Source organism: Suncus etruscus, chromosome 10 (genome assembly GCF_024139225.1).
Source record: "Suncus etruscus isolate mSunEtr1 chromosome 10, mSunEtr1.pri.cur, whole genome shotgun sequence".
Lineage (NCBI taxonomy): Eukaryota > Metazoa > Chordata > Mammalia > Eulipotyphla > Soricidae > Suncus > Suncus etruscus.
In genome coordinates this window covers 50,909,684-51,198,041 of record NC_064857.1, presented here as the reverse complement: position 1 = coordinate 51,198,041, position 288,358 = coordinate 50,909,684, and the positions used below count along the sequence as shown (strand labels likewise).

The 288,358-nt window shown below is 39.0% G+C and overlaps 6 protein-coding genes and 1 non-coding gene across 7 annotated transcripts in view; 3 read left to right on the top strand and 4 right to left on the bottom strand.

The window, feature by feature from the left end:
- Positions 1–5,294: 5,294 nt before the first annotated feature.
- Positions 5,295–6,250, top strand: LOC126020972 (ubiquitin-conjugating enzyme E2 W-like). Its single transcript, XM_049782599.1, has one exon. The coding sequence runs from the start codon at positions 5,316–5,318 to the stop codon at positions 5,769–5,771; it is 456 nt and encodes a 151-aa protein (XP_049638556.1). The 5' UTR covers positions 5,295–5,315; the 3' UTR covers positions 5,772–6,250.
- Positions 6,251–37,918: 31,668 nt separating this feature from the next.
- On the top strand, positions 37,919–66,447 carry ATP12A (ATPase H+/K+ transporting non-gastric alpha2 subunit). The gene is made up of 23 exons (XM_049781641.1): positions 37,919–38,010; positions 38,225–38,465; positions 41,994–42,053; positions 45,174–45,377; positions 46,314–46,427; positions 47,503–47,637; positions 47,765–47,882; positions 48,132–48,400; positions 50,025–50,223; positions 50,346–50,455; positions 52,241–52,375; positions 56,040–56,232; positions 58,334–58,509; positions 59,195–59,331; positions 61,182–61,332; positions 62,150–62,318; positions 62,405–62,559; positions 64,001–64,124; positions 64,617–64,762; positions 65,189–65,322; positions 65,472–65,573; positions 65,943–66,034; positions 66,419–66,447. The coding sequence occupies exons 1-23, from the start codon at positions 37,919–37,921 to the stop codon at positions 66,445–66,447; spliced, it is 3,285 nt and encodes a 1,094-aa protein (XP_049637598.1).
- Positions 66,448–89,721: 23,274 nt separating this feature from the next.
- RNF17 (ring finger protein 17) lies at positions 89,722–270,434 on the top strand. The gene is made up of 35 exons (XM_049781640.1): positions 89,722–89,854; positions 92,844–92,938; positions 97,482–97,573; positions 113,318–113,429; positions 114,511–114,591; positions 116,878–116,978; positions 138,617–138,788; positions 140,287–140,363; positions 140,771–140,845; positions 149,155–149,462; positions 151,920–152,078; positions 153,391–153,580; positions 156,262–156,430; positions 166,792–166,982; positions 170,213–170,354; positions 185,207–185,360; positions 186,759–186,874; positions 190,533–190,653; positions 192,937–193,057; positions 196,968–197,195; positions 197,758–197,908; positions 198,040–198,158; positions 205,516–205,606; positions 206,573–206,688; positions 208,474–208,784; positions 211,004–211,167; positions 241,213–241,332; positions 247,901–247,981; positions 250,476–250,601; positions 252,228–252,284; positions 254,653–254,769; positions 256,849–257,029; positions 265,007–265,142; positions 269,134–269,323; positions 270,336–270,434. Exons 1-35 carry the CDS (start codon positions 89,722–89,724, stop codon positions 270,432–270,434), a joined length of 4,896 nt encoding a protein of 1,631 aa, XP_049637597.1.
- Positions 118,431–122,757, bottom strand: LOC126020933 (structural maintenance of chromosomes protein 3-like). Its single transcript, XM_049782538.1, has 2 exons — positions 122,699–122,757; positions 118,431–122,100 (listed from the first exon to the last, which is right to left on the bottom strand). The coding sequence occupies exons 1-2, from the start codon at positions 122,711–122,713 to the stop codon at positions 118,501–118,503; spliced, it is 3,615 nt and encodes a 1,204-aa protein (XP_049638495.1). The 5' UTR covers positions 122,714–122,757; the 3' UTR covers positions 118,431–118,500.
- LOC126021439 (U6 spliceosomal RNA) lies at positions 191,146–191,252 on the bottom strand. Its single transcript, XR_007499955.1, has one exon. It is a non-coding gene; the product is annotated as a U6 spliceosomal RNA (small nuclear RNA).
- On the bottom strand, positions 238,566–239,195 carry LOC126020974 (mitochondrial import inner membrane translocase subunit TIM16-like). The gene is made up of 2 exons (XM_049782601.1): positions 239,079–239,195; positions 238,566–238,869 (listed from the first exon to the last, which is right to left on the bottom strand). The coding sequence occupies exons 1-2, from the start codon at positions 239,185–239,187 to the stop codon at positions 238,601–238,603; spliced, it is 378 nt and encodes a 125-aa protein (XP_049638558.1). The 5' UTR covers positions 239,188–239,195; the 3' UTR covers positions 238,566–238,600.
- A 5,770-nt stretch (positions 270,435–276,204) lies between the features above and the next one.
- Positions 276,205–288,358, bottom strand: part of CENPJ (centromere protein J) — a 44,576-nt gene continuing 32,422 nt past the window's right edge. The window contains exon 16 of the mRNA XM_049782606.1: positions 276,205–276,409. Coding sequence (XP_049638563.1) covers positions 276,217–276,409 — 193 coding nt within the window. The 3' untranslated portion in view covers positions 276,205–276,216. The remainder of the gene's footprint in view (positions 276,410–288,358) is intronic.

Here is a 288,358-nt window from a genome sequence, read left to right as displayed (position 1 = left end):
CTCGTTGGGGTAGGAGGTCAGTCTTGATGCCTAATGGATTAAGAACTGAGGGTGGAGAGTTACGATGTGGTGGGGATATTGGGTGTGGGATTGAGGGATGAAGGGATAGCCAGATTTCTGGGGGAGGGAGAAGGGATAGTATATGGGAGGGGTTATATAGGTTTTAGGTATGGGTTGTTTGTGGTTTAGGTTTGTTCCTTAAGGAGGATTCCTATCTCTGTGTGCTCCTGCCCCCATATAAACATATAGAAGTTAGCTTAGGTGTATATTAATGTAGGAAGGTCAGGAGGGCAAGAGGTGGGGGGAGTACAAAAAATAGATAAGTATAGTACTTGTAAGGAAAGGAAACTAATAGTTCAACTTTTGGATATGTATAGGTTTTGTGCCTCGAGTACTGACCATTGTGTTAGTGAGGTCTATTTATATAGGTGTTTACCCTTTGCAGTATTGTCCACAGCACCCTATATGTCAGCTTTCCTTTCCTATAGAGGGGGTAACCTTGTGATTTTTATTTGACATAGATTGAATTGATGATAGTGAGGAGGAGAAGGTGGAGGAAAAGGGAGACAAGAAGAGAGAGTATGAAAAAAACAAAACAAAGCAAACCAACAGTCAAACAACAACAACAACAAAATATAAAGTAGCCGGAGAGATAGCATGGAGTAAGGCGTTTGCCTTTCATGCAGAAGGTCGGAGGTTCAAATCCCGGCATCCCATATGGTCCCCTGAGCCTGCCAGGAGTGATTTCTGAGCATAGAGCCAGGAGTAACCCCTGAGCACTGCCAGGTGTGACCCAAAAACAAAACAAAACAAAACAAAAAATACGAAGTAATGAGAAGGGAATGTATAAGAGCAAGTGCATGTTAGTTTGGCTGAATGTGTTCGATGCTTAGGCCCTGTGGTATAACTCTGTAGGTCATGGTTGTTGCTTTGGTGATCTGGCTGGTTACGTGCTTCAGGTCCTAAAAGAAGGCATAATCTAGGGATAAAGGGTCTGTTAAAGAGTTTTATCCGGCCATTTTCATGGTTCAAGCAGAGTATGGTGCCTCCTGTGACTGAGCACCGAGGTACCACCATAGGATGTTCACCCTTTGTATCCAGAAACCCCTATGGACAGAAAAACTGAGAGGTTATTTTAAATGTTAAGGCATTCAAACATAATGTTTTGAGATATTTCCATTGGACTTAGTAATTTTCCGTCTTAATCTTTACCTATAATCCTATATAAGAGCGGGTGCATTTTTTTAATAAAATATTTAACATGCTGTTCAGTAGTTCTAAAACTGAATGTTGTGGGTTTTTTTTTTCTAAATTCTGAATCTGAAAGGACAGTTATCAGTAAAGAAGGCAACTTTAATGCTATTAAGCTGTATGAAGAAGTCATTAAAATGAGATAACACTGGAACAAGGTGGTAAATATTTATTCTTAATATTTTGCCAGACCCAAATAGAACTTCAGAAGGAACCGGTTCTGACACTCTAGTTGCTGAAACAAATAATAGAAGAAGTGTCCAAGAATTTAAAATATGAAAAGTCTGATCATCTCCAAAAGAAAGGGAAGAGTTTTCAACAGCACCCCCAGAGAATCAAAACAAGCAATATAAACATCCTAGTATCAAATTCTAAATTGCCTATACCTGGAATAAATGGAATACCAGAAGTAAAATTTATCATGCCTGTATAGTATCAAACAACAATATAGTCAGGATCCTGTTAGCTGGAAAAGCTGCTGGAAGGCACTTTTTTTTAGTGTGGTTTCTCTAACCAAATTATTTAAAATAGAATAAACAACATACTTTATATTCAATTTTAAAGTAAGACTCTGCCTATTATATTTGAGTTTCAAACACTTGAATCACAATTTTATGTTTTCTTTTTTCTTTTTTTACTTTTGTTTTTTGGGCCATACCCGTGATGCTCAGGTTTATGGGGGACAATATGGGTTTAAATCGGGGTTGGAGCCATGCAAGGCAAACACCCTATCAGCTGTATTATCACTCTAGCTCCTATTTTCTATATGTCACAGGACCCCCAGAAGACAAGAAGGGAAACCTGGAAGAGATGGAGTAACAGACATTGTAGAAATAGATCATTGGCTCACTGGATTTAGAAATAAACATACCATTGGGGCCGAAGAGATAGCATGGAGGTTAGGAGTTTGCCTTGCATGTGGAAGGTCGGTGGTTCGAATCCCGTCATCCCATATGGTCCCCCGAGAACAAGAAAGAAAGAAAGAAAGAAAGAAAGAAAGAAAGAAAGAAAGAAAGAAAGAAAGGAAGGAAGGAAGGAAGGAAGGAAGGAAGGAAGGAAGGAAGGAAGGAAGGAAGGAAGGAAGGAAGGAAGGAAGGAAGGAAGGAAGGAAGGAAGGAAGGAAGGAAGGAAGGAAGGAAGGAAGGAAGGAAGGAAGGAAGGAAGGAAGGAAGGAAGGAAGGAAGGAAGGAAGGAAGGAAGGAAGGAAGGAAGGAAGGAAGGAAGGAAGGAAGGAAGGAAAGGAAAGGAAGGAAGGAAGGAAGAAGAAAGGAAGGAAGGAAGGAAGAAAAAGAAAAGGAAGAAAAAGAAAAGAAAAAAGAAATAAACATACCACATTACTCTGAATTTTTATATTTCAACCAAAAAGTCAAATGGTTTATTGAAGGCTGTATTTTTTTTAATGGTTTTTTGGGTCACACCCAGCAATGCTCATGGGTTACTCCTGGCTCTGAGCTCAGAAATCGCTCCTGGCAGGCTGGGGACACCATATGAGATGCCGCTATTTGAACCACCATCCATCCTGGACCTCCTGCTTGCAAGGCAAATGCCCTACCTCTGTGCTATCTCCCGGCCCCTGAAGACTGTATTTTTGCCACAGTTTTACAACATACATAAATTTCAAATTGTTGAATGCTAGTTTACAACACAAGTATTCCCCCCCCCCGAAATGTGTACTTTATTGATCTACTTTAATCAATAGCATGGAGCACAAAATACAGAAAAGGCTTAAAGTACATCTCTTGTTTATAGCTAACCTGCTTGATCCCTGGTATTGAAGAGCTCCCTAAGCATCATAGGTACCACCCTAGAAGCTTCCAAGCACCACTGGGGTAGTTCAGAAAATCTCTGACACTGCAGGGCCCAAGTAATATCACATTATAGAGTTTTCACATTGAACCACAGGCCCAAATGGTCAAGATTTGGTATGGGCCAAAGAGCCTCCTGCACATCATTTGGGAGGTCCAATATTGTAAAACATAAAATAACAATAGGGGTCCAGGAGATGACTCAGAGGACTGGAGTACCTATGGACTTTCTATACCCAGCTCTCCATGTTCCCCAAAGTACCACCAGGTATGACCCCAGACCATATATTCCGTATAAATTCAATGCAAATTATAATCCACACTTTTGTTGTCTTACTTTTATTTTTTAAACTTTATTTATTTATTTATTGGGTTTGGGGCCACACCCAGAGGTGCTCATGGGGTAGTCCTAGGTCTGCACTCAGAAATCACCCCCAGCAGACTGGGGGACCATATGGGATGCTGGGAATCGAACCGGGTCCCTTCTGGGTTGACCACATGTAAGGCAGATGCCCTACCGCTGTGCTATCTCTCCTACCTGTTGTCTTGAAGGGCTGGTACAACAAGATAATGGGCTTTCTTTCTTGTATCCTCCTTCAAAGAGATGACAGTTCTTGCCAGAATTACACACAGGAGCTCAGAAACTAGCTTTTCTGCCTAAAAGAACTTGAAAAACCCTGTGACCAAATACCCTAGCCTTACATATGAAGCTATACTAACTATGCCTTTGCCACAAAGTTGCAAATAATCTTTATATATATTATCTATGATTTACATAATACTTTGATAAATAAAAATAATTCATCTACTTTATTCAATAAAACAAATTATAAAGTCCGATGACTTGTTATTTTATATCTAAAATATTTTATATTTAAATCTTATTCTAAATTTATAAAGTCTTCAAATAAAAAATGAATAAAGAGGGTGTGACAGAGTACCCTTCTTCACTTCTTTTCTGTACTACTGGACAACTGGTCAGAGAATGTCCTTGAGTCCAACACTCTTATACTGGTTGCCTTTCCTCCTATTCTTTAAGATATAAGTAAAGCTTACCACAAAAAAGTGGTGAGTGAAGTTAGAGAAATAACTACATTAATAACTATTATGACAATAGTAGAGAGTGAGAGAAATAGAATGCCTGTCTCAAAGACAGGCAGGGGTAGGGAGGGGAAATGTAGGGGCATTGGTGGTGGGAAGGTTGCACTGGTGAAGGGGGTGAACATTTTATGACTGAAATTCAATTACAAACATGTTTATAATCATGGTGCTTAAATAAAGATATCATTAAAAATACAAGTAAAGTCAGAACATTATGTAAATGTATTATATAGAACAACTCACCTGTATTTTTGAGAGCTCTCTTACTAAAGTATTAACTAAAACAAAGATGAGTGATAATTCCTATTAATTTCAAAATTATTTAATCTTACTGTTTTATCCTTTATTGTATCTAGCATCAATACTGATAATCCCCTTTTATTTTTTATTAAATGACCAATTTAGCTAGATTTTTCCATTTTGTTTAGTTTTTAAAATAGCCTTCTCTTTTTACTATGTTTCTGTTTTATATTTCACTGGTTTCATTCATCTTGACTTATCCTAGTCTACTTTAAGTTTTTTCTTCTAGTTTCTTAATTTGGAAATTTAGTTAATTTAAACCTGTGTGTTTTTCTACTTCAAACATATAAAAGATAAACCTACAAATTTTATTTGTTTCAAAAATTCCATTTATTCCTACAAATTCCATTTATTGTAAAGATGTCTTTTATTTTTCTTAAAACCCATAGATGAGTGAGACTATTCTGTGTCTCTCTCCCTCTAACTTATTTCACTCAGCATAATAGATTCATATTCATCCATGTATAGAAAAATTTCATGACTTCATCTCTCCTGATGGCTGCATAATATTCCATTGTGTGTATGAACCACAGTTTCTTCATCTGTTGAAGGGCATCTTTGTTGTTTCCAGTGTCTGGCTATTGTAAATAGTGCTGCAATAAATATAGGTGTGAGGAAGGGATTTTTGAATTATATTTTTGTGTTTCTATGGTGTATCCCTAGGAGTGGTATAGCTGGATCATATTGGAGCTCAATTTCCAATTTTTTGAGGAATCTGCATATTGTTTTCCATAAAGGTTGGACAAGATGGCATTCCCACCAGCAGTGAATAAGAGTTCCTTTCTCTCCACATTGCCTCCAGCACTACTTGTTCTCATTCTTTGTTCTTTCGCCGGCCTGAGGGGGGATGCTTCCATCATGGCGTCAATGCAGAAACGACTGCAAAAAGAACTGTTGGCTTTGCAAAATGACCCACCTCCTGGGATGACTTTAAATGAAAAGAGTGTTCAAAATTCAATCACACAGTGGATTGTAGACATGGAAGGTGCACCAGGTACCTTATATGAAGGGGAAAAATTTCAACTTCTGTTTAAGTTTAGTAGTAGATATCCTTTTGACTCTCCTCAGGTCATGTTTACTGGTGAAAATATTCCCGTTCATCCTCATGTTTATAGCAATGGTCATATCTGTTTATCCATTCTAACAGAAGATTGGTCCCCAGCGCTCTCAGTTCAATCAGTTGGTCTTAGCATTATTAGCATGCTTTCCAGCTGCAAAGAAAAGAGACGACCACCAGATAATTCTTTTTATGTTCGAACATGTAACAAAAATCCAAAGAAAACAAAATGGTGGTATCATGATGATACTTGTTGATGCCACTGTTAACATCCTCCTAGCCGAAGATAGTCCTACTGAGAAAATGAGCACTTTGATCATTCAGTCTTTGAACTTTAACCTTTGACTGGAAGTGACCTATAGGCAATGAAGACTACTTCCTTTTACTGCATTTTTACTCGTGTGCATTCTGGGCGCATGTTGATCGCTTGTTCAGTCCAGGCAACTGACATGCTTTATTAGTCATACAGTATTAATGCAGGTGTCAGGAAATGTCAAATATAATTCCATTTTTAATTTTTATTTTTGTAAGCTTTTGGAAAAGTTCCAGGTCCTCATGTATTGTGCAATAATAACAATGACTTCCTTGGTGGTTTTGGGATGTTCATTGCCGGCAATGGACGTTATAACAGGAAAAATTTTCATTAACTCCTGCCACCCAATGATGAGTGCATAATAGGGCCTATGAAACGAACTTATCGGTTATAATGGGATTATAAATAAAGTGTGGGATCCAACAAAAAAAAAATAAAAAAAAATTAAAAAAAAAAGATAATTTTTGTTTTTTTTTATTTGTTCGGTTCTTCTTTTTCCCTTTCTTCTTTATATATATATATATATATATATATATATATATATATATATATATATATATATATATAGATGGACTCCTACCACTTTCTTTTCTTTTTCAAACAAAACCACATAACTTGAATCATCTTGTCCTGCCTCATAAATTGGGGGGGGGGGAGAGAAACGGATGGTACCAGGACCAAACAGTCGCATGAACATTGAGTAGAAATAAAAAGTGATCAGACTTAAACACCAAACTCAAAGTCAATGACAACAGAAACGATATCCAATCTACAACAACTATACACAGAGGGGACCAGTTATGTTAGCAGTCGGGGGGGGGGGGCAAAGCAGGGAGATATAGGATGTATGCTGGAAACAGGGGTGGAGGGAGGACAACACTGGTGGTAGGAATGGCCCTGATTCATTGTCACTATGTACCTTAAATATTACTGTGAAAAATTCATAATCTACTTTGTTCACAATAGAAATTTAAAAAATCTCCTCTGGAAAAATAAAATTTGGGGGAATGTGTGGCATAGTCTACCTAGGGTGGCTGGAAGATCCTTCCCCTTGTCCTGGTGCTTCTCTTTGCCCCAGGGTGCACTGACCTGGGCTAAAATGGCTTTTCTGATCACAAAGAGCACCCTGTCTGCCTCAGTTTCTTGTGACTGTATGGCTTGGGCAGAGCCCAGTTGGAGTGGCTGTAAAACCCCTCCCCTTGTCCTAGTGCTTTTCTTTCTCTTATGACACACTGGCCTGGAATGAAAATGGCTCTTCTGAATCACAGAGGACCCTGCTGCCAATCTGTCTGTCTGCCTCAGTTTCTTGAGTTATTGCTTATTTTTAAAAGTATAAGTATTCAATATTACTTGCTTTATTGTATTTTGATACAATACTTTATTGTACAATAAATACAATTGATACAATACTTTATTGATATAATATTTTAGTATATCTAGAACAGGTAAAATTATTGTGAGCACCAAAATGCAGTATATCCCATGACTAAATTTTCCTATGTCATTTAATAGTCTCTGTGTATCATGTTGGGATATAATTTAAACAATATTAATTTATTAAAATTAATATTTATATTTTAAAAACATAACTTATTTTGTTTTACTATTATCTTTTACTCTTATATACTACTTAATATTTAAATAAGCAATACACAAACGTTTGGTTGATTTTTAATCCAATTATAACATACAAAAAACTTTATAATATCACACTCAAGTATCACTTCTATAATTTCAATAAAAGTGAATTCTTATCTTTTTAAGGGTATTGACTACAATTATATTTAAATCACAAATGCTTTTTAAATGATGGGAAAGAAAGTGAATCTGATCTGGCTCCTCTAGGTGATAAGCAAGGTTGGAATCCAGCTTGGGCTAGACCTGAAGAAAGAAGCAGGCTCCTTTTCTGTCTTACATGTTATGTTCTAGTTCTATGCCATCCCCAAACAGTACACTCCAGTCACACTAGTCCAGTGCTTCTCAATTATTTTCTGTCACGCCCCCCTAGGAAGAAGAAAACATTTTTCGTGCCCCCCCCCATGCTCAACTGTAAATAGTATCTTTATTAAAAAAAACTTTAACTTGCAAAACAAAAATAAAATAATTTGGCCTGATTTTTTAATCAGAGGTGATGTCTGGATTAATGGCTACAATGAGCACGTTTTCCAATGCATAGCATTTCGAAGGGGGGTTTGAAGCAGGACACAGCAACTCTCAGCTCCAGAGACGTACAGAGACATAAATACGGGACTTAGCTTATGACAGTGTTTGCCGAGGTCAAACGTGCCCCCCTTTATGGGTCGCTCCCCACTATTTGAGAAGCACTGCACTAGTCTAACACAGTTTTCCAAGCTTAAAATTCTGTGCACACAACTCCTCCCATAGAAGTTCCACTGGCTTTCTTTCTCTTTTTTTAAGTTATCATGATTTATAAGACTATTCTTAGTTGGCTTTCAGGCATACAGTGTTCCACTGCCTATTCCACCAGCAGTGCTAACTTCCCTACACCAGTGTCCACAGGCTCTCTCACACCAGTCACACTGCCTCCTTGACAGGAACATTTTTAAGCTTGCTTGTGCATTTTGGATCTTATACTGATATTATTGATTCTGTGGCTTCAATATTTGGCTATACCACTCCTCTACGCTACCAATGTGCATATTTCCCCTGTTACTTCTCATCTGCCTCTTCTTACAGACCCCATTGATTTATTTTCTTCCCTGTCCTCCTTTTTGTACTCTGGGGCCAAAGGTGAACTAGGTATCCTCTCCTTTAGTACCTTGAAATTCCTCATCTAGTTATTCAATAAAACACAGACTCTTAAGAGAGATCATCCTGTCTTTGTTCTTCTAATTTACTTCACTTAATAGGATATCCTCAAGTTTTATCCAAATTGGAGAAAATTACCTGATTTCATGATATCTTGCAGCTGCATAGTATGTAGCTATGCCATACTATCACAATTTACTCATCTATTGTTTGTTTCCTAGATTTGATAGCCTAGCTTTTGTACTAAGTACTGCCATGAATAGTAGAGTGCATGTGTCTATTTGATTTAATATGTTGTGTGTGTGTGTGTGTGTGTGTGTGTGTGTGTGTGTGTGTGTATGGGTGAGAGAGAGAGACAGAGACAGAGAGAGACAGAGATTGGGGTAGCTACCCAGAAGTGGGATTTTTGGATTTTATGCAACTCAGTTCTTAATTTTCTGAGAAACTTCCATACTGTTTTCCATAGAGATTGAACTAGAAAATGTTCTCACCAGTAGTGGATGAGTTCTTTTTTCACTATATCTCCACTACTGGTATGAGATGATACCTCAGTGTTGCCTTCCTTTCTCTTATAAATCCACTTCTCTTCTTTATCCCCATCTTTCTAAACCTGCCTAAAAGCTATCTTTTGTATCCACTCTTCTATTTGAGGAAGGCCATCCTCTTCAACCTAGTGCACATGGAGCTGTGAGGGAGGAAGGGGACACCCACCGAGGCAGCCAGATCAGCCTAATCAACCCTGGTGATCAATGGAGTGACATATGTCACAGCCAGATTGCCCCCACATCCCCATAATCACTCTTCTGTAAAGTCTTTCCTCTTCCCCATCCTTCACACAACTTTTCTAAATAGTTATTGTATTCTCACATTTAATATTTGGTACTAGCTTGTATTGATTTATCTAATCCTGTTGGCTCAAACTAAACATTAAAGCCAAAGAAATTCTCTTGCTTTTTCAATTCTTTGCCAGATCTATTTTCATTCTTCTTAGACATGATGACTCCAAATCTAAATAAAAATGTAGTTATTATTTTGATCTCAAACTTATGATAAGGATGGTGATTTTTATTCTCACCAATCCCCTTATGGTGATATCAGCTGTTTTTCTCAACATGGAATCACAAGGATGTTTTATCAGAGATTCATAAGTCAAGCCTGCAAAACCGTTTACTTTTCTTCCATGTTCAACCCCTCCCCCCATTTCCGTAAGCCTGTAATAGTGGAAAAAACTAGCCATGTGATAACAAGTGTGAATTCCAAAGGGCTTTAGTAGTGCAACACAGCCAAAGAATTTCTCACACATGAAGAACTTGTTACAGTAGAGAATTTATACTTGAAGTGAGAGTAGGGAGAGAGAGAGAGAAGGGGGGGAGAAAGAGAGAGAAGAAAAATGTCTGCCAACAGGCAGGCAGGGCAGAGGGCAGAAGGAAGGGTGGGAGGGAAAAATTGGGGACTTTGATAGTGAGAAGTGTACTGGTGAAGTGTGTATGACTGAAACCCAATCATGAACAACTTTGCAACTCTGTATCTCACAGTGATTCAATTAAAGAATTTATTTATAATTATTTTTAAAATAAAGTGGATAAAAATAACCAACACAATTTCAAATTGAGTCGAATATGAACAAACAGGATATCTTGTATGGAGAATATCTCAAAATTAATTATTGAGTAAATATATAGGATTTTTATCATTTTAACATGTTTAATGCTAGAACAATAACAATGAACTGTGGAGTTATAACATTTCTGAAATAAAAGGTCTGACAATGGGTTGGAGGGTGTGGATGGAGTATTCTAGTAAAGCGTTGGAACATTGTATGGCCCCAAACTTACCATTAACAATATCCTAAATCACACTAACTAAAATTAAAAATAGATTTTAAAATAAAGATCTGCTAACAGGAGAACAAAATGCCAAGAGGGAAAAATGACATTATAGTATTTTAAGATTAATATATGTGATATAAATTGTTTTTAAAGTATTTTATTTGGATTTAAAATAGTTGTATCATCTAGAAGTGTGACCAGGCTTTATGTTTCATTTTTTTCTTTCTTTTTTTTTTTATTGGTGGAGGAGACACATCTGGCTCTGGGTTCAGGAAACCCTTGTTGCTTAGGGGACCATATATGGTGCTGGGAATTTGAACCACAGTGGTCATGACCACTGCAGCTGCAAGCAAGGGAAGTGCTTTTTTCCCTGTACTTTCACGCAAATCCCAGTTTATTGATTTCTTATACTATCATTTGACCTGAAAATAAAAATAATTTAGGTAATTTGTCTTAATTATATGTTATAAAACATTACAATTTAATCATATAAAATTTACTATTACTAATTTTAATATTTAAGCCATACATTTTATTTACACATGTGTACATATACATGTATATACATATATATATACAAATACATATACATATACACACACTTGTGAAAGTATTGGTCGGGAAATTTGGGAGCCAGTAATTAAAAGTTTTAAAATTTGTTAAAAATAATATTTTTGAGGCCGGAGCAATAGCACAGCGGTAAGGTGTTTTGCCTTGCAGGCAGCCAATACAGGACAAACCCCGGCATCCCATATGGTCTCCCGAGCCTGTCAGGAGTGACTTCTGAGTGCCTGAGCGATGCCAGGTGTGACTTCCCCCCTCAAAAAAAATTCTCCTTAGCAGCTCAGCCTCTTCTAGCACCTCTGGCCTCCAAGTGTCTGTACATGCAGCCCCAGAAGAAAGAAAACATTCATGTGACGAGGACACACCTGCATTTAATGAACTCTGAGGAGAAGTTACCCACTTTCCCACTCATTGTCCTATGGCTATTCTATTATCCCAACATAACTGGAATGAAACAGAGGAGTCCAAGGAATGCTAGGTATTGTATTTCTTCCAGAAAGATCTATGGTGATGTGGTGAGCTTAAAGACTTGAAGAAATGGAGGGAGGAAGGTGCTTTCCCCCTCCTTTTATTTGTACACCATCCTTCACCAGTGAGTGCACATTTTCTGCCACTAATGTCACCAGTTTTCCTCCCATCCTCTCCCCTGCCTGCTTCTGACATGGGCATTTTGCTCCTCTCTCTCTCTCTTTCTCTCTCCCCACCTACTTTTACCTTTTAGACATTGTGATTTGCACTATTGTTAATGAAGTGATACCATGCCTATCACTTTCTCTCTGTTTAGCACCCAGTCCTTATCCTGCATGATCTGTTCCCTCCCCTAACTGCACTGCTCCTCTACTTGTGGACAGCTTCCTATAATGAACTGGTCTTCTTGACCCCCATCTCTATTGTTTCTGGATATTATTACTATACTATCTCTTTTTCTTATATCTCACAGATGAGTGGGATTATTCTATGTCTATCACTCTCCCTCTGACTCATTTCACTTACCATAATACTCTCCAAGTCCACCCATGTATCAAAGAGTTACTTTTTTTATTTGGTTTTTGGGCCACACCCAGTGATGGTCAGGGGTTACTCCTGGCTATGGGCTCAGAAATCGCACCTGGCTTTGAGGACCATATGGGATGCTGGGGATCGAACAGTAATCCGTCCTAGGTCAGCGCTGCAAGGCAAAGGCCCTACACTTGCACCACCTCTTCAGCCCCCCAAAGAGTTGCTTATAAAGGCAAATAAACGTTTTTTATATACACCTAGAATGGGGCCTCTGACAAAATTATCTATTAAATATATCAGAGAATCTCTACTAAATAACTCTGTCAATAAGCCTACCAAGGTATAAGCATTTGGTTTTTATTCTTAAAAAGTGCAGTTTCACTTTTCAAATTCAAAAAATCAAAGTTATAACATCCCCTCTCTCTTATTTCAAATAAGACTTTCCTCAGATACCCTAAATAAGGGCACTGAGAGAGAAGAGGCATCCGTGGGGGGAAAACAGTAGTACTCTCCCTAGAGAAAACTGGTCTTCCCTCTGTGTGTGTCACTTACTGTCTCCTCTCTAACCTGACCCACATGCCCCTCAAGCACAGCTCTCACACTGGCTTTATGATCAGATATAACTAACTGCCTCTGAGAAACTCAGCACAGTTAATAATTAATTTTCAACAACTCTGTGGTTTATGAAGGATTTTATAATTGCCCTAGGGGTCTGATTGAGAAAAAAGCAGTTTAAATGGGAAAAAATTATTTTAAGTTTATAATACCTAGATTACCATTTTTAAATGAGGCCCAGTGGGTTTTTTCTGATTATAAAAGTAGTATTTAAATGATAAGCTTTCAAGAAAGAATAAAGGAAATATAAAGTTATAAAACTCATCAACACAACCCATCTTTTCACTGGCACAGTACAAATTACCAATCACTATTTATGTTTCTTCCAATGCAGACAGCTAGACTGATTTATTTTCTTTTGCTGACAGATGTGATCATGTGACCAAATTCATAAGCAAATGAAGGTACATACCCCTAGGAAAATCAACCACTTCAGTACTTGCTCTTTTCTACTTGGTAAAATGAGAATGTTCTCTAGGCAACCTTGTACCACATATTCAATAAGAAAGTACACTCAATAGTAAAATACACTCTGCCAATTTAATCTATTCCTTCCTATAGCTAACCTGCCCTACTCATAAGGTAAGGATAACTTAGATTTTAGTAACATAAATTCTGTCTAGTGCATAAACGGTCATCAACAATTATTTCTTGTGTGATTATTTTTATTTACTGATATTCTGCTATTCACAATACTGTTAATGATGGTTTCCTCTTTCACATTATTCTCATGTTTTTTATTGATGAATAAGTTGGTCCACTAATTTAGTGAAATGATGCCCACAGAATCTGATTCTGTCTACAGCTATGGTATTTTTTATAATTTTTATTGAGACCAATGTGAATTACAAGCCTTTCACAATTATATTTAACATACATAGCAACAGTGAAGAGGGAAATTCCCACCACCAGTGTTGACCTCCTTCTGCCACTGTTTCCAGCATGCATCCCATACCTCTACCCGTTGCCCCCTGGACTGCTAGTGTAACAGGTCCCTTTTGTGTATAGCTTGTTGTAATTTGAATCTCTTGATTCTATTATTGTTAACTTTGGGTTGAGTATTTAGGTCTGATCACTTTTATTTCCACTCAATGTTCATGAGACCGCTTTGTCGCTGGTACCATCCACTTTTTTCCTTCAATTTGTAGGAAGACATAGAAAATATGAGGCAGATTCATGTTCTATGGTTCTGTTTAAAAAAATAAAAAGGATAAAATGAAAGTGGGCGGAGACCCTGTATAGAAGCTATAAATATAGATTTAAAAAAAAAGGAAAATAAAATAAAAAGAATAAAAGGGAGGACTGGCGTGGCAAGTTTTTTTTGTTTTTGTTTTTGTTTTTTTTGCATAGGCATAGTAAATATTGGTGAAATTAGAAAGGAAATTCCCTTGGCCTAAGAGATACAGGGTATCTTCACCCTTGCAGCATACTGTCATGAGACCAACTACAGGCTTCGGACATGTTCATTGTCAAACTTTCTTATAGCTATGATTTTATGTACCAGAGATGAAATATTACTCTCCAAGAGGTTCATTGTCAACCTTGCTGAAAAATCTATGATGGAAGTTTTCATTTCCTTATCTCCTTCACTAGGAAACAGAACACAAATCTCCCAAAACACAGAGAAGTATTTCTCTCAAAGAAAGAGTTTAGCATTTACTTTACAATTCCAGAGTGTTCCAGTGAATGTCATTATCTTTATATCTAAATTAAAAGCACTATTTCTGGTAGGGTTTCAGTTACATTAGCATGCACCAGTAGATCCAGCCAGATTAGGTTTTCTGCCTATAGAAAACATAGATGGTTCAAAGACATAAACTGGTAGTTTATGAAGCACACACACAATAAATAATGTATACTGTGATTCAAGAAAAGAAATGAGCACATTAAATAGGATTTAAAATAAAAAGCAACAAAAATATGCTTGAAATTAGAAAATAAAATAAACATGCATTGAAGAATGAGGTCAATGAACTGAGATGTCCTTGGTTCCCCCAGCCTGAGATCAGATGGCTCTGGTTCTGATCAGCTGAGCTGGCCTGTTACCAGTTGTTGAACATAATGAGCATCCCAAAACCTTTCACCTCTTTTCTTCTTTATGCACATACCTCTAAGCATAATTATACTAACTAATTTATATGTACCTCTTCAAACCAGTTCTGCAGCTTTCTTGAGCCAGATAGATGCAGGTTGAGATTAAAAGGACTAGAAATGGTGCTGGATCCTCATCCTGTGTAGCTATATCTCCTTACCACTGAATGAACTCAAAGAGCACCTTTCTAGGTGCTCCTTCACTTAGATGAACCTTCACCCCTCACAGCACAAGTCTGACACTAACAAGAATCATAATGAAATCAGACTATGTCAAGGAAAACTGTGAATACTTGTATCTAGCTGATCTTGGTTCTCAACAAGACATCAAAATTGTCTTTCTGAAATACCTGAAACATACATGTCAGATTTGTTGCCAGTGGAAGTTCCCAAGTGACTTATGGAAAGTAGAAAGGGGAGAGGCAACAACCTTGAAAATGAAGTCTGCCACTTTTTTTAGTCACCCCAAGAAATAGCTGGGGAAATCTAGGACTGAGTCTGAAGTGAGCATCTACTTGGCATTGTCTTCACTTCAGTTTGGTCTCACAAAGTAGTTGTCAAGCTGCACCTAATGTCCACTTGTTCTCCATGGCATAGGAATTAATCCCTACTACTCAATTTCTCTGTAAGCCATTGACTCAGCTAGATAGGGGATTGGCTCAATGCAGAACAGGGACATCAGTCCTAGAGCTTACCCAAAACTTTCAGGTCTGTCACCTTTCGCTTGAAGAAAAGAATTTCAGGAGCTGAACAAGTTTGTTGGAAAATAAATGGAGGTAAGGTAAGATGTATGCTCAAGAGAGAATACATGTTTCTACAAAGTGGAGAAAGCCAGTACACATACCAGCATTAAATTATGAAATCATACATCTTAAGAGGGAGGTACAGGTAGCATGTTCTCAGGCACCATATACACAGCAGCAAAGCAAGTGTGCAAGCAACATTCGCACATGTTTCCTTTGTTCAAGTTGGCTTTATATTCAAAAAGGCCACACCCCAATCTTTTGCTAGAATGGTTGCCAAGAGGGAGTTTAGTGCAGTTGATGGTTTTCTTTTGATAATCTTCATCTGGCCTTTGTGGTAGAGTTGTGGTAGACTCCACCTGTGGAGCCTGGCCACATCTCCTTTAAGGAAGACTCCTGTTCTTGGCCAAAATGTCGTTCCAAGCTCCTGAGATGGGTTCTCTGTGTCAAAAACCTCCATGCCTTCAGGTTGGCTCAGTTTGAGATGCTATTTTCCCCCAAAATATATTTTGTGACTTAGAATCTGTTGCAGGCAGGAAGATAGCTCCACCATATCTTCATTCCAGCAACAAATTCTAAGGTAGCCAATTACTGGGCAAAGCTATAATAGAACACACAGTGTTTGTTTCTTTCTTTGCCATTTATTATGACCCTATAGTAGGTACCAGACTCTATAGGTATCAGTCCAGGAGGAATAAGACAGGTTTCAGAGATACTATCAAAGAGAAGATTCTGTATTCTGATTTAAAATATGGGGCTCTTTATACCATATCGAACTTTCCCTGGGTATGAAGGCTAATGTGACTCCATACAATATATTAAAATTAAGTACAATAAAGATGCTGCCAAGAGCCAGAAAAAAATGGCTTAAGTGGTAGAACATAAACCTGACACTATCACAAGCCCTATATGAATTCCAAAACTGTCAGATGTGGCCCTTGTAGCCCAAGAGCACTGCCAAGTCCAAATTAAATCACCATGGAGTACCTAGTGAAGTAACCCAATTTCCCAAGCACTAATAAGGATAGACCAGTTTCAAAAATTTATTTAAATAACTTTGTGGAGATAGTGATATGCAGGTCTCCAACCTCTTGTGAGAAAAAGACTAGTTTACTCAATAACATATAAATAAAGACAGAGGCAGAGGCATAAATGGAGGTAAGGTCAGCATCCTGCTCCTTTTGACTGTTATTTCTGGTAGAGATAGATCTCTATCACATTTAATGATGCTTAGTTGTTGCAGGATGCAGTGTAACTAAAAAAAGAAAATAGAAAAAAAAACAAAATTACTATAAAGAGACCAATTCATAATGAATAATTTCAAGTAACTATCAGACTTGAGTTGTAAAACAACTATATGGTACTTGTAAGAAACAAAAAGTGCCAGACTAACATAGATTGAAATTTATCTCATTAAGTGAATATTTTTCCTAAATGGAAAATTAATTAAAATTAGAAGTATCCTCCATTTTCGGAACCAGCAAGGTTTTCTACACCAGCATCAGGAATCAAACTTCTACTGGGGAAGACCCTAATATTGGCCTGGAACTGACTTGTTCCAGGGTGAGTTTTATGACATCCTGATGACTTGTAAACAACAACTTGCTCTCAGGTTGGGTTTCCCTGCCTTGTCATCCAATATTGAGATGAAACAAGAAGATGCTCCATGACATCCTTACTTTGATATAAGATCTGTGCAAAAAACCAAGATCTCTAATTACTAAAGCCTGACTGCAGCAACCATGATTGAAGAGAACTTTTCCTGGAACCATGAAAAAAGACTTCAGACAACTTAGTATGCTGCAGTCTGTTGTTAGTCTTATGGCAAGATACTTCATGGGTATGTACACCCTGTTTCTTAGGCCAAAGGTTTTATTTCTTTGTACTTTCCCCAACTTTTGCTGTACCTATGCAAAAACCTGTTACCCCTTATTTATCTTTTAGATAGGGGCTCCTGCCTTTTTCATAGAACCTTGTATACAAATTACATTGTTTAACCTCATATTTTTGCATTTTTTCATAATATTAAGAAGAATGGAAGAAAGGATGTAAAACAGGGGCCAATGGTCTGTGGTGCATTGGTGTGGATAAAGAAGGACAGAACTACATATCCAAGTCAAAGTCAAAAACAAAAGAATCAAAAGATTCAAATTACAATAATCTAAACTTGAAACGGGCCTGTTATATTGGCAGACCATGAGTCAAAGAGTGGTGGTTTAGGATGCACTTTGGGAATATTGGTGGAGGGAGGTTGACAATGGTGATAAGATTAGTCCTGATTCATTTATAACTAAAATCCAACTATGAAAGACTTAGAGCAGAAATTAATGAATTGGACACCCAGAAAACAATCCAAATGATCAATGAAAGCAAGAATTGTTTTTTTGAAAAATAAACAAGATCAATAAGACACAAAGTCTTTTTTAAATTTTTTTCATTTTGAAAGATTCACAAAGAAAGGGATAAGAGGTTATTAAACAGAACCAGAAGTAAAAAGAGATTATAGATACTATAGGTATTCAAAAGTTAGTCAAGATTACTTTGAGAATATTTATGCCAAAAACAATATAAAATGGAAAAATGAATAAATTTGGGACACTATAACCTCCAAAATTTGAACCATATGTGGAATACCTGAACATATCTATCATCATTGAGAAAATTGAAATGGTAGTCAAAAGGTGTCCCCAAAACAAAAGCCCAGGCCCAGATGGTTTCACTAGTGAATTCTTTCAAACCTTTAAAGAGGGCTTACTGTCAGTCATTTTCAGACTCTTCCAGGAAATTAAAGAAACAGAAACACTCCCAACTAGTTTCTATGAAGCTAACATCACCCTGATACCAAAAGCAGACACCACACACACACACACACACACACACACACACACACACACACACACACACACACACGAGAAAATTACAGGCCAATATCCTTGATGAACACAGATGCTAAGATCGTCAACAAAATACTAGCAAAGAGAGAATCCAATAATTTATAACCATGACTAGGTAGAATTTATCCCAGGGATTCAGCAATCATGGTTTAATACACACAAGTCAAATAGTACAATACACTATATCACAAAAGGAAAAAAATCATATAATCTTATGAATAAATGCACAGAAAGCATTTAACTCATTCATGATAAAAGTTCTTAACAGATGGAAATTAAATAATTTTTTCCTTCAATATAGCCAAAGCCATCTACCATAACCTTATAGAAAACATCTGCCTTGCCGGCGCTAGCCTAGGACAGATGGCAGTTCGATTCCCTGGCATCCCATATGGTCCCTCAAGCCAGGAGCGATTTCTTAGCGTATAGTCAGGAGTAACCCCTGAGTGTCACCAGTGTGGGTTCCCCCCCACCCCCAAAAAAAAGGAAAGAAAGAAAATATTATACTTATTGGGAGAAAACAAAAAGCCTTTCCTCTAAGATCTGAAACAAGACAAGGTTCCCTCCTCTATCCATTTCTATCAATATAGTACTGGAAGTGTTGTTATAAAAATTAAGCAAGGATAAGAGATATCCAGGACATCCAGATAGGAAAGGAAAAGTAAAGCTCTCACTGTTTGCAGATGACATGATACTATATTTAGAATATCCTAAAGACTACAAAAAAAAAAGCCTCTAGAAAGAATAAAAGTAAAAGTAAAATGGCAGGCTACAAAATTAATATGCAAAAATTCAAGGCTTGGAACCAGAGCAATAGCACAGTGGGTAGGGTGTTTGCCTTGCAGGGTTAGATCCCTGGCATCCCATATTCCCCAGGAATGCCAGGAGTGATTTCTGAGCTCAAAGGCAGGAGTAACTTCTGAGGACTGCCATGTGTGGCCCCCAAACTAAATAACAACAACAACAACAAACAACAATAACAACAAAAACAATTCAGGGCTTTTCTATATACAAACAATGAAAGAAAAGAAAGAGATAATAAAAATGATCTCATTCACAATTTTGCCTCAGAAAATCAATTACCTTCAAGTCAATTTACCTAAGGAGGAGAAAGACCTATACAAAATAAACTAAAAGCACTGCTTCAAGAAATAAAAGAGGACACGAGGATATGAAAATATACACCCTGCTCATGATTGGGAGGATTAGCATCATTAAAATGAGAATAATTACCAAGGCATTGTACAAATAATGTAATCCCTTTATGAATACCCATGACAGCACAGAAAATATGGTAGATAGACTACAGCAGCAATAGCAGCAGCAGCAGCTTCAGCATTATGGAGACACAAAAGCAGCTTGTTCCAGTGCTACCATGAGTGTGAAATTCCTGAAACCCCTGAGCTCAACAATGGGACACTGGAATCCTGTAGAAGAAGAAAAGGCCAGTCACCAGATTGAGAATTAAGCTCCTAGAGAAATTGCTGGAGAAAACATATGGTGCAGGGCAGTGTTTACTAACAAAGACAGCACTGGAAGCAGCTACAAGTTGGTATTCCCAAAAGACATGCATCTATCAGTGAGTGACTCCCTGACTTGGTTCTTTAGTGTGGTTGAGAATTGTGGAAAGCTACGCCTAGGAATATACCCTAAGACCACGAAAACATAATTTAAAAAATGCCTTCTGCACACCTGTAGTCATTGTAGCACTATTTACAATAGCCAGAATCTGTAAACAACCCAGATGCCCTTTAACAGATAAATGGCTAAAAAAAAAAAAAACACACCTGTGGTACATATACACAATGGAATATTATGCAGCCATTAGGAGAGATTAAGTCGTGAAATTTTTCTGTACATGGATGGACATGGAAACTCTTATGCTGAGTAAATTAAGTCAGAGGGAGAGAGATAGACTCAGAATAGTTTCATTCATTTATGGGATTTAAGAAAAGTAAAATACATTATTGTAATAACACCCAGAGACAATAGAGATGAAGGCTGGAAGGATCAGCCCACGATATTAAAGCTTACCACAAAGAGTGGTGAATTCAGTTAGAGAAATAACTACACTAACAACTATCATATCAATGTTAATGAATGAGAGAAGTAGAATGCCTCTCTCAAATTACAGGCAGGGGAAGAGGGGATGAGGGAAATGGGGGGGTGGTATTGGTGGTGGGAAGGTTGCACTAGTGAACAGAGTGTTCTTTTTTTTTTTTAATAATGGAAACCCAATTACAAATATGTTTGTAATCAGGATGCTTAAAGATTTTTTTAAGATAGAGAATTGTGGAATGCTGGTGGACCCATCTACATGGCCTAGCTCTCAGGATGCAGATATTAGCACCAAGGTAGTGAGCCAGGGAAAGGCCCTGCAAATTTGTCATAAAATCAGCAGTGGCTGTGAGACTGTCAGGAAATGGCTCCCCAATTTGTTCTGTGGCAGGACTCAGAGCTGCAGGAGCAGGTCAGACACATCTGTGCGCCAAGCTTGCAGGACACAGATATTAGTGCCTGAGGAGAAACACCCAGGATTTGGCCATATGGGCAGAGGTGGCTGTGAGACTCCGGAGAAGTGAGGCCAAGAAGCAGGGTTGTCATTGCCAGGAGATTTTCAGGAAATGGGGCCCTTTGGTTAAGGTTCAGATGTGTCTGCACACCTGAGCTCCCTGAAAAAAAAAAAAAAAAAACATTAGCATTGAGGAAAGGAGCAAGGGAAAGAGCTACAGGAGGGCCTCCAATTTGGACATATGGAGAACAGAGTACAACTGGGAGATGGCAGGATAGTAGACTGCCAGCAGTGACAGTGAAGCCAGAAAGCCGGTTTGCTTGAAGGCATCCTTTCACCAGCCTAGGCCACCCCCTCTAGGTAACCCAGGCAGGGCCTTGGGCCTAGCTGAATTTTGAACTCTGGCTCCTGTAACAGAGAAAATCTGGCCTTGAGATAGGGAAGATCAGCAGCTATGGTGACAGCTTTTGAAATCAAAAGGCCATTGTGAACTTAGGCTAGTATATCGAGAGAAAAGTGCAGCCATTTCATTTTACTCTGTGACTGAACATTTCTTCTACTCAAGGAACTCAACCACAACACATAAAAACATCAACACACTGCAAAGGTCAAAATGGAAGACAACGAAGAATCCTAACACACTTAGTGAATGAAGATGGTAGTTCTGAGGACCCAACTAATATCAGCCATCTATATAGTCTCTTTGATAAGGACTTTGGTGAGGAAATGTTGAGGATATTCAAAGAACTCAAAGTTTTTATCATAGACTTCAATTTTCATCTGCTCACAATTCTTGAGTATTTTTTCCATTGTCTAATCATTTGCTTTGAGGTTTTATATTGTTCTGTATCTCATCTTCTAGCTCACTAATTCTGTCCTCATCTTCTGTCAAAGAACTCAAAGAAACTATGGAAAGGACAGCCAATAAGACTCAAGAAGATATGAGAGTAGAAATGAGAAAACTTCAAGCAGAAATAACATAACTGAAAACTGAAAACTTTAATAGGCAAAATGAAAAACTCATCGGAAGGCCTCATCAGTTGAGTAACAACTTCTGAGGACATAATAGTGCATAAGATCAGCTGGATAACACCTCCATACAACAGATATGGAAAGAGCCTTAAAATAAATGAACAGAACATCAAGTACCTAAAAACCACTTAACAAAAAAGGTGAGACCTGCAGCATGAAAATTTTAAAACATTTAATAAAACTCAACCTTATAAAATGTGAAAACATTCCATGTCTGTGTATTGAAAGAATCAATATTGTCAAAATGATCATCCTTCCAAAACTACTTTATAAATTTAATATAATCCCTATTCAAATTCAAACATTCTTCAAGGACTTAGAACAGTTGATTATGGGGCCGGAGAGATAGCATGGAGGTAAGGCATTTACCTTTCATGCAGAAGGTCATCGGTTCGAATCCCGGCGTCCCATATGGTCCCCCGTGCATGCCAGGAGCAATTTCTGAGCACAGAGCCAGGAAAAACCCCTGAGCATTGCCGGGTGTGACCCAAAAACCACAAAAAAAAAAAAAAAGAACAGTTGATTATACAGTTTTTGTGGAATAATGAAAGATCACACATAGTCAAAACTAAGCAGAAAAGTAAGAAGTTAGGAGTTGTCTCATTACCTAACTTGAAGCTACACTATAAAGCCAGTGTGATCTAAACAACATGGTACAGGAATAAAGACAGACACTCTGACCAATGTATGAGAATAGAATATCCAAGGACAACTTCCCAATGTATGTGATCAGCTAATTTTTGTTTGTTTGTTTTGGGCCACACCTGTTTGATGCTCAGGGGTTACTCCTGGCTATGGTCTCAGAAATCACTCCTGGCTTGGGGACCATATGGGACACCAGGGGATTGAACTACAGTCTGTCCTAGACTAGCGCTTGCAAGGCAGATGCCTTACCTCTAGTGCCACAGCTTCAGCCCTATAATCAAATAATTTTTGACAAAGGAGCTGAGAGTATGAAATGGAATAAAAACAGCCTCTTCAACATATGTTGGGACAACTGGATAACCATATGTAAGAAATTAAAACTGGAATCTCACAATTTACATAAAGTGTATCAAAGACTTTAATATTAGACCTGAATACAAAAACTACGGTATATTGAAGAAAATATAGGCAGAACACTTCTAAACTTCAAAGTAGTCCAGCTATATCATACTATTGGCAAAGGCTACAGAATTAAAACTAAACAAATTACACTACGTAAAATTAAAAAGTTTCTGTGTGGAAAAAGAAATATGGGCTAAAACTAAAAAGTAGATGACTGAATTGGAGAAATTATTTGTACCAACATATCAGATAAAAAGCTGATATCCAGGATATATAAAGTACACACAAAGATCAACAAAAATACTTAAAACTCCATCAAAAATGGGGAGAGGAAATTAACAAATACTTCTTGGGCTCACTGATGGCCATCAGGCACAACAAAAATGTTCATCATAAATTTTTATAGGGAAATTCAAATCAAGACAAAAATAAATATCATCTTATATCAGTGGAAATAGCAAATATTAAAAATCACTTGAAACAATATTGATTGACAGGAATGTGGTGAAAAGGAACTCTCATTCTTTGTTAGTCGGAATGCTAACTGACCAACCACCTATGGTAAACATTATAGTGTGTTAAAACTCAGAAAGAGCTGCCATATAACTTAGTAATTCCACTTTTGGGATTTATCCCCAGGACAGTGAAACATTTATTAAAAAGGACATATACACATATTCATTGCAGCACTCAACTACAATAGCTAAGATTTGAATTAGATTTAGCTGTCTAAGGACAGAGAAGTGAAGACAGATAAGATGTGGTATATATATATACACAATGGAATACCACACAGCTGCACAAGATGATAAATGATAAAGTCATGCAATTCATTATAACACAGATGGAACTGGAAAACATCACTTTCAGTGAAGTAAGCCAGAAGAAGTATAAAATAGGATATCACTTATGTTTTATTTTGAATAACTGGATATGGAATGCAATGGTTTAAAGCAGAGGTGCCTATGACCAAAGAGGTAATTCAGAAGGTAGGACACTTGTTTTGCATATAGTAGACCTGAGTTCAAAATTCTGCATCCCATATGGTCCCCTGAGCCCACCTGAAGTGACTCCTGAGTGAAAATCTATGAGTAACTACTGAACATTGTCAGATGTGGCCTAAAAATAATAAACAAATAAATGAGGCATGCCTAGATAAGCAGTGACCCCATAATATAGTAAGGAGAAGAAAAGAGAGTGTAGAGGAGAAAAACAGATGAAAAACAACAGGGGCAGAGGTCAGGGAGATTCACATATGTTGATGGTATGAAGGTTATCCAGTTGTCCCAACAGTATTTCTTGAAGAAGTTGTCTTTATTCCATTTCATACTCCAGGATTTGTTGTCAAAAATTAGCTGATCATTAAGCAATGGTAGAGCTAAACATCCAAACCACAGAGCCAACAACATTGAAATTATATGACCCAAACTTTAATAACTTAAAATGATGCCTATCAAGATGATAGGTATGTGTTTGTGTTTGTGTGTGTGTGTGTGTGTGTGTGTGTGTGTGTGTGTGTGTTAGGTAATAGAACCTGGAAATATTGGTAGAGGGAAGTTGACACTGGTGGTGAGATAGATGCTGGAACACTGTATGTCTAAAATTTAACTAGGAAAAACTTTGTAAACTTGGTACTTAAATCAAATATTTTAAAAGGCCTCTCTCATATGTGGGATGTTAAGAAGCATAGTAAAGGATTAAAAATGACCAAATTTGGGGCCAGAGTGATAGCACAATGGGTAGAGCATTGACCTTGCATGTGGCCAATATAGGTTCAATCCGAGCATTCCATATGTTTTTCAGTACTGCCAGAAATGACCCCTGAGCACAAAGCCAGGAGTAACCCCTGAGCATTGATGGGTGTGGCTCAAGATGAAAAAGACTAAAGTCATCAAAACTGGAAATTTTGTCCATACAATTAAGATTACATGGAAAGGACTCTCAAGACACTAGTGGAGGGAAACAGATACTCTGATGATGGATGTGATGTTAAAATAATATGTATGAAAATATTAACAGCATTCTAAATCCTGGTTTTTTTTTTACTTCAATAAATTTCAAAATTTACTTCAATAATTTTTTGTAATGAAAGCAAATGAAGTCTTCATTCATAGATAATTACTGTATGTACTCGAATATAAGCCGAGTTTTTTCAGGCACAAATTTTGTGCCGAACTCAGCTTATACTCGGGTCTTACCGGTTATTTGATTTGGTGCACAGGCACTGAATCAAATACACGTAGTTTCCAGTCATCTTCTGCTGCCTGCTAGAGGGGACAGTGCTTCAGATGAAGCCAGAAAAACTCGGCTTAGGTGGCTGAACTGAACTGGATGCCACTGAACTATTTAATCCACAATATTCTGCATTTTGTATAAGACCAACAGCAGTAATGATGATACCTGTGAACTCAGTGATGATGACAATGTCTATACTGATATCCTCACACCAGATACAGCTGATGCTCTGTTTGTATGTTTTAAAGTTATTGTTGACAGTTTACAGTTTTCCCTTAGCAACAAATATTGAAAAACATTTAACCTACTGATTTCTCAATTATTTTAATTGTCTTTGGTATTTATTATTATTTTTGAAATTTACCAGTGACTGCTACATTTTCCACCTCGGCTTATACTTGAGTCACTAAGTTTTCCCAGTTTTTAGGATAAAATTAGGGGGGCTCAGCTTATACTCAGGCTGGCTTATACTCGAGTATATATAGTAAACAAAGATCTACATTTGCACAATGGAATACTGTTGGGCCATAAATAAGTTGGGGAAAAACTCAAAGTTTTAGCATCCACAGATATATTGGAGGAGTTCAAGCTCTTTCAGGAAATTGAAGAAACAGAAAATTCCCAAATAGGTTTTTTGAAGCTAACATCACCTTGATAACAAAACCTGACAGAGATGCTGCAAACAAACAAACAAACAAACAAAAAACTGCAGATCATTATCCATGATGAAGACAGATGCAAAGATCCTCAACAAAATCCTGGCAAAAAGAATCCAATAGCTCATCAAGAAGGTCATACACTATGACCAAGTAGATTTCATTCCAAGAATGCAAGGATGCTTTAATATATGTAAATTAATCAACATAAAACACCTTATCAACAAAAGGGAAAATTAAAACCATATAATCATATCAATAGGTGTCAAAAGATCTGAAGAAAGCATTCCAACACCAATACATGAGAAGAACTTAACAAAATGGGAATGGAAGAAACTATTCTCAATATAGTCAAGGCCATCTAGGACAAGCCATTGTCAAATATTATTCTCAATGGAGATAAACTAAAAGCCTTTCCTCTAAAATTTGGTACAAGACAAGTCTGCCCTCTCTTACCACTCCTATTCAACATAGTACTGGAAGTACTTGCCATAGCAATTAGCAAGAAAATGCTATCAAGGTTATCTAGACAGGAAAGGAAGAAATCAAGCTCTCACTGTTTGCAGATGACATGATATGATATTTAGAAAACCATAAAAACTCTACCAAAAAACTTCTAGAAACAATAAATTTATATAGCAAAGTGGCAGGCTACAAAATTAATAAACAAAAACAATGACCATATACTCAAATTATATATAGACTAGACATAAGAATTTCATTCATGGGGCCAGAGTGGTGGCGCAAGCAGTAGGGTGTCTGCCTTGCATGCTCTAACCTAGGATGGACTACAGTTTGATCTCCTGGTGTCCCATACGGTCCCCCAAGCCAGGAGCGATTTCTGAGCGCACAGCCAGGAGTAGCCCCTGAGGATCACCAGGTGTGGCCCAAAAACTAAAACAAACAAACAAACAAAAAAAGAATTACATTAACATTAGTGCATCAAGTACCTTGGAGTCAACTTAATTAAAGTGGCAAAGGACCTATACAAAGAAAACTACAAAACACTGCTTCAAGAAATAAAATAGGGCACAAGGAATTGGAGATACATACACTGTTCATGGATTGGGAGAATTAACATCATTAAAATGGCAATACTTGCCCAAAGCATTGTACAGATTTAATACAATTTCTCTAAGGATACCCATGACATTTTTCAAAGAAGTGGATAAAACACTTCTGAAATTCATTTGGAACAATAAACACCCACGAATAGCTAAAGCAACTTTTAGGAAAAGAACTATGGAAGGCATGACTTTCCTTAGCTTTCAATTGTATTACAAAGCAATAGTCATTAAAACAGCATGGCATTTAAATAAAGACAGACCCTCAGAGCAGTGGAATATACTTGAGTATTCAGAGACTGTTCTCCAGACGTACAATCAATTAATATTTGATAAAGGAGCAAGAATGGTGCAAGAAAAGCCTCTTCAATGAGTGGTGTTGGGACAAATGATCAGCCACATGCAAAAAAACAAACTCAGACCTCCATATAACGACATGCACAAAGTCAAACCCAAATAGATTAAAGACCTTGATATTAGAGCCAGAACCATAAGGCATATAGAAGAACACATAGGTAAAGCACTCCATGATATTGAGACTAAAGGCATCTTCAAGGAGGAAACGGCACTCTCCAAACAAGTGGAAGCAGAGATAAACAAATGGGATTATATTAAACTGAGAAGCTTCTGCACCTCAGAGGTAATAGTGACTAGGATACAAAGGCCGCCTACAGAATGGGAAGAACTATTTACCCAATACCCACCAGACAAGAGACTAATATCTAAGATATACAAGATACTGGAAGATGTAACAACAACAACAAACATCTAACCCCATCAAAAAATGGGAAAAATAAATGAACAGACACTTCTTCAAGGAAGAAATACAAAGATGGCCAAAAGGCACATGAAAAAATGCTGCACATCACTAATCATTAGGGAGATGCAATCAAAACAATAAGGTACCAACTCATGCCACAGAGAATGGCACACATCACAAAGAACATTAACAATCAGTGCTGGTGGGGATGTGGGGAGAAAGGAACTCTCATTCACTGCTAGTGGGAATGCCATAAAGTCAGCCTTTATGGAAAACAGTATAAAAATTCCTAAAAAATCTAAAAATTGAGCTCCCATATGATTCAGCTATACCACTCCTAGCTATATACCTTAAGAACACAATACAAAAATGCCTTCTGTACACCTATATTCAGAATACCCAGAATCTGGAAACAACCCAGATGTCTGACAACAGATGAATGGCTAAAGAAACTGTGGTACATATACACAACGGAATGCTATGCAGCCTTCAGGAAAAGTGAAGTTTTCCTATACATAACAATACATATTTAATATATAAAATATGTGTTTATTATAAAAAGAAATATTCCTATACATGGATGGACATGGAAACTATTACGCTGATTAAAATATGTCAGAGGGAAACAGATAGACACAGAATAGTCTCACTCATCTGTGGCATTTAAGAAAAATAAAAGATAGTATTGTAATAACACCCAGAGACATTAGAGATGAAGGCTAAATGGACTGGCCATGATATGAAGCTTACCACAAAGATTGGTGAGTTCAGTTAAAGAAATAACTACACAGATAACATCCCTGACAATGGTAGTGAGTGAGAGAAATAGAACGCCTCTCTTGAATACAGGCAGAGTGTGGTGGAGGAGGGAGATGCTGGTGGGGCATTGGTGGTGGGAATGTTGGTGAAAGGGGTGTTCATTTTTATTACTGAAACCCAACTACAAACATGTTTATGGTTATGATGCTTAAATAAATATACTAATTTTTTTTTATAAAAACAACCTTACATCTCTGGAATGAATCCTTCTTGGTTATGGTGTATAACTTTCTTGATGAGGATCCTATTTGCTATTATTTTCTTGAGAATCTTGGCATTATGTTTATCAAGAATAACAGCCTGTAACTTTCTTTTTTTCTATGTTTGTTATCAGGGTGGTGTTAGCCTCATAAAAACTATTTGGGAGTGTTTCCATTTCTTTAATTATCTGGAAGAATCTGAAAAGTATTAGTAATAGGTCTACTTTAAAGATTTGAATGAATTCACTCGTGAATCTCTCTGGGCCTGGGCTTTTGCTTTTGGAAAGCCTTTTGATTATCATTTCAATTTCCTTGATAGGGATAAATCTGTTCATATATTTCACATCATATTGGTTCAAACTTGGGAGGTTATAGGAATCCAAGAATTTATCAATTTCTTCCAGATTCTCTTATTTTGTGGCATAAAGATTCTCAGAGTAATGTCTGATTGTCCTTGGAATTTCTTCTTGTGTATGTGTTTATTTTTAAATATCTTTATTATTATCATGATTACAAACATATCTATCCTTTGAATTTTTGACATGTCTTTAGTAACTTTCCATTTTCATTTCTCATTCTATGTATTAAGTTTATCTTTCTTGTGAGTCTTTTTTTTGGGGGGTTGGTCACACCCAGTGGCGCTCAGGGGTTATTCCTGGCTCTACGCTCAGAAATCACTCCTGGCAGGCATGGGGAACCATATGGATGCTGGGGTTCGGACCACTATCTGTCCTGGATTGGCTGTGTGCAAGGCAAACGTCCTACCACTGTGCTATCTCTCTGGCCTTCTTGTAAGTCTTATTTTGTGAGGTTTATTTATCTTATTTTTTCTCAAAGAATTTATTCTTACTTTTGCTGACATTTTGAATTGTTTTGTTTCCAGTTCATTTATTTCTGTTCTAAGTGTTATTATGTCATCCTTCTGACTGCTTATTTTTGCATCATTTTGTTGGTATTTTTTTCCAATAATTTAAGCTTCCTGATTAAATATTGAAAAACTATAATTTTTTTCTCTTAATATCACATTTGCTGAGCACCACAAATTCTGATAATTTGAGTCTTCATTTTTATTTGTTTCCAGGTATCTTTTTATTTCATCTTTGACCCACTGTGTTCAACAGTGAGCTGGTTAATTTCCAGGTGATAAAGTTATTTCTCCGTGTCTGTTTGCAATTCTGTAATTTTTATTTTCAGTGCATTATGATCTGAGAAGATAGTTGATAAAATTTCTATCCTCTTGATTTTATGGAGGTATGTCTTATGGCCCAGCATGTTATCTCTCTAGGAGAATGTTGCATGTGCATTGGAGAAGAATGTGTATCCAATTTTCTGGAGATGAAAGATATATATTCTTTCAAAGCCAGTATATCCTTGGTAAGTTTTAGCCTTATTGATATATCAAGAGGTGACAAAGTGATGTTGAAGACTCCCACTTTTATTTTATTGTTATTGATGTCTTTCTTCAAGTCTATTAGCAGTTGTTTTAAATATTTTGTTGGCCTCTCATTGGGTGCATATGTAGGTTGTGATTTGTTCCTGATTTGTTCCTTGATTATTAGGAAAGACTTCTCTGTCTCTTGTAACCTTTTAAATCCTAAAGTCTATGTCAGGGGTCTCAAACTCGCGGCCTGAGGGTCGTTTGTGGCCCTCTGTACAACATTTTGTGGCCCGACAGTATTCATGATTATTCTCTTACCAAATAATCGCAATAAAAATCGCATTAGTAAGAAAAAAATCGCATTAAACATTCGCATACCCTGAGCAGTTCCGTTCAGGGTATGCAAATGTTTAATGCAATTTTTTGTGATTTTTTTCTTAATAATGCGATTTTTATTGCGAATATTCGGTAAGCGAATAATCACGAATACTTTGTGCCTAGCACAGACGTCATTTCCACTGCTCCTGCCCGCTGTCCCATGCATTATCAGAGGCCAAAGGGAGAGAAGTTTATTACAGAATTAGATTTTGTCATACCTTTGTCATGACTTCATCAAAGCCTGCAGTGAAGAGAAAGATTGATGACGAGCACAGACAATTTCAGGAAAAGTGGGAGACGCAGTATTTCTTTGTTGAGCACAGGGGCATCCCCACATGTCTTATTTGCTCAGAGAAAGTTGCAGTGCACAAGGAATACAACTTACAACGCCATTATTCAACTAAACATGCTGAAGAATGTGCAAAATATCAAGGAAATGAGAGAGCCAAGCATGTCTAATGGGGCAACAAGATTTCTTCAAGAAAGCAACCAAAGAGAATGTTGCATCAGTCAAAGCTAGTTACATGGTTAGTGAGATGATTGTTAAGGCAGGGAAACCATTCACAGAAGGAGAGTTTGTTTAAAAAAAAATGCATGTTACAGGCTACAAGTATTATCTGTTCGGAAAAGAAAGGTCAGTTTAGCAAAATCAGCCTTTCTGCCAACACTGTGGCAGAGCGCATTTCTGACATGTCAATTGACATTTATCCTCAACTGTGTGAGAAAGCCAAATGTTTTGATGCATACTCAGTTGCTCTTGATGAGGGCACAGATATAACAGACACTGCGCAGCTCACAATTTATGTCTGTGGTGTTGATAGCACTTTTGAATTGACAAAGGAGCTGCTCACAATAATTCCAATGCATGGCCAGATCACCGCTAATGAGATATTTCGGCATCTGTGTGATGCCATTGAGAATGCAGGTTTGCCATGAAAGAGGTTTGTTGGAATAATAACTGTTGGAGCGCCATCGATGACAGGGAGGAAAAATGGACTGGTGGCCTTGTTCAAAAAAAACTTGGAGGAGGGCGTAGAGAAGGCCATTGCTCTTCACTGCATTATCCATCAGCAGGCCCTTTACAGTAAATGCCTGCCATGTGACAATGTGATGTCTGTTGTTGTGAAATGCATCAACAAAATCAGATCCAGGGGCTTAGAGCACAGGAGGTTGCGTGCTTTTTTTTTTTTAGAGGAAATGGAGTCAGAATATGGAGATGTGCTCTATTTCACAGAGGGATGTTGGCTCAGCAGGGGAAATGTCCTGAAAAGATTTTTTGAGTTGAGAGAAGAAGTGAAAACTTTCATGGAGAAGGAAGGAAATGCTGTTTCTGAGTTGAGTGATCACAAATGGCTCATGGACTTAGCTTTTCTTGTTGAAATCACACATAAGCTGAATGTACTAAACAAGATGTTACAAGGCCCGGGGCAGCTTATCAGTGCTGCCTATGACAACTTGAGAGCATTCTCCACAAAACTTGTGTTATGGAAATCCCAGCTCTCTCAGACAAACCTTTGCCATTTTCCAGCATGCAAGGAACTTGTGGATGCAGGCATACCATTCAGTGGTGAAAAATATGTTGATGCTATTTTTAAGCTAGAGAAGGAATTTGATCACAGATTTGCAGACTTCAAATAGCACAGAGCCACTTTCCAAATATTTGTGGACCCCTTTTCCTTTGATATGCAAGATGCCCCTCCTGTGCTTCAAATGGAGCTCATTGACCTGCAATGCAACTCTGATCTCAGGGAAATTAGTGGAAAAGCAGACATGCATGGGCAGTTTTTGAGAGAATTGACCCCCAGCTTCCCTGAGCTTTCCCGAATGTTCAAGTGCACCATGTGCCTTTTGGGGAGCACTTATTTGTATGAAAAGTTATTCTCCACATTGAATTTCAATAAGTCAAAGTACAGGTCTAGACTTAATGATGATCATCTTCAAGCCATACTGAGGGTCTCAACTGCTTCCTCTCTAAGGCCAACTGTGGTTCAGATTTGTGAGAAGAAGCGCTGTCAAGTCTCTGGCAGCAAGGAATAGGCAAAAGATGCAATGTTCAGAAGAACTGTTCATGATATTCATTCAGTGTTCTAGTCGTGTTCAGAAGAAATAATTAAAACTGTTAATAATGACGTTTGAGGACTTTTTTTTTTTGTGAAATCCCTTATGCGGCCCTGCCTCACCCCGACTTTGCCTCCTGCGGCCCCCAGGTAAATTGAGTTTGAGACCCCTGGTCTATGTCATCTGATATTAGTATGGCTACCCAAGCCTTTTAAAAGAAGTTGTTTACTTGAATGAGTGTTTTCCAACCTTCAATTTTGAATATGTGTCTACTCTATTTAGATGTATTTCTTGCTGGCATCAAATATTGGACTAAATTTTCTGATTTATTTTGCCACTTGATGTTTCTCAACTGGTGCATTTAGTCATTGACATTGAGAGATCATCTTGGGATTTAGTGTCATCTTTTTGTTAGAGTTTAGTGTGCATTTTTAGTCTGTAGTGTCTTAAAGCAGACCCTTCCATTCTTCTTTTAAAGTTGGTTTCTAGTCCATAAAGTTTTTGAGTTGTTGTTTATCCATGAAGCTGTGTGGCTATCTTCAGACTTGATTGAAATAGTCTGGATGAAGTAGTCTTGGCAAAGTGTTCATTTCATTGAATTTTTTCACTAAATCCCACCACTACCTTCAGGCTTGGAGGGTTTCTTGTGATAAATCTGTTGTAAATCTTAATGATGCTTCTTTTTTTATATATTTACCTTTTTGATTTTGCTACTTTCAATATTGATCTTGCTACTTTCAATATTCTATTTCTACCTGTGGTTTTCATCATTGTGACTAAGATGTGTTTTGGGTTGCTTTTCTTTGGGACTCTTTTTAGCTGGGACTCTTTGGACATCCAGGAAGTGGTCGCATGAACTCTTCAACTCTGGAAACTTCTCGGCAATGATGTTTTTGACTATTGATTATTCATGGGAGTTTTCTTCCTGGGTCTCTGGTACTCCAATTATTCTTATGTTGTTGTTGTTGTTGCTGCTGCTGCTGTTGTTGTTTTTATTACATTTATCCCAGAGCTCTATTATCATCATTTTCTTATTTTGAGTAATTTTTCCATCTTCTATTCATTTATTTTAAGGTTGTTTTTCAACCTCTTCTCTTATATGAAAGGCTTATGATGCTTATCTTCCAGTTCACTGATTATGTTCTCTGAAGATGTTACTCTGCTGGTGAGGCTTTATACTGCGTTTTTAATTTCACCTACAAGTTTTTCAGTAATGTTATTTTTGTTTGATGTTTTCTCATTTCTCCTCTCATATACTCTTGTGTCTTATGGTTCTTATGTGTCTTATGTGTCTTGTGGTTCATTCAGCTCATTCCATGGTTTCTTTGAGATTTTTAAACATCCTCCACATTTACTCTCTAAAGCTCTTATCAAAAATACTATACAGTTGTTGGTACTAGTTGGGTCTTCAGAACTACCCTCTTTGTTCTCTAAGCATGATAGGGTTTTACATTGTTTTCTCATTGTTACTTTTGCAGTGTGTTGATGTTTTTATGTGTTGTGCTAGAACTTATTGACTAGAAGAAGTGTTTGGCCATGGATAGCAGCAAAACAGCTGTGCTCTTTTTTATGGAATGCTAGTCCCACTTCTTCTGAAGGCTCCCAGCTACCCTCATGGCCAGTGCTGGGACATGCTGGCCCTTCCTCTTCCACATCGCAAGCAGGGCTCTTCTCAGCCAAAAAGGTCTTAAATAAACATAGTCCTTACAAAATAGGAGTGAAAGATGTTAATCTTAGAAAAACAAATGAGGAGTAATAATACAGCAGTAGGACATTTGCCTTGCAAGCAGCCAACCCAGGATGTCCTGGGTTCCCATATGGTCCCCTGAGCCAGGAGCGATTTCTGAGCACAGAGCCAGGAGAATAACCCCTGAGTGCCCCCCCCCCCGTTTGACTCAACCCTCCTCCCCAAACCACAAATGAGTCTTAAATTAACAAGCCATCTCTGGGGAGTATATGGAAATCCCCTGATACTTTGTTTATTAAGTAACACAAAAATCCCGTTTTTCTACAAAAACAAACAAAACACAAAAGGGGCTATACTTAATTTAATTCTGTACTATATTCCTCCTCTGCTGGGGACTTTCTTTCATTTTTAATTTCCAAAATTTATTTTTGTTTTTATTTTTTTATTCTGAGTTGGATCTTTTAATCACTCAATGTTTTTATTTTTGAAAATACTGAAGAACCTGGAAACCATGAATGAACACAGACCCCTTCCACTATTGTTCTTGCATCAGTCCTTCATATTGTATAGGTTATTTGTGTATTGTGTTATTTATTACATGTACTATAACTTCCACAACCAGGGTGAAGGTAAAAAAAAATTGGTAAAAATCATAGTAAAAGATATGATGAAACATGCAATCCAATTTTTTCAGTCAGCTACTAAAAGGAAAATTTCTGATAAAGGATCTTCCTATCCCCCAAACTCAGAGAAAATAGATTCTATCGTGACCCAACACTTTGGGAAGTGATGTGTACAGCAGAGAAACTCACCTGGGACCTTCCTAATCCCCGTGAATTCTTCAGAAAACACTACAGCTCATTTACCAGGGATTAAGCTACCCCAGACAGGGTAGCTGTCTACTGTGCCTGTGCATTTCTGAGCAGGTTTCTCTTCTGTTAGACCTAAGTCAGTGCCAGGTTTATTATGAGGGATAAAAATGAGGAAATAGCGTAGAAGTGTGCCTGCTGCTACTGTGCCTGTGCATTTCTGAGCAGGTTTCTCTTCTGTTAGACCTAAGTCAGTGCCAGGTTTATTATGAGGGATAAAAATGAGGAAATAGCGTAGAAGTGTGCCTGCTGCTGTTTTGTTGTTTGATCATTCCTCTTCACTGCCCACTCACTGTCTGCTGGAACACTGGCAGGCCACAGGTGTGGGGACGACCATGTATGTGGGAGAGGAATTTAGGGAGAGGAGGTGAGTGGGCAGTGGAAGCACCGGCTCAGCCGGATGTGTGGCAGGAAGTGAGCCTTCCTCTTCCACCATCACCTGCTCCTCAGTTCACAGACCAGTCCCAGATCCTCATGTTCACCTGAGCCAGATGGCAGACTTGCCTGCACCAGGACTCTGCAACAGGAGAGGAAGGTCTTTTAGGTCTGACTCCTGCTCTTCTCGAGGTCTCTCCTGATTCTCATGGTGAATGCAGAAGAACAGTAAAAACCCACACTAATTCTAAGTAATAAGAGTCATATCCCATTACCCCATCCTTTCCTTGAAGTCCGAAAACACTCAGAATCTTTATCGTTTCATGCCAAAATCTTCTCTTGGCTAATTTGTTAGACAGTCACTATTTGCCTACTTGATTATGACTTCTTTGAAGGCAGAAAAAGGCACAATTCAGTATCATTTCTTCCCACCAGTTCTAAAATTTAGTACAGATCAAATAGTTTAAGTATATTGATGAAAATAGCTATTATTCTATTATAAAGAATCGTTTTATAAATAAAGTAGGCATGTATTGACAGCCAGATATGTATTACTTGTGGGTTTATATGGTTCTATACTACTTCTTTAAAAGAAAGAAAATGCAGCTTAGGTGGAAATGATGAGTTGAACAGGGCTCCCTATTTGTCTTCATGTCCAGTTCCAGAAGATTAGAACTGAGCAGCCAGTCTTTGAACGTTAAAAGCAGAGTGTCTGTTTTCCCAAAGGGAAATAAAGTGATTTCTAAACTGCAAGAACTTGATCTAAGAGACTTTTCCTACACAAACCCAATACACTTGGAATAATATCTTTCTAAGAGGCCAACTATTGGGATCAGCCAAAATCTCCAATAAAGGAGCCATATTGGGAGGCCTTCTCCAGTCCTCTGGTGGACATAATATTTATTGTGATGCCCTCTTGGAAGCAGATGGCTCTGGGAGGCGGTTATCTACTGGGTGATCAAAACTTGTGGACATTTTTATCACCAACAATGTCCAACTGTGAGGCTGATAGGTCCAGGCACTTGGTGCCAAGGAACCTGCTGCTATTCTCTCCAGGGACATGAAAGAAGGCGTGAGTACCAGATTGGAGAACTGGCACAGTGAAGGAAGAGCGCTGGAGTCAGTCAGTGCCACACTGGGAAACGCCCACACCTCACTGGTTGATGCCATGCCTACTAGTATCAGAGGTGTCTTGTGGTCCCCAGCAGACAACATTTGCATGGGCCTGCACACTTGCCACAAATTCCTCCCTCCAGAGGACAAAGACTTGTGACTGACAACTGAAGCTCTCACACAGTTTGGTAGCAACCAACCCTTCTCTCACCCTGGCATCTGCAGGCAAAAACCATCATTGCCTGCAAGGGGTGGGTAAGACTCCGGGCAGGACATAGCCCATGACCACTTCCTTTCCTTTCTCCCCAGGCAAGTCAGAACAGATGGGAATTGGCTTTTGGTCTTGAGGCCAGAGTCTTGCTCTGCTTTTCTGCTCTGTCTCTCCAGAATAGAGAGGGACAGAGTAGCTGACCAGCAGCAGTGTGCCCACACACCCTTCCCTGCTATGCCAGGTCTCCCCAAGACCTGGAACGTCAAATAGCTCTCCCCTTTACGCTTAGCTTCCCATCTGCTGTGTGTCCCTCTGGGAGGAGAAGGATACAGCAGTGCACACATCCGCAGGGGGTTGGCCTACTGCAATGTGTGCCCCGGGGGGGAGGAGGGTGTCGTCTCTGGACCCTGTTCTTGGACCCTGCTTGCTGGGGCGGGCCCTGATTGCTCCACCGGGCTCTGCAAGGACCAGGCCGGGGGTGGGTAGGGAAGGAAGGAGAGTTGCGCTGTGTGTGCCCGGTCCTGGGCTCGGGAGGTTCTTGCGGGCGCACAAGCCAGGCTCCGAAGTGGGGGGCTCCTCCGCTGCGTCCTGCGCCCCAACACTGCGGAGTCTCTAAGCTTCACAGACTGGGCCTTTCCAGGCGCAGCCCGGGCGGCGGCATGGAGGAGGAGGCGGTGAGACTTTCCCAAACTGGGCGCGCCCGCTCAGGACCCGGTTCCTGCAGCCGGTCCAGGTTCCCGGCCTGGCCTGGCCTGGTCCAGCCCCCGGGCCCTCCCGCGCGGCCTCGTGGGCGGAGCGGCCGCATTTAAGGCTCAGCTGGCCGGGCTGAAGGAACAGGATACAAGGCTGCAGGGCACCAGGGGCCTCATCACCTCGCACACACACACACACCTGTGTGCACCCCTGTCCCTCCCTTTCTCTCTCTTGCACACACACACACACACACACACACACACACATACACACACATATATACAGACACACATACACAGGCACATACATATTTGCAGACCCGAGGGCACTCGCACGCACACACACACACACACACACACACACACACACACACACACGAGCCACACACACACATGAGGACGCACACAAGGACTCAGCCATTCTCACACACATAAACTCTCCTGCGACCACTTGTGTCCTCGGAGTCCACTTGCAAACGGCCAGACGGTGCCATCAGTGTCATGGGACGGGTAAGTGAGCCTTCAGCACTCTCTCATCTGGTCCCTGCACCCTGCCTCCCAAGGACTCCAGGAGCCTTTCGGGGGAAATCTGGGTATGGTAGAGGCAGATCCAAGACCACTCCCTGCTTAGAGTGAGGCCCAGGCTATCTGGGAAGAGAGGAGGTCCAGGGTGTTGAGTGCCTGAAACTGGGGTTCTGAATTCTTTGACCCCACAAACCACCCAACAACACACCTGAGCCTTGCTAGGTTCTAGGTACTTGGGAGATCCTGCAGCTCCTTCTTCCGAGTCTTGTCTCCAAACTTAAGACACAACTTTGCACCTCTGAGGGACAGAAGGGGGCTCTGGAAAAGGGGGAGCTCTGAAGAAAGTTTATCTTGGCTTCTCTTCCAGAAAACACCAGAAATTTACTCCGTGGAACTCAATGGTGCTAAAGACATAGAGAAATCAGACAATGAGGGAGGCAAGGAGAGATACAGGGGTTTGAAAAACTGCCTCGAACTCAGGAAGCATCACCAGAAAGAAGAGAACAAGAAAGAGCTTGATCTGGTGAGTGGATTTTTATCCCTAAGCCCAGTGGGACCGGCCAAATGTCACCCTTTGCTGAAAACTTGATCCTATAATCTGTCTCATAAAAAAAAAAAAGTGCCTTTGGGGATTTGAAAATCTCTTTAGATGTGTTTCCTTGCTCAAAATAGGATGGTAGTATTTAAGCCCCCCTTACAACGACTCTTCTGGGGCTAGCCTAGTTCTGGTTGTAGGTGCTTCCTGAGAGAATTCAGGGCCCTTCCTACTTTGAGGGAATCACCAGATATTACAGGTCCCCAACTGTCCTTCCTGGTGCTTCACAGATAGAAGTATGTGGGCTTAAGGGATAGTACAGAGGGTATATGGCGTTTATTTTTACACACAGCCAAACCCAAGCTTGATCCCCAGCACCCCCTATGATCCTCTGAGCCCCACCAAGAGTGACCCCTAAGCCTTGCACCAGGAATGGCCCCAAGACACTGCAATAAAAAACAGAGATAGGAGTAAAATCAAAACCATATCTTTCTCGGTTTCTGGTATCTGTGTCCCATGAAAGTAGAATGTCATGGTGAGAAGTCCTCTTCTCCTCTGCTTAGTTTGTCAGCAGGATGCTTTCCACTTCCTTTCTATAAAATAAGAAAAACGTCATTCGCATCGTTTGCAATAGAGAGTGGGATGACTGGAAGGACTTAGTGAAGTCATTGTGTATGTGCCATATCTTTAGAAAGACTCAGGGCAGCACTAAAGCTGCTATCCGGGCAGGACTGTCTCTGGCTGCAGGTGGTTGTGACCAGAGGAGAGCTTGCATCTGAGTTAAATAGTGCCAGCAGCTCTTGCAGACCATAGAGCTCTATGGTTGTTAGAGTAGACAGCAGAGTTGGGAGTGCAATGAACTATTTCAGAATGTGGCGAACTGACTGGGTGTTCCTGGATTAGCTTTGACTCTGGAAAACCAGCAAGAGCTGTGGGGTTGGAGCTCTTTATTTTGTTCGAGATACTCCTTAAATTTTGAGAGCAAGAGTCTAGTTATTTATCTATTGATATTCAGATAGACACCCAGAAACTGACTGGCCTAAATTCAAGACCAATTTGGCTAAGGTTTAGTTTCCTATTTTGTATTATGGGAATTAATAACAGTTCCAACCTCTTAGAGTTAAGAAGATTATGGAAAACAGAGAAGCACTTAGCACAACTCCTGACAGCATTCATTCTTATCTCCTATATATTGCTAGCCTTTAGGATCAAAGATATATCAATTGTTCCTTACAACTTCTGCGTATAACACAAATATGCCTGTCTGTACTGCAAAAATTCTTTGAGCATTTCATGAAAATGTACAATATAGAAAAGTTATTTTCATAGTATTAGTCAAATTCTTCTGCTTGCCTCCCTGCAAAGTAGAGACCATCTTTTTTTCCCTCTTGCCCCCTATGCATCCTCACATAAGCTCTTGCTCAGTGAATTCATCAGAAAAGGAAGAGGTAGAAAGAATAATTCAATGGTAGAGAACATGCATTGTATGTGCTGGCCCTGGGTTTGACATTGGCACCTCCCGCCCACCTCCCAGCTCTGTTCTCTCCTCAAACCCCAAACACTGCAGCCTGCTCAGAGATTAAGAGGGTTAGAGGGTTAGGAAGACTAGAGTGTTCCACCACTGGCCAACAGGGTGCACCCCACACACTGTCTTGTCTGATACACTTAAACCCTCAAACCAGGATTATGTGAAGAAAAGGGATTTGGCCTGACAGAGCTGGCTGGACCCTTGCAAGCATGGTTCTAATTGTGACTTGTTTCTTCACAAAATTCAGCATGCTGTCAAAAATTGTGTTTTTGTTTTTTGAAGTTCTAGAAATATATTTAATAAAAGGCAAAAAATGTATATTTTGCAGGGGAGTTTTGGGGGTTAGTTTGGTTTAACGGTTTTTGTTCCTTGCACCACACTCACTGGTGCCCAGGGATCACTTCTGATGGTGCTCAGGAGACCATATGAAGTGCCAGGAATCAAACTGGGTCAGCCACATGCCAGTATTTATGCCAGTACTATCGATTCAGCCCTCCAAAATGTATTTAATTGGAAATTAAATTAATTATTAATACATTACAATTAATATTAATCATTAATAATAAATACAGTAACTAATATCTTAATATAGTGTATATATTCAATATACTTAATAAAGTGCATGCTTCTGATTCCAAAAACATGTAATTCCTTGTTTCAAATAGATCTTTTCTGTGGGTTTTCTAGATGGGATAAGGGTTCTTGTCCTTCAGACAACAAAGGGAAAGATGAGGATTTTTCCCTCTTCTCTCCTCAGAAAAACACTTAGCAATATCTGGGATTGTTTTAGGTTATCCCAACCACAGGAAAGGTACTAGTGGTGGAATCTGGTAAAATCCTTTACAACCATAATAAGGATATATTGGCCGCAAATGACAATAAAGCCAATATTGATAAAGTCACTTTTAAATCTAGTGTTCCCATGCTAAACTAATCAGTGTGACCAGGACTGACATACTAACACAATTTATTGGCCAGGTTGTTTGCTTGGAGGGGTGGCCTACTAAGAGGAAGTGGACACTCCCAGTGATTCTCAGTCATCAGGGTTTGGGTTCAATGTGAGCACCTAAAGTCTGGTGCTGTGGAAGGCCTTCAGTGCCAGGTACTTCTCAGACCACTCAGGTGGTAAATTTAAGGGCTCCAGGTGGTTCCAGGATCAAACTTAGGCCAGGCAAATAAAGATAAGGTCAGATACAATCTTTCTATTTGACAGATTTTTTTTTGTTTTGTTTTGTTTGTTTGTTTTTGGGCCACACCTGTTTGATGCTCAGGGGTTACTCCTGGCTATGTGCTCAGAAATCGCCCCTGGCTTGGGGGGACCATATGGGATGCCGGGGATCGAACCGCGGTCCATCCTATGCTAGCTCTTGCAAGGCAGACACCTTACCTCTAGCGCCACCTTCCCGGCCCCAGACAGATTTTTTATTTCTAAGAATCATGCTACCTGAGTCTCAAGTATCTGATAGCAGAAACCTTGGGGCCGGCGAGGTGGCACTAGAGGTAAGGTGTCTGCCTTGCAAGCGCTAGCCAAGGAAGGACTGCGGTTAGATTCCCCCAGCATCCCATATGGTCTCCCCAAGCCCGGGGAAATTTCTGAACTCTTAGCCAGGAGTAACCCCTGAGCATCAAACGGGTGTGGTCCGAAAAACCAAAAAAAAAAAAAAGAAACCTGAATGACAGGTATGCTTGGATATACACATGCTGGAGATTAGATTGAAATAAATACATTATTCTGCTCATTAAAAGAAAAGCAACGAAGTGATAAATGGCAGCTTAAGTCTGAACACTTAGGGAGGGTCAGACATTCGATGGCCTTTGAATCTAAACAAAGTTTGTGCATCAGAGTCCTAAGATTCTTATCTCTAAGACAATCTGACATAAAGAACTACTTCTTTTTCTTTTACATCTCCTGATCCTTCTCCCACAAGAGGATATATTTTAGAATGATCTAATTCACTCTCTTCTCCCTTTTTTTTGCCGGACTTCAGGATGACCACAGACTCAGCAATAAGGAATTGGAAACAAAATACAGTACAAATATTACTACGGTAAGTCCATAGGAAGATAACAGTTGGGAGGAGGATGACTGTGAAGGAGGCGCGGGCTGTGTGTGGAAACATAGATACCGATTAAGGAGTGGATTTCGCAGCTTATTGACAATAACAGCTGACACCATATGGCTTCCAGGCAGAGAAGACTGAGTAGTCTTCTATTATGTCTCTAGTCACCCTTTATCTGAGCCTAAACAGTCCATGATAGTGAATAATTATTTTCTTTTGGTCTTTAAGGCCACACCCAGCAATGCTTCAGGGTTACTTCTGGTGATACTAGCACCCCTGAATGCAAAGCATGCACTCCTGCCCTACCAGCCCTCTCCCTGGCCTCAGACAATGCTTTTCACAGTGAAGACAGAGAAGCTCTGAAGATGAGGGAAGATTTGGAGGTTTCCTCACTTCCATGATTAGAAATTGTTCTTAATACCTAGTCCATGATGTATAATGATCTTGGAAAGAACAGGGAAATCAGGGCACAGAATGAATCAGAACCCTGCATGTCAGGGCCAGAGAGATAGTTCAGGGGCTAAAGCTTTTGTATGGCAGCCAGTTGACATGAGATTGATCTCTAACTCCATATATGATCCTTTGAGCACCGGCAAGAAGTAAGTCCTGAGCCCCACCATGTGTGGTTCAACTATCCCACCTCAAAAATGCTGCTACCTTCTATAAACTCAATCTCAAATTTTAAGAGTTGGTTTCTTGACATCAGGATATCTGTATGTAGTGGACTATCGATGATAGAAACAGAGCAAAGCAGGCATCCTAGATCTTAGGAGTAAAAGCTCAGAGGAGAAATAGACACATAAAAAGTTCCGGAACTATCCCTCTGTGCAAAGAGAAATGCAAACAATGTTCTGAGAGACTATCTGCCTTAAGGAACTGGAGACTCCCTGGATGTGCAGGGTTTGAATTAGGGCATTGAAGGGTGATTCGGATTCATGATGTTTAAGCATTCAGGAGCAAGAGGTTAGGACAGTATGCACTAGGAAGAAAGTAAAGCTATATGACTAGGTCTCTGGAGAAGGGTGAAAGAGAAACAAGTTGGGATCCTTAGATCTAATTTCAAGTATGAGTGTTTATGTGTATATAGACCTTCCTACCAACAAGCAATTTGCAGATACCATCAGAGGATGCAAGAAGTCAATTCATTTTAGCTCAATTCTAGCATATACTCAGAGATGGTTTTAGATTACACATATGTAAAAGGCCAGTCTGTAAAACCACCTTCCATTTCAAGATGTCAGGAGAAGCCATTGGAAATGCATAAGGGATGATATATGTAAGGGTACAAAACTTCTGTACCCTCTTTAGTTATGCCAGACATCCCAAATCTTCACATGTTCACATAAGCTCTCCAAGTCTCTCCTTTTAAATTTCTAGGAAAGTTCTGTTATATTGGCATGGCTGATTAACTTCTAAATAAAAAGACCTTCACTCTAGTCCTTATCTTCTCCCTGGAAATAGAACAAGAATGAAATTATGATCACAAAACTGATTCCCATCATAACATGCCCCCAAAGTTACCTGATTGACAAAATATACCTCTTTCACTTTTAGGGAGACATGAGCCACAAATTATGTATAAAGACCAAATTATATATTTTTGGATACCATAATATTGCAGGAATAAAAGAGGGCAAAGTGTTGGTAATACTGATGATACTGTTGCTTTTCTATCACAAAAATTAAAGATCAATGACTATAATTCTTATGAGGGGTGCAGTTTTTTCAGAAGGAAGCAATTTGATAAGTTTGATCTTCAAAGGCAGTAATTCTAGTAAATGGACATGTCCAGAAAAAAGTTAGCATTTATTAAAGATTGAAACAGGAGAGCAACAGCAATATCGGGAAGTGAGAAGATTAACACAATAGTTAATAGGTCTTTGCCAAGTCATAGTTTGAATAAATTCTATATACTAGGGTATGAGATGAAGACAGGTGATGAATGGGCACAAGAGGATGAGGAAATATATTTTATTTTAAATTATGCTATTTAAATGTCTCTGGAACATATTTGATAAAATTATCAATGGCCTTTGATACCAGGCCCAAACAGTTGTATGATAACTAAGTAGTAAGCTAGACACAAAGGGGACCACTTGTACTGGCAGCCCAGTACAAGTGAGGGTGAGGGATAGGGGATGCAGGATGGGAATGGGGGTGGAGGGAGGACAACTTTGGGGATGGAAATTCCTCTGATTCAATATTAATATCTATCTAAAATATTATTGTGAAATATATGTAAGACACTTTGGTACAATAAAAAATTATCAATGACCTTTGAGAAACATGAATATGGGACTCTGAAAAAGAAATTGCAAGTGGGGATGATTACAAATTCAAATGTTCAACTAATATTTGAGCCTCTTCTATAGAAAAAGCACAGGCCAGTGGATATAGCAAAATGAGTAAGTTTGTGCTCTTGATTTATGTAGAATCAAAATTAGGGAGATAAGCTATGCACACAACTCTCTTTACCTAAGATGGTTTGTGAATGACAGTGTAGAACGCCACGAGAAAGGGTCTTTGTGTTCTTGAGGTGAGCAGGCTTGCTTACCAGGAGACATCAATAAGAAAGTGGTGTAATGTAGTTTGCGGGATTCAGAATTCTGATGAGCACAGACTTAGCACTGACTATGACTATATGTAAAAAAGAAAAAGGATACCAGGCTTAAGGATGAGAAATTAGCCTAGTCTTGAGAAGTTTCAAGACACTATTTTTTGATTAGTAAATGTATTACCATTAAGTTGACTGTTGACTTCTGATTTTGAAAATCTTTATGAGCTAAGTGGCTACTATCTTCTGATCTAACTCTAGGATATGTAAGCAAAGTACAGTTGGGTGTAACTAGAGTTGGCTCTTGGATAAAGCTTACCTCTACCCTTTACAAGAAGGTGACTCAAAATCTATATCTGTCAAAGTAGGGTGATAGTAGTAGTCTGGGATTGTTTTGAAGAATAAATGTGTAAATGTATGGTGAATTCTGTGTACTACTCCCTGACTTCCTTGAGCCTAGATGGTAACTCCTATTTACAGTCTGCTGGAATTGAATATCCATCCTCAGGAAAAGAAAGGTGTGATTCATGTTTGTTTTTGTTCTACTTTTTCAGGGTCTCTCAAGCACCAAAGCTGCTGAGCGCCTGGCTCAGGATGGGCCCAATGCCCTCACCCCTCCCAAGGAGACCCCAGAAATCATCAAGTTCCTGAAGCAAATGGTGGGGGGCTTCTCTATCCTTTTGTGGATAGGAGCTATCCTGTGTTGGATTGCATATGGGATTCAATACGCCAATGATAAGTCTGCATCCCTGGACAATGTAAGGCCCTGAGGTGTCCTTGGTTTTGCTCAATTAAGGATGAGGGTGGGATGGGAAATTTAAAAAATAGCTTAAAAATAAATTAAGAACAGGGAAAGGAAATGTCACAAAGTGAGGTCTTTAATTTTTATAATCTGGGCTAGAATGGAGAGTCTGCTACTAACTGATCACAGCTTGGATTTGAGCAGTTGAGTAGTCTTCTCAGCAGTCAAATAGAAAAGATATTATATTCTCTGATGTCTCAGAGACAAGATAAGCAGAAATTTTAAGAAGAATGAAGAATACTCTTACATTCCTAAATATAAAACATTTTTTGGCTTTCTTTCCCCAAATCAATTCTCTACCTTTAATATGAAGTCTTTTCACATTAATAAATATTAACCAAAATAGCACCAAGTTGGCTGGCATGGATGCTAGAGAAAGAAGGCATATGGAAAGGACTTACAGTGTAGTACTACTGAGTTTCATTTTGTTTTGAGTTTGGCCCACACTCAGTGGTGCTGAACGGGTTACTTTTGGCTCTGCACTCAGGAAATTTTCCTGCTAAGAGAATCATATAGGATGCTGGGGATTAACCCTGGGTCAGCCACATACAAGTCAAGCACCCTACCCAGTGTATTATATCTCCAGCCTAGTGCTCTTGATGTGAAATGAGTAGAATACATAGTGGGGACAGAGGCAGATAAGTGGTCACTGGAGTGGAGGAAAGGCAGTTGTGAGTTCTGATCAACGGGACTAGGAAATGCCCTAAAATTGGATTGTAAGGATTACTGAAAAACCACAAAAATCTGCTTAAAATTACTGAATTCTATATCTTCAAGAATACATTAATTTTTGCTGATCAAGTTCACAAGGACCCAATCTCAACTGTATGGCTTTTCTGTTACTCCAGTCTTAGGATGTGGCTCATTACTAAAATCCATCTCTCCTTTCCAGGTCTACCTGGGCTCAGTTCTGGCATTAGTGGTTCTTCTTACTGGGATATTTGCTTACTATCAAGAGGCAAAAAGCACCAATATCATGGCCAGTTTCAGCAAAATGATTCCACAGGTGAGTGATCACAGACTCCCCTGGTCTCTACCTCACTTCAGGGGGGGATACATCAGACATCCTTGGGCTGGGATTAAGGGCTTGCTCTCCAGAGTGCCTGCTCTTAGCTAGCTGAGAAGTCTGGGTAGGTGTGGGTGAATGGCCTCATCTCTCTAACTTTCCTGCTCATCCTTCTTCTCTAATATTAAGATGATCAGCTTCATAAGATTTTAAAAAAAAGTGCTTAGTGAAAACAAAGTTGTGTTAATTAGAGCTCCTTCTATTACTATTTGTTAGCTTGTGTGGTCCTGTGGTTTTAGAATCGAGGTGGACAAGCTCAGGATTGTTTTGTGTTGAGATGGGGGGTCAATCTATGATCATTTATATGTGACTTTGGGTTGTGGGGAGCTGTGAGGGGAGTTGGGGAATGTAGGCCACCCATGGCTATGTGCTCAGTAAGTACACCTGACAGTACTGAGGAACCCTATGTAGTGCCAGGGGTTGAACATAAAACCAGAGCTTTGCCCTTCTGTATTCTCTCCAGTCCATCTGTGTTATATTTTGCTTCCATGTTTAAGTCACGTGGCTCCCAAATGTTCCCAAAGGAGGACCTTGCTCCCCTCTTCTCACAAGAGCTCACTGGTTTGCTCACTGGTCAGGTTGAAAGAATGCCTCCTTAGATGCTAAGAAGTGAGAAGTGTCCTTCCCAGCTTCCAGAATCTTTTCTTAACCTAAGTGAGATTATCCAGCTCTGGAATCAACCTTCCAGTGGACACCCATCCAGAACCACTGATCCTTAATTGTTCCCTTTTCTACAGACAGGGCTATCATTATGCTCCATCTGTCCATGGAAGCATATTTCTGCTTCTGAGCACATCATATCATGCGCTTGTCCCCATCAAAAACAAAAAGAAAAAGTTTACGTCTCTAAGCTTCAAATAAGAATCTTCCATTGCATTCATTTGCTCCAGACAAATGTGATCTCTGGCAACTTGCAACTGTAATTTGGGCCTTTGGCACCTCATTCCTGTACTGTACTTTGGAATGAGGAGAAGAGCATCCAGACCTGAGGGATCCTCTCATTTTTCTTTTGCAGCAAGCTCTTGTCATTCGAGACTCAGAAAAGAAGACCATCCCAGCAGAGCAGCTGGTGGTGGGAGACATTGTGGAGGTCAAAGGAGGGGACCGTATCCCAGCTGACATCAGACTCCTGTCTGCTCAAGGGTGTAAGGTAAAATAAGGGTCTTCCCCAGAATCTTACTCAGAATCTGTTGTCCTTATCAGGTCTCTCCTAGTCTCAATGTAAGGAGAAAGGAATGCAATCCCCGATCCTGAGCTGCCTTCCCTTTTCCATCTAGGTAGATAACTCATCTCTCACTGGGGAATCTGAGCCCCAGTCCCGCTCCTGTGAGTTCACTCATGACAGCCCCCTGGAATCCAAGAATATTGGCTTCTATTCCACCACCTGTCTGGAAGGTGAGCATGATATAAGCAAGAACCTCATCCATCTCACTTCCCTCCCCTTGGGCACCAAGTTTCTGTCTCTATGTATCCTTTGTCAGATGCTTTCCCCAGAGATACCATGAAATCAAGTTGACTAGAGAACTGCTGTTTTGTCTTTAATTCATGTGTTAAGGTCATTTATCCACTTGAGAGAGTTTTGAAGCAGCTATCTTTTTCCTCCCAATGGAGGTCCCTAAAATAAAATGTCTCTTTCTCCTGTAGGCACTGCAACAGGCATGGTCATCAAAACAGGTGACCGTACCATCATTGGGCAGATTGCCTCCCTTGCTTCAGGAGTGGGAAATGAGAAGACCCCCATTGCCATTGAGATTGAGCACTTTGTTCATATGGTGGCAGGAGTTGCCATCTCCATTGGCTTCCTCTTCTTCATCATCGCAGTATCAATGAAGTATCGGGTTTTGGACTCCATCATCTTTCTCATTGGTATCATTGTGGCCAATGTGCCTGAGGGTCTCCTGGCCACTGTCACTGTGAGTCATGCTGCTAGTCATGCTAATCTCATTAGCACAGACCATCCTTGTCTATTTGATGGGCTCCAAACACATCTCCAACTCATCCATCCTCTTCTCCAAAGCTAAACTCCCTCCTCCTCAGGGACAGACAAAGGACATTACAATAGACCATCTCTCAGACAAAAGTGAATTTCAACATTTGAATGCAAAAGCCGTGAAAATTTTTCATATTCATAAGGTCTATCTGCAAATCACACGTAATGTTGCTCCTTAACAAAGCCAAAGTGATAGTACAGCTGCTAGGGGACTTTTTTTTTGCATGCAGCTGACCCTAATTTAAGCCCAGGCACCTCATATGAACTCCTGCACGCAGAATCAGGAGTAATCCCTGAGCTCAGCTTGGTGCGGCTCCCAAACAAAAAATAAATTAATATAAATTGCAACAATCATCTAAAAATTGGATAGGTAGATTGAGATACTCCCCAAATTTACACATTTCTGCAAAAGAAAAAAATAAAATTTCTTGGCCATTTCTTCCACTCGGGACTTAAGCAATTGTTCACATCATTTGTCCTTTCAGTTCTTCCCACACTTTCTCTCTCTCTCTCTCTCTCTCTCTCTCTCTCTCTCTCTCTCTCTCTCTCTCTCTCTCTCACACACACACACACACACACACACACACACACTCCTCCTCTCTTTGATGCAAAGCAATTCTACTCATTCCTGCTCAATAAACCAAATTTAGCTATACATCTCCTTTTGTAAGGCCCATCTAATTCCCCCTAAAACAAAAGCTATTCTTCCTCCATGCTATAGGACCTATTAAATCAAAGATTGGAAGAAATTATCAGTGTATATACACAAGGGCTACAGTGGCCTCAACACAGACACAGCAAGCCTTTTTTGCCCTGAACAAAAATAAGAGTATTTTTGATACCAGGTCACCTTTGACTCTAGCAGACAGCAATACCAAGAAATTGAAACAAAAAGGAACCACTGGATCTGGGAGTTTTCAAGAGAAAATTTAAAAAAATCCTTAAGGCTAATAGAGACAGCTGAAATGAGTGGAGTAGATAATTGTCATGTAGAAGATCCAGGTTCAGTCCCCAATACCACATGGTCTCTAAGAACTGCCAGGAGTAGCCCTTAAACACTGCTTTAAGAGTAGCCCCTGCATACTAAGGATGTGGCCAAAACACAAAAAAATTAAATGAAAATGTTAATTATAAAGCTCTTAAAATGGAAACATAGACATCTGGATTTCACAGAGCAGCAAGTGAAGCTCTGTGATAAGAAATTGATCAACATTTGAGTGGTACTCCTCACAAACTTGCGCTCCTGAGTCATATGACCCACACTTTTACTGATCTCACAAGCAGACCTGGCTTCACCACTGTAGGACCCTCAGTGCATTTTTTTCGAGGGGGAGAAGGGACAAAAGTCCGTGTTTAATACAGAAGAGCAATATGTGCTTTTGAGTAGCATCCCATCTAACAAGTCAGTTTGACTAACTTGATAAACCTCCATTCTGATCCAAGTTCAATTCTCCTGAAATTTGATGGGTGACTTGAATTCTTTTCATGGTATTGAATCCACGTTCCAGATGATCGTTTATCTCTAAGTTTCTCTCTCTTCTATTCAGGTGACTCTCTCTCTGACAGCCAAACGAATGGCCAAGAAGAATTGTCTTGTGAAGAATCTGGAGGCAGTAGAGACTCTGGGTTCCACCTCTGTCATTTGCTCAGATAAGACCGGTACTCTGACCCAGAACAGGATGACTGTGGCCCATCTTTGGTTTGACCATCAGATATTTGTGGCTGACACCAGTGAAGATCATTCCAGTAAGACAGGAACAGATGGCAAAAGGCAGAAAATGCCAGGGGGCTCTGTCTCAGAGTAGTTGGATGGTTGGTTCTTGGAGAAGGTAGTCCCCACAGCAAACACTGTTTCTCCTGTTTCTCAGATCAAGTTTTTGATCAAAGCTCCAGAACCTGGGCCTCCTTATCAAAGATCATAACATTGTGTAACCGAGCTGAGTTCAAGCCAGGACAAGAAAGTGTCCCCATCATGAAGGTACAGCTCCTGAATTCCAGGCTTTAAGTCCTAGCTACTTTGAAGTCACATTCTCTGTGCTGACTTAGATTTGATTTAATCTCTCCAATAGAGTAGCAACTGTACTGATAAGATCAAGTTTGATTATGAGACCACAAAAAGAGTTTGTTTTTTTTTAATTTATAGCTCAGAGAAATTATAGCACTGTCTAGACATTCTCAGGCTGTGGATTTCCAACTTTCAAAATTCTAACTCATTCCGTAAATGTACTGTGGCTTCAAGTTAGTTTCTAACTTCTTAACATTTGAACATTCTAACATTCAGTAAATGTCAACATATATCAACATAATATAGTTTTTCATAAAAGCCTCTACCTGATGGAAATAGAACTAAAAATTCCTCCTGGAAGCAGCTCTGGACCTGAATATTAAAATATACACAAAGCCAATGTCTCCTGTTCCCTCCTCCATTCCTTTTCCCCTAGTCTCTCTCTTTCTTCCATTCTCTCATTTTTCCTTTCAGAGTTGTGTTTCCCTGGACTTACTTTTTCTTTCTTTCTTTCTTTCTTTCTTTCTTTCTTTCTTTCTTTCTTTCTTTCTTTCTTTCTTTCTTTCTTTCTTTCTTTCTTTCTTTCTTTCTTTCTTTCTTTCTTTCTTTCTTTCTTTCTTTCTTTCTTTCTTTCTTTCTTTCTTTCTTTCTTTCTTTCTTTCTTTCTTTCTTTCCTTCCTTCCTTCCTTCCTTCCTTCCTTCCTTCCTTCCTTCCTTCCTTCCTTCCTTCCTTCCTTCCTTTCTTTCTTTCTTTCTTTCTTTCTTTCTTTCTTTCTTTCTTTCTTTCTTTCTTTCTTTCTTTCTTTCTTTCCTTCTCTTTCTTCCTTATATTTGTTTGATTTTCTTTATTTATCAGACAGCTCATCTGTTTTCTTTTGACCTATCATTTCTCAATCTATCATATTTCTTCTATCCAGTTCTATTTTCACACCTAAATTCCATAGACCATCAACTACCCTTGTATTTTGTATAGTTTGTATAGTTTTGAAAAAAAAAACCCACTTAAATGTTCTGCAAAAAATGTACTGTCACCTATATCTATCTCCAAGATCTCTTCCCACATTTTCTTTTTTTCTAAGATATAGACACTTTACTTCTCCCCAGTCCAAAATGTTTGAAAGTAATATTTAACTTTCTACTTTCCCTATATCTAGTATATCTTTAAGTGACCTTATTCATGTTTCAAAATATCTTTGATTTATATCTTTTATCACCAACACTTTTCACAGAAAGGCCATTCTCTTGTTCTTGTGAATCCAGTTTATTCCTCTCTAATCATTTTAGTATGCTACTAATTTTCCTTAAGTGCTGCAATAAATTACTCTCCTAAAAATAGCCTTTGCTTCTCAGTTTAGGACCTCTTTGTGCCTCATAAAGTCATTTTTCAATCCTCTCCTAATATTCCCTCTGCTCCCAGTGGTTACAGTACAACTCTTCCTCTTCATTTTTCCTTCAATGTGTCTCTGCTGTTCTGTGTATAAGTAATCTATCATCTTTCCAGATCTGTATCATCTGATTTTTCATAAAACTTCAATTTTCTTGAAGTCAGATTATTTTTTAATTTCTTTAAAGTCAATAGGTGGTACGATTCTATTTAACACCTTCACCTTAGTCTCGATTCCCTCATTTACAATAAAATTGGTTTGACTTACCAACTAGAGTTAAGTTTAATCAGGAAACATTGGTTCACTGAAAAACAAAATACTCCTGAAGAATCAGATTGTGAGACACAAATATTTGTTTTTTATCTTGATTCAGAAAACTGTGGTTGGAGATGCCTCTGAAACGGCTCTTTTGAAATTCTCAGAAGTCATTTTGGGTGATGTGATGGAAATAAGAAAAAGAAATAGAAAAGTAGCTGAAATTCCGTTTAACTCAACCAACAAATTTCAGGTGAATTTTTCCTCATAACTGGATCTATTGTCACTAGAATCACATTTCTACCTTCATGTCTCTTGCACAGTGCTTGTCTCAGAGTCACAGGACCTGGATACCTGGTAAATTCAGAACAGGTTTTCTTTGTTGGCTACTTCCTTTACATGAAACTTAATTTTTTTTTCATTTTCCCTGTATAGCAGCGATAGAGCATTTGCCTTGCACGATGCTGACCTAGGATGAACCATGGTTTGATCCCTCAGCATCCCATATGGTCCCCCAAGCCAGGAGCGATTTCTGAGCGCATAGCCAGGAGTAACCCCTGAGCTTCAGCAGGTGTAGCCCGAAAACCAAAACAAAACAAAAAAAACCTTTATTTAAGCACCATGGTTATAATCATGATTGAAGTTGGGTTTCAGTCATAAGAAGAACACCCTGCTTTACCAGTGCAACATTCCCACCACCAATGCCCACCATCCTGCCACCCCACACCTGTATCACAGACAGGCATTCTTTTTCTCTCTTTCACTACCATTGTCATGATAGTTGTTGGTGTAGTTATTTCTCTAACTGCACTCACAAATCTTTGTGGTAAGCTTCATATCATGGGCTGGTCCTTCTAGCCCTCATCTCTACTGTCTCTGTGTATTATTACAATAATTCCTTTGTTTTCCTTAAATCCCATAGATGAGTGAGACTATTATGTATCTATCTCTCTTCCTATAATTTATTTCACTTAGCATAATAGTTTTCATGTACATCCATGTATAGGAAAAATTTTATGATTTCATTTTTCCTGATGGCTGCATAGTATTCCATTGTGTATAAGTATCACAGTTTCTTTAGCCATTCATCTGTTGTCAGGCATCTGGGCTGTTTCCAGTTTCTGGCTATTGTAAATAGACCTGCAATGAACATAGGCATGCAGCGGGCATTTCTGTAGTGTGTTTTTGTGTTCTTAATGTATATCCCTAGGAGTGGTATAGCTGGATCATATGGTAGCTCAATTTCCAGTTTTTTGAGGAATCTCCATATTGTTTTCCAGAAAGGCTGGACTAGACAATATTCACATCAGCAGTGAATGAGAGTTCCTTTCTTTCCAAATCCCTGCCAGCACTAATTGTTCTTGTTCTTTATGATGCATGCCAGTCTCTGTGGCATGACATGGTACCTCATTGTTATTTTGATTTGTATCTCCCTGAAGATTAGTGTTGTGGAGCATTTTTTTTTCATGTGTCTTTTGTTCATCTGTATTTCTTCTTTGAGAAAGTGTCTGTTTATTTCTTCTCCTGATTTTTTTGATGGGGTTAGATTATTTTTTTCTTGTTAAGTTCTATCAGTACCTTATATACCTTAGATATATACCCTTATCTGGTACACCCTTATCTGATGGGTATTGGGTGTATAGTTACCCATTTCATGAGTTTTCTTTGTATCCTAGTCACTGTTTCCTTTGAGGTGCAGAAGTGTCTTAATATAGTCCCATCTGTTTGTCTCTGCTTCCACTTGTTTGGACAGTGATGTTTCCAATCCTTGATGATGCCTTTAGAGTCAATGCCATGGAGTGTTTTGTCTATGTTTTCTTCTATCTACCTTATAGTTTCAGGTCTTATATCAAGGTCTTTAAACCATTTGGATGTGGCCTTTGTGCATGGTGTTAGATAGAGGTCTAAGTTTGCTTTTTTGCATGTGGCTGACCAGTTGTCCCAATATCACTTGAAGAGACTTTCATTGCTTCATTTTGTGTTTCTTACCCCTTTATTAAAGATTAATTGATTGTATGTGGGGTGGGTCATTCTCTGAATACTCAAGTATATTCCACTGATCTGAGGGTCTGTCATTATTCCAATACCATACTGTTTTAATGACTATTCCTTTGTAATACAATGTAAAGGTGGGGAAAGTGATACCTCCCATCTTCTTTTTCCTAAGGGTTACTTTAGCTATTCATGGATATTTATTGTTCCAAATGAATTTCAGGGGTGTCTGATCCACTTCTTTGAAGAATGTCATGGGTATCCATAGAGGGATTGCATTAAATCTGTACAATGCTTTGGGGAGTATCACCATTTTTTTTTTTTTTTGGTTTTTCGGGCCACACCCTTTTGATGCCCAGGGGTTACTCCTGGCTACGCGCTCAGAAATTGCCCCTGGCTTGGGGGGACCATATGGGACGCCGGGGGATCGAACCATGGTCCTTTCTTTGGCTAGCGCTTGCAAGGCAGACACCTTACCTCTAGCGCCACCTCGACGGCCCCGAGTATTGCCATTTTAATTATGTTAATCCTCCAAATCCACGAACAGGGTGTGTGTCTCCTTGTGTCCTCTTTTATTTCTTGAAGGAGTGTTTAGAGTTTTCTTTGTATAGGTCCTTTACCTCTTTAGTTAAGTTGATCCCAAGGTATTTGAGTTTCTGTGACACTATTGTGAATGGGATTTTTTTAAGGTCCATTTCTTCTCTATCATTATTTAGGGGTTTTTGTTTGTTTGTTTGTTTGTTATTTGTATAGGTCCTTAGTTTTCTTTGTACTGGTCCATAGTTTTCTTTGTATAGGTCCTTCATATCTTTAGTTAAGTTGACTCCAAGGTATTTGAGTTTCTATAACATTATTGTGTATGAGATTGTTATTTTTGTTTGTTTTGGTTTTTTTTTGGGGGGGGGGTCTTGGGGGCCACACCCGGCTCGAAGGTTACTCCTGGCTATCTGCTCAGAAATAGCTCCTGACAGGCACGGGGGACCATATGGGACACTGGGATTCGAACCAACCACCTTAGGTCCTGTATTGGCTGCTTGCAAGGCAAACGCCGCTATGCCATCTCTCCGGTCCCAGGATTGTTGTTTTAAGGTTCATTTCTTCTCTATAATTATTTTGAATTTTTGTATAGGTCCTTAATTTTCTTTGTATAGCTCCTTCATCTCTTTAGTTAAGTTGACTTCAAGGTATTTAAGTTTCTGTGGCACTATTGTGAATGGGATGTTTTTAGGTCCATTTTTTCTCTTATGATTATTTGTGTATAAGAAGGTCATTGATTTTTGTATGTTAATTTTGTAGCCTGTCACTTTGCTATATGAATTTATTGTTTCTAGAAGCTTTTTGATAAGTCTTTAGGATTTTCTAATTATAGTGTCATGTCATCTGCCAATGTGCCTGAAACTCTTAAAGAAAAAAGGAAAGTAGGTACTGTAGGGACCACACAAAGACCAGCACATGCCCATTTGTTAATTTTTTAGAAACCAGAGCAGATATGTTAGTTTAAACACATGGGGAAACAAATGCTCTGTGAAGGTGAGGTTGAAGGTGGTGGGAGCAATATTCATCTCTGCTACCTATTGCAACACAGTCCAGGTGGGGAGGTGCCAAACTACTCAACTCCAACCTCTTCCCATTAAGCCAAATGACATATCTTAGTGTGGATTTAAAGCAGGTGCCCCTTCAGGTGAAGGCTGAGTCTCCATTAGGTTTATCATTTGACCACCAAACAAAGATGCTGGAGCAGCTCCTTGGCAACCATAACCCTTTACAGTTCATGGGGAAGTAGAGCAGCAAACAAGTGTTTGGTTTTGGGTCTTGGGGATATTTTCGCATTTCTAGAAAGAGATAGAGAGTTCAGGTCCTTTGTGGAGAAGAGAGCACCTTTACATGACATCAGGCTGTCCTAATATATTTATTCCCTCTTACAGCTCTCTATCCATGAAACAGATGACCCCAATGACCGGCGCTTTCTCCTGGTGATGAAAGGGGCACCTGAGCGGATCTTAGAGAAATGCAGCACCATCATGGTCAATGGCAAGGAGCAGCCTCTGGACCAGAGCACTGCTGAGGCCTTCCACACTGCCTACATGGAATTAGGGGGCATGGGGGAGCGTGTGCTTGGTGAGCAGTCATGCCAGTGCCCTTCCAGTTACCTATCAAGGAGTCTCTATGGTGGCTCAAGGCATAAAGTCATATCAGTGTCTAGTTACAGAGTCACTGTGGCATCTACATGCATAAGAAAAACAGAATATAGCAGCTTGATAAACATACACAGAAGACTTTGAGGACACCAGGAGTTGAGGTCACTTCTAGTGGAAGGAGTTAATGTAAATTGATTTTTAAAGTATTTGAAGTGAGGTGGTCTAAGTCGCAATCCAGGGACCTTCAGAAGTGTGAGTGAATAATGTGTGTCCACATTGTAGATGTGCCCATCTATGTGCAGTAGTGCAGGTGGATGAGGTGATATATGGGAAACACACTTGGAAATACAGAAAGAAGCCAAGACATGGGGCTTATGTGATCTGAAAGTTGGGCATTATTCTGTAGTCTGTGGGATGCCTCTGAAGGCTCTGCAACCAGTGAACAGATCACTTACAGTGTCTCCAGAAGAATAATTCGTTAAGGACCATTATTTACAATGTCGTTACTGGTAGGATTTTATGCATGCAACATTCTAGTATCACACCCTCCACCAGTGTCCACATTTTTTTTTCACCATTGTCCCAACCCCTCTCCATCCATTCTGCCTCTCTCCACCCCACCCCATGGTGAAATCAGTTCTGTAGATCAGTTTCAGGTTCTTTTTCCATTGGTCATTAGTTACTTTCTTACTAAATCTTTTTATATCCTACACATGAGAGAGATTTTTCTATGACTGTCCCTCTCCTTCTAACTAACTTAGCATGATATTCTCCAATTCTGTTTGCAGCAAACATCATCGTTTTGTCTTTTCTTATAGCCTAATAGTCTACTGGTTGTTCTTGTTATCAAAAGTATTATTCTTGGAGAAACTTGAGAGAAGGAGCTTGGGTCTCCCAAGCTGACTCAAGGTGACCCAGGATGACCATGATGATCCATGGTGGTCATCTCAGTGGAAAGAGGGTGGTAATTTTATCCAAACAAAAGGGAATGTGAATAAGAATTATATAGGAGAGACAGTATGGAAGAAAAAAATGGCTGACTTTACAAGTAATTAGGGAAACAAATTAGTTTTTAAAGATGACTGAAGCAAAAAATAGAGAGGTAGTACAATAGGTAGGGCATTTGCCTTACATGCAACCAACCCAGATTCAATTACTAGTATCACCTTAGCACCACTTGATATATCCCACCAAAACAAACAAAAAATGGAGGGGTTAAAATAAAGCTGGCAGCATTAACAGGGATATGAGAGGTGCAAAATAAGTTAGAGATATTCTCACTATGGCAGGAACCTGGTGCTGTCTGAAGTGTAACCCAGAACATGTTCTATTAAGACAATATAGGCTGACAGATCAGTGCCTCTGAACTATAGTTGGCAGGGTTCATTGCACAACTTGTACATTCTTACCAATAAAAATTGAATCCATTTTGGGGCCAAAGTGATGGTGCAAGCGGTAGGGCGTTTGCCTTACATGCCATAATCAAGGATGGACTTCAGTTCGATCCCCCGGCATCCCATATGGTCTCCTAAGCCAGGAGCAATTGTTGAGTGCATAACCAAGAGTAACCCCTAAGTGTCACCGGGTGTGGCCCCAAAACCAAAATAATAATAATAATAATAATTATTTAAAAAATGGAATGTCTTTCTAAAGGAGTTTTAAAGATAGATAAATGAGATAATAATACTTTAAGTATTAAGTTATCAATAAACTATGTGATTTACTTTGTATGCAGTATTGGTTCCCATCTCAATTTTACCACAATTCCCATCACATTTTATCTCTCTATAACTCCACTCTTTTCACTATTAGTAGAGTATCTTCAGAAGTGAATAGTGTTCACTTTTGGTCTCTCCACCACAGAATGTAACAAAAAATCATATTGTTACACAGGAAATCATTTCTGGATGAAATTTAGTCTTTCCTAACAACAACAACATACCTTGTAGAATTGAAGGAATTAAAATGTTCTGGCATACTCTAAAGTACTAGTATAATAGTGAATGACTGTGAAAATATCTCTCCTTAGATGTCTTTTCTTGCCACGGTTCCTTTGACTCAGGAATTCATGTTCATTCCAGGATTTTGTCATCTCTACCTACCACTTGATGAGTTTCCAGAAACCTATTCATTTGATGTAGACACCATGAACTTTCCAACTTCCAACCTGTGTTTTGTGGGACTCTTGTCAATGATTGACCCTCCACGATCCACTGTCCCTGATGCAGTCACCAAGTGCCGAAGTGCAGGGATCAAGGTGAGATTCTTTTCATGACCTCAGAAACCCTCTGCTTATATTATCCTTTCTAATATTTGATTATAAGAGATATATAAATACAACCTTCTTTATACCTCCATGTTTACAACATTAATACTTTAATAACTGTCCTGTGAAAAATAGATGTATTCAGATGACACACAATAGTAATCAGAGTGAGTAAAAAGCTCCTGGTCCAACCCCTATATTATAAGATATAAGGTATAAGATAAAGTATCTTATCCTAGTCTATGTGGCAATGACATATTTTACTCACTTAACCCTGTCTTCTTTATACATTTGTATTCGCTCAATAGAAGTACTAATTATGAATTCCATTACCATATTAGTATCAAGATTATTAAAGTTGCATGAAACTGTCTAAGTAGATATATACTAGCCCTTTCATAGTTATGGTAGCAATAAAATGGAAGGGCTTCTTCTAATGTCAAAAAGGAGAATTTAAGAAGCTGAGGAGCAAGGATAGGTCCAATAGAATAGAAGAGAGAGTGCTTCACAAATTGTTATGCCTTTAATCTAATCATTAATGCCCATGAAGGTAAAATCAGTAATCACTAACTATGTTCTACCAAGTTTTGGTGGAGAAAGCAACACTTAACTGTCTCTACATTGCTTAGCTAAGTTCCTCATTGACCACATTCCTTTCCCATTGTTTGTGATCTAGGTTATTATGGTTACAGGTGATCATCCAATCACAGCCAAAGCCATTGCCAAGAGTGTAGGCATCATTTCAGCCAACAGTGAGACAGTGGAAGACATTGCAAAACGCCTCAACATTGCTGTGGAGCAAGTAAACAAGCGGTAAGCACAGAAATAATGTAATAGAAATTCACTTTCAAAGGCCCTGGTAGATCTGCATCTATATTTTTATATGTATTTTAAAGGCTTGATGACTTTATATTAAAATATCTATGCTATTTGGAGAGTCCTTCTTTTGCCAGACATCTGGCTAACAGTATGGTACTTTTTTCTTTAACTCATATATCATTAATTCACTAAAAAGTATTTTTAATGAGCTGGAGAGAAAGCACAGTAGGAAAAAACTGGAAAGACAGTACGCTTGCCTTGCATGAGGCTGAACTGAGTTCAGTCCCTAGCATCCTATATCCCAAACCCACCAGGAGTGCAGAGCTAGTAGGAACTCCTGAGTACCACTGGCTGTGGCAGAAAACAAAAAATAGAAACCAAAAAACCAAGAGATAAGGCATTTGCCTTATAAGTCATCAACCAGAATTTCATCCCCAGAGTCCTTATAGTTCCCCAAATCTATAAAGGAATATTCCCTGATAACAGATCCAAAAGTAATCTCTGAGCATACTTTGGAGATGTGACATGTCTCTTCAAAAATATAAGTATGTTGAGCACCTACTTAGTTTAACAAATTAATTGTTAAGTGCTAACCATACACTAGGTATTATGATGACCATTGAGCCTAGGAGGAAGGAGGAACTTTCCAGACACTATGCCTGCCATTAGGGGGCTTTTCATCTATTTGAAGGGAAGAGTAAGATTATTGAGCTGCAATAAAGATAATGCGGGGACACATAGGCCCAAAAGTACTGGCCTAGAGAGACAATAACCTGGACTGTTCTTCATTTAAATGAGCCAGAGACTCCAAAGGCTCAATTTGAAAGCACTCCCACTTGTGTGGGGGTAAAAAGGTGACCAATGAGCCTCTTTGAATTTGCCAAATATTTGTGCCTTTTAGAGATCCTCATCTGTCAGATAATAAACTATAACCCAGACACATGTTAAGACAACTAAGTTGTAGACCTAGGATTTGTTGGATAAATATCAATCGCCTAGGGAAAAAAAGGTTTTGAGTTTTCTTGTATTGATTACTTTTTAAAAATAGGATTATATGATTTTATAGGAGTTGCCACACTAAACAGGAGGGGAGGATTATTTCTTGAATCTGTTGTTTATCATCTTTACCAGCTTTAGCTTCATGAACACATAAGTGATATATTCCTTTTCCTCTTATCCTACTTTTCTTTCTTACCAGAACTTTAGAAAGCCTCATAGTTTTTCAAGTGCTATAATGCCAATATTTAGCATAGGAGGAGAAATAGATTGACTCCCCCCAAAAATCTTAAAAAAATGTTAAATTAAGAAAAATCATGCAGAGTTTAGGACTTGGGTATTCAAGCTCAAAGTTGAAGCTTAAATATTCCGTGTTAGCCATGGGAAAGGGAGTGAGAGATGCTGACTTCTGGCAAAGATAAAATGACCTTGAAGGCTTAGGGAAGATGGGGCAAATAAGCAAGGAGTCCAGGAAGAGTCCAAGGAAGAGCAGTGATTGGGCAAAATCAATGCACAGACACACCAGGCCTTGACTTGTGCACTAAGGAAGGGACTCTGAGTCTGCTTTAGTGTAGTGGGTAGTTTTAGCTGGAAAGTTTTAGCAGGAAAAGCACTACAGTTTCTGCACACATGGTCATTTCTAGAATCTTAATGTGAGTCAATGAACAATAGCTTTCCTTGGCTTGTTGTGTTAAAATGTGTCTATAGCGTGCCCAGTATTCTTAAGCCCCATCAGTCAGTTAGGTCTTGGGTGTCAAAGACATAAGATTCCAAGTAAGGTCAATGTTCTTCCTAAAACCTGAGCCCAGACTTAAGACCTCACAGTTCTTTCTCTCTGACCTTTCTAGAGATGCCAAAGCTGCTGTGGTAACTGGAACTGAGTTGAAGGACATGAGCCCAGAGCAACTGGATGAACTCCTAACTAACTACTCAGAGATTGTTTTTGCCAGGACATCCCCCCAGCAGAAGCTGATCATTGTGGAGGGCTGTCAGAGGCAGGTAGGTACACCTGGTTTTCCAGGTCTGCTTTGTCCCATGGAAAATTCGGAGTGAGAAGCGAGTTTTGAGCTAGGCAAGAGGGGAAGTCTCTCAGGAAATTGGCTCTGCTTCCTCAATTTCATCACTTCTTACTTCTGAAGAGTTCACCACTATCCTTGAATCCTTGCTTCCAGGAGGTCTTTATGAAGGAAAGACTTGATGAAACACCAAAGGACTTGTGCTGTCAGAGGGTTGGGGCAGAAAGGTTTTAAGATATAAAGACCAAACGCCCCCCAAAAGTAAAAAACTAACATACAGTGTATCCATACACCAGGGGTCTCAAACTCAACTTACCTGGGGGCCGCAGGAGGCAAAGTCGGGGTGAGGCAGGGCCGCATAAGGGATTTCGCTTACCGAATATTCGCAATAAAAAAATCGCATTAGTAAGAAAAAAAATCACAAAAAATTGCATTAAACATTTGCATACCTCAAACAGAACTGCTCGGGGTATGCGAATGTTTAATGCGATTTTTTTCTTACTAATGCGATTTTTATTGCAATTATTCAGTAAGCAAATAATTGTGAATACTGCGATATTTGAAGGCCGGCTGCAGGCCACAAAATGTTGTACGGAGGGCCGCAAATGGCCCACCTGCCGCGAGTTTGAGACCCCTGCCATACACTCATGAATTTTACTTTGGGTAGGACTGGTATTTCTTTCTCTGGGATTTCTTGTGCTTTCTTCTCTCCAGAACAGACCATGGGTCACATTGTCTCAGAATCTCACTTTGAGATACCTGGGACATGCTCACTTCCTTTTCTCACTGGGTTCCAACAGGATTCGGTTGTTGCAGTGACAGGTGACGGAGTGAATGATTCCCCAGCTCTGAAGAAGGCAGACATAGGAATTGCCATGGGGATAGCAGGTTCAGATGCTGCCAAAAATGCAGCTGACATGGTCTTGCTGGATGACAACTTTGCGTCCATAGTCACAGGGGTGGAAGAAGGTAAGTGAGGGGTTGGATGCTCTCCCGGGGCAGGGGACACCTGGAAACTGAAAGGAAGCCCAATAAGGAATGATCTCTTTGCCTAGGTCGCCTGATCTTTGACAACTTAAAGAAGACTATTGCTTACACACTGACCAAGAATATTGCTGAGCTGTGTCCCTTCCTTATCTACATCACAGCTGGGCTGCCCCTGCCCATTGGCACCATCACCATCCTTTTCATTGATCTAGGCACAGATATTGTAAGTACCACTAAAGGGAGTGAGGTTGATAACTCCTAGACAATGTAAAATCCACTCTAGGGTCAGGATACAGACTCCAACAGAGCTTCCTTTCCCTCTCTCCCCCTCCTGCCTGTGGTTTTTTGGGCCACACCCAGTGATGCTCAGGCATTACTCCTATCTATGTGCTCAGAAATCACTCCTGGCTTGAGGGACCATACGGGACACTGGGGATTGAACAAGGTTTGTCCTGGATTGCCACTTGCAAGGCAAATGCCACCCCCACTGTGCTCTAGCCCACAAAGCTTCTTGAACTTTGATGCTTGATGCTCCTATTTCTCATAGTTGTGAAGGTGATGGTGCCTGGGGATGCATTGTACCATGATGAAATCCTGAAATTCAAACATACAAAGCATGTATTCCATCACTCAAGCCACTCCTATCCTTTTCTTTAGGGAAGATACAGACTCACAAAAATGTCCCCATGTCCCAAGTCAGTCCCTAGCTAGAGGATAAAGCAATGATTCACAGGCTTCTTATCCTCTTCTTCCTCCCTCCTGTGTGAAGTAATAGAAATTGTAATGATAATAATCCTAGCTGAACACAGTGCAGCTTAAACGTTTTATAAAGCCGTGCTTCAACCTGCAATTACATCACCCAAACTCTCATTTTGTCTAGAGTATGTACATTTAAGAAAGCCATATAGAATCAGGGTGTGGCTCAGTGGTAGAGTAGTTGCCTTGTATATGAAGTCCTGGATATGATTCTCAACACAAGAGCGATGGATGGAAGGAAGGAAGGAAGGAAGGAAGGAAGGAAGGAAGGAAGGAAGGAAGGAAGGAAGGAAGGAAGGAAGGAAGGAAGGAAGGAAGGAAGGAAGGAAGGGGAGAATGAAGGAGGGAGAAGAGGAGAAAAGGAAGGAAGGAGAAAAGGAAAGAAGGAAGGAGGAAGGGAAGGAGAAAAGGAAGGAAGGAATGAGAAAGGAGGGAAGGAAATAAGGAAGGAGGGAGTAAGAGAGGGAGGGAGGGTGGAAGTGATGGAGGGAGGGTGGAAGTGAGGGAGGGAGATATGAAGGAAAGAAGGGAGGGAAGGAGGGAGGGTGGAAGTGAGGGAGATATGAAGGAAAGAAGGGAGGGAAGGAGGGAGAGAAGGAAGGAAATGAGGGATGTAGTGAGGAAGGGAAAGAGGGAGGGATGAAGGAAGGGAGAGAGGGAGGGAGAGATAGTGGTGATTGGGGACCATGTGGGCTGCAGCTCTGACTGGGCCTCACAAATGCAATGCATGTGCTCTACCAATAGAACCTGACCAGTTGATTTTTCCTGCCAATGTCTACCACTTAGACAGACCAGTTCCATGTCACCTACCACCACCCAGATCCAACCTCCATGCTAGGCCCCTGCTGTAGCCATGTTGTCAGCAGAGTCTCCTAGGCAAAGTCAGACTTTCCGGTTTTTCCCCTCAGATTCCCTCCATTGCGTTGGCTTACGAGAAAGCAGAAAGTGACATCATGAACAGGAAGCCTCGTCACAAGAAGAGGGACAGACTTGTTAATAAGCCACTTGCCATTTACTCTTACCTACACATAGGTATGTATCTAACATATCCCACAGGACCACACACAGTCACCTCTTGTCATGGTCAGAACAAGGTTTTCTTTTTTTTTGGTGGGGGGGCTGGTCATACCTGACTCTTTGCTCAGAAATTGCTCTTAGCAGGCTCAGGGGACCATATGGAATGCCGCGAATCAAACCTGGATCTGTCCAGGGTTGCCCTTGTGTAAGGCAAACACCCTATGCTGTACTATTGCTCCAGCCCAAAGAACAAGTTTTTTTAATATCTTTATTTAAACACCTTGATTACAAACATGAGTATGGTTAGGTTTCAGTCATGTAAAGAACACCACCCCCCCTTCACCAGTGCAACATTCCCATCACCAATGTCCCAAATCTCCCTCCTCCCTAAACCACCCCCCGCCTGAGAACAAGGTTTTCTAATGTGATAGGGTGGGTGGTGGAAAGTGAGGACAGGCTTTTCTGAAGTTATTATCAACCTGTTCCCTGATCTCTCTGGTTTCTCAGGTCTCATGCAAGCCCTGGGAGCCTTTGTAGTATATTTCACTGTCTACGCACAGGAAGGCTTCTGGCCCAGTTCCCTCCTTCACTTGCGGGTAGAGTGGGAGAAGGACCATGTGAATGATTTGGAAGACAGCTATGGACAAGAATGGGTAAGAGAGGGGTTCTATTCTTGCGCTTAGTATATCCCTCCCATCTCTGTCTTTCTCTGGTGATGCAGAATTTTCCTCCCCCTTGAGGGCTTCAAGAGATGGGAGCTCAGAAGGATTGTCTCTGTGAGCAGGGCTTTGGAGCTCTAGGGAAGTGGGTTAAAATAGTTAGTTTCTTACCAGGATTACACCTCGTGTTATCAAATTAAGAACCTGGGCTCACTGTTCTACACTCTTGGGTCTAACCAGCTAGATTGGCATCTATCCCCAAAAGGGACAGGATGGAGTTTCCTTTTCAAAAGCAAGGAGGTAATCCTCTGGCAATATCAGTGATGTTGAGAAACAAAGTAATTATACACAGAACTGCATGGAAGCTCCTTGAGATCCAGATCTTGGGCCTCACAACTTCTTTTTTCTGCCAATGAACAGACAAGGTACCAAAGGAAATACCTAGAATGGACAGGTTACACTGCTTTCTTTGTTGGCATCATGATTCAGCAAATAGCCGATCTGATCATCAGAAAAACTCGGAGAAATTCCATCTTCCAGCAGGGCCTCTTCAGGTACTGTCACAGCCGACATGTTCATGTTCATGGTTCAACCTGGGCTTGGTGCCCTAATGGGAAGGGCTGCGTGAAGCATTGAATCCACCAGATAGTGGTTCCAGTAGCCTCAGAATTTAGAATCTAGTTCGCTTTTCTCTGTTTTATAGAAATAAAGTCATCTGGGTAGGGATTGCCTCTCAAATCATCATTGCCTTGATCCTATCCTATGGCCTGGGAAGCATCAATGCCCTCAATTTCACCATGCTCAGGTGAGTCCCTCCTCAATGGCAGTTTCCTTATGAGGTAGCACAGCAGAGATAAGCATTAGGATCTTGTGAATCCTTTTACTTAAGTCTTCTAAGAAATAAAACTGAATCTTCTCCCTGTAAGCCAGAGACTTTCCCAGAGAAGGAAACATGATTTTTAGAACTTCACCCTCATTCAAAGGTGACTTCAAAGACAGATGTTGCTTCTAATGGTCACAGTTTAGGTTCTGTAAGAAGCAGACCAGATGTCCATTGTGTGGTCTAATGACTTTTTGTTCTTTAGATGATGCAGGGAAAGATCTGTCTGTTGGTTGGGGGTGGGGCCTTCCCTCTGGCTACACTGGGACTTACCTCCATCTCTTCTCCTTCCAGGCCTCAGTACTGGTTTGTGGCTGTGCCACATGCCACCCTGATTTGGGTGTATGATGAAGTGCGAAAACTTTTCATTAGACTCTACCCAGGAAGTAAGTAGTAATTTGGGTTTTTTTTCCCCATGGGGATGGTGGGGAGGGAGCTACATTGATCAGTACTCAGGTATTACTTCTGAGATCATTCCTAGTAGAACTTGGGAAATATATGGGGTACCTGGGATCAAATCCAGGTTGGGCTGGCCATACAAGACAAGTACCCTACCAACTGTCTTATCTCTCCAGTCCTAAGTAGTAATTTGGTTTTGAGAATCTATCTACTTTAATACTCTCCATTTCTTTTTCAATTAAAAATATTGAATCTCCATGAGATACAAAGTTTAATAGCTGTTGATGATTTAGTTTCAGTCATATAGTGTTCATCCCTTTATCAGTAGACTCTCCATTTCTAATTCACATTTCTAATTCCATTGCTTACAGGCTGGTGGGACAAGAATATGTATTATTAAGATACCCGGCTTTCCAAGTCTTTCAACCACTTGATGGGGTTGATGCTCTTCATCATCTGGCAAGGAGGTGGCCTCTGAAACAAAAACACAATGCTGCATTTGATGTATCTATTTTTTTAATCAAGATACAAACAAAAGAAAGATGTTTTTCATAGATGTTCACAGTTGGTTTGTACTTTAAAGCAAAGATTTGACTGCTTATACTTGATTTTCATGTTTTTTTCATGTTTATGCTTAAAACATATCAGTGTCAAGGTAATTCTGTCAAGGGAAGAATGATCTATTTAGGGCCAGAGCAATATTACAGTGGGTAGAGCATGCCTTGCATGTGACTAACCCCAGTTAATCCCCAACAACCCATATGGTCCCCCGAGCAGTGCCAGGAGAGATGTCTGAGTACAGAGTCAAACTCTTGAGCATCACTGGGTGTGGCACAAAAAACAAACAAGAATCTAATATCCTTATGGGAAAAAAGGAATGATCTGTTTATATGTTAATAAGGCTCCATTGTGTTAAACACACATCTGCTGTATATTCCCTACTCTTGCACTCTACATAGGATCAGACAAATCCCCAATACAAACCTTCTTAGGAGTATAGTGATCTTCCTAAAACTCTAGGAATTCCCAGAAAAGATATCTTCATGCCAGATGTTTTGCAAGAAATGGAAACAATGACAGATTTTTATCACTGCAACATGACAACATAAGTTATATCTTGGAAGCTTCTTAAAAGCCCTTATCATCTGGCTACCTAGCTCTCTCCTCCCTGGGAGTTTTCTGGGCCTCCCTCAGGCCCTCCTACATTGCCTTCCAACCACATTCCCACCCCAGATCCTCAAAACTGAGGTCCATTCTCAACTATGATTGCATAATTAACCCAAGTAGGTTTTTGTTAGAATTTTACCTTGGGAGGAAAGCACTGTGGCTTAAAGCAGGGATATTTCTTTCTTGTAAATAAATTTATGTGCACCATTCAGACTCAGATAACTGAGTTATCTGTTATAACTTAATTGACTGTGTTTCATGCTTAACCTAGGTTTATTCATGTGTGAGACGTATATCCATGTTGATAGCCCCAAAGAGGGCTCATTTTTAAAATAAAAGTAATTTTATAAAATCATATGGAATTCTCATTTACTCAAGGTTTTATAAAATATAATGCATAAAGGGCACATCTAAAAGAGATATGGTTTCATTTTTGTGGAAAGTATAAAAACATGATACTTAACTTTCTGAATGTTACTTTAATAAGAAACCCTGACTCTACCCTGAGTTTCTGCTCCAATCTGGAATCAAGGAGGATGACTTTTAATTCTGTGTTTAACAAGACACCTGTTATGGAAGATGATATTTTAGCATCTGCACACTCAGCACAGATTCATTAACTGAACCCGATATTGACACTGGGTGGAACTTCTCCATTCTGTGGCCTACTCCAGCCCCTCTTCTCCATTCTTCATCAAAACAAGATCTTTCCGTTGCCAGTGACTTTAGATTGGGATCTCTTAAAGAGGAAAACAGATTTAGCACTATATATCCTTTGTTCAAGGGTTACTTTTATTTGTTGCTGTTGTTTACTTTGGTTTTGGACCATACCTGGTGCTCGGGGGTACTCTTGGCTCTGCTCTAAGAAATCACTCTTGGCAGGCTCAGAGGACGATATGGGCTGCCAGGAATCAAACTGGAGTCCATCCTGGGTCAGCTGCATGCAAGGCAAATGCTCTACTACTGTACTATCACCACTAAGAGGTGCTGGACTATCTTTGTGACTTTATATAAATGGACTCTTATATACCATTGCAAGGTGTATATTTAAATTAAACTAAGAAACAAGTTGTTTTCATCAAGGTTGCTAGCCTATATTTTCAGCCACAATTAACATTATATTGCTTCCATACAGTGTCTTCATTATCTGTTAGAAACAACAATGAAATGTTCTCAGCCTCTTCTAAAAATCATTTTTCTCACTCTGAACTGCCAGGCAGTCTTGGTGTGAGATATGACAGTCTTGGGGGTGTGACAATTGGCAAGTTTTGATCCTGCCAGAATCAGCAGAAGATATAAATAGATCCCAAAACTATAAAGTGTTGAATTTGGGGGTGGTTTAAGTTTGAAATGAACTAAATATAAATAGATGCCCCTTTATAGCAGAAATCACCCTGCTCTTACCCAGAACGAAGGCATTCCCCAACTTCTTCTTTCCTTCTCACCTATTCTATTGATGTGTAAATGACCACCTACACTGAAATAGCTTGATATATATATATATATACTCTCTCAAATCTCCCCCTCCTCGTTGGTAAATAAAGAAGTTTCTGTTTGGCTTGGTGTGTGCATGCAGAGTGGGACCACAAAGTGAGAAGCCAATTGACTCCATGATTTTCTCCTGACTGGCTTGGTTTATTAATTCTTCATGGCTACCCTGCTTCAGACCCATTCACCCTGGGTTGAGAATATGGCACAAGGATGATTTCACAACTGGCGCCTGAACAGTGACCGAGAAACAATGGTGAATGACTTGACCCTCTGGTGGATAATCACCATGATGACCCTATCACATTGGAATGAATGTGCTATGCCTTTTACTGAAACATTGGTGTACATGGCCCCTTCTGAACAGCTTCATGTTGCTCTGGCTCATCTACCTGCCTTTCTTGCTCTGACCTGTAGGTGCTGGGCTCCCTAAAGATTCTCACACATGCTCCAAGAGGGGAAGGGTGCCTTCCCAGTAGTGATGTATTCACCACCTTTCTTCTACCTAAGGTGCTTTGTGAGAGGTCCTCAGCCCCCAACTTGCAGCAGCTTATCAAGCTTATGGAGTAGAAGTCAAAAAGAAAGCCCCACTGGAGGGGGACCAACAGCAGAAAGATAAGCGGGTCCCCCACCCAGATTCTGGCCCAGCTACCAAAGGTCTTTTCATTCCAGGCAGTCTCAGCAACCTACCATAGAAGGTGGATATGGAGAAGCCAAGCCAAACCGAAATCTCTATTTACCAAATGGGGGAGCAGGGTTAAGTGAATGACAAAAGTGCTTTATATCAAGCTACTTCCATCTAGGTGAACATTTACATATCAAAGAATAGATGAAAAGAAACTAGAAAGTTGGGGAACACCTTTGTATTGGGTGAAAGCAGGGTGTGATCTAACAATTTAGAATACATTCATATTTGTGAATACTTATTTTTACTAACAAAAAACTATAAAATATTTATAAAGTGTACAAGAGACTATCTTTTTAAATTTTTTAATTGAAAATGTTATATAGGGGCTGGAGAGATAGTATGGAGGTAAGGCATTTGCCTTACATGCAGAAGGACAGTGGTTTGAATCCTGGCATCCCCTATGGTCCCCTGAGCCTGCCAGGAGCAATTTCTGAGCATAGAACCAGGAGTAACCCCTGAGCGCCACCTTATGTGATCCAAAAACCAAAATATAAATAAATAAATAAATAAATAAATAAATAAATAAATAAATAAATAAATAAATAAAAAGAAAATGTTATATAATTATTTTATTTAAGCACTGTGGTTATAAAATTGTTCATGGTTCAGTGTCAATATGTAGAATGTACACCAATCTTCACTAGAGCATATTTCCTGTCACCAATGTTCTCAGTTTCACTTCCACGCACACTCCCAGGCCTGCCTCTGGACAGGTTCTCTCTCTCTTTCTCTCTCCCTCTCTCTTTCTCCCTCTCTATCTCTCTTTCTCTCATCCTTTGGAACACTGTGATTTGCACTATCATTAATGAAGGAGTACCATGTATACCACTTTACCCCCTTTCAAGCACCTAGTTCTTGTTCAGAATGATCAGTTTCAACCATCATTATCACAGTGGGTCATTCACTACCATAATTGCATTCACCACTTTTTGTAATAGCTTCCTACCATGGACTGGTCCTCCTTATCCTCATCTATATTTTATCTGGATATTATCATCATATTATCCTTTATTTTTAATATATATCACAAAATGAATGAGCTTATACTATGTCTATCCTTCTCCTTCTGACTCATTTCACTCAACATAATAGTCTCCATATCTGTCCATGTATAACCAAACTTTATCATTTTATTTTCCTAACAGGTGCATAGTATTCCTTTGTATAGATGTACCACAGTTTCTATAGCTACACATATATCTAGAAAACTTGGGTGATTTCCAGATTCTGAAAATAGCCCTGTGATGAATATAGGAATGAGGAGGGCTTTTCTGTATGGCGTTTTTGAGTTCCTGAGGGTATAGCCCTAGGAGAGGTATTGCTAGATCATATGGAAGCTCAATTTTTTTGAGGACTACCCATACAAGTGACTTTCTTTAAGCAATTCCTATAAATTTAATGGGAATATTAAGTAACTATATATACTTGTAGGATGAATAAGGCAATAAAGCCCCATAGCAGAACCCCCAACCCCAATCACCATCTTCCCAACAGAAAAACAGCCTGGCTCCTCCACCAAGCTCCAAAAGAAATTAATAGCCACTGATACTTCCCAGGTAGCCTGGTCCATGATAATAAGTTTGTGGCATTCTCAGAAAGAAAGGAGCAGGAGCAGATTCCAATGTTGTGTATGAACTGTAGCAGCCCAACACCACACCTTCCACAATCCATTAGAAAAGGCCACTACTATGACTTAACCTTATCAAACTACCAATTCACAAAATTTGTTTCAGATCTATATGTCCTGGGCTGCACAGCCACATTTTATGATAGTGTCAGTCCAGAAATATCACAGAAAATCCGATGATAAAGTTATATAAAAATATACAAAGCTCAGTGAGCCTAAAAAAATAACACAGAGGGCTCTACTAACACCAACCATAGCCCAGTAACTGACTTTAGTAACATCATGGAGAGATATAACAATAATTTCAAACTGATCTTTTTTGTTTTTGTTTTTGAGTTACACCAGCAGCACTCAGGAATTACTCCTGGCTCTGCACTCAGAAATAGCTTCTGGCAAGCACAGGGAACTATATGGAATGCTGGGATTCAAACCAGAGTCCATCCTGGATCAGCTGTGTGTCAGGCAAATGCCCTACTGCTTGACCCTCAAACTGTTCCTTATTGATCTAAGTTTTGATAATTCCATCTAACTTAATTTGTAACAAACAATATGAAGTAGATTTGTACCTGTATGGAGGCAAGCTAATAAAGTGGGTAAGAAATTGAAGATACTGGTGAAGGGAAGGTCATACTGGTAACGGTATTTGTGTTTGAACATTTATTGCCTAAAATGACTGTATAATGAAAAACTTGGTAAATCACAGTAAATTAGGTAAATCCCTAATAAAAATTGGGGAAAATCATATCAGAGAGCTTTTTTGGGGGAATATTAAACCACCTAAAGCATAAATACTTCTCAGGGGGAAAAATATACAAAAATTTAACAAAAGGGGGCCGGGCGGTGGCGCTGGAGGTAAGGTGCCTGCCTTGCCTGCGCTAGCCTAGGACGGACCGCGGTTCGATCCCCCGGCGTCCCATATGGTCCCCCAAGAAGCCAGGAGCAACTTCTGAGCGCATAGCCAGGAGTAACCCCTGAGTGTCACAGGGTGTGGCCCAAAAACCAAAAAAAGAAAAAAAAAAAAAAGAAAGAAACTGGTTAATTTAAAAAAAAAATTTAACAAAAAAGATTTAACAAAAAAATTTAACAAAACATCTAACCCCATCAAAAAAATGGGGAGAAGAGGGCTGGAGCAGTGGCACAGTGATAAGGCATTTGTTTTGCACACGGCTGACCTTGGACGAACTGCAGTTCGATCCCCAGTGTCCCATATGGTTCCCGAGCCAATAGCGATTTACATAATCAGAAGTAACCCCTGAGCATCATCAGGTATGGACCCCCCAAAAATGGGGAAGAAGAAATGAACAGACATTATCTCAAAGAAGAAATACAGATAGTCAAGAGGTTTATGAAAAAAATGCTCCACAACACTAATAATCAAGGAGATGCAAATCAAATCAATATCACAAAGAACAAGAACAACCAGTGCTGGCATGGATGAAGTGAGAAAGAATTCTCACTCACTGCTGGTGAGAATGCCGTCTAGTCCAACCTTTCTGGAAAACAATATGGAGATTTTTCCAAGAAACTGGAAATTGAGCTCCCATATGATCCAGTTATACCACTCCTAGGAATATATGCTAGGAACACAAAAATACAATGCAAAAATGCCCTCTTCACTCCTGTGTTTATTGCTGTGCTATTTACAATAGCCAGAATTTGGAAATAACCTAGGTACCCAAAAACAGATGGATAGCTAAAGAAATAGTGGTACAACTACAGAATGGAATACTATGCAGCTGTTAGGTAAAATGAAGTCATGAAATTTTCCTATATATGGATGGACATGGAAACTATTATGCTGAGTAAAATAAGAGGGAGAGAGATAGACAAAGAATAGTCTCACTCATCTGCATGATGTAACACAATAAAAACAGGATGGTAATAATACCCGGAGATAATAGAGATGAGGGCTATAAGGATCAGCCCCATGATGTGAAGCTTACCACAAAAGAGTGGTGAGGGAGTTAGAGAAATAACTGCACTAATAACTACCATGACAAAGATAGTAAGAGAGAGAAATAGAACACCTGTCCCAAAGATAAGCAAGGGGTGGGTAGGAGGGAAATGGGGAACATTGGTGCGAGATAAAGTTACACTGGTGAAGGGTGGTGTACTTTCAATAACTGAAATCCAACTACAAACATTTTTGTAACCATGTTGCTTAAATAAAGTATTATTTAAAAAATAAGATGGGTTGCAACATTTTCCCTGACATATAAATAGATTTTTGTGATTGTTTCTAGAGATAAATCTACATCTGACTTATTTTCCAACAGTTATTCTACATAAATGATAGTAAAAGTTTTTCTTGACTATCCATAGGACCTAGAATGACCCTTAGTACAAATAGTTCTATGTCTATCAAGTCTCAGAGGGTGATGGGGAAAGAGATAGTGGATAGAGCACTTTGCCTTAACATGACCATGTACCATATCACATTTCCATAGTTGAAATCCAACACCATATGACTCCCTGAATCTGTTAGGAATATTTCCTGAGTAAAGCCAGAAGCAGGACACACACACACACACACACACACACACACACACACACACACACAAATTAGACTCAATGGGGATCAAAACATTATAAATTGATAATAATTTTTCACATTCAAAGACATTTTAACATTTAAACACAAAATAAGATTTTGTATCTTCAATGCTGTGAACCTACTTTAAATGATAAACTGAGAAAAGGCCTATATGAGAATAAGGTTCAGAAAGAACAGCCAGGGTCAGAGAAAACAGAATTTCAGGAAGAGATGGTGACAGACAGTGAGGAGCAGTAGGAACATAAATCATCAGGCAGCTGGGGACATAGACAGAAATCTCATTTTGGGGTTTACAGACTATGTGAAGGAAGCCGTGTTTCATTATAGATACAATGCCAAGTAATTGAAGATTATTCAAAGAGTCAGTACCTTAGTCCAGTTTCCATGTTAGCATTATTGTTGGCTACTTTGTAAAAGGCAGGAAGGTGCAGCACAACCAGATAGATAGAGAAGGAAGAGAACTAAGTTAAGCCCAGCAGTTGGTAACAGATGGGAGACCATCATGTGCTTGACTATGTGTCTGTGTACACACTTCAACTGAATAAACAGAATTCCATGCATAAATTAGGTAAGGAAGGTTATGTACAAATGACACAAGGCTATTACAACAAGACTCCTAAGATAGCCACCAGCTTCCCTAAACAACCATGGGGAATATGAGAAAGAGAAGATCTATTGAAATACCTACTTTCTGTAAGACTTTGAAAATAGAGTGAAAGGTATCTAGCTGAACAATGTCAGAGTGTTTCTGACTCTACATTCAAAGATATCTATATTCATACATTCTGCTGCCAAGTGGTGCAGTTTGATGTCCCTTAAAGGACAATAACGACAGCTAATATTTATTTAATACGTAGGTGCTGGGCTAACTTTTAAAACATTATCTCCTTCATGTTCTCAATAGTGTGAATCTTGGAGAGAGGAAATGAATAGACATGTCTCTGAAGAAAACAGATATAATCATATGAAAAAATGTTCATCATCATTTATTGTCATGGAAATTCAAATCAAAATGACAATAAGGCATTTATACTAGCTAGAATAGCACATAACTAAAATTGGGAACAATTTATTGAAATGTGGTAAAAAAAAATAGAAATGATTATTCACTTTTGATGGGAATGTTGTCTGGTTAAATCCCTGTGCTTATGGAGGTTTGTCAGAAAAGAATAGAGTTACCTTATGATCCAGCAATTCTCCCAGGACAAAAAACATTCACTCATAAGGAAATGTGCACACCATTATTCATTGTAGTGTTTAGCACTATAGCTAAGATATGGAATCAGCCTAAGTGTCCAACAATAGATGAGTGGATAATGAAGTTGTTGTCTATATACAGAATGGAATACTATGCTGCTTCAAAAAAGAATGAAATCATACAATTCACTATAAATTGATGAGTGTTAATTATAAAACTGCAGAATATCATGCTGAGTGAAGTAAGTTAAAGGAAGAACAAAGACAAATATCAAATGAACTCATTTATTTGTGGTATATAGAATAACAAGACAAGGGAACAAAAGGCATCAAAGTGTTCCTGGAAGTTGAACTATAGAACTGAGGACAGGGAAGGAAAGAAACTGAAGGGATAAAAGTACAAAGAAAAGAGCATGGGGCAGGGACTGGGGCCTCTGACACACAGGTGACGAGGAGGTGTTATGTAACTATATATCAGACCCATAGAATCATGGAACCAGAGTGGTGGCACAGTGGTAGGGCATTTGCCTTGCATGCATTTGACCTAGGTCGGACCACAGTTTGATCTCCCAGCATACCACATGGTCCCCAAGCCAGGATTTCTGAGTGCAGAGCCAGGAGTAACCCCTGAGCATCACAGGGTATACCTCCCCAAAGAAAGAGAATCAACAAAACTAAAAGCATGAGGTCCAAACTATAATAACCAAATTTAAAACTGTGCTTGTTGGGACCAGAAAGATAGCATGGAGGTAGGACATCTGCCTTGCATGCAGAAGGATGATGGTTCAAATCCCGACATCCCATATGGGGAGCAATTTCTGAGCGTAGAACCAGGAGTAACCCCTGAGCACTGCTGGGTGTGATTCAAAAACCAAAAACCAAAACCAAAAAAACAAAACTAATAAAAACAATGAAAACTTTGCCTGTCAAGGAGGCATTTTGGGAGGGAAAGTGAGAAAACTTATGAAAGGAAATTTATGCTGGCGATGGGAATGGTATACCCAACCTGAAACTCAACTATGAATAACTTTGTAAAGTATGGTGCCTAAACTTAAAAATTAATTGAAAATAAAATTAAAAAGCAGCTTGAATGAGCACAGGAAATTTAAGGTCGACTGTGCAGCACTGGACACTAGGATACTAGGACACTCCAATTTGAATCCATGTAACTTTCATGGAACTTCCATATAGTGGTGCAGAGAGAGTAAACTTTGAAGGAAAACTCCCTTCACCTACGTGCAGCCTCTAGACCTGCTGCTTTACAGCTCCAAGATACGTAACTTTGAATTGCTTCAAGGCAATTCAAAACAATCTTCCCATATAGAAAAGCAAATTAACCCTATCTCGTTGAGTGCTTCCTTCCCTGGAAAAGTTTTGCTTCCTGTCCACACATTCTGACATTCCTGATTCCAGGGAAGTGTGTGCTGCTTTGAAGCTACTTTGAACCAGTTCAAACCTAGTTCCTCATCTAAATAATGAGCTGCACGCAATCTTTAATACTTATTTTATATCTGTAGAGACATGATTTTACATTTTCTTTTGGAAACTCATCTTTTACAATAAACAGAGATGATGAAATTCTCCTTCCTCTCTTCATTCTTCTAGGTAAGTATATGAATAAAATAATAAAATTAACATGAGACAGATTAACAGGATAAAGGAAATATATTTTATTCTTTACTTTTTTTGGAAACTCCAAAGGTATAGCTCAAAATGTCATCTGGATAAAGAAAGATAAAGATCCTCCTAAGGTGTGCAAAGGGGTGGGGACTGAGCATTCAGGAAAAAGAAGGCAATTCTTAGAAATGCAGAAGAGATATTTTAAAAAGAGATGAGAAGAGATATCTGCATCTAAATAGATGAGGGGATGTCTCTAATAAGGTTTTTTCTTTCTGAAACAGAAGTTCTTCCCATGTCAACTTAGGAAGTAAAGAGTTTATTGAAGGTTTCCATCACCTCAAAATAATCCTTATTCCAATTGACAATGTGAAGTTATGCAAGCCACTAAAATGTCCCAGAGCCCCTATTCTAAGTGGTATCTTCAGATAAAGACAAGGATAGGATGGTGGGATTGGGGAAGTGGATTGGATGGAAAGTTCACAGGAAAGGCACAATTAAAAAAAAAAAGGTTGTAGCTGCCATTCAGATTAAATAATTTCTTCTTTATAGGTAGAAAGATTTACTGGGGCCGGCGAGGTGGCACTGGAGGTAAGGTGTCTGCCTTGCAAGCGCTAGCCAAGAAGGACAGCGGTTCGACACCCCCCCCCCCGTGTCCCATATGGTCCCCCAAAGCCAGGGGTGATTTCTGAGCGCTTAGCGAGGAGTAACCCCTGAGCAACAAACGGTGTGGCCCGAAAAACAAAAAAAAAAAAAAAAAAGAAAGAAAGAAAGAAAGAAAGAAAGAAAGAAAGAAAGAAAGAAAGAAAGAAAGAAAGAAAGAAAGAAAGAAAGAAAGAAAGAAAGAAAGAAAGAAAGAAAGAAAGAAAGAAAGAAAGAAAGAAAGAAAGAAAGAAAGAAAGAGATTTACTTTTTTTTCTAGAAATAAAAGCATTCCTCTTATAAGTGGTTACTGCTTAGTTTTCAGAGCTTCTCTTTTATATTTAAATAAACACTTTTAAAATATGCTACATGCAATCTCTGCCGTTTGGCGAAGAACCCTTTGTTTCCTTGATTCCATTCAAAGGCGCCCAACTTTAACAGTTAAATCTTTTCAACACAGTCAAAGCTAATGACTTTAGTTGCCCTGCTGTGAACTGTGGGCCAATTCTGGCTCTGGTCTAATGCTGGTTTTCACTTTAGCTTCATTAATGCTGTTTTTTCCACTCCAGACCAGAACTCCAGGTTGTTCCTTCCTTCTTTGTCCTCATTCCTATGTCCCAACAGTCCATTCTGATATACTTCTTTTTCTTCTTGGTTCAGAGATTCTAAGATAAAATTTAATGGAAATTTAGGGCAAAAGTTCAATTCTTTTTAATGGGATATAAATTCCCTCTACAGATTCCTTTGTGAAGACAAATTAATATATTATGGAGAATAGCGTTTTGTAAGGCTGAAAGTATTATAATTAATTTGGTCCTCTTTCTGCTTTTTTTAAAATTTTTTCTACTTGCCTTCATTCTTCCAAAAATTTATTGCTTGATAGAAATATAGCAACAAGCAAAATAATGTGAGAAACATACCAGACTCCATACAGAGACAGGACAAGTACAAGGCATCCTTTAAAATCAGGGGTTGGGGTAGGAAGCAAAGAGATGGTACAGTAAGTAAGTTGTCTTGCATACAGTAAACCTGTGTTTGATCCCTGCCATTCCATATGGTCCCCAAAACACCACCATAAGTAATTCCTGAGTGCAGAGCCAGGAGTAATCCTTGATCATTGCTGGGTGTAGGCTACCTCCCCCACCAAAAAAAAAAAAAAAATCAGGGACAGAGAGCAATGGCTGACAGATTTAGTCTTTAGAGTTGGGAACTTAACTTCAGAGACAAAGAAGAGTAGAACAGAGTTGGGTCCAAATGGATGTTGATGAAGCTGCAATAGTTCCTGGAAACTAGATAACACCCCTCAAAGCAGATTTCAAAGAAAAATTCTGGGCAAAGTCACTGTAAATAAGGATCCATGTATAGTTCTGAGACTTCCTGTGATAGTGCAGCACTGGAATTAGAGTGGTATATGTGATAAATAGTATACATGGAGAGGTGTGAAGCTCTGAAAAGTCATAATAATGTACATAATTATTACCTGATAATGTAATCCAAATAATGTGAAAATTTATTAATAGTATAACCAACACTATCAATAAAATTAATAGGTTAAAGACCATAATTGTCACCCACCCCCATCTTCCTGTGTACCTACCTGAGGATTAAGACCTGCCCATTTCAGGGAGGGGTCTTTGGAAGGTAACGAAAGGTTTACTGCAGAAGCAGGAAGAGGATTTGGAGGATAGATTGAGGGAGACTCAGCAAGAGAGAATTGGCAGGATGGAGGGAGAAGGAACATGTTGAATGCAGGGCTGATTATGAATCCAGTATAAAAGGTTATGATAGGAGCCACACCTGTTGGCTAGGGCCCTGAATAAAGCTGATATCTCCTAAAACCTGATTGCTGTGAATGATTTCCTCTCCACTATCCTGAATCTGCAGACCTGCCAGCTGGAGGGGTTTGCAGGCGTGTGGCCCAGTCTGGTGGAGAAAGGCCTCACCGTCCATCCCTCCCATCACCATCCAGCCCCATCCAGGGCTATTATTCAACACATAATAACAAAGAAGATATTTAGATGACATAAACACTTAAAAATATGCTCTACATGACAAAGATAATACAAATTGAAAGATGATACTTATACCTTTCTGAATGGCTAAAATCTGGAACACAAGATACAAGGATACAGAGTAATGGAACTCTAGTTCATAGCTAGTATAAATGCAAAAATGGTATGAACAATCTGGAAGAGAGTTTGTCAGTTTCTCAAAAACTATACTTAAGTCTTACGAGATGGTGCAACATTCATGGGTATTTTGGGGGGAGGGATATTTACCCAAAAGAGTTGAAAACTAGTTTTTACTCAAAACACAGGGATTTATAAAACAACCTAGTTCATAACTGCCAAACATTTAATAACCAAGTTATTCTTCAGAAAGTGTAAACAAACTAATAAACTCAGACAACAGAATATTATTCATCACCAAAAATAAATTTTTAAAATATCAGGAAGACATTTAAATGCATATAAACAAGTGAAAAAAGTCAAGCTGAGAAGGCAACATACATGATTCCAACTATATGATATTCTGGAGAAAACTATGGAGACAATTAAAAGGTTAGTGATTTCCAGGAGGAGGAGGAGGGAACTATGACTAAATGGATCATGGAGGATTTTTAAGAAATGTGAAAAATAATAGTTTGGACGATATTATAAAGATATATAATTTTATGTTTGTCCAGCTCTTAGTAAAACTGGACTTATATTATTATGATGTGTCAATATAGATTCATTGATATAAAACTAAATATATAATAGTACAACAGAATAAATGATGCTGGTGAAGTCGAATCCCAAGTTGTAGAAGTCACTGGTGAAGGTGATTAGTTACACAATAGTATTATTATGGGGTTTGAGGAGATAGTATAGGGACTAAGGTGGCCTAGGTTTGATGGCTGCCACAACCAGGATCATCCTCTAGGTTTCCTTGCAACTCTAGGGTGGCTCTGTGGCTCCTCAGCATCACCAAGCCTGATCAGCACCATATCCTCAGGACCGAACCATTAGTTCAGTTGGCCTAGTATCAGTGAGAATGGCCCTCAGATCTCTGAACGCCATTTAAGCACGCCTTCAAAAATGTACCATTCTGGTCAATGATGCTGATGAGAATTAAATGCATGTGTGAGAGCAGGGGTGTGTGGCAAATCCTTCTGTTTCACTATAAACCTGAAATTATTCTTTTATAAATAAAATACTTTATGTATTACTTAGTTGGTCATAATACATTTGTTCCAAGACCAATCCCATCACCCATGTAAACTTCCCTCACAATTGTCCCTGGATCCCCATCCATTCTCAAGACTATCCCCCTTGTCAGATAAAACATGTTTTATATTACTTGTTTACAGGTAAAATAAAAGTATAGCAATAAAATTGTGAAAATTATGGTACCTCACAATGAAGTCCTTAAGTCATTGTCAGAAGGTTTACTAAGCTATTTGTTGCTAGTTACTTTTCTGTTATTTATTTTGTTTCTGAACATTAGGTGGCTTTGAATCCACATTGATGTATAAATTTATGTGTTCCTACCGGTTGATAGAATTAAAATTTGGGTTTGTGTCATGGCCACATATGCAGTCATGCAATCTAGGAATTCCAAGCTCTGTAGCTGACATTTTGAATTTTGTGGGATGCTGCCAGGGCTCCTGGAATTATGAGAAAGTATGTGTATGGTGTCCACACTCCAAAAAAAGTCCTGGAAATGTCAGTTCAAATATTAGCATACTTGGAGCTTGGATTGGTTTGTCATCTCTGCAAAGATCCATGGTGAAGTAGTGAAGCTAGACAATTGGTGAGGTGGCAGTTTGGATTGTAGGTGCAGCTGGCATGGCTGTGGTAGGGTGGGGATTTGACCTGTCCAATTTCTTCAGCTATTCTAAACCTAAAGCTGTTCTATAAAATAAAACATTTTATTTTCTAGAAGGGAAGTTTGGGTCACATTAAACTGTGTTCAGGGTTATTCCTGGTTCTGTGCTCTCTTCTTATGGATTCCTCCTGGTGGGACTCTAGGGTTCATGAGTGTTACTGAAGATCAAACCTGAGTTGGCCACTTGCAAGGCAAGTGACTTACCTGCTGTATTTTTTCTCTGGTCCTAAAAGTAAAATCTCAATATATACAAGTCAAAGACAAGAAGGACATTGAAGAGAAGAAACAAAGGAGATTACACGGTCCTAAAGCCTCTGCTTTGTTTAGTGCCAAATAATTCTTCCACCCACCCTGCTTCCCTCTCTCCCTTCCTTCCTTCCTTTACACATGGTGGGCTCAGGGAACCATATGGGATGCTGGGGATCAAAGCCAGGTTGGCTGAGTATAAGGCAAATTACCGTATTGTTGCTTTAGCCCTGCCAGACACATATCTAAGCACTTTTATGTATGTTATTTAATCCTTATGAATATATTAGAGAGTAGATAATACTATTGTCAACATTTTATTTATTTTATATTGTTTTATTTTCTTGGTTTTGGGGTCACACCCTGCAGTGCTCAGGGGTTACTCCTGGCTCTATGCTCAGAAATTGCCCCCGGCAGGCTCAGGGGACCATATGGAATGCTGGGATTTGAACCACCATCCTTTTGCATGCAAGGCAAACACCTTACCTCCATGCTATCTCTCTGGCCCCGTCAACATTTTATTTTATAGATGATAAAGACTATACCCATCCTTAGCGTCAAATAGCAGAACCAGGAGTCAAGCCCAACCTGTTTTACTCCAGTGTCTGTACTCTTAGCCACTATGCATCACCTTTTCTCATGCACTAGAAATCCATGAACTCCTGAGAAATTTAAATATCTTTATTTCAGGTGCCAGAGCAATAGTATACAAGTAGGGTATTTGCCTTACACACAGTGAGCCTAGGTTTGATCCCTGGCACCCCTATATACTTTCCTAAGCACACCGGGAGTGATCTCATAGTCAGGAGTAAACCCTGAGTACTGATAGGTCTGGCACAAATAGATACTTTTTTAAAATGTCTAATGATGTTGATTCGTTACATTCTTATGTTATTGTTATTATTATTATTATTGTTATTATTAAGACTATTGTGGATTACAAGTCTTTTACAGTTATATTTCAGGCATTTAGTGACAGTGAATTAGGGCCATTCCCACCACCAGTGCTGACCTTCCACCAGAGTTCCCAGTATGCACCCCACACCTAGCCCCTAGGACTACCAGTATAAAAGGTCCATTTTGTGTTTAGCTTGTTGGGTCTCTTGATTCTGTTGTCGTTGACTTTAGCTTGGGTATTTAGATCTGACCTTTATTTTTCCACTCAATGCTCCTGAGACTGCTTGGCCTCTGGGCCCCATCCAAACTTTTTTCTTTTCTCAATTTTTTTTTTTTTTTTGGTTTTTGGGCCACACACAGCGGTGCTCAGGGGTTACTCCTGGCTGTCTGCTCAGAAATAGCTCCTGGCAGGCACGGGAGACCATATGGGACACCGGGATTCGAACCAACCACCTTTGGTCCTGGATCGGCTGCTTGCAAGGCAAACGCTGCTGTGCTATTGCTCCGGGCCCTCTTTTCTCAATTTTTTGGAAGACATAGAAATATGAGATAGATCAAAATGAGTCAAGTTCTATGGTTCTATGAAAAAGGCAGGAGCCCCTATCTAGAATATAAGTAAAATTAAAAGAAGAAAAGAAAAGAGTGAAGGAGCAGGTGTGTCTTTTTAAGAGATACTATTTTAATAAAGATATTTCTTCGAATAAAGATATTTCTTTTCATTTTAAAAAAGAGCATTCTTCAAAAACATTTCACATAGTGATTTTCTATGTATTAACAAAGAAAATAAGTTCTCAAGAGTAGTTGAGGGGACAGAGAGATAGAACAGCAGACAGAATCCTCACTTTGCAACACCACATATATGGTCCCCAGAACCTCCAAAAGTGATCCTTCAGGAAGAGCTTGAATAAACTACAGGAATAAAGCCTGAACACCAACACCATCAGGTATGAGAAGAAAAAAGAAAGAGAAAGAAGGGAAGGAAAGAAAGAAAGGAAGGAAGGAAGGAAGGAAGGAAGGAAGGAAGGAAGGAAGGAAGGAAGGAAGGAAGGAAGGAAGGAAGGAAGGAAGGAAGGAAGAATATGAATGGTTCTATAACAATTTATAAACTTCCATATTACCAAATTCCATTTTTCAGGAAGGAAGCCAAGGCTCTGAGAAATGAGGCCTGGAATAAAAGCCACTGCAGTAGACTTCTGTATTCTTTTCTTGTTTTGGTGTGTGTGTGTGTGTGTGTGTGTGTGTGTGTGTGTGTATGTGTGTGTGTGTGTGTGTGTGTGTGTGTTTTGGTTTGGGGGCCACACCCGGTGGTGCTCAAGGGTTTTGGGTGTGTGTGTGTGTGTTTTGGTTTGGGGGCCACACCCGGTGGTGCTCAAGGGTTTTGGGGGTGTGTGTGTGTGTTTTGGTTTGGGGGCCACACCCGGTGGTGCTCAAGGGTTACTCCTGGCTCTGCACTCAGAAATTGCTCCTGGCAGGGGCCGGAGAGATAGCACAGCAGTAGGGCTTTTGCCTTGCACGCAGCCAATTTAGGATGAATAGTAGTTTAAATCCTGGCATCCATATGGTCCTCTGTGCCTGCCAGGAAAGATTTCTGAGCTCAGAGCCGGGAGTACCTCTGAGCGATGCCAGGTGTGACCCAAAAACAAAAAGAAAAAAAAATTTGCTCCTGGCAGGCTGGGATGCTGGTCTGTCCTGCTTGCAAGACAAACACCCTACCACTGTGCTATCACTCCAGCCCCAACTTTTGTATTCTTATCATTTTACCTGCTCCTCCAACAAGAGGCAATTCAGATTCAGCTGAAATTTGGAGCCAGAAAATTTAAAGAGGATTCATTTCCAGGTCTCACTCCTACAGAGGAAATGCTGATGGGGCATGGCCATGAACATTTAGGAACAAAAGTCTATGGGAAGGCTACATACTTTCTATCATACTATTTATCTTACATGTGTGCATTCACCTGGCACAGTACCACATTCTTTCCACTTATTAACACCACCAGGAACAGGGAAGGTCAATGTCCCTCAGGTGCAGCAAGAATTCTGTTTACCCAGATCTTTCATATTGGATCCTCACGGTGTGCCTGAAAAATGATCCATTCATTTGATATCAGATAATCAGGGCCAGAATTTAGTTGCTCTTTTTTTCTGGGATGGAGTCCTTTTTACGAGGGTTCTCTGGTGAACTCTTCATTCAAACTCCTTTTTTTGAGAGACTCAGGTGTGAGGTCAGTAAGCTTCTAGCTGTTGCTTTTTTGTCCACTGGACCATTGTGTGTCAAACACTGGGAGGTCCTCTGCCCAGTGAGCCTTGTAAGAAACTCTCTGTGGTAGAGATGAGTAACATATTCATTTTGCAGGTGAGAAAAATAACCTCTCCAGGGTTACATAAGTAACAGGCATCATTGGAAGATAAGTGTGTTTGTATAGTATACCTCTGTACTATACAGCCATTTCCTCCCTCTTCATCTTGGTAAATAACATTTATTATACTCCTCATTAAGGGCCAGAGCACTAGCAAAGGGGTAGACCATTTGCCTTGCACATGGCCAATCCAGCTTCAATCCCTGGTTTATCCCATATAGTCCCCATATACCATCTGAGCCCAGAGCCAGAAGAGACACCAGAGCACTACCAGGTGTGGTCCCAAACAAATAAAAATATTCCTGGTATTTCGCTAAGGAATCACTCCAGAATTTACACTCAGGGATTACTTGGGGGACCAAAGAGTGCTGGGGATCAAACCCTGGTCAACTGCAAGCAAAGCAAATGCCCTACTTGCTGTAGTATCCCACCCTGCTTCATTTGCTTTTAAGAGAAAAGTTGAGGGAATGGAAGTTTAGTGGACCTCCAAAAGCAGAGGGAGGACTTGGATTTCTTTTCTAGGGAGAATAGAACAATAAACACTGCACAGAGAGCATTGCAGCTCATCTGTCATGGCTCTAAAGGGTTCTTATCTTCCTTTAGCACATTACTCCTTCATTTTTTATTTCCCTGTTTTCTGAAACTTCCAGCAGCAGATTCTATCATCAAAATGTAACATATTCCATCTATTAGACACAAGCAGAAGCAAGAATTCTTCTGAGAACTCTTCATAAAATGCTTGTTCTTTTATTATATAGGAGAGGAGATATGGGGAGTTTTCTGAACACAGGTCATGGCATGTCAGTTTCAGTAAGGTAGTTCATATTCCAGGGAAGATCTTGGCTGAGAATATTACAACCACACAATCACAGTTAATAGATATTAAAACTAAATGTGAAGGTATGTTTCTGAAACTGTAGATATGTTTCTATTAAAAGTCAGCCCCCAAAGATTAAGGAAATAACATGGGAATTTGGGTCCATGATCCATTTTACCTCAGATGGTTATCTGAGCACTGTTGGGTGCAGCTGTGTTGGTTCCTTATCACTGCCAGGTAGCCGTGGTATTTTTTGGCCTCCCAGGACCCAGTAGCATTGCAACGTAGGCCTTTGCCTTCAGCAGTATGGCCTCATTGGTCAAGAACTGCGTAAGCCCCTTGAATACTGCTTGGGAGGCATCTCCTCCTCACAAAATGTCAACTCCCAAAGCACTTCCTCATCTGCTTCACCACAGTGTGTCTACAGAGCATGTCCTGGAACTGACTTGCCCTTGGAAAGTTCCTGATCATGGTAACTTGCTTCAGCGCAATCTATCAAAATTCACTGAAAAGGTGGACAATGTTTCTCACTTGGTGGCCTCAGCTTTATGTTTTCCAGACGAATAACATCTGATACTAACAATCGTGAATGTGTATCTAAGAATGACTGGAACTAGGAAAATGTACCTGAGTCACTAAGAGTTCAAAGAAACCTCAACCTTGTCAGGCAATCTCTCACTGTGGAGCTTAAAACTTTAGCGCCAAGACAGAAGTGAAGGGTCATACCTGGGCTCCCCTAATCTTCGAATAAGAATATTTGTGCACCTCATTCTCAAAACCTCTCCAAGCGCACCAATATCTGAAGCCATGAATTCAGCTTAAGGGCTAAACTCAAGCTAGTGGTGCTGAGCTGTACCACCCAGTGCCCATACCCCGTTAATCCAGGAGAGCAAATAATGGAAAATGAACAAGTCCTCCAGTCATATGGAGTCGTGAAGAGAGTGTGAGAAGCATATTGGTGGTGTGTGGGTAAAAGATCTCAGGCTGTGACGATCACAAAGGGACTTGGGAGAGCTCGTCAGAACTATTTCGAATACTCTAGCTCTGCATCCTTTTTTCCGGAGGCAAAGGAGCAGATACTCTTCTGGAAACTACTTCCAAAGAAGGATCCACAAAACACAAGCTGATTGTGAGGGACCTGGCGCCATCTGGTGTACTTTAAAACTATGTCCTAGGTGCTTCATGCTCTCCCTACTGCCACCTCGTGTTCTAACACCATGTGAGCATTTATTGCAAAATTTCAACTGAGCACACTGTTCTGGAGACCAAGAATGTTGTAAAATAAATTACTTGGATAACATCATAATACTTTAGAGAACCTAAAAAAAAAAGAGAAAAAAGATACCCACATGCTTTTGTTTCAATGGGAGACTCAAAATACTTGACCCCCATTTATTTAGAAGTCATAATAAAATGCTATTGTGGATTATCTAGATGCCTCTATGTCTGATATGATGCTACATCATCGGTGTATGTGGAATATGTGGTGTTTGGTGTTTGTGTGTATGTGGAGATATACATATAAGGGGAAAATCAAGATTATTGACCCTATCCTGGACTCTCGTGCTTAACCCTAACCTTAACCCTCTTCTTCCAACTCCCAAAACTAACGATAAAATTGAAATTTAAAATAGAAGGAAAGGGCCAAAGAGCTAGCACAGCGGTAGGGCCTTTGCCTTGCAAGCAGCTGATCAAAGGTGGATGGTGGTTCGAATCCTGGCATCCCATATGATCCCCCATACCTACCAGGAGTGATTTCTGAGCACAGAGCCAGGAGTAACCTCTGAATGCTGCTGGGTGTAACTCCAAAACAAAACAAAAAGAAGAAAAGCTAATAAAAGTTATGGAAATCAATGATTGAAATTAATACAGAACTTTGTGAGAGACTTTTAAAGAAGTACATACAAGTTTTCATGTCCTAATTTTTAAAAGGTATATTAAAATTAAAATAAATTTGAGGTTAGTGGTAGGGTGTTTGCCTTGCATACAGCTGACTCAGGAAGAACCTGGGCTCGATCCCAGTATCCCATACGGTCCCCCAAGCCAGTAGCAATTTCTGGGCCCATAGTTAGGAGTAACCCCTGAGCATCATCACCAAGTGTGCTCCAGAAACCAATAAAAAAATAAAATAAAATAAATTTGGACATACTCAGTTCTGTGGACCAGGTTGGTTGTCTTTGGCTCTTTGGTGCTCACTGTGTATCTCTGAGATAGGTACTTATGAGATAGTATCTATCCCTTTCCTTCAGACTGAATTTACTTAACACGATATCCTCTATTTCCATTCATGTCATGGCAAATTGCATGACTTCGTCCTTTCTTAGAGCTGTATATTCCATGATGTACACGTATCATAAGTTCTTAATCCATTCATCCATTGTTAGGCATTGGAAATATTTTCATATCTTGGTTATTTACCATGTTTTGCAAAGAATATATGTATGTATATATTCTTTTGGTTAATTCTTTTGTGTTTGGAGATTAGATGCCAAAAAGTGATATATCTGACTATGGGGGGTAATTCTAATGCTATTTATTTTTAAATTACTTTACTTAAACACCGGTTATAAGTTTGTTCACAATACAGTTGGTTTTTTTCACAGTAGCTAAGTTTTCATGATAGAGTTTCAGGCATACTATGTACAATACTCATCAAAAGTGCACATTTCCCACCAACAATGTCCCCAGGTTCCCTCCTCCCTTCCTCCCTGCCTGTTTATGGGTGGATATTTTTTCTTCTCTCTTTCCCTCCCTCTCCCTCTCTCGCCCTCTCTTCTTCCCTCCCTCTTTTCCTCTCTCCCTTTCTCTCTCCTCTCTCACACACACACATTTTCTTTTTCCCCCCTTTACTGTCATTTGCAATATTGTTATTGAGTGTTACCAAGCCTATCACTTTAACTCCTTTCAGCTCCCAATTCTTGTCCAGTGTGATCATTTACATCATTGTTATAGTGGTCCCTTCTGTATCCTCTCACTCCCCTACTATTTGTGGAAAGCTGCCTACCATGGACGGTTCCTCCTGGCTTTTGTCTCTATTGTCTTTGAATATATTATTATGAACAACCTTGTAAACATGGTGTTTAAATAAAGTAATTTAAGTAAAAATAAAAGGTGGGAAGTTAATGAGAAAGGTTTGATTGTATGTGAAAAAAGTATACTTGGATATAAACAGATAAATAAAAAAGAGGATAGTTAGCTACCAAGGATTTTCCAAAATAGATAAATTGTTAGACCTATAAAGAAAAACCTCAATAGTTAGGTTTTGAAAAGAATGTTTCTTTTATTTGAGTGTAGAGAAAATGAGGAATATTTGCAATTTTTTTCTTATCAGCTGATGAGACCCCTTACGTAACCCTAACCCAGATGATTCCTCGACAGCACAACTACCATGCTGCCACCCTATTGCTGCATTATTCCCTGTTCACCCAATTTCACTTCAGGCTTCTGCTTCTTAAGACCAGGCCCTTCAATGACGTTAATTAAGCTAGCCTCTTTCAGGTGTGGAGCTTTTACCAGCAGCACCAACGTTTAAAGGTAAAATGCAAATCCCTTAATCCACTGTGTCAAATGGCTCACTTTGAATGAATACCTCTTTTTGTGGTTGTTTTTTTTTTGGGGGGGGGGGGAATGACACCCGGCAGCGCTCAGGGGTTACTCCTAGCTCTTCGTTCAGAAATCGCTCCTGGGAGACCATATGGGATGCCTGGAATCGAACCACTGCCCGTCCTGGCTCTGCCGCATGCAAGGCAAAGGCCATACCGCTGTGCTATCTCTCCGGGCTCATGAATGAATGAATACCTGTTCTGTCCAAATGATCTATGTTAAGACTGGAGATACCAGAGCAACCTTGAAGTATTTCCTTTGTTTGTTTCCCTCTGCTGACTTCAGCTCCCAGGCTTCATTTCAAGTTTTCAAGTCTAGTGGCAAACCTCTTGGCCAAATCTCAGGCCTTCCTTGTGGCGTGAGACGAAATCTCATTGCTGTTTTGCTTGGCCTGTAGGCCAGGACTAGGCAGGACTCGCAATCAATTTGTACGCATGCCCGACCCCGAGAACCCTAGTTTTTCTGCGGCACCGGCAGAGGTGAGAGTGAGCTGTGCGGTCCTGTGGGTAGGGGAGGCGATGGCAGCGAATGCTGCCTCCACCCCCACGTGCCAGCCTGCTGGCTCAGCAACGGTCAGTAACGAGCCCGCCTTGGTTTGAAGTGGCCGCGCTGTCCCCAGCTGGAGGGGGGCAGAGACAGAGACACAGAGAGCTGAGGAGTGAGAGGGAATTTCCCGCCTCGCACACTCTCTAACAACCTGCAGATCCCGAAACTGAAGGGAAGAGCGAGCAAGCGGCTGGAGGGCGGGGCAAAGGGGGCGGGGCTAGCGCTGCTCCCACGCTGATTGGCTCTTCCGAGCCGCTCTTCCTCCTCCCTGCTCCAATCAGCGGCCACTGCCGCAAGGGCTGTCGGGAGGGCACGAGGTTCTCTCGCTCTTCGACTCGGAGGCGGCGGGCAGACGGCCATGGCCGCTCGAAAGTCAGCGGCGTCGCAGTTCGCTCTGGCTTCCTGCCGGCAGATGCGGCGGCAGAGTCGGCCCTGGGGGACGGTTGAGCTTCAGTGCACTCGGTGTGGAAGAAAGTTGGCCGGCGCTTCAGGTAAATAGGCGAGGGGGTCGTCCCGAGGGGCCCTTCGAGGCCCTGAGGTGAGCCGGCCAGGCCTATGGCCCCTTGCCCGCCCGCGCATGCGCGCTGCGTCTACGAGGCCCAGAACATGGACGTCGCCCATCCGTCCCCCATGCAGGCCCGCCTCGGGGCCCCAGAGACTCCCAGTTGAATTGCTTATTTTTTTATTTATTTTATTTTTGGGTCACACCCCGCAGTGCTCAGGGGTTCCTCCTGGCTCTACACTCAGAAATGCCTCCTGCCAAGCTCGGGAGAGCATATGGGATGCCGGGATTCGAACCACCGACCTTCTGCTTCCAGGCAAACGCCCTACCTCCCTCCGTGCTATCTCTCCGGCCCCTTTCCTTTTTTTTTTTTTTTTAATAATATCTTTATTCAAGCACCATGACTACAAATGATTGTAGTTGGGTTTCAGTCATAATCCAGCACTCTCGGTCTCTTTGGGACCTCCTCCCTCGTACCCCATCTTTAGGACCCCTCTGCACCCCCCCCCCATTTAAGCTCTCTCTTTCCTTTATTTATGTATTGATTGATTGGTTTTTGGGTCGTACCCGGCAGCGCTCAGGGATTACTCCTGGCTCTACGCTCAGAAATCGCTCCTGGCAGGCTCGGGGGACCATATGGGATGCCGGGATTCGAAACACCGTTCTTCTGCATGCAAGGCAAATGCTCTACCTAGGGACTTCTGGGCTGCCCCACCAGCCTGGACAGACTCCCAGTGCAAGCAGGTAGAGTCTCGAATGTACGGGCTCCCTCTGCCCCGAAGGCTTCTGGGGCGCCAGTACCAGCTGGGCCCGGTTGATGCCCTGCTCTGTGCCAGATCTTTGCTGCTGCTTTTTTTTTTTTTTTTTTACTTCGTGTAGATGACAGTAAAAGGCTCTGAGGGGCTAGGGAACAGTGCTCCAGGGGGGAAAAAAAAACAAACGCAGTTCACATACACACACACCCTTTTTTTTTTTTTTTTTGCTAGGACACCAGTGCCACCAGCAAAAAAAAACCGCTGTGACACACACACACCGTTTTTTTGTTTTTGTTTTTGTTTTTTTTTTTGCTAGTACAAGGGACACCAGTGCCACCAGCGACTCGCTTCACCAGAGAAAATAGCATCAGTGAGTGTAAGTTGAAATGGCTCCAGAGTGGTTGGATTGCTGAGCTTAACGCCAGGGTACCGATATTTGTGCTTCGACATCTTTTTCTTTTCTTACTCCTATCCCCTTTTTTGTTGGTTGGTTGGTTTGTCTGTTTGGGGGTAATCCCGGCTAACTCCTGGCTCAGGACTAAGGCTGGAATCATTCCTGGCAGGCTCTGTAGCATGCAGAAAGGCAAAAGCCTACTCGCTGCACTATCACTTCTGCCCTCCTGCTTCAATACTTTAAAAGGCGGATGTTATTATTGAATTTTCCTCTGGGTCACCAAGATAAAAATGTGTAGATAAACAGATAAACAGTGAGAGTTGACTCACCAAATGTTTTATGCCAGAGAGCCAATATTCTCTTATTCCACGTTTTGACAGCTTTTGTGCATTAATTTTTTTTAAATGTTAGAAACAAAACGCCTTAATGAGGCCGAAGGAAGAATGCAGTGGGAAGAGTGCTTGCACCTGGGCTCTCCAGGAGTGATGATCCCTGAGCACTATCCAATTTGGCCCCTTCCTAAACAAAAAGATAACTTCCATTGGTTGAATGAAGTGGTATTGCAGAGTCAACATTTACAATGGAGTCTTTTAAAATTACTTGTTTTTCTATATTTCTATAACAATACTAGAAACATTATTGGAAAGATGAAGCCTATGTCTGTAAAATCGTGAAAGTACTTTGTGTGCTGAATGTACCAAACCAACCAAATTATTTTGACTAGTACTTAATCAGAAATTTTATATAATAGTAAAAAAACATTTTATTTCATTGGTAATATTTTTATTGTTTAAAGATAACTTCATAATTCTGCTTACTTTTAAGTAAGTTTCAGGTATTCCAATTAGCTTAAAAACGTTGTAGGGGCCCATGAGATAGTACAACTGATAGGGTGCCTGTAGAAACAATAAGAATACCAAAACCCTGATAATGACTGTTTTTACCATAATTCCTTAGCTCTCAAAATCTCAGATTTTTGAAGTATAAGAATGTATGTATTATGACAAATTTCAAATTTTGTTCAAAACTCAGATCATGCTATTGTTTTTATTATTTTATTATTCTAATATTATTAATTAATATTAATATTAATTATTAATTAATATTAATAAATATTATTTATTATTATTATTTATTATTCTATTATTTTATTAAACACGATACTGTGATTTACATTATTGTTGATAATGATGTTAAAGTTGGTTTCTGTGTACATAATTTCAACTCTATACCCATTGCTATTACGTTTATAATCAAGATGATATTTCTCTACAAATGCTAGGCTTTTGAAAGGCTTTTTATGTTGGTTTTGTGATCATGCAGGTCACAGTAGTGATCTTTTATTTCTGTCCTTATCTATATTATGTAGGTTGTTATCAGAGGTAGTCTTGCCAGTATCTCAATTGCCTTCGATGTGACTTTCACCAAATGGGGAATGAAAACAGAGACAGTATGATCAAGTAGGAACAGAACAACAGAAATCTAGATTATACCATTTAATTAATCAGATAACAAAATGGTTTTCCATGTTTGGCTTTAATATATTATTTCCAGCCTACTTAGTCATGATATTTATAAAAATTATGTGTTACTGAACTGCATATCATAAAATATAGCACAGTTTCAAAGTATTGTCTACATCTTGCTAAATTGCTGTAAGAAATGTTGCATAACTACATAGTTTCTCTGATTTTTATTCACCATCCTGATTTGTATACTTTCTCCTATTTTTGATCCATAATAAAACTTGATATTTTCCAAGTATTAATACTTTACATTTATCATTAACAAACTGGAAAATTTGATTTACCTAATTATTTCTTTAATAGGTAATCACCACAAACTTCAGTGTGGACATATATTTTGTGAAATGTGTTTATTAATAACTGAAGAATGCAGCACAATTATGTGCCCTGAATGTGCGGTAAGTTTTATTATCTTTCATTTGAATGCATTAAAGGCAGAAAGTTCAAGGACTGGAGCACATTCTCTTCATGGCTTGATAGTTGCCCAAGTACCAAGCCACAAGCAACCTAGTCAACACTAGCTGTGGTTCCCCACACACACATACAAATAAAAATTATCTAAATAGAAACTTAAAAAATATACTTTTGCTATTCACTTGATACCAGAACATAACCCTAATGACTAACACTTGAATATGGTTTAATTAACACATATTTCAGCACCAGACTCAAAGAGGTTGACGGCTTAACAACTTTAAGCAAAGATACCTGGCAAAAGATAAAGCTTCCCTTCATCTGTTATTTCTTGATTCAGAGTGCTGAAGAAAAAATACAAGGTCAAAGTAAAGTATTTATCAGTCTTACTATCTGGCTCTTGACATTATGGAAATTTTCCTCATATTTGAAGACTTTAAAATTTTAGTCACCATAAAATTACAAAGTTATTCATGATTAGGTTTTAGGCATAGAACATTTCAACACCAATCTCTTCATGAGTGTTCACTTCCCTTATCAATGCTCCCCTTCCTTATTGCTTCCTATTTAGTCTTCCACAAGAGGCACTTTTTTAATATACAAAATCTTGCACTGTGGTTTACAGTACACTGTTATGGATAGGGTTTCACGCATAACACCTTACCACACTTCAGCACCACCTCCTCCTCCTCCTGTTTTAATGTGTTCCTTCACCACAGATTTACCCACTCCCTGTGATATGTTTTCAAAGTTATCTCTCAGCAGAATTCTTTGTTTCTGTTGTCTTTGGGTATTCATTATTTTACCATTTTTTATATCCCACATATGAGAGATCATTCAATGTTGCTTTCTATTACTTCACTCAGCATGATATTTTCCAGGTCTCTAGTGTAGCAGCAAATTGCATGACTTTATCTTTTTTATGATCAAGAAATTTTTCATGGATATGTACCATATCTTTGTTGTCCAGGCATCTCTTCTTGGACTCTTGGGTTGTTTGTGTTGGCTCTTGTGTATAGAATTACAAAGAACATAGGGATGCAAATGTCCTTTGCCCATTTTAGATTTTTTCCTTGAGGTATATTCCAAGAAGTGGAGTTACTCAGATGAATGGCTAAAGAAACTGTGGTACATATCACAATGGAATGTTATGCAGCCATCAGGAGAGATGAAGTCATGAAATTTTCCTATACATGGATGTACATGGAACCTATTATGCTGAGTAAAATAAGTCAGAGGAAGAGAGATAGACACAGAATAGTTTCACTTGTCTGTGGGTTTTCAGAAAAACAAAAGACATTATTGTAATAATGCCCAGAGACAACGAGATGAGGGCTGGTAGGTCTGGCTCTCAATGTGAAGCTCACCACATAAAGGTGAATTTAGAGAGATGACTACACTCATGACAATGTTAATGAGTGAGAGAAGTAGAATGCCTGTCTCAAATACACGCAGGGGGTGGGGTAAAAGGGAGATGGTGGCATTGATGGTGGGAAGGTTGCGCTGGTGAAGGGGAGTGCTCTTTTTTTTAATAATTTTTATTTTGACCAAAGTGAATTACAAATCTTTCACAGTAATATTTTAGGTACTTAGTGATATTGAGTCAAAGGCATTCCCATCACCAGTGTTGTCTTCCCTCCACCCCTGTTCCCAGCATGCATCTCATATCCCCCTCCTTTGCCAGGTGGGTGCTCTTTTTATGACTGAAACTACAATCATGTATGCAATCATGGTGCTTAAATAAATTTTTAAAAAGTGGAGATACTGGGTCAAATGGAAGTTCAATTCCTAGATTTTTAAGAAATGTTCATATGTTTTTCTAGAGAGGCTGAACCAATTTATATCCTGCCAGCAGTGAATGAATGTCTTTCTCCCTGTATTCATGCCAGCAACAGCTGTTTTGTTTTTTGGGATGTATGCCTGTCTCTGATATGAGATAATCTCATTGCAGTTCTGATTTGCATCTTCTTGATGATTAGTGATGCACAGCTTTTTATGCATGTCTTTTTGGTCATTTGTATTCATCTTTGAGTAAAACTGTTAATCTCTTCTCCCCATTTTTGATTGGGTTAAATGGGGTTTTTTTCCTTGTAAAGTTCTACCATAAATATATAAGTAACTTATATATCCATGATATTAAACCCATATCAGGTGAATAAGTTCTCCTGTTTCATAGGATATCTCTGTATCTTGGTCATTGTATCCTTTACATGAAGAAGCTTCTAATTTAATGTGGTCCCATTTGTTTATCTTTACTTCCACTTGCTTGGCTAGTGGTGTTTCATAATTGAAGATGCCATGATGGAGAGTTCTGCCTATGTTTTCCTCTGTACCTATGGTTTCATGTCTGATAGCAGTTTCTTGAATTTTTTTTGGGAGGGTCACTCCTGGCAGACTCGGAGGACCATATGGGATTCTCACCACTGTCCTTCTGCATGCAAGGCAAACACCTTACCTCCATGCTATCTCTCTGGCCTCCTCTTGAATTTATTTGATTTGACTTTTATGTGATGGTATTATATTATTTTTATGGAGTTTTGTGCCATATTTCTACAATAATATTGCTCTGGGAATTTCTCAGTGATACTGTCTTTTACTGTTGGTTCTTCTTCGGGGTTTTTTTTCCTGGCCCTCTGAGATACCAATGATTCTTACTTTTTTCCTGTTAAATTTATCCCAAAATGTATTGTTGTCTGTTCACTTATTTTGAGGATATTTTCATCTTCTGTTAATTTATTTTAAGATGATTTTCCAATTTCTTCTGCTGAATAGCGGTGTTATGCAGCTGATCTTCCAGATCACTGATTCTGTCATTAGTAGCTGTTATTCTGCTGGTGAGGCTTCCAGTGAGCTTTTTATTTCACCTATCATGTTTTATAGTCCTCATATTTCTGTTTGATGTTTTCTCATATCTGCTCTCATATCCTCTTGAGTCTTAGTGACTGTCCATTCCATTGTTTTTTTTGATTTCTTTGAACAGCCTTAACATTTCCTCTTTAACACCCTGATCAGAGAGGATATATAGGTGGCTGATGTTGGTTGTGTCTTCAGAACTAGCATCTTCAGTTACAAATTGTGGTGAAGTTCTGCGTTGTTTTCCTATTGTGACCTTTGTTGTGCTATTTTTTAATGTTTTGTGGTTGGGCTCCTTAACGAGATGAAATGAAATGTGTGGCCACAGAGTGAAGCAGAGAAACCTCACTCTTGCCTGGACTCTCTCACCTCAGTTCTTTTCAAAATGACACATTTGTAGTCCAAACTCCTCCCCAGCCCATAGCCACTTCTGCTGCTGGTTTTTTTTTTTTTTTTTGGGGGGGGGGCCACACCCGGTGACGCTCAGGGGTTACTCCTGGCTATGCGCTCAGAAGTCGCTCCTGGCTTGGGGGACCATGTGGGACACCGGGGGATCGAACCAAGGTCCGTCCAAGGCTAGCGCAGGCAAGGCAGGCACCTTACCTCTAGCGCCACCGCCCGGCCCCTGCTGGTTTTTTTTTCACTCTAGCAATGCTTTTGCTGGGCTCACTCATTTCAATTCAGGCCACTAACAAAGTGGCCAATTGAAGTAATTTTTAAAGAAGAGATATATATGCATACATACATATACATATATATACATACATGTTTCTTTACAGTACTTCTTGTATAATGTGAGTATAGCATTTCTTCAGGATGATTACTTGAAGTTTTACTGCATTTATTTATTTATTTATTTTTGGTTTTTCGGGCCACACCCATTCGATGCTCAGGGGTTACTCCTGGCTAAGTGCTCAGAAATTGTCCCTGGTTTATGGGGACAATATGGGACGCCGGGGGATCGAATCATGGTCCTTCCTTGGCTAGCACTTGCAAGGCAGACACCTTACCTCTAGCGCCACCTCGCCGGCCCCTTACTGCATTTATTTTTATTTCATTGAAATGTCACTTGTAGTCTGTATTAATTTTCCATATATGTGTGTACATATTACATATACATAGATCTATATTAGAGTTTTTTCTATTCCATCATATCAGCACTCAACTGTTTGATTATAGTAGCTTTGCTATTTCATAAGCTAAATCTCTCTTGATATGTACATTTTCTGTAATTCTCATGCAATATAGTTTCTAAATGAATCTTAGAATTGTATTGTTTTGTCAATGTATTTGAGGATATTGGATCTGTCTCCAAGAATTTTACATAATTTAGTCTTACGATCCTCAGTAATTTTTTTCTTGGAGCTCATAATGTTGTCAAACAAGTTTTAAATATACTGCAGTTTTGAACATTCCTTATCATTGTGAAATTTTATAGTAAATTTTATAAGTATTATTGCCATTTTTATTTACAATTATGATAATATATTCTGCCAAATTACCAATTTATTCAAAAAATTAAGACAGGGAAAACACTTAAAGTACAGGTTTCTCTTTGATTAAAAGAGGATTTAGGGATTCTTAAAGTTACTATCAACTATGAATGGCACAGTTGCTTACATTATAAACAATTTATTGACTGCGGTTTCTTTTCTTGTCTTATTTTCTCCTAAGGTTGCTACAACTATAAATATGAGGCAAAGCTACTACACAGTTGATGGATATAATCAAGAAGATTCTCTTATGGAAAAATCGCAACCTAAGAAGTATGTCTTTTTTTGTTTTCTCCCCTCCCCTAAGAAGTATGTTTAATGTTCACTTAATTTAGTATTTTAGTTTAGTTTAGTTTTAGTTTTTCATCCACACCCGGTGATGCTCAAGGGTTACTCTTGGCTATGGGTTCAGAAATTGCTCCTGGCTTGGGGGATCATATGGGACGCTGGGGGATTGAACTGCAATCCATCCTAGACTAGTGCCTGCAAGGCAGATGCCTTAACACTTGCACCACTGCTCTGGCCCTTATTTTAGTATTTAAAATTAATTATATTTTCCCCAAGGCACAGGCAAATTCATGCTTCCTACTGACCCCTTATAGATCACTCTTCTACAGACACCTCCTAGAAGCTCAAATTTCACATTATTCATGTTCCTGACCTCTAAGTCTGAGGTGCCTAAAGAACCCTTCTCAGTTTGATTCTTTTTTTTTTTCTTTGTTCTCATTTGTTTTTTGTTTTGTTTGGGGTCTGCATTCACAATGCTCGGGGTTACTCTTGGTTCTGCTCTTAGAAATATCTCCTGGGGGGCCGAGTGGTGGCGCTGGAGGTAAGGTGCCTGCCTTGCCTGCGCTAGCCTAGGACGGACCGCAGTTCGATCCCCCGGCGTCCCATATGGTCCCCCAAGAAGCCAGGAGCAACTTCTGAGTGCATAGCCAGGAGTAACCCCTGAGCGTCACAGGGTGTGGCCCAAAAACCAAAATATATATATATATATATATATATATATATATATATATATATATCTCCTGGCAGGCTTGGGTGACCATTTGGAATGCCTGGAATCAAACTCAGGTTGGCAGTATGCAAGGCAAACACCCTACCTGCTGTGCTATTATTCCAGCCCATTTGATTTATGTTCTTTTTTGAGGGGGGCAGAGAATAGCACACAGAACTCAGAAAACTTATTTATTCACTACACCAGAATTTCTGAGCAGGATGCCCCAAGAATAGTTAAGTCAGGGCAACAGGTTAAAATTGTGTAAATCAGAACCATGAAACAAGACTAGAGAACCAAGTGGCAGAATTGGGTATGAGTACTGGGTAAACAAAAAGGAGAAAAATTGAGAAGGTGACCATAGTCAGAAAAAGGTTGAAAACCACTGCACTAAACTACTGACTTTTTTTTTTTTTTTTTTTTGTGGTGGGGGAGCACTTGGGCAACACAGGAGATGCTCAGGGTAATTCCCGGCTCTGCACAGAGGAATTACTCCTGACATAGATCATTGATTTCTACAAGTATATTTAAAAAAAAAGAAGAGGGAGTTGGGAAGGTAATAAAAAAAAAAGGAGTTGGAGAAGTGATTTATAAAAGGAATAGGATACTCGAATTCATGTTTTCTTTCTATAAGGCATTAATAAGTATTTTTTCTTAATAATTTTTATTTTGACCAAAGTGGATTACAAATCATTCAGAGTAATATTTTAGGTACATATTGACATGAATCAGGGAAATTCCCACCACCAGAGTTGTCCTCCCTCCACCCCAATTCCAGCATGCATCCCCTATCCCCCTCCCTTATCCCTTGGGTTGCTAGTGTAAGTGGTCCCCTCCATGACGAGTTTTTGTAGATTGGGCGTCGATTCTGTCATCACTGGCTTAGGGTTTGCGCCTAAGTCCAATCATTTTTACTACCACTTAGTGATTATACACTTAGTGATTATACACTGTTTGGTCTTAGAACCCTCTACTGTTTCCCCCTCAATTTGAGAGGCGGAACAAGATTGTTCGAGTTATGTGGTTCTGTTTGAAGAAGAAAAAAAAGAAAAGAAAAAATAACATAAAATCGGGTAAAAATCAAGCAAAAAAAATAGGCAGAGTCCTTCTAGAGGTTATAAATAATAATTTGAGAGAAGAAAGGGAAAAAAGGGGAGAGAAACACAACTACAATACAAAAGGAATAGTCAAAAAAATTCAAAAAGCTGGGGCCAGAGAAATAGCATGGAGGTAAGGTGTTTGCCTTTCATGCAGAAGGTCATTGGTTCGAATCCCGGCATCCCATATTCCCATATGGTCCCCGAAGCCTGCCAGGAGCAATTTCTGAGCCAGGAGAAACCCCTGAGCGCTGCCGGGTGTGACCCAAAAAACAAAAACAAAAAAAAAATCCAAAAAACACCTCAGCAATAAAGATAACTACCACACAATATCCACGGTCCTGAACTAAAATCAAAACAAAGCATATGCAATAAGTATTATTTTTAATCAGTAATGCATATATGGGAGTGGGGGTGAGGTAGAGAAGGGCTTTCCAAGTGATGTTAATGATTCTTGGAGGCCACATTCAGTGATATTTTACCAAGTCTATAGGGTCAGTACTGGGGCCCAAGCATGTGCTACCATCCAGAACCACCCCAAAAGTGCTGAGACTACAGGGTCATACCCAGTGGTGCTTTGTGTCTGTACCCTGCAATGCTCAGGAGGCTATATGATACCAAGACTCAACCCTTAATAGGGTACACATATAAGGTATGAGCCCTAATTCCTGTAATACCTCTCCAGCAGAAAACGCCATAGAGTTTTTAACATATATTAGACTTAGAGACATAAGTCAGTTTTGTGATTTGTAAGTTTCTTGCAAGTCTATAAGCTCCTTTAAGAACTATTTGACCAAATTTTACTGCTTTATACATCCCTGGTGCTTTACACAGAGAAAATATGTTTGACTTTTTTGGAGGGGTCCCACACCCGGTTACGCTCAGGGTTTACTCCTGGCGATGCGCTCAGAAATTACTCCTGGCTTGGGGGATCATATGGGACACCAGGGGATTGAAGCGTGGTCTGTCCTAGGTCAGACATATGCAATACAGACAGACACCCTACTGCTAGCATCACTGCCCTGGCCCCATATTTAACAGTTTTGATTCCAGGTGTTTAGTTGTCATTATGGCGAGGATGTTCCTGGATCTGTGTCAGGGGTTATTTTGTGGTGCCCAGTGAATCATGTGTGCTGCTGGAGTAGAGTCAGGTCCAGCCACATACAAGATACTTAACTTCTATATTGTCTCTAGCCCTGATAAAATTTTTCCAAAATAATTTATCTGTGTAAATTGAGTTGTTTTAAGGAATCTCCATATTGTTTTCCATAAGGGCAGGAATCGACAGCTTTCCCATCAGCAGTGAATGAGAGTTTCTTTCTCCCTACATCCCCGCTAGCACTGATTATTCTTGTCCTTTGTAATGCATGCCAGTTTCTGTGGCATGAGATGTTACCTTATTATTATTTTGATGTGCATCTCCCTGATAATTAGTAATATGGATGGAGCACTTTTTCATGTGTTTTTTTTTTTTGGCCATTTGTATTTCTTCTTTGAGAAGTTATCTGTTCATTTCTTCTCCCCATTTTTTGATGGGGTTAGATCTTTTTTCCTTGTTAGGATCTGACTTTGTATAGCTTAGATATTAGCCCCTTATCTGATGGACATTGGGTGAATAGTTTCTCCATTCTGTGGATGGCTTTTGTATCCTAGTTACTGTTTTCTTTGAGGTGCAGAAGCTTCTCACTGAATATAGTCCCATCTGTTTTTTTCCACATGTCTGGAGAATGTTTCCTCCTTGAAGATGCCTTTAGTCTCAATGTTATGGAGTGTTTTACCTACGCCTTCTTTTGTATGCCTAATGGTTCTGGGTCTGATATCAGAGTCTAACCCATTTGAATTTTACCTTTGTGCATGGTGTTAGATGGAGGTCTGAGTTCGTTTTTTTGCATGTGGCTGACGAGTTGTCCCAACACCACTTGTTGAAGAGGCTTTCCGTGCTTCGTTTTGTGTTTATTATCCCTTTATCACAGATTGATTGTATGTCTGGGGAACATTCTCTACATACCCAAGTCTATTTCACTGATCTGAGGGTCTCTCTTTATTCCAGTACCATGCTATTTTAATGACTATTGCTTTGTAATATAATTTAAAGTTGGGAAGGTGATGCCTCCCATCTTCTTTTTCCTAAGGGTTGCTTTAGCTATTTGTGGGTGTTTGTTGTTCCAAATGAATTTCAGGAGTGTTTGATCCACTTCTTTGAAGAATGGCATAGGTATCCTTAGAGCAGCGGTCTCAAACTCGAGGCCCGAGGGCTGTTTGCAGCCCTCTGTACAACGTTTTGTGGCCCATGGCCAGCCTTCAAATATTGCAGTATTTGCGATTATTCGAAAAATCGCATTAGTAAGAAAAAAAATTGCATTAAACATTCGCATACCCCAAGCAGTTCTGTTCGGGGTATGCAAATGTTTAATGCGATATTTTGTGATTTTTTTCTTACTAATGCGATTTTTTATTGAGAATATTCGGTAAGCGAAATCACTTATGCGGCCCTGCCTCACCCTGACTTTGCCTCCTGTGGCCCCCAGGTAAATTGAGTTTGAGACCCCTGCCTTAGAGGAATTAGGGAGTACTGACATTTTAATGATGTTAATCCTCCCAATCCATGAACAGGCTATGTATCTCCATTTCCCTGTGTCCTCTTTTATTTCTTGAAGCAGTGTTTTGTAGTTTTCTTTGTATAGGTACTTCATGTCTTTAGTTAAGTTGATCCCAAGGTATGTGAGTTTGTGAGGCAAACATGATAACCACTACACTGCAGGAACTCCTCAAAGTATTTGAGTTTGTGTGGCACTAATGTGATGGGATTTTTTTAAATGTCCATTTCTTTCTATCATTATTTGTTATAAGAAGTTTATTGATTTTTTGTGTTAATTTTGTAGCCTACCACATTACTATATGAATTTATTTTTATAGAAGCTTTTTGGTAGTATCTTTAGGATTTTCTAAATACAGTATCTTGTCATCTGCAAACAATGAAAGTTTGACTTCTTCCTTTCCTATCTGGATGCCTTTGATAGTATTTTCTTGCCTAATTGCTATGGCAAGTACTTCTAGTACTATGTTGAATAGGAGTGGTAAGAGGGGACAGCCTTGTATTGTGCCATATTTTAGAGGAAAGACTTTTAGTTTCTCTCCATTGAAAAAATATTTGCTGTTGGCTTCTGGTAAATGGACTTGACTATATTGAGAAAAGTTCCTTCCATTCCCATCTTGATGAGAGTTTTTATTATGAATGGATGTTGGACTTTATCAAATGCTTTCTCCACATCTGTTGATAATGATCATATGGTTTTTATTCTTTTTTTGATATGGTGCATTATATTGATTGACATATGTTAAACCGTCCTTGCATTCATGGAACAAAACTTACTTGGTCATGGTTTATGATCTTCTTGATGAAGTGTTGGATACTATTTGCTAGGATTTTGTTGAGGATCTTGGCATCTGTGTCCATCAGGTATATTGATCTATAGTTTTCTTTCTTTGCAGCATCTCTGTTAGGTTTTGGTATTAGAGTGATGTTAGCTTCATAAAAACTATTTGGAAGTGTTTCTGTTTTTTCAATTTCCTGAAAGAGCCTGAAAAGGATTGGTAGTAGTTCCTCTAGAATTGTTTGAAAGAATTTATTCGTGAATTCATTTGAGTTGGTGCTTTTGTTTTGGGGATGACTTTTGATTACCATTTTAATTTCCTCAATAGTAATGAATCTGTTTAGATAGGCTAGACTAGATCATCCTGATTCAATCATGGAAGATTCTGAGTTCAATAATTTATTCATTTCTTCCAGGGTCTCTTGTGTCATAGAGTTACTCAAAGTAGTCTCTGATTTTTCTTTGAATCTCTGTAGTAACTGTAGTGATCTCTGCCAGTTCATTTCTAAACCAATTTATTAAGTTTCCCCCATTCTTTGTGATTTTTGCTAGTAGTTTATCAGTCTTGTTTTTTTTTTCAAAGAACCTTTGTCTTTCTTTATGCTTTCTTTGATCTCATTGTTTTTTGTGTTTCTACTTCATTGATTTCTGCACTAAGCTTTGTTATTTCCTTCTGCCTACCTATTTTTGGTTCCTTTGTTGATTCTTTTCTAATTTTATAAGCTGTGTCATTAAATTATTTAAGTAGACTCCTTCTTCCTTCCTGATGTGTGCTTGCAACACTATAAATTTTCCTCTTAGTACCACTTTTGCTGTGTCACACAAATGTTGATCATTTGTGTCTTCATTTGCATTTGTTTCCAGGAATCCTTTTATTATTTTTTTACTCTTTTATTTACTTTTTTCTTTTTTATATAAACATCTTGGTTACAAATATGATTGTGAGTAGGTTTCAGTCCTGTAAAGAACACCCCCTTCACCAGTGCATCATTCCCACCACCAATGTCCCAAGTCTCCCTCCATCTCACCCCACCCCCACCTGTACACTAGATAGGCTTTCCAGTTTCCTCATTCATTCACATGGTTATGGTAGTTCTCAGTGTATTTATTTCTCTAACTGCACTCACCACTCTTTGTTGTGAGTTTCATAAAGTGAGCTGGAAGTTCCAGCCCTCCTCTCTTTGTCTCTGAGGATTGTTGCAAAAATGACTTATTTTTCTTAAAACCCATATATGAGTGAGATCATTCTGCATCTATCTCTCTCCCTCTGACTTATTTCACTCAGCATGATATATTCCATGTACATCATGTATAGGAAAATTTCATGACTTCATCTCTCCTGACGGCTGCATAGTATTCCATTGTGTATATATACCACAGTTTCTTTAGCCATTCATCTGTTGAAGGGCATCTTGGTTGTTTCCAGAGCCTGGCTATTGTGAATAGTGCTGCAATTAATATAGGTGTGAGGAAGGGATTTTTGTATTGTATTCTTGTGTTCCTAGGGTATATCCCTAGGAGTGGTACAGCTGGGTCGAATGGGATCTCAATTTCCAGTTTTTGGAGGAATCTCCATATCACTTTCCATAAAGGTTGGACTAGACGGCATTTCCACCAACAGTGAATAAAAGATCCTTTCTCTCCACATCCCCACCAGCACTGCTTGTTCTCATTCTTTGTGATGTGTGCCAATCTCTGTGGTGTGAGATGGTATCTCATTGTTGTTTTGATTTGCATCTCCCTGATGATTAGTGATAAGGAGCAATTTTTTCATGGCCTTTTGCCCATTTCTATTTCTTTTTTATCAAAGTGTTTGTTCATTTCTTCTCCCCATTTTTGATGGGATTAGATGTTTTTTTCTTGTAAAGTTTTGTCAGTGCCCTGTATATTTTGGATATTAGCCCTTTATCGATGGATATTGGGTGAATAGTTTCTCCCACACGGTGGGTGGCTCTTGTGTCCTGGACACCTATTTCTTTTGAGGTGCAGAAGCTTCTCAGCTTAATGTATTCCCATCTGTTGATCTCTGCTTTCACTTGTTTGGAAAGTGCAGTTTCCTCCTTTAGTCTCAATGTCATGGAGTGTTTTACCTATGTGTTGTCCTATATACTTTATGGTATCAGGTCTGATATCAAGGTCTTTAACCCATTTGGATTTTACCTTCATACATGATGTTAACTGGGGGTCTATGTTCGCTTTTTTTGCAAGTGGCTAACCAGTTCTGCCAACACCACTTGTAGAAGAGGTTTTCCCTGCTCCACTTAGCATTTCTTGCTCCTCTGTCAAAAATTAGGAGCTTGTATGTCTGGGGAACATTCTCTGAGTACTCAAGCCTATTCCACTGATCTGAGGGTCTGTCTTTATTCCAATACCATGCTGTTTTTATAACTATTGCTTTGTAGTACAGTTTAAAGTTAGGGAAAGTAATGCCTCCCATATTCCTTTTCCCTAGGAGTGCTTTAGATATTCGAGGGTGTTTATTATTCCAAATGAACTTTATAAGTGTTGATCCATTTCTTTGAAGAATGTCATGGGTATCTTTAGAGGAATCGTGTTAAATCTGTACAATGCTTTTGGAAGCATTGCTATTTTAATGATGTTGATCTGGCCAATCCATGACAGGGTATGTGTTTTTATTTCCGTGTGTCCTCTCTTATTTCTTGGAGCAGGGCTTTATAGTTTTCTTTGTATAGGTCCTTCACATCTTTGGTCAAGTTGACTCCAAGATATTTGAGTTTGTGGCACTAATGTGAATGGGATTGCCTTCCTAATGTCCATCTCTTCCCTATCATTATTGGTGTATAAAAAGGCCATTGATATCTGTGGTTAATTTTGTAGACTGCCACCTTGCTATATGAATCTGTTGTTTCTAGAAGCTCTTTGGTAGAGTCTTTAGGGTTTTCTAAGTAGAGTATCATGTCATCTGCAAACAGTGAGAGCTTGACTTCTTCCTTTCCTATCTGAATTCCCTTGATATATTTTTCTTGCCTGATTGCTATAGCAAGTACTTCCAGTACTATGTTGAAGAGGATTGGTGATAGAGTGATAGAGGACAGCCTTGTCTTGTACCAGAATTTAGAGAAAAGGCTTTTAGTTTTTCTCCATTTAGGATAATATTTGCCATTGGCTTGTGGTAGATGGCCTTAACTATATTGAGAAAGGTTCCTTTCATTCCCATCTTGCTGAGAGTTTTGATCAAGAATGGGTGTTTAACCTTATCAAATGCTTTCTCTGCACCTATTGATATGATCATGTGATTTTTATTTTTCTTGTTGTTGATGTATTATATTGATAGATTTACGGATGTTAAACCATCCTTGCATTCCTGGGATGAAATCTACTTGATTGTAGTGTATGATCTTCTTGATGATGCATTGGATCCTATTTGCATTGATTTTGTTGAAGATCTTTATAGCTGCATTCATCAGGGATATTGGTCTGTAATTTTCTTTTTTTGGCAGTATCTCTGTCTGGCTTTGGTACTAATGTGATGTTTGGGTCATCAGAGCTATCATTTTCACTCTCTGTGCATGGTGTTTGCCTGCAAGGTTTCCCCATTGTCACGCTTGTAGTGTGATTTTTTTTTCTGCATGTTGTGGTGGGGTTTATTGGTTAGAAAGAGTGTGCAGCCGTGAAGAAAAAGCAGAGCTGCCATGCTCTTCTGTGGCCTCTAGGGACAGAGGAATCAGCACTCTGCCTGGCGACGCTACAGCAGTCCTTACTTGCTGATGTTTCTTGGCCTCAGCAGTTCCAGGATGCAGTTTTTTGGGGGTTGCCCTCCTGAACCCTCTGTGCAGAGCTTGAGGGATTCAGGAAAGACACACAAGCAAACAAAGCCAAGAGGTCCCTTCAAGTTTTCACAGTCATCAAGAGCACCGCAGAGAAGAACCTGCACAGACATAGGAATCAGCTCCCTTCCTGGCGACCCCCACAACAGTCCTTACTCACTGCTGTTTCTTGGTTTCTCCTATTTCCAGGAATCTTTTGATTTTTTTTCTGATTTCATCTCTGACCCACTGGTTTTTCGATAGTGAGCTGTTTAATTTTCAGTTGTTAAAGTTTTTTCTCTGTGTTTGTGATTCACTTCTAATTTCATTGATTGGGGTCTGAGAAGATAGTCAGTACAATTTCTATTCTCCTGATTAATGGAGGTATCTTTTATGGGCCAGCATGTGATCTATCCTGGATAATAATCCATGTACATTAAAGTAGAATGTATATCTAGTTTGCTGAGGGTATATCTACTAGGTCGCTTTCTTCTATCTCTCCTTTTTGAGTTAGTATATTCTTGTTGGATTTCAGCCTGGTTGACCTATCAAGGGTTGATAGTGCTATGTTGAGGTCTCTCACTATTATTGTGTTGCTGTTGATGTCTTCTTTTAATTTGGTGACTATTGTATTAAATAGTTTGCTGGTTCCTTATTGAATGCATATATGTTTAGAAGTATGATTTCTTCCTGTTGTATATTGCCCTTGATTATTATAAACTGTTCATCTTTGTCCCTTATAACTTTTCTAAGTCTTAAGTTTGTGTCATTTGATATTAATATGGTCACTCCAGCCTTTTTCTTTTTTGGTTTTTGGGCCACACCAGGTGACACTCAGGTGTTACTCCTGGCTATACATTCAGAAATCGCTCCTGGCTCGGGGGACTATTTGGGATGCTGGGGATCGAACCCACATCTATTCAGGATCAGCCACATGCAAGTCAAATGCCCTACCATTGCTATTGCTCTGGCCCCCACTCCACTTTTTTACGGGAGTTGTTTGCTTGGAAGATTGTCATCCAACCTTTTATTTTGAGTCTATGTTTGTTCTGACTATTCAGGAGTATTTCTTGTAGGCAGCAGAATGTTGGATTTGGCTTTTTGATTCATTTTTTTTTACTATGTGTCTCTTAATTGGTGCATTTAGTCCATTGACATTGAGAGGATAATTGTCATGGGATTTAATGTAATCTTTATGTAGGACTTTGGTGTGTCTCTTGTTCTGTCCTGTCTTAAAGTAGATCTTTCAGTTTTTCTTTTAAGGCTGATTTGAATCTGTAAAGTTTCTGAGCTGCTGTTTATCCATGAAGCTATCTATACTTCCTTCAAACCTGATCATGAGTCTTGCTGGGTGCAGCATTTTAGGTAATCATTTCATTGAGTTTTGTCACTATATCTCACCACTGCCTTCTATCCTTGAGGGTTTCTTGTAACAGATCTGCTTTAAATCTTAAGAATATTAATTTGAATGTAATTTCCCTTTTTGATCTTTATTCTTTCAGTATTTTATCTCTACCTGTTGGATTCATCTTTGTGACTAGGATCTGTCTTGGGTGCTTTTCTTTGGGTCTCTTTTAGCTGGTACTCTTTGGGCTTGCAGGATTTGTTTGCAAGTACTATTTAGCTCTGGGAGTTTCTCTGCATTGATGTCCTTGACTATTGATTCTTCCTGGGGATTTTCTTCCTGGGTTTTCTGTACTCCAATAATTCTTACGTTGTTTCTGTTGAGTTTATCATAAACTTCTTTTTTGTCTGTTCACATTCTTTGAGGATTTTTTTCCGTTGTCTGATTGTTTGTGTTAAGGCTCTTTCCAGTCTCTTCTGTTGTATGGAGTTGTTATGTACTTTATCTTCCAGCTCACTGATTTAGTCTTCAGCTTCTGTTACTCTGTTGTAGAGGCTTTCCAGTGAAGTTTTCATTTTGCCTACCAAGTTTTTCAGACCTGTTATGGAGTTTTCTGATTTTTATTTTCATATCCTCTTGATTTTTATTTTGGTTGGTTCAGCTCAATCTGTGTTTTTTTTGTTTGTTTGTTTGTTTTTTTGAGTTCTTTGAACATTCCCCATATTTCTACTCTAAACTCCTTATCTTAAAAGCTAAATATGTGGTGGGACTCTTTTTGTGATCTTAGTTGCCATCTTCATTCTTTATGCATGGTGTTGGCCTTCCTTGTTTTCCCATTGTCACACTTGTAGTGTGGTGTTTTCTTCCTGTTGTGCTAGGGTTCATTGGCTAGGAGGTATCGCCCTTGGTGGGCAGGGTGGGCGGGAGCAGATACAGAATCCTTTTATTAACATTCATGGCTTTTCATATTATTGCTGAAGTTTAAATAGGTAGGTAAGGGGCCGAGAGGATAGCATGGAGGTAGGGCATTTGCCTTGCATGCTGAAGGACAGTGGTTCAAATCCTGACATTCCATATGGTCCCCCGAGCCTGCCAGGAGGGACCCAAAAACAAAAACAAACAAAAATAGGTTTGTAGATAGGAAACAAAAAATAATGATGCTATTTATTTGAATCAGTAAACCACTCAGTTAAAATCTAGCAGCTGGTTAGTGACAGAGCCAGGGGAATTTAGCTTATTTCATATCCTCAGTGTGATTGCTATTTTTTATTCCACAAGTTACTTTATTTGCTCTCTGTGAACTGGTTAGAATGCATCATTGAAATTCAGTCTTCATGATGTGAGAGGCTCTTAAAAAGATTTAAAAACATGGGGCCAGAGTGATAGCACAGTGGTAGGGCCTTTGCCTGGCATGTGGCCGATATAGAATAGACGTTAGTTAGATCCCCTGGCATCCTATCTGCACATACTATGTGAATGAATTCAGCTATTTTAAACAATGAGTGGATGGTTGGTAGTACAGAAATAGGACACTTATTTTGCACACCTCTGACCCACATTTAATTTTCTGTACTAAATACAATCCCCTGAGCCCACCAGGAGTGATCCCTGAGTGCAGAGACAGGAGTAAAGTCCAGAGCACTGCCAGATGTAGCCACAAAACAGTGATGAGAATTGTAGTAGGTGAAGAATGTTCATCCCCTGCAAAAGATATTCCCCTGCTTACCTCCAGCCTATTGTTTCTATGTATTAAAGGCAATGCAGTAACTTTGTCTTTGTTTGTTTTTTTTTTTCGCGAAAATATAGTATGGACTTCTATGAGAAATTTTCTACTTTTTAACATGATTCAAATAAAATATGATAATATTATTGTCTAAACATGTATTCCATCAAAGTAGCTGAAATAGAAATTTTAATTTCTATTTAAAAAGTAAGTTATTTGGGGCCCGGAGAGATAGCACAACGGCGTTGCTTTGTAAGCAGCCGATGCAGGACCTAAGGTGGTTGGTTCGAATCCCGGTATCCCATATGGTCCCCCGTGCCTGCCAGGAGCTATTTCTGAGCAGATAGCCAGGAGTAACCCCTGAGCATCGCCGGGTATGCCCCCCCCCCAAAAAAAAGTAAGTTATTTGAAAAGTTTTCCAAAATATTTTTCTCAATTTTTTTCATTTACTGTTTTTCAACCTAAATCCCCTATAAGCATACCTTTGTTGTAAATTCCCTACTTTAGAAGACAAAAAACAGTTAAACCTCCTCAACTGCAAATTTATCCAAGGGAATATCAGGAGCAGTTCCTGAGGAAAGCAAGGAGTATGAACTGAACACAAACTGATCTGTTCTAAACTCTTCATCCTCAAAAAAATAAAGACATGATACTTTTTTTAAATAATAGAGTTTCTTTACAAACTAGTAGAGTCTTGCAGTTACCATATATACTTGAGTATAAGCTGAGTTTTTCCAGCACAAAATTTGTGCCGAAAACACTGAACACAACTTATACTTGGGTCATACAGGTTATTTGATTTGGTGTGCACGCACTGAATCAAATGCACGTAGTCTCCAGTCGTCTTCTGCTGTCTACTGAAGTAGGCAGTGGTTCAGCTCAGTCCACAAGTTGTGGCTGAGCTGAAGGGGTAGGCAGCTAAACTGAACTATATGCCACTGAATTTTAACCTACAATATTCAGTGGCACATTGAATTGAGTGAAAAACTCAATTAAGGCATTAAAGTCATGTAAAGAAATGTTTATAAATCCTGAATCCTTATAATCTGGGGTTTTGGAGTACAAGGATTCAGGATTTTTAACCATTTGTTTACAATGCTTTACTGTCTTAAATGGTTTATTCACTTTATTAAAGTTGCCATTGAATACTATGGGGTTATTGTGGTACATTAATGGTATACAGTATATCAAACAATCATGTGTTATAAAATGTAATCATGTATTTATTTACTGATTCCTCAATTATTGTAATTATTTTGGGTATATATTTTTATTTTTGAAACTTACTCTAGTGGCTGTTACATTTTCCACCTTGGCTTATACTCAAGTCACTAAATTGTTCCAGTTTTTAGGGTAAAAGTAAGGGGTCAGCTTATACTCATCTGCTTATACTCAAATATATACAGAAACTTAACAAACTAAAATGGGGATGTAAAGATAAAAATAACTTAACACTGTTTGATATAGACAAGAAATACTTTTTTTGGAGGGGGGCGTCATACCCAGTGGCACTCTAGGGCTAATCCTGGCTCTGCATTCAGAAATCACTCCTGGCAGGTTTGGAGAATCATATGGGATGCTGGGGATGGAACTTGGGTCACCCCCATGAAAGGCGAATGCCCTACCCACTGTGCTATCACTCTGGTCCCAAGAAGTACAACTTTTTATTTGCAAATTAATTTAATAAACTTGATACTATTTTATAAATATTTCATACAGGTTAATAATTTTAATAGTTGGCATTTTCTTTATAAGTGCATTGGGCTTGAGACAGTTCAGTCACAGAAAGATAGTACAGAGCATATAAGGTATTGTTTTGCCTACAGTTGATCCCAATTTGTTCCCCAGAACTGTATATGGTCCCACACGCACACTAATAAGAGTGACCGTTGAGTATAGCTGGGTATGCCCCAAAATAAAAAAAAAAAGTTCAATAATTATTAGCCTCTCCACCAAAGAATATCAGATAAGAAGTGATCAAACACAATAACATAAGCTATAGTCTTTAGGAATTTGTTAAGAAGTTGGATTCTTGGGGCCGAAGCGATAGCACAGCAGTAGGATGCTTGCCTTACATGTGGCTGGCTGACCCAGGACAGACCTGGATTCTATTCCCGGGATTCCAGATGGTCCCCCAAGCCAGGAGTGATTTCTGAGCACATAGCCAAGAGTAACCCCTGAGTGTCACTGGGTGTGGCCCAAAAATAAAAAAAAAGTGGATTCTTGATTTATATTTTTTAGATCAGCTATTCAATATGATATCCACAGTGGACTTGGACAATGTATGAAAACCAAATAAAATTGACTTTGAAGGTGCCTGTATGACAGCAGCTGGAGGGATGGATATGGAATGGACTTAGGAACTTTAGTGGAGGGAAGTTGACCCTAGAGGTGGTATTGGTACTGAAACATTATATATCTAAAACTCAGCTATGAATAACTTTGTAAATCACAATGCTTTAAGTAAAAAAATTTTTTAAAGAAAGAAAATGTAGGGGTTGAGAGTCAGTATAGTTTTTAGAGTCCCAGATTCTATCTCCGACATCACATGGCCCAACAGATGTAGCTGGGGACAGCCCAGACAGTCCTGAGCACTGCTGGTGGTGGTAGCCTGACTAAACCTGGACACTATAGGGTCTAAGCAGCACAGTATTCTCAGGCTTTTGAACTGAACTGCCAGGGTTGGCCAAAAATTACTGATGGGCATGCTAGGCCTCCTACCACCTGGGAGCTTCCACAAAATAAAATGTGGACTAAATATAAAAATAAAAACACCTTTTGTAAGAGTTGTGACAAAACTGTAAATGGATGGGAGAAATGGTCCAAAGAGTTAGAGGGCCCTGAGCATGTGGGACCCTCAGGTTTTATCCTCAGTACCACATGATCCCTCAAGCATTTATGGACCCAAGACCATATTATTTGACATTCATTTAGAATAATAATCTAAAGAACTGCAAACTCCCCTACTACACCTTAATGATAATGCTATAACGTTAATCAAAAAGAAAAAAACCCAGGCTTTCTCCTCACTTAGTCAATCTTCATTTTCTTTTTTTTTTTTCTGTTTTGTTTTGTTTTTTGTTTTGTTTTGTTTTTCGGGCCACACCTGTTTGATGCTCAAGGGTTACTCCTGGCTAAGTGCTCAGAAATTGCCCCTGGCTTGGGGGTACCATATGGGATGCCGGGGGATCGAACCGCGGCCGTGATCTTTGCTTGGCTAGCGCTTGCAAGGCAGACACCTTACCTCTAGTGCCACCTCGCCGGCCCCCTTTTCTTGTTTTGTTTTGTTTTTGTTTTGTTTTGTTTTCCTTTTTTTTTCATTTTCTACAATAGTAAATTACCTAGATAATGTCTCCTTGAAGACTTCAAAGTATAGGAAGGAAGATCCTCTTTATAGGTCATTTATCTTAAAATACTGAGGCTTTTTCCATTTGAAATATGTGTTGTACTGCAACCAAAAAATTATGTTTTATATGGAAGCATATTGGCCATAGTTTTCCTATCAGGGACTATAATTTTCAAACTTTTCACACTTCCCAACTCATACCTATCTGCAGACCAGAACTGAAATTCACTATAATAGATGATTAATAATCCAACAGTGAATTTTAATAGTTTATATAAATTATTTTTGATAGAAAGTATAAATTAGTATAGGGTCTAAAATCATGATGTAAATGTTGATGTTTAAAATAATGCGTTTAACGTTTTCAGAATAAAGAATTATTCTTGGGACTTTAAAAAGACTGCTGATCAGCTAACCGGTGGTTTAGAACATTCAGTCTCCACACGCAGGAATAAATTGAATCTATCAACTGTAATGGTGGTATGAAAATTTTTTATTTATGAAAAAGGTTATTTATGAAGATTTTTACTTTGTCTCTGATAGCTTAGCTTTCTTCTCATAAGGTTCGTTTGAAAGCCTGGACATAGAGATGCACTTCTTTCTTAAACTTTTATTCTAAACCAGAATTGAACTCTTTCCAAGGCAGTCTGTTCTACTTTTGACCAACATTTTTAGATTTTGTGATATTTATTTACCAGTAAGTTGAATCTTTTATTTGAACCTAATTACTGAGCCAAATTTATTATAACTTGTTTAAAGTACAAGTTTCTAAATTGCAGGTTTGATTTCCAAATTATTTTTATGGCTATAAAGAAGCCTAATGGCATCTGTTGATATATCTATTATTATACCTTATTACTAATGTATTATTTTAAGATGAGAAATAGAGTAAACTTCAAAAACTGTTTTAAGAAAGTGGGATGGGGAAAAGAGAGAACATAATTTCACTATCTTCAGCTTTGAATTTTTTCATGGCATGATGATTTATTTTAATGATGTTAATAAGGCTGTAAGCACAGTGTTCCAACACCACACCCTCCACAAGTGTCCACTTCCATATACTATTGTCCTAATCCAATTTAAATCTTAACACAACTGAATTGTAATACTTGTACATTAAAATTGTTAATTTTTTCCATGCACTTTTAGTACCTTTACTAGATTTTTAAGATAGTTTTTTTTGTTCGTTTTTGAGATAGGTCCCTTGTGCTGTGATTCAAGGATCAAACCTGGAGACTCATGCAAATATGTACTCAACTCTACTGTGCAAAGCTTTTTGATCATCAAGATAGATTTTAAGTTGAAAAATTGTTATGAGGCATAAGTATGAGGCAAATTTAAATTATTATACTTTGAAAATATTTCGAATATTATAACCACATCTTTAAAATATTTATAGTTTTTCATCTCAAGTAGAATTAAAAATGTTTTTGTTGTTTTTGTATCTCTGTTTCTGTAATGGGCCTATATTGTTTTTGTGTCAAAAATAAAAATTTGATATTTTTGTGCTAATGTAGATTAGCATTTTTTAAAAATTATATTTGTGTTTATTTCTCTTTAGGAAACCAAAGCTACAGAAGAAATAGATGAAGCATTGAAAATAGCAGGAAATAATATCGAACAATTAAGTACAGCTATAAAAGTAAGCATTTTGGGAGCCAAAGCAGTGGTGCAGGCAGTAGGGCATTTGCCTTACACATGCTAACCTAGGACGAACTGCCATTCTCCCCCCAGTGTTCCATATGGTCCCCCAAGCCAGGGGTAATTTCTGAAGGAATAGCCAGGCGTAACCCTGAGCGTCACTGTGGCCCAAAAACAAAAACAAACAGTAAGCATTTTGAGTGATTAAATTTTATCATGAGTTAAGGTCTATTCTCTGTATTTGGATGTATCATTAATGAAGTCAGAGCTTAGCACTGAGTAATTAAAGCATATCATTTAATGATACAGAAACATAAAAAATAAATTCTTATGATCTGCTTGAGTCAAGTTGCCTTCCTGACCTTTCATGATAACACTTTACTGAAATTTAAACTATTAAGGAGCTGTAGATTCTGCTCATTATGAACTGAATTTTATCTTGGAATAATTGCAGATAATTTTTCTAACATTACTCTTTATTAAACTGAATACAGTTACATCCTCCAAAAGTAACTCTTTTTAGTAACAATGACCAAGCTCTAAGCACCTAGATTTATATAAATTGATGTAAGTATAGAATTGGCTACAAAGGCATTCAAAGGTTATAGATTACATGGGATTTAATACTTCAACTTTGGTGATTTAGACAGAAAGGACAAAATTCAACCCATAATAGTCTGCTCTGTAGCCTCCAACAGATTTATGCCCTTCTAGCATGCCAGATACATTCAGCCCATCCCAACCTTTACCAAAAATCTTAATCTAGTCCAGTATCAACTTTGAGTACAGAATCTCATCTAAATAAAATAGATAGGTAGGTGAGTTGATTTTGATTTGAGAAAAATGTGAGGGTGGGGTAGAGCTACACCTAGCATTGTTAGGCCTTAGTCATGGCAGTGCTGAATTGACCCCAAGTCTGCTACATGTAAGACAAGCACCTTATCTTCTGTACTATCTCTTCAGTCCATCTAAAATGATGAACTTGTAAAGCAGATAATATGCTAATTTCCCACATACCTTAGAATAACTCATTCCAAAAGGTAGAAATTTGGGGAAGAAAAAACTGGTCACAGATCTCCATTGTTTAAAAATACAAAGAACTATATGGAATAATTAACATTTTAATACAATTATTTTACTTTTATTTTTAAGAACCCAACTACATAGAAATCCAGCTTCCAAAATAGTTTCTTCCTTTTATATAATGATAAAGTTTAATGTAATGAACAGTCTAGACCATTTTGTTTTTTTGTTTTGTTTTTTGCTTTTTTGGCCACACCCAGTGACGCTCAGGGGTTACTCATGGCTATGTGCTCAGAAATCGCTTCTGGCTTGGGGGACCATATGGGACACTGGGGGATCAAACTGCGGTCCTTCTTGGGTTAGCACGCACAAGGCTCTGTGCCACTTCTCCGACCCCTGGTCTAGACTGGTCTAGACCGTTTTAATAGTCTTTTAATACACAGTGCCAACAAAGATGCAGCCTCATTAATAATAGTAACAGGATTTAAATTTGAACCCTTTATTTCATTTCTATCATCTAATTTTTTTTTTTTTTTGGTTTTTTGGGCTCACACCCAGCAGCGCTCAGGGGTTATTCCTGGCTCTATGCTCAGAAATCGCTCCTGGCAGGCTCAGGGGAACATATGGGATGCTGGGATTCAAACCACCGACCTTCTGAATGCAAGGCAAAATGCCTTACCTCCATGCTATCTCTCCGATCCCTATCATCTAATTCTTATACTTTTAATTATACAAGAAAAGAAGTAACTTTTATTTACAAAATTATATTTAATAATACTATTTCTACAAAATTTGGTGGGTTTGGGCTGGAGCGGTGATGCAAGTGGTGAGGCTTTTGCCTTGCTCACGCTAGCCTAGGACGGGCCACGGTTCAATCCCTCGGCGTCCCATATGGTCCCCCAAGCCAGAAGTGATTTCTGAGCGCATAGCCAGGAGTAATCCCTGAGCATCACCTGGTGTGGCCCCAAAACAAACAAAATTTGATGGGTTTTTCTTGTTTGTTTGCTTGTTTGTTTATGTAAAAAAGATTTTATTTGGAGTTACTGAGGAACGGAAGGGAGAGGAATAAGAAAGGGAGTAGTGATTAATGTGCTCAGGAGAGAACATGGGCTTTTCCAAAGGCAGACAGAACCCTGATAACAACCCAGCATAAAAGTCGGAAGATACACATCTGAGGAAGAAAGATACGGGCCACATGTGCTTGGGCACCATGTACACAGGCAGCATATGTACATCCAAATTTTGCTTTTTATTTTTTTTTCAGATGCTTGAACACATACACAGTAAAGCAAAAGAAGAGACAGCCAATATTATAGAGGTTATGGAGAAACAGTTTGATCAGCTTTTTACTTCTCTTGATTCCAGGTAATAACTTAAAAATATACTTAATGAGGGTCTATAAAAATAATACAGAATGTTTGATATTTGCCTTGGATGTGGTTGCAGCAGTGGAGATGCAGTGTTGAATCTCCAACCCACATATGAACACCTCCAAGAGGTCACCCCCGAAGAGAGAACTAGGAATAACCCCTGAGCATCACTGGATGTGGCCAAACCCTGTCCCAAAATAAATTCTTTTTTTTAATTCTTTTTATTTAAACACCTTGATTAAATACATGATTGTGTTTGGGTTTCAGTCATGTAAAGAACACCCCCCATCACCAGTGCAACATTCCCATCACCAATGTCCCTAGTCTCCCTCCTCCCCACCCAACCCCCGCCTGTACTCTAAACAGGCTCTCCATTTCCCTCATACATTCTCATTATTAGGACAGTTCAAAATGTAGTTATTTCTCTAACTAAACTCATCACTCTTTGTGGTGAGCTTCCTGAGGTGAGCTGGAACTTCCAGCTCTTTTCTCTTTTGTGTCTGAAAATTATTATTGCAAGAATGTCTTTCATTTTTCTTAAAACCCATAGATGAGTGAGACAATTCTGCGTTTTTTTCTCTCTCTCTGACTTATTTCACTCAGCATAATAGATTCCGTGTACATCCATGTATAGGACAATTTCATGACTTCATCTCTCCTGACAGCTGCATAAGATTACATTGTGTATATGTACCACAGTTTCTTTAGCCATTCGTCTGTTGAAGGGCATCTTGGTTGTTTCCAGAGTCTTGCTATGGTAAATAGTGCTGCAATGAATATAGGTGTAAGGAAGGGGTTTTTGTATTGTATTTTTGTGTTCCTAGGGTATATTCCTAGGAGTGGTATAGCTGGATCGTATGGAAGCTCGATTTCCAGTTTTTGGAGGAATCTCCATATCGCTTTCCATAAAGGTTGAACTAGATGGCATTCCCACCAGCAGTGGATAAGAGTTCCTTTCTCTCCACATCCCCGCCAACACTGTTTATTCTCATTCTTTGTGATGTGTGCCATTCTCTGTCTTAAAAAATATTTTTGTTGGAACTTATATTTTTATTATGAACTTGTAATTTTATTTCTTTTTTTATCATACTGGCAACTTTTAAATAAGCTTGGGAAGTAATTGTAGGGTGATCCTTATAATCAAATATTTACAACTTGAAGATGAGCGATTTGTACTTAATTTTTTTTTCGTCATTCGATTATTTAATTGTAGTTATAAAAAGAGGCAATAAAATTGACAAAATAATTAGGAAAGACTATTTAGCAAGTTTCCAAAGATTTAAAATAGGAGGACACTTTACAAAAAGTTGTGAGAAATAAAATTCTTAACTAGAAGTAGAAATGTAACATTACAGAGTATCTTATAAAATATAAGACAGAAATACAAAAGGGCTGTGCCTGCTCTAAGTCTCACAACTAACAAAAATGACCAGATACTAAGTATAAATTTACAGTTCCTGGGTATGATAATTATTTTATTATTTACATCTTCTAAACCAGTGCGCAGTATGTTCCAATTAACCATGAGTGGTATCATCTTCGACAAAGTCTTTGGCCATCTCTGCAGTGATCACATCAATATGACTGACCTTATTTCTGAACTTTACACCATAGAATTTATCCGCTGATTCTAGCAGTTCAGGCCTAAAAGTAGTTGTAATAAACTGAGCATGTACAGCAAGTTCCATAATCATATCTGACACGGCCTTTCTGTGCTGAGCATCCAGAGCTTGGTCAATTTCATCAAACAAGTAAAAGGGAGCAGGATCACATTTCTGAATGGCAAATATCAGAGCAAGAGCTACCAAGGATTTCTGTCCCCCTGAAAGCTGTTGCATTTCTCTCATTTCACCTTGTTTTCCTGTAAATGACACCCTAATTCCAACTCCAGTGAACTGGTCCACTGATGGGACGCTGCTCTGTGACCCAGATCCCTTCTCATTTTCGACACTTCCTTCTCCTTCATCCTGAGACTGGCTGCCCTCCACATCTCCTTTTTTCATCACTAAAGTTGCTTTCCCTCCAGGCACTAGCTTCTGGAACACCTCACTGAAGTTCTTGGACACCTGTTTAAATGTTAACTGAATAGCTTCATATTTTCGAAGTTCAAGTACATTCATCAGTTCCATGATGGATTTGTAGCCCCTATCCAACTCTTCTTGCCGTTTTATTAATTTTTCCTTCTGCTCAGAGAAGTTTACAAACTGATCTAAAGCTTTTTTATTAACATGGCTGTATTTCTTCAATTCTGTGTTGCACTGTTCAAGTTTTCTAAACAACTGTTTGAGGCTCAGTGTCTGGTATTTCTCAAAAGCTTCTTGAGGAAGTGATCCAAGTTCTCGAATTTTTTTCATACACTCTTCTTTCTTCTTCAGCAGCATGCCTTGCCGGTTTGTCATCTTCTCTAGTTCTTTAGTATCATGATTAATAGCATCCATGTGTTCTTTTTCCATATTTTTCCAGCGTTCCATACTCTTCTGAAGCTCCTTAATACCAGCTTCTGTTTTATCAATGGAGTTATCCAAATCTTCTGATCTTGCCATAGTATCTTTTACTCTTTTATTAATGGCTTCAAGTTCAGAGGTTGTGGCAGTGAGAACTGTACCTCCTTCTGTCTCTCTCAGTTCATTAAGTTCCTGTTCTACTTGGTCCAAGCGTTTTCTCAAATTTTCATTGAGGTACGTCTCTACTCGAGTAATAATGCCTTCTAATTTAATTCTTTCATTCAGCAACTGTCTGTTTTCCTGCTGAAGTTGGCGAATTTCATCATTCAGTGCATCTACTCTCTTCTGATCTTCCAGACTAAGCTGAGAGAGTAAATCTGTTCCCAGTTCTGCTTTCAATGATTCCCTGGTAGACTCCATTGCATGCAAACTTGCCTCCAAACTTTGCAAACTACGTTGTTTGGGCATGAAGGTTTTCTCAGATTGCTGCCTCTTTTCCTTTAGCATCTTCATTTCTGACAATATGCTATCTCGAGATGCTTTAAATTTCCTTTGCTGTGTCTCTATTTGCTGCATTTGGTTCATCAACTGATCAATTTCATTATTAATCCTTTCAATATTTTTGCGCAGGTTTTCATTAAGCTTTGCTTCAAGCTCCCCTAGTTCTTCTTCTGCTTTCCTAACATCTTTTTGTAATTCAAGCCTAGATTTCCTTGTGTCATAATAACCTCCAGTTAGAGCACCCCGATGACTGACTTGATCACCTTCCAGAGTAATGCAGTCCATAGTGAAAGCACGAGCCAGCTGGGTTGAAACTTCCATGCTACGGCAAATAAGTGTTTTTCCAAACACATGTTTGAAAGCTTTGTCAAATCTGGGATTGTACCTCAATTTACTTATCATAGGAATAGCATCATTGGTTTCAGGATAGGCTGTATCCCTGACATCTAACTTGTTAAGAGGCAAAAATGTGACCTCTCCAGGAAGATTCATTTTATTAAACTCCATCAAAATCTTCGTACTGACTTCATCTGAATCAACAATATGATAAAATAACCTGTTCCCAGCAGTGACCTCCACACACGTGTAGAAAGCAGGCTCGCATTCGAAGTTGTTCATCACAATGCCATGATAGCCATTTTGAACATGCTGATTTATTCTTTTTCGACGAAAGTGGTCTAATACCTTGTTTATGCTGTCAATTCCATTCAAAATGGCCTTTCCAGTGGCTGCTCTAAGAAGTTGCTGTTTCTTTTCCAGGTCTTCTCTTTTAGCAGCAAGGGCCTGCTGTTCTGCGTTTTCTTCCCTCCACAAGTAGTTCCTTTCACTCTGTAATTCATCTTTCTTGTTTTTTACTTCATAGTATTTTCTGTCCAGTTCCTCTACTCGAGCTTTGACTTCATTAAGATCCTGATCCAATTTATTGTACTGTTCCAGATTTTTTTCTTTATTTGCTTCAGTGTCTTCCAAATCCTTATGTATAGCAGCAATCTGTCTTTTCTTGTCATTAATAGCCTGATCTAAAGACTTCAGTTCCTTTTTAATCCACTTATCCCTTTCTTCTTTTGAAGTAAACTGGCTTCCACGACCTTGTTTGGCATAAAGGTCTGTTCTTTCTTGGGTAGCTTGAGCCAATCTAGCAATTCCTCGCTCTTCTATTTCTTTCACACTGTTGAATTTAGGTTCTGTTTCTGCCAGTTCTTTCTGCTTTTCTTCTATTTTTTCAAGCAGTTTTTGCCTCTCTTTTAATAGACGTTTCCTTTGTTCACTATTGCCTGCCAATTCATCCTGTAAATCCTTGGCTTTTAGCTCTAGCTTAGTCCTCTGCTTAATTTGTTCTTGTCTTTCAGCACTGAGCTGCTCTTTCTCTTCTTTCATAGCGGAAATTTTTGTTTTCAGTTCTCTGACTTGGCGTTCAATATCCTCCATTTTATCTCTTGCATCCTGCTGGGCATCTCTTAATTGTCTGGATTTTTCTCCACTAGTCTCTCGCTTAGCTGACAGCTCATCAAGTTTAGCACGAGTCTCATTAAGTTCCTGATTGTAAATGGTATATTCAAGAGCTCGTCTCATTTTATCCCACTTTTGATATTGAGCTAGTTCTTTCTTTTCTTCCTCTAAAGTATGTAATCGCTCTTCAATATATTTTAACAACTCATTAATTTTTTCCCGTTTGCCCTCTGTTTCCTTCATTAAAGAGATGCTCTCTTCTTTTCGCTCATCATATACTCTAGTACCAGCTACTTCTCTTAATAGCTTTAGTCTCTGTGAATCTGGTGCTGTTGCCATTTGGTTGATCTTTCCTTGTTTAACAATATAATAAGGATTACTTCTAGAAAAACCAGCACTTTCGAGGAGGTTCATCACATCATTTTTCGTGACCATTTTCTTATCCAAGAAATATTGGTCCTTTTTGGCACCAATAACTCTTCGAAGTGAAACTTCTTCTTTATCAATAGGCAACCTATTGTCCGAATTGTCAAAAATAATCTCCACAAAAGCAGAAATAACACGAGGACCAGTACCCTCGTGCAACAAAGCCAATCTCTGTTCTGGTCGAAGATGACTAAACTCATCACTGAGAACAAACTGAATTGCGATGACGTTGTGCTTGGAGCTGAAGGGGTCCACGATGGTCTGGTCCCGGTAGCTTCGGAAGCCCTGGATGATCACCTGCCCGGGAGCCCGGCTCAAGCTCAGCTCGGCGTGAACCGCGGCCCGGGGAGGCTTGGGGGGGGCACCCCTTCTCCCCACCCTTCCCACGCCCGGCGGGGCGGGCTTCCGCGGGCCTGGGCCGCAAAGGCTCCTCTGTGTGGGAGATGGCGTGTGGGGGTGTCTGACGGGAAGACCCCAAAAGCCACACTGGGCGACACGTCAGTCGGGGCGCGAGGCCGGGGGGCGAGAACCCCGGAGGGTCCGACGCGAACGCGCCCCTTGGCTTCCGTGGGCCCTTAGCCGCGCGCCCCACACCTCGCCTCCCTCACCTCGCGGCCTCCGCAAAAGGCGCAGGCGCCCCTTTGACAGGCGGAGCGAGGGGCAAAGCGCAGGAGGGCGCCACCCCGAGGCGCGAGGGGGGTCCCCGGGCCCGCTCCCCAATGCCTGCCCAGGCCCCGTCCCGGGCTCACCCCTCCGCCCAGGCCCCCTCGCGCCCGGGCAGGCCGCGCCCGCCCGCACGAGCACCCCAGGCGCAGAGGCGGCCGGGGCTCCCTCGGGCCTGGGGAGCAGCCGCGCGGGCCCGGGAGGCGGCAAGACCGGGACGGGCCGGCCGTACCTGCTTGATGTACATGGTGGCGCGGCTCCGCTCGGGGCCACGCCGCCCCCGGGAGTCGCAGCCGCGGCCCGGTCAGGTCGGCTCGGCTCGGCTCGGTTCGCTCCGCGCGCCCGGACCCTCCCCCGGACCCGTACTTAATTTTTTTTACCATTTGCCTTTGATTATAAAGAAAATTGTTAAAACATTAACAAACCTCTTTTATTTTTTTGGTTGTGAGGGGCCTTCCTCACAACCCTACCAGAAGGAGTAGGGTTTTCTCCCAGTGGTGATTTGCTGTATATCAAACTCAGACTTCCCACATACAAAGCATTCACATTCTCCCTTTTAGCATCTCTCTGGTCCCAACTAGCTTCTTTTTTGCTTTTAATTAAAAAAAATTAAGTATGTGATTTACACAGTTATTCATAGTTGTTTTAGAAAAAAAAATGTTTTAGCAACAATCCCATCACCAATGTCAACCTCCCTTCACCAATGTTCCCAGAGTCCATCACATAACCATCCCACCCCACCCTGCCATAGCAGCTACCTTTTAAAGTTTGATTGTTAATTTGGGTCTGATTTCATTGCTGTTGACTCTGTGACTTGGGTATTTAGTTATCTCTCTATTTCTCTCTCTGTTATCTATTTCTGTGTCTGTCTATCTCTCTTGTTTTCTGTCTGTGTCTCTCCCACTATGTCTTTTTCCTTGTTTACACTAGAGTTTGTACTCTAGTTAATGGAGAGGTACCATTCACATCACTTTATCCCCTTTTAGCGCCCATTTGTTGTCCAGAGTGATCAATTAGAACTATCATTTTCCTAGTGGACCCTTCTCTAACCTAACTGCACTCCATGATCTTTGTGGCCAGCTCCTATCATGGTCTGATCTCCTGGCTTTTTTGCCTCTATTATCTCTAGATATTATTACCTTAGTATCCCTCTCCCTCTGGCTCATTTCACTCAGCATAATATTCTCCATAACTATCCATGTATAAGCAAATCTCATTACTTCATTTTTTCTAACAGCATAATATTCTACTGTGTAAATGTACCAGTTTCCTTCGCCATTCATCTGTTCTCAGGCACTTGGGTTGTTTCCAGATTCTGGCTCTTTTAGTTAATGCTACAACTAACATGTGAATGCAGAGGGCTTTTCTGTTTTGGGGTTCTTAAGGTATATCACTAGGAATGATATTGCTGGATCACAATCTCCAGTTTTTCGAGAAATATTCATGTTGTTTTCCAAAGATTGTACAAGTCTGCATTGCCACCAGAAGTAAATGAGAGCTATTTCTTCCTGCATCCAATCCAGCACTGATTGTTCTTGTTCTTTGTGATGTGTGCAATTCTCTCTGGTTTGAGATGATATATCTTCATTGTTTTGATTTGCATTTCCCTGATGATTAATGATGTGAAACTTTTTTTCATGTGCCTTTTGGCCATTTGTATTCCTTTTTTGAGAAAATATTTATTCAAATATTCTACCTAGGACCAGAGAGATAGCATGGAGGTAGGGTTTTGCTTTGCATGCAGAAGGACAGTGGTTCGAATCCCAGCATCCCATATGGTCCCTTGTGCTTGCCAGGAGTGATTTCTGAGCAGATAGCCAGGAGTAACCCCGATCGCTGCTGAGTGTGGCCCAAAAACCAAAAAAAAAAAAAAAAAAAAATCTTCTCCCTATTTTGTATAGGACTAGATTTTTTTTTCTTGTTAAGTGCTATCAGTGCCTTGAACATCTTAGATATTAACACCTTATCTGATTATCTGATGAGTGAATACTTCTCCCATTCTATGGATAATATTAATATCCTAGTCACTGTTTCCCTTGAAGTACAGAATATTCTCAGTTTAATATAGTCCCCAATTTTGGTTTGTTTGTTTGTTTGTTTGTTTTTTGAGCCACACCCGGTGACGTTCAGGGCTTACTCTTGGCTTTGCGCTCAGAAATCGCTCCTGGCTTGGGGGACCACATGGGATGCCAGGGAATCGAACTGCAGTCTGTCCTAGGTTAGTGCATGTAAGGCAATGCCCTACCGCTTGTGCCACCGCTCCAGCGCCTAGTCCCATTTTTTTTTTTAAATCTTTGCTTCCACTTGCTTGGACTGTAGTATTTTATCCTGAAGATTCCTTGAGCTTTTGTGTCTTGGCATGTTCGGCCTATGTTTTCCTCTAAGTAACTTATGATTTCAGGTCTGATATCAAGGTCTTTAATTCATTTTGATTTGACTTTTGTGAATGATGTTAAAGAAAGATCTGAGTTCACTTTTTTGCATGTAGTTGATCAGTTTTCCCAATGCCACTTGTTGAGATTTACAGCTTCACTTTGTATTTCTTGCCACATTGTAATAAAAGTATATTCCACTGATATGAGGGTCTGTCTTTATCCCTGTGCTATAGTGTTTTAAATACTACCACTTTATAATACTTCTTAAGGTTAAGGAAAGAAATGCCTCCCATATTATATTCATTGTCCTAAGAATTACTTTAATGTAAAGGATTTTTATTCCATATGAATTTTATGTTTTTTAATTTTTCATTTTTATTACACTTTGATTTTTTGTTTTGTACTGTTACGTTTTTTAATAATTTTTATTGAGATCAATGTGAATTATAAGTCTTTGATCCTTATATTTTTGTTTTGTTATGTTTTAATATTTTTATTTTAATCATAGTGGCCTACGTATCATTGACAATAATATTTTTGGTACATATTAACATAAAATCAGGGAAATTCCCATCACCGAATTGTCCTTCCTCCACCTCCATTCCCGTCCTACCTCCCATATCCTCCTCCCTCACCCCTGGGGCTGCCAGAATAAGTGGTCCCCTGTGCCTAGCTAACTACGTAGGGGTCCTACACCTGTTTGGTCTTGGTACCTCCCTTATTTCCCGCTCTAGTTGGGAGGTGGGACTAGATAGTTCAAGTTATGTGGTTTTGTTTGAAGAAAAGAAAAGTAATAAACTGGGGAAAAAATCAAATACGCTGAAAATGGGTGGAGTCCTTCTGGAAGCTCTCATCCTAGTTTTGAGAAACGAAGGGGAAAAAGGGAAAAAACGAAGGGAACACCACAACAGTACAAAAAGAAGTGTCAAATAAAACATCCAGTGAACACTCCAACAATAAAGATAAGCACCACATAAAGGCCATGGTCTTGAGATAAAAAAAACATGGCAGAGCACATAAAGGAAGAAAAGAAAAGAAGAAAAAAGATAAATATGAATGGAGACAACAACTGCAATAACCACACCAAAACAAATAAATCGGCAAAAACTAGATAAATAAATAAAAAAAATTGTGCTTTTTGCCTTTTTTTTTCTTCCCTCCTGCACAGGCACAGTAAATATTGGGGTCATTTGAAAAGGAATTCCCTTGGCCTAAGAGAAACAGGGTTTCTCTACCCTTGAAGTATACTGTAATGGGATTAACTGTAGACTCCTTTTAGGGTCATTTACTCTCTCCTTGGTGCTTTTGTGGTGTATGGAAGACTTCTGCTCCGTCCTGGGTGATAAGATCAGATCTCTGTATCTAGAGATCTTGGTATCTGCACAGGTCAGGGAGTGGAACTTATGATGAAGTCTTTCTTTGTGGTTCTAGAAGTTCTGTTCCCTCTGTGTCATTTTAATAATTTTTTGTGGTTGGTGGTCTTGGTCTTAGCGCTGATCCTAGGACGGGGCCTGGGATAGCGTCTTTCGTTATGTTTCCAGAAGACCCATTTCATTGCAATTGTCTCAGACAGACCTCTGGAACTAGAGATCATGGTTGTTGTGCAGGTCGTAGCTCAAACCCTAGACTAGGGCTTTTTTATTGGTCCCAGGATACATACAGTCCGGTCATGGTTCTATCAGCCAGTCATCTGTAAATCACGATCTTGGTATTTGGACAGACCAAAGGATGACAAGTCTTCTGATTTTGTCTTATCGTTAGCTGGTGAATAGGATAACCTGCTCTTAGGTCAAGTTGTTCCCAGTTTCCTCATTGTCAGGATATTATATTAGAGCTGGTGATGTCTGAGCAATATTAAGATGTCCCGGATGGGATTTGTTTCCTATGGCTGTTGTGAAGAACTGTGTCATTTCTATGTCTGGGATCCAGGGTTCAAGGCTGGACGGTTGGTGTCTAATCACCTGGGGTCTAAGTTGGGTCCATGTGACATATTTTCAAGGTGGGAGATGCCCCTGTATTGTAAAGAAGTCTGAGTTCTTATCTCTAGTAGATAAGAACTTGTTTTTATATGTAAGATTTCCCCTTTTTTTAGTGTGCCTTTGCAGGGAGAAATGGTGCTACATTATATTGCCGGTGCATTTGAGGGTGGAAAGAGAAGAAAAAAGAAACAGGTCACACACCCAAAAAATATAAAAATAAAAATATATATGCTCATGTATATATATGTAAAGAAAAAATATTTAAAAAATGAAATAACAAAGTGATTAAAGGAACAAAGTGATGCAAGAGACTATCTTACATTTGGGGAAAAGCAGGTAAAGAGGTGGTGTAATACAGGTCTTATACTTATGATGGAAGTATAGATTTCCCCATTGTCTTTTGAGATTTTCTTGTGTGTGGGTTCCCGGGCGCCTTTTCATCACACAACCTGACCCTCTTGAGAATGGTAAAAGATTTGCGGCAGGGAGGTCTTGGGAAGAGTTCTTGCATTGGGGATACTTTTATAGCTAAGTCCGGTTTTAAGTAACAGTCCATGTTAGGAAGGTTTGGTAAGGAGGACCACGCAGCATGAGTCAGCAGGGGAGTTGGTTGCCTTTTCTTGCAGGGGATGAGGTGTGGGTTTGACTGGTTGTCTCTTCGCTTGGGTGCTGGGTACTGGTTCGTTGGGGTAGGAGGTCAGTCTTGATGCCTAATGGAATAAGAACTGAGGGTGAAGAGTTTTAAGAGGTGGGAAATCTGGGTGGGGTTGAGGGGTGAAGGGGTAGTCGGATTTCCAAAGGGGAAAGTATATGGAAGGGGCAGGAGAGAAGAAAAGAGAAAATCAATTAAAAAGAAAAAGAGAAATTAAAAAAAAAAAGTAGTGATAAGAGTGGTGAAAAGAGCATGGGAATGCTAGTTTGCTTGCCTGTGTTCGATGAGTAGGGCCTGTAGTATAAGTCTGTAGGTCACAGTTGCTGCTTCGGTGGTCTGGCTGGTCACACGTTTCAGGTCCTAAAAGAAGGTATAACCTAGAGATAAAGGGTATGTTAAAGAGTTTTATCAGTACATTCTCATAGTGCAAGCTGGGTATGGTATCTCGTTTGAGTGAGCTCTGAGATGCCATCTTAGTTTGTCCACCCTTTGTATCCAAGTACGCCTGTAGACAGAAAAGCTGTAAGGCATTAAAACAAATTGTTATGAAATGTTCCGTTGGAGTCAGTGATTTCCCATGGTATTCTTTACCTATAATCCTGTATAAGATCCCTAAGGGATTATTATGGACCTTTGTAGTAGAAGGCTGATTACATACCTGTTCTCTCTATGCTGCTGTTTCTGCTGTTGCTGGTTTCTTTGTGGTATAATGTGTAGTCAAGAGTTTGTATTGTTCCTCTTTCATGTGTTTTGGGCACTGCTCTCCGTTATATGTTGACTGTTACAGTGTTTGGACTTTCTACCCTGTTAAACCCTGTTATTTGATTGTTGAGTATTAGTTGTATATAAGGTGTATGTTCTAGATGCTTCAGAATAGTGCTATCATTCTGTGTTTGTCTTTCATATTCTGGCTTACTTCGTTTAACATAATATGTTCTAAGTCCATCCACATTGCCGCAAAGTCTGTGATTGTATCATTTCTGACTGCCAGGTCGTATTCCATTGTGTATAGATATCACATCTTAATAATCTATTCATCTGTTGTTGGACATTGAGGTTGGTTCCAAGACTTGGCTATTATACCGAGTGCTGCGATAAGTAGTGGGGTACACACATACTTTGGAATGAATGTCCTTCCAACTTGGGGGTAGATACCTAGGTGAGCAATTGCTGGGTCAAATGGCAGCTCAATTCTGAGACCTTTGAGGACTCTCCAGACTGAGTCAATTTTCAATTTCTTACAAATGGTTTTCCAGTTGTACCAATACCATTTGTTTAAAAGACTTTCTTTGTCCCATTTCAAGTTCTTGGCTCTTTTGTCAAATATTAGTTGAGTGTATATCTGGGGTCTTATGTCTGGAAATTCTAGTCTAACCAACTGGTCTGAGGCTCTGTCCTTGTACCGTACCATGCTGTTTTGATCACTATGGCTTTATAGTATAGCTTCAGGTTAGGTAAAGAGATGCCACCCAGCTTCCTGTTTTTTAGTATGTGTTTGGCTATCCTGGGTCTTTTGTGGTTCCAGATGAATTTTATGATTGATTGTTCTAAGTCTTTAAAAAATGATGTTTGAATTTGGATGGGGATTGCATTAAATCTATATAGGAGTTTGGATAGGATAGTCATTTTGACTATGTTGATTCTACCTACCCATGAGCATGAGATGTTCTTCCATTTCTCTAGTTCCTCCTCTTCAGTTTCTTTCTGAAGTGTTTTGAAGTTTGCCTGGTATATAAGTTCTTCACTTCCCTTGTAAGGTTGATTCCTCGGTACTTGATGTTTTTTGATACTATTTTAAATGGAGTTGTATTCTTTTTTTTTGTTTTTGTTTTTGGGCCACACCCGTTTGACGCTCAGGGGTTACTCCTGGCTATGAGCTCAGAAATCGCCCCTGGCTTGGGGAGACCATATGGGACGCCGGGGGATCGAACCGCGGTCCGTCCTACGCTAGCGCTTGTAAGGCAGACACCTTACCTCTAGTGCCACCTTCCCGGCCCCTGGAGTTGTATTCTTAATCTCTCTCCTCTACTTTGTTATTTGTATAGAGAAATGCTATTGTCTTTTGTGTATTGGCTTTGTAACCAGCCACTTTGCTGTATTGGTTTATTGTTTCTAGGAGTTTTACTGTGGACTCGGTAGGGTTTTCCATGTATATCATCATGTCATCTTCAAAAAGAGATAGTTTTAATTCCTCTTTTCCTATTTGAATACCTTTGATTCCCTTCTCTTGTCTGATTGCTATTGCTAGGACTTCTAAGACTATGTTGAATAAGAGTGGAGAGAGTGGGGGCCGGGCGGTGACGCTAGAGGTAAGGTGCCTGCCTTGCCTGTGCTAGCCTTGGATGGACCGTGGTTCGATCCCCCGGTTTCCCATATGGTCCCCCAAGCCAGGAGCGACTTCTGAGCGCATAGCCAGGAATAACCCCTGAGCGACACTGGGTGTGGCCCAAAAACCAAAAAAAAAAAAAAAAGAGTGGAGAGAGTGGACATCCTTGCCTAGTTCCTGACCTTAATGGGAATGCTTTCAGTTTTTCACCATTAACAATAATGTTAGCTGTGGGCTTTTCATAGACAGCTGTAACTATCTTGAGAAAGGTTCCTTTCAGACCTATTTTGCTTAGTGTTTTCTACATGAATGGGTGTTGGATTTTGTCAAATGCCTTCTCTGCATCAATTGATATGATCATGTGGTTTTTGTCTTTTTTATTATTGATGTGGTGTATGATGTTGATTGATTTGCATATGTTGAATCAGCCTTGCATTCCTGGGATGAAACCCACTTGGTCATGGTGTATAATCTTTTTGATGTAGTGCTGGATTCGGTTCGCTAAGATTTTGTTGAGTATTTTTGTGTCTATGTTCATTAGTGAGATTGGTCTGTAGTTTTCTTTCTTGGTGGTATCTTTGCCCTCTTTGGTAATCAGAGTGATATTAGCCTCATAAAAGGAATTGGGGAGGATTCCTGTCTTTTCAATGGTTTGGAAGAGTCTGTGGATCAGTGGAAGTAATTCTTCTTGGAATGTTTGATAGAATTCACCTGTAAAACCATCTGGGCCTGGACTTTTGTTCTTGGGGAGTTTCTTAATTACTGTTTCAATTTCCTCCGACGTGATTGGCCTGTTTAGACTTTCTAAATCCTCCTTTTCTAGTCTTGGAAGCTGGTATTTTTCCAAGAATCTATCACTTTCTTCTGGATTCTCTAGCCTAACTGAGTATAGTTGTTCATAATATGTCCTCATGATGTGCTGGATTTCTTGAAGTTCTGTTATAATCTCTCCCTTTTCATTTGTGATCCTGCTTATTTGGGTGTTTTTCCTCTTTTTTTTTTTTTTTTGGGTGAGTCTTTGCCAGTGGTTTGTCTATCTTGTTTATTCTTTCAAAAAACCAACTCCTGGTCTCATTGATTTTCTGTATTGTTTTCTTAGTTTCTGTGTTGTTTATTTCTGCTCTGGTTTTTATTATTTCGTGTCTTCTGGTTGTGTTTGGGTTTCTTTGTTGCTGTTGTTCCAGCTCCTTAAGATGGTCTGTGAAGCTGCTAATTTTGTCGTTTTCCTCTTTCCTGTCATATGATTGTATTTCTATGAGTTTCCCCCGATTACTGCTTTTGCTGTGTACCACAAGTTTTGACAAGTTGTTTCTTCATTATCATTTGTCTCGGGCCCGGAGAGATAGCACAGTGGCGTTTGCCTTGCAAGCAGCCGATCCAGGACCAAAGGTGGTTGGTTCGAATCCCGGTGTCCCATATGGTCCTCCGTGCCTGCCAGGAGCTATTTCTGAGCAGACAGCCAGGAATAACCCCTGAGCAACACTGGGTGTGGCCCAAAAACCAAAAAAAAAAAAAAAAAATCATTTGTCTCAAGGAATCTTTTTATTTCTCCTTGATCCAGGTGTTGTATTTTCTCCATTGTTTCTTTTTACAGTCAATTTTGACCTCTGTTGCATAGTGATCTGACAGTAAGTGATCTAATGATCCTTACCTTTGTGATTTTTTTCTTTGGGCCACACCCGGCATTGCTCAGGGGTTACTCCTGGCTGTCTCCTCAGAAATAGCTCCTGGCAGGCACGGGGGACCATATGGGACACCGGGATTCGAACCAACCACCGGGATTCGAACCAACCACCTTTGGTCCTGGATTGGCTGCTTGCAAGGCAAACGCCGCTGTGCTATCTCTCCGGGCCCACCTTTGTGATTTTATGCAGGTTAGATTTGTATCATAAGGCATGGTCTATTCTGGAGAAGGTTCCATGTAGACTTGAGAAGAATGTGTATTCTGCTTTCTGGGGGTGGAGGGCCCTATATAAGTCTATTATCCCTAGTTCTTCTAATTTTTCATTTAGGGCTCTTATTTCTTTGTTAGTTTCCTGTCTGGTGGATCTGTCCAGTGGTGATAGTGGAGTAATAAGATCTCTTACTACTCTCACATTTCCTTTCATGTGTTTCTCCAGTTTTGCAAGCAGTTGCCGTACATATTTTGCTGGCTCTGCATTAGGTGCGTAGATATTAACCAGTGTTAGCACCACTTGGTCTAGTGTTCTCCTGATCAGTAAGTAGTGACCCTCTTTGTCTCTGATCACTTTCTTGAGGTTGAATGCAATTTGGTCTGATATAAGAATGGCCGTCCCTGCTTTTTTTTTTTTTCCATTGGCCTGGATAATTGATTTCCATCCTTATATTCTAAGCCTGTGCCTATCTTGTACTTGTAGGTGTGTTTCTTGTAGGCAGCAAAAATCTGGTTTATGTTTTCTAATCCAGTTCTCTATTTATTGTATGTCTTTTAATGGGAGAGTTTAGTTTATTAACATTTAAGGAAATTATTGACAGAGAGGGCTGTTGTGCAGTTGTGTTGTTTAGGATGGTTGTTACAATCGGGGGCTTGGATTGTGTAATTCGTCTCTGAGTAGGTCATTAAGGTCAGATTTGTTTGCGCAAATAGTGTGAGTTCATTTTTGTTTGAGCATGATTTTAGTCTTCCTTCCCATATGAATGAGAGTTTTGCTGGATAGTGGACTCTAGGTTGAAATTTTCTTCCATTCATTTGTTTAAATATGTCATTCCACTGTCTTCTTGCTTGAAGTATTTCATATGGGAGATAAGGTTTGATTCTAATGTTCCTTCCTTTGTATGTGAGGATATTTTTTCTCCCTTATTGCTTTAAGTAGGTTGCCTTTCTCTTTGTTTCTTACCATTTGAATTACTTGGAGTTGGTTTGTTAAACAAAAACAAAAAAACACCTTCTCACACCAGTCCCAGCTTTTTTTTGGTGGTGGTGGTTGTTTTTTGTTTTGTTTTGGTGTTTTTTCTTTTTCTTTCTTATTTTAAATTTTTTCAACAGAACTATAGAACATGAATCATTTTGTACTGTTATGTTTTTATTCATTTCTTTAAGCACATGGTTACAGAAAAGTTCAAAACTGAGTTTCAGTCAGAATGTAAACCAATGCAATTTTAGTATGTCTGCATCTGGTCGGCTCCATAGACTCAATCTATCCTTGAAAGAAATATAAACTAAGCTATGAAAATTTATGGGTACACTGTCATACAATGAAAATTGGCAATCTTTTTTGCCAATTGAGAGGTGGGTGGTGGACTGAGAGGTGAGCCAAGTCCCTACTCTGCTGAAGCCATGCCAGCTATACCCACCACTGAAATCTGCCACTTACTCAATTACCCAGCTTTACCACTCAACTGCAGCTCTCTGCAGAGACACCAAACTGACCAAAACTTCAGATATGCTAGGATTTGGCCTGACATCATTAGGACTTATGTGAAATTAGAGTGAACACTCTTCTTCTGCCTTCTTGTATTTCCTGAAGACCTAGCAGCCAAAAAAGAAAAAGAGGCCCACAAAAACCAACGTATCTGCCATTGTGCTTGGAAATATTGGACCATAGGGCTACATGACAACTCCAAACTTGTTAATACAAAATAATAAGCCATAGGGATCGGAGAGATAGCATGGAAGTAGGGCATTTGCCTTGCATGCAGGAGGACGGTGATTCAAATCCCAACATCCCATATGGTCCCCCGAGCCTGCCAGGAGCGATTTCTGAGTGTAGAGCCAGGAGTAACCCCTGAGCACTGCCGGATGTGACCAAAATCTAAAAAAAATAAACCCCAGTAGGAACAAACCAATTTAGATGCCAATGTGTATTTTAAGTTACCTAATGTTTAGAAACAAAAGAAATAGCAGAAAGATCAACCAGCAACAAGAGCTTAGTAAACCTGGCAATTTTTAAATAACATTGTGACTTACAAAGATCTTCAGAAACTTTGTTGCTGTACTTTTTTAAAAATAATTTTACTTTCACTTATCTGGAAAAAATATATTACGATCATCTATGCCCGCGATGGCGAACCTATGGCACACAACAGTGGCTTGTGAAGGCCTTGCAGCTGGCATGCAGGAAGGTCGCAATTAAGATATGTGGTACATGCTGCATAGTTTTAGTTACAAAAATACTGTTATTAAGGTTTAATTGACGTGCTGGCACTTTTGAGGAAACTATTTGGTTTTGTGTGGTAGTTTGGGCAATCGGGCTCAAAAAGGTTAGCCATCACTGATCTATGCCAACTATGTGGTAGTCTATAAATTTTTATATATGAAGTATTTTTGAGTACTTCTTAATCTCCAGTTCCTATGTCACATTTTTGAATAATAAAAAGTCACTTGAGGGCCCGGAGAGATAGCACAGCGGCATTTGCCTTGCAAGCAGCCGATCCAGGACCAAAGGTGGTTGGTTCAAATCCCAGTGTCTCATATGGTCCACCTTGCCTGCCAGGAGCTATTTCTGAGCAGACAGCCAGGAGTAACCCCTGAGCAATGCCGGGTGTGGCCCAAAAACTAAAAAAAAAAAAAAAAAAAAAAAAAGTCACTTGAAAAATGTGAGGTGGGCTGGAGAGATAGCATGGAGGTAAGGCCTTTGCCTTTCATGCAAAAGGACGGTAGTTCAAATGCTGCCATCCCATATGGTCCCCTGTGCCTGCCAGGGCCAATTTCTGACTGTAGAACCAGGAGTAACCCCTGAGCGCTGCCAGGTGTGACCCAAAAAAACAAAACCAAAAAAAAAAAAAAAAGGAAAAAGAAAAAGAAAAATGTGAGCTATAGGGACTGAAGGGAAAGCACAGCAGTAAGGCATTTGCCTTGCATGTGGCCAACCGCAGACAGACCCTGGTTCGATTCCCAGCATCCTATATGGTCCCCGAACCTGCCAAGAGTGATTTCTTGAGTGCAGAAACAGGAATAACCCCTGAGCACCGCTGGGTTTAACCCAAATCACTCATCCCCCAAAAAAAGAAAATGTGAGTCATAATAATGCAATTTGGAAGAGCCAGAAAGTCAGTACAGGAATAAGTCACTGGCTTTGCATACAGCAGATCCCGATTTGATCTCCAGCACTGCATGTGCTTTCCAAGCATGAGGCATAAACTCTAAGCCAGGGGTCTCAAACTCAATTTACCTGGGGGCCACAGGAGGCAAAGTCAGGGTGAGGCAGGGCCGCATAAGGGATTTCCCTTACCCAATATTCGCAATAAAAATCGCATTAGTAAGAAAAAAAATCGCATTAAACATTTGCATACCCCGAACGGAACTGCTCGGGGTATGCGAATGTTTAATGCAATTTTTTTCTTACTAATGCAATTTTATATCGATTATTTGATAAGCAAATAATCGTGAATACTGCGATATTTGAAGGCCAGCTGTGGGCCACAAAGTGTTGTACAGAGGGCCACAAATGGCCCACGGGCTGCGAGTTTGAGACCCCTGCTCTAAGCAGAGAGCCAGGATTGGGTACAACAGTGCAGTGCAAAACCTTCCCAAAAGGGCCAATTTTTAAAATACAGAAATGTTTCATTGCCTTTATAAAGCAGTTCCATACATAGGCACAGAAAAAAATTAATAGCTAGATCATCTTTTTAAATAATTACTATGAAAATAAATAGTTATGTGATACCTAATTTCTGGCTTAGTAAAATTTATTTAAAATTATTTATATTAGGGGCCAGAGAGATAGCATGGAGGTAAGGCGTTTGCCTTGCATCCAGAAGGATGGTGGTTCCAATCCCGGCTTCCCATATGGTCCCCGTGCCTGCCAGGAGCGATTTCTCAGTGTAGAGCCGGGAATAGCCCTTGAGCGCTGCCAGGTGTGACCCAAAAACCAAAAAAAAAAAAAAATTATATTAATGTAATATGCATATTTTGCTATTAGTGTTTTCCTTAAGCTGTTTAATTTTTAATTTTTGAGATCATTTTCAGTACAATTGAAGTTTTTGGGGGGGGTTTTGTTTTTTGTTTTTTTGGGTTTTTTGTTTTTTTTTTTTTTTTTTGGTTTTTGGGTCACACCCGGCGGCAGTGCTCAGGGGTTACTCCTGGCTCTATGCTCAGAAATCACTCCTGGCAGGCTCAGGGAATGCCGGGATTTGAACCACCATCCTTCTGCATCTAAGGCAAATGCCTTACCGCTGTGCTATCTCTCCCGCTCACAATTGAAGTTTTATAGTTGCACAGCTGCTATGCAAGTTCCTCCTTATTACCCAGTTCTGCTAATCATGTCTCAGGATTTGTTTGCATTGGTGATTGTAATGGCCCCAAACACCATATTTCCACCCAGGAAAAGCAGATGTAGAGCTAGGGTCTCCTTAGGAAATAATCCAAACAAAGCTGAGAGTGAAATGAGTGGCCAAGTAGCAATCTGTCTCATCAAGCTAAGAGAGAGATAGAAGAGGGGGAGAGAAAAAAAGAGAGAGAGACGAAGAGATGGGTACCCTCCAGACTGCAGTTGAGTGCAGAGACCACCCTTAAGTAGGGGAATAAGAACAGAAACCCTATTCTGAGCCAGACCAGGTTTGCTTGATCCAGGTGAAACAATATGTAGGAAAATCTCTGTTTGGGGTAAAACCAAGTTGTAAATAAACAGATAGAAGGAAACATTGATGATTTTTGTTTTGGGTGGAACCAAGTTGTAAGTTGTAAACCAACAGAGTTCATCTGATACCTTTGTTTCTATATATTTTGTCATTGATTGAGAAAATCCTTTTTTTTTTTTTTTCTTTTTTGCTTTCTTTGGCTACACCCAGTGACACTCAGGTTATTACTGGCTGTGCACTCAGAAATAGCTCCTGGCCTGGAGGACCATATGGGATGCCAGGGAATCGAACCGCGGTTCATCCTAGGTTAGCATGTGCAAGGCAAATGTTCTACCATTTGCGCCACTGCTCTGGCCACTGATTGAAATAATCTAGTATTTATGTCTTACTGTTTGACTCAACTTCATTTAGAATGAACTTTTTTTAAAGTTTTTAAAAGAGCAGGTAGGGAGACAGTGTAGCAGGTAAGGTGCTTACTTTGCACAGGGCAAACCCAGGTTCAATTCTTAGCATCCTATATGATCCCTCAAGCCCCACCAGGAGTAATCCTTGTGTAGAAACAGGAGTAAGTTTCTAAGCAATGCTGGGTGTGACCCAAACCCAAAACTAGTAAAATAAAAGGTCAGATAGACCTTTAAAAATTATGTACAGATATGTCTTTGTAATGACTTAAGTAAGTGCGTAATATCCAGAATTTCTCTTTTAGATCAACTCATCTAGGTGGCCTGTCTAACTTCTCTTAATTCAGTGATAACTATATGTGTAACATAATTATGTCCTTCTGTAAAGTGTGATTTTTCTAGAGTTATACTTAATATAGCTTTCAACCTGTTTAAGAAGTCAATTGCTGTCTAAGGTAGCCACATTAAGATAATTTAACAAAATTATTATTTTAATACTGTTAAATAAAATTCACTTTTTTCGGGGCTGGTGAGGTGGCGCTAGAGGGAAGGTATCTGCCTTGCAAGCGCTAGCCAAGGAAGGACCGCGGTTCCATTCCCCGGCATCCAATATGGTCCCCCCCAAGCCAGGGGCAATTTCTGAGCACTTAACCAGGTGTAACCACTGAGCATCAAATGGATGTGGCCCAAAAAAGAAAACAAAAAAAATTTTTTAATTTACTTTTTTCTTTTTTTTAATTAATATCTTTATTTAAACACTTTGATTACAAACATGATTGTGGTTGGGTTTCAGTCATGTAAAGAACACCCCTTCACCAGTGTAACATTTCCATCACCAATGTCCCAAATCTCCCTCCTTCCCACCCCGCCTGTACTCTAGACAGGCTTTCTTCTTCCCTCATTTATTCACATTATTATGATAGTTCTCAATGTAGTTATTTCTCTAACTAAACTCATCACTCTTTGTAGTGAGTTTCATGTAGTGAGCTGGACCTTCCACTCCTCCTCTCTTTTGTCTCTGAAAATTATTGCAAGAATGTCTTTTATTTTTCTTAAAACCCATAGATGAGTGAGACTATTCTGTGTCTATCTCTCTCCCTCTGACTTATTTCACTCAGCATAATAGATTCCATGCATCCATGTATAGGAAAATTTCATGACTTCATTTCTCCTGACGGCTGCATAATATTCCATTGTGTATATGTACCACAGTTTCTTTAGCCATTCATCCATTGAAGGGCATCTTGGTTGTTTCCAGAGTCTGGCTATTGCAAATAGTGCTGCAATGAATACAGGTGTGAGGAAGGGATTTTTGTATTGTGTTTTTCTGTTCCTAGGGTATATCCCTAGGAGTGGTATAGCTGGATTGTATGGGAGCTCAATTTCCAGTTTTTGAGGAATTTTCATATCACTTTCCATAAAGGTTGGACTAGAAGGTATTCCCACTAGCAGTGGATAAGAGTTCCTTTCTCTCCACATCCCCGCCAGCACTGTTTGTTCTCATTCTTTGTGATGTCTGTGGTGTGGGATGGTACCTCATAGTTGTTTTGATTTGCATCTCCCTGATGATGTTGTGGAGCATTTTTTCATGTGCCTTTTGGCCATTTGTAAATTATTTTTGGTCAAAGTGTCTGTCCATTTCTTTTCCCATTTCTGAAAAGCTTCTGCACCTCAAAGGAAACAGTGCTTAGGATACAAGAGCTACCCACTGAGTGGGAGAAACTGTTCACCCATTACCCGTAAGATAAGGGGCTAATATCCAAAATATACAAGGCACTGACAGAACTTTACAAGGAAAAAACATCCCATAAAAAAAATTCACTGTCATATAAATGTCTATTACATACTGCCAAATAACTCTGGGATCTTAACTAAAGGAAAAAGAACCTGTGTGAAGAGGTAGTAAGAAAAACAGATGATTACTTATCAAATGTAGTGATGGCCAAAAGCTACATTGAAGAGAAAAAACATGACTTGGATGCAGCTATGAAGATAGCAAATGAATTAAAATTGGCACCTTCTCTACAGACATATTGTGACCTAAAACAGGTAATTCTATAATTACATATTTTTAAAAACTAAACTATTTAAGTGTATTTTAAATAAAATCCTAGGATATAGTATTTAAGACATCATACAAAGTATGGTTTCAGATTATCATGACTGATTTTGAATTCTTAGTTTAATTCTAAGACCAAAGTCAATGAATTTAATTAGTATTTTATTATTTGCCATTTAGGGAAATGGTATGGTATTTTGCAATATATACGAGTAAGTAAGATGACAATAAGTTGAAAGTTGACACTTAAGTAAAATATGATCCAGTAATGTGGCTCTGTGGTAGAGTGTGAGGCCATATGTCTCCTCCCTGGTACTGCAAAAACAGAAACAACAAAGAGAGAAACAATAATAGCAATCTAAATGGAACTTTCCATATTTAATTCTAGCTCTCACTTGTTGTGTAAAACTTATTTCAAGAGCTCATTCAGATTTTTTTCTTCTCCCCCACAAATTCCCCATTAAATGTGCAGATCAGAAGGCAAGTTTTAGGTTTATACTGTCATCTATCACATGTCTAAAAGACAGAGTTGGAAAAGGAAAAATAACATGCTGCCCATGAAATTAGCAAGATAGGGCCAACTAACCATAGATCATTTCTACCATTTTTCATTTACTTTTGGAATATTGAACCTAACATTTTTAATTATATACATTTTATTTTCTTATTATCATTTAATATATATTTAAGCACTGTTGTTACAAAATAGTTAATGATTGAGTTTTAGTCATACAATGTACATCACCCTTCACCACTGAACATTCCTTGCCACCAGTGTCCTATTCCCTGCCCACCCTCTTTTCTTTTCCCACTCTTCCCTTCTTTGCCTCTGGGACAGGCATTTTATCTCTTTCTCCCTCTCTTTCCTTTTTTGACAATGTGGTTTGCACTATTGCTAACAAAGGGGTATCATGCATATCACTTTATCCCCTTTCAGCACCCAGTTCTTGTCCAGAGTGATCAGTTCCAACAATCATTGTCACAATGAACCAATTTGAATCTGTTATTTTTAAACTCCTCCAAACTTTGGTTTTTCTGACTCCAGAATCTCTTGAATCTCTAACTTGAAGTAAAAGAGATTACTGCCAGCTTTTGTCATTCTGCCCTCAAACTATAATTCTAAAATCAACAGTCATTTAGGTGCATTACTCATGAAGTAGTACATAGTGAAAAAAAGAAAGCATTTGGTCTTTATCGTAGTTAATGTCATAGGAAGATAGAATTAAAAAAAAGAACATTTAAAGATAACAATGTGGTATAGAAATATTGTAATAATTTTCACTTATATAACTATATAATCTTTATTAACTAGTTCTTTTCTTCTAAAGATTTTTAACTATTTTAGGATATAGCATTACTTTTTAAAATTGAACTTGAATACATTAGTGAAGTGCTTGAATAACTAATTTTTTCTAAAATCTACTCTGTTTTATCAATATTTATAACAAAAAATCAGGCAATAGTGACATTTCTTTTTTTTTAATTTAGATTATCCAAACTTTGAAGTTAACATTTGAGAGTGAATTGTCACAAGTTTCCTCTCTAAAGCAACGAAGCTCTCCCAGGTATGATATCTTAGGAGACATCAACATATATAAAAATACATCAGAACCCAAATATATTTAAGTTGTCAAAAACTATAAAGTAACTATTTGGAGTCACAAATGTTTCTCAAGACAGTGACCAAATTTAAATAAGTGTAATTTATCATAAACTAGGATATTTGTGGCTGGAGCCATGGTGCAAGCAGTAAGGTGTCCCATATGGTCCCCCCAAGCTAGGAGCGATTTCTGAGTGCATAGCCAGGAGTAACCCCTGAGCATCACCAGATATGGCCCAAAAAGCAAAAAATAAACTAGGAAGTTATTAAATGCTTTTATAACTTTCCATTTCAGCAACTCATTTTTACTTAGAAAATGCAATAAGCTTGTACTAGAAATATATTTACTTACATGCTAGATTTTTCTTTTAGGTTTAATATGAATTGCAATGAGATGATCTGTATACTCAACAGTATAGGAAAGATTGAATTTGAGGATTCAACGAAGTAAGTATAAGAATGAAAACATGTCATGTAGCAGGACCTAAAGAACAGTAAAAGTATCTGAGACCAAAAAAAATAGTATATGCATTATTCAAAATCTGAAAAATTATTTAAAGGTTTTAGCACTTTCAGATGATCCTATGTGAAATATATAGAGTCCAGAGAGGCACCTCAGTTGAGCACCTGCCTTGTAGGCATGAAACCAAGATACCAATTCTCCCTTTCCAGGCTATCCTAGGACACTGCTATTTATAATCTCTGGCATCACAATAAAGTCTGTACAATCCCTAGTCATCAACACCATCAAAACAACAAAGATAAGAAAAGGAGGGGGGGGGCCGGGCGGTGGCGCTGGAGGTAAGGTGCCTGCCTTTCCTGCGCTAGCCTAGGACGGACCGCGGTTCGATCCCCCGGCGTCCCATATGGTCCCCCAAGAAGCCAGGAGCAACTTCTGAGCGCATAGCCAGGAGTAACCCCTGAGCGTCACAGGGTGTGGCCCAAAAACAAAAAAAAAAAAAAAGAAAAAAAAGAAAAGGAGGGGGGGGGGAACGATAGAGCTAGAAGTGCTCTGCTTTCAGTAATATATGGCCAAAGTTATCTGTGATGCTAATTTAGCATTAAATTCTGGTTTATTTTTTTGCTAGGTATCACTACCTCAGAAACTGAGATGTTATAGTAGTTATGAGTTAAGCAGATAATAACACAAACAACAATATATATGATTACTATGTAGAATCTAATAGAGATGTAAAGGAAGATGACTGTAGACTGCATGCAAATAATTTGATTCGGTGTGCGTGTCCCGAATCAACTAACGTGTATGACCCAAGTTCAGATTTTTAGGCACAGATTTTGTGCCAGTAAAACTCAACTAATCCTTGAGTATATACGGTATTCTATTTCGCAGATTGACAATTTCTTTAGCTCATCATCTCTTGTTGGACACCTTAGTTGCTTCCAGATTCTGGTTATTGAAAATAGTACTGCAATGAACATAGGAAAGCAGAGGTCATTTTTATATTGTGTTTTTGTATTCCTAGTGTATATTCTAGGAGTGGTATTGCTGGATCATAAGGAAACTCAATTTCCATTTTTAAAAGGAATATCTGAATTGTTTTCCAGAAAGCTTCGACTAGACAGCATTCCCATCAGCAGGGAATGAGTCCCTTTCTTCCCACATTCATGGCAGCACTATTTGCTTTTATTTTTTGTGATGTGTGCCCTTTGTGGTGTGAGATGATACCTCACTATTGTTTTGATTTGCATCTCCCTGATGATAAGTGATGTGGAGCATTTTTCATGTGCCTTTTAGCAATCTGTATTTCTTCATTGAGGAAATGGTTGTTTCTTCTCCCCCATTTTTCGATGGAGTTAGATGCTGTTTTCTTTTTCAGTTCTGTCAGTTCCTTATATATCTTAGATATTAGCCCTTTATCAGATAGATATTGGGTGAATAGTTTCTCCCATTTCATAGGTAGCCTTTGTATCCTAGTTACTATTTCCTTTGAAGAAAAGAAGCTTTTTAGTTAAATGTAGTTCTATTTGTTTATCTCTGCTTCCACTTGCTTGAACAGTGGTGTTCCTCCTTGGAGATGCCTTCAGTCTCAACATCATGGAGTGTTTCACCTATGTTTTTCTCTATATACCTTATGGTTTCAGGAATATCAAGATCTTTATTCCATTTTAACTTTACCTTTGTGTATGGTGTTAATGAGAGGTATGGATTCACCTTTTTTGCATATAATTGACCAGTTTTCCCAATACCACTTGTTGAAGGGGTTTTCCTTGCTCCATCTTTTATTTGTTGCCCCTTTGTCAAAGATTAATTGGTAGTTCACAGAGGGTTAGTCTCAGAATAATCAAGTCTATTTCATTGGTCTGAAGGTCTGTCTTTATTCCAATACTACTCTGTCTTTTTTTTTTTTCTTTTTCTTTTTTTTTTCCGGCGGATGAGTTGTTACACACTCCTTAGCGGATTCCCACTTCCATGGCCACCATCCTGCTACCATGCTGCCTTAATTACTATTACTTTATAGTACAATTTAAAGTTGGAGAAAGTGTTACCTCCCATCTGCTTTCTCTCAAGGATTGCTTTAGCTATTCATGGGCATTTATTGTTCCAAGTGAATTTCAAGAGTGTCTGATCCTCTTCTCTGAAAAATGACATTAGGAGGCCAGAGCAGGGGTGCAGTGGTAGGATGCTTGCCTTGCATGCGGCTGACATAGGACGGACCTCGGTTCAATCCCCTGGAGTCCTATATGGTCCCCCAAGCCAGGAGCGATCTCTAAGCACATAGCCTGAAGTAAACCCCTGAGGTCACCAGGTGTGGCCCAAAAACAAACAGAAAAAGAAAATGATGTGGGTATCCTTAGAGGAATTGCATTAAGTCTATATAATGCCAAAATGACACCCCCTTCTGCCTCAGTTCATAGTGGTGGGGATTGCTTACCTCACAATGCTGTCCTGGGTACTGCCAAACAGATGCCCTCTTCTCAGATTTGGAGCACTGGTGACTAATGAAGGTGAATTCTTTCTCAGCATTCTTTGTTCTCACCATCCTATGTAGGCTCCAGGAACAAAGGAAGTCACAGGGACACAGAAGGGAAGCTTGAACCCAGAGAGCACCAGATACATCCTTTCGAATGGATTTCTGTCCTGGGGATAGATTCCCAAAAGTGGAGTTTCTAAGTCATATGGAAGCTACATTCTAAGTTTACCTTACTGTTTTCCATAAGAGTTGGACCAGACAATATTCCCACCAGAGTGAACGAGACTTTTGATTTTTTTACCTGATTACTGTTGCTAGGACTTCTAACACAAACACAGATCATTCCCAGTATTTTGATATGTGCCATCCTCATTGATATCAGATGATATCTCACTGTTGCCTTGACTTGAATTTCTCTAGTATAAATTATGCTGAACATTGCTTTCATGAGCATATTGCTTTTCCTCAGAGAAGTGTTTGTTCATTTTTCTCTCCTAATTTTTTAAAATATTAGGTATTAAGGTTTTTACTGTTGACCTTGTGAATACTTTATATATCCTGGATAGCAACCTTTTATCTTATGTATTGAGTGCAAATCAGTGGCTTTTATTAGCATGTTTCTCTCTCTCTCTCTTCTTTTTTTTTTTGTTTTTTTGTTTTTTTGTTTTTGGGTCACACCCGGCAACACTCAGAGGTTACTCCTGGCTCTATGCTCAGAAATAGCTCCTGGAAGGCCTGGGGGACCATATGGGATGCCGGGATTCAAACCACTGACCTCCTGCATGCAAGGCAAACACATTACCTCCACGCTATCTCTCAGGCCCCAGAATGTTTCTCTTGCCATACAGAAACATTTTTTTTTTTTTTTTTGGTTTTTGGGTCACACCCAGCACCGCTCAGGGGTTACTCCTGGCTCTATGCTCAGAAATCGCTCCTGGCAGGCTCGGGGGACCATATGGGACGCTGGGATTCGAACCGATGACCTTCTGCATGAAGGGCAAACTCCTTACCCTCCATGCTATCTCTCCGGCCCCCATACAGAAACATTTTAATTTTATGTGTGCTATTTGTTTAGTTTTGGTACATAACCTTTGCATATCATTGAAGACTCTTTGAGGTCTAGGTCTTGGAATGTTCTGCTTATATTTTCCTTAATGTAAATTATGCATTCAAGCCTGATCTCAAGGCCTTTGATCAACTTTGAGTTGACTTTTATATAAGGTGTGAGATATGGGTCCAACTTTAATTTCTTACACTTGATTATCCAATTCTTCCAATACTATTTTTTGGGGAGCAGGGGGGGGGGTCATACCCGGCAATGCTCAGGGGTTACTCTGGCTCCACACTCAGAAATTGCTCCTGGCAAGCTCGGGGACCATATGGGATGCCGGGACTCGAACCAATGACCTTCTGCCCGGTAATGCTCAGGGGTTACTCCTTGCTAAGTGCTCAGAAATCTCTCCTGGCTTGGGGGACCATATGGGATGCTGGGGATCGAACTGAGGTCCATCCTGGATCAGCCGCATGCAAGGCAAAGGCCCTACTGCTGCACTATTACTTCAGCAATATTGCCCAATACTGCTTATTAAAGAGGCTATCTATTCTATTTCATGAAATAAACCAACTACTTTGTAAAAAAAAAATATTAACAGATTGAGGGTTTGACCTTGGATATTCTGTTCAGACTCATTGATTAGAGAGACTGTCTTTAATCAAGTACCACACTTGATCATTATATTTTGTAGTATAGCTTTGAGTATAATTCTCAGTTTCTTCATCAATATAGTTTTGATTATCCACGGTTTTTTATGATTTCACAGAAATTTACAATTGACAAATTTAAAATTGCTAATACTTGAAGAATATTATTTGAATTTGGATAGGGATTGCATTGACTATATTTCAATAGGATGAACATTTTGATGATACTGATTCTTCCAGTCTATACGCATGGAATGTTTTTATATTTCCTAAGGTGTTCTTTGATTTCCTTAAGTGTTTTTGAAGTTTTCAGATCTTTAGCCTCTTTTGTTAAGTTGAATCCTACGTGTTTGTTTTTGGGGTACAATTTTAAATGGAATGGACTCTGATCTCTTTCTGTTCTGATTCATTATTTGCATATAGGCATCCAAACGATTTGAGTATTGTCTTTTTAGCCAGCCATGTGGTTGTAAGAGACTTTTTGTGTTCAGTGTTTATCATTATGTCATCTGCAAATAGAGATAATGTGACTTCTTTTCCAGTTTGGATCCCTTTGATTTCTTTGCCTGATGCTAGGACTTCTAATACAATGTTGAATTGGAGTGGGGAGAGAGAGAGAGAGAGGGAGAGGGAGGGAGGGAAGCAGAGAGAGAGAGAGAGAGAGAGAGAGAGAGAGAGAGAGAGAGAGAGGGAGGGAGGGGGGAGAGGGGGAGGGGGAGAGGGGGAGGGGGAGGGGAGGGGAGGGAGAAAAAGAAATACTCCTTGCCTTGTGTGTTATCTCAGTGGGAATGCTTTCAGTTTTTCATCAATAATACTACTACTATTGGCTATATGGACATTTTATATAGCTGTTACTATAATAGTGGTTCTTTCAACCAGTGTTACATTGTTTGGGGGTTTTGTTGTTTTTAAGTATATATTTTTTTTGTTTGGGGGTCACACCTGGCCGCGCTCAGGGGTTACTCCTGACTCTATGCTCAGAAGTTGCTCCTGGCAAGCTCAGGGGACCATATGGGATGCCGGGATTTGAACCATGGCCGCGCTCAGGGGTTACTCCTGACTCTATGCTCAGAAGTTGCTCCTGGCAGGCTCAGGGGACCATATGGGATGCCGGGATTTGAACCACTGACCTGCATACAAGGCAAACGCTTTACCTCCATGCTATCTCTCCAGACTGTTTTTAAGTATTTTTTAATAAATTCTTTAATTGGATCACCATGAGATACACAGTTACAAAATTGTTTGTGATTGAGTTTTAATCACACAATGTACAAATCCTTCACCAGTGCACATTTCCCACCACCAGTGTTCCAGATTTTCCTTCCCCCACTGCCTGCCTCAGGGAAAGACATTTTTCTTTTTCTTCTCTCTCTCTGTCTCTCTTCCTCTTTTTCTTTTTATTTTAGTCACTGGTTTGCAATATTATTTCTGAAGGGATATCATGCATGAGCTGCAAAGATGGTTCAATATATGAAAATCAATTAATATCTTATATTACATCAGTAAAAGAAAGGATAGAAATCATATCACACATCAGTTGGCTCAGTGAAAGCTTTTGACAAAACCCAGTACCCATTCATGATTTCTTTTACTATGTATTATATGATGTTAATTGATTTGCATATATTGAATCATCCTTGCAATCCTGGAATGAATCAATTCCACTGATCCTAGTATGTTATTTTTTTTGGATGTGCTGTTGGATTCGGTTTGTTGTTCAAAATTTGTTGAGATTTTTTTGAACCGATTTTCATCAGATATATTGGTCTGAAATTTTATTTTTTGGTAGTATCTGTCAGTTTTGAATATCAGTGTAATGAATAAAAAATGTTAGGGAAGGACTCCCATTTCTTTTTTGGAAAAGTTTAAGGATTAGTTGCTGATTCCTGGCAACCCATATAGTAACCTGTGCACTGTCAGAAGTAATTCTGAACATAGAGTCAGAAATAACAGAGTGTTATGGCCCCAAAACAAAATAAAACAAAAATGTTTAAGTCTTTTTAAATAATCATGTGAATAATAAATCTATCAGTTAAATATAAGTTTTTGATATTAATATATATTTAAATGTAGAGAGAGAAGAAAAATGTCTGCCATAGAGTCAGCAAGGGAAGGGCAGGAAGGAAACTGGGGACATTGGTGGCGGAAAATGGACATTGGTGAAGTGTATTGTACATTATATGAATGAAATTTAATCATCAACAACTTTGTAACTATCTCATGGTAATTCAATTAAAGAACTTAATATAAAAATAAAATTTACATTACCTATGAAAAAAGCTATTTCTTTGATAAAAATTTTATACTTCATATTTGATGGCCAAAGTCTGTCAGTTTGTGGAAAAGATAAGGAAATATGATAAGTGAATATTCAGTTTGTGTTAATGGCTGTTGAATCATCATGTCCAAAGAATTCAAACTACTGGTAAAATTTAGCATAGGTGGGTTTCAAGTTATTTGCTGTTAATTGTATTTATTACTTATTCCTATACTTTAGTTTTTGTTTTTGAGACTGACCTGGTGATTATCATGGATTTCTCTTGTCTGCAATCAGGGATCATTCCTAGTGATCTCAGGGACCATCATGGTACCAGGGATCAAGCCCAGATTGGCTGCATGCAAGCAAAGATCTTGCACACTGTACTATTGTTCTGGTCCTCCTTCACTTTATCTTTAAGTCACTTGATAACAAATTTGTTATCTTTAATTCAACCAAGTTAAAATGACTTCTTTTAAAAACCTGCACTCAATGTTCTTTTTGTGGGTCAGTGAAGGGATTGGTCACACCTGGCAATGCTTAGGGTTTACTTCTTGCTATGCTTGGGGACCATGTGGGGTGCTGGAAATCAATCTTTTTTTTTTTTTTGGTAACTCTCAGGGGTTACTCCTGGCTATGCGCTCAGAAGTTGCTCCTGGCTTGGGGGATCATATGGGACACCGGGGGATCAAGCCGGGGATCGAACTGCGGTCCGTCCAAGGCTAGTGCAGGCAGGCAAGGCAGACACCTTACCTCTAGTGCCACCATCCGGCCCCTGAAAATCAATCTTAAGCTAGGTACATGCAAGACAAGCACCTTACCTACTGTGCTATATCTCTCTAGCCCTGCACTCAGTGTTATTTTAGTATCAAATTATTGTGACATAACTATCAAATTCTTTCTTCAGCTTTTTATTGTCTACTCTATACCTTTTCTTTTTTTTAAATATATTTTTTATTTAAGTAACATGATCATATTTGGGTTACAGTCATAACCAGAATACCCTCCTTCACCAGTGCAACATTACCCCCTCCCCCCTTCCCATCCCCTGCCTGTTATCGAGACAGGCATTCTACTACAGTAGTTTGTTTTTAAGTTCAGTAAGTTGTATTTTTTTCCTTAAAGGATAAAAGTAAAAAAATATAGTAAAGGTGTGATAGTGGCAATCACCAATGTTTGCATAGGTCCAGAAAAATGGAGAAAATGGGAGAAAAAATCCTTGACCTGATTACAAAAAGGCCTCACCCCAGAAGTTTATTGGCATAAGACAGACTCTGGGTTCTAGGCATACCAGTCTATCCAACTCCAGTCATTCTCAAGGTCCTGGTGAAACTTTTTCACACTTTAGCTATAGTTGGTATCAGACTTTTATATTTAAAGACTCTGGATTCTGTGTACTCTATACCTTTTCATTGACCTATTAAAACCCTGGTTTGCTTGGGATTGGAACAGATAGATACATTTTTGAGGGTAATAAAAGGTTTCAAAATTATATTGTGATTATGGTTGCACAATTCTTTAAATTTAATGAAAATTAGTTTATTCATATGCAAATTATACATCAGTAAAGTTGGCCTTGGCGGGTTATTTTTTGAAGGGCCACACCTGGCTCTTCACTCGGGAATTTCTTCTAGTGGTGCCTGGGGAACCATATAGAATATCAGAGATTGAACCTGGTCGGTCGCTTGCGAGGAAAAAGCCCTATCTTGTTATACTATCACTCTGGCCCCAGTAAAGCTGTTTAAAAATATTGTTAGCACCTATTTAACTTTATCCTTTGTGACTAAGTATTATCTGTAAGATGGGGGGTATAGACATTTAATTTATATTATTTAAAGTAGCTATGTGCCTCTGTTTTTCAACAGATATGATCCCCAAGAAAAGAAAACTAGACAGAAGGCTCAAAAAAAAAATAACAGTAAAAAGGAATTTTCTTCTCAGGATACATACCCATCACTACAGAAGAAAAAGTTTGACCTGTCAGTCCTAACTGACAAAACAGCATCATCTCCTTTGCAAAGGGAAAGTAATAATGTGCTTTTAGATGTAAAAATATTACAGCCATCTAAAGAAGTGGTTTCAGCTACATCCCCTAAAATTGTTGGTGTTCTTCCTCAAATGGGCTCCAGTCCTGATGTGATAATTGAGGAAATTATTGAAGAAAACGTGGAAAGTGAGTAAAAAGACAAAAATAAGTCAACAGATTTTTGTATCTGAGTTAAAAGCAAAATTATCATTTTCTACTTCCCATAATGCAAATAAATATGCTCTTAATAACTGTACTACTCTTTATGGGTTACTGCCCAGAGATTTCATGTCTCTTCTTTTATTTTCCAGAGTTAGGAAAATTTATTTTTAATGCAGTAAGATGGCCAGGCTTTCAGTAAAATTTACATTGTGGCTTATTAGGGCATTATTTTTTTAGTTTCCCTCTTTAAATCTTTTATAAAAGAGGAAAATATAAATACATTATATTTGTAAGATGCAGTATCTAGTTTTGTCTTTGAATTTAATGATTTTTTTAATCTTTGGAGTATAAAACAAATTATTATGAATACATTATTTTATAACACATGATTACAATTCAGTCACCAATGTTGATAACATGTTGGGCCTGTTTGATGACTGTGGTATATTACTGTGAAGTTATATTGCTCTACAATATATGGGTTTCAGGTGTACATCATTATAAATCAATCCTGCCTTCATTATACTGTTGCTTCCCTTTACCTGATTTATCCAGTCTCTCTCTTTATATTCTTTTCCTTGTAGTTCCCTCTAACTTGGTTTTATAATCTTGATTTTTGTCTTGTTCATTTATGATTTGTTTTTTTGTTTGTTTTTTGGACCACACCTGGTGACACTCAGGGATTACTCCAGGCTGTGCACTCATAAATCGCTCCTGGCTTGGGGGACAATCTGGGGCACTGGGGGATCAAACCACTATCCATCCTAGGCTAGCATTAGCAAGGCAGACACCTTACCGCTCTGCACCACCACTCCAACCTCATGATTTGTTTTCTTAGTATCACATATGAGTGAAACCATTTGGTGTTTCAGAATGACATTTGAATACCAAAAAAAAGTGTCTTTTCTCTTATTTCTAGTATCTTATTATCACTACAGTCTCAGGTATCTTGCCATTCCAGTATTTTTACTGGAATAAATAGCAAGTTGCCACTTTTAGCTTAATAAAATAAATAGATTTGCCTTTATTTTTATTTTATGAAACATTTATTCACAGATTATCCCCTGGAGATGCTCAAATATTCAAAAAAGCCTCTGAAAAATTTGTCTGTTAACTTTGGATTAAAATCAGGTACAACTGTCAGCTTATTGTACTAGAGATGTTGTCTAAATAGAAATTCTTCAATAGCATTTGACAGGAAATGAATTTAGGGATAACTACAACTTTTCAGAATAAAATTTTTGGCTTGTAAATTTCTTTTTACTTGTAAAAATGTTTCTGAATTTTTTTTGTTTGTTTGTTTTTGGGTCACACCCAGCAACGCTTAGGGGTTACCCCTGGCTCCACGCTCAAAATCACTCCTGGCAGGCTCGGGGACCATATGGGATGCCGGGATTCAAACCACCGTCCTTCTGCGTCTAAGGCAAATGCCTTAACACTGTGCTCTCTCTCTGGCCCCAATGTTTCTGAAATTTTAATGCTTCTATCAACTGTCTTCCCTGTTACACATTTTCCTGTCCTCAACATTGATTGCCATTATGGTTTGTGATCTCTACTAGATAATTAAAACTGCATTTGTTCAACGTTTTTCTTCTATCTATAGTTGGATGCTCAAATTTAAACCCTATAATCTTTTTTTAATATTTTGCTAAACAAAGCATCTATATTGTTCAAAAATTAAAATAGTGTGAAACTTTTTCTAACCTTTATTCCAGTTTATGCAGTATTTCGCTACCAGAGTATCCTTATGCATATACGAACATACAAATACATTTTTTTCAACTTTTTGGTTTTTACTAACAGTGGTCCTCAAACTATGGCCCGCGGGCCACATATTGTATTTGTATCTGTTTTGTTTCTTCATTGCAAAATAATATATATGCAGTGTGCATAAGAATTTGCTCATAAGTTTTGTTTTTACTATAGTCAGACCCTCCAATGGTCTAAGGGACAGTGAACTGACCCCCTGTTTAAAAAGTTTGAGGACCCCTGCTTTACAGCATAGCATACCATCCACACTATTCTTTCTTTCTGATAGAGGTCTTTTCACTTGGCTTAATTACTATATTAGTTGCTTAATTAGAAACACCTGGCTTAATTACTGTAGCCAATAAGTTTCTCATTGCCTTTTACTGTACCACCACCCTGTTGTCCCAAATTCTTAATATGCATATAAATAAATTCTGATGATGATATACTGGCCAGCTAATCATTTAATATATTTTACAAGTTAAAATATTTGTAGTTCAGGTTTATTTGTTTGAGGAATTTATTATTAAAAGTACCTATTTGTTTTATCTGCTTTGTTACTGCTTAGTTAAGCAGTGTTTGGTCCCTTCATAGTGTGTCTAAATATTCTACTCTTTCACAGAATATTGATTCAAATTTTGTAATTCTTTCCTAACATATTATTTGTTAATATTGTTTAAAATTCTTATCCAGGTTCTCCTGAGCTAGTTTTTGTAAGCCATGTGATACATCCTTGCCACTTCTATGTTCGGAAGTATTCACAAATAAATGATGTTACAATACTGGAAAAGAAGGTGAATCATTTTTGTTGTAAAAGTCTACACCTTGATCCTTCAGACACTTTGGAGCTAGGTAATGAAATTATTCTAAGTAAAATATAAAGGGTTTTTTGGGAGAGGGCCATTTGGTGGTTTTTGTTTTGTTTTAAGCTTTGGGGTCACACTTGACAGTGCTTAGGGTCTGGCTCTGTACTTGAGGAATCATATGGGATATTGGGGGTTGAACCCAGGTAAGCCACATGCAAGGCAAGTGCCCTATCTGGTGTGTTATTGCTCCAGTCCCAGTAAAAAATACAAAGCTTAATTAGATACTCTTAGTATTTGGCTAATCAATATAGGCTTTTTATAATGTGGATTCATATCGGCATAAAATTTCTGGCATTGTTTAATGTAAAGTTAAATTGTAAGTAAATTGGCTAAAATTAAATTGGCTGTTGAAACTTTGGGACATTGGTGGATGGACACTAGTGATGATTTTGGAATTGGAACATTGCCCGAATTTGGGGGGGCGGGGTTTGGACCACACTCGGTGACTCTCAGGGGTTACTCCTGGCTATGCGCGCAGAAGTCGCTCCTAGCTTTGGGGACCATATGGGACGCCAGGAGATCGAACTGTGGTCCATCCTAGGCTAGCGCTGGCAAGGCAGACACCTTACCTCTAGCGGCCACCATGCCAGCCCCCATTGCCTGAATTTAACAGTTTTGTAAATCACTGCACTAAAATGAAAATGGAAAAATACTTCATCGACATTGTAAACATGATAAAGCTATTTATTTATGTACATGTTTAATAAATACAGTTTTTGTATTTTTATAAGTTTATAGCCATTTAACAGTAACCACATCTGTGCCATGAATATATCCCTCATTTCCAAAAGCTTTACTGTTGAATGCAATATATGCATTATTTGCTCTATTAGAGTGTAAAGTGCATTGAGTTGTGTGTTTTGCATCTCATCTCCAATAAAAACTCTGACTCCCAGCTGATTCCTCATAGCATGACTTAGAGAGATGGAACTAATGTTTGTGTGTATAAAAATTAGAGCTTGATGATACCCATTCAGTAACAGCATAGCAAACTGCAATGCCTAAAAGGGAATAAAGGAAGATGAAGAGACAAAGAGGGAGAGACAGAGAGAATAAGCCATAGAAGTGGGATAGGGGGTGAGCAATAAGGAAACTGGGAACATTGGTGGTAAAAATGGGCAACTGGTAAAGGGATGGATATTGGAACATTGTATGAAACTCAATCATGAACTACTTTGTAACTAAGAATCTCATTGTGATTTAATTTAGAAAAATTAATAAGATTCAAAGAGCAAAAAGTAAGGCTTATTAGGTATTATCCAATATAAATACTGATTATTGTCCCTTTCTCTATTCAGGTACAAGAATATTTGTGAAAAGTATTGAAAATAGAAAATGGTGTCGAGGAATTATTACTAAATTAATTCCAAAAGAAAGTGAAGATACTAGAAAACCTGGTGGTCCAACCAAATTCTCAGTCTGTGAAATTGCACTAATACAAATATTCATGGTAGATATTGGAAATTCTGAAGTCCTAATTGTTTCAAGGTATTTTATGATTATTATGATTATTTCATTTATTTATGAGTTACATTGTCTTTTTTATTTACGAAATTAGTAATGTGTTATACATTATCACTGTTACTAGGTGGGGACCTAATAAAAAGATACACAATTTAAAAATGTATGCAAATAAAAATTAAAAATATACTATTTACAAGTCCCATTCAAGAATCTACCTTACTTAATACTTAAAAGACTGTGAAGTAGTACTAGATATGGTGAAAGGGAGAAACTTGTTTGGTTTATTACTCATTTTTCTCCTCCCCACTTCCAGCCTTCAACCTCCACTGCCATCGACAGTCTGCCTCTAGATCACATTCTGTGACCAGAACCCTAGGAAGTCAGATCAAATCTAAAAACTTACAGGTCTCCTGTAGAGAAATCTAGAACCATTTCCAGACTGGGGTTTTATAAACAGATAGTTGTCTTTCTCCCACAAGAAGGAAAAAGCTGCTGGACATCTGATCTCAGTCCTGGATGCCCATTGGAATCACCCAAGAAGACCTAATTCATGATGGACCCCATCCCACACCAACTGAAACCTGATCTCCAGAGATGGAATTTGCTGTCAGGCCTAGAGACTCCCCAGGTGGCTCAGTTGTCTAACAAGGGTTATGACTAGTGTATTAGTGAAAATCCCATCATGTCATGTGAGGTTAGTGAATTAGGACTTTTAACACAAGTAAAGAAATGGGCAAATTGAGGTTGGAGCAATAGTACAGCTGTAGGGCATTTGCCTTGCAAGCAGATGACCCTGGACTGACCTGGGTTTGATCCCCATCATCTCGAATGTTTCCCTGAGTCAGGAGTGATATCTGAGCAGAGAGCCAGGAGTAGTCCCTAAATGCCACCCGATGTGGCCCCAACACAGCAACAAATGAACAAACAAAAGAAATGTGCAGGGGGCTGGAGAGATAGCACAGCAGTAGGGTGCTTGCCTTGCAAGCAGCGGAACCAGGATGGAGGGTGGTTCGAATCCGGTAATTCCTTATAGTCCCCTGAGGCTGCCAGGAGCTATTTCTGAGCATAGAGCCAGGAGTAAACCCTGAGTGCCTCCGGGTGTAACCCAAAAACAAAACAAAACAGAAAAAGAAATGTGCAAGTTAAAGCCCAAGCAAGTTCTTAGTGTCATGACTGGGACTTCAAGTTTTATTTGGATTCGTTTTTGTTTTGTTTTGTTTTAACCTGGATTCTTGCTTTAGACCAGGCACTGATTGATCATCAATGTTCTTGCCTTGCTGTCACTGTCACTTCCGAAACTGAATTTGTTTTCAGGGGAATTGTTCTCGAGGCCAAATTCAGCTGAAAGATAATGTCTACTGAGGTGTGGCAAACAAAAGCAGCAAATATCTCTTTGACCAAAAACATTCCCAAAGGAGGTTTTGAGTAGATGATTTAAGATTATAGCAACAAGGCAGAAGAGCTGTTTCTCTTGTCAAGTACTGCATTGGTTATTTTGATGACAAACATATGGTTAATACCCTAAGTGACAATAATGAAGAGGTTGAATTATGCAAAAAAAATAAAAAAATATCTGCCTGCAAAAATATGCATAAACATGGTTCCTGTACTAGAAAACAGTTAAACTCAGCTACACATTTTAATAAATATTATGCATAATTTCTTACCAGTTATTTATAATCTAGCTATGAAATTATGTAAGTATCGACTGCTTTAGTAATCATTTCTAAGTTTAAGTGTAAAATTTTACACTTGATTGTAATGTCATGTAATGTTTTTAAAAGTGTTACTATGGGCATTTTTCTACAAATAAAGACTAGATTTAAAAAAATAAATATATATGCAAATTTAAGTACTCTTTTGGGTTGCCACCAAAAATGATACTTTAGGGGCTGAAGCGGTAGGGCATTTGCCTTGCACGTCATCAGCCCAGGATGGACCCGGATTCAACCCCAGCATCCCATATGGTTCCCTGAGCTTGCCAGGAGTGAGTGCAGAGCCAGAATTAATCTCTGAGCGCCACCAGGTGTTGCCCCAAAACAAACAAACAACAACAAAAAAAAATACTTTCAGAAAGAATGTTTCATTTGGCTCCAGGATGATTGAGTAAAATTAAATCTTTATTGGGTCTGTAGAAATAGTAGTACATCAGCTAAGTGGCCAAACACAGTTTGATCCCTAGCTTTTAATATGGCCCCCTGCACATTTCTCCGAGTGATACTCTTGGCACAGAGCCAAGAGTAAGTCCTGACTAAGCACAGCCAGGTGTGACACAAGAACAAAAAAAAAATATCAGTTCCATAATAAAATGGCATAATATATAGCTCATGTTAGATCAACTTTTTACCTCAGTTTTCAATGAAAACGGATTGAAATATTTTAGTAAGGACCAGTATCAACTATAGTATGGGCACTTTATAATATGGCTATAACTGTAAACTAGATTTCTGTTTGGATGTGGTCCTTATCTCTTAAGTTGCAACTGAATGTGAAATACAATTCAGGTAGAGGCTGTTGAAATTTAATTCTAGAGGTATAAATAACATTTATTTATAAAAAAGTATACCAAATTTATATAGCAAGGAAGTATGAATAGGAATATAATTTTTTAGAATATTGGACTTATCCTTAGAAATATATACTTTGGGGAGACTAAGTTTGGGTTTGAATATTATTAACATTAACTGTTACTTGATTCTACTTAGAGTTGGTGATACCCATGTGAAATCAGAACACATTGCTGAGAATCATATAGTATTAAATGACTTATGTCTAATTCTAAGGAAGTCTGATCCATATATCGAAAGTTTATTGAAAGACATCCCGCCATTAGCACAGCAATGCTCGCTGAAAGACATTGTTCCACAGAATTCAGTAAGTGATTTATTTTTTTCTTCAGGGGTTAAATATTACATTTTCAGCTGTGTATAACCAGTCATATTGTGTGCATATGTTCAAGGCATATTTTCTCTTTATGAAGGAAAATTTTACGTAAATAACTTAGAAACAATATAATATGAAATGAACTTCAGTTTACATTAATTAGAAATGTTCTTGATGACAAATTGAATTTACAGGCATGTATTAAAATAATGAAAAATAAAATTCAGGAAAACTAACTTTTTAAATTAGTAAATCTGGAGAAATTTTATAGAGTGGTGTGTTGTTTTACATCCATTTAATTGCCATTTACATAGTATTCCACTTGTGACCAATATTGCATTCTTCTTTCTATTAATATCTGTTCGCTAGCAGCATTGTAAACTGGGAGATAGGAGTTCTATGAAAAACTATTTAAAGTGGGGCCGGAGCGGTACGCTAGCTGTGGTTCGATCCCCTGGTGTCCCATATGGCCCCCAAGCCAGAAGCGATTTCCGAGCGCATAGCGTCACTGGGTGTGGCCCAAAAAACAGCAACAACAAAAAATTTAAAGTATATCAGTGGTCCTCAAGCTTTTTAAATAGGGGGCCAGTTCACTTTCCCTCAGACCACTGTAGGGCCGAACTATAGTAAAAACAAAAACTATGAACAAATTTCTATGCACACTCCATATGTCTTATTTTGAAGTGAAGAAACAAAATGGGAACAAATACAATATGTGGCCCGTGGGCTATAAGGGTGAAGACCACTGATTTATATTATTATAAAGCCTACAAGAGCATGAGTTTGCATCTTTGTTTATCATTATACTCCCAGAACTTAGAAGAGCTTCTAATATGTTGAATAGCATAAATTCAATAGTTAATTAGTAGCACTTATGTCTTCCTCAAAATTAAAAAAAAATAACCATATTTTTTCAAAATTGATACCTTTTTTACAGGTATAGAAATTTAAAATATAAATAGTATGACTAAATTTGCTGATTTATACTTAATAAATTTTACACTTAATAAATCTTACAGACACAATTTAGTAAGAGTCGAGAGAGGAGAATTAAGAAAAAAAAATTTATTGAATTGCTGTGAAATACAGTCATTCATTATTGAGTCTCAGGTGTATGATGTTTCAATACCAGTCTTTTTACCAGTGTCCCTTTTCCTCCACCAGTGCCCCAAGTTCCCTCTTCTCCACCAGCCTCTCTGACATTTTTTTTGGTTTCTTTATTCCTTTTAGGCACTGATTTACAATACTGTTACTAATAAGGTGTCATGCATATTGATTTATTTCATTACAGCACCCAGTTTTTACCCAAAATGACCACTTGCCTCTATCATTAATAGTGGCCCGTATCCAACCAATTTTCCCTTTCCTCTAGTAGCAAGCTTCCTACTAAGGACTAGTTCTCCTATTCTTCATTTCTATTGCCTGTGGGCATTAGTTATTCTCTAATTAGGTTTTGTATTATATATCCCTTTATATGAGTAAGATCATTCTGTGTCTATCCCTCTCCCTCTGTCTCATTTGACTCCATATCTAACTACGTATAAGCAAATCTCATGACTTTATTTTTTTCACTGACAGCTGTGTGGCATTTAGTTGTGTTGATGTACTACAGTTTCTTTATCTACTTATCTGTTCTTTGACAACTGGGTTTTTTTTTCCAGATTCTGATTATTAAGAATAATGCTGCAAGGCCAAAGAGTCGGCACAGCAGTAGGGCTTTTGCCTTGCATACAGCTGAACCGGGAGGGACAGTTTGATTCCTGGCATCCCATATAGTCCCCCAGCCTGCCAAGGATGGTTTCTGAATGCAGAGCAGGAGTAACCCCTGAGCACCACCGATATATGGCCTAAAAATCAATCAATCAATAATTAAAGTTAAAAAACAAAAAGAAGAAGAATGCTGCAATGAACATAGGAGTGCAGATGTCTTTTCTGCATTGTGGTGTTAGGCCCTTAGGGTGTACTCACAGGAATGGAAATGCTGATTCATATAGAGAAGCTCAGTTTCTAGTAGTTTTTTGAGGAATATCTATTATTGTCTTCCAAAAAGTTTGGACCAGTCTATATTCCAATCAGTAGTGAATGAGAGTATCTTTTCTCCAACATCTATGTCAATACTGGTTGTTCTTGCTCTTTTTGATGAGTGCCAGTATCTCTGATTGTGAGGGGATGTTTCCATTTCCTCATGTTTTCTTTTGTTTTTTAAAATTGTGTTTTGTACTTTCCTTCGTAAAGTTCTTTTGCCTCTACAGGTAAGCCTGTTCCTAGGTTATTGATTCTCTAAGAGACAGTTGTGAATGGATTATTCTTCAGATATCTCTAATTGTTATATAGACAAGCTATGAACTTTGTATGGTAGTTTTGTAGCTTGCCAATTACTACACAAATATTTCGTTTCTAAGCTTTTCCATGACTTTAGGGTTTTCTAAATATAGCATCATGCCATTCACAAATAGCAAAAGTTTGACCTCCTTTCCTGTCTGGATGCACTATAATATGGCAAGTATATACTATACTGAATAGAGAGTGGGTAACCTTATCTTTCCTAATTACATTAAGTTAAAGCATTTAGTTTTCCCCCTTTTACTATAATGTTTGCTGTGGGCTTGTGGTAACCACATTGAGGAAACTGCATACAATTCCTATTCTTTGAGAGGTGGGTTTTTTTTTTACCATGAATGTGTCTTTCCAAATGCTTTCTCTGCAATTGAGAGGTTTTTTTTCTTGTATTGATATTGTGTATTACATTGACTGACTTATTGTGTTAAACCATTCTTGCATCCCCCAGATGAATCTCACTTGGCGTATGATCTGTTTGATGATTTGTTGTATCTGATTTGCTAGTATATTATTAAGGATCTTTGCATCTAAGTTTATCAGGGATATCATCTGTAATTATTTTTTGTGATATCTGCTTTTGGTATCAGGGTAGTGCTTGCTTCATAGAAACTGGGTCTGTTCCTATTTTCTTTAATTTCCTGAAAGAGCCTTAAAAAAGGGATTGGCAGTAGCTTTTCTTTAAAGAGATTTAGAGGAGTTTTTGAACAGATGAGAGATGTTGGAGTCGTTGGGGGAGGGAAATGGATATATTGATAATGGGTATGGTGTTGGAATTATGTCCAGAATAAAACTTATTCATCATACTGTAGACAAAATTTAATTTAAAAAGTAAAAATTTAAATTTTAAAGTTTTGAGCTCAATCATGAATCCACCCAACTGGGCCGGTGTTTGGGGGAAACTTTTTTTGTTGTTTTTCTTCGGGGGGCCGGGGCAACCCAGCGATACTCAGAAGTTACTCCTGGCACTGTGTTCAGATATCGATCCTTGGTAGGCTTGGGACCATATGGGAAACCAGAATCAAATCACCATCTGTCGTAGGTTGGCAAGCTAGGCAAAAGACCTACCACTGTGTTATCTCTCTGGCCCCTGGGGGGAACTTTTGATTACCATTTCAATTTCTTCCTTAGTGATAGGCCTACACATGTGTTCCATATCTTCTTAATTCAACTTTGGGAGATTATAGGAATCCAAGAATTTAGGTTATTTTGTTCAATGGCCTAAAGATTTTCAAAGTAATCTCTAATGATCTTTTGAATTTATGTAGTAGCTGTTATGATGCCCCACCTTTCAATTTTGATTCAGTTAGTATTCATTTTCTGTTTCTTTGTGAGTCTTGGTAGTGTTATATCAATCTTGTTATTTTTCAAAGAACAACTCTTGACTTTATTAATTTTTTTTAAATCCCACTCAATTTCTTTTCTAAGGTTTATTATTTTCTTTCTCCTGCCTGCCCTTTTTTTTTTTTGTCATTTTTGAGTTATTCAGCTTTGCAGTTATTTCATTTGTCCGAGCCCTTTCTTCCCTCCTAATGAATGCTTGCATAGCTATGAAGTTTATGCTTAACACCATTTTTGCTGTATCTCACAAGTTTTGGTAGCTTATGTCCTCATTCTCATTTGTTTCTGGGAATCTTTTGATTTCCTCTCTGGCACACTGGTTTATTCAATAGCAAACTGTTTAACTTCAGGTATTTGAGTTATTTATCCATGTCTGTTTAAGATTAACTATTTTCAGTGCATCATGATCTGAGATACTAGTTATAATGATTTGTATACTTTGGCTCTATAAAGGTATGTCTTTTGGCCCAGCACAGGGATTTTAGAGAATGTACGTTGGAGAGGAATGTGTATTCATCTTTTAGGGACAAAGGCTATATATAAATAAATATATGTACATATTATATATGTACATATCTCCTAAGCCCCTCTCTTTCATTCCTTCCTTCAAAACCAATAGTTTCTTCTGCATTTTAGTTTAGTTGATCTATTGTAAAGAAATAGAGCAGAGTTGAAATCTCTAAACTGTTATTTTTTAGCTACTATAAATGTCTATTATTAGTATCTTGCTACAAGTCTGTTAGCAATTATCTTAATTATTTTCTGATCCCTCAAATGGCGCATATATGTTTAGGAGTGCATTCTTCCTAATGTGCCTATCTCTTGATCAATAAGAAATGATCATCTCAATGATATCTATTGTCATCTTGATTTGGATTCCTCTTACAATAAATGATACAGAGGTGGTTTTTTTTCATGCACCTATATTCCTCTGCAGAGTAGCCATTTCTTCTCCCCATTTTTGATAGGTTTGAAATTATTTTTAGTTGACCTTTGTGAATATATATCCTAGTACCAATCTTTATCTGATGTGTTGAATGTGAATATTTTTTCTCATTCACTTAGCTGTCAATTAGTTTTAGCTTGTGTTTTTTTTTGCCTTTAAAGCTCTTTAGTTTGATATAGTCCCATATTTTTTATTTTATTGCCTTTGCCAGTGGTATCAAATTATTGAAGATAGATACTGTGAGTTCCAAAACTTCTAATTTTACATTTTCCTCGGTATCCTTTATAGTTTCTGATTAGATCTCGAGATCTTTGATCACTTTGCATTGACTTTTGTGTAAGATATGGATACAGCTTTTAATTTTAGTTACCAGTTTTTCTATCTCCATTTATTGGTGAGGCTCTTTACTCCATTTCATGTTCTGATCTTTACCTAAATTATAAATATTCACATATATGTGAATTCTTGTCCTTGGGTATTTGATTCTGACCCATTGATCAGAGAAGCTTTCTCTGCATCAATTGATGAATCATATACTTTTTGTTTCCTATTACTGATGTCTATTATGTTAATTGATTTGTGTATATTGAACACAGATCCCTATATATTGAACTTCTTATATGTGTTGTGTATATAGATAATACTTCCATCTTCAGGATGAAACTAACCTGATTGTGATGTATGACTTGTTTTTTAGAATGTTTGTATTATACCCCTTTATAATTTTCACCAAGGAGATTGGTCTGAAATTTTCTATTTTTGCCAAATCTCAGTCAGCTTTATCTCTGACTATCAATATGTTAGCTATGTAGAAAGTATTGGTGAGGACATCCATTTCTTCCATATTTTGGAAGTTTCAGGATCAGTGGCAGTAAATAATCTCTTAAGATTTGATAAAATTGTACCTGGACTTGTCACTTCTGTCAATTTCTATTGCTAGTGCATTGAAGTGTTGATATTAGGTCCTCTTCAACCAGGCATAAGTGATTTTGATGGACTTGAAGACTTGCCCAAGTTTTTCTCCCTATCTTCACTACAGATGAGCTCAATAGTTTTCACCATTATATTTTGAGGTTTTTGGACATTATTGGTAGAGTTTTAGATTCCCAATTACTTGAGAAGTGATTTGTTGAATTGTTTCTCCCAAATGATTACTAGTAATACATCTGATTTACTGGTTATTTTCCTTACTTATTTGAATATGCCTAGAAAATTACCATCTAGTTCTCTGTTAACTGAGTTTTGAGTCTGTATACTATCTGAGAAATAGAAATGCCATGCTCCACTTGCTGCATATTAGAGATATATTTAGCAATGCTTTTGCACAGATGTGCTAGTTATCTGCACAGTTTTTGTTTGAGAGGACAGATAGATATCACATCTGGCCATTTCTGGCCAAGAAGCAGCACAGGACAGCACAGGGGCTGATTTCTCTGTTTTCCAGGTGTGTCGTGGCACACAGTGCTTCATGCCAGGAAGGGTAGGTATAGCCTACTCTGACACACTTGTGTTGGAGAGTAGACAGATGTCAGATCTGGCCAGTTTCTACCTGAGGGATAAAGGCAGGACAGTATGGGAATGAGGCCTGGGGACCCAGTTTGCCAGGTTTGCCTGGGGCTTATGACTTTGGGTTGGTAAACTCCATTTTCTGTGTTTTAGAGGTTTCGAAACCTTTTCTTATCTTGGAGTTCCGTGATATCCTCAGATACTGTTATTCTTCAATTCAAACCTTCTATTGCAGGGGTCTCAAACTCGCGGCCTGTGGGCCGTTTGTGGCCCTCTGTACAACATTTTGGGGCCAGCGGCCGGCCTTCAAATATCGCAGTATTCGCGATTATTCACTTACCTATAATCGCAATAAAAATCGCATTAAACATTCGCATATCTTGAGCAGTTCCGTTCGGAGTATGCAAATGTTTAAAGCGATTTTTTTCTTACTAATGCAATTATTTATTGCAAATATTTGGTAAGCGAATAATCGCGAATACTTTGCGCCTAGCACAGACGTCATTTCCACTGCTCCTGCCCGCTGTCCCTTGCATTATTGGAGGCCTAAGGAAGAGAAGGGAGAGAAGTTTATTACAGAAATAGATTTTGTCATACCTTCATGATGACTTCATCAAAGCCTGCAGTGAAGAGAAAGATTGATGACGAGCACAGACAATTTCAGGAAAGGTGGGAGATGCAGTATTTCTTTGTTGAGCACAGGGGCATCCCCACATGTCTTATTTGCTAAGAGAAAGTTGCAGTACACAAGGAATACAACTTGATACGCCATTATTCAACTAAACATGCTGAGGAATGTGCAAAATATCAAGGAAATGAGAGAGTCAAGCGGGTTGCCAGTCTTAAAGAATGTCTAATGAGGCAAGAAAGCAACCAAAGAGAATGTTGCATCAGTCAAAGCTTAGTTACATGATTAGTGAAATGATTCCTAAGGCAGGGAAACCATTCACAGAAGGAGAGTTGTTAAAAAAAAATGCATGTTACAGGCTGCAAGTATTATCTGTCCAGAAAAGAAAGGTCTGTTTAGCAAAATCAGCCTTTCTGCCAACACTGTGGCAGAGGGCTTTTCTGACATGTCAAGTGACATCATCAACTGTGTGAGAAAGCCAAATGTTTTGATGCATACTCAGTTGCTCTTGACAAGGACACAGATATAAGAGACACTGCGCAGCTCACAATTTATGTCCATTGTGTTGATTGCAATTTTGAATTGACAGAAGAGCTGCTCACAATAATTCCAATGCATGGCCAGACCGCCGCTAATGAGATATTTCGGCATCTGTGTGATGCCATTGAAAGTACAGGTTTGCCATGGAAGCGGTTTGTTGGAATAATAATCGATGGAGCGCCATCGATGACAGGGAGGAAAAATGGACTGGTGGCACTTGTTCAAAAAAAAACTTGAAGAGTTGAAGGCCATTGCTCTTCACTGCATTATCCATCAGCAAGCCCTTTGCAGTAATGCCTGCCATGTGACAATGTGATGTCTGTTGTGAAATGCATCAACCAAATCAGATCTAGGGGCTTAAAACACAGGAAGTTCCGTGCCTTTTTTTAGAGGAAATGGAGTCAGAATATGGAGATGTGCTCTATTTCACCGAGGGACGTTGGCTCAGCGGGGGAAATGTCCTGAAAAGATTTTTTGAGTTGAGATAAGAAGTGAAAGCCTTCATGGAGAAGGATGGGAATGCTGTTTCTGAGTTGAGTGATCACAAATGGCTCATGGACTTAGCTTTTCTTGTTGAAATCACACATAAGCTGAATGTACTAAACAAGATGTTACAAGGCCCGGGGCAGCTTATCAGTGCTGCCTATGACAACGTGAGAGCATTCTCCACAAAACTTGTGTTATGGAAATCCCAGCCCTCTCAGACAAACCTTTGCCATTTTCCAGCATGCAAGAAACTTGTGGATGCAGGCATACCATTCAGTGGTGAAAAATATGTTGATGCTATTTTTAAGCTAGAGAAGGAATTTGATCACAGATTTGCAGACTTCAAATAGCACAGAGCCACTTTCCAAATTTTTCTGGCCCCCTTTTCCTTTGATGTGAAAGATGCCCCTCCTGTGCTTCAAATGGAGCTCATTGACCTGCAGTGCAACTCTGATCTCAAAGCCAAGTTCAGGGAGATTAGTGGAAAAGCAGACATGCCTGGGCAATTTTTGAGAAAATTGCCCCCAAGCTTCCCTGAGCTTTCCCGAACGTTCAAGCTCACCATGTGCACTTATTTGTGTGAAAAGTTATTCTCCACATTGAACTTCAATAAGTCAAACTACAGGTCTAGACTTAATGATGATCATCTTCAAACCAAACTGAGGGTCTCAACTGCTTCCTCTCTAAAGCCAAATGTGGTTCAGATATGTGAGAAGAAGCACTGTCAAGTCTCTGGCAGCAAGGAATAGGTAAAAGATGCCATGTTCAGAAGAACTGTTCATGATCTTCACTCGGTATTCTATTCATGTTCACAAGAAATAATTAAAACTGTTAATAATGACGTTTGAGGACTTTTTTGTATGTGTGTGAAATCCCTAATGCGGCCCTGCCTCACCCCGACTTTGCCTCCTGTGGCCCCAGGTAAACTGAGTTTGAGACCCCTGGAAAATGCTTTTATCACTTACCATACTCTTCATTTCTATCACTGCTGATTATAGTTTTCTCATATCCCTCCTCATTGTTCCTTTGCTTTGCTGACTACTATTATTTCCCTGAGCTTATTATAATATCTTTTTTTTTTTTTTTTTTTTTTTTTTTGGTTTTTGGGTCACACCTGGCAGTGCTCAGGGGTTATTCCTGGCTCCAGGCTCAGAAATTGCTCCTGGCAGGCACAGGGGACCATATGGGGCGCCGGGATTCGAACCGATGACCTCCTGCATGAAAGGCAAACGCCTTACCTCCATGCTATCTCTCCGGCCCCTATTATAATATCTTTATCATGGTTTCATTCAGTCATTCTCTAAGAGTTTAAAGAACTGATTGGCACTGGTTTAGCTTTCATGCTATTTTCACTCATTGATGTTGGTAGAATTATATGTGCCTTCTCCATTGGATTTTCTGTGTTTTTGCTTGCTGAGAGTGAATCTTTGTGGTTAACTTATCTGAATGTCTTTGAGACATTAGGTTTGTATGTCCAGTTTTTACTTCCCTGACAGTCCTCACCCAGTGACAGGAGGTATCAGTGTGAATGGTATGAAGTACTAGAATTAGAACCAGGCAAGAGATGTGGAGAAAATTTGCTGAAGTATGGCATAGTTCAAGCATGAAGGCTGCTGAACCTGACTGGAATGAGAGTAGAATCCACTTCCTATTCCAGTAATGCCCTGGGAGATATAATCTAGGAATTTAAACTTCACCTAGGAGCATGAAGGAGCAAATAGGGTATGTGATGTGAAAGTGAGCCTTCTGAAATGGTAGAAATCAAGCATAGAGACTACTGGGACTAACATGTTTTTTATGTCTTTTTTTTTTCCATTTTCTATTTTGAATAGGCTTTAATTTTACGATCAAAAATTTTAGGAAGGGGCCGGCAAGGTGGCGCTAGAGGTAAGGTGTCTGCCTTGCAAGCGATAGCCAAGGAAGGACCGCGGTTCAATCCTCCAGCGTCCCATATGGTCCCCCAAGTCAGGGGCCATTTCTGAGCGCTTAGCCAGGAGTAACCTCTGAGCATCAAATGGGTGTGGCCCGAAAAAAAACAAAACAAAACAAAACAAAATTTTAGGAAGATTTTTTTATTTCTAAACTTAGAAATTTTATGTATGACTGCTTTAAGGTTCTATGGTCAATTTAAGATTTTTACAGAGCTGTGGATATTACTTAAAGGTAGGTCTAGGGGCACATACTTTGGCACATTTACAATCCTAAATTTGACCCCCAGCATTTCATGACCCCTGAATATCATTTTTAGTGTACCCCGGGTAGTTTTTGAGCAGCACCTGGTTGTGGCCCTAATAGCACCTAAAAATTGCTCTAGTGGCCTCCAGTCATCTCTAGGGTGACCTGAACAGTACCAGACTCACCAGACTCAAGCAGTGAACTGTCAGAACCTCGTTACCAAGTCCAATATTGTCTCTCAGGTTCCTAGAGCACAGCTTTGAGAGGCCTCCAGTTTTTTTAATGAGTGAATATTTTCCTTTATTAAGTAGCTTAATTCAGAATATTGTTAATATTAGAGTTAGTGATGCATATAAATACAGAGCATAATACAATTATAAATTTTTTCCACAGGATGAAGGCTGGGGAGAAGAAGCAAGAGTAGAATTTTTGAAAATGGTAAATAATAAGACTGTTTTAATGAAAAGTTTTAGGGAAGAAGATGGTGTTCTTATTGTAGACCTGCAGAAACCACCAACAAACAAAATAAGCAGTGATATGCCAGTGTCTCTTACTGATGCATTAGTTTTTCTGGAACTAGCTCGGTAGGTAACTTGTTAAAACTTAAATACCTTTTGATATTATAGCTATAAATTGAATCATAAATTAGGTTTTTATGTTTAAAACTATATTGCTCTAAGCCAGATATGTGGCTTAATGGTAAAGTACACCCCTCACATGAGGTCCTGAGTTTATCACCAACACCAAAAATAAAATGTGATTAAGTGGCATATTTTTAGACAGAACATCACAAAAAAAAGAATACTGTGCCACAGTTTCCCTAATTAAGATGCAAAAATCCTACCAAACTTATTTGAAAATACATCAAAATTAAATACAGTACAACCAAATGGGAATTACTCAGAGATGCAAGGGTGGTTCAACATATGTAAGTCAATAAATACCATATCAACCAAAAGAAAGGAAAAATCTTAAGATTTGCATACAAGCTTTAGATGCTCATGACATTCATGTTTAGCATACAACTTAAGAAACTGAAAAATGACAAAAAAGCTGAAAGCAGGCAGGTGGGAGAAAATAATGAAACTAAGAGCAGAAATTATGGGGCTGAAGAGATAGCACAGGGGTAGGGCATTTATCTTGCATGCAGCCAACCTGGGACCGACCCCAGTTATATTCCTGGCATCCCATATGGTCTCCTGAGCCTACCAGGAGTAATCCCTGAGCACCGCCGGGTGTAACCCAAAAGCCCCCCCCCCCCAAAGAAACCAGAAATTAATTAAATTGAATTTTAAAATAAAAAAAATAAATGAAACTAAGAGCTGGTTATTTGAAAAAATATCAAGATCAATAAACTAATAACAAGACTTAACAAAAATAAGCATAACCTCCATGATAATCAAAGCCAAAGGCATTTTTAAGAGTGAAACACCATTGACCAAGCAAGTGGAAACAAGAATAAACAAATAGGATTACATTAAGAAGCTTCTGTACCTCAAAGGAAAAGGTGGCAACCCGTGTATTGGGAGACATTATTTAACTGATAAGAGGTTAATATGTAAGGCACTGGTAGAATTTTGCAAGAAAAATATCCAACCCCATAAAAATTGGGAAGAAGATATGAGCAATATCTCAAGACACTCATTTCTAAAAGACACATGAAAAAATATTTTGCATCACTAATTATCAAGGAGATGCAAATCAAAGCAACAATAAGATTAAATCTCATGTCACTGAGGTAGGCATACATCAAAGAGAACAAGAAGAGATGAAGAAACTACATATACACAATAATACTTAGCTATTTGAAAGATGAAATCTTAACTTTGCCTACAATATAGATGGAACTAAAGAGGGTTATGCTAAGTTAAATGATTTAGAAAGATAAAGACAGTCACCACATATTCTTGTAAAAAACAAGGGAATAAACTATTCAGTAAAAATAAGCAGGTTACCATATGTCATGTGGACCCAGCTTAGACCCCAGGGGATTAGACACCAACCATCCAGCCTTGAACCCTGGATCCCAGACAGAAACTACACAGTTCTCTACAACAGCTCCAGGAACCAAATCCCCTCTGGGGCATCCTTAATACTGCTCTGACACCAACATGTGCCAGTTCTAATATGATATCCTGACAACGAGGAAATGAGAACTTGATCTAAGAGCAGGTTGTCCTACTTCACCAGTCAATGATAAGACAAAATCAAAAGACTTGTCACCCTTTGATCTGGGCAAAAGCCAAGATCGCTATCTCCAGATGACTGCTGTTACAACCATGACTGGGCGGTACGTATCCTGGGACCAATAAAAAGCCCTAGTCTAGGTTTGGTCTACAATCTGTACAGAGGTCTGACGGAGACAATCACAACTGAATGGGTCTTCTGGAAACATAACGAAAGACTCTATCCCTGGCTCCATTCTAGGAGCTGTGCAGTGATGATCACCAACCACACAGAAGACAGATTAAAACGACACTGAAGGAACAGAACTGCTAGAACCACAAAGAAAGACTTCATCATAAGCTCCATTCATTAACCTGTGCATATACCAAGATCTCTAGATACAGAGGTCTAATTTTATCAACCATGATAGAGCAGAAGTCTTCCATACACCACAAAAGCACTGAGGAGAGAGTAAATGAACATGCAAGGAGTCTATAGTTAATCCCATGACAGTATACTTTAATGGTGGAGAAATCCTATCTCTTAGGCTAAGGAAATTCCCTTTCTAATGTTTCCAATATTTACTGTGCCTCTGCAGGGAAAAAAGGCACAAAATAATCTTATTTATCTAATTTTTTTTACTTCTTTGTTTTGGTGTGGATATTGAAGTTGTTATCTCCAATTTTACTTTATTTTTTTTTTCCTTTTTGTGCTCTGTCATGTTTTTATTTCAGGACTGTGGCTATTATGTGGTGCTTATCTTTATTGCTGTAGTGCTCACTGGATATTTGATATTTCTTTTTGTATTGCTCTGGTGTTTCAATTCCTTTTTCCCTTTCCTCTCACAAACTGAGGTTGAGAGCCTCTAGAAGGACTCCGCCCATTTTCGGCTTATTTGATTTTTACCCCATTTTATTGCTTTTCTTTTCTTCAAACAAAACCACATAACTTGAACTATCTAGTTCCACCTCTCAAATAGAGGGGGAAATAAGGGAGGGTACCAAGACCAAACAGATGTATGATCACTAAGTAGTAAGCTAGACACAGAGGGGACCACTTATTCTAGCAGCCCGGGGAATGAGGGTAGGGGATATGGGATGCAAGATGGGAACAGGGTGGAGGGAGGACAAATTTGGTGATGGAAATTCACCTGATTCAGTGTTAATATGTACCTAAAATATTACTGTGAAAGATATGTAAGCCAACTATAATCAAAATAAAAATTATATATAAATAAAAAAAGCAGGTTACCAAGGAGCAGGGCTAGTGGAGTGAAAAGATTAATGGACTGCAATAGAGATAGCAATATTTACATGTTAGGCATGGTGTGGAGATATACCCCTTATTGCTTGTAAATACATACTATCTCAATTAAAAATATTAGGGGAACTAGAGTCACTGAGAGAAAATATTATCTTAGAAAATATCTCTTGGGCCAGAGAGATAGCATGGAGGGTAAGGAGTTTGCCTTTCATGCAGAAGGTCATCGGTTCGAATCCCGGCGTCCCATATGGTCCCCCGAGCCTGCCAGGAGCGATTTCTGAGCGTAGAGCCAGGAGTAACCCCTGAGCAGTGCCGGGTGTGACCCAAAAACCAAAAAAAAAAAAAAAAAAAAAAGAAAATATCTCTTATTCATGTTTCTCTTTAGGTTTCGGTCACAGTCACCAAGAAGTCACTCTGAAAATAATAGGACATTATGCTATCATCCACCTATTTTGCCTAAAGAAACGACATCTGTTTCAGTCATGGTTTGTTACATAAATAGTCCTAGTGATTTCTATCTTCAGTTGGTAAGTATATGGTGTTCCTTTGAAATAATTTTTTCTCAAAATTTAGCTAGAAATTCTCTCAGTATTAATTTTGGAGCAAACTACTATCAAATGTCTCTAATTTTAAGGTTTTTAGACTTTAAGCAAGAAATTTACATTATTTATAGCAGTTTAAAGGAATTTTATTTTGCTAGTGAAATCTGAAAGTAAAAAACATGGATACCTATAGTCCTAATGAAATACAAAGACATGAAATATATACACTTGGTAACAAATTAAGACATAATGATAAAGAGGCCAGAGAGAATAGCATGGAGGTAGTGCATTTGCCTTACATGCAGAAGGTCGGCAGTTCGAATCTTGGCATTCTCTATGGTCCCCGTGCCTGCTAGGAGTGATTTCTGAGCAGAGAGCCAGGAGTAACTCCTGAGCGCTGCCAGGTGTGACCCAAAAACAAAAAAATACAAATAAAAAAACACATAATGATAAAATTTTTTCTCACCTTGTATTTATTGCTGAGTTTAGTGATATTACTATATGAATTTACACACAAGAAATGATATTAAAGACATTTTATATAAAGTTTTAGTGGTATGACTTTTTTAGATAAAGTTCAAGCAACTGACCTCTTGTGTGGATCATAACATGTGGTGTCAGTTAACTCATTAATCTTCACTCAATCCTTTGAGAAGTATATCTTCAATTAGTAGTAGTAGTAGTAGTAGTAGTAGTAGTGGTAGTAGATATGTTACTACAGGGCTGAAAAATACTTTCCTGTGATTTTAGCACTGCAAAGGTATAAAGTCAGAATTAACTTAATGGTAGAATTTCATTCAGAGTCTAACATGTCAAGCACATACTATACTTGCTACCCAAATAAGTTATAGATATCCACTTACATGACACTGAGTTAGGACTTGAATATATTTTTAAAGATAGTTATAATATCTTTTACTTGAATTTCAGCAAATATATAACACAATTTACTAATGTATGCTTAATAGATATATAGTGAGTGAAGTATAATCACCACCATAAACAAAGATTCAAACTTTTTATCAGGCATGAATACTGTACATTGAAGACTTTCTTCCAGTCTCTGGTTTTTGCTGTTCTATTTTCTCTGATTTTTTCTTTTATGGATTCTTCTAAGTTGATACCTTATTTTTCCTTTCATATATACTTATTATTAGTATAATACTTTGTTCATCTACTTATATATTAAAAATACATTTTATGTGACTGAATAATGTATATTTCATTTAATCATGTATTTTAATGGGATCTGGCTTATTTAAATATTTGACTAGTATCTATACTGTTACTATAAATATGAATGTACAAGTATCTCTTTGGATCTTTGCTGTCAGTTCTTTAGTATCTTAAAAATACTTGAGTCCACAGAAAATATATATATATAATTGCTAGACTATAATTTTATTATAGTAGTTCCTTTTTTAAGAATGATCAAATTGTTCTCCATCTGGACTGTACCATTTTACATTTCAGTTAGCAGTACAGTTTTGATTTTTTAACATTTTTATTAACTTTTAATTTTACCTTTAGGAAGAAAAACCATTTTTGATGTTTTAAATTTTTTTAAAGAAAATTCATCACATAGTTTACATAACTTTCATAATACATTTGTTTCAAGATAAGGAAAAGCAAAGTTATTGAAAAATAAAAAAATATAAAGAAAAAATAAAAATAAAATGGAAGAGTAGAAAAAAGAAGAAAAAGTTCAGTAGCAAGGATATTTGAAAATTATTGTCTCTCCAATAAATTCATTAATACAATAGCAGAAGTAAACTCTTTTTTTAAGATAAGAGATAAAAATAGAATAAAAAGATGGGGGTAGTTGTTGTTTGCATAGACACAGCAAAATATGGGAAAAACATAAAGGAAAACCCTTTGGCCTGAAAAACAGGGAGACCTTACCCTTTAAATGTTGTGGCATAAGACCAACTCCACTCTACAGTCATACTAAGTTGTCTAATCCCAAAGTCTTTCTCTGTGGTCCCATTAAAAGCTCTTTACAATCATGGTTGTTGCTGTCAGGTTTCTGTAGTTAGAGATCCTGGTTTCTGTACAGATCCTATGTCAAAGTCAGGATGATGTGGAGCATCTTCTGGTTTTATATCACCATTAACTGCCAATGAAGAGAACCCTGCCCTGAAAGCAGGTTGTAGCTGTTACCAAGTTGTCAGGGTGTCATATGAACCCACTCTGGAGTAAGTTGATGCCAGCAGTAAAGCCTTCTCTGGTAGAAGTTTGATTCCTGGTGCTGGTATAAAAAACAGTGCTGATAGATGGGATCCAAGATTCAGAGGTGAATGAATGGTCAATGTCCAATCTTTTGAAGCCTGAGCCAAATCACTATGTGTTCAGGATTTAAGTCCCCACTGCAATATAAAATTTATTTGTTCCTATCTCTATTTGGTAAGAACTTATTTTCACGTGTAAGATTTCTCCATTGTGCCTATGCAAAAAGGAACAATGCCACATAGTAGTACTACTGGTGCATATGTGGGTAAAAATAATAAGCTAAACAATTCCTATAACCTGGTTCTAACATTAACTCAGAACCACTGGAGAAACTTATCTACTAGAATTTCCTACTAAGTCCCCAAAAATGGGGGAAATTGATGCTACATAAGATAAACAGAGAGTTATACCTATTAAAAAATACTTCTAAAGAAATAGTCAAAAGAGATGCATGTCCCCTTTAAGTCTTTGGAAACAGGCTAGGGGCATGGATAAAGTCTAGGGCACAGGTTCAGCCTGTGATTTGGTCTTGTGGAGTCTGAAAAATGGTTCCCAGCAGTCACATATCAGCAAATGTCCTCAAGCTGGGGGCTTCTCAGAAACTGAGTCTGGTAGCAAGCAACAGTCCACAGTGAAGAGAGATAGGGAAAAAAAGGCTGCCGAGAGCAAATCATCAGCAGTGGCATTGGCAGCTTCTTCTCGGGCTGAGAATCTTATCTTTTCACTTTGGGAGCTGGTTCACAGCTGGCTTGGGTGGGGGGAATGTTCTGCTTCCTGAGGAGTTAAGAACTGAAGGTAAAAAGAGATAAATCGAGGGGAAATAACAGATGGGGCAGGAGAGTGAAGAGCTAGAAAAGAATTTGTAAGGTGGTAAGTGAAGGGGAGGGAAGGGTCACGTATAAACAGGGAAGGACAGTATACAACATAGACATATATATTATACAGGGACATTAGACATTGAGGTGGCCACCATATATACTCATGCACACAAATAAACACTGACTATTGATCTATGGGTTACAGTTGACCTAGGTGAAGGAAGACAGAATGCTTAAAATATAAAGCTGGAGAGTCAGATGTAAAGGTTTTCCATTTTCTAGGCCAATCATAATTTGTGAGGCAACCTTTACTGTAAAAAGGCTTCTTGGGTTAGATTGTGTATAGAGCATTCTTTAAAACAATCATAATTTTCAATCTAGAAAATTAAGTGATATGGTAATGAGCACTGTAAAGGAATCTATACCATGAAGTATTGTCTAGTGCATCTTGAGCATGCAGTTTCTTTCCTTAAAAGCAATCTAAAATTATGAGCATTGTGGTATAATGGTGGACTACCTATAATTGAAAACAGATTACAATAACATTCAATGAATGAGCTCTGTAACAGGAGTTAATAGCATGCAGTTGCATTCCATTGCTATCTGTAGACATAAACATTAGATTATATTAGCAGGCATAATCAAGTAGAAAATGAATACATTAGAATTTTTGTCATGACATTATCATAATGAGCCCTGTCTTCTGCGTTTAATATAGTATAGCATTACAATGTGGAACTGGGGTGGCCAACCTATATCTCCAAGTACCACTGTGGACAAAATATCAAGGGTTTATTATAGACATATTAAAATTAAGACATTGAAACTACTTATAGTGAGCACTGTAGTAGGAGTTCATGGCTTCCAAATGCATTCTGCTACCCATTTCTGTGGATAAAAAGCATTAGAGCATTATTATTGACATCTATAAAGAGCAGTTGATTGGGGACACCTGTTCAATCTAAACAGTTGATATGTTTTTGACAGGATAGTTCAATCCATTGACATTTAAGGAAACTATTGACGGAAAGGGCTGTTGTGCCATTATATTGTATAGGGTGGTTGTTATAATTGGGAATTTGTTTTGGGTAATTGCTCTCTGAGAAGCTCATTTAGGGTCTATTTGGATAGCACAAATATTGTGAGTTCTTTATTGTCTGAGAAAGTTTTTAATCCTCCCTCCCATGTAAATGAGAGTTTTTCTGGGTAGTAGACTCTTGGTTGGAAGTTTCTTTCACTTAGTAGTTTGAATATGTCATTCCACTCTTTTCTTGCCTGGATTGTTTCAAATGAAAGATCTGGTTTGAGTCTTATGTTGTTTCGTTTATACTTGAGGGTTTTTTTCTCCCTTACTGCTTCAAAGAGTTGATCTCTCTCTCTCTCTCTCTCTGTTTTGTTTTTTTTTTTTTTTTTTTTTGGTTTTTGGGTCACACCCAGCGGTGCTCAGGGGTTACTCCTGGCTGTCTGCTCAGAAATAGCTCCTGGCAGGCACGGGGGACCATATGGGACACCGGGATTCGAACCAACCACCTTTGGTCCTGGATCGGCTGCTTGCAAGGCAAATGCCGCTGTGCTATCTCTCCGGGCCCTTCTCTCTGTTTTTTAACATTTGAATATTGAATGTCTTGTTGTTCTGTTATGGTCTATTTTGTTTGGCACTCTTTTTGCCTCTTGGATTTGCAGAGAAATCTCTTTCCCAATGGTGAGAAGTTCTCTATTATTATTTCCCTCACTACTTGTTCTCCCCCTTTCCCAGTTTCTTCCCCTTATAGATTATTAAGAAGTGATCCTATCTCCCTCCCTCTGACTTATTTCACACAGCATAATAGATTTCATGTACATCCATGTATAGGAAAATTTCCTGACTTCATCTCTCCTGACTGCTGCATAATATTTTATTGTGTATATGTACCACAGTTTCTTTAGCCATTCATCTGTTGAAGGGCATCTTGGTTGTTTCCAGAGTCTGGCTATTGTAAATAGTGCTGCAGTGAATATAGATGTGAGGAAGGGATTTTCACAGAATAGTCTCACTCATATATAGGTTATAAGAAAAATAAAAGACAATAATTTTCAATTTGCAATAATTTTCAGAGACAAAGGAGAGGAGGGCTAGAAGTTCCAGACCACTACATGAAGCTTACCACAAAGAGTGGTGAGTGCAGTTAGATAAATACATTGAGAACTATCATAGCAATGTGAATGAATGAGAGAAGTAGAAAGCCTGTCTAGAGCACAGGCAGGGGTGGGGTGGGGAGGAGGAAGATTTGGGACATTGGTGATGGGAATATTGGTGAAGGGGGGTGTTCTTTACATGACTGAAACTCAACCACCTGTTTGTAATCAAGGTGTTTAAATAAAGATATTTAAAAAATAACTTAAAAAAAAAACAAACAAAAAAAGAAGTGATCCTATTTGTCTCTTATGATCTTTTTATTTTTTTATTTTGGGGCCACACCCTGTGACACTCAAGGGTTACTCCAGGTTATGCATTCAGAAATTGCTCCTGGCTTGGTGACCATATGGGATGCCAGGAATTGAGCCACAGTACATCATGGGTCAGCCACATACAAGGCAAATGCCCTACTGCTGCGCCATCACTCTGGTCCCTCTCTTATGATCTTTTTAAACCTGAAGTCGGCATTGTCTGATACTATTATGGCCACTTCAGCCTTTTTAAGGAAGTTGTTAGCTTGAAGTATTGTCCTCTAATCTTTGGCTTTGAGTCTGTGTTTGCTCTGACTAGTCAACTGTGTTTCTTGTAGGCAGCAAAATGTAATTGTTGAGGGACAAGCAAGTAAAGTATTTGCCCTGCCAGTGGCTGGTGGATCAGGGTTCAGTCCCTTCTCTCCCCCTCCCATATATCTCCTCAGATAGCCAGAAGTAATCTCTGAGCACCATGGGGTGTAACCCAAAAATAAAGTTGTCAAAGAAGAGATTAGTTACTTTTTTCTATATATTTTCTTTGTGGCAGATTTATTGTGTGATCGGTAGCATTTATATTTTTATGCATTTGTATTTTAAAACAGTGTTTTCTGTTAACCATTGGTTTACATTACTATGGAGAGATGGCTTTACATATCTAAGTAGTTTGTAAACCTCATCAAACTCATGGCCAAAGTTCAAGTGTTACAAAGCTGAATCCCCATCCATCCCTTTCACATTTTATCTATTAACCACCATATTTTTCAGTCTTAACTTGATATGTTATTCTTTAGATTTTATGGGCATATTCTGCTATGGGTTAACTTTTTTGGTAATTAACTTTTTGTTCTGCCTTAATTTTTTCCTAATCAACTCAAATTCCATCCTTGTTTTATAAAAAAGCAGGATTCATTTTAATTGCTGAATCATATATAGTATATGTAGTCTGCTGGCTATATAAATACCATAACTTTATCCAGCCATCTATCAGTGAGCATGTAGTAGGTGTAGTAGGTTAATTTCATGTTTAATCAATTATGAATAATGCTGCTATGAACATAGGGTTGTGAAGAATTTTTTAATTACTGTGTTTATATCCTTTGTATAAATGCTTAGAAATGGAGTGATATTGCTGGATCTTACAGTATTTTCACTTTTACTTTTGAACAGAAGCATATCTGGCTGAACTTAGGCCTTATTCCTGTCTCTGTTCTATTTTATTTAGATAACTCCTGCAAGGCTCAGGGAACCATATATGTTGCTGGGATCAATCCCAAGTAGGCTATGTGCACTGTTCACTGTACTATTGCTCTTGCCCCTCCAGTAATAAGATAAAGCTCTATTTCAATAATAATCTTTTCACAAATCCTGCTGAAATTAGTTTAAGAAAGATGTAGCAATTCACCTTAAAAGCATTGAAGAATTGACTAATAGGAAGCTTAATTTACATAATTTCAAGATAACATACCATGAATTACATGTTGAACAAAGGGAGTTGAAGAAAATCAGAATTATCACCCCAATCCATAAGAGAGAGATAGCTTGAAATAATGAATCAGTAATACATATTTTTAATTAATAAGATGGGGGCCGGAGAGATAGCACAGTGCCAGGGAGTTTGCCTTGAACACACCTGACCCAGGATGAACGGTAGTTCAAATCCCAGAGTTTCATATGGTACCCCCAGCCAGCCAGGAGCAATTTCCACATAGTGAGCCAGGAGTAACCCCTGAGCACCGCCAGGCGGTGTGACCCAAAAGCAAAAAAAAAAAAAAAAAGAAGAAAGATAGAAAAAACTATCATTTTTTAACATTTTTTAATATATTTTAATTTAAGTAACATGATTATAGTTGGGTTAGTCAGAAACAGAACACCCTCTTCACCAGTGTAACATTCCCTCCTCCCCCCTTCCCATCCCCTTCCTGTATTCTAGATCGGCATTCTACTACAGCTATTTGTTTTTTAAGTTCAGTAAATTTTTTTGTGGTTTTTTTTTTTATTTAAACACCTTGATTACATACATGATTGTGTTTGGGTTTCAGTCATGTAAAGAACACCCCCCATCACCAGTGCAACATTCCCATCACCAATGTTCCAAGTCTCCCTCCTCCCCAACCAACCCCTGCCTGTACTCTAAACAGGCTCTCCATTTCCCTCATATATTCTCTTTTTTAGGACAGTTCAAAAGGTAGTTATTTCTCTAGCTAAACTCGTCACTCTTTGTGGTGAGCTTCCTGAGGTGAGCTGGAATTCCAGCTCTTTTCTCTTTTGTGTCTGAAAATTATTATTGCAAGAATGTCTTTCATTTTTCTTAAAACCCATAGATGAGTGAGACCATTCTGCATTTTTTTCTCTCTCTCTGACTTATTTCACTCAGTATAATAGAATCCGTGTACATCCATGTATACGAAAATTTCATGACTTCATCTCTCCTGACAGCTGCATAATATTCCATTGTGTATATGTACCACAGTTTCTTTACCCATTCATCTGTTGAAGGGCATCTTGGTTGTTTCCAGAGTCTTGCTATGGTAAATAGTGCTGCAATGAATATAGGTGTAAGGAAGGGGTTTTTGTATTGTATTTTTGTGTTCCTAGGGTATATTCCTAGGAGTGGTATAGCTGGATCATATGGGAGCTCGATTTCCAGTTTTTGGAGGAATCTCCATAACGCTTTCCATAAAGGTTGAACTAGACGGCATTCCCACCAGCAGTGGATAAGAGTTCCTTTCTCTCCACATCCCCGCCAACACTGTTTATTCTCATTCTTTGTGATGTGTGCCATTCTCCGTGGTGTGAGGTGGTATCTCATCATTGTTTTGATTTGCATCTCCCTGATGATTAGTGATGTGGAGCATTTTTTCATGTGTCTTTTGGCCATTTGTACTTCTTCTTTGTCAAAGTGTCTGTTCATTTCTTCTCCCCATTTTTTGATGGGATTAGATTTTTTTTTCTTGTAAAGTTCTGTCAGTGCCTTGTATATTTTGGAGATTAGCCCCTTATCTGATGGGTATTGGGTGAATAGTTTCTCCCACTCAGTGGGTGGCTCTTGTATCCTGGGCACTATTTCCTTTGAGGTGCAGAAGCTTCTCAGCTTAATAGAGTCCCATCTGTTAATCTCTGCTTTCACTTGCTTGGAGAGTGCAGTTTCCTCCTTGAAGTTGCCTGTAGTCTCAATATCCTGGAGTGTTTTGCCTATGTGTTGTTCTATATATCTTATGGTTTTGGGTCTGATATCGAGGTCTTTAATCCATTTGGATTTTACCTTCGTACATGATGTTAGCTGGGGGTCTAAGTTTAATTTTTTGGAAGTGGCTATCCAGTTCTGCCAATACCACTTATTGAAGAGGCTTTCCCTGCTCCATTTAGGATTTCCTGCTCCTTTATCAAAAATTAGGTGATTGTATGTCTGGGGAACATTTTCTGAGTATTCAAGTCTATTCCACTGATCTGAGGGCCTGTCCTTATTCCAATACTATGCTGTTTTGATAACTATTGCTTTGTAGTAAAGTTTAAAGCTGGGGAAAGTAATTCCTCCCATATTCTTTTTCCCAACGATTGCTTTAGCTATTCTAGGGTGTTTATTGTTCCAAATGAATTTCAAAAGTGCCTGATCCACTTCTTTGAAGAATATCATGGGTATCTTTAGAGGGATAGCATTACATCTGTATAATGCCTTGGGGAGTATTGCCATTTTGATGATATTAATCCTGCCAATCCATGAGCAGGGTATGCGTTTCCATTTCCGCGTGTCCTCTCTTCTTTCTTGGAGCAGAGTTTTAGTTTTCTTTGTATAGGTCCTTCACATTTTTAGTCAAGTTGATTCCAAGGTATTTGAGTTTGTGTGTCACTATTGTGAATGGGGTTGTTTTCTTAATGTCCATTTCTTCCTTATTACTATTGGTGTATGGAAAGGACATTGATTTTTGTGTGTTAATTTTGTAGCCTGCCACCTTGCTATATTGTTTCTTGAAGCTTTTTGGTAGAGTCTTTAGGGTTTTCTAAGTAGAGTATCATGTCATCTGCAAACAGTGAGAGCTTGACTTCTTCCTTTCCTATCTGGATTCCCTTGATATCTTTTTCTTGCCTAATCACTATAGCAAGTACTTCCAGTGCTATGTTGAATAGGAGTGGTGAGAGAGGACAGCCTTGTCTTGTGCCAGAATTTAGAGGGAAGGCTTTTAGTTTTTCTCCATTGAGGATAATATTTGCCAATGGCTTGTGGTAGATGGCCTTAACTATATTGAGAAAGGTTCCTTCCATTCCCTTCTTGCTGAGAGTTTTGATCAAGAATGGGTGTTGGACCTTATCAAATGCTTTCTCTGCATCTATTGATATGATCTCTCCTTTTTCATTCCTAATATGAGTTATCAAGTTTTTTTTTCTCTCCCTCTCTTTGTTAGGTTTGCCAGTGGTCTATCAATCTTGTTTATTTTTTTAAAGAACCAACTTCTGCTTTTGTTGATCTTTCGGATTTTTTTTGGCGGGGGGGAATCCACTTCGTTGATTTCTGCTCTCAGTTTTGTTATTTCCTTCTGTCTCCCTATTTTTGGGTCCTTTTGTTGAGCACTTTCTAGTTCTATTAGCTGTGTCATTAAGCTACTCAGGTAAGCTCCTTCTTCCTTCCTGATGTGTGCTTGCAAAGCTATAAATTTTCCTCTCAGTACTGCTTTTGCTGTGTCCCATAAGTTCTGATAGTTTGTGTCTTTATTGTCATTTGTTTCCAGGAACCTTTTGATTTCCTCCTTGATTTCATCTCGGACTCACTGGTTATTCAGTATGAGGCTGTTTAACTTCCAGGTGTTAAATTGTTTCTTCTGTGTCCCTTTGGAACTCACAAATAATTTCAGAGCCTTGTGGTCAATGAAGGTAGTCTGCAAAATTTCTATCCTCTTGATATTATGGAGGTATGTTTCATATGCCAGCATGTAGTCTATCCCGGAGAATGTCCCATGTACATTGGAGAAGAATGTGTATCCAGGTTTCTGGGGATGGAGTGTCCTATATATATCCACTAGGCCTCTTTCTTCCATTTCTCTCCTCAGGTCTAGTATATTCTTGTTGGGTTTCAGTCTGGTTGACCTATCCAGTGTTTACAAAGCCGTGTTGAGGTCCCCCACAATTATTGTGTTGTTACTGATATTATTTTTCAGATTTGTCAACAGTTGTATTAAATATTTTACTGGCCTCTCATTCGGTGCATATATGTTTAGGAGAGTTATTTCTTCCTGCTCTACATACCCCTTGATTAATATAAAATGTCCATCTTTGTCCCTTACAACCTTCCTGAGTATAAAGTTTGCAGTATCTGATATTAGTATGGCCACTCCAGCTTTTTTATGGGTGTTGTTTGCTTGGATAATTTTTCTCCAGCCTTTTATTTTGAGTCTATGTTTGTTCTGACTCTTCAGGTGCATTTCTTGTAGGCAGCAGAAGGTTGGATTGAGTTTGTTTTTTATCCATTTAGCCACTCTGTGTCTCTTAACGGGTGCATTTAGTCCATTGACGTTGAGAGAAAGAATTGTCCTGGGATTTAATGCCATCTTTATATCGAAATTTGGTGTGTCTTTTGGTTAGTCTTGTCTTAAATTAGGTCTTTCAGTTTTTCTCTTAAGACTGGTTTTGAGCCTGTAAAGTTTCTGAGCTGTTGTTTGTCTTTGAAACCATGTATTCTTCCGTCAAACCGGAAAGTGAGTTTCGCTGGGTACAGTATTCTAGGTGAAGCATTCATTTCATTCAGTCTTGTCACAATATCCCACCACTGCTTTCTGGCATTGAGTGTTTCTGGTGACAGGTCTGCTGTAAATCTCAAGGATGCTTGCTTGAACGTAATTTCCCCTTTTGATCTTGCTGTTTTCAGAATTCTGTCTCTATCTGTGGAATTTGTCATTGTGACTAGGATGTGTCTTGGGGTGGTTTTTCTTGGGTCTCTTTTGGTTGGTACTCTTCGAGCATGCAGGATTTGATCACATATATTCTTTAGCTCTGGAAGTTTCTCTTTAATGATGTTCTTGACCGTTGATTCTTCCTGGAAATTTTCTTCCTGGGTCTCTGGGACTCCAATGATTCTTAAGTTGTTTCTGTTGAGCTTATCATAGACTTCTATTTTCATCTGTTCCCATTCTTTGACTAATCTTTCCATTGTCTGTTCATTTGCTTTAAGTTCTTTTTCTAATCTCTCCTGCTGTATGGAATTGTTATGTATCTCATCTTCCACAGCACCAAGTCTATTCTCAGCTTCTGATACCCTGTTCCAGAGCTTATCCATTTTGTCATTCACTTCGTTTACTGACTTTTTCAGGCCTGTTAGTTGACGTGTTATTTCAGTTTGGAGTTTTGTGATTTCTGTCTTCATATTTTCTTGGTTCTTATTAGTGTTCTGTTCAACTCGATCGATGGTTTCTTTGAGTTCTTTGAGCATCTTCCATATTGCTAGTCTAAAGTCCTTATCTGAGAGGTTGATTAGTTGGTTGGTCATTATCTGGTCCTCAGAATTGTCATCTTCATTCTCTATGTCTGATGCTGGCCTGTGATGTTTCCCCATTGTCACACTTGTATTGTGGGTTTTTCTATGTGTTGTGGTGGTATTCATTGGCTATATGATGCAGGCAGCACACTCCTCTGGGTCTGCCCTTTCTGGATGGGCCGACTTGCCTCCAAGGGAGGGGAGTCCTCCGTGGATGAAGCCTCACACAGGATCAAATCTTAGGCCCGAGCACACAGCAGAGAAGACAGTCTGGAGAGAAATGCTTGCTTCTGTGATCCAGCACAGTTCTTAGTGTGATTTTTTTCTTCTTGGTGCGATGGTGTTCGTTTCTTAGAAAGAGCACAGGGCTGCGTAGCGAAGCGGAGCAAAGTGCTCTGCTGGAGCCTCTTTTCGGCTCACTCCCAAGAGGTTCACGCAAGAGGACAGTAGACAGACACACACAGGCAGCACTCACAGTTTTTCACAGTTGGGCCCCACTGGGCAGGCGTAGTTTCGTGGATTTTCCCAGCCTGACGTCACAAACTGGGGACCCGGCTTCTGCAAAGCCTAGCCGTTTTTCATGTTATGGAGTCCCGCCCTGGAATTGGCCTCTGGGAGAGGGAGTTTTCTGGAGCTTCTTTTCGGCCCACTCCCAAGAGATTCATGCAAGAGGACAGTAGACAGACACACAGGCAGCACTCACAATTTTTCACAGTCGGGCCTCACTGGGCAGGCCTGTTTTTTTTTTTTAAAGGATAAGGTTTAAAAAAGAATAATAAAGGTGTGACAGTGCAATTGCTGTTGTTTGCAATGGCCCAGAGAAATATGGGGAAAATGGAAAAAAAATCCTTGGCCTGATTACAAGAAGGCCTCACCCCTGAAGTTTATTGGCAGAAGACCAACTCTGGGCTCTCCAGGCATACCAGTCTGTCCAATCCGAGTCATTTTCATGGTCCCGGTGAAACTTTTTCACACTTTAGCTGTTGTTGATATCAGGTTCCTATATTTAAAGATTCTGGATTCTATGCATTTCTTTCATTGAAGTCAGGCTGATGTGGAGCATCCTCTAGTTTCAGTACACCATTAGATGCAGAGCGATCTGTCCTGTAAGCAGGCTGTAGCTGAGTCGTCTGGGTGTTGAGTGTACTCTTTGGAATAAGACAATGCCACAGCAGTGGTTGGTCTTCCCTGGTAGAGGTTTGGATCCTGGTAATGTTATAGACAGTTGTGGGTTTTTATCCTTTGTTCAGGGGTATATGGACATTGCCCATTCTTCTGAGGCATAAGCCAAATCATTATGCCAATGTTCAGGATATAAGGCCTAACTGAATTACCAAATTTGAGAACACTGTGTCATTTAATTAACACATAGTATTTGGGAACTCGAATGAACCACATAAAACAAAAATAAACATTTTATAGAAGACTGATTAATTAGTAGTTACCTGAAGGGTAGGGGAAAAAAAGGATGTCAAATTGAGTGAAAGGGCTTACTTATAGATGAAAGAATAGAATTTGAATCTTCTTTAACATACAAGCATTGATTACTTTAAGCATATATTGATTATTTAACATATAAGCATTATTTTAAGTATATATTATTTAGCATATAAGCATTTTAAAGACTCATTTAACTCGAATATTGTAATGAAATGCTACTTCAAGATGCTCAGTTCCTAAATGTTGAGCTTTCCCCAAATTATATTAGATTAATTTCTACTGTGGTACAGATATGATTTACTTGATATGAATTCAGCTTTATGACTTTATGGTTATTCAAATTGGGCCTCAGCATATGGTCCTTCCTGGAGAATGAGTAATACACATTCTGATTTATTGCAACCTGAGCATACCATTTATATCTGTTAAATAGGTTTGTTTGGGGCTGGAGAGATAATTTAATGGGCTGGGCATATGGTCTGCATTCAGAAGGCCCAAGTTCAGCCCCCAGCATTGCATGGTCCCCTAGGCATCACCTGGAGTATAACCCTCCAAGCATTGTGAGGTTGGCTACCCTCTTTCTCACTCCCCAAAAAAGGTTTAGCTTAATGAGCCAAACCAAGTATATTATATTTTTTTGTTTTGTTTCGTTGATGCTCAGAGGTTACTCCTGGCTGTGTGCTCAGATATCGCTTCTGGCTTGGGGGACTATATGGGATGCCAGAGGATCGAACCTCGGTCCATCCGAGGCTAGCATGAGCAAGTGTTTGTGCCACCAATCCAACCCCCAAGTATATATCAGCTTTGGGGAAATTCAGAGAAAAGACTTCACTGTAAGCTAAATTATATCATGAAGACAAAACAGCATAAATTCAGAAGATGTGACATTTTCCAGAATAATTCATATTTTCATCAACACAGGATATTTAAATACTACAGTAAATAACAAAATATTTATTGGTAATCTCAAATAAAAAATATAATCAAATGCTGTGAAAAGCATGTTTTACATATGGGAGATTTGAAATCAGTTCCTTCTACTGCATAGTCCCTGAGTACCCCTGGTGTGCCATGAAAATAAAAGAAAAATGTCTGATCTTGGATTTGATCCTGATTTGGATCAATTAGGGAAATAGAAATATAATTAGGAAATACTACTGAGAATACTTAACGAAGACAAAAATAGGGAAAAGGGGGGAATATGTGATCTCATTTTGGTAAGAATAATATATATGTGTAGAGTGAAAAAGATCTTGTCTATTTAACTAAGAGATACGGGAATGGAGATTTTTGTTATTACATGAGCACAACTATAACAAAAAAAGGCAAATAAAATTATATAACAGATTTTTGTCTAATGTTTTGCAACTTGAATGTACAATGCCTGTAAGAATACAACATCAACATCTAAACATCAAGTTTCTCTGAATCTATAGTGCCTTTATTCTTTTCTTTCTTAGATAGAAAGCCTGGATTTTTTATCCTTATTAAAGACAATTGAGGAATTCTATAAAAGTGAGGATGGGGAAAATCTGGAAATCCTTTGTCCAGTTCAAGATCAAGCCTGTGTAGCTAAATTTGAAGATGGAGTTTGGTATCGGGCAAAAGTTATTGGTAGGTAATTGCAATGCTATTCTACCAAAAACTGTTAAGTTTAAGAATGTATACCATTTGAATTAGTTTATATTAAATCATAAAATATTAGGTCTTAACATTTTGGTATATATTTAGAAAACTAGTGATGAGATAAACTCTGGCTACTTCTGCTTGATTAGGATTTAACTTTTTTTTTTAAATGTTTACCTAATTTTTAAAAGTAGTGCATGCACTCTACTCAAAAGCCAATAATATTCTTTTTTAGGGGAACCTAGCACCACTTTCAGCATCATCACTCCCACTGATAAGTACAGAGATGTTGTTCAGTGCTTGAGGCCAAATTGAGGGCCACCAGGGCCACATGTCAGTACTGAGGGCTCTTGGTAGTACTTATGGAACCATGTTATGTTAGGGATCAAACTCGAACATGCATGACATGCTATAGTCTGAGCTATTCTAGCTATTTTGGAAGTTGTTTTAGCTGTGTGGAAGGTCTGTCATTTCTTCTAAATCATATGTGATGCTTCCATTGATTTGTCAATCTTAGATATTATTTCTTCTTATGTTTCAGATCAATTATAGCTCTTTTATAATCTCTATTCCCTCTCCATAATTCTGCTAATATTTTAGTTAAATCCATAGTTTATATAAATATTTTCACTGTTGAGTATTCTTTGTCATTTTTTTCAGCTAAGTACATTCATTTTATTTTTAATAATATAATTTTTATTTTGATCATAGTGGTTTACATATTGTTGACAGTAATATTACAGGTTCACATTTACATAAAATTGGGGGTTCCCATCACCGATTTGTCCTCCCTACACCTCCGTGTTCGTCCTACCTCCCATATTCATTTTATTTTTTAAATCTGCTTATATTTTTCTCAATATTTCAAAATTTTTCCATATAATTTGAGATAATATTAGTTTAAATTTTTTTATCATGAAAACTTTTCCTGTTCTTATTAGACTGAGTGTCTCTTTTTTTAAGTGAACTACTTATCTAAACTCCATGTTTACCTTTTGTGCCCATATTTTGGTAAAGCATCTTCTGATACTTTTCTCAGAAAGAATAAATGGGAGGTGTTTTTGAAGACATTCTAGGTCTCCTGACTCTACTTTCTTACCTAATTGAAAATTTAGTACATAGGTCTGAAGAGTGAACAGCATTGGTACAACTAATACTATCCTTCAAACGTCCCATATGGTCCCCCTGAGTATCCAGGAGTGATCCCTCAGTGTAGAGTCAAGATTAAGTCGTGAAAATTTATTAAAATATGTTTTATAAATGATCTTTAAGTATTTTTGAGCATAGAAATAATCTAAGCTAGCTGTCTAAAAATCAGTCTAATTTTTACTAGGTAAGTTTCTTTTCTTTACAAGTTTATAATTTCTGAATTCATAATCTTTGAAGGATTGCCTGGACATCGGGAAGTTGAAGTTAAATATGTAGACTTTGGTAATACTGCAAAAATAACTCTTAAAGAAATGCGTAAAATCAAGGATGAGTTTCTAAAGCCCCCAGAGAAGGTAATCTACTTATTGTGAATCAGAATAAAAATATGCAAGTATTTTTAGAAGTAATTTTCACTGTAGACATGTTCTGTTGACTATTTTGTCTATAAATAATTTGATACAGATGAGTTCTATAGTTATTGCTTAAGAAATATGTGTGCCTTGAGCTGGAACAATAGTACAGCTTGCCTTTCATGCAACCAAACTGGGCTAGATCTGGCTTCCCATATTGTTCCCGGAACCTGGCCAGGAAAGATCCCTGAACTCAGAGCCAGGAGTATGTCCTGAACACAGCCAGGCATAGTCCAAAAACAAAACAAAACCCCCAAAACATCAAAAGTAGAAATTGGTGGGGCTGAAGCACAGCAGGTAGGACACTTGCCTTGAATGCAGCCAACCCAGGTTCAATCTCTGGCATCCCATTTGGTCTCTTGAGCCTGCCAGGAATAATTTCTGAGCACAGAGCCAAGAGTAACCCTTTAGTGCAGTCTGATTTGACCCAAAAACGGAAGGAAAGGAGGAAGGAGCAAGGGAAGGAAGGAAGGGAGGGAGGGAGGGAGGGAGGGAGGGAGGGAGGGAGGGAGGGAGGGAGAGAGGGAGGGAGGGAAGAAGGGAATGGTTTACCAGCAAATAAACATTAATTCTAAACTTTTATATGTGTTTAGTTAGGAATTTTGACATGTAGCATTTCATTTTTATTTCTTGTAAGAATGTCATATTTAAGGCCAGAGTTTAGGGGTTAAGGTACTTGCCTTGAACACAACCAAACCCAATCTGATCCTAGGTACCACAGATGGTCTGAACACCACAGCGTATGTCACCTCTCCCCTTCAAAAATAGAATTTTATGTTTACTATTCAAATAAAAGCCTATTGCAGGTGTACTTTTACTGAAATGCCGTTTGTATTTTTAAGATATATAAGACCTGAAACCATAGTTACATAGAGAAAACATAGGAAGGAATCTCCACAAATTCAAGCTAAAAGTATCTCCAAGGATGAGACACCATAGACCAAACAAATGGAAGTATAGATAAACAGATGGGACTACATTAAGCTAAGAAACTTTTGCTCTTCAAGAAAACAATGACCATGATGCAAAGACCACCTACAGAATGGGAGAAATTACCCAATCCCCGTCTGATAAGGGGTCAATATATATGTATGTATATATGATATATAAGGTACTAATAGTTTTTTTCCTTAACAAGAAAAAAAAAAAAAACAGCCCCATCAAAAAGTGGGAAGAGTGCCTGGAGAGATAGCATAGTGGTAGAGCTTTTGCCTTGCATGCAGCCGATCCAGGCAAGATAGTGTTTTGAATCTTGGCATCCTATATGGTCCCCTGTGCCTGCCAAGAGTGACTTCTGAGTGCAGAGCCAGGAGTAACCCTTGAGAGCTGCCAGGTGTGACCCAAAAACTCCCCCCAAAAAATTGGGAAGAAAAGATGGACAGAAACCACACCAAAGAAGAAATAAAGATGGCTAAAAGGCACATGAAATAAATGTTCTACATCATTAATCATCATGGAGATGCAAATCAAAACAATAATGTAATAACAGCTCACACCACCGAGACTGGCACACATCAGAAATAACAACGGGCCGGAGCAGTGGTACAAGCGGTAAAGTGTCTGCCGTGCCTGCACTAGCCTAGCACAGCCCGCAGTTCAATCCCCCAGCATCCTATATGGTCCCCCAAGCCAGGAGCAGTTTCTGAGTGCATAGCCAGAAGCAGTCCCTGAGCATCACTTGCTATCCCCCCCCCCCAAATAACAAGAACAATGAGTGCTGACACAGATGCAGGGAGAAAAAACGCATTTACTGCTAGTAGGGATGTAGAGTTAGTCCAACCTTTTTTGGAAAACAGTATAGGCATTCCACATCAAAACTATATTGAACTTCCATATAACCATATAATCCAGAAATATATGTAACCATATATAATCATATAACCCAGAAATATATTCTAGAGGCCCAAAAACTCAATGCAGAAAAGACATCTGCACTCTTTAAGCTCATTGTGGCATGAGTCACAATAGCCAGAATCTGAAACAACCCAAGTGCCTGAAAACAAATGATAAACAATTATGCATCTACACAATAGACTACCAAGCTGTTAGGAAAAATGAATTAATGAAATTTGCTTATATATGAGAATCATACTGAGTGAAATAAGTCAAATGGAAAAGAACAAACAGAATGATCACATTCATTTGTGAGATATAAAAAACTTATAAAAACATAGTATCCACTATGAACAAGATAAAAAATTATGTATTTATTTAAAAAACATAGTATTTGAGTGATAAAGACAATAGAAATGAGGGACAAGAGGATTGGTCTATGATAGGAAGCTTGCCAAGAAGAATCCAAAAGGGAGTACAGTTAGAATAGAGAAGGGGTCATTTTGATAATGATAGTTGGAAATGGTCGCTCTGGACAAACATTGGATACAGAAAGGTGGTAAAGTGATATGCGTGATACACTTTCAGTAATATTATTACAAACCATAGTGCCTAAAAGGAAAGGGGGGAGCAAGAGGGGAGAGAGAACAGTGTCTGCCATAGAGGCAGGCTGAGGGTAGAGGCAAGGTTGGGCAGGGAAGGCAACTGGGGACATTAGTGGCTGGAATTCATCACTGAGGGGTGTTAATTACATGACTGAAACTCAACCATCAACAACTTTTAATTATCTCATGGTTAAATATATATGTAATATGTACAAGAGGAATCAGTCTGAAAAATAAAATAAATGTATCCCACTTTTTTTTTGTATCCCACTTTTAAAATACTTAGAGCTAAGCAGGGTTAAAAGGACATGTTTTCCTGTACTATGATATTAGAATTTTCATTAATTTATTGTTTTGGGACCACACTTGACTCTGTTCAGGCCTTACTCTTGACTACATTCAAGGATCACTCCTGATAGGGCTCAGGGAACATGCAGGATGTGAGGTGATCTAATCTGTTGGTCTCATGCAGGACAAGTACCTTACCCATTGTGCTATCACTCCAGCCATAAGAAATACTTTTTCCTTTAGAAATGTGTAACTAGAGGCCAGCGCAATAGCACAACAGTAGGGCATTTGCCTTGCACATGGTAACACAGGACAGACCCCAGTTTGATTCCTGGCATCCCATATGGTCCGCCAATACTGCCAGGAGCGATTTTTGAGTGCAGAGCTAGGAGTAACCCCTGAGCGTCACTGGGGACCCAAAAACCAAAAAAAATAAAGTTAATTATTTCAAGATTTTTTTGAAAATATAAACAAGATTAGGAGTATAATTCATCATTATTCAGTATGTTTGAATATATGCTTCTAAAATAGATCTTTTGTTTGTAACACTTAATAGGATTAAACTTTTTGCATTAGACTTCATAGTCATATAACTGCTTTTCTTGTTTGACAGAGTAGCATAAATAACTGTGATTACTTCAAGGAGTTCTTGTTATTTCTTTATACAATTGTACAATAATTCATGAGCCAGTACTCTATTTACATTTAAAGGCATGTACCTTTGACCATTTGTTTTTTAAATATATTTTAAGTTCAGATACAAGTCTTGGTTTGGAAAAACTTACATAAACCTATTGTAATTATAAAATAGAAATTTTCTTTTTTCTCCCCTCCGCTCCCGAAATTTTCTTAATGTTGCAATTTTGTTGTTACAGGCAATTAAATGTAAGCTGGCCTATATTGAACCATGTAAAAGGATAAAAAAGTGGCCCCAAAAAGCTAAAGAAAAATTTGAAGAGAAGACTCAAGACAAATTTATGACCTGTTCAATCATTAGTAAGCTATTTCCATTTTTATGAGTTATTAGGTCCATTAGATTATGTTATTTTATATATAAAATTAAATATTACTTTTTAGGTTTAAGCAAAAATTCATTGTTAGTAGATAAGAATTTCAAGAGCAAACATTTATTGAAAATTAGGTTTAGACTTTTAGAATCAAAACTATCATTGAAATTAAATCACCGTCTCAAGCCAAAAAGTATCTTCTCATTTCTATTTGTATTTTTGTCCTGGTTCTGGCATGCTTTCTTTGCAGGAAAGTAAGGGTTAGAGAGAGATGACTTATAAATGGATGTGATTATTTATTGTTTTATTTGATATAGTAATTTCAACTGTATACTTTCAGCATATTTCAGTAACAGAGAATAATCATGCATTCTACTTTGGGATAGTAATGTTGGAGAGCTACATCCTCAAAATTCCCAAGGGCTTTTATGAAATATGCAGTATATGTCTTATATTGGGAGGGTTTTTTTTTTTTCTTTTTAAAAATACGGAACGGTTCACGAATTTGCATGTCATCCTTGCGCAGGGGCCATGCTAATCTTCTCTGTATCGTTCCAATTTTAGTATATGTGCTGCCGAAGCGAGCACGTCTTATATTGTTTTTGTTCCATGTGTTTTGGATAAATTGACAAGATGCTTTTGACGTGAATTTTGTTATATATTCCATGACTATGACTATGTTGGTCTTAGTACTAATGCAAGAGTTATGATTTTTATGTGACTTTTCAGTAATTATTTTTACCATATCCAATGTTTTTTACTCTTACCATAAGATTACATGAATCTAAGTACCATAGATTATTCATTCATTTTGTTTCAAACAATCAAAACTTGGAGATAACTGTTCAAGCTCATTCAACCTAGAGAAAACCAGTATATCTGTAATACCTTATTCACCTCATTAAAACAAAAAAAATTGCTTTAAACAAATATTTCTGTTGAATGTAATTGTTTTTAAAGAAAATCTCCTTAGGTAGGTGTGAATGACTTGTAATTCACATTGGTCTCAATAAAAAATTTTTAAAAAAGCTTAGGGGGGGCCCAGAGTGTTAGTACAGTAGGTAGAACATTTATCTTGCACACAGCTGACCCAGATTTGATCTCCTTCTTCCTATATATACTTTCCTTCCCAAAGTACAAGGAGTAAATCCTGAGTGCAGAGCCTGGAATAACCCTGAGTACCACCACTGGGTGTGGTCCAAAAACCAAAAACAAACAAGCATTCTTATAATGTATCTCCTTTTTTCTGACTTCTCTAAAATGAATAGGTGAATGGTAATTGTGAAGTTTGTTTTTATTTCAAATTAAAAATCTGTCTAGCAGTTACCAACTATTGTCCAGAAGTGTAAGCATAAAGTGATCTCAGTATATTTTCTAATTAACAATAAAGAAAAAATATTTTTAAACTTTATTGATTGATTGATTGATTGATGATTGGTTTCTGGGCCATACCCAGCAGCGCCCAGGAGTTACTCCTGGCCCTACACTCAAAAATCACCCCTGGCAAGCTGGGATGTCTGGAATAAAACTGGGCCCCTCCCCGGTTGACCACCTGCAAGGCCCTACTGCTGTGTTACCTCTCCGGCCCTAAGAAAATATATTTGTAATTTATTTAGTTATTATACAAGTTCTCTTTGTATTATACTTATAAGAGTTGTACACTTTTTTAAATAATTACTAGCCTGAATTACCTTTCCTTAATTTCTTTTGATCTCTAGGACTTGGTTGAATCTGATAAGACAGTTTAAAGTCAGTAGAATACTTAATAAATATATATATGTAGTTTTTCTGATTGAAATAATTTGTATTAATTATAGACCATGATTATAGGACATTGTATGACATTATAGAACTCTAACTTAAAATATTAGTTGCGGGGCTGGGAAGGTGGCGCTGGAGGTAAGGTGTCTGCCTTGCAAGCGCTGGTGTAGGAAGGACCGCGGTTCGATCCCCCGGTGTCCCATATGGTCCCCCCAAGCCAGGGGCAATTTCTGAGCACATAGCCAGGAGTAACCCCTGAGCGTCAAACGGGTGTGGCCCAAAAACCAAATATATATATATATATATATATATATATATATTAGTTGCAAATATAGATAATACAGTTGTATTTCAGCAAAATATTTTTACCCTAGGAGAATTGAACATCAATAAACAAGAAACTTCTAGGACATCTTTGCAGAATTAAACTCGTTCCAATTTGCAATTGCCTTATTTAGTATGTTTTACAACTATTACTTTCCCTAAAACTGTATTATTAATGGTTTTACAGAAATTTTGGAAGATAATGTACTTTTAGTTGAGCTTTTTGATTCTTCTGATGTTTCTGAAATGACTCCTACTAGTATTAATGACCAGTTAGTCAAAGAAGGCCTAGCATCTTATGAAGTAGGGTAAGTGAAACTGTAAAGTGGTGAGTCTTTTGGGGGGAGAGGTTAATATTTGGTCATAGAAGACATTGTTCTGTTGTTTTTCCATTGGACATCTACCTAGGTCACAGATTAGGAGAAACTTTCCAAACTAGAGGTCAAGTAAGAGAGGGAAAAATAGAAGACTTTACCTCATCCTAAGAGATTTTGAAACTAAGAGAATGACTTCTAGAACTTGAAGAAAAAGCTGACACACATTTTTTATGCGCAGGAGACTGAGTTTGATTCCCTTGCCCTGCATGGTTCCCTAAGCACTACTGGTTGTGATTGCCAGGTGTGGCCCAAAATCAAACAAAAATTTTTTTCGAAGAAAAGGAGACTGGCATTTTATTTCTAAGTGGATGACTGCTAGGCAGCCTCTAGTTCCTGTTTTAGAATTAAATTAAGAAGGAAATGGGAAGATAGAGACTAAGCGTAGTGGTAGAATAGCCCACTTTTTCTTTTGGAGAAACATAATTTTGTCACTTTGGTTCAGATAAAATCTTAAAAAAAAAAAAAAAAAACATGCTTTGAGTCACTGCTTATTTAACCAGAAAAAATGAATGGTTGAAAAAGCCTAGTTAGGACTGGAGCAATGGCGCAAGCAATAAGGTGTCTGCCTTGCCTGTGCTAGCCTAGGACGGACTTCAGTTCGATCCCCAGCGTCCCATACGGTCCCCCAAGCCAGGAGCGATTTCTGTCCCCCAAGCTAGGAGCAATTTCTGAGCACATATCCAGGAGTAACCCCTGAGCTTCACCAGGTGTGGCCCAAAAACAAAAAATTAAAAAAAAAAAAAAAGCCTAGATGTTTACAGTAAAGTATTAGTGGGAAGAAGGGATGAAGGATGACTTGAGTCAGAACAAAGCAGGTCATCCACAGTAAACTTGTATAGGTGTTGCCACTGAGGGATTTTCTTCCTACATACAGCTCTCATGACAGTTGATATTTGCTAATACCCACACACAGTGCTTATGATGATAGTGACACCCTGCAAGTCACACACCCAGCATATGCTCTTTTCTCTCCCTACCCTAAAATTGGAGGCACTAGAAACAAGTGAGGTGGCCTGTCTTTTTGCACTTCCATCATAAGAGATGAAAGGAAAGAAGAGAACACATTTATATGACTGCTTAGCTTATTTTTAAGTTAGAGTTATTGAAATCTAATGGAATAAAATTGACACTTTTTAGGGACACACTTAGGACTTCTTCTAAAAATTCAGACAGCTATCATGACAGTTAACAGCTAGATTATTAGCCAAAAATACATAGTCAGTTTATAGTCCATTCCCTCTCTCCCTTGGCATTGGATGATCTAATTTCTGACTCTTTGTTAATGAAGTCATATAGATATTACCTTTTATATCTGCTTTTCGTATGTCATAATGCTTTTAAGAGTACCATTTTGTAGCATATTTCAGTTTTTATTGCTCACTGGATTCATAACTATAATAATAATATTATAATATACATTCACCAATTGGTAAATATTTGGAGAATTTTCTGTTTAAGGAAATTTTATGAATAAATCGTAAACACTCACAGGTCAGTATATGAGTCTACACATTCTTTCGTAAACACCTAAGAGTAAAACTACTGCTTCTTAATCAACACATTTAAGCTATAACAGACAGACAAATATGAACTGAAGAAATAGTTTAAAGCATTATGCACTAGTCTTTCCAATTCCATTTATTGAAGAAGCTGTCATTACTCCACTTTGTGAATCCAGCTCCCTGTCAGAAATTAGTTAGCAATTTGTCTGTGGATTCTTTGGATTTGTCTTTGAATTCTCAATTCTAACCCACTGACCGGCATCTTTCCTTATTCTAATATCATGCTGTTTTGATCGCTTTATTTTTTGTTTGTTTGTTTTGGGGGGAACACACCCAGTGATTCTCAGTACTTACTCCTGGCTACGCACTCATAAATTGCTCCCAGCTTGGACAGTGTGGCACACCAGGTATCGAACCAAGGTCCATTCTGGGTCAGCCACATGCAAGGCAAGCGCCCTACCACTGTGCTACTGTTCTGGCCCTGATCACTTTATTTTTATAGTATAAGTTTAGATTGGTGAGTGAGATACCTTCCCTTTTCTTGTTTCTCAGTATGGGAAACAACAGTATGTTGGAGATGTTTCAAGATCACATACAAACTTGATTGATCTAAATCCTTAAGGATGCCATCTGAATTTGGATAGGGATTGCATTGCAGTGAAGTCAATGTAATAATTTACGTAGGATGGTCATTTTGACAATATTGATTCTTCCAATCCATGATTATGAAGAATTTTTCCATTTCCTAAAAATCATCTTCTAACTCATAAATTGCTTATAATTTTCAAGAAATATATCTCTCACATCTTTTAAGTTGATGTCTAAGTAATTAATGTTTTTTATACCATTTTGGATGGAATAACTTATTTCTTTTTTAGTTCATTATCTGATATAGGAATGTGACTGACTTTTGTGTATTGACTTTTCAGCCAGCTGCTTTGCTGTATTGTATATATTGTTTGTAGTAACCTTTTAATAGACTATCTTTTTTTCTAATTTTTATTATAACAAATTTGCCAAGTTGTTCATTTCAGACATTAAATGTTCAAACACTAATCCCACCGCTAATATTACTTTCCCTTCACCAATGTCCCCAATCTCCCATTCACCACCATAGCCTGCCTTCGTGCAGGTACAAATTGACTTCATATTGCTTGTTACAACACAAAAGCAAATGGAATTATCAAAATTAAATTAATGCATGTCAATTGAAATGATTGTTACATTTCTCTGTGGCATTACTAAAGTCCGTGTCTAAAGATTTACTGGGATGTTATTGGTGTTAGTTGAACCTTCTGCATACTGGGAACCAGATAGGATGCTGGGGATCGAACCTGGGTCTGTTCCAGGTCAGCCACGTGCAAGGTAAATGTCTTACTTCTGTGCTATTACTCCCATCCCAGCTAAGCTTTTTTTGTTTTTGTTTTTGTTTTTGTTTTTGTTTTTTTGTTTTTGGGTCACACCTGGCAGCGCTCAGGGGTTACTCCTGGCTCTGTGCTCAGAAATCGCCCCTGGCAGGCACAGGGGACCATATGGGATGCCAGAATTCGAACCACTGTCCTTCTGTATGAAAGACAAATGCCCTCCATGCTATCTCTCCGGCCCCCAGCCAGCTCAGCTTTTTTCGTTTTTTTTCTTTTTGTTTTTTGGGTCACACCTAGCAGCGCTCAGCGGTTACTCCTGGTTCTGTGTTCAGAAATCACCCCTGGCAGGCACAGGGGACCATATGGGATGCCAGAATTCGAACCACTGTCCTTCTGTATGAAAGACAAATGCCCTCCATGCTATCTCTCCGGCCCCCAGCCAGCTCAGCTTTTTTCGTTTTTTTGTTTTTGTTTTTTGGGTCACACCTAGCAGCGCTCAGCAGTTACTCCTGGTTCTATGCTCAGAAATCACTCCGAGCAGGCTCAGGGGATCATATGGGATGCCAGGATTTGAACCATTGTCCTTCTGCATGCAAGGCAAATGCCCTGCCTCCATGCTATCTCTCCAGCCCCTAAGCTTATGTTTTAAGTAGAAACTTACTTTCAGTATTTTTTATGTGTGTGCTTTTAATTATATTTAAGAACTCCTATGTAATAAGACTACTTTTTTTTTATTTTAAAGCTGGGAAGCAATAAATCATAGATAAGACTCATTCAACAGGCTAGGTGCATGCTTTGCTGCAGTATGCCTGGTTTTAATCCCAAGTACCACTTGATTCCCTGAAACAGAACTGGGTATAACTCGGGTTTTACTGGATGTGACCAAAAATTTAAAAACTCCTTCATGTAGGTCTTTGCAAATGCAAACATTAATTTTGCAAACTATTTTGCTAATACATTTTGTTATTTTTTTAGATATACCCTGAAAAATGATTCTAAAAAGGATATTGAAGTGTGGGATCCTTCTCCAGAAGAAATTATTTCTAGTGAAGCAAACAACTTAAATCCTGTATCTGCAAAATCTCTCCCTAATGAGAATCTCCAATCTCTTTATAATAAGGAACTGCCTGTGCATATCTGTAATGTAATATCTCCTGAGAAGATTTATGTTCAGTGGTTATTCACAGAAAATTTATTGCAGAGGTATAATATGAAAGAAAAGTGTTACTTATGAGTTTTTTATATTAGTAATAACCGGAATTTATAAATATAGAATTTAAAAGTAGCAAAGTGCTTTCAGCTAAATACGTACTGGAAACTAGTTAAAAGTATATGAATAGTTTGCTATTAACTTTACGAGTTATTTTACTTTATTAGCATTTATTCATTCCATAAATCCTTATTGAGCACTTTCAGTTTGACAGCCAAGATTCTAGTTATTGGGTAAAATCTTGAATGTCTTTGCCATCATGGAGCTTAAATTATAATAGACAATAAACACATTAAATACTAGTATACAGATGCTAATAGCTATATAGAAAAAAATTAAGCTTTTGGGATAGAGACAGTTTTTTAAGATAATGACATTTTAAATGGATCCTGTCCTAAAATTAAAAATAGGTAATAAGCCCTGAGGTATTTGAGGAAGACTCTAAAAACCCTGCATTGGGAATATGCTTGAATAATCAAAGGAAAATAAGGGGAAACAGGACATAGAATTATGTGTAAATATTTAGTAAATTATCATATTTTTTCCTTTCTATAGTTTAGAAGAAAAGATGGTAGCTGCTTATGAAAACTCAAAATGGGAACCCATTAAATGGGAAAATGATATGTACTGTGCTGTTAAAATCCCAGATAAAAATCAGTGGCGAAGAGGTCAGATAATCAGAATAATCACAGACACGTTGGTAGAGGTAAATGCACAGTTAAAAACACAATTCTAAAAATGAGTGTACTCTATCTTATTTCCTGGAGTTAATTGAATTTCAATATACTCAGTTTGCAAAAATTATTTTCCATAAAGTTAAATTTGTTGTTTTCATAGGTCTTGCTGTATGACATGGGTATGGAACTAATAGTGAATACTAGCTATCTAAGAGAACTTCAGGAAAACCTAAAGACATTTGGAAGATTATCAATGGAATGCTCTCTTGTTGATATAAGGTAGTTTTTAGCTGAGTGATTTTATTTTTGAGTATGGTTTTAATACTTTTCTCTTTTGGTTCTAAATTTAGGTTTTAATTTTAATTAACATTAAAATTTTAATTTTACTAACATTCTGAAATTTCATATAATGTAGTTAGCTTTAAAATATTAAGAAAGGGCAGGTTTTGGGGGAGGAGGGAAACGGATCATTGGTGGTGGGAATGTTGCACTGGTGAAGGAGGGGTGTTTTTTTTTATTACTGAAACCCAAATACAAACAAGTTTGTAATCATGGTGCTTAAATAAAGATATTATAAAACAAAATCAAAATATATTAAGAAAGGCAGGAGGTGGAAGGAGATGGAGGGCATTGGTGGTGGGAATGCTGCACTGGTGAAGGGGGGGTGTTCTTTTTATTACTGAAACCCAACTACAAACATGTTTGTAATTATGATGCTTAAATAAAGTTATTAAAAAGATTAAGAAAGGTAAAAGATAAAAATTTGAAGTATATAAATTTTCATTTGTTTTAAGGAAATAAAGATTAGTGAATTGAAAAGATATATAGGTGAAATTCAAACTGTTAGAGATTTAAAAACTGAAGAATAGGGGCCAGAGCTTTGGTACAACAGATAGTGCTTGCCTTGCATATAGTTTACCCAGGTTCATCCTCACCAATACCATATGATCTCAGAGCATCACCAGAAATTATCCCTGAGCATAGAGCAAGGAATAAGTCCTAAGCACCACTAGATGTGCCCCACCCCACCCTGCGTGAAAAAACAATTGATAAACATAAAAATAAAATATTTCAAAAACTTATCTTTTCTGAAAATTTTTCAAATTCATAAATCACCAAAAATAGAAAACTGGATCAAGTAGCATGATTTGTGATTCTGAAATTCTTTAATTTAATTCTTTAATTAAGGCATATTAACATGTAGGGCCAGAGTGATTGCACAGTGATAGGGCATTTGCCTTGCACACAGCTGACCTAGGAAGGACAAGGGTTCAATTCCTGGCATCCCATATGGTCTCCTGAGCCTGCCAGGAGTAATTTCTGAGTGCAAAGCCAGGAGTAACCCTGAGCACCACTGGATGTGGCCCAAAAATAAAAAAAGATACATTAACATGCATAGCCAAACTATAAACATACAATTCAATCTAAGCAAAAGAATGGGAAGCATATGGTCACCTATGAGGAGTGATATTTTTAATAATAATTTTTATGGTGATCAAAGTGAATTACAAATCTTTCACAGTAATATTTCAGGTACATAGTGACAAAGAATTAGGGCCATTTCCACCACTGGTGGTGTCCTTCCTCCACCCCTGTTCTCAGCATGTATCCCATACCTCCTCCCTTTCCCCCTTGGACTGCTAGTGTAAAAAAAGGTCTCCTTTGTGTATAACTTGCTGTAGATTGGGTATCAATTCTGGTGTCATTGACTTTGCTCTTTGTTTCTATTTCCATTAGATATTTAATATTCCCCTACATAGTTTCTTTATAGCCCACATATAAGACCATCTGTGTTTCTTCCTTTACCATTGACTAACGTCACTCAGCCTTACATTCTCCATGAAGTAGCAGATTGCATAGGTTTTGTTGTTGTTGTTGTAGGTGGTGGTGGTGGTGGTAGTGGTTTTCTTTGTTTTTATTTTTTTTGTATTTGGACCAAAACAACAAAAAAAAAAAAACAAAAAAAAAAAAACACTGAGAGATACTCAAGTTCTACTCCTGGCTCTGCTCTCAGGGATCATTCTTGATAGTGTTTGGGTGACCAAGTGGGATGTCAAGGATCAAACTGAGTTTTCTGTGTGCAAGGCAAGAGCCCCCTACCCATGTACTGTCGCATCAGCCCGACTTCATCTTTTTTTTAAGCTTAGTATTTCATTTTGTGTATGTATCATAGTTTCTTTGAGTCTTTTCTTGGCTACTTGGGGGTCTTAACAAAACTTTTTAATCTGGGGCCGGAGAGATAGCATGGAATTAAGGCATTTGTCTTGCATGCAGAAGGATGATGGTTCGAATCCCAGCATCCCATATCGTCCCCTGAGTCTGCTGGGGCGATTTCTTTTTTTTTTTAATTATCTTTATTTAAACACTGTGATTACAAATATGATTGTATTTGTATAATAACAGTCATGTAAAGAACACCCTCCTTCACCAGTGCAAGATTCCCATCACGAATTTCCCAGATCTCCCTCCTCCCCACCTTACCCACACCTGTACTCAAGACAGGCTTTCTATTTCCCTCATTCATTTACATTGTTATGATAGTTTTCAGTGTAGTTATTTCTCTAATTGCACTCATCACTCTATGTGGTGAGCTTCATGACATGAGCTGCACCTACATGGGAAGATGGGGGGAAATAAGGGTTGGGACTGAGGCAGTAAAAAATTAGAAATTTGTAAGGGCAGTATCAAGGTCACAATACAAGATGGATATTATGCATATATAAACTGTATGCATTCAATACTATCAATAGGAGGCCAAGGAAAAAAATTTCCAGTGACTGTCCCAACATAAATCAGTGCAAAATGACCCGCCTTCCTCCCAAAGCGCATTCTCATTACTGTGGGGAGAGGTAGGGGGAAAGCCTGATGACCCCCTATAGAGCCCACCTGGACCGGCGCTCAGGGAAGGCTTGGAGTCCAGGGGAAAAAGAGGGATGGATGGGGGCCTGCCAAGCATCCCAGCACTCCCCAGGCTAGGGAGAAGGCCTCCGGCATGGGGACTCCCAAACCCCATGCATGAGAGGAGCTGGCCTTCAAAATCAAAGGGGAAACCTGAAGCCAGATATATGCCCGCCCTCCTCGCCATGCACCTCTCCCCTAGAGTACAGAAGGAGGTGGGAAGCCTGAGTACCCCTAAGAATCCATCTGAACCCACTTCTGACCATCTGAGCCAGCACCCAGGGGGGGCTGGAGTCCAGGGGGAAAAGAGGGGGTTGGCTTGGGGCCTGCCAAGCCTCCCAGCACTCCCCAGGCTAGGGAGAAGGCCTCCAGCATGGGGCCTCCCCAAACACCATACCTGGCAAGAGCTGGCCTCCAGATTCAAAGAGGAAACCGGAAGCCAGATATCTGCACAACCTACTCCCCATGCACCTTCCCTCTGGAATACGGATGGAAGGGGGAAGCCTGAGGACCCCTAAGAGTCCACCTGAACCCACTTCTGGCCATCTGAGCTGGCACCCAGGGAAGGCCTGGAGTCAGGGGGAAAAGACAAGGATGGCTGGGGGCCTGCCAAGCCCCCCAGCACTCCCCGGGCTAGGGAGAGGGCCTCAGAATGGGGCCTCCCGGGGCAATTTCTGAGCGTAGAGCCAGGAGTAGCCCTTGAGCACTACCGGGTGTGACCCAAAAACCAAAAAATATATATTTTTAAATCTAATTTTAATTGTATAAATAAATAATCAAATAGAGTTTTCAATTTTCTTTTTTGGTTTTCTTTTGATTTTTGGGTCACACATGGTGACGCTCGGGTTATTCCTGGCTATGTGCTCAGATTCCGGTTATTGTAAATAGCACTGTAATGAATATAGGTGCGCAGAAGGTATTTTTGTATTGATTTTTGTGTTCCTAGAGTATATCCCTAGGAGTGGTTTAGCTGGATTATATGGGAGCTCAATTTCCAGTTTTTTGAGGAATCTCCATATTGTTTTCCATAAAGGCTGGACGATGGCATTCCCACCAGCAGTAAATGAGAGTTCCTTCCTCCCCACATTTCCGCCAGCACTGATTGTTCTTGTTCTCTGTGATGTGTGCCACTCTCTGTGGCATGAAATGTACCTTGTTGTTGTTTTGCATCTCCCTGGTGATTAGTGATGTAAAGTCTTTATTTCTTCTTTGAGGAATTGTCTGTTCATTTCTTATCCCCACTTTATTGATGGGGTTAAATTTTTTTCTTTTAACTTCTGTCAGTACCTTGCATATCTTAGATATTAGCCCTTTATCTGATGGGTATTGGGTGAATAGTTTCTCCCATTTTGTGGGTGGCCTTTGTATTCTTTGTTATTGTGACTAGGATGTAACTTGGGGTGATTTTTTGGATCTTTTAGCTGGTGGTACTCATCAGGCAAGCAGAATTTGGGTGCATGCACTCTTTAGCTTTGGAGTTTCTCTGAAATGATTTCCTTGACTGTTGATTCTTCCTGGGTTTCTGGGACTCCAATAATTCTCATATAGTTTCTGTTGAGTTTATAGAAACTTTATTTTCTTTTTTTAAATACTTTATTAAAACAGCTTGATTACAAACATGATTGTGGTTGGTTTTCAGTCATGTAAAGAACACCCCCATCACCAGTGCTACATTCCCAACACCAGTGTCCCGAATCTCCCTCCTCCCCACCCCATCCCTGCCTGTACTCTAGACAGGCTTTCTATTTCCCTTATACATTCTCATTGTTAGGATAGTTCACAATGTAGTTATTTCTCTAACTAAACTCATCACTCTTTGTGGTGAGCTTCATGAGGTGAGCTGTAACTTCCAGCCCTCCTCTCTTTTGTCTCTGAAAATTATTATTGCAAGAATGTCTTTCATTTTTCTTAAAACCCATAAATGAGTGAGAGCATTCTGTGTCTTTCTCTCTGACTTATTTTACTCAGCATAATAGATTCCATATACATCCATGTATAGGAAAATTTCATGACTTCATCTCTTCTGACAGCTGCATAATATTCCATTGTATATATGTACCACAGTTTCTTTAGCCATTCATCTGTTGAAGGGCATCTCGTTCTTTGTGATGTGTGCCAATCTCTGTGGTGTGAGGTGGTACCTCATAGCTGTTTTGATTTGCATCTCCCTGATGATTAGTGATGTGGAGCATTTTTTCATGTGTCTTTTGGCCATTTGTATTTCTTCTTTGTCAAAGTGTCTGTCCATTTCTTCTCCCCATTTTTTGATGGGATTAGATATTTTTTTTCTTGTAAAGTTCTGTCAGTGCCTTGTATATTTGGGATTAGTCCCTTATCTGATGGGTATTGGGTGAATAGTTTCTCCCACTCAGTGGGTGGCTCTTGTATCCTGGGCACTATTTCCTTTGAGGTTCAGAAGCTTCTCAGCTTAATAGAGTCCCATCTGTTAATCTCTGCTTTCACTTGTTTGGAGAGTGCAGTTTCCTCCTTGAAGATGCCTTTACTCTCAATGTCCTGGAGTGTTTTGCCTACATGTTGTTCTATATATCTTATTGGATCTAATATCGAGGTCTTTAATCCATTTGGATTTTACCTTCATACATGATGTTAGCTGGGGGTCTAAGTTCGCATTTTTGAAAGTGGCTAGCCAGTTGTGCCAACACCACTTGTTGAAGAGGCTTTCTTTGTTCTATTTAGGACAAGTCCTCAAAGAAGAAATATAGTACTTTTTCATGGGCAAATGCTCCAAAAGGCTTCACATCACTAATCATCAGGGAGATGCAAAACAACAATGAAGTACATTTTATGCCACAGAGAGTGGCACACATCACAGAGAACAAGATCAATCAGTGCTGGCAGAAATGTGGGGAGAAAGGAACTCTCATTTACTGCTGGTGGGAATGCCATCGTTCAGTCTTTATGGAAAACAATATGGAGATTCCTCAAAAAACTGGAAATTGAGCTCCCATATAATCTAGCTAAACCACTCCTAGGGATATACTCTAGGAACACAAAAACTCAATACAAAAATACCTTCTGCGGGGCCGGGAAGGTGGCGCTAGAGGTAAGGTGTCTGCCTTACAAGCGCTAGCCAAGAAACGGACCGCGGTTCGATCCCCCGGCGTCCCATATGGTCCCCCCAAGCCAGGGGCGATTTCTGAGCACATAGCCAGGAGTAACCCCTGAGCATCAAACGGGTGTGGCCCAAAAACCAAAAAAAAAAAAAATACCTTCTGCACACCTATATTCATTACAGTGCTATTTACAATAGCCAGAATCTGGGAACAACCCAGATGCCTGACAACAGATGAATGGCTAAAGAAACGATGGCACATATACACAATGGAATACTATGCAGCTGTCAGGAGAGATGGTCATGAAATTTTCCTGTACATGGATGGACATGCAAACTATTATATTGAGTGAAATAAGTTAGAGGGAGAGAAACGGACAAAGAACAGTCTCACTAATCTGTAGGATTTGAGAAAAACAAAAGGCGTTATTGTAATACTACCCAGAGACAATAGCTATCAGGGCTAGAAAGACAGGCCCATATGACGCTTACCAGAAAGAATGGTGAGTGCAGTTAGAGAAATAATTACACTAACAAATATGACAATGGCAATGAGTTAGAGATAGAATACCTGTCTCGAAGAGGGAGGGGAGGTGGTGGAATGCATTGATGGGAATGTTGCACTGGTGAGGGTGGTGTTCTTTTCTATAACTGAAACTCAACTGCAAACATGTTTGTAATCATGGTACTTAAATATATTGTTATGGGAAATTTTTTAAAATATAAAGCCAGAAAGATAGTGAATTTTAAGTACCTTACATAGATTAATAGGGTTTGTTTATATTACCTCTAATAAAATGATTAAAAACAAAATTTATAAACTAAAGCTAATACTTATGGGTAGCAATTCATATAAAATTTAATTTCCTCAAAAAGAAACTCACAAAAATGTTCAAGCAGTTGTCAGATGTAAAGGGGTTGTAACTTTTTTTTTACTTCCAATAATTCTGAAGTGTTTTATGTATGACATAAACTATCATAGGCACTCTCGGTAGGTGATGGGCATGACATCATATGTATTCTTGCTATCATAGAGTTTGAATTCTAATTATTTATATGAAATATATACAAAACAATGAAAATACCAATGAAAGTAAAAATGAAATTATTTATATGAAATATATACAAAACAATAAAAATGAAAACATCACACCTATTTGAGGGGAGAGAGTTATCAACATAGCTGCTAAACACATAAGTAAGCATATAAGATTACTCATTAGTAGAATGGGAGAATGCACAAATAGCAGTGAAAATAAAAAGAAGATAGTTAAAAGTAACATGCAATCATCTTTAAATGTATTTCTTGTTAAGCCAGTTGTAATTGATTCAGATATTTATATGTGAAGGTTCTTTTTTTATATCCTCTATTGTCACTAGGAAACAGTTTTTATTTACAGAAATATTGGTGGTCTTTAGAGGGACTCAGATATCTTTATGATGGTAGTAAAACTACGTTTCAAATTAGGGGGCAAATTTATGCTGCGATCTCTATCAATATTCCTTTTACCCTAAGCATCTCATGGCAATTGTGGGTACAGGTAACCAAAGACTTTTTGAACCTATTGACCTCATTAGCCATGGGCTCTAGGCTAGCGTTCATTATACGGAGGTTGTGACACTCTGTCACATTTTTAATTAACAAGTTGTCAAATTTTGTTTTAGACCAACTGGTGGGAGTGACAAGTGGACAGCAACAGCTTGTGACTGTCTTTCATTGTACTTAACTGGAGCAGAAGCGACTATCATCTTACAGGTATATGGTAAAATAAATCACCTAAAGAAATATTCTTCAGTTAGGGGTCGGTGTGGTGGTGCTAGAGGTAAGGCTTCTCGTCTGCCTTGCAAGTGCTAGCCTAGTACAGACCATGGTTCGATCCCCAGCATCCCATATGGTTCCCCCAAGCCAGGAGCAATTTCTGAGCGCATAGCCAGGAATAACCCCTGAGTGTCAATGGGTGTGGCCCAAAAATAAACAAAAAAACCAAAATACAAAAAATGAAATATTCTTCAGTTAATTTGCATGTTGAAAAACAGAATGTGAAAGTTTATTTCTGAAGCCTATTCTCTCAAGCTATATTTTTAGTGAAACTATTTTTTTTAGAACACTAAAATATTCATGACTACATTTTTCTAATTTCATGTGGATTTTTTAATAGAAGTAATTTTTTATGGTAGAAGTAATTTTTTTAATAGAAGTAATTTTTTCTGCTCATTTTCACCTTATTTTGTCACTACATGAAGAAATTTTTTGTTTTTGTAATTCTTTTATCTTTGCTGTGGGGTTGGGGTGCCATACCTGAGAAGAAAATTTTGATTCTATAATTTGTTTAGGAGACTACAGAAACTTGTCATTGATGGATATAGTTCCACTGCCCTATTTGAGGATGAAGAAAAGTTTTCTTTGTCATTTTCTAAAAACACTAGCATCCCCTCCCACTTACTGCCTCTGTGCCTGGACTTTTCCCATTAGTAATTTTTACCTTTACAGTGAGGCCTTCCTGATACATTTTGCAAATTTACAATCTCTTTGTGAACTCTTGTCCATGCTATGCTGTTTGTTCTTGATACAGTAAGACACCAAAATAAGTTCACTTGGTTGGGTATGTATGTGTATATATTAAGTGTGTGACTTAAATCTCAAAGAAATAACTGCATATGAAAAGTATGATGTTTATGATTTTTGTGTTTTATATTTAATTCTACTTTTAAATGATTTCAGGAAAACAACACATTGTGGCCATTACCTGTGAAAATTTTCTGTAAAGATGAGAAAGGAGAGCGTGTTGATGTTTCTAAGTATTTGGTTAAGAAAGGTTTGGCTTTGAAAGAAACAAGGTATAGATATTTTTTAAATATCAATTTGTGATGCATTTTTTGTTTGTTTGTTCTTTGGGTTGACACCCGGCAGTGCTCATGGGTTACTCCTGGCTCTCTGCTCAGAAATTGCTCCTGGAAGGCACGGGGGACCTTATGGGATACCTGGATTCGAACCACTGTTAGTCCTGGGTCAGCCACTTCCAAGGCAAACGCCCTACCACTGTGCTATCTCTCTGGCCCCTGTGATAAGGGTTGTTTGTTACTTTGGGGTTTTTTTGTCTTTGTTAATCTTTGTATCTGCATACTTAAGAACCTGAATTTCATTTTGTTTATTTAAAAATAATTCACAGGACAATCCTGATGAACCAGTTTTAAATGATCTGTTAAATATTACTTATTTCTTTTTCAGGCTTATTGGTTCTTGAATATTTAAAACTATGCTAGTATGTTTTTTTTGTGGTTTTTTTTTTTTTTTTTTGCTCTTTTGCCTTTGCTTTGGCATTTTTTACTCTAAGCCATGGGTCCAGAGAATTATATAGTGGATCATTTGCCTTTGGAATCATTTGCTTAAAGAAACATTTTAAAATTCATGTGAAAATTCTGATTACTTGTATGCCAAAATACATTTACATGAAATAGGAAAGGAGTTACATTTAAGAATGTATTGGATTCTGGGGGCCAGAGAGATAGTGTGGAGGTAGGGCATTTGCCTTGCATGCAGAAGGACAGTGGTTCGAATCCCGGCATCCCATATGATCCCCTGAGTCTGCCAGGAGTGATTTCTGAGTGTAGAGCCAGGAGTAACCCCTGAATGCTGCCTGAGTGTGACCAAAAAACCAAAAACAATAAAATGTATTCGATTATGGGACCAGAGTGATAGCATAGCAGGTAGGACCTTTTTCTTGCAGAGTTGATACTTATATATGTATGTGTATATGTTTACATATATGTGTGTATATATATGTGTATATATGTGTGTGTATATATATATATATATAGCTCCTTGAGCATGCCAGGAGAAACCCCTGTAAACAGGTGTGGCTAAAAGCACTTAAAACAAATGACTTATTAGGGATGGAGAAGTAGTACAGTAGTAGTAGGTGGGGTGCTTGCTGCATGTGACCAACCCCTATTCGATTCTTGGCACACCTTAGTTCTCTCCAGCCCACCAGAGTGATCCCTGAATGCGTAGCCCGGAATAAGTCTTGATTACAACTAGGTGTGACCAAAACATAAAGTAGAAGAATTTGTTCAGTTATATGACTGAAACTCAAGTGTCTACAGCTTTTTAACTCTTTATCTCATGTTGATTTAATTAAAAAAAGAATTTGGGCCAGAGCAGTGGCACAGCAGTAGGGCATTTGCCGTGTATGTGTCTGACCTAGGTTGGACTGCTGTTTGATCCCTGATCCCCAGGCATCCCATATAGTTCCCCAAGCTAAAGTGATTTCTGAGCACATAGCTATGAGTAACCTCTGAGTATCATCGGTGTGGTCCAAAAAACAACAAATAATAATAATAATAATAAAAATAAAAAATAATTTGTTCAGGTACTAAATTTAAATACCTTTGGTTCCTGTGAAATAATTTAAATTGAAGTATTTAAATAGAGATATATTGAACTTTCTCATCAAGTTCATAATTTAAAATAATTGTCTTTATAAATTAATATTCTTTTTCATTTACTTACTAATTTAAACTAGTATATCCTCTATTCTTTAAATGTCAAGTGTATTTAAAGTATCCTTTTTATATTGTTCTCCTCATAACTTTTTGCTTACTCTCCTCTTTTGAATATTGCAGAATTAAGTTAGAGAAAAGCCATCTATTATCTAAGAAGTATTTGCAATTTCCTCTAGAACAAGAAGGTTCAATGATTACTAAAGGAACTAAAATTAAACTTTACCATGACATAAAAGATACTGTTAATTTCAGCAAGCACAAAGTTTCTGAAGTTAAAGAGAAAATTGTATCAGAAGTTAAAGAGAAAATCCTCGCGCCAAGAAACACTGGATGCTATCAACCACCAATAATCCCTAATATGAAAGTATTTGATGCAACAGTAAGTTGCATTGGTGATGATGGGACTATATTTGTAGTACCAAAATTGTCAGGTAAGATTGTTTACATTATTAAAATTAGTAAAAAATAATAGCTAATAACTCCAGTTCTCTAATAAGATAGACATTGTTTAAATGTCTTACCTAGAGCAAATGTTTGACTTCTATGCATTTTATTGTCACAGCACTATTGTTAGTGTTAAACAATATAAAACCTATAAAAATACTTTCCACAATTCCTAATATATACAAATCATTGATCAGTAAAGAAAATAACTCAAACATTTCTCAAATGCATGAGGCCCCAGTATCACATGGTTCCTGAATATCACACAGGATTTCTTGTAGGGGTAAGAAAGCTATAGGTTGGTTTGTAAGACCTGACACTTAAGTAGGTTTGGCCTAGGAGAAAAACATCCAAGGGGCCAGGAAATAGTGCAGACTCATTGGGTGCAACCCTGAAGACCACAGCACTACCAGGCTGGCTTGAGTTGTCCCAGCACCACAGGACCCAAGACCATTTCATCATCAGACCCTCACTGTAATTAGCTGTCCCAGTTACAACAGAATATCACTGTTGCCTCGCCCAGGCCCACAACAAAAGAAAAAGGGTGGAATAAGTGTATAGTGCACACAAGTCACTTGCCTTTCATGCAGCCAGACCCGAGGATTCCATATGATCCCCTGAGCCCCACCAGGAGTGATTCCCCAATACAAGGCCAGGCATAAGCCCCAGACACTGTAGGGTATGGCCAAGAAGGACAAGGAAAAAGAATATTATCTACATATAATTAGAATAAGAAAGAATTCATAAACCGACTGAGAGCTCCTTGAGAACCCCAGCTATCAGAGCCTTCCTCAGATATTTTTAGGCTTCTGTACAAATACTACAACCTAGGTGTGGGCAGAACTCAGAGCTTCTCTAGGCCTCATTGAACTTAAGTTTATCAGCTCAAATGTAAATTGCCTATGAATAAGTATGATAGCTATGAATTAGTCAGTGTTTTGTCTCATTATATCGACTCCTAAATGCTACTTATTAATTTGCAAACAATACATCTTGACATTGATTATTCTAGAAGATGTGAGCAATATTTAAGGCCTCTAGCAATAGTTTTTAACTGAGCAGATTTGTTTGACAGGTGTGAAAGACATAATTAAAACTGGTTGGTGAACACAAAAACAAGGCATTGTTCTAGATCAGGGGTGGCAAACACACGGCTCTCAAGCCGCATGAGCCTCCCGGCCAAAATGAATGCGGCTCTTTGCCTCTTATCATTATTTTGTATACTGTGGCTCTTTCCCAAGTTTGGATTTTGTTATACTGCTTCTGAGAAAGGGACCTCCTCTGAGGAGAGATCTTTGAGCGGGTGCATAGTCCCGCCCCCAGGCTGCCTCATCCCGTCTCCCATCCCTCAGAAACAACTGCAGAGGCCAGTGAGCAGGGGACCCGTGCGTCACATGTTGGGTCACATCTTGCCGTTCTTAGTGTGGAGGACGCAGCACACCCTCTCCATCACTGCAGGATTTTGACCCTCAAAATGGCAAAATGCAATATGTGTTTAATATATTATTGTTAAAATTATATGCTTTTGTATGAGTGTCTGTTTTGGCAGGTCAGTGCATGGTGTGGCTATCTGACTCTTACAGTTTAAAATTTTGGCTCTTTGTGTCGAACTTGTTCGCCACCCATGTTCTAGATTATTTATTTATTATTACTGATAAAAGCATGTAGGTGCTATTTAAGCTGACTTATGGAAGTAAAAAAAATACCCAAAGACTCAACCAAATTGGGAAAATGGAGATAGAAGCTGACTAAAGAGCTTGGCTTTTATAGCATGAGTTATGGGTATAAATACTCACTGGAGAAATTGTGAGCCAATTAGTAAACTGGTAAATAATAACATAGTAAATAATAAAAATCTTGATTTATTACAGTAATTATGCTGTTTGTATCAAGTACTTGTCCTCTGTTTCATTTGGGTATGCTGTCAAAATGATACCTTAAAGAGGTAGTTGATTTATACCTGGCTTATATATATGTATTTCATATATAACATGTATTTTCAAACTTTTAATGATACTCACAGTAAATATAATTATTCTAGTTATAATCAGAGATGGAGATATTTATATGCTTTTAGTCCCTAGCTTCAAAACAAGCTTCTAGTATATTATGAAAAATAGTGAAGTAACTGATTGACTGAATGTTGATGATATACTCATGTTGAAAATGATAGGGACTTTTTCTCAAAATGATTTCTATTTTTCAGAATTTGAGCTACTAAAAATGACGAATGATATTCAGAATAGTTTGAAATGCCTGGGTCTTTTGGAGCCCTATTTCTGGAAAAAGGGAGAAGCCTGTGCAGTAAGAGGATCAGATACTATCTGGTATCGAGGCAAGGTGATAGAAGTTGTTGGTGGCACTATCAGGGTGAGTGATATTCTAATGTAGTTATTTTTGTATCTGAATACTATAGCTTTAAGTGATATGTTAAGTATTAATATATGAAGTTTGAATAAAATATCCTTTTTAAAAGTTTTAATTTATATATTTTATGTAGATTTATAGTTATTGATAGATGAGTCTGAGGCATGTAATATTCCAACACCAATTCCACCATCTGAGTCAACAATATTACAATAATATTACAATAATCAACAATATTACAACAATATTACAATAATGTCTTTTATTTTTCTTAAATCCCACAAATTAGTGAGACTGTTCTGTTTCTCTCCCTCTAAATTATTTCACTCAGCATAATATTTTCCATGTGTAAGAAATTTTTATGACTTCATCTCTCCTGATGAGAGCTGCATAGTATTCCATTGTGTATATGTATCACAGTTTCTTTAGCCATTCATCTGTTGCCGGGCATCTGGGTTGTTTCCAGGTTCTGGCTATTGTGAATATAGGTGTACAGAAGGCATTTTTGTATATTTTTGTTTCTAGGGTATACCCCTAGGAGTGGTATGGCTGGATCATATGGGAGCTCAATTTCAGTTTTTGAGGAATCTCATTGTTTTTCATAAAGGCTGAACAATGGCATTCTCTCTAGCAGTGACTGAGAGTTCCTTTCTCTCCACATCCCGACCAGAACTGATTATTCTTGTTCTTTGTGATGTGTGCCAGTCTCTGTGGCATGAGATGGTACCTCGTTGTTTTGATTTACATATCCCTAATGATTAGTGAGTGATGTGGAGCATATTTTCTTATTTTTGGCTATTTTTATTTCTTCTCTGACGAATTGTCTGTTCATTACTTCATAACCCCTTAATGGGGTTAGGTGTTTTTTTTCTTGTTAAGTTCTGTCAGCACCTTGTATATCTAAGATATTAGCCACTTATCTGATGGGTATTTCCATTCTATGGGTGGCTTTTGTATCCTAGACATTATTTCCTTTGAGGTGCAGAAGCTTCTCAGCTTATTATAGTCCCATGTATATTTATATCCGCTTCCATTTGTTCGGAGAGTGATGTTTCCTCCTTGAAGATGCCTTTAGTCTCAGTGTCATGGAGTGTTTGGCCTACATGATGTTCTATATACCTTATGGGTCTGGGTCTGATATAAAGGTCTTTAATCCATTTGGATTTGACTTTTGTGCATGATGTTAGATGGAGTTCTGAATTTGCTTTTTTCATGTAGCTGACCGGTTGTCCCAGCACCACTACTTGAAGAGGCTTTCCTTGCCCCATTTTGCATTCTGTGCCCCTTTATCAAATATTGATTAATTTTATGTCTGGGGAACATTCTCTGAATATTCAATTCAAGTCTATTCCATTGATCTGAGGGTGTGTCTTTATTCCAATATATTTTTAATGGCTATTTCATTGTATTACAATTTAAAGTTGGGGAAAGTAATGCCTCCCATATTCAAGGGTTGCTCTAGCTATTCTTAAATGTTTATTGTTCCTGGGCCCGGAGAGATAGCACAGCGGTGTTTGCCTTGCAAGCAGCCGATCCAGAACCGAAGGTGGTTGGTTCGAATCCCGTTGTCCCATATGGTCCCCTGTGCCTACCAGGAGCTATTTCTGAGCAGACAGCCAGGAGTAAACCCTGAGCACCACCGGGTGTGGCCCAATAACCAAAAAAAAATATGTTTATTGCTCCAAATGAACTTCAGGAGTGTTTGATTTTTATCCACTTCATTGAAGAATGTCATGGACATCCTAAGAATGATCAAATTAAATCTGTACAATGCTTTGGGGTGTATTGATATTTTAATGATGATATTCCTACCAATCTATAAACAGGTTATGTGTTTCCATTTCCTTATGTTCTATTTTATTTCTTGAAGCAGGGTTTTGTAGTTTTCTTTATATAAGTCCACAGCTCTTTAGTTAAGTTGACGCCAAGGTATTTGAGTTTGTGTGGCACTCTCATGAATAAGATTTGTTTTTGATGTTCATTTCTTTATCATTTTTATGTATAAGAAAGCCATTGATATTTATTTTTAACTTGCTACTTTGCTATATGAATCTGTTGTACTTACAAACTTTTTGGTATTTAGGGTTTTGTAAGTATAGTCATCTAAATAATGTCATCTGCAAACAGAGCTTGCCTTCTTCCTTTCCTATCTGGATGCCCTTGATATCTTTTTCTTGCCTAATTGCTATGGCAAGAACTTTGAGCACTATGTTGGATAGGAGTGGTGAGAAGGGGCAGCCTTATCTTGTACCAGATTTTAGAGGAAAGGCTTTTAGTTTATCTCCATTAAGAATAATATTCTCGGGCCCAGAGAGATAGCACAGCGGCGTTTGCCTTGCAAGCAGCCGATTCAGGACCAAAGGTGGTTGGTTCGAATCCCGGTGTCCCATATGGTCTCCCGTGCCTGCCAGGAGCTATTTCTGAGCAGACAGCCAGGAGTAACCCCTGAGCACCACCGGGTGTGACCCAAAAAACAAAAAAACAAAAAACGAAAAAACAAACAAACAAAAAAAAAAAGAATAATATTCTCCATTGGCCTGTGGTAAATGGCCTTGACTATATTGAGAAAAGTTCCTTCCATTCCCATCTTGTTAAGGGTTTTTATCAAGATTGGATGATGGACCTTATTGAATGCTTTCTCTACATCTATTGATATGATCATATGGTTTTTATTTTTCCATTTGTTGATATTGTGTATTATGTTGATTGATTTGCAGGTGTTAAACAATCTTTGCTTCTCTGGAATGAAACCTACACTTGGTCATGGTGTATGATCATCTTGATGAGGCATTGGATCATATTGGCTAGGATTTTGTTGAAGATCTTTGCATCTGTGTTTATCAGGGATATTGGTCTGTAGTTTGCATTCTCTGTCAGGTTATGGTATCAGAGTGATGTTAGCTTCATAAAAACTATTTGGGAGGGGCCATACAGATAGGGCGTTTGCCTTGCACACAGCCAAACTAAGACAAACAGTGGTTCGAATCTCGACATCCCATCTGGTCCCTCTAACCAGCCACGAGTGATTTCTGAATGCAGAGCTAACAGTAACCCCCAGAGCACCACTGGGTGTGACCCAAAAACAAACAAAAGAAAACTATTTGGGAGTGCTTCTGTTTCTTCAATTTTCTGAAAGAGCCGGAAAAGGATTGGTGGTAGTTCCTCTTGAAATTTTGAAAGAATTCAGTGAATCCATCTGAGCCTGGGGTTTTGTTTTTCAGAAGACTTTTTATTTCCTCAATAATGATGGGTCTCTTTAGATATGCTAGATCATCCTGGTTCAACTGTGGAAGATTATAAGATAAAAATTTATTCATTTCTTCTAGGTTCTCATGTGTTGTGGCATAGTTTCTCAAAGTAGTCTCTGACTACCCTGTAGTCTCTGTAGTAGTAACTATAGTAACCTCCCCCTTTTCATTTCTTACCTGGTTTATTAAGTTTCTCTCTCCCTTTCTTTGTGAGTTTTGCTAGTGGCTTATCGATTTTCTTTGTTTTTTCAAAGAATCAACTTTTGCTTTCATTGATCTTTCGGATTGTTTTTTGGATTTTCAATTCATTGATTTCTGCCCTAAGCTTTGTTATTTCCTTCTGCCTACCTATTTTTGATTCCTTTTGTTGACCCTTTCTAATTTTATGAGCTGTGTCATTAAATTATGTATGACCCTTCTTCCTTCCTGGTATGTGCTTGCAAAACTATAAATTTTCCTCTTAGTACCACTTTTTCTGTGTCCCACAAATTCCAATAATTTTGTGTCTTCATCTGCATTTTTTCCTAGGAATCTCTTGATTTCCTCTTTGATTTCATCTCAGACCCACTGGTTTTTTAGTAGTGAGCTGTTTTAATGTCCAGATTTTAAAGTTATCCTCCTGTATCTGTTTGTAGTTCATGTCTAATTTCAGTACGTTGTGATCTGAGAAGGTAGTTCATACAATTTCTATCCTCTTGATTTTATGGAATTGTGTTTTATGTATTCTAGCCTAGAGAAGGACCCATATGCATTGGAGAAGAATGTGTATTCAGTTTTTGGGGGATGGAGTGCCATATATACATATATACACATATATGTATATATAAATGGAATAAAAAATATATATATACTTCACAGCTAATATATTCTTGTTAGGTTTCAGCCTGGTTGATCTACAAGGGGTGACAGGGCAGAGTCAAGTTCTCACACTATTACTGTGTTGATATTATTGTCTTCTTTCAGATTTGTCAATAATTGTATTAAATATTTTTCTGGTCCTTCATTGGCTGCATGTAAGTTTAAGAGTGAGATTTTTGGAGTGAGTAAGAAATGGCTGACTGTGGGGACTGCCAGGTGAAGTGCTGAATGATTCACTTGCAGAGTCTCTGCCCGGCTGTGCTTCTTCTGAGGAAACTGAGGACCTGAAGGGAGCCCTGTCCTGTGCTTCTCTGTCTTTTCTGAATCCTTGAAGCTCTCCTCAGAGCCCTTGAAAGCGAACCCCCAAAAACTGCATTCTGAAACTACCCAGTGAGTGAGTGAGTAAGAAATGGCTGACTGTGGGGACTGCCAGGTGAAGTGCTGATTGCTTCACCTGCAGAGTCTCCACCCTGCTGTGCTTCTTCTGAGGACCTGAGGAAACTTAGGACCTGAAAGGAGCCCTGTCCTGTGCTTCTCTGTCTTTTATGAATCTTTGAAGGTCTCCTCAGAGCCCTGGGAAGTGAACCCAAAAAAAACTGCATTCTGAAGCTACCCAGTGAGCGAGCGAGTAAGAAATTGCTGACTGAGTGGGGCCCGACTGTGAAAAACTGTGAGTGCTGCCTGTGTGTGTCTGTCTACTGTCCTCTTGCGTGAACCTCTTGGGAGTGGGCCGAAAAGAGGCTCCAGCAGAGCACTTTGCTCCGCTTCGCTACGCAGCCCTGTGCTCTTTCTAAGAAACGAACACCATCGCACCAAGAAGAAAAAAATCACACTAAGAACTGTGCTGGATCACAGAAGCAAGCATTTCTCTCCAGACTGTCTTCTCTGCTGCGTGCTCGGGCCTAAGATTTGATCCTGTGTGAGGCTTCATCCACGGAGGACTCCCCTCCCTTGGAGGCAAGTCGGCCCATCCAGAAAGGGCGGACCCAGAGGAGTGTGCTGCCTGCATCATATAGCCAATGAATACCACCACAACACATAGAAAAACCCACAATACAAGTGTGACAATGGGGAAACATCACAGGCCAGCATCAGACATAGAGACTGAAGATGACAATTCTGAGGACCAGATAATGACCAACCAACTAATCAACCTCTCAGATAAGGACTTTAGACTAGCAATATGGAAGATGTTCAAAGAACTCAAAGAAACCATCGATCGAGTTGAACAGAACACTAATAAGAACCAAGAAAATATGAAGACAGAAATCACAAAACTCCAAACTGAAATAACACGTCAACTAACAGGCCTAAAAAAGTCAGTAAACGAAGTGAATGACAAAATGGATAAGCTCTGGAACAGGGTATCAGAAGCTGAGAATAGACTTGGTGCTGTGGAAGATGAGATACATAACAATTCCATACAGCAGGAGAGATTAGAAAAAGAACTTAAAGCAAATGAACAGACAATGGAAAGATTAGTCAAAGAATGGGAACAGATGAAAATAGAAGTCTATGATAAGCTCAACAGAAACAACTTAAGAATCATTGGAGTCCCAGAGACCCAGGAAGAAAATTTCCAGGAAGAATCAACGGTCAAGAACATCATTAAAGAGAAACTTCCAGAGCTAAAGAATATATGTGATCAAATCCTGCATGCTCGAAGAGTACCAACCAAAAGAGACCCAAGAAAAACCACCCCAAGACACATCCTAGTCACAATGACAAATCCCACAGATAGAGACAGAATTCTGAAAACAGCAAGATCAAAAGGGGAAATTACGTTCAAGCAAGCATCCTTGAGATTTACAGCAGACCTGTCACCAGAAACACTCAATGCCAGAAAGCAGTGGTGGGATATTGTGACAAGACTGAATGAAATGAATGCTTCACCTAGAATACTGTACCCAGCGAAACTCACTTTCCGGTTTGACGGAAGAATACATGGTTTCAAAGACAAACAACAGCTCAGAAACTTTACAGGCTCAAAACCAGTCTTGAGAGAAAAACTGAAAGACCTAATTTAAGACAAGACTAACCAAAAGACACACCAAATTTCGATATAAAGATGGCATTAAATCCCAGGACAATTCTTTCTCTCAACGTCAATGGACTAAATGCACCCGTTAAGAGACACAGAGTGGCTAAATGGATAAAAAACAAACTCAATCCAACCTTCTGCTGCCTACAAGAAATGCACCTGAAGAGTCAGAACAAACATAGACTCAAAATAAAAGGCTGGAGAAAAATTATCCAAGCAAACAACACCCATAAAAAAGCTGGAGTGGCCATACTAATATCAGATACTGCAAACTTTATACTCAGGAAGGTTGTAAGGGACAAAGATGGACATTTTATATTAATCAAGGGGTATGTAGAGCAGGAAGAAATAACTCTCCTAAACATATATGCACCGAATGAGAGGCCAGTAAAATATTTAATACAACTGTTGACAAATCTGAAAAATAATATCAGTAACAACACAATAATTGTGGGGGACCTCAACACGGCTTTGTAAACACTGGATAGGTCAACCAGACTGAAACCCAACAAGAATATACTAGACCTGAGGAGAGAAATGGAAGAAAGAGGCCTAGTGGATATATATAGGACACTCCATCCCCAGAAACCTGGATACACATTCTTCTCCAATGTACATGGGACATTCTCTGGGATAGACTACATGCTGGCATATGAAACATACCTCCATAATATCAAGAGGATAGAAATTTTGCAGACTACCTTCATTGACCACAAGGCTCTGAAATTATTTGTGAGTTCCAAAGGGACACAGAAGAAACAATTTAACACCTGGAAGTTAAACAGCCTCATACTGAATAACCAGTGAGTCCGAGATGAAATCAAGGAGGAAATCAAAAGGTTCCTGGAAACAAATGACAATAAAGACACAAACTATCAGAACTTATGGGACACAGCAAAAGCAGTACTGAGAGGAAAATTTATAGCTTTGCAAGCACACATCAGGAAGGAAGAAGGAGCTTACCTGAGTAGCTTAATGACACAGCTAATAGAACTAGAAAGTGCTCAACAAAAGGACCCAAAAATAGGGAGACAGAAGGAAATAACAAAACTGAGAGCAGAAATCAACGAAGTGGATTCCCCCCCCCCCCCCGCCAAAAAAAATCCGAAAGATCAACAAAAGCAGAAGTTGGTTCTTTAAAAAAATAAACAAGATTGATAGACCACTGGCAAACCTAACAAAGAAAGAGAGAGAAACTTGATAACTCGTATTAGGAATGAAAAAGGAGAGATCACTACTGATATGACAGAGATTCAAAGGGTAATCAGAAACTACTTTGAGAAACTCTACACCACTAAAAATGAGAACCTGGAAGAAATGGATAAATTCTTGGACTCTTATAATCTTCCACGGTTGAAGGAAGAGGATATAGCTTATCTAAACACCCCCATCTCCATTGATGAAATTAAAACGGTAATCAAATGTCTGCCCAAAAACAAAAGTCCAGGCCCAGATGGATTCACTAATGAATTCTTTCAAACTTTCCAAGAGGAACTACTACCAATCCTGGCAAGACTCTTTCATGAAATTGAACAAACGGAAACACTTCCAAATAGCTTTTATGAAGCCAACATCACCAGACAGAGATGCTAAGAAAAAAGAAAAATTACAGACCAATATCGCTGATAAATGCAGAGGCAAAGATCCTCAACAAAATCCTGGCAAATAGGATTCAATGCCTCATTAAGAAGATCATCCACTATGATCAAGTAGGTTTCATCCCAGGAATGCAAGGATGGTTTAACATCCATAAATCTATCAACATAATACACAACATCAACAACAAGAAAAATAAAAACCACATGATCATATCAATAGATGCAGAGAAAGCATTTTATAAGGTCCAACACCCATTCTTGATCAAAACTCTCAGCAAGATGGGAATGGAAGGAACCTTTCTCAATATAGTTAAGGCCATCTACCACAAGCCATTGGCAAATATTATCCTCAATGGAGAAAAACTAAAAGCCTTCTCTCTAAATTCTGGCACAAGACAAGGCTGTCCTCTCTCACCACTCCTATTCAACATAGCACTAGAAGTACTTGCTGTAGCGATTAGGCAAGAAAAAGATATCAAGGGAATCCAGATAGGAAAGTAAGAAGTCAAGCTCTCACTGTTTGCAGATGACATGATACTCTACTTAGAAAACCCTAAAGATTCTACCAAAAAGCTTCTAGAAACAATAGATTCATATAGCAAGGTGGCAGGCTACAAAATTAACACACAAAAATCAATGTCCTTTCCATACACCAATAGTAATAAGGAAGAAATGGACATTAAGAAAACAACCCCGGGCCCGGAGAGATAGCACAGCGGAGTTTGCCTTGCAAGCAGCCGATCTGGGACCAAAGGTGGTTGGTTCGAATCCCGGTGTCCTATATGGTCCCCCGTGCCTGCCAGGAGCTATTTCTGAGCAGACAGCCAGGAGTGGCCCCTGAGCACCGCCGGGTGTGGCACAAAAACCAAAAAAAAGAAAAAAAGAAAAAGAAAACAACCCCATTCACAATAGTGACACACAAACTCAAATATCTTGGAATCAACTTGAATAAATGTGAAGGATCTATACAAAGAAAACTATAAAACTCTGCTCCAAGAAAGAAGAGAGGACACGCGGAAATGGAAATGCATAGCCTGCTCATGGATTGGCAGGATTAACATCATCAAAATGGCAATACTCACCAAGGCATTATACAGATTTAATGCTATCCCTCTAAAGATACACATGACATTCTTCAAAGAAGTGGATCAGGCACTTTTGAAATTCGTTTGGAACAATAAACACCCTAGAATAGCTAAAGCAATCATTGGGAAAAAGAATATGGGAGGAATTACTTTCCCCAACTTTAATCTTTACTACAAAGCAATAGTTATCAAAACAGCATGGTATTGGAATAAGGACAGGCCCTCAGATCAGTGGAATAGGCTTGAACACTCAGAAAATATTCCCCAGACGTATATACAATCACCTGATTTTTGATAAAGGAACAGGAAATCCTAAATGGAGCAGGGAAAGCCTCTTCAACAAGTGGTGTTGGCACAACTGGATAGCCACTTGCAAAAAATTGAACTTAGGGCCCGGAGAGATAGCACAGCAGCGTTTGCCTTGCAAGCAGCCGATCCAGGACCAAAAGGTGGTTGGTTCAAATCCCGGTGTCCCATATGGTCTCCCGTGCCAGCCAGGAGCTATTTCTGAGCAGACAGCCAGGAGTAACCCCTGAGCACTGCCGGGTGTGGCCCAAAAACCAAAAAAAAAAAAAAAATTAAATAAATTGAATTTAGACCCCCAGCTAACATCATGTACGAAGGTAAAATCCAAATGGATTAAAGACTTCGATATCAGACCCAAAACCATAAGATATATAGAACAACACATAGGCAAAACACTCCAGGACATTGAGACTACAGGCATCTTCAAGGAGGAAACTGCACTCTCTAAGCAAGTGAAAGCAGAGATTAACAGATGGGAATATATTAAGCTGAGAAGCTTCTGCACCTCAAAGGAAATAGTGCCCAGGATACAAGAGCCACCCACTGAGTGGGAGAAACTATTCACCCAACATCCTTCAGATAAGGGGCTAATATCCAAAATATACAAGGCACTGACAGAACTTTACAAGAAAAAAACATCTAATCCCATCAAAAAAATGGGGAGAAGAAATGAACAGACACTTTGACAAAGAAGAAGTACAAATGGCCAAAAGACACATGAAAAAATGCTCCACATCACTAATCATCAGGGAGATGCAAATCAAAACAATGATGAGATACCACCTCACATCACAGAGAATGGCACACATCACAAAGAATGAGAATAAACAGTGTTGGCGGGGATGTGGAGAGAAAGGAACTCTTATCCACTGCTGGTGGGAATGCCGTCTAGTTCAACCTTTATGGAAAGCGATATGGAGATTCCTCCAAAAACTGGAAATCGAGCTCCCATACGGTCCAGCTATACCACTCCTAGGAATATACCCTAGGAACACAAAAATACAATACAAAAACCCCTTCCTTACACCTATATTCATTGCAGCACTATTTACCATAGCAAGACTCTGGAAACAACCAAGACACCCTTCAACAGACGAATGGGTAAAGAAACTGTGGTACATATACACAATGGAATATTATGCAGCTGTCAGGAGAGATGAAGTCATGAAATTGTCCTATACATGGATATACACGGAATCTATTATGCTGAGTGAAATAAGTCAGAGAGAGAGAGAAAAACGCAGAATGGTCTCACTCATCTATGGGTTTTAATAAAAATGAAAGACAATCTTGCAATAATAATTTTCAGACACAAAAGAGAAAAGAGCTGGAAGTTCCAGCTCACCTCAGGAAGCTCACCACAAAGAGTGATGAGTTTAGTTAAAGAAATAACTACATTTTAAACTGTCCTAATAATGAGAATGTATGAGGGAAATGGAGAGCCTGTTTAGAGTACAGGCGGGGTTGGGTGGGGAGGAGGGAGACTAGGGACATTGGTGATGGGAATGTTGCACTGGTGATGGGTGGTGTTCTTTACATGACTGAAACCCAAACACAATCATGTATGTAATCAAGGTGTTTAAATAAAATAAATTTTTAAAAAAAGACTGAGATTTTTTTTCTATTGTACATATATTCCTTGATTATTACAGAATGTCCATATTTGTCCTTTATAACTTTTCTAAGTCTAAAGTTTGTGTTATCTGATATTAATATGACCACTCCAGTTTTTTAAGGAAGTTGTTTGCTTGAATGATTGTCCTCCAACCTTTGATTTTCAATTTGTTTGTTCTTCCTATTTAGAAGTTTTCTTGTAAACAGCAGAATGTTGGAGTCAGCTTTTTGATCCATTTTGCCATTCTGTGTTTCTTAACTGGTGCAATTTAGTCCATTGATGTTGAAAGAGATAATTGTGATGGGATCTTTATATAGGACTTTGGAGTTTCTCTTGGACTGTCCTGAATTAAAGTAGACTTTTTCAGTTTTTCTTTGAAGGCTGATTTTGAGTCTGTAAAGTTTCTGAGCTGTTGTTTATCCATGAAGCTATGTATACTTTCTTCAAACCTGATCATAATTTTGAAGCTGGTTTCCTCAGGGGCCTAGGGAGCGCACCCCCAAAAAACTGCATTTTGAAGCTGGTGAGTGCCTACATTCTGGAACTGCGGGATTGCTCTGCCCTCCTGTGCCTTTGTTCACTCAGAGGACTTCGGGGGAAACTCCTATCTCTGTCTGCCTGAAACTGTGCTTCTGAATTTCCGAAGGTTTCCTCAGGGGCCTAGGGAGCGCACCCCCAAAAACTGCATTTTGAAGCTGGTGAGTGCCTACATTCTGGGGCTGCGGGATTGCTCTGCCCTGCTGTGCCTTTGTTCACTCTGAGGACTTTCAACTAGAGGCAGCAAAAGAGCTCAGCCGCTTCGCTTCCCTTCGCAGCCACAAACTCTTCCTAATCAATGAACCCCACCACAACACGCAGGAAAAACCACACTACAAGCGTGACAATGGGGAAAACTCGCAGGCAAACACGATCCATAGAGAATGAAGACGAAAGCTCAGTTGACCTAATAAATTCCAACCACCTGATTAACCTTTCAGATAAGGAGTTTAGAATAGAAATATGGAATATGTTTGTAGAACTCAAAAAGAGCATAGATCGATCTGAAGAGAACACAAAGACAGAAATCAGAAAACTCCAAACTGAAATAACAGATCTGAAAAATACGGTTGCTCAACTGAAAACCACAATGGATAGCCTCGCCAACAGGATATCAGCAGCCGAGGAGAGAATCGGAGTACTGGAAGATGAGATATAGAAAACCTCAACACAACAGAAGAAATTGGAAAAGAACCTTAAGACAAACAAAAAGGCAATGGATAAAGTACTCAAGGCATGCGAACAGATGAAAATAGAAGTCTTTGATAAACTCAACAGAAACAACATAAGAATCATTGGAGTCCCAGAAACCCAGGAAGGAGATCTCCAAGAAGAATCAACTGTCAAAGACATCATCAAAGAGATACTCCCAGAGTTAAAGACTACATGCAATCAAATCCTGCATGCCTGAAGAATACCAGCTAAAAGAGACCCAAAGAAAAACACCCCAAGACATATCCTCGTTACAATGACAAATGCCATAGATAGGGATGGAATAATGAAAGCAGCAAGATCAAAAAGGGAAATTACATTCAAAGGAGCATCCCTAAGACTTACAGCAGACATGTCGCAAGAAACACTCAAGGCCAGAAGACAGTGGTTGGATATTGTGACAAGACTGAATGAAATGAATGCCTCCCCAAGAATACTGCACCCAGCCCGACTCACGTTCAGGTTTGGAGGAAGAATACACAGCTTCACGGATAAACAACAGCTCAGAAACTTCACAGATGATAAACCAGCCTTAAAGGAAAAACTGACAGGTCTACTCAAAGACAAGAGAGATCAGAAACACAGCAAACTTATCTACAAAGATGACATTAAATCCTATGACAATCATCTCCCTCAATGTCAATGGACTAAATTCACCAATTAAAAGACACAGAGTGGCAAAATGGGTCAAAAAGATGAATCCAACCTTCTGCTGCCTACAAGAAACACATCTGAATATTCCGAAAAAACATAGACTCAAAATCAAAGGTTGGAAGAAAATTATCCAAGCAAACAACACCCTGAAAAATGCTGGGGTGGCCATATTAATATCAGATGACACCAACTTTATACTCAGAAAAGTGGTAAGGGACAAAGATGGACGCTATGTACTAATCAAGGGATATGTGCAACAGGAAGAAATCAGACTATTAAACATATATGCACCCAATGAGAGACCAGCAAATTATCTAATACAATTACTGACAAATCTGAAAGAAGAAATCAATAATAACACAATCATTGTGGGAGACTTCAACACAGCCCTATCAACACTTGATAGGTGAACCAGACTGAAACCCAACAAAAACATAACTGAAAAGAGTTATGGAAGAAAGAGGACTAGTAGATATATACAGGACACTCCATCCCAAAAAAACCTGGATACACATTCTTTTCCAATGTACATGGGTCATTCTCCCGAATAGACTACATGCTGACACATAAAACATACCTCCATAAAATCAAGAGGATAGAAATCTTGCAGGCTACCTTTGCTGACCACAAGGCTCTGAAATTAGATGTGAACTACAAAGCCACACAGAAGAAAAACTTTAACAATTGGAAATTAAACACCCTGCTACTGAACAACCAGTGAGTTCGAGATGAAATCAAAAAGGAAATTAAGGGCCCGGAGAGATAGCACAGCGGCATTTGCCTTGCAAGCAGCTGATCCAGGACCAAAGGTGGTTGGTTCGAATCCCGGTGTCCCATGTGGTCCCCTGTGCCTGCCAGGAGCTATTTCTGTGCAGACAGCCAGGAGTAACCCCTGAGCACTGCCGGGTGTGGCCCAAAAACCAAAAAAAAAAAAAAAAAAAAAGAAAAGAAAAGAAAAGAAAAAAAAAAAAGGAAATCAAAACTTTCCTGGAAACAAATGAGAATGAAGACACAAACTGCCAGAATCTATGGGACACAGCAAAAGCGGTCCTGAGAGGAAAATTTATAGCTCTACAAGCACACATCAGGAAGGAAGAAGGAGCATACCTGAATAACTTAATGGCGCAGCTTAAAAAATTAGAAAATGACCAACAAAAGGAACCAAAAATAGGGAGACAGAAGGAAATAACAAAGCTGAAAGCAGAACTCAATGAAGTGGAAAACCAAAAAGCAATCCGAAAGATCAACGAAAGCAGAAGCTGTTTTTTTGAAAAAATAAACAAGATTGATAGACCATTGGCAAAACTCACAAAGAAAGAGAGAAAGAGAAATCTGATAACCCGTATTAGAAATGAAAAGGGGGAGATCACAACAGAAATTGCAGAGATCCAAAGGATAATCAGAGACTACTTTGAGAAACTTTATGCTACAAAACATGAGAACCTAGAAGAAATGGAAAAATTCTTGGACACTTATAACCTTCCACATTTAAGTAAGGGAATGTAGCATATCTAAACACCCCCATCACTACTGAGGAAATTGAAACTGTAATCAAACATCTACCCAAAAAGAAAAGCCCAGGCCCAGATGGTTTTCCTAATGAATTTTTTCAAATCTTTCAAGAGGAGCTACTACCAATCCTAGCCAGACTCTTCCATGAAATTGAAAAAAAGGGAACACTCCCAAACAGCTTTTATGAAGCCAGCATCACCTTGATACCAAAACCAGACAGAGATGCTGCCAAAAAAGGAAATTACAGACCAATATCCCTGATGAATGTTGATGCAAAGATCTTCAACAAAATCCTGGCAAATAGGATCCAATGCATCATCAAGAAGATCATACACTACGACCAAGTAGGCTTCATCCCAGGAATGCAAGGATGGTTTAACATCCGTAAATTTATTAACATCATACACAACATCAACAACAAGAAAAATAAAAATCACATGATCATATCATTAGATGCAGAGAAAGCATTTGATAAGGTCCAACACCCATTCTTGATCAAAACTCTCAGCAAGATGGGAATGGAAGGAACCTTTCTCAGTCTAGTTGAAGCCATCTACCACAAGCCAATGGCAAATATTATCCTCAATGGAGAAAAACTAAAAGCCTTTCCTCTAAATTCGGGTACAAGACAAGGCTGTCCTCTCTCACCACTCCTCTTCAACATACTACTGGAAGTTCTTGCTATAGCGATCAGGAAAGAAAAAGATATCAAGGGAATCCAGATAGGAAAGGAAGAAGTCAAGCTCTCATTGTTTGCAGATGACATGATACTCTACTTAGAAAACCCTAAAGACTCTATCAAAAAGCTTCTAGAAACAATAGATTCATATAGCAAGGTGGCAGGTACAAAATCAACCTACAGAAATCAATGGCCTTTTTATACACCAATAATAATAGGGAAGAGATGGAAGTCAGGAAGGCAATCCCATTCACAATAGTGACACACAAACTCAAATATCTTGGAGTCAACTTGACCAAAGACGTGAAGGACCTATACAATGAAAACTATAAAGCCCTGCTCCAAGAAATAAGAGAGGACACACGGAAATGGAAACACATACCCTGCTCATGGCTTGGCAGGATTAACATCATTAAAATGGCAATACTCCCCAAAGCATTATACAGATTTAATGCGATCCCCTTAAAAATACTCATGACATTCTTCAAAGAAGTGAATCAAACACTTATGAAGTTCATCTGGAACAATAAACATCCTCGAATAGCTAAAGCACTCCTAGGGAAAATGAAAATGGGAGTCATTACTCTCCCCAACTTTAAACTGTATTACAAAGCAATAGTTATTAAAACAGCATGGTATTGGAATAAAGACAGACCCTCAGATCAGTGGAATAGGCTTGAATTCTCAGAGAACATTCCCCAGGCATACAATTACCTAATTTTTGACAAAGGAGCAAGAAATCCTAAGTGGAGCAGGGAAAATCTCTTCAACAAGTGGTGCTGGCAGAACTGGTTAGCCACTTGCAAAAAAGCGAACATAGACCCCCAGTTAACATCATGTATGAAGGTAAAATCCAAATGGATTAAAGACCTCGATATCAGACCAGATACCATAAGGTATATAGAACAACATGTCGGTAAAACACTCCATGACATTGAGACTAAAGGTATCTTCAAGGAGGAAACTGCACTTTCCAAACAAGTGGAAGCAGAGATTAACAGATGGGACTACATTAAACTGAGAAGCTTCTGCACCTCAAAAGAAATAGTGCCCAGGATACAAGAGTCACCCACTGAGTGGGAGAAACTATTCACCCAACATCCTTCAGATAAGGGGCTAATATCCAAAATATACAGGGCACTGACAGAACTTTACAAAAAAAAAAAAAACATCTAATCTCATCAAAAAATGGGGAGAAGAAATGAACAGACACTTTTATAAAAAAGAAATACGAATGGCCAAAAGACACATAAAAAAATGCTCCTCGTCACTAATCATCAGAGAGATGCAAATCAAAACAATGATGAGATACCACCTCACACCACAGAGATTGGCGCACATCACAAATGAGAACAATCAGTGCTGGCAGGGATGTGGAGAGAAAGGAACTCTTATCCACTGCTGGTGGGAATGCCATCTAGTACAGCCTCTATGGAAAGCGATATGGAGGTTCCTTCAAAATCTGGAAATTGAGCTCCCATTCGACCCAGCTATTCCACTCCTAGGGATATACCCTAGGAACACAAGAATACAATACAAAAACCCCTTCCTCACACCTATATTTATTGCAGCACTATTCACAATAACCAGGCTCTGGAAACAACGAAGATGCCCTTCAACAGACAAATAGCTAAAGAAACTGTGGTACAAGGTCCAAATAGCTTTAAAAGCACCTAACTTTTTTTGATGCCTGGGTTGTGTATCATTGTGGCTTCTAGTAATGATGCACATTGCCCAAGTCTAAGGATTTCTACTTCTCATTTCAACCTGGTTCTAACATTTCAGCATTCTACACAGATGAACTAACCACCACCCATATCATACACATGCATGCCAGATCTATTGATGTGCTGTTTCCCTGACTCTCTAAGAATGGCAGGAGGGCAGCTAAGGTTGGTCAAGAAAAGCAGGATGTCTCCAGGACAAAAAAAGCCCTGTTGGAGATGCTACCAAAAAAGAAAATTACAGACCAATATCCCTGATGAACACAGATGCAAAAATCTTCAACAAAATCCTGGCAAATAGGATTCAATGCCTCATCATGATCAATTATTATGATCAATTGGTTTCATCCCAGGAATGCAAGGATGGTTCAACATCTGTAAATCTATCAACATAATACACAACATCAACAACAAGAAAAATAAAAATCACATGATCATATCAATAGATGCAGAGAAAGCATTTGATAAGGTCCAACACCCATTCTTGATCAAAACTCTCAGCAAGATGGGACTATAGTAAAAACAAAACTTATGAGCAAATTCTTATGCACACTGCATATATCTTATTTTGCAATGAAGAAACAAAACAGATACAAATACAATATGTGGCCCGCGGGACATAGTTTGAGGACCACTGAGCTAAAGCAATCACTGGGAAAAAGAATATGGGAGGCATTACTTTCCCCAACTTTAAATTGTATTACAAAGCAATAGTTATCAAAACAGCATGGTACTGGAATAAAGACAGACCCTCAGATCAGTGGAATAGGCTTGAGTACTCAGAGAATGTTCCCCAGACATACAATCACCTAATCTTTGATAAAGGAGCAAGAAATCCTAAATGGAGCAAAGAAAACCTCTTCAACAACTGGTGTTGGCACAATTGGCTAGCCACTTGCAAAAAAGTGAACTTAGACCCCCAGTTAACATCATCTACGAAGGTAAAATCCAAATGGATTAAAGACCTCTATATCAGACCTGATACCATAAGGCAGGGGTGGCAAACATGCGGCTCTAGAGCCCCATGAGGCTCCCAGCCAAAATGAATGTGGCTCTTTGCCTCTTATCATTATTTTGTATATTGTGGCTCTTTGCCAAGTTTGGATTTTGTTATTCTGCTTCTGAGGAGGGACCTCTAAGGAGAGATCTCCGAGCGCGTAGTCCCGCCCCCAGGCTGCGTGGTCCCATCTCCCATCCCTCGGAAACAACTGAGCAGGCCAGTGAGTGAGGGGACCCATGTGTCACATGTTGGGTCACATCTTGCCGTTAGTTCTTAGTGTAGAGGACGCAGCACACCCTCACCATCACTGCAGGATTTTCACCCTCACTCAAAATGGCAAAATGCAATATGTGTTTAATATATTATTGTTAAAATTATATGCTTTTGTGTGAGTGTCTGTTTTGGCAGGTCACTGTGTGGTGTGGCTCTCTGAATCACAGTTTAAAATTTTGGCTCTTTGTGTCGAATTTGTTCACCACCCCTGCCATAAGGTATATAGAACAACACGTAGGCAAAACACTCCAGGAACATTGAGACTAAAGGCATCTTCAAGGAGGAAACTGCACTCTCCAAACAAGTGAAAGCGGAGATTAACAGATGGGAATATATTAAGCTGATAAATTTCTGCACCTCAAGGAAATAGTGCCCAGGATACAAGAGCCACCCACTGAGTGGGAGAAACTATTCGCCCAATACCCATCAGATAAGGGGCTAATCTCCAAAATATACAAGGCACTGACAGAACTTTACAAGAAAAAAACATCTCTAATCCCATCAAAAAATGGGGAGTAGAAATGGACAGACACTTTGATAAAGAAGAAATACAAATGGCCAAAAGGCACATGAAAAAATGCTCCACATCATTAATCATTAGGGAGATGCAAATCAAAACAGCTATGAGGTACCACCTCACACCACAGAGATTGGCACACATCACAAAGAATGAGAACAAGCAGTGTTGGTGGGGATGCGGAGAGAATGGAACTCTCTTTTTTTTTTTTTTAATTATGAGAACAAAGATGCAAAGAAAGAGGACAAGGTAAAGTTACAGTGGAAGGATGATCACCCATAAACAGAATTCTCCGAAGAAGTCCCCTTGCTGATATCTTAACTTTGAACGAGAAAGAAACTCTTATCCACTGCTGGTGGGAATGCTGTCTAGCCCAACCTTTATGGAAAGCGATATGGAGATTCCTCCAAAAACTGGAAATCGAGCTCCCATACGATCCAGCTATACCACTCCTAGGAATATACCATAGGAACACAAAAATACAATACAAAAATCCCTTCCTTACACCTATATTTATTGCCGCACTATTTACCATAGTCAGACTCTGGAAACAACCAAGATGCCCTTCAACAGATTAATGACTAAAGAAGCTGTGGTACATCACTAATCATCAGGGAGATGCAAATCAAAACAATGATGAGATACCACCTCACACCACAGAGAATGGCACACATCACAAAGAATGAGAATAAACAGTGTTGGCGGGGATGTGGAGAGAAAGGAACTCTTATCCACTGCTGGTGGGAATGCCGTCTAGTTCAACCTTTATGGAAAGCGATATGGAGATTCCTCCAAAAACTGGAAATCGAGCTCCCATATGATCCAGCTATACCACTCCTAGGAATATACCCTAGGAACACAAAAATACAATACAAAAACCCCTTCCTTACACCTATATTTATTGCAGCACTATTTACCATAGCAAGACTCTGGAAACAACCAAGATGCCCTTCAACAGATGAATGGGTAAAGAAACTGTGGTACATATACACAATGGAATATTATGCAGCTGTCAGGAGAGATGAAGTCATGAAATTGTCCTATACATGGATGTACATGGAATCTATTATGCTGAGTGAAATAAGTCAGAGAGAGAGAGAAAAAAAACGCAGAATGGTCTCATCTATGGGTTTTAAGAAAAATGAAAGACATTCTTGCAATAATAATTTTCAGACACAAAAGAGAAAAGAGCTGGAAGTTCCAGCTCACCACAGGAAGCTCACCACAAAGAGTTATGAGTTTAGTTAGAGAAATAACTACATTTTGAACTGTCCTAATAATGAGAATGTATGAGGGAAATGGAGAGCCTGTTTAGAGTACAGGCGGGGGTCGGGTGGGGAGGAGGGAGACTTGGGACATTGGTGATGGGAATGTTGCACTGGTGATGGGTGGTGTTCTTTACATGACTGAAACCCAAACACAATCATGTATGTAATCAAGGTGTTTAAATAAAAAAAAAAAGAAACTGTGGTACATATACACAATGGAATATTATGCAGCCATCAGGAGAAATGAAGTCATGAAATTTTCCTATACATGGATGTATATGGAATCTATTATGCTGAGTGAAATGAGTCAGAGAGAGAGACACAGAATGATCTCACTCATCTATGGGTTTTAAGAAAAAATGACATTCTTGCAATAAGTATTTTCAGAGAGAAAAGAGGAGGGCTGGAAGTTCCAGCTCACCTCATGAAGCTCACCACAAAGAGTGATGAGTTTAGTTAGAGAAATAACTACATTGTGAACTATCCTAACAGTGAGTTTGTATGAGGGAAATAGAAAGCCTGTCTACAGTACGGCGAGGGGGGGGAGGAGGGTTGGGACATTGGTAGTGGGAATGTTGCACGGGTGATGGGGGGTATCCTCTTATTATATGGCTGTAACCCAACCACAATCATGTTTGTAACCAAGGTGTTTAAATAAAAAATATTAGTAAAAAAAAAAAAAAAGATCCCTGTTGGCCTATTCAGACTACCCACTGATCCTGGCCCTTCCTCTCTGCTCTCAGTCTGTTTCTTAGGGGAACAGATAAAGAGCTCTTCTGGTACCCAGCAGGCAAGTTAAAGCATGAGGTCATTGTAAACCTAAGACAGTGAGATTACCTTTTTCAGGCTTTCTAGTTTAGGTAAATAACCAACATGTTCTTAGTAGACAAGGAGCTTATGGCAAACTTCTGAAGATTATGACTGATGCATTCTAATTTATAAAATAAGAGGTTATTAAGGCTTTCCCTCTCTCAGACTAGGGACCTGTATTTGTATACTTTCTCATTGTTTCTATTTTTCTTTCTGAATGGGTTAAGGATTCATTCTTTTCCTGAATAGCTTCCTTCAATTTGTCATAATTAGCAGACTTACTGAGACACTTCTTCATCCCTTTATTAAGCAATTAATCATGTGACCTCATTTTCCTACCTCCACTGCTTTGATAATTCCATTCTGGGTCTGTTAAGGGAACTACAGTAAAACCCAGGGTAATTGCTCGGATCAGTTGTCAGGAACTCATCTGCATAGGCCTTTGCCAAGTCGGCTAAGACACTTCTTTTAAACTAAGCCCATAGGTCTATGTTGATGAGTTCCTGACAGCTGACCCAAGCAATTTATGATGCAGCTATCTGTGCTTTTTCTTCCAGAGTGCAACTGTTGGGTATCACCCCAGGTGAACTCAGAGATGAAAATAAAGGCTGGGAATTTCTCTGTAAATTTTAAAGAATCTTCCCAAAAATCTCCCTAGCTGCTGTTTGCCTTGGTGAAGATCACTCTTCTAGAAGGATACATGAACCTTCACTATGCTTGCCTATCTGTTAGGGGGTACTTCGAGGAAACATTTGGGCCAGTTTGGGAAGGCAACAGTCTCCGCTCCTGTACTTAATGAACTAGCTTCTTCAGGAATGGGGCCTGCCTCTGCTGATGGGAGCAAGCTCCTGTGTGTCTCACAGCACAAATGTGCTATCCTTTCGTAGATAGATAGCATTACTTCTGAGCTGCTTATGGAACGGAAGTAGGATTTTGTATTACCACATTTGACTGCGCTGTTATTTGGGAGGAAAGTAGGCTGCTCCGGGGCTGCCAAACTGGGAGGCTATGAGTGATTTTGGCAAGGAACAGAGTAGTTTGGGTCAGTTGGAACTCTGAAATTTTAGCAGGCTCTGCCATTCCTGAAGGCGGAAGGAAATCCTCCAGTGAGATTGTCTGCGGGAGATTTAACATTAGAATATCATCTACAGGATCTGGTAATGTGTTTTTTTAAATAATTTTTATTGAGAAGACCAATGTGAAGTACAAGTGTTTCACAGTTATATTCAAGGTACATAGTGACAGTGAATTAGGGCAATTCCCACCACCAGTGTTGACCTTCCTCCGCAACTATTCCCAGCATGCATCCCATAACTTCACCCTTAGCTCCCTGGACTGCTAGTGTAACAGGTCTCTTTTGTGTATAGCTTGCTGTAGTTTGGGTCTCTTGATTCTCTTGTCGTTGACTTGGATTGGGTATTGAGGTCTGATCATTTTTTATTTTCACTCAGTGCTCATGAGACTACTTTACCCTTAGTACCATCCACTTTTTTATTTCTCAATTTGTAGGAAGCCATAGAAATATGAATCAGAACAAGATGATTTATGTTTTATGGTTCTATTAAAAAAAAACAAAAGCGAGGAGCCAGAGTGGTGGTGCAGCAGTAGGGTGTTTGCCTTGCACACATGAGTGACCTAGGAGAGACCACGGTTCAATCCCCGACGTCCTATATGTTCCCCCAAGCTAGGAAGCCAGGAGTAGCCCCTGAGTGTCTCTGGGTGTGGCCCAAAAACAAACAAACAAAAAAAGCGGGTGGGAGCCCCTGTCTAGAATCTATAAATATAAATTTATGGGCCAGAGAGATAGCACAGCAGTAAGGCATTTGCCTTGCAAGCAGCCAACCCAGGACCAACGGTTCGAATCCCAGCATTCTGTATGGTCCCCGTGCCTGCCAGGATCGATTTCTGAGAACAGAGTCAGGAGTAACCCCTGAGCGCTGCTTGGTGTGGCCCAAAAAACAAACAAACAAACAAACTATATATATATATATATATATATATATATATATATATATATATATATATTTAAAAGAAGAAAAAAACGGAGGCTGATGTGGCATGTTTGGTATTTATTTTTGGAGTTTTTGCATAGGCACAGTAAGTATTGGGGAAATTAGAAAGGAAATTCCCTTGGCCTAAGAGATACAGGATGTCTCTGCCCTTAAAGCATACTGTCATGAGGCCAACTACAGGTTCCAGACATGTTCATTATCGAACCTCCAGATCTTTCTTTATGGTGCCAGGAAACGTTTTGCTCAGTATGGTTGTCAAAGTTAGGATCTGGTTTTTTTCCTGAGACATTCACTTAAAAGTATGGCAGTCCTCTCCATTTCCTAAATCTTGGCATAATACACAAGAAATTGCATTGCTTTTTCTTTACTTTTAGCAAAAAAAGGTCCAGTTGTAAGATGGTATGTTAATGTAAGCTGCCATTTACTGGCCATCTTTATATTTGGGCCACATTATATTACAAAGGCAGGTAAGACACTTCTGTTAAGCCTATCTAAGTGTAAGCTCTTCCACATAGTAAACAACTCCAAGGGAAATCTTTGGAAACTGAAGTAGAATTTTCCATACTTTTCTGAGTACCATCAGCAACCTATGAAATGGAGAACACCTAAAACAGAACAATTCCCTGGCTTTTATTTTTCTCAAAGTCCTTTTAACATTCTCCTGAGGGGATTTAATCCCTGATTTACATAGGGGGCTCTAAACCCTTCTGCTTTTACAACCCCATACCATTTATAGGAAACTAAATGTTGCATGAGGGCATGCCACCTCCTATCCTGGCCCCTAAAAGCTATTAGAGAGCCATTTGGTTAGATATCTCCATCAGCGACCTCTGTGCTGCATCCCAAGAGTCCCTGGGGTTCTGGCAGTGTATACTAACATGGCTGCTTGCTGAGTGTAGCAAAGGGCTATGGATTTTGAGGACCTGCTTCTGCCTCATTAACTTGCTGGTCTTTTCTGATCAAGATTTTTTGGGCTGTCTTTAGTTAGACTTATACCTGAGGCTATGCTATCCTCATTTACATCTCATTTCATCCTCATTTTATCTCTAGCTACTTCCCTCTGTTAAATTCAGAACAGATTAAGAGTTACAGCATGGGGGTTGATTTTATTACATAAAGCCCCCAAATCTTAAATTTCTTACACCACTGTGTACCTCCTATTGTGGTTGATGGTACAAGACAAACAAGGTCTCGTGAAGGCCACACATTCACAGAGCTTATTATTGTCCTCACTCTCATTGCCTTAATTTTCCAAAGGGAGCATACCTCTATGGAAGATTTTCACAATGATCTCCTTCCTCAAGTTCTTCACTGCAACATCCCTTCATAGTCTCATCTGAAGTCACCAATTTCTTTTTTTGTTCTTTCTTTTTTTTTAATTATGATGCCAGTATTCTTAGTTGATTATCTTGCCTGAGCTTTCAGGGTCATTGCATTCCCTCACAGAAAAGAATTTTAGGAGGAGAGGAGCAGTGAAATCAAAACAGATTTTATTTATTAATTTTTTTTCTTGAGGGGTATTCTTGGGCCACATATGGCACTGCTCAGGCGTTACTCCTGGCTCTGTGCACAGGAATTACTGCTGGCAGGCTCAGGGGACCATATGGGATGCTAGGGAACATATGGCATGCAAAGCAAATGCTCTCCCTGCCAATCACTGATGCCCCCTCAAAGTATTGAGGAAAGAGAATAGGAAGGGAAGAGTAACATGCTCATGAGAGAGTGAGTGCCTGCTTCTCCAAAGGAGGAGAGAGAGAGAGAGAGTGCCTGCTTCTCCAAAGATGGAGAGAGCCTCGGTAAACAACTCAGCATGAAAGTAATAAAGTAGCCATCTCAAGAGGAGATGTGTGGGCCACATGTGTATGCATTGACTGTGTTCATGGGCCCAGGGAGCACATGTGTTGACTGTTATATTTTTGTGATGAGTTTAGAGAGAGCTTTATAGATCTTGGATATCAACCCATAAAAAGATTTTTTTGGCCAGGAATTTCATGAGAAAGTTGAATAGGCTAAGCACAGATACTTGGGTATCTATACATGTGATATGTAGATCTTTCTGGCAGTGCCATATGTGGGGCTGGGAACCAAACCAGAATAGAGTACATCTAAGAAAAACACTTAAGACCCTGTCCTCCAACACTATGCATATAGTTTTGATGATGAAAACTGAATTACCTCTCTGGTGCAGGTTATCAGTAGTGGGGATGATATAAGAATATACAGAAAATCTCTGTACCTTCATCTCAATTTCTGTGTGTAACCAAAACTGCTTTTTTATTAAAAAAATTTCTTGGGGCTGGAGCAATAGCACAGCAGTAGGGTGTTTGCCTTGCATGCAGCTGATCCAGGATGGACTGGGTTCAATCCCCAGTGTCCTGAACCAAGAGCAGTTTCTGAGTGCATAGCCAGGAGTAACCCCTGAGAGTCACCAGGTGTGGCCCAAAAGCAAAATAAAGTCTTCTTGAAGACTTCAAATAAGTCAAACCACTGTCCTTCTGCATACAAGGCAAACACCCTACCTCCATGTTATCTCTCCAGCCCCAGAAGGCCAGCCTTCTAACCCACTTCTTTTTGGCACCTTGACATGACTTCTGGCCCAGTTGTCTGAGAATGATAAAGAAAGAGGTTCCATGGCCCGCTGAACATTGTTGGAAACCCCCCCCCCACACACACACACACCTTTTCCAACTCCAAAGGAATAACTGTTTCTCCAAAGGAGAAATGTCAAAAACGTTTGAGGAACGTTGAAGCTTACTGCAAAGAGTCCTGAGTGCAGTTAGAGAAATAACTACACTAACCACTATCATGACAGTGTTAGTAAGTGAGAAAAGTAGAATGCCTGTTTCGAATACAGGAGGCAGGGGTGTGAAAGGAGGGAAATGGGGGACACTGGTGATGGGGATTGTTCTTTTTATGACTGAAACCCAATTACAAACATGTTTATAACCATGGTGCTTAATAAAGATATTATTTAAAAGAAGAAAAAAAAAAAGACTGTGTGATTCTCCCACAAAGGAAGTATTGTTTACAAAGTTCCTCAAATTTACTTGACTTTGAAGCTGCAAATCACTGAGGATTTTATATGTTGGAGACTTTAATTCCAGTACAAGTAAAGGACCTGAGTTCAATTCTCAGCCCTACATATGATCCCCCAAGCACCATCAGGAATTATCCCTGAGCACAGAGCCAGGAGTAAGCCCTGAACACAGAGGATATGACCCAAAAAAAAATTCTAAAGTTTAAAAAAGGATAGGCAGAGTGGTAGCGCAGTGGGAGGGCATTTGCTTTGCATGCGGCTGACCTAGGCCAGGAGCGATTTCTGAGCGCATAGCCAGGAGTAACCCCTCAGTGTAACCAGGTGTGGTCCCCAATAAAATTTTTTTAAAAATTAAAGACTTTGATTCTCTCCTTCCCTGCTCAGAGATATCTTTCTTCCCCTCTCCTCTCTTCCCCTCCTTTCCCTTCCCCTCCTCTCCTTCTGAGGTTATGGGGTTCCACATAGCCACCAGGGAGGCCAAGCACTGGCAGACAATGAGTCCAGAGCCCCAGAACAGGCCTGGGCGTGAGCTATGGAGAAAATAAAAAAAATAAAAGATAAATGTTTTGACAGTGAGATTTGATATATGGTGGAATGAGTGAGTACAGTTATTCCTTTGGAGTTGGGAAAGGTGTGTGTGTGTGGGGGGGGGGTTTCCAACAGGGTTCAGTGGGCCATGGAACCTCTTTCTTTGTCATTCTGAGACAACTGGGCCAGAAGTCAGTGTCAAGGTGCCAAAAGAAATGAGTTAGAAGGTTTAGAAGGCTGGCCTTCTGGGGCCGGAGAGATAACATGGAGGTAGGGCATTTGCCTTGCATGCAGAAGACAGTAGTTTGAATCCCGGCATCCCATATGGTCCCCCGAGCTTGCCAGGAGTGATTTCTGAGCATAGAGCCAGGAGTAACCCCTGAGCACTGCTGGTGTGACACAAAAACAAAAACAAAAACAAAAAAAGAGGCTGTCCTTCAAGGGCTGCTCTCTCTGTCTAGCCCTCTTTCTAGCCCCAGTATTGCTTTTCTCTGAAGAATTTTTAGACTCATATTTAGTTTCATTTTTAGTTTCATATATCCTTCTGGAATTACTTTTTCTTTTACTGCCAAGAAGTCCTTTCTGTTACCTCAGGTTTTAGTAGTAAATTTTTAATACATATCTTTATTTAAGAACCATAATTACAAACATGTTTGTAGTTGGGTTTCAGTTATATAAACCCCCCTTTCACCAGTGCAACACTCCCACCACCAATGCCCTCCATCTTCCTCCTCCTCATCCCTTGCCTGCATTCAACAGGCATTCTATTTCTCTCACTACCATTGTCATTGTAGTTGTTGGTGTAGTCATTTCTCCAACTGACTTCACCACTCTTTGTGGCAAGCTTCATATCGTGGGCTGGACCTACCAGCCTTCATCTCTATTGTCTCTGTGAATTATTACAATAATGTTTTTTATTTTTCTTAAAACCCATAGATGAGAGAAACTATTCTGTGTCTAGCTCTCTCCTTCTGACTTATTTTACTAAGCATAACAGTTTCCATGCCCGTCCATGTATAGGAAAATCTCATGACTTTATCTCTTCTTACGGCTGCATAGTATTCCATTGTTGTAGATGTACCACAGTTTCTTTAGCCACTTATCTGTTGTCGGGTAACTGGATTGTTTCCAGATTCTGGTTATTGTAAACAGCGCTCTGTTGTTGGGTATCTGGATTGTTTCCAGATTCTGGTTATTGTAAATAGCACTGCAATGAAAAGAGGTGTGCAGAAGGCATTTTTGTGTTGTGTTTTTTGTATTCCTAGGGTATATCCCTAGGAGTGGTATAGCTGGATCCTATGGGAGTTCAATTTCCAGGGTTTTTTTTTTGTTTTTGTTTTGTTTTTTGCAGAAAAGGCATTTATTACCACGCTATAAATTAGGGGTGAGGGTGGGGGTGTGGGAGCAGGGGTGCAGGGCCAAGTCACGTCTTAGGCTCTTTCCCTTGGTCCTGTGCCTGGATCCGGAGCTCCTCATCCAGGCGCTCCTTGGCTCGGACCACCTTGGACTGCAGGTAGAAGGAGCCACCCAGAGACTTGTCATTGACCTTGAATAGGTACTCATAGTTCTTCTGCACCTCCTCAGCGCTCAGCTGGGACACATTCAGGATCTGCTGGGCCTCCTGCAGGCTGAGGCCAGAGAGATCGGATGCCACCTCAGACTGCTGACCAGCACGGCCCCGGGCATCTGCAGCTGCTCGGCTGGCTGCAAACTCTTTTTTTTTTTTTTGTTTTTTTTTGTTTTTGGGCCACACCCGTTTGACGCTCAGGGGTTACTCCTGGCTATGTGCTCAGAAATTGGCCCTGGCTTGGGGGGACCATATGGGATGCCGGGGGATCGAACCGCGGTCCTTCCTTGGCCAGCGCTTGCAAGGCAGACACCTTACCTCCAGCGCCACCTACCCGGCCCCATGGCTGCAAACTCTTGACGCAGAGCACGGGCAAAGGCCCTGCCCACCACCTGCACCCCCATCACAATGATCTGAGCCAGGTACTTGGCCATGACAGCCATGCCGTGCTGTCTCCCCAATTTCCAGGTTTTTTGAGGAATTTTCATATTGCTTTTCATAAAGGCTGAACAAAATGACATTCCCATCAGCGGTGTATGAGAGTTCCTTTCTCTCCACATCCCCACCAGCACTGATTGTTCTTGTTCTTTGTGATGTGTGCCTATCTCTGTGGCGTGAGATGGTATCTCATCGTTGTTTTGATTTGCATCTCCCTGATGATTAGTGATGTCGAGCATTTTTTCATGTGCCTTTTGACCATTTGTATTTCTTCTTTGAGGAAGTGTCTGTTCATTTCTTCTACCCATTTTTTGATGGGGTTGGATATTTTTTCTTGTTCTGTCAGTACCTTGTATATCTTAGATATTAGCCCCTTATCTGATGGGTATTGGGTGAGTAGTTTCGCCCATTCTGTGGGGAGAGGGCCTTTGTTTCCTCATCACTATTTCCTTCGAGGTGCAGAAGCTTCTTACAGCTTAATATAGTCCCGTCTGTTTATCTCTGCTTCCACTTGTTTGGACAGTGCTATTTCCTCCTCGAAGATACCTTTAGTCTCAATGTCATAGAGTGTTTTGCCTACATGTTGTTCTATATATCTTATTGCGACCCCCTAAGACCCTGCCCGCAGGGTGGACTGAGGATCACGAAGTAATTCGTGGGTCACGAGCGGGATCCGACCTAAAAAGGAGGAAAGAGGCTGAGAAAGAAATGAGCTCAAGTCAAGCTGGCTGATCAAGAGCTGAATTTATTTATTTATTTATTTTTGGTTTTTTGGGCCACACCCGGCGGTGCTCAGGGGCCACTCCTGGCTGTCTGCTCAGAAATAGCTCCTGGCAGGCACGGGGGACCATATGGGACACCGGGATTCGAACCAACCACCTTTGGTCCTGGATCGGCTGCTTGCAAGGCAAACGCCGCTGTGCTATCTCTCCGGGCCCAAGAGCTGAATTTATTAAGGCAAGACAAGCTTATATAGTTCTACAGCATAAGGAAGAAGCTTTCAGTACTTTTCCATGGTATAGAAAGGTAGGGGGGTTGTGGAGGAAAGACTTTCCAGTTTTACAACATACCCTTACTTATATCGCATAGACTTATATCGCACAGACATTCTTTCACAATGGTAGCTTAACAGGATGTGATCTTATCTTAGCAACTCAGGCAGTTTACTGGAGCATCTTGTGACTTGTTTGGTTAACATTTCTTTTAGGTCCAGGGGGTAAATGCCACAGTAGCAGCCTGTCAGGTACACAGGCCTTTGGTTTCTCAGGCATCAGAGACTCCATTTTGCTCTCTAGCTCTAACAGCCTCCAACACCTTATGGTTCCGGGTCTGATATCAAGGTCTTTAATCCATCTCGATTTGACCTTTGTGCATGGTGTTAGATGGAGGTTCGAGTTAGCTTTTTTACATGTGCCTGACCAGTTGTCCCAACACTATTTGTTGAAGAGGCTTTCCTTGTTCCCTTTTGCATGTCTTGCTCCTTTATCAAAGATTATTTGATTGTATGTCTGGGGAACATTCTCTGAATACAAGTCTATTCCATTGATGTGGGGGTCTGTCTTTTTTTTTTTTTTTGGTTTTTGGGCCACACCCGGCGGTGCTCAGAGGTTAATTCTGGCTTTCTGCTCAGAAATAGCTCCTGGCAGGCACAGGGGACCATATGGGACACCGGGATTCGAACCAACCACCTTTGGTCCTGGATCGGCTGCTTGCAAGGCAAACGCCACTGTGCTATCTCTGTCTTTATTCCATAGCATACTATTTTAATGGCTAGTGCTTTGTAGTACAATTTAATGTTGGGGAAAGTGATACCTCCATCTTTTTTTCCCTAAGGGTTGTTTAGCTATTCGTGGATGTTTATTGTTCCATATGAATTTCAGGAGTGTTTGATCTACTTCTTTGAAGAATGTCATGGGTATTCTTAGAGAAATTGCATTAAATCTGTACAATGCTTCAGGGAGTATTGCCATTTTAATGATGTTAATCATCAGAAGTAAATCTTAATTATATATCTTCTTTTACTGTTTCAGGTACAATATTTAGACCATGGATTCACTGAGAAGATTCCACAGTGTCATCTGTACCCTATTTTGCTATATCCTGATACACCCCAGTTTTGTATTCCTTGTCAGCTCCATAAAACTGTACCTGTGAGTAACAGTAATTTGTGGGATAATTCTTTTTAAAGTTTTATAAACCACTTTTAGAAATTAAAATGTAAAATGAAATTCTTTTTAGTTTCAACAAAAATAATAAAATATCTGCGATGGAAGGATAGCACAACCAATAGCACATTTACCTTGTACATGGCCAACTCTGGTTCAATCCGCACCCACCCCCATATGGTCCCTTGACTCCCCTGGAATAGTCCCTAAACATAGAACTAGGAGTAAGCCCTAAGTAATGCTAGGTGTGGCCCAAAATCCAAAAGAATTATAACAATAAAATATCTAAAGTAAGTTTAATAAGATAGCCCTTTTAAGAAAAAAAATACTATGCCTTCAATGTTTAAGGAGTCACATAAATTTCATGGCTTTAGATTGCTTTGTGTACTGCTAAAAAATGTTATAATGTACTACAATCTGGGGACTTGTGGACAAAGTAATTGTACATGGGTTCTGCCTTATTTATCTTTTTTATTATTAATTTTTATTTTGACCACAGTGGATTACAAATCTACAGTAATATTTTAGGTACATAATGACATTGAATCAGGTATTTCCACCACCAATGTTGTCCTCCCTCTACCCCTGTTCCCAGCATGTGTCCCATATCCCCTCCTTTGGCCCTCCGGCTGCTAATGTAAGTGTTCTCCTCTGTGTTCAGACCTGATTTTTTTATTGTTTTTTTTTTAATTTTTTATTTTTCATTATGAGAACAAAGATGCAAAGAAAGAGGACAAGGTAAAGTTACAGTGGAAGGACAATCACCCATAACATAATTCTCAGAAGTCCCCTTGCTGATATCTTAACTTTGAAATTTCAGCCAAAGAACATTAAGATAAATAAGACAGAATCCATGTACAATTACTTAGTCCCTCAAGTCCCCAGATTGTAATACATTATAATATTTCTTAACAGCACACAAGGCAATCTAAAGCCATAAAACTTACATAACTCCTTAAACATTACAGGCATAGTATTTTTCTACATTTCCATGTACATGCATATTAGTTTAAGTTAACCTCAAATTTTAAGTGGGTTCTTTTTAAGGATTAGAGTCAAAGGAGCACAGTAAAAATGGTGTTAGAGTGGCAATTGTTGTTTGCATAGGCCCACCAAAATATGAGGGACATGGAAATGAATAACCTTGGCCTAAATACAAAGAGACCCAGCCCCTGAAGTTTCCTGGCACAAAACCAACTCTAGGCTCCAAACAAGCTAGATCATCCAATCCAAGACATTGTCTGTAGTCCCAACACACTTTTATTTTTCACACAGTCTCTTTATTGGTATCATGTTTCCGTATTAAAGATCCTGGAATCTGCATATCCTACATTGAAGTCAGGATGTGGAGCGTCCTCTCCTTTCACCTCACAATCAAAGGGCAATGCAGGGAGCCCTGTCCTGTAAGCAGGTCGTTGTTGTTATTAAGTCTTCTCAGTGTTAAGGGAAGTCTCTTTTGAGCAGGTCAATGTCTGAGCAGTGTAGGGTCTTCCGTGGTAGAGGATTACTTCCAGGTGATGTTATAGACAAGCCTGGATGTTTCGTGGATGGCTTCCCTGATTCAGGGGTGAATGGAAAATGCCCTTTTTTCTGAGGTCTGTGCCAGGTCGTTATGTCAGTGTTCAGGGTGTAAGGTCCCTTTGCACTACAAGATTTGTGTGTTCCAATCTCTATTAGATAGGATCTTATTTGTATGTATAGTATTTTCCCATTTTAATGTGCCTATGCAAAAGAGCAATGCCATGTGGTGTTATTGGCGCATATGGGGGCCATAAGAATAAGTCCAACTGATTCCCATGATATGGTTCAATCATAAGCATTAAATTGGGGGACTCTTTCACCAAAATTCCTTGTTGAATAGCTCATAAAGAGAAGATAAAAAGTGGTTAGAATTGTCATTGTATAAGAGAATATTTAGTAAGACTTATAGTTGTCAGGGAAAAACAAAATATTCTAAAGACATACGTGTCCATTTTATGTCTTTTGATACAGTTCAGGGTTTTTACACACAATGCACGGCTTAGGTCTGTGATTAGGATTGTGCAATACTAAAGTTAAAAAGAGTAATGTGGGTTAGTGATGTTTGGGTGAGAGAGTTAAGGAGTAAAAAAGAGCTTTGTAGGGTTCTGGGATAGGGCAGAATACAAAATGAACATTCTGTAGTTTTTGGATGCATAGGGAGGAATTTCTCACCCCCTTCCCCCCAGAGCCTGATTAACCAGGCGTGGCCCTGAAGACCCGCCTGGTGTGGGGGGATCTCGGTCCCCTGGACTAAGTGGTCAGCCCAGAGGGCCTGTCTGCCTTATTTTTCTTAATGTTCTTTGACTGTAAGTTCAATATTTAGGCGTCATCAAGGGGATTACTTCTGAGAACTCTGTTTATGGGCGATTGTCCTTCCACTGTAACTTTACCTTGTCCTCTTTGCATCATTGTTCTCATAATTAAAAATAAAAAATTAAAAAAAAAAGAAAAAAAAACACATTTTAGAAGCTTACCACAAAGACTGATAAGTGTGGCTAGAAAAATAACCACACTAACAACTACCATGATAATGATAGAGAAATACAATTCCTGTCTCAAAAACAGGCAGGAATTGGGGGAATTCCTGTCTCAAAGACAGGCAGGGAGTGTGGGAGGAGGTAAATGAGGAACCTTGGTGTCAGAAAAGTTGCACTGGTGAAGGGGGGGGAGTGTATGTTTTATGACTGAAGCACAATTACGAACATGTTTGTAACCATAATGCTTAAATAAATTATTTTAATAATATCTTAAACATCATGATTACAAACATGACTATAGTTGGGTTTCAATCACAAAAAGAACACCCCTCATTCTCACCACCAGTGCCCCCCATCTCCCTCTTCCCACACCCTCTGCCTTTATTTAAGACAGGCATTCTACTTCTCTCACTCACTCATTAACCTTGTCATGGTAGTTATTAGTGTATTATTTCTCTAACTGCACTCACCACCTTTGAGGTGAGCTTCACATTGTGAGCCAGTCCTCATGGTCCTCATATCTCTGTTGTCTCTATGTATTATTACAATAATGTCTTTTATTTTTCTTAAAACCCATAGATAAGTGAGGGGCCCAGAGAGATAGCACAGCGGCGTTTGCCTTGCAAGCAGCCGATCCAGGACCAAAGGTGGTTGGTTCGAATCCCGGTGTCCCATAGGGTCCCCCGTGCCTGCCAGGAGCTATTTCTGTGCAGACAGCCAGGAGTAACCCCTGAGTACCGCTGGGTGTGGCCCAAAAAACAAAACAACAACAACAAAAAAAAAAAACATAGATAAGTGAGACTATTCTGTCTCTCTCTCCCTCTGACTTATTTCACTCTGCATAATAGTTTCTGTGTTCATCGTGTATAGGAAAATTTCATGACTTCATCTCTCCTGACTGCTGCATAATATTTCATTGTGTATATGTACCACAGTTTCTTTAGCCATTCATCTGTTGAAGGGTATCTTGGTAGTTTCCAGAATCTGGCTATTGTAAATAGTGCTGCAATGAATATAGGTGTGAGGAATGTATTACTGTATTGCATTTTTATGTTCCTAGGATATATCCCTAGGAATGGTATAGCTGAATCATATGGGAGCTCAATTTTCAGTTTTTTGAGGGATCTCCATATTGTTTTCCATAAGGGCTGGACTAGATGGCATTCCCACCAGCAGTAAATGAGAATTCCTTTCTCCCTACATCCCCACCAGCATTGTTCTTGTTCTTTGTGATGTGTGCCAGTCTCTGTGGTAAAGAAATTATTTAATTAAAAAAAGAAACTAAAAAAATTACAGTGCTGGATTAGTGACAAAAGAAAAGAAAAATATACTTCTTAAAAGTAAACTATGAAAAGACATCCATATTATAGATAATAAGACATAAAGGGGCCGGGCGGTGGCGCTAGAGGTAAGGTGCCTGCCTTGCCTGCGCTAGCCGTGGACGGACCACGGTTCGATCCCCCGGCGTCCCATATGGTCCCCCAAGCCAGGAGCAACTTCTGAGCGCATAGCCAGGAGTAACCCCTGAGCGTCAACGGATGTGGCCCAAAAACCAAAAAAAAATAAATAAATAAGACATAAAGTTTTTAATTTCTCTAAAAATTACCCAATTTGAACCTTAAATTAATGTTTTGAGTCTGTAAACTTTCTGAGATGTTGTTGACAAACTTATATGAAGCTATGTATTCATCCTTCAAACTTGAAAGTCTGACTTGGTGAGGTGTTCATTTTATTGATTTTTTTTTTTTTTTTTTTTTGGTTTTTGGGCCACACCCGGCGGTGCTCAGGGGTTATTCCCGGCTGTCTGCTCAGAAATAGCTCCTGGCAGGCACGGGGGACCATATGGGACACCGGGATTCGAACCAACCACCTTTGGTCCTGGATTGGCTGTTTGCAAGGCAAACGCTGCTATGCTATCTCTCCGGGTCCCATTTTATTGATTTTTTTTTCACTATATTTCACCACTACCTTCAGCCTGTATGGTTGCTTGTGATAAATCTGCTGTAAATATTATGTTTGGTTCTTTGTATTCTTTCCCTTTTTTGTTCTTGTTGCTTTCAGCATTCTATCTCTGCCTATGTTTTTCGTGATTGAGACTATGATGGGTTGCTTATATTTAGGTCTCTTTTAGCTGGTACTCTTCAAGAATCCAGGACATAGGTGCATTCACTCTTCAACTCTGGGAACTTCTCAACCATGATGTCTTTCACTGTTCTTTCTTCATAGGGATTTTCTTACTGGCTCTCTGGAACCCCAGTGAGTCTTATGTTATTTCTGTTGAATTTATTCCAAAGTTTTATTGTCTTGAGTGGGTTTGTTTTGAGGATTTTATATCTATCTTCTGTTTATTTTAAGATACTTTTCCAACTTCTGCTAGTATGGATGTGTTATACAGCTCATCTTTCAGCTCACTGATTCTGTTTTCAGCAAATGTTGCTCTGCTGGTGAAGCTTCTAGTGAGTCTTTCATTTTGCCTGCCACATTTTTCAATTCTGTCACTTATGTTTGAGATTTTCTTATTTCTATTCTCATATCCTCCTCCTGAGTCTTATTGGCTAACTATTCCATGGTTTTTTTGAGTTCCTTGAACATCTTTAATATTTCCTCTCTAGTATCTTTATCTGAGAAGATCTATAGGTAGCTGTTCAGAGCTCCCATCTTCATTCACTAAGCATGCTGGGGCTCTGTGATGTTTTTCCATTGTGGCCTTTCTATCATAATTTTTTTTTTTTTGGTTTTTGAGGCCACACCCATTTGATGCTCAGGGGTTACTCCTGGCTAAGCGCTCAGAAATTGGCCCTGGCTTGGGGGGACCATATGGGACGCTGGGGGATCGAACCGCGGTCCTTCCTTGGCTAGCGCTTGCAAGGCAGACACCTTACCTCTAGCGCCACCTCACCGGCCCCATGATTTTTTATGTGCTTTGGTGGACTAATTAGCTACAAGAAATGTGCAACCACGGCACAAAGTGGAGCAACCATGCTCTTTTCAAAGTGCATTGTTCCAACAATGTTCCATATTGTTCCATACAATGTTCCAACACCAATACCACCACCAGGTCCCCTTTTGTTCACCAATGGCCCCAGGTTTCCTCCTACCCCCTGACTTGCCCCTTTTATAGGCATATAATGCTCATTTCATATTACTCCAACAAAACTTAAAGTAATGACAAATGTAATTATCAGAAAATAAATCAATATAAGTCAATTTTTGTTTTTTTTTGTTTTGTTTTTGGGCCATACCCGGTGTTGCTCAGGGGTTACTCCTGGCTGTCTGCTCAGAAATAGCTCCTGGCAGGCACGGGGGACCATATGGGACACCGGGATTCGAACCAACCACCTTTGGTCCTGGATCGGCTGCTTGCAAGGCAAACACCGCTGTGCTATCTCTCCGGGCCCTTCTGTAATTATTTTTAAGGAATCTTAAAGACAATTTTCCATAAAGACTGTACTAATTTGCATTCCACTAATAGTATACCAAAGTTTCTTTCTCCACATCATAACCAACATTTTTCCCAGTATTTTTATATAAGCTATTCACAGTTTTTTCATTATGATTTAATTTACATTTCCCAGTGCTCTTGTTGAGCATTTTCATGTGTGTCTGGGCCAACAGTTTGTTTTCTTTGGATAATTGTCTGTTCAGGACTTTTGTGCAGTTTCTCTTGGGTTACTTTCCTTGGGTTACTTAGGTGTTTAAGGGCTCTCTTGGGATATTCCCTTGGTTAATTGGCCTGACATTTAGAACTTAACTCTTTGATGATTGGGATCACTAATTATGGGAGCTACTAAAGTCACACTGATGGTGTTTGGGGATCAGATTTTTGGGCCATACCCAACAGTGCTCAGGTTACTTCTGGCTCTTCATTCAGGAATTACTCTTGGCACTGTTTGGGGGAACCATATAGGATGCTAAGGATCAAACCCAGGTCAACTGCATTTAAGGTAAACTCACAACCTCCTGTATTATTGTTCCAGCCCTACTCTGCATATTTATTTGTTCCCTGCCCTTACTTTTTTTAAGTATTGTAATTTGAGTTTATTATTCCTAAATAGGTTGGGAATGTGTGGCAGCCAGATGCCGTAGAACTTCTACAGGAACTGCTTTCAAAGAGAGAAGTGGAAATTCATATCATGGTAATTTATACTTAAAGAACATTTAGTCTATTTAAATTATCTGCAATAAAGTATTTACAGGTAACATGATTTGAGGTATATTTTTATGATAAATGCTCTTTTTATTGGCAGTTTTTTATTATCTTTATTTAAACACTGTGATTACAAATATGATTAACGTAGTTGTATGATTTCAGTCATGTAAAGAACACCCCCCTACACCAGTGCAGCATTCCACCACCAACGTCCCAAATCTCCCTCCTCTCCACCCCACCCACACCTGTACTTGAGACAGGCTTTCTACTTCCCTCATTTATTCACACTGTTAGGATAGTTCTCAATGTAGTTATTTCTCTAACTGCACTCATCATTCTTTGTAGTGAGCTTCATGTCATGAGCTGCACCTTCCAGCCCTCATCTCTTTTGTCTCTGAGAATTATTGCAAAAATGTCTTTCATTTTTCTTAAATCCCATAGATGAGTGAGACTATTCTACGTCTATCTCTCTCCCTCTGACTTATTTCACTCAGCATAATAGATTCCACGTACATCCATGTATAGGAAAATTTCATGACTTCATCTCTCCTGACGGCTGCATAATATTCCATTGTGTATATGTACCACAGTTTCTTTAGGCACTCGTCTGTTGAAGGGCATCTTGGTTGTTTCCAGAGTCTGGCTATTTTAAATAGTGCTTCAATGAATATAGGTGTGAAGAAGGGATAATAAATGTTCTTATGTGACTTACTCATTTACATTGAAGGAGTTACCACTTTAGTTCCTATTCTTGTTTTAAATAAATCTAACTTTGAACAAACTCGAGAATTTTTTTATCATCACTAATGTCAGAAATTTAGAATTTATTATTAGCAGCACTTACTTTAAAATGAAGTTTTTTTTATCAATTTATTTAGTAATTGTCAAGATAGCTCTATACCTGTTCCACTACTATAAGTAAATCAGTATAGATGATTAAAGTAGAGTAATTTTACTGTTAGTTATTTTAATATCAAGAACCCTTCTCAGTGTCTCTCTGAGGGAAAAAGTCACACAAGTAAGGTAGAGACTGAATTTTTTCCATTTATTAAGGTATTTTTCTTTTATCTGTTTAGTTTAACATGACAATTTATAGTGCATGTAACAAAATCTGCCCCAATTTCTATAAATCATGAATTTGCATTCTCCACAATCTTCCCAGATTTGTTCCACTGACCATTTATACAAATAAATGTATAAACAAACACAAGGATGCTTTTATGTGCTGGGCTTAGTCTTGCCTGGAGGGGCAGCCATTAACTGAATTATTCACTATGAATAATTCACATTGTGAAACTTCATTTTTGTGGTGAGAAACAATGATAAGATATATCAGAAACTATGGCAGGCTGGAGTGGGGAAGATATGGAATGGACTCTGGGACTACTGTTGAAGGGAGATTGGCATTGGTGGTGGGATTGGTGCTGAAACATTATATCTAAAACGCAAGTACAAATAACTTTTATAAATAACAATAAAATAATTTACAATAAAATATATATAGTAAAGAGTAGAAGAAAATTGGGGGGCACACCCGACAGTGCTCAGGGGTTATCCTGGATCTGCACTCAGGGGTCATCCTGGCAGTGCTTGGGGGGACCATGTGGGATACAGGATGAAACCTGGATGGCCATGCCCTACCCACTATGCTGTCACTCCAGTCCCTAGCAGAAAGATTTTAAAGGGCAATAGGGAAGTGTTTAAGAGAAGGAGGTTTCATATTAAAGATAGGTTTTCAGGAAGCTATAACTGCACAAATGAGACTTGAGGGAAGAGTTTAGAATAAGATAGCAGACCAGAATAGGCAAAGAAGGTGCCTGGAGTGCCAAAGGAATAGCAAAGAATCTTCTCAGAGGAGTAGAAGGGTAAGACAGAGTAGAACTGATGATGTCTAGGAAACTTCCAAGCTTGTCACCTGTCCAGGGGGCTGAGGGCTTCAGCAAATAGGTGACTTGAGCTAACTTTTGTTCTAGTGTTTCTATCTGCTGCACTGATGAAAGACTGGATAGTAGCAAAGTTTGTGACAAGGAAAGCAGTTATAATAAGTAGAAAAACAGTTTGAACTAAGGGTAAGACTGAGTAAAAATCTTGAGAAATGACCAGTTAGCTATGTACATGTTCGGTTTCTAATAATTATTAGAAGTTTTAAAGCTGTTACCATTCCTTTTAGAGATTTTATTTCTTCTGATTCCTGCCATCTTTTAAAATTCTCTTCATTGTAGATTATTAGTATTATTTTAAATGACAGACAGCAATTATATGTAGTAAATTATTTTCTTGTAAATAAAAAAGCATTATACCTTAAGGAAAGTATATTTTACATAAACCCAGTAGTATAATCATACTTGCATTAAAGTTTGCCAAAATTTCAGAAGGAAATGTGTATTGAAATAATCAAATCAAACTATAAATGTTATAAGTCTTAATTTCATGCTTTCTGGCTATAAAATTTTATTTCCACATATATTTTGCTTAAACAGGAATTGCCTGAAAATCCCTGGGGGAAATTATCTGTTCATATCAATTTTGATGGAATGTCACTTTCTTATTTTATGGCAAATCATAAACATTGTACATTTGAAAATTCGGAGGAGTTTCCAAAAGAAGTAAGTGAAATGTTTTTTATAAAACTCTGAACTCTGGGGCCACAGAGCTTTTATTATAGATAGAAGAAAGGCATTTGCCCTGCATGTGCCTGCATTCAGTTCAAATCCCAGTGACCTGAGCAGCATCAGGAATCATTCCTAAGAAATCATTCTAAGCACAGAACCAGTAATAGCCCCTGAGTACCACTAAATCTGACCCAAAACCAAAAAAAAAAAAAAAATGTTTTTAATTTAAAAAAAAAACACCTTTAAATTGTAGAATTATGTAAATTATAATTTTTTATAGATTAAATTTCAGTAAGAACTCTTTCTGCCTGGAGAAAATGTTTTCCCTTTTATTTGACATTATAACATAATTCCCTTTATTGTCATCTTATAGGAAACCTGGAGCAATATATTCAGTACCAATATATTCCAGTTGCTTTTGTTGCTTCTTTTTTAGTATTTTTAAAAATTAAAGGGGAAATAGATAATTTACTCCTCTGATTACATATTTTAACACCCCTACCCTTTGTAATGAACTGAGAATAAATTGATAGTGTTATATTGAACATGCAAAAATATAATAATTTTTCTATGACAGTTTCATACCTCAAGCTATAAATATGTTTTTTAAAAGTATATTTAATGCCAGAGAGATGGTACAGCAGGGAAGGCTCACAACTAGCACAAGAGTGATCTCTTTCACCACATATGATCTTTGAGCCTGCCCTGAAAACAGCTGGTGTCATCTAAAAACAAAAAATAATAAAATAGGGGCCAGAGAGATAGCACAACAGTAGGGTGTTTGCTTTGCATGCAGCCAACTGGGGAGGGACCAGCTTCAGTTCCGAGCATCCCAAATGGTCCCCAGCTGCCAGGAGTGATTTCTGAGTGGAGAGCCAGAAGTAACCCCTCAGCACCACTGGGTATGGCCCCAAAACCAATTAATCAATAAAGTTTAAATAATAATAATAAAATAGTTTATTCATAATAAACAATAACATTAACATTTTACATAGCATAATTTTTAGCTGGACTGTAATGTTCCCTTTTATATACTTTAATATTACTGTAGTAAGATAATTGTTATCTTACTAAATCAAGAGTTCAATGGATCACAGAAAACAGCTTTTTCAAATAGAAATTTGATGTTACTCTGTATATGCAATCATCACTGATTGCTTTTTCTTTTTGTGTGTATATGAAGGGGGTCTGTTTCAGGTGCACAATATAGGCATTCTTTTGTGTTTTATAAAAAGGTGTTTCATCTTTTTAACTACTCTTAGAGGAAAAGGTAAAAGCTCCCAATAGTGAATAATAAACTATTTACAGTTTAATTTACATTAGATAAAATGTTGAGGCATTACATTGTCACATTAAGTCCTAAGGTTAGGTTTCCTATATTAACCCATATTAATATTTCCCATATTATCAATATTTAACTGTTATTATTTATTTCTGGTTATTAGTTACTATATTAACATTATTTATTGATTGGTTATTTAATTGTTACAATTAATATGTCCAATATTAACCTAAAACAAAGTGAAAGACAGTAAAAATAATTTTCTTAATATGAGGGTACAATATGAAAAATATTTAATATTAAAGTGGATTTACTTACAGTAGTTTATATTATTTCAGAAACCAACAAATTACAATAAAAAGTATGAGGAGGAAAGATGGGAAATAAAGTCTGAGGTAAGTTATTTCAAATAATTTAGAAACTGTGCTGGAGTGGCAGCTTAGCAGTAGGGTGTTTGCCCTGCATGCGACTGACCCAGGATGGATGTTGGTTCGATCCCAGACATCCCATATGATTCCCCAAGCCAGGAGCAATTTCTGAGTGCAGAGCCAGGAGTAGTCCCCAAGTACCTCTGGGTATGGCCCAAAAAACGGAAAAAAATTCTGAAACTTTGGGTATTTCTTTAATAGAAAGTGGTATTACAGTATTTCCCAAAATGGGCAGGGGGAACACTAGAACAATCCAAGGTTATAGTGGTAGTTCTGGTTATTCTTGGTGGGTCTCTCCAGTTAAAGGCAGCTTTCCTGGGGGGCACTGAGTGATTGTTTTACATAAAAGGTTGAAGGAGTTCAGGTGAGTTTGAGAACCTTTATAATATAAGATCAAGGAGGAAGAATTTTCTTTTATAAAAGTTTATTGAGATACATTTACAGAAATAATGTATTATTTAAAATATAAATAGTGCATAAAATACAAATAGTACATAAAATACTATTTAAAAAACTAAAGGTATATAATTTTATGATGAACTTAAAGTTGTAAAATCATCACAGCTATCTAAAGTGGCGTATGGTGAAGAATGACACTTAGGTTGTACTCCTGGTTTGGCAATTATGAATAAAGCTACTATGAACATTCATGTTTTTATATACATAATTAACCCTTTAACCAGCAGTGCAGGAGGGTTAAGGAATAGATCTGTGTGCCATTCCTGGCAGGTCTTCGCCAGAAAGGGCCAGCAATGTTCAAGGCAGTCATTTATGCCCAGCAGTGTTTGGGTGAGTACATGCTGTGCAAGGATTGAACTCATCCATACTGCATTACTAATCATACATGTGTTCTAGCTCTTGAGCTGTATTTAATATCTTCCTAATAAATTTTTTATAGATTTTTATATTTTCTTCTTGGGAATGTAATTACTTGATTGTACAAGTGGTTCTCTGTGCTATTTTGTGTTTTTTCATGTTTCGTTTTTTATGGGGAGGTTTCCCATCTGGTGTTGTAGGCCCAGGAATCCTTGAATTCTTGACTAGCCAGACTTGCAGTTCAGATACTGTGTTGCCAGAAAATATCCATGTCTCCTTGGCAGCTAATGAGGACCTCCAGGGCAAGACATAGGATGCCCAGAGAACCATGTAGTTCTGGGAATGGAACTTCAGTGTTCACCTTAATCCCTGTATACAGTCTTAAAGAACTAATAGATTTTTCCAATGAGTAGCAACATTACACTTCTGAACTTGAAACACGCAAGGATTTCACTTCCTCCATATGTCCATCAGCACATGTATCTAGCTGATTTCCCCCTAGCTGTCCTAGGACAGGTATGAGTGACATCTTGTCATTTTAGAGGGCCTCCCAAAGAGTAATCATGGTGCTTTGGGGCCACTACTAGTGAATGATACTTAACCAACAGGACTGAACAGTTCAGTGCTGGGATTTCCAGAGCTACACAGAGAGGTACTGAGGAACCACACAGTGCCAGGAATTGAACAGGGGTCACCACACATGCCAGGCATGAAGCCCTGATTACCAAAATATTTCCCTGGTGTCCCTCACTGTAGATTTGATTTGAATTATTATTCTTTGTACTTTATTGATAACTGATAATGATCATCTTTTCATAAATGATTGACTATTTTTGTTTTCTTTTTATTTTATTTTTGTTTTCTTCCAAGAAAATTGTGTTCAGTTTTTTGTCGAAAATTTGACCTAAAATTTGGCAACATAAGTAAAATCAAACAAGTTGAAGTATATTAAAGAAAAATATTTTGCCACATAGCAAAGGAAAATCATCAAGAAAATGGGGAGGCAACTACTGAATGTAAAAAAGTATTTGCAGACCATGTCTGATTAATGTCCAGAATATTATAGACAACTTCATACAAATGAGTTGCCAAAAATTAATTGATTTTTTTTTGCCAGAAGATTTGATGACAGTTTCCCATAGATAACATACTGATTTTAATAGGTAAATCAAAAAAAAAGCAAAGAATGGCCCCTGAGTATAAATGATGTGGCCTCCCCAAAATTCCCAAGTTCCCCCAGCAGGAGCAAGTACTAGGAGTTATTTATTTTTACATAATTGTATATTTAAATATGTATATCTAAACATTCACATATGTTGTGTATAAATAAAAATATTTTGTATTTAACTGGTGGAGGGAAAGAATACTATTCATCTTTCATTTATTAAACACATTGATCCTACTGCAACAAAATCATTTTTTTCAGTATCTAAGAGCATGTTTACTACTAATTAGACACTAATGTAATTGAATAACGGATTTCTGTAAGTTATTCTGAAATTTGAGTTTGTGTTTTTAGGAATTGCTCCTATCTGAAACAGAGACTCCTATATTGCCACCATATGTATCTTCATCTCTGCCTCCCCCAGAAGAACTCTTTGCTGTTCGGGTTAAGCATGTCATCTCACCTAATGAAGTATGTGATCTAAATACGAATGCTAGGATTGGTTCTTTGTTCCCATCTTTCTGATTTTAAATAATTGAAAATTGGTCACCTCCAATTTGCTAGCCCTGTAATTTTTTAATAAAAATATATTTCTACATAAGAAAGCAAATGTTTCTCTTTGGGGCACCACACTCGGCCTTGTTCAGGGTTTATTCCTGGCTCTGTGATCAAGGATACCTCCTGGCAGGACTCGAAGCTATATGGGATACTGGGATTGAACCTAGATATTAGATATCTTGTTCCCTGATCCTCATCATATGAATGCTCTTTAACCTGCTGGGGTTTTTTCCATACAACTCTGCCACTTTCTCCCCATTGAAGTATAATTACATGAAATCAGAATTTTTTACTGTTTATATCACTGATTTATCTCTAGAACCTAGAGTATTCCTTACACATATTAGGAATTATTGATTAGTTAAATTCACTCTCAAATTGAGGTTGGAGTGGAAGGCAGGTAGCTTGCCTTGCATGCAGCTAATCTGGGTTTGAGCCTTGTTACCCATCTGGAACTCTGAACCCCACAAGGAGTGGTCACTCAGTGCAGAGCCAGGAGTAAACCCTGAACAGGTGTCACCATAAACAAAAAATTGTTGTCTTGGAGGTGGCTCAAAGAACTGAAGTGCCACCTTTGCATATAAGAGCCCTGGGTTTGCTCCCAGGCACTGCATGACTTGTCCAAGCACTACCAGGAAAGACCCCAGACCACCAAGTCAGAAGTAGCCCCTGAGCACCACAGTTGTGGCCAAAGGGAGAAAAAAATCCTTGACTAATTCCTAACTAAGATATTCTGCTACATAGCAAATTTCCCCAAATTTAGAATCTTTTTTTTTTTTTTTTTTGGGTCACACCCGGCATTGCTCAGGGGTTACTCCTGGCTGTCTGCTCAGAAATAGCTCCTGGCAGGCATGGGGGACCATATGGAACACCGGGATTTGAACCAACCACCTTTGGTCCTGGATCGGCTGCTTGCAAGGCAAACGCCACTGTGCTATCTCTCCGGGCCCCCAAATTTAGAATCTTAATACATGATAACCTATAATGTTGCACAAATACCACTCAAGATTTCTCATAAGGGAAAAAAGGCTAGACCTTTGACATATACACAATGTAATACTATGCAGCTGTCTGGAAAAAAGAAATTATGAAATTTTCCTATACATGAACAGACATGGAAACTGTTATGCTGAGTGAATTGAGTCAGAGGGAAAAATAGACATAGAATAGTGTCACTCATCTGGTATTTAAGAAAAATAAAAGACAGTATTGTAATAATACCCAGTGACAATAGAGATGAGAACTAGAAGGACCGGTCCGCAATACAAAGCTTACCACAAAGAGTGGTGAATGCTGTTAGAAAAATAACTACACTAATAACTATCATGACAATGATAGTGAGAAATAGAATGCCTGCTGGTGGCTATTGGTGGTGGGAAGGTTACACTAATGAATGTTTGTAATCATGATGCTTAAATAAAGATATTAAAAATAAATAAATGTGGGGGTCATGGTCAAATAAAAAAAGGCTAGACCTAAAAAATGGCTTTTAAAAAAATTCGCTTAGATGGGGCCAGAGTGGTGTGCAACTATAGGGCTTTTGCCTTGTACGTGACTGACCTTGGACAGACCATGGTTTGATCACCTGCCATCCCATATAGTCCTCCGAGCCAGGAGCAAATATCCAGCAGTTACCCCGAGCGTTACCTCATGTGGCCCAAAAAACAAAAAAATTTTACATAGATGCCACCTAAAAGTCCTCTTCAGTGACCTGTTCAGTTTGCTCCCTTTGGGAGAGCAATGGTAAATGAGACAACTGTGACAGGCACATATCTCTTATAATCTGATCTCAGAAGTCATGCCACAATTTCTGGGTTTTGTAAATGGGGTAGTGGGAGAGTCAAAAATCAACACTGGAGTGATAAGGAAAAGAATCTATAGGTGGTCATTAAGGTCATAATTGAAGACTTGTTTACCATGATCATTTTCTTCAAATAAGTAAATATTAGAGATACAAAATTTGAAAACTTTTTCTTTCCCTTCTCTACATAGATGTATATTTGCCCTGATTCTGTGGAAAATTGTAATATATTTAATCAGCATAGTAACTCAGATGTCAATGCAGATTATAATGGAGTAAACTGGGAATCTGGGTCTGAGAACCTTAATGAAGCACTACAAAGACTTAATAAGAAGGTGGAGACATTTCCTCCTCTGACAGATTTTAAACAAGGTAAACCAAATTTTCTGTGTGAAATGCATTTCTTAATAATTGACTGTCATTTTAATGGTCTGATGAGGTTGGAGTCTTCCTAATTGTAAATTGGAGGAGGGTGGGATTAGGGCCACGCCCAGCAGTGCTCAGGAAATCACTTCTGGTGGGCTCAGAGAACCATGTAAAGCCAGGGATCGAACCCAATTGGTCGCAGGAAAGGCAATCATTCTACCCATTGTGCTATTATTCTATAGAGCCTCATAATTGTAAATGGTTTTTGAGTGTTTCTTTGGTGCAGATTGAACCCAGAGTCTCGTATATTCAGTACATGTACTTTACCAATTATCTATGATCTCTAGCCCCATTAATTGATAAGTTTAGTCTTCACTTTAAATGCATGAAAAGGTACTATTAGGTGATCTTTTCTATTTTCTAGGCCAATGAGCAAAGATAAAAAGTGATTGCTTCGGGAGCTATAGGGAGTACCCTGCTTGCCTTGCATATGGCCAACTGGGTTCAGTCCTTGCTTGGTATCCTATATGGTCCCCTGAGCCTGCAAGGAGTGATTTCTGAGTGTAGAACCAGGAGTAAACACTGAGCATGCAGGAAGTGACCAAAAACAAACTTAAAAAGTGAGTATTTGTGTCCAAGCAATAGTCCAGCAGGTGACTGACCCAGGTTCATTCCCTGACACTGAATATGGTACCCCAAACCCTGCCAGGAGTGATCCCTGAGCACTGCTGGGTATGACAGAAAAAAAGTGACTGCTTAAATTTTTCAAAGCATTGTTTTTAAAGTTTTGCCACTAGCTTAAAATATTGGACTTGTGAGTCAAGACCTAAATGACAATGGTTTTAGTTCCAAGCCACCTACCTGATCATTTTGGAGTGGGGTAAGTGAACTCATTTACTCAGTAACTGGCATATCAAGTCCTGTTGCTTTTTCTTCTTTTGAGCCCATTCTTACTCTATTTACACATAAATATGCTTTTCCTATAAAGACAGTGCTGGTATTGACAATGCAAGGAGTAGTGTCTATATGCTTTTCTTAATATGTGATATATAGAAATGTCTTTACTCTTAATATATGTTTCAGGCTGTGTTAGCAATGAAAGCTTCACTCTAATACCTTTTATAGGTGGTATTTAGGATAACTGTATGAGTGAGTGCAATGGTTTAAATGGGGGTTGCCTAGATCACTCTTGGCCCCAAAGTCCTAGTAAGGAGAAGGAACAAAATAGAGCAGAGAGGGAAAAAGACAGATGTGAAGTAACGGGGAGAGGGGTCAGGAGACTCGGGTCCATTGGTAGTGTTAAGGAAGACAGAGCTAAATATCCAAACCATAGAATCAACAGCACTGAAATCAGGAGATCCAAACTTTAAACAACCAAATTTAAAAAGGTGCCTGTCAAAATTGCAAGCTGGAAGGGTGAGGTCTAAGAAGGGGCCTCAGCACATGGGTGGAGGGAGGTTGATACTGTTGGTCAGATTGGTTCTAGAACATTGTGCGTCTAAAACTCAGTTATTAATAACTTTTTAATCATGCTGCTTCATTAAAAATGTTTAGAGAAAGCATCACTCTAATGTCATATCTGATTTTCTTCAGAGAAAATCATAGCACATATGTACTTCCCTATACACAGAATAGTCTTGTCCCATGTCTTAGGCATCTTTGTAAAGCATATAATTCCCCATCCCCATTATTTTTCATCCTAGCTTCAAGTGACAGTGTGAGCTGGTAATTTGCTATTTCAAACCAGCAATTGCACAAGTAGGTGCTCACAAGTATTTGTTGTAAAAGTATAAACTGTAAAAAAAAAAATAGCAAGCATTATTTTGTTATTGTTGTTGTTTTTTGTTTTGGGGTCACACCCGGCAGCGCTCAGGGGTCACTCCTGGCTCCACACTCAGAAATCACTCCTGGCAGGCATGGGGGACCATATGGGATGCCGGAGTTCAAACCAATGACCTTTTGCATGAAAGGCAAACGCCTTACCTCCGTGCTATCTCTTGGCCCCAATAATAAGCATTATTTAAAAAAAAAATAGTGTATCCTTTGGCCAGCTCTGTAGACTAAATCTATTCATGAAAGAGATTAGAGATTTAAACCACGCCATGAAAAATTATGAGTATACCAGACATACAGCTGAAAGCTAGTAATTTCAGCAGAGGAGAGAGGGCCAAGTCCCCACCCTGGCAAAGCTGCTTCTGCTGCATCACTCACTACTGCTTCTTTGACAATAGCCCAGCCTCACCAATCTGCAGACACCAGTCTGACCAAAACTCCAGATATGCTACTATTGGGGCTGACATCACCAGGACTTTTTTGGAGTGAGTACATTTCCTATTTCCACCTTCTTGAACTTCCAAAAGGCCTGGCAGATGAAAACATGCCCCACAAAAGTCACAGTATCTGCCATAGTGCTGGCAGTTCCTGGACCTAGTAGCTACACAGGCAGCAGCATGACAACTCCAAAGAATTTAACGTTGTCATTGTTAGGGTCCAGAGTCTAAGGACAAGAACATACAACTTAAAGCAAAGCAAAGCAACGTTTTATTTTCATCTACCAGCATGCCCAAAGCTAACCAGCCAGGGCCGCCTCCTGCAGAAGGCAGCCCCCATGGGCTTCAAGTTTATATAAGGTTTTTCACAAAACACTATTTCATTCTGTTATCCTTGAAACTAATTAATGTCATGGGGACTTTCCACAGTTCCTGCTATCTTAGCCCTAATAAGATATCTGCTATGACCAGGTGTCTTGGAGCAGGATTTATAGTTTCTTTTTGTTTTTGTTTTTGTTTTTGGACCACACCTGACAGTGTTCAGGGGTTACTCCTGGCTGTCTGCTCAGAAATAGCTCCTGGCAGGCACGGGGGACCATATGGGACACCGGGATTGGAACCAACCACCTTTGGTCCTGGATCGGCTGCTTGCAAGGCAAACGCCACTGTGCTATCTCTCCGGGCCCGGATTTATGGTTTCTAATGGCCTTAAGAGCTGTGAGATTTTTACAAATGGAAACTTAGCTTTGTTAGCCTTAAATCAACAAAATGGAGTCCCTTCTGTCTAGGCTCCACATTATCCCTATTGGAATACACCAATGTAGACACCATAGTGTATCTGTTCAGTAGCAGATCAACTAGGAAAAAAAGCTTAGTAAACCTTCTGACAATGACTTAAGAACTTCGTTGCAAGTTAGAATAATTTTCACAAATTTTGTTGTTGCTGTACTTTTTTTTCCCTTTCTTTGCTTTTTTTTTACATTAATTTTATATTTACTTACCTGAAAACAAATGTATTAGTTAACTATATGATGCATGATCTTTAAATGAAGCTATTTATTATAAAACTCAGACCTTTTATCTGGAAATCATTTTTTAGTTCTTGTCTCAAAGGAAGTCACAGTGTTACATAAAGTGATAATTTGTGGAACTATATGTTATTTGTACTTTTCAGAAGATATTCTTCAATAAGGTGATTATTTGAATTTGCTTATGTATAAGATGATTCTAGGCAAGTGCCTGTTAAATATGTACATTTGAATAAAAGTAATCTATTAAAGTTGTTTTCTAGGTTGGGGCTGGAGAGATAGCATGGAGGTAAGGCGTTTGCCTTTGATGCAGAAGGTCATTGGTTCAAATCCTGGCATCGCATATGGTCCCCTGAGCCTGCCAGGAGTGATTTCTGAGTCTGGAGCCAAGAGTAACCCCTGAGTGCTGCTGGGTGTGACCCCCCCACCAAAAAAAAAAAGTTGTTTTCTGAGTTAATATAACATTTTTTTTTATAACTTTAGTTGAATCTTAGCCATGTTTTAAAGGTTGGAGATAGGCATTAACAGTAGTTCAGTTTATTATTTACTAAGCATCAGATGAGATTCTTTATTTTTTATTTTCATAATTTGGGCCACACCCAAGTGCTGCTTAGGATCACTCCTGGAACAGTGGCTCTGGACTTTTCTAGGCGGAACTCAAGGAACCAGGAGGCGTTAGGGAGCAAATGCAGTCCCCCACATGCATAGCATGCACTCCAGTTCTGTAAACCATTTTCCTGGCCCTAGACAAGATTATTTACTCTATTAATGTATCTGTATAGTCAGTACATACAAGTCTAATCAAAATAATTTGAAATTTGTAAAAAAAAATGTATCTTAAGAGTATTTTAAATGCTTGTCCACTATACATGTCCTTATGGAAATTATGTGGAAGAGACTTTATAAAATAAGGAAAAGGAGAATAGAAAAAAAGCCAAATAGTAATTTGAGGTATATTCTATCTACTCAGAAATCCTTAGTTTATTGTACTTCTCTTTTTTAAAATAACTTTCACAAATTTAAGTTTATTCAAATTTTTTCATAAGCAAATCCTTTTTAGTGTAGTAAAGCAAGTTTAGAAAAAAATGTGAGAATGAAAGTATATACACAGGTACATACATCACAGGCAGCAGGAAATTGCCTGAGCATTTGACTAAGGCTTGCTTGTGTCAGGAATTCCATATTACAATTAGAACCAATGGACCAGAAGCAGTAGAACCAGACTTGCTAGTCTTAAGTCCATGTAAAACCAAGAGCAGTGTGAAATAGCAGTCCTTTTGAAATGTATCAAATGCCATAGAATCAGAGAAAACAATTAGGAGTAATCAAGGCTTTATAAATGCCCAAGCTTATATTTGAAAAGTTTGTCATTCCTGATAGGGAGGGAGACTATCACAATTCTTTCTTATTTTATCTTTTAATCTTAAATCACAATTTGGGGGGGGCACACCCAGTGACGCATAGGAGTCACTCCTGGCTCTGCGCTCAGAAATTGCTCCTGGCTTGGGGGACCATATGGAATCCTGGGGATCGAACTAAGGTCTGTCCTAGGTCAGCCATGTGCAAGGCAAATGTCCCACCGCTGCGCCACCAAATCACAATTTTTTTAATTGTACATTAAAGCTTTGTGGTTGAAGATGGTTGAATTATGAATCCTATGCAGTCAAGATTCACTTAAAGAAATTTGGGTGGGTCACACCCACTGGCTCTCAGGGGTTACTCCTGGCTCTGCACTCAGAAGTTGCTCCTAGCAGGCACGGGGGGACCATATGGGATGCCGAGATTTGAACGACCATCTGTCTTGGATTGGCTGCGTGCAAGGCAAATGCCCTACTGCAAAGGCCCTCACTGAAGAATTTTTTTTTTAATTTTTATTGTGATTGAAGTGCATTACACAGAATTATTTACGGTACATAGTGACAATGAATGAAGGGCATTCCCACCACCAATGTTGTCCTCCCTCCACTCCTGTTGCCAGCATGTCTCCCGTCTCTCTCTCCTTTACCCCTCCCCCCAGAATATTAGTGTAACTGGTCTCCACTTTACAGCTTGTTGTAGATTGGGTATCTATTCTGTTGTCATTGACTTTGGGTTTGGTGTTCCAGTCTGATCATTTTTTATTTTCACTACATGTTCATATGACTGGTTCTGGTATCATCATTTCCCCCCCTCAATTTATGAGGCTGAATGATTCAAGTTATGCGATTCTATTGGAGATAAAAAGGTTAAGGAAAAGAGAAGTTTGGTATCAACTACCAAAAAAAATCACCAAATAATATCCACAAGAGTGAAAAAGAAAGAAAAAAGTGGAAGAAAAAAGAGATGGAAAATAATATCAAAAACAAACAAAACAAAACAAGAAAAAGGAATGCTGGAGTGGCAGGGTTTGGTGTTCCCCTCATTTTTTTTTTTTTTTTTTTTGCATAGGCACAGTAAGTATTGGGTAAGGAAGGAAATTCCCATGGCCTAAGAGATTCAGGGTTTCTCAACTCTTGAAGCATACTGTCATGGGAACAACCACTGCTCACTGAAGAATTTTTAAAAACACAAACTGTACGGGGTCCGTAGGGCATTTGCCTTGCATGCAGAAAGACAGTGGTTCAAATCCTGGCATCCCATATGGTCCCCAGCACCTGCCAGGAGTGATTTCTGAGCATAGAGCCAGGAGGAACCCCTGAGTGCTGTCGGGTGTGACCCCCCCCTCTAAAAAAATGAGCAGTGTAGGGGCCAGAGAGATTGCACAGTGCTAGGGTGTTTGCCTACATGCAGCTGATACAGGATGAACGGTGGTTTGAATCCAGGCATCCCATGTGGTCCCTCAGGCCTGCTAGAGCGACTTTTAAGTGCAGAGCCAGAAGTAATCCCTGAGCACTGCTGGATGTGACCCCCCCCCCAAAAAAAAAAACATGAGCAATTGTAGTATTTTTAGTCTTCAATTCTAGTTGTTTTATAGAAAATGAACTGGAGGACAAATTTTAAAGGAAGAATAACAGAAACCATGTTATTTTTTGCAAAAAGTATTCGATAGATTTGAGCAGTTATTAAGAAATGGGGAAGGTGGGATATCTAAACCCTAACTATATTATAAACTCTGGATCTAGGCCCTAAGGAGTTATAATTGAATAAAGAGGTAATGAAAAATCTTAAATTTTTTGCTTTTAAAACTGAAGGGCTGGGCCGGCGAGGTGGCGCTAGAGGTAAGGTGTCTGCCTTGCAAGCGCTAGCCAAGGAAGGACTGTAGTTCGATCCCCCGGTGTCCCCCCAAGCCAGGAGCAATTTCTGAGCACTTAGCCCCAGGAGTAACCCCTGAGCATCAAACGGGTGTTTGAAAAACCAAAAAAAAAAAATTTTTTTTGAAGGGTTCAGTGAGCTGACTAAATACTTTGCAGAGGGGGAGGCCTAGGTTCAGCCCCTGACACAGCAGTCTCCTCCCAAGCATGGAGCCAAAGATAGCCCTCAAGCATTGTCAGTGAAACCCAAAACCAAATATTTATTTACTTTTATTTGATGTTTGGACCAACCCCAGCAATGCTCATGGCTTATTCCTGGCTTTGTGTTCAGGGATCACACCTGGCAGGGCTCAGGAGACCATTACATGGTGCTGAGGATCAAACCTGGTTGGCCATGTGCAAGGAAGTGCCCCACAGGCTATATATCTCTCTTGGTCCATATTTTAAAATAAATTTATTTTATTAGTAGTAAATTTTTGGCTTATACACCTATTTTATATACCTTTATTCCCAGGATCACATAAAAATCAAACAGGTGAAAAGAGGGAAGTTTTAGAAGTCCTGATCTAAATTATGGCCAGTATAAAAAGTAGGAACTCGGGGCCGGGAAGGTGGTGCTAGAGGTAAGGTGTCTGCCTTGCAAGCGCTAGCATAGGACGGACCGTGGTTCGATCCCCCAGCGTCCCATATGGTCTCCCCAAGCCAGGGGCGATTTCTGAGCACATAGCCAGGAGTAACCCCTGAGCGTCAAATGGGTGTGACCCAAAAACCAAAAAAAAAATAATAATAAAAGTAGGAACTCAAAATGAGAAAAGTGTCTTTCTTAGTAATTAGGAAAAAAACAAGATTTATGAAGTATATATATATATATATATATATATATATATATATATATATATTATGTGTTTTTTTTTTGGTTTTTTTTTTTTTTTTTTTTTTTTGGGCCACACCCGTTTGACGCTCAGGGGTTACTCCTGGCTATGTGCTCAGAAATCGCTCCTGGCTTAGGGGGACCATATGGGACGCCGGGGGATCGAACCACGGTCCTTCCTTGGCTAGCGCTTGCAAGGCAGACACCTTACCTCCAGCGCCACCTACCCGGCCCCAGTATATTATGGGTTTTTGGGCCACACCTGGCGATGCTCAGGGGTTACTCCTGGCTGGCTGCTCAGAAATAGCTCCTGGCAGGCACGGGGGACCATATGGGACACCGGGATTCGAACCAACCACCTTTGGTCCTGGATCGGCTGCTTGCAAGGCAAACGCCGCTGTGCTATCTCTCCGGGCCTATATGAAGTATATTTTTAAAAAAGGAATACAACATGTGGTCAGTGCTGAGTGTTTAGTTCTGGATTAAGGGTAAATGCTTATTACATTTTCTTGGTAGTTTTCTGTGTTGAAAGTACTTTAACCAAAACAAAAGACAATGTATATATCCCTCTTTTTGTCTTTCAGAAATGCCTTGCCTTGCAGAGTATGATGATGGTATATGGTATAGAGCAAAAATCATTTCCATTAAAGAATTTAATCCTCTAACTATCCTGGTACAATTTGTTGATTATGGAACAACTGGAAAGCTGACAGTAAACAGGTTTTGTCTGATTGGGATTCTCAATTTTTTTTTATCATTACCATTGGGAATATTTTCTCTCTTCTAAAAGAGAAACAGCCATTGAAGTTGCATATTATTTTGGAATTTTGATTGTTGTAGTTAAGGTAATGCTTATAATAGCATTAATGGTCTTGATGTATTGTACTCACCACCAAAAAAAGTACCCAAGAATATCCACCCATGTTCTTATGTTATTTTTCATACTAGAAAATTTATCATAACAAAATTTGTTATTTTAGCCATAGCCAACTAATTGATATTATTTCACAATGCAATATACAATCCATTCCTACTGTTCATTTTCAGGATTTCATTATCTCAAAGAGAAACTCTTGTTCTCATTATGTAATATTTCATTCTTCTTCTAGCTCTTGATAATCTCTGTCCCATGAATTTGTCTACTTGAGGTATCTCATATACAATATTTGATTCTATGCATTTGCATATTGAGAATTGTTATCAGGGGGCCGGAGTAGTGGCGCTAGCAGTAGGGTATTTGCCTAGCATGCGCTAACTTAGGACATACCGTGGCTCAACCCCCCAGGCTTCCCATATGGTCCCCCAAGCCAGGAGCAATTTCTGAGCACATAACCAGGAGTAACCTCTTAAGTGTCACCGGGTGTGGCCCAAAAAGCAAAAAAAAAAAAAAAAAGAGTAATAGAGAGAGTTGTTATTAGGCTTCATTCAATAGTAACATATATAATAGAAAAATTAATATGATTATTAAAAATTATTAAGTATAGGGGCAAGAGAGATAGCATGGAGGTAAGGCGTTTGGCTTTCATGCAGAAGGTCATCGGTTTGAATCCTGGCGTCCCATATGGTCCCCCGTGCCTGCCAGGAGCAATTTCTGAGCATGGAGCCAGGAGTAACCCCTGAGCACTGCCGGGTGTGACCCAAAAACCACAAAAACAAAATTATTAAGTATATAAAATTAATAATTTCATTTTTTTCTTATACCTGAATAGTATTGTATATACAAACCATAGTTTTTTTTATCGAGTTACCTGTTGTTGGAGTCTTTGGTTGATTTCTATATTTTGACTATTGTGAGTAGTGCTGCAGTGAAATCGCACTTCAGGTGTCCATTTTGAAGATTTTGGGACTTATTTAGTAGAAGCCAAGTAATGGATTTTGAAAGGTGTTACATGAAAGGTTAACACTTAGTTTTGAAAAGTGTGCAATCTTTTTTCCCAAAACATCTGGATCAGTTGATGTCCCACCAGCAGTGAATGAGGATCCATTTATGCCCAAATCCATAACACTGATTGGTTTATATTTTTGTTTTGTTTGTTTCATCATATCTCCCAGTCCCAACTATGTGAGCGACCCATTCTTTTGATTTTCATTTCCCTGATACTAAGAGATGCAAAGCATTTTTTTCCTGTATGCCTTTTGCCATCTGTATGTCTTCTTTTTGTTTTTGTTTTTGGGTCACACCCGGCGGTGCTCAGGGGTTACACCTGGCTGTCTGCTCAGAAATAGCTCCTGGCAGGCACGGGGGACCATATGGGACACCGGGATTCAAACCAACCACCTTTGGTCCTGGATCAGCTGCTTGCAAGGCAAACGCCGCTGTGCTATCTCTTCGGACCCACCATCTGTATGTCTTCTTTAAGGAAATTTCTGATACTTATTCTTTCTCCCGTCCTCCCACCCCATTTTTATTGGAATTGATTGGTTTTTTTGGTTTGATGAGATAATAGTGCTTTAGATATCTTGGATATTTATCCTTTGTCGATGAGTGGTAGGAAAATATTTTGAGTGTCCTTTTTTCTGGTCAAAATGATTTGTCCGTTTCTTAGTTTGATCTAGTTCCTCTTATCATTACTTCCATTTAATTGCTTTGAACATTGATAATAACTTTAGATTCAATGTCATGAACTATTCTGCCTTTCAGGTCTGATACCAAGATCTATGACCAATTTTGATTTGACTTTTATACATGGCACAAGATAGGGGTATCAGTTTTCCTGGTACCTACCAGTTTTCCCAGCACCATTTGTTGAAGAGACTTTTTTTAATTGCTCTACTTCCTATTTTTTGCTCCTTTATTAAGATTAACTGTCCATATACTTGAAGATCTTTCTTGAGCTTTTAATTTTATTCCTTTGATCTTAAGTCTTCTTTTTCTTTTTTTTTTTTTTTTTTTTTTTTTTTGTGGTTTTTGGGTCACACCCGGCAGTGCTCAGGGGTTACTCCTGGCTCCATGCTCAGAAATTGCTCCTGGCAGGCACGGGGGACCATATGGGACGCTGGGATTCGAACCGATGACCTCTTGCATGAAAGGCAAACGCCTTACCTCCATGCTATCTCTCCAGCCCCAAGTCTTCTTTTTCTAGTGTCACACTATTTTGATTACTATAGCTTTATAGTATATTGTGAAACTGCATTGAGAGAAACTTCCCATCTTTTCTCATAGGCTTGCTTTGGCTATTTGGGATGGGGGTTGTGCTCCATCTTTAACCATCATGTCTTTCAGTTGTTTGGGCACATACTAGAAGTAGATTTAATGTTATTTGAAAATGTATGGGTTCAGTAGTTTAACTATATTCCTATTGTGTACCCAATCCCACCACTTCTATCGTGCAAAACTGAAACCTTGTATCCATTACACATTAAACTTCATGATCCTTTCTCATCAGCCCGACAAACAACATTTTACTTATCTTTATTAACTTGACTGTTGCAGCTATTTCATATAAAATAGAATTTAAAGTTTTCTGACTGGCTTATTTCACAGCATCCTTAAGGTTCAGCACCTACTAGAATTTTCTTCCCTTTAGAGTAAAGCTGAGTAATATCCCACCACACTACTTTTTACTTATCCTCATCCACTGATTTCCTAGGTTGATTCTGCCTTTAGCTATTATGAGTAATGGTATGCATATGACTGTAAAAATCTACTTTAATGCCCTACTGTATAACCAGAAGTATATCATAATGTCAATTTTCAGTATTTGGAGGAAGCAACAAATTGTTCCATATAGCAACTGTACCATTTTAACACTGAGTTACTAAAAGGTCCCAGTTTCTTTAATAAATCCTCATAACTTAATTTGGTCATTGACCCAAATGGGATCAAGGTATTTTGTGAACTTTAATTTACATTTCTCTGATTATTAGTATAGGCATCTTCCCATTTTTGTATACCACATTAATTTATCCATTAAACAAAATAAATGGTCACTTTCCCATAAGGCAGAGTGATTTGCAGTACTGTTTTAATAGTAGTGTTTTCATACATACATTCCAGCACCACATCCACCAGAGTATCTGCTTCCCTCCCCCGCCCACAGTCCATGTCCTCTGCTTCCTATTGGCCTTTCCCATCCCCTGCTAAGGAACAAAGATCTATTTATTAATGTAAAAGCCCTTCCTGCTAGTTGCCACCGTCAATTTTGATCTTTGCATATCTTAAATTTTGACATTATCCAATTGTATTTTTTCCTTTTGTTGACTGTTTTGGTGTCATATAAAAAATCATTTCCCGGGCCCGGAGAGATAGCACAGCGGCGTTTGCCTTGCAAGCAGCCGATCCAGGACCAAAGGTGGTTGGTTCGAATCCCAGTGTCCCATATGATCCCCCGTGCCTGCCAGGAGCTATTTCTGAGCAGACAGCCAGGAGTAACCCCTGAGCACCACTGGGTGTGGCCCAAAAACCAAACCAAACAAACAAAAAAAATCATTTCCCAATTAACTGTCATCTTTCCCTTTGGGGGGAGGAATTTGGGTCACATCCTGTAGCACTCAGTGGTTACTCCTGGCTTTCTGCTCAGAAATCATTCCTGGCAGGCTCAGGGGACCTGGGATGCTGGGAATTGAACCAGGGTCAGTAGTGTTTGGCTGTGTGCAAGGCAAATACCTTACCACTGTGCGATCTCTCCAGCCCCATGTTTCCCATCTTTAATTTTTATTTATTGGCACATTTATGACATTCTAATAATGTTAAATTTTTCTTTTGTGACAGATTACGTCAAATTCCTCTTTGCCTTATGAAGTATCCAACCCAAGCCATAAAGGTTCTCTTGGCAGGGTTTAAACCTCCCTCAAGAGATTCAGGAAAGTCAAGAATACCATATTGTCCCAAATGGAGCATGGAAGCATTGTGGGCTATGATAGAGTGCATTCAAGGAAAACAACTTTATGCTTCCTCCATGGTAAATGTTTCAGTGAGCCAAGTCCTTTGGCTATGCCTAGGATCCCTACTAACTTACTAAAGTGCTATGCCTAGGATCCTACTAACTTAATAAAGTGCCACCTCTGCAGCTTGATGTAAAATGCTTTAAAAGGGGGAGTGGGGAGTATAAATACTGTGGAACTAATTTTAAGGCTTGGTAAATTGATGTCTCAGCTTATATTTAACCATCTTTTTATTGCCCATACATTTAAATTACCACTGATGCTATATGTACAATAAAAAAACCTTGAGACTGGGGCAGAAGAAATATGAAGAAATTAAGGTGCTTACCTTTTATGTGGCCACTCTGAGGTTTGTTCTCTAGTACCACATATGGTCCCCTAATGGCTGTCAGGAATGACCCCCAAGCACAGAGCCAAGACACTGTGGGGTTCAGCCCTAATTTTCAATCTCAATTTCAAGAATAAGTATCCTTTAATCAAAGAACTTAAAAAGGTCAATGAGAGAAATATTCACTAATATATGGCATAAGCTACCAGTAATGAGGGGTTAGCAAGAAGCAGCAATAATTATTTCCATCTGGAGAGACTAAGCACTATTAGAAAGTGAGTAACAAGGACAGGCAAGTGATACTGGAATTGCATCCTAAAGGAGTCTTAACTAGAATGAGGATTCTGATCCAGGACAAAGAGAGCCTTCTGTTGTACTAATTTTCCAAGCCTTTTTGCGATAGAAACCATGTACTTTTATCAATATGTATTTATTCACCTCTCACATTTTAGTCAGTTTATGCACAAAAGCATATATACTGTTTTACAAATTTTAAGAGAATGTTAATATTAAAGTCCATTGGCCCCATCTAGGAAAAATTAACATGTGAAAATAATGAAACTTAGAATGTGATACCTTGTGCAGTTTACATGATCATAAACTTAAAGAATGTCTTTTCCTTCCACTGTGCCAAATGTAGGAGAGAAAAATGTAGTTTTTTATTTTGTGTGTGTATGTAACAGCCAGGTATTTAATTTTAGGCTCAGGCACCAGAACAAGTAATCACGTTATATGAAGATGAACATTATCCAGTTCATATGTCATTAATAAAAATGGGGCTTGCAGATCAAGATGACTGATGTAAGTACTGGGATGACTTCTCTAGAGTCCGTGTGATGGCCTGTGACTAATATTAGCATAAGATAATATTTTTCCTATAGTAGGAAAAAAACTACCTTGGAATAGTCCTTGTTTCTTCAAAGGAAAGATATAAAGCTCAGTCAGGTCCTTCTAGATTTTTTCTTTCTGAGTCCTTATTTTTTATTTTTGGTTTTTGGGTCACACCCAGCAGCACTCAGGAGTTACTCCTGGCTCTAAGCTCAGAAATCGCTCCTGGCAGGCTCAGGAGACCTTTTGGGACGCCGGGATTCAAACCACTGACCTTCTGTATGCGAGGCAAACGCCTTACCTCCATGCTATCTCTCCAGCCCCGAGTCCTTCTAATTTGCTCTCATCTCTAAGAATGCTTAGAAAAGCTCTACTGAGGATTCGGTTGCAGATAGGTAATGAGCATTTGAACGGACAGTGGGCCTAATGGGCACTGCATCTAATGGGTATTTGTAACAGTTTAAGCACATCCTGACTATGTGGTGTGGTTTATTAGCCCTAACTATTAACATCCTGATGGCACAGTATGTGTTCATTAGAATGTCAGTGTTTTCCTAACAAAGCTGTTCAAGTTAGATGGGTAAAACCTGTTCTTTATCCTTTCACATAAATACAAGTGACTTAGTATTTCAACTTGAATAACAATAAGCAACAGATTAAATGGACACTTTTTTCTTTTTTCTTTTTTTTTTCAGGAATCCAATGTAGAAATCTGCAATAGCCTAGAGAAAGTTTCCTGCTATTTAAGCTTTTTTCCTCTTTCTGCAGTGGTGATGCTTACTTTTTTCACCTTACATGTTGAACTGTTGTTTGAAAATATGTTAATTTTTTTCAAATATTTTGTTTTATTTTGCTATAATTTCAAAATAAAATGTTGGGTCTCTGAAAATAATAATTTAGTCCATTTCATTACTATATATAATGTATATTCAGCTAAGATATCTGTTAGGTGGCCTATAGAATACAGGTTGAAAGTGCTTGCTTGTTTTGTATGCAGCAGCCCAGAACCAGGTAATAGATCCATGTACAGAGCCTCTGAGAATACCTGGGTATTCTGGGAGGAGCTGAAGACCCTTCAAGGTTCGAGGGGGTGCTTTACAGCAGGAGCCCAGGGTTGACCCCAGGCACTTCTAGAAGCAGGGTGAGGCCAAAAATAAAAATCATAACCGTATCTATTTTCCTCTTGAATTAAGAATTCTTTTTTGTGGGGCCGGGAAGGTGGTGCTAGAGGTAAGGTGTCTACCTTACAAGCGCTAGTTTAGGACTGACCGTGGTTTTATCCCCCGGCGTCCCATATGGTCCCCCCAAGCCAGGGGCGATTTCTGAGCGCATAGCCAGGAGTAACCCCTGAGTGTCAAATGGGTGTGGCCCAAAAACCAAAAAAAAAAAAAAAAAAAGCTTTTTTGTTTGTTTTGTTTTGGGCCACACCCAGTGGTGCTCAGGGGTTACTCCTGGCTATCTGCTCAGGGGTTACTCCTGGCTATCTGCTCAGAAATAGCTCCTGGCAGGCACAGGGGACCATATGGGACACCTGGATTCGAACCATCGGCTGCTTGCAAGGCAAATGCCGCTGTGCTATCAGGCCCCAAAAGAATTCTATCTTCTGAATACTAAATTTTTTTTAGTTATGTGGGTTTTTTCCTAGTGTCTGACTTTCTTCTCTTTCATGGCCTCAGGACAAGCAAACTTTTCTCACTCCTTTTTTTTTTTTTTTCTTTTTTTGGTTTTTGGGCCACACCCAGTGGTGCTCAGGGGTTACTCCTGGCTGTCTGCTCAGAAATAGCTCCTGGCAGGCACGGGGGACCATGTGGGACACCGGGATTGGAACCAACCACCTTTGGTCCTGGATCGGCTGCTTGCAAGGCAAACGCCACTGTGCTATCTCTCCGGGCCCTTTTCTCACCCTTTAAGATTTGTACTTTACAATCCTTTAAAATCTATCTCCTGAATTTTAAAAAATATCTCCTGAATTAGTAATATAGTTAGCTCCTTTCTGTCTTTGAAATATTCTTGTTCTTAGCTTTCAAAGTTTTACTATTATTAACTAAGTGATTAGGAGTAACTTGTAATGAAGAACTATGAATTTACTTGCAGATAACTTGCCCTTCCATTAGTAGCATCAAGAGTCCCATTTTGACTGGTTACAGTCAACCATCATAACTCTTTTCTCCCTTCTAAGATTTTTCTCTGCCAATATAATGAACTCATCATCCTGTTTTACTCTTTGACCTACTGCATAGCATTCATTATTTTAACTCACCACTTGATTAAAATTTAAAAACATCTGTAGGATATAAAATCATTTCACTTAGGTATTAAGTGAACTTACTAATATTAATAATAATTTTTGACTGGGGAAAAATTTTTTTGTTTTTGGTTCACACCAGCTTTGTGCTCTGGAATCACTCCAAGTGGGATTCAGAGGATAGAACCCCATGTTGGCCTCAAGCAAGTGCCTTACTTTCTTTTTTTTTTTTTTTTTTTTTTTTTTTGGTTTTTCGGGCCACACCCGTTTGATGCTCAGGGGTTACTCCTGGCTAAGCGCTCAGAAATTGCCCCTGGCTTGGGGGGACCATATGGGACACCGGGGGATTGACCGCGGTCCTTCCTTGGCTAGCACTTGCAAGGCAGACACCTTACCTCTAGCGCCACCTCGCTGGGCCCCAAGTGCCTTACTTTCTATACTTTCTCTCTGGCTCCTGTAAAATTATGACTATATTTTCCGGCTTTTAAGATGACGGCGTATAAAGTGGACCCTCCCTACTTTCCTGTTAAAAAAAGGGTTTGGGCTGTATTTGCCAGATAAAACTACCTCTCTTTTAACACATACCAGATGGAAATTAAAAAAACCTAAGAGAAAAAGAGTAGAACCCTTAAAGGTTAACAGTATATATTTAATAAAGCTAGACTTTGGAATGCCAACAGTCATTTTACATTTCTCATTTGTAGTGAGTGATTGTGATCTTTTAATTGTGATCTACTTTGAGAGCAGGGAAAGGGGGCTCCTCCAAGAGCAGCTGGCTGGGGTACAGTGATTAATAGGGCAGCTAGAGGGAGACAGAGTGCCTCTTCTGTGTCCCATAAAAGCTGAACAGAGGACTGAGCACCAGAAAGTCACATACTCAATGGCTGGATAAGATGCGGCATACTCGGCTCCTCTGTGTGCCCTGAAAGATTGATCAGGACAAGCAGAGTGATGGCACCTGGCATCTGGATGAGAAGTGCAGCTGTAAGGGGAGGCGGATCACTTGTCCTTGAAGCTGGAATAAGTTTCAGCACACTGTATACCAGCGTATAAGATGACCCCCGACTTTTAAGAAGTTTTTCCTGGGTTAAAAAGTCATCTTATGGGCCCGGAGAGATAGCACAGCAGCGTTTGCCTTGCAAGCAGCCGATCCAGGACCAAAGGTGGTTGGTTCGAATCCCGGTGTCCCATATGGTCCCCCGTGCCTGCCAGGAGCTATTTCTGAGCAGACAGCCAGGAGTAACCCCTGAGCACCGCTGGGTGTGGCCCAAAAACCAAAAAAAAAAAGTCATCTTATACGCCAGAAAATACGGTATATTATTTGGATAAGCTTTTTTTTTTATTTGAGTCACAACTAGCAGTACTCAAGGGGTTACTCCTGGTCTGCACTCAAGAATGATTCCTAGCAGTGCTCGGGGGTACCTACCATATGGGTTGTGAGGCTCAAAACCATGTTGGCCACATGCTAGGTTATCAATATGGCCCTCACAAATTTATGACGGTATTTTGGGTTTTTGAGGGGAAAGGGGCCACATCCAGCAGCACTCTGCACTCAGAGTGGGGAACGGACCTGGGTCCCAGGTTGGCCATGTGCAAACAAGGTAAGTGCCTTACCACTAATCACTCCGGCCCCTTTTTTGGTTTATTTTTGGTTTGGGACAGAGTGGCTCACTAATTTAAACTTCCTGTGCAAGTCCTAGTTCTGTGCCTGGTGGTCTATTAGAAAATCTGTTAGTGTAGTTCTTGTTTTTCCTTTTGTTTCAGTTAAATTACATTATAATAGATAGTATGGATCATACAGAATAAGTATTAAAGTACTTTAATATATTGTTTATTCCAAGCACCTTTATACTAATTTTAAAACATCTGAAATTGTGATGATCTACATGATTTTTCTGATAAAATTTTTTCTTCTCAGTACACAAAATATTGGTGTAAATTACAATGGTTGATGTGACGAATACTTTAAAATTGGATGTTTTTTCTTTCTTTATTCTAAATAATTTTTATTTTGACCAAGGTGGATTACAAATCTTTCACCTAAAATATCTATATTTTAGGTACATAGTGACATTGAATCAGGGGCATTCCCACCACCAGTATTGTCCTCCCTCTACAGAGCCCTGTTCCCAGCATGCATCCCATATCCCCCTCCTTTGCCCCCTGAGCTACTAGTATAAGTGGTCCCCTCTGGGTCTAGCTTGTTGTGATTGGGTATCGATTCTGCTGTCATTGGCTTTGGATTTGGTGTTTAAGTTTGATCATTATTTTATTTCTCCTCTATGTTCATACAGCTGCTTGGTCTTGGGACCCTCCATTATTTCCCCCTCAATTTATGAAAGTAGAACAAGATGGTTCAAGTTATGTGGTTTTGCTTGAAGGGAAAAAAAGGGGAGACAAAAGAACAAGAGGAGTCCTTCTAGAGGCTATAAATATCAATTTAAGAGAAGAAAGGGGGTGCCGGAGAGATATCATGGAGGTAAGGCGTTTGCCTTTCATGCAGAAAGACGGTGGTTCTAATCCCAGCATCCCATATGGTCTCCTGTGCCTGCCAGGGGTGATTTCTGAGTGTAGATCCAGGAGTAACCCCTGAGTGCTGCCGGATGTGACCCAAAAACCAAAAAAAGGGGGGGGGGGCATAACAATACAAAAAAAAAATTTTTTTAAAAACCCGAAAAGCACCACAGCAATAAAGACAACAACCACCACCCCAAAATAAAAAAATTAAATTAAAAAACCCAGAACTTCTAGAACCATAAAGACTCCATCCTAGGCTTCATCCTAAAACCTGTGCAAATAGTGCGCTGGTTTGAATAAAGCTTCGCCTGCTTGTTGCATCATCCAGGACTCTTGGCTGCCTCATTTGAGTAAGGACCACCTAACACTTTAACTCTCATCCTTAAAAAGGGGGGGGGGGGGTAAGCTTACAAAAACCTCTGCTAGTGCTTTAATGAGTTCATTGGTGATTAAATAATTTTCAAAAATATACTTGCTATTGAAATTTCTTCTTTCCTTTCTCTTCCATCTCTTTAGATTTTCTTTCAATTTCCTATTTTTTTAAATAACTTTGCTTTTGGTCTTTCTGAAACAAATGTATTATTATCAGTTATGTAAAAAAATATCTCTAGGTACAGAGGCCTGATTTTATCATTCACAACTGAGCAGAAAGTTTCCAGACACCACAAAAGGACTTAGGGGACAGAATAAGAGCATGTACGAAGCCTGTAGTTATTCCCATGACAGTATGTTTCAAGGGCGGAGAAACCCTGTATCTCTTAGGCCAAGGGAACTCCCTTTCTAATCTTCCCAATATTTATTATACCTATGCAAAATAAAAGAGAACCATTAAGTTTTATTTTAGAATCCAAACAATCTTTTCCATTTATATATAGATTCACAAGTACACAGAGCACAGACAAATTAAACAACAGAACGTACATGAAATAAATGTACATTTTTTCAAAGAAAATCAAGTTAGTGTTATTTCATGATTAGTCACTTAAGGACTACTATGATTTTGTATCCATTATAACATTACCGTCCTTGTCTTTAACTCTGATTCGACCTGATGTGTACTTTGTCTCTTGATGACCATTTGTATACACAGTTTTAACAGTGCCATCGGGATATTCTCGTCTCTTGAACTGGGTCGTATGGAGTTCTCTTTGGCCATTATTAAACTCGATGATTTTGTTGCCATCTCTGAAATTTTAAATAGAATTACAAGCATAACATATACTATAGAAAAATTTTCTTTTTTTTTTGGGGGGGGGGCTTGGTTTTTGGGCCACATCTATTGACGCTCAGGGGTTACTTCTGGCTATGCACTCAGAAATAGCTCCTGGCTTGGGGGACCATATGGGAGGCCGGGGGATCAAACCATGGTCCATCCTAGGCTGGTGCATGCAAGGCAGACGCCTTACCACTTGCACCACTGCTCTGGCCCTAGAAAAATTATTTTCAGTAAGCCTTTTGATATGGCACTTTTATGGAGGAGGGCACACCAAGCGATGCTCGGGGTTATTCCTAGCTCTGCAAACAGGAATTTCTCAAAACAGTACTCAGGATCATTCTTGGGATGCCAAGAATCAAACTGGGGTCAGGCAACACAAGAACCTTATCTGCTGGATTATCTCTCAGGCCCCTTGGTTATGGCACTTAATTCCTTTCCCAGACACATTTTAATTTTCCCCATGCACCTCCAGTGTTTCTACAGCAAGATTAGTCTTGCAGTAAAAGTATTTCATTAAAAATTTTTATGCTCGTATTTTTTTGATGTGGGTGCCATACCCAGTAATGCTCAACAGTATCCTACCACTGTGCTATCTCTCTGGCTCCATGCACTTTTTCTTTTTTCTTTTTTTTTAAACTTTCCTTTTTATGTTTTCTTTCTACTTTTTTTTCAATAACCTTGCTCTCAATTATCTGGAAATAAATATCGTATGGTCAAATATGTCAACTGTGTGATGCAAGATTTTTTGAAAATGAACAGATTAATAAAATTTATGAGACATAGCAAAAGCAATACTTAGGGGGAAACTCTGGCCTATATAAGAAAAAAGGAAAAAGATAAAATTAACACTGTAAATGCACACCTTAACTGGAGAATCAACAAATTTAAAAAAACAAATTTAAAAAAAAAACAGGACCAGTCATATGAACACGTAGTGTAAGTTAAAAATGACCAGACTGGAACACCAAACAGAACAGTTACCCAACCTATAACAAACTGTAAGGCAGAGACCATTTGCAGTAGGATTCTGGGGGGTAAAGGAGGGAGATGTGGGAGACATGCTGGGAACAAGAGTGGAGGGAGGATAACATTGGTGGTGGGAATGCCCCTCATTGTCACTATGTATTGTAAATAATTCTGTGTAAATGAACTTCAGTCACAATAAAGAAAGAAAAAAAAGAAAGAGAGAGAAGGAAGGAAGGAAGGAAGGAAGGAAGGAAGGAAGGAAGGAAGGAAGGAAGGAAGGAAGGAAGGAAGGAAGGAAGGAAGGAAGGAAGGAAGGAAGGAAGGAAGGAGGAAGGAAGGAAGGAAGGAAGGAAGGAAGGAAGGAAGGAAGGAAGGAAGGAAGGAAGGGAGGGAGTCAACTTTATAGAAACAAAGAAATATAAATCAATGAACCCAGGAGCTGGGTCTTTGAAGAAATAAGCCATTGGCAAGACTCAAAAAATTTAAAAAATGTGATCAAATAATTCAGTTCAGAAACAAAGGAGAGCAATTCCTACAGACACCCTGAAAATCCAAGGCATCATGAGAGCTTTCTCTGAACAATTCTACTGTTAAACTGGAAAACCTAGAATAGACCAATTCCTATAAACATTCTTAAACTAAAGGAGGAAGTAGAATGTCTGAATAGGCCAATCACAAGCAAGAAAAGGAAAACAGTAAGAATCTCCCCAAATGGGGGTCAGAGAGAGCACAGTGGTAGGGCGTTTGCCTTGCAAGCAGTCGACCTAGGATCAACAGTGGTTCAAATCCTGGCATTCCATATGGTCCCCTGTGCCTGCCAGGGTCAACTTCTGAGCAGAGAGCCAGAAGTAACCCGAGCACCGCCAGGTGTGGCCCAAAAACAAACAAACAAAAAAGAATCTCCCCAAATACAAAAGCCCTGCACAGAGAAGTTTACAGTTAAGTTCTATCAAACCTTCAGATTTGATTCTTAATCTCTACAGAAGTATCAAAGAAACAGGAATCCTTCCTAACACTTAAAAAGCTAACATTTAACTGACAGCCAAAAAAGAGATATAATACCCAAAACAATTTTTTTCAGACCAATCTCTTTGATGAACATCAATACAAAATTCTGCATAAAATTTTAGCAAATTCCAACAGCTCATCAAAAAAATCATACACCCTACATCCCAGACATTCATGCCAGGAATGCTAGGATGGTTCAATATATGTAAATCAATTAATATATATCAGTAAAAGAAAAGATAAAAATCACATGGTCAGGCCAGAGCAATAGCACAGCAGTAGAGTGTTTGCCAGGACAGACCTGGGTCCGATCCCTGGTGTCCCATATGGTCCCTCCCCCAAGACAGGAGTGATTTTTGAGTGCATAGCCAGTGGCACAAAAACAAAAAACATGGTCATATAAGCTTTTTTTTTGGGGGGGGGGGGAATCACACTGGCAGCACTCAGGTTACTCCTGGCTCTGCACTGAGAAAGCTTGTGTGGTGGTATTCCTGGCTTGAATGCTGGATTTCCCAAACCATTCTTGTGCCTTTTCACTGTGTGGATTATTTCCTGCATCATTGTTTGCTTCCAGACCCACCTCTCACCAGATCCTTGTTTTGGAGCCTGGGGCTCTGACAATACATGCTCATGGACTTAAAGAATCAATACTGTCAAAATTATCATCCTACCTAAACTATTATATGGATTCAATCCCAATCAAAGTTCAAACAACGAGGCCGGAGAGATAGCAAGGAGGTAGGGTGTTTGCCTTGCATACAGAAGGGTGGTGGTTCAAATCCCGGCAACCCATATGGTCCCCCGAGCCTGCCAGGAGCAATTTCTGAGCATAGAGCCAGGAGTAACCCCTAAGTGCTGCGGGTGTGACCCAAAAATAAAACAAAACAAAAAAATTTCAAACAACATTCTTTAAGGACTTAAAAAAAGTCAATTTCAAAGTTTTTGTGAATCTTTAAAGACCCTAGAAAGCGAAAAACCATACTGAAAAAGAAGAAACTGGAAGGTATTTCATCTAAATAGAATCTGTACTACAAAGCCATAGTGATCACACTAGCATACTATGGGAATAAAAGACTCTGACAAGTGAGTCAGAAAAGAATATCCAAGGTCAAGCCCCATATCTATAGTTAGCTACTTTTTTACAAAGGAGATGAGAGGATGAAGTGGGATAAAGACAGGAAATGGTGTTGGGAGAATTGGATAACCACATGTATGAAATTAAAACATTCCAGATTTTAAACTTTACAAAAACAGCAACTCGGGGCCAGAGAGATAGCATGGAGGTAAGGCATTTATTTGCCTTTCATGTAGGAGGACAGTGGTTCGAATCCCATTGCTGCCCGGGGGGGGGGGGGGGGGGGGGCAAAACTCCCTCCCCCCCAAAAAAAAAACCCAGCAACTCAAAGTGGATCAAAGACCATGAGATAAAACTGAATCTAAGGGGGGCCGGAGAGATAGCATGGAGGTAAGGCGTTTGCCTTTCATGCAGGAGGTCATCGGTTCGAATCCCGGCGCCCCATATGGTCCCCCGTGCCTGCCAGGAGCAATTTCTGAGCCTGGAGTCAGGAATAACCCCTGAGCACTGCCGGGTGTGACCCAAAAACCAAAAAAAAAAAAAAAACTGAATCTAAGTTGAATTAAGGAAAATACAGGCAGAATTCTCCAAGACCTAGGTCTGAAAGAATTCTTCGATGATATCATACCACTGGTAAAAGCTACAGAATAAAAACAAATGGCATGGCATGTGTGTTTCTGTATGTCAAAAGGAGCATGGGCTAAAACTAAAATGTAACTAACCAGGAAAAACATATTTGCACTCAACACATCAATAAATGTGTTGATAGCCAAGATATACAAAGTACTCAACAATCGATAATAAAACCCCTGAAACCTAAAAATTAAAAATGGAAGAGGAAATGAACACTTTTCTGGGGGAGAGAGACAGCATGCACAAGAAAAAATGCTCACTTATCATTAGGAAAACCCAAATCAAGACAATCTGAGGTATCATCTTACATCCATGAGAATGGAACATATCAAAAATACTGGGGAAAGGAGGTGGAAGTGATAAGACAATAGGTAGGTAAGGTGCTTGCCTTGCATGATGCCAGCCAGGGTTCGATCCCCAGCATCCCATATGATCCCCTAAGGACAGTGGTGTAATTCCTGAGTGCAGAGCCGGAGTAAACCCTGAATATAGCTGGAAGTGACCAGAGAAAAAAATTTTTTAAGTTTCATGTTAAGTCAGGTAGGTAGCCCATTATTGGTAATTGTCAGAAAAGACAAAAAGGCATGAAACAACCTAAAAGAAGTAGCTGCTGCTGCCAGCCCAAGTCAAAGTCCAGACAGATATGAGTGGAGACCAGAGAGGATGAATGATGAGACTGAGAAGATCAGAGATGCCCCATGAATAAGACCACTTGACAACTCCCCAAAAATAACCTTCAACTTGGGCTAGAGCAATAGCGCAGTGGTAGGGTGTTAGTTTTGCACGCACTGATCCAGGACAGACCTCGGTTCCATCCCTGGCATCCCATATGGTCCCCCAAGCCAGGAGCAATTTCTGAGCACACTGCCAGGTGTGGCCCAAAAAGAAAAAAGACTCAACTCAAGCTCAGGCTGCATAGGGAAAAGTCAGCTTCCCAAAGCAGCTGGGAAATCTCACTCAAGATGTCACCTCCACTTCAGGGGAAAAAATAAAAAGGATGTCACCCCCAACTCAGGTGAGCCACCTCTGGAAAACCTCCTCCAGCCCCCTTCTGTAGCATTAAATAATTAACGATGGTGCTGGATGGAGTTGGATGGATGGAGGGATTTTTCTCTGGCATCCCAGGCCACGTGGCTCCGCAATCCCCATTCAGCTGGCGGGTCCCAGGTTTAGGTGAACGGCGGAATCACTCATCCAGAGACAGGCATCAGGAAGCATCAACTTTATTCATGCCCTATCCACCACGTGTGGCCTATATCATAACCTTTTAAGCATTTGCTATTCTTAGCTAGCCCTGCATCTTAACTCCTTTCAGCCATCTTTCATTTGACCTCCATGCTGGCCAAAGACCAAAATGGAGCCTAATCCCCTGGGTCAAAGGCCTTATCTACCTTTTCCAAGATCCCTCCCAGGAAGGCAGAATTCCACATCCCATTAGCTCCAGAAGAGTCTGGAACCCCTCCTGAAATAAAAACTCAGAATTTTGGTAGGGGCCACTGACAGAAAGAACCCAACCCCGATAAAAATAAAATGAAAATCTGATGAACCAATTTGGATAGGTCAGTGGCCCCTTAAAATTGATAGATTAAAGGTGCTAACAGAATTAGTGGAAAAACAGCTAAAATTAGGGCATATTGAGCTTTCATTTTCTCAATGGAATTCGCCTATATTTACCATACAAAAGAAGTCTGGAAAATGGAGACTGTTGATGGATCTGAGAACTGTAAACATATCTATGGTACCTATGGGAAAATTGCAAACAGGTTTACCATCACCTGTAGTTATCCCAAAGGAATGGCCACTAATTGTAATTGATTTGAAAAACTGCTTCTACCATATTCCTATTCACCCAGATGATAAACACCGTTTTGCATTCTCAGTTCCTTCTATCAACAATACCCATCCCTGCCAGCGGTTCCAATGGACTGTCCTCCCCCAGGGCATGCTGAATTCCCCAACAATGTGTCAATTTTTTGTAGATAAGATTTTGAGCCCTGCTCCTGAAAGATTTCCTCAAGCCATGATCTTTTATTATACTGATGATATTCTTATCACAATGAACAATGAAACAGATCTACAGGAAGTATATTCTTTTGTTATTGACTGTTTGCAAACAGCAGGACTGAAAATAGCTTTAGAAAAGATACAGTCTATGCCACCATATCAATACTTGGGTTTTATTTTGGACCGAATGTCTATACGTCCACAAAAAATCTCCATCAAAAAAGAAAACCTCAAAACACTTAATGATGGGGCCGGGCGGTGGCGCTGGAGGTAAGGTGCCTGCCTTACAAGCGCTAGCCAAGGAACGGACAGCGGTTCGATCCCCCGGCGTCCCATATGGTTCCCCCAAGCCAGGGGCGATTTCTGAGCACATAGCCAGGAGTAACCCCTGAGTGTCAAACGGGTGTGGCCCAAAAACCAAAAAAAAAAAAAAAAAAAGCACTTAATGATTTTCAGAGACTTTTAGGTGACGTGAATTGGCTCCGGCCTGTGCTAGGAATCCCAAATGCAGAACTGTCTAATTTGTTTAAAACTTTGGAGGGTGATCCTGCCCTAGACAGCCCGAGAAATTTAACTATAGAGGCCAAAAATGAATTGGACATCTTCTTGAACAGGTTGCAACAATCATTTCTCTCAATATTCATCCCGGGAGAGAAGGTTTCTTTATTAATCTTCCCTACAAAAGAAACCCCTACGGGGGCATTGATGCAACAGGCAGGTCCTCTGGAATGGGTATATTTACATAACAAACAGCCTCAATCTGTGATATCTTATTTGGATTTAATTTCAGAACTCATTATCAAAGCAAGACTCAGATCTATATCTTTATTAGGATTTGACCCTGATAAATTAGTATTGCCAATACCAAAAAAGGAAATTGAGTCAATATTACTTCTTAATTTTTACAAAGGGCCCTTTCAGATTTCACAGGAGAAATTTCCTCTCATTATCCACCAGGAAAGACATGGGACTTTTTGAAAAAGACTCAGTTTGTTATTTCTTCGATCGTTCGGGACTCTCCTATCCCCAATGCAAAGGTTTTTTTACATAGATGGGTCAAGCGTGGGGAGGGGAGGAACTATAGATACCAAGTATAAGTCTGCACAGAAAGTTGAATTAGCAACATTAATTTACCTATTAGAAAATGTATCTGAAGCCATGAATGTCGTTTCTGATTCTTTGTATGTGGTCAATTTATGTCCGGTGATAGCCACGGCCTCTCTCAATGCTCATTGCCCAATTATACAGAATTTACTAAAAACATTACAACAGCTTATTCAAAAACAAACTGAACCCATCTTCATCACACATATTAGAGCCCACTCAGGTCTTCCAGGGCCAATGGCTCAAGGAAATAAAACTGTCAATTTGTTGGCAATGCCTATATTCAAGTCACCTGCAGAAGAACATACAGCACTACACACGAATGCTCGCCGCTTACATGTAAATTACCAGATTCCCTGGAGGCAAGCTAGAGAAATTATAGAAGGTGCGACATATGTGCCCCATTAGCAAAAAAGACTCACATAGCAGGAGCAAACCCAAGAGGCTTACAGTCTAATGAACTGTGGCAAATGGATGTAACTCAAACAGATTTATTTCCAAAGAAACCTTATCTTCATGTGGTGGTGGACACTTATTCTCGATTTATTTGGGCAATCCCTATGTCTTCCCAAAAGTCTAAGGCAGTTTGCAGGTTTTCTTTTACAATGCTTTTCAGTTATGGGTGTTCCATATTCCATTAAAACTGATAATGGACCCGCCTATATCAGCAAAACTTTTGAATTCTTTTGTAAAGAATGGCAGATAAAACATCTGAAAGGAATCCCCTACAATTGCCAAGGACAGGCCATTGTGGAAAGGGCCCACAAGAAGCTAAAAACTCAATTACAAAAGAATAGAAAAAGAGGTTTAGCACCTACTGAGCTGTTGTTATCTTTGACTCATCTCACATTAAATTATCTAAACTTACCCCAAGGGGAAAGTTACACTGCTGGGGAAAGACATTTTAAAGAAGATATTCAGAGACAAGAAACATCACATACACCGATTTGGATCAAAGAGGATGAAAAATGGATCGCTGGATATCTTCTTCTGAGAGGAAGGGGATATGCATATGTTGGTACAAATGACAACCCCCCCCCCAAGAAATTTTGGGTCCCTTTACGCCTCATCAGAAATCGAATTAGCACAAATCACCAGGATCAGGTTGCTGGGACTACAAGCCTGCCCCCACATCAAATACAAAAAGCTCAAAACACTGACAATTGTAACATTGCTGTGGCCTCAGAGAAAGTAAACAAAGGATTAATACACCCAATACCTTGAATAAGACAGACAAGAGTAAGAAACCCTTATATTCCAGAATGCAAATAGAGAAACAGAGACCTGCATTTACTGGATTACAAAATTTAGGTAACTCATGCTATATGAACTCAATATTACAATGCTTGTATAATATTTCAGACTTAACTCAGTATTTTTATCAAGATCATTATAAAAAAAGACATTAACAAAGAAAATCCAAGCGGACATAAAGGTAAATTAGCAGAACAATTTGGTTACCTCATCAAAACCATGGGAAATGGATGTCATAGGAATGTCAGTCCTGAACACTTCAAAGCAACAATTGGTTTACTTAATGACCAATTTGCTGGACACAACCAATAGGATCCTCACGAATTATTGATGTTCCTTATAGAGGGACTACATCAGGATTTGCTTACTGAAAATTCAATGGCAGATAAAACTATATACCTGATAGACAATGAAAAACATGAACAATCTAGGCCTAAACACCAAAAGACTCACAAATCTATTATATATGACCTCTTTCAAGGACAGTTCAAATCTATACTACAGTGTCTCATATGTCACCAAAAGTCTGAGGTATATGAGACATTTGTTCAGTTGTCCCTGGCAATCAAGCCTATAGATAAATGTACCTTACAAGAATGCCTCCTTGAATTCTTTAAAGAAGATTTGAGAGATAACAATAGAATTCATTGTAACAGCTGCAACACTAAGAGGGACTTTTTGAAGAGGACATACTTATGGAAATTACCTCCAGTATTAATAATTCATTTGAAACGTTTTGCTTTTGATGGCAAACAAATTAAAAAACTACACACTTATGTGGATTTTCCTTTAGAAGACCTCAACTTAGCAGAATTCACTCAGGAAAAAAATTACAAAACTGAAAAATACATCTTATCAGTGTCTAACTATTTTGGTAAACTTCATTTTGGACACTGTACATCATACTGTAATATTGACTCAAGACAACACTGGATCAATTTTGATGACAAGATCAAGAAAATTCCTATTGCATCGGTAAAATCCACAGCAGCATACATCCTGTTTTATACTTCTCAGAGATCTACTATAAATGCTTAATAATTATTTGTCAGTTGTCATTAATGCTTTATGATTCACTTCACAGGTACTACTGCTGAATAGGACTGAATATGATGAATCCGCATTGTGATTGCTTGTATGATGTATTTATGTCTTAATGCCACTATTGATCCAGGATCACACGAGAGAAAGCTTCCTCATCATATTAAGGGTATTATATAGTATATATATAGTATACTGAGATATACTCATTTAACAACTTTCACTCTTTCACTCTAACATCATTGTTCTATTTGCCTCAATTTAGGCTTCAAGATGGAGATGAATTCATAATTTTGACATAACAGTACCTTTTAGGTGGACTCTCTTTACAGTGCTCATCATCTATGATTACGACAGAATTACTGGTCTCTACTTGTATTATTGGTTTCCTTGGTCGTATTGTGCATGAAATTCTTTTTCAAATTTACTCGACTATGCCTTAAAAATATATCTGCTGTTGTTGTGAACTTGAAGATATTCATCTAAACTATTTGCCGGCTATTATATTTTAAAGCTCTTTTTGTTCATTCAGCTGAATTTTTTCCTTTCACTCTATTTGGGATCCTTCCCAGCAAACATTTTTTGGTAAGTATGAGTGAGTGATGGCCATGTTTTTGTGAAATATGTTTATGTATGTCTTGTTGTGTGTCTGTATGTCTTACATGTTTTGTATATAGTTCTTTTTTCCTGACTTTATCTTCCCCAATTTATTCTTACTTATCCTCCCCTCTTTTTTCCTAGTCCCTAACATTCTATTTTCAGGAATCCCTTCACATATGCAAATCATCATGTGCAGATCATCACCCACAATGACAAGCCTCCTGATCTCCAACTGAGAAAGATCGTAAACTGTTGCAGTGCTGTATCCTGCTTCAAATTACAACCTGCTTTCCCTGACTCATCAAGTATTTTTGGTCGGACTTTTGGGAGTTCTGGACTCCCCAATCCTTTCAGAGTGGTTTTTGAACTTGGGAGAAATTTCAGCTCTTGTAGTTTTTATAATTGTAATCCTGTAAAGTTATATTTGATTCTACACTTTTGTTGATTACTGTAATTAATGTTTTTACATTTTAGTTGTTAATTCTCGAAATTGATGTGGTATTTCATTAAGGTCTTCCTTTTGTTACTTTGGTTTAGGGGTTAGATACTGTCATAAATAAGTTACTAGATTGTAATCCTGCCTGGTATTTTGGCCTTTTACATGGGTGCATCATTGGAAAAAATAGCAGGTGCAAAAGGAGGTTTTATCCATTTTGGATGGACCCTCAATTTATTCATTTACACGGGGAGGTTCTCTGCCTTATTTTGTTTTGGTTTTGAACTTAAGCTCCCATCTAAATAATCAGCTGTACGTGATTCTTCATTCTCAGACCTTTTATGAACTTCTGACTGGACTAGAACTCCTCTTGGATTGAGTTCAAATACCTATGGATCTTCTTTACTATGGCGCCCATTGTACAGGGGTGTGTGTGCCTCTTCCTTCGAAATAGGGGCCTAATTCACTGCCTCCAAAGATGGGCTTTCTTCTGCTCAAGCTGGACTGGAATGGAAAATGTGTTTCTTCTCGCCTGCTACGCAGCCTTGTGAGCATCTCATCTAAGGATCTCTGTCTCCAAATTACTTTCGGGCTTTGTGATTGCCCCGGGAGCTCCCCATGGCCTATTAGGTCCTGAATCTTGGAATTTCATATTCGACTTCTGCTTTTCCAAGGGAATTCTTACTCGGAATTGTTCATCTTGGACGCTGTAGATTTTTTCTACTCTGGAGCTTGTAGTTGATTCCTTTACATCTGTTTCTGGTTTTGAACACCCTGTGTTAGGTTAAAAAATTTTTTCTATACTTTTTCCAGTGATGCGCTTATGCAAACAGCCATTCCTTTACCATTGCCTAGTTGTTCTTTTTACAATTATAAAAAATATTACTTACTTCTGTACATTATTATTGTTTCTTTACAAAAAAAAAGGGGGAATTGTAGTATATGAAAAAGTTTCCATAAGATTATTCTTGGAATTGTTGTATATAAAAATATTTCCTTAGGATTGTTCTGTGACTAATGCCCCACCTAGCCCTTCCAGGTGGGGGCACTGTGGAGTTGGCAATAAATAGCTTGATGGACAGGGGAGAGGGGGCCTTTTGCAAAAGCTGCAGGCTGCAAGAGGATTCTCTCGCTCTCTTTGCCCAATCTTTTACACCCTATCCTTCTTGTCTGTGTGGATTATTATTTGCTGCGGATAAATATTACCAAGGTCTCCTCCCGAAAGGGGACAAGGGGATGGGAAGTAATTTCTCATTCTGGGGACTGTTCTTGGATTCACAAATATCCAACAAAGGATTTAACAGCACAGATAATTTACACCCTTCCTTAGTGACTTCCATTCATGGGATTTCCTACCCTCTCGACTTCACTATGTGCAACAATTTCACTTCACTCTCTCCTATGGAAGTTTTTTTCTGCAATGTGAAGAAAAAAGCCTGCTCCAGGGTAGACACTGAGACTGTCTGCCTTAGCAGATAAAGGGTTTTTCCTGAGCACAAGAAGCCTTATATCATTTGAATGTATATTATTACCATTTTGTGTGGGAGGTTTTAAGTCAAACTTACAGAATTCAAGTTAGTTAAATGCTGTGTCTTTAACGTGTTCATTATATTCAAGTCAATGGTAGTGCTAAATGTCATACTTTGGGAGAAATGAGGAAATTGATGGTGGGAAATGACAATGGAGAATGACAGGTATTGGACATTATATGACCAAAACTCAACTATCAAACTCAACTATCAACAACTTTTTTTTTTTTTTTTTTTGGTTTTTGGGTCACACCTGAGCAGCGCTCAG

Excerpts from the sequence above, each read along its gene's own strand:
- LOC126020974 (XM_049782601.1), bottom strand. The coding sequence starts at position 239,187 with ATGGCTGTCATGGCCAAGTACCTGGCTCAGATCATTGTGATGGGGGTG. Across the intron at positions 238,870-239,078 it reads GTTTGCAGCCATGGGGCCGG|CTGCAGATGCCCGGGGCCGT; the intron begins GTAGGTGGCGCT and ends CCAGCCGAGCAG.
- RNF17 (XM_049781640.1), top strand. The coding sequence starts at position 89,722 with ATGGCCGCTCGAAAGTCAGCGGCGTCGCAGTTCGCTCTGGCTTCCTGC. Across the intron at positions 170,355-185,206 it reads GTGATTTCTATCTTCAGTTG|ATAGAAAGCCTGGATTTTTT; the intron begins GTAAGTATATGG and ends TTTCTTTCTTAG. Across the intron at positions 241,333-247,900 it reads AGCTCCATAAAACTGTACCT|GTTGGGAATGTGTGGCAGCC; the intron begins GTGAGTAACAGT and ends ATTCCTAAATAG.
- LOC126020972 (XM_049782599.1), top strand. The coding sequence starts at position 5,316 with ATGGCGTCAATGCAGAAACGACTGCAAAAAGAACTGTTGGCTTTGCAA.
- ATP12A (XM_049781641.1), top strand. The coding sequence starts at position 37,919 with ATGGGACGGGTAAGTGAGCCTTCAGCACTCTCTCATCTGGTCCCTGCA. Across the intron at positions 52,376-56,039 it reads ACTCAACCAACAAATTTCAG|CTCTCTATCCATGAAACAGA; the intron begins GTGAATTTTTCC and ends TCCCTCTTACAG. Across the intron at positions 61,333-62,149 it reads TGGAGGGCTGTCAGAGGCAG|GATTCGGTTGTTGCAGTGAC; the intron begins GTAGGTACACCT and ends GGGTTCCAACAG.